At 37.2% G+C, this 211,758-nt stretch overlaps 1 protein-coding gene and 1 long non-coding RNA gene across 9 annotated transcripts; both read right to left on the reverse strand.

The window, feature by feature from the left end:
• Positions 1 to 5,425: 5,425 nt before the first annotated feature.
• On the reverse strand, positions 5,426 to 9,864 carry LOC138107365 (uncharacterized). Of its 3 annotated transcripts, none has more exons than XR_011149450.1 (4): positions 9,783 to 9,864; positions 8,932 to 9,018; positions 8,150 to 8,283; positions 5,426 to 8,006 (listed from the first exon to the last, which is right to left on the reverse strand). It is a non-coding gene; the product is annotated as an uncharacterized lncRNA (long non-coding RNA). The 3 variants fall into 3 exon arrangements; XR_011149449.1 differs by lacking the exon at positions 9,783 to 9,864 and adding an exon at positions 9,491 to 9,613 and having other exon boundaries at positions 8,217 to 8,283; XR_011149448.1 differs by lacking the exon at positions 9,783 to 9,864 and adding an exon at positions 9,491 to 9,613.
• Positions 9,865 to 19,256: 9,392 nt separating this feature from the next.
• On the reverse strand, positions 19,257 to 202,122 carry LOC138108531 (regulating synaptic membrane exocytosis protein 1-like). 6 transcript variants are annotated; one of them, XM_069011329.1, is made up of 29 exons: positions 202,072 to 202,122; positions 185,223 to 185,563; positions 182,095 to 182,966; positions 151,708 to 151,775; positions 150,868 to 150,978; positions 148,812 to 148,911; positions 147,257 to 147,380; positions 141,271 to 141,317; positions 140,111 to 140,223; positions 138,944 to 139,074; positions 138,453 to 138,624; positions 138,167 to 138,323; positions 136,880 to 136,951; positions 130,652 to 130,808; positions 130,040 to 130,165; positions 125,977 to 126,039; positions 120,945 to 121,034; positions 115,484 to 115,567; positions 111,407 to 111,484; positions 109,056 to 109,127; positions 103,299 to 103,411; positions 89,308 to 89,420; positions 80,146 to 80,312; positions 63,379 to 63,611; positions 31,670 to 31,811; positions 26,150 to 26,262; positions 23,714 to 23,815; positions 22,480 to 22,619; positions 19,257 to 22,089 (listed from the first exon to the last, which is right to left on the reverse strand). In XM_069011329.1, the coding sequence occupies exons 2-29, from the start codon at positions 185,558 to 185,560 to the stop codon at positions 21,871 to 21,873; spliced, it is 4,317 nt and encodes a 1,438-aa protein (XP_068867430.1). In that variant the 5' UTR covers positions 185,561 to 185,563; positions 202,072 to 202,122; the 3' UTR covers positions 19,257 to 21,870. The 6 variants fall into 6 exon arrangements, with proteins under 6 accessions (XP_068867430.1, XP_068867429.1, XP_068867431.1 ...); XM_069011328.1 differs by having other exon boundaries at positions 130,652 to 130,811; XM_069011330.1 differs by lacking the exon at positions 136,880 to 136,951 and having other exon boundaries at positions 130,652 to 130,811.
• Positions 202,123 to 211,758: the final 9,636 nt, after the last annotated feature.

Consider the following 211,758-nt stretch of genomic DNA (forward strand, 5'->3'; position numbering starts at 1 on the left):
GCTGAAGACCCCTTAGAGCTACCCATTCACCCAAGAGAAAAGAGAGTTTTATCAAATTTTATCAACAATTTGAGAAAGTTTGTACTGGCTAGATTGGATTGGTTCTTGTCTTGAAATATTTCTTGCCACTGAGCAGCCTATGTTAAAAAAAAGGCAGTAACAATTGAAACTGTAACAGAACCTATAGTTTTTTCTGCCCTGAGACATTGGAGGGTTTATTTCAAGAATTTGTCAAAGAAGCCTATTAAAGGAGAATTACTATTTTCTAAAAAGGTATTTGCTATTGCTTTTATTATTTGAGGAGCTGTCTGGAAAAGTTCACCAAATAAAACTGGAAACTAAATAGTACAGCAATTTTCAGTGCATTTTCTCAGTTCTTGGAATGGTTATAATTATTCCTTCAGAGGCAGCTCCTAGGGACCAAAATCTATTGCCTGTGTACAAAATCAGGCAAACAGTCCCAATCTCTAAAAATTTACAACCTGACTAAAATCCTAATCCAGAAACCCATTTACTCATTCGTTTTACAGTAAGTGTTTAAATAGCTAGGGCCTCTTAAAATCATGCTTCAACAGATGAACTGTGTGAATATAAAATATGCTTGTCACTTTCTGAGTTTTGCCAGAATTTCCATAACTTGTATAGACACAGAGCTTAGGAACATGAGAGCTGAAATTCCAAGCAGTATTTTTATACATACATATTCTATGTGTGTGCGTGTGTAGTATATGTATAGATCTGTGTATAAATATGTATTCATGTACGTATGTGTATCCAAACGCAAAGCTTGCACTACTGCTGGGAATCTTAGTCACTGCTGTGAACTGGAAAGGTCACTTGAGCTGTATGAATTCAGAGAACTTGCTCTGGGGAGGGAGTCTGGAAGCGTCAGCCCATATAGCTGTCCAAGTATGGGAAAATAATTCCAGAATATTTTTTTTTAATAGGGATGAGCCTGAACAGCAAAACATAGGGCCAAAGCATCCCAAATGTAGCAGAGTTTGAAAGTGAGTTATAATTTGATTTCTCAACAGAGAAACAGTCATTTTTCATTTAGAAGGACAGTCAGGAGGGTCCAGTGGTAATGCTGGGTAGGAGCCAACACTCAGTCTTTCATTCCCAATAAGGTCATTCATTAAAATACTTGACAGCACTATGCTACATGCCTCGCTTTTGCATTGCTCTTAAAGACTCAGAAAGCTACAGGGGTCAGCTAAGTGGACAGAGAACAGTAGCAGTTTAAATTTTTGAATTCTCTTCTGGATGACCCTTCATCCTTCTCTCCCACGTCTATGTGTACATGAGTTTTCCTCCATGTTTGATGACTTTCAGGTCCTCAGTGAAATTTACACCAATTTCACAGGACTGCAGATCAAATCACAGATCTCTACCTTTTGTGTCAGGGACTCTTGGCTACATTTGACCCAAGTGATGACATTTGTAGAATGTGTTAGTGAGCCATGATTTCAGGAGCCTCTGCTCACCCATCCCTACCCAATGCCTGCTGTATGGCCCCAGAGGGGAGGAGATCAAAGGCAAATTCATTATCACTTTGGGAAGAGTACTGCAGATGTCAGGAAATTCCCTCCACTGTCTGATGGAGTATAGGAGAAGGAGCAAAGTGGGCAGTGCTCTGTTGACACTGCCTGCCCCTTAACAGTGTTAGCACAGACTGATGTTGGAGGGGTACTGAGTGTGTAGTTTAACTTTAGTTGACATTTAATGCTCCAGGGCATTTCCCTGCTGAGGGATAACCAGGGTAGTTGTAACATGCTTATTTACAAGACACTGAATGCAGTACAGTAATCTCCTTTAAGGAATATTTGTTCTATTTTCTTCCTGTATTTTGTTTCCAATTCCTCAAGATGTGGTGGTTGCTCTTAGCAACATTCTCCAGATTCTTCCCAAAATTTATGAAGACAAAATGGCACATTTGAGGATAAGCCAGTTTGGAAATTAAATAAACAATCTCTTTCCATTCAGTGGAAACATCAGAGCCATAGGTCATTTGCCTTGGTAGTTTCCTGAGATTACTGCCATTTATTACCAAAGCTATTGGGCCTTGAAGCAAAAACCTAGCAAGCCCCACTCCCAGGAAAACCCATCTCTTAGCACATCCTGGGATGTGCGCAGTCCTGCGACTCAGAAAACTTCATCAAAGTACTTGACGAAATTATGCTCTATGAAGTTAACCATTTAAATTTAAAAAAAACCACAAAAATATTTGTATTTATTTTATCTTCATTCCAGAAAAATTTGAAATCTGTTACCACATACATCAAAAAATATTTTAAATCCGTATCAGCTGTATAGCACCATTCACAGAAGTTTTTATCTAACATTCCTGAGTGGATGACCCACAACCGAATAATATGTTTTTGTGGCCCCTACACAGTTTAGTAAAAATAGGAAAGCAAAATAGGCACAAAACTTCACAACGGTGAAAAAAACAGTGAGAAAGATAAACAAAAAAAATCAGCTATTCTTAATAAATCCTTAATTCCATCTGCACAGTATTTAATTACACATAAGAAAGAAAATAAAACCCTTCAGACACCAATATTTTCAGGCAATTGACACATCTTGGCACTAATACAGCCACATTACAGTGAAATAGAGTACCTAAGTCTGTAGAACCTTGGCTGTAAAACCAGATTTTCCTGAAGATGGATGAATGTAGAAGAAAAGAAATATTATTTGCTTACAGACTGAAGTACAAATTAGGCAGAACTACATGCAAAATATGCCACAGAGGTCAGAAAATATGTCACATAAATGTAAGCTGCTGAAGAGAAAAATCATTTGGAGAGAGCAATGTGATAAAGAAGTTATTTGAATCAAGATTCCACCACTTCAAGTTAATAAGGGGTTAACTCCTGGTTTAATTTTTTAAAGAAATTTTACAAACAGTGTTGGCTTGAAAAAAGGCACATACTCACAGTGCCAGTTACAGACATTTGTACTTGTCAAGAAGGAAATGGAAACTTTCCTAGTAAAAGATGTACAGTAGTGGGGCTAATGTTCCGATTTTGACCTTGTATGTTAAGATTAAAGCGTATTGTGGCATGGCCATAGTTTAGTCTTTGCTGGCAGTACAGTACATCTTCACTCTCTTAATTTTGGAGTCTATTATCATTTTAACCCCTTTTATTTTAAGAAGGATCTGAGTGTTTTTGTTGTAGAGCAGGCACGGGTGAATTTATCAGACAGATCAGCTTGCCAGGTTTTACCAACCTGCCTGCTCAGTAACCGACCAACCAGACAGGGATTAAGTAAGAATTAATTTATAAACTATTTTAGCCCTAATTTCTTAATAATTCAGATGGAGATTGATAAATAGAATCAGTTGACTAAAAACCAGCTGTTATTTAAGTAAATGCAGTTAAATGCATACCCTAAATTTTACTCCAAAGAAAGATTATTTTCTCAGCCCCATATCTGAACCACTTAAAATTCCATATTTGCAGTTTAAAGGTGACAAAGAGGCAAGAGGGTAAATACTGTTCAGATAAAAACTGGACTCCAAGAGAGTTTGGGATGAAGTTCCCAAAAGCACTTTCCCATTACCTAATGGGGATGTTACCACTTCTCTAGGAAGAGTGACACTGAGTGTTTCTGAACCCTCAGAGATGGCCTTCTCACCCCAGGCGGGCTGTGTCCTGTGAGGTTTCACAGCAGTACCCTCCACAGGGATGGGTATGTCAAAGCTTGTTGCCTTCAGTGTTGTAATAAAGAGAGGTTATAGTGATTAAGACACCTAGCCTGGCTGTGGGTATAACATATCAGCCCAGTCTGGCTCATGGGCTGCTTTGCTCTTTGCTAGCTGACTTCAAAACAGGAGCATGGCTTCCCAGAGCCAGCCTCTCTGCTCACTACCTATCCAAGGGGATGCTTGAGCTCTGCTCCCAGCCTGTCCCAGGAGAGCGGGGCAACATGGCCATAGATCCAGCTGAAGAAACTTGCAGTCCTTTGCTTCACTGGGACCCCCTGGAAGCATACTGCAGCTTATCACCATGATTCCCTCCTGCAGAATCTCCCCTGCCTCCTCAGAGCACTGAGCATGTTTGCCTGGGTTAAAGTATCAGGTTCATGACAACATTTGAACTTGAGCTGCTGACCCAAGTTAAAACTCAACAACCTGCTGTTCACAACTCTTTGAAAACAGGTTAGTGAACCCAGATTAAGAAGATACCTTTTCTCCTATACTAGTAAAGGCATGCTTCCAAAGATGCTTTCTCAATTGTTTTGTCAGCTTGTTTTGGTGGTGTGGTCTCACCATGTTTTATTTACTTAACACCAGTCTGCTCCTTTTCCACCCAAAAGCAAATGAGGAAGGCCATTTCTGTGCAAAATGAGTGTACATTTGTGTGAGATGTTTAAGTAACAGCAGCCCTGGAAGGTAAGGGCAACATGCCCAGCTCTATTTACAGAGGAGGCTGAGAATGTTACATATATTTACATATCATTATTGTAATAGGGAAGAGTAACTTTCCATATCTCTGAGCACTTCTCTTGCATCCAAAATCTGAAGAAGGATCAAATGACGAGTCTGTCAGAAAAAAAAAAAAAGTCTGGTATAAAGGACATATAAACTGAAAGCAGGATATGACCAAAAACTCAGGGGTGGCCAAAAGAAAGCTTATTTAAAACTACATTTGCAATTGTAATAATTCCCCTTGTTTGTGTATTTGGTTCCTAGAGGAGATGTTGTTATGAAATTAAGGTGAACATGTTACACTGTTCCACATGATCATCCTTATGTTTTTTAATATACTGTAGGGTAATTTACTCAAATGTTAACTTCTGAAGTTTCATACCATAAGAGAATCAGATATAAGGAAAAAAAGTCGGTTAGTCCAGGCTTGACTGTAAGCAACCCCCACCCTCCACCAATTCAAAGACATTTAAATTAATCACAAAGCAATCTCCTCTGAAAGACAGATCTTGCTGGAGAGGGGGACATGCAGTAACAAAAGCTCTGCTCCTCAGCTGGAAGACATTGGGAAGAAAGGGGAGCACAGAACTGGTCTAAGCAGGAGGGTTGTCTGGGGGAGCAATTACTGGGTACTGCCTGTGCAGTTGGCAGCAGCAGTGGTGCCTCACGACATCAGAAGGTATGTCCCTTACAGGCCTGGGGCACCTTGCTCTTGTGAAAGAGTCCAATAAAACATTTTAATTGTTTCTATGAATATCAGGTTGTTTTAAAAGTCACTTGCTCTACAGAATGTAAATCTTGTCATTTTGAGGACACACAGGTGTATGCAAGATGACAAGCAGTCAGTGAGAAGAAAAAACCCCACGGCAAGACAACGGGTACACAAAAGAAGCAAAATCTAATATTTCTTCAACCAAAACGAAGTGAGTTGCTTTGCCTAGGTGAAGGTTGTGTATGTCCTTCAGAAGGGAAGAGTGTTGCTCAGCTCACAACAAAATAAATACAACATTTCAGTCTGTTTGAGTGAATAACTAACTATTCAAATTTAAAAATGGCCAAGCAGTTGATGGATGATAAAATGGGAGGCTTTCTGAATGTTGTTGGATTTCCAGGCATACTGTGTTTATTTGGAGAACAGGTTCTTGCAGTCTGAAGCTAAGTAGGTAACACTATCTGAACTTTTTCTTACTTTTAACTGGAAATTTGTGCAACACAGCTAAAATCTTAAGGACACCCAACAGTAACAATCCATGTGTCCTCACTGACTGCTGGTTTTATAGTGACAGCTGTTTTAAAAACATGGACCGTAATGTATAGGACATGGATAAGAAACATCAGAGTAACAAGAACTGACATATCTGTAATTGGTCTTATTCATGCAAACATTGGTCATGTTGCAGGAGGAAATGCTCTAAGGTCTGGCCTCATGCTCTCAGTGTCAAAGTTAATGGTGTCAAGCTCCAAGAACACTTTAACAGCCAACCTTAATTGCAAATATGTACTTTTGCCAGGTCCCAATAGCAATTAAAGGAAGGGGATAAAGTTCAGTCTCTCTGAGGGCCCTTTTCCAAGGGTTTTCTGAGCTGAATCCTCCTCAGCTCCATTGGCGGAGGGCTCCTTCTCAGCCCCTGGGAACAACTGCAAGAGGAGCAGACAGAAAAGGTTCATGACAGCCCTAACCATATTTATGGGCAATGAAACATGCAAAACCCAGTTGGCATGTCAGGACAGTGATCAGCAGCTCAGTTAAAAGTATTAGTTATTGAGTTTGGTGAGGTCCAGGAGGCTTAGTCACGCAGCAGCTTAGTCAGCTCTGCATCGCTTCAGCCTGTCCCAGACCCAGAGGGATGGGGATCATTATGTGGAGAAATTCAGAGCCTGCAGGATGGCCTCTCACTGAAAGTCTCAATCATATTTATTGTTTCACCTGTATGCCCCATCCAGCACCTCTGTGAGGATCACTCAGCTAAGCGACACAGATCCAGGCCTATTTTCCCACATAGCCTATGAGTACAAACAACTGAAAATGGAAAATTTTCAATTGAAACAAGAATACACCACATGCCACGGTTACCCGCACTTACATTTGACCAAGCATTCTTTCCTGTGACTGAAGTGTACCATTATCACATAGATATGAGTTTCTCAACAAACAATCTCTTTTCCTTTTGGAAAGGATACTGCAACTTTCCAAATACTGCTACAACTACTTTCCCAAAAAGTCAATCCCTCGCCACGGGTCTGTTGGCTGTTTCAAAATGGCTACTGTGGCATAAGCTTACATCTTTCCACAGCCATACAAATTACTGAGTTGCTTATTAAGCTTAAAATAGGATCCAGAGTAATTTAGAGAGCATGTGAGCTTGCTTCAATACACAGAATGTAGCTGCACTGTTGATTGATTGACGCTTTTCTACAAGCCTTTGTTTTTCAGAAAGTACAAATGTGTTTCTGCAAAGGCAGTGGAAGGGGATTAGCTCTGAAATCCACCACCAAGGCCTTTTGTCTTTCAGCCTTTCCACGAAGTAACAAACAGAGCTGTCACTGTTCTGTTAGTTACATTTCTCTCTGCTCTTACGTGTATAAATCCCTAATCTCGTATGTAAAAGCAGTAGTACACAGTAGGCAAAAATCTTCTTTAGAGACGCCTTATGGAGGGCTTGGATTACAGCCCGGTTAGAACATTTAATAACAGCAGCAGCATTACCAAATTCCTTTTTCAGAGTTTGCACAACCAGTAAACAAAGCTTTAAACTCGCACTGAAAATTGATACAATTTGTTTGTTGATATAGTTACCGTCATCTACAGTTGTATAATTTATTATCACCTACTGTTATTGGGGATAATAAAAGAGTGAGTGGGTTTTGAGATGTGAGTAAAACATGAGCACAAAATCTCCACTGGAAACACTGAGTCACTTAATAAACATGTAGACCACAAATTCATTGTACATTATTCATTACGCAGGTTACAGACGGGCCTGAAACAGAGGAATCTGCTTACGTTTGTGTGCACATCTGCTCGAGCAGGGAGGAAGGGAGTCCAGCTCTGGATGTCCCTTCAGCCTATCTCCAAAGACAGAGGCCAGAGGAAAATCTTGGATGCAACAGAGTGAATTGGAGCCACCTCTAGGCCCATCAGAGTGGAGTTTTATAGGTTTTGGCTAATTGCCAATGTAAATATTGTTAAAGATGTTGTTGAAGAAATAGTGATTGGGGTATATATATTCTTCTGAGCAGAAGATAAGGCACTGGAGATGCCACAGTTTCTTTTTGACTCTGGTGTCTATTCTCAGTGTAGCAGCAGCTGGGTCCATGCAGCCTGGCCACCTGGCAGCAATGCAGGCAGGGGCGGAGTCCAGATATGTCCACAAGGTGCTGTCTTAGTCATGTACATGTGCCAGCTGACCAAACATCTGGTGGGACCATCATCTGACCCTCAGCTCCAAGGGACTGATCCTGCCCTGAAGGCAGAGCCTGGGCAGTACTCACTCACAACCCAACAGCCAGACCAGAAGTTAGAACTGGTAAATTCAGCGTTCATTTTAGACCCCTGGGATGAGAGGAGCACCTGCAGAGAGAAATGCAGGGGATGTAAGCACACTGGTGGGTGCACAGCTGCAGGGAGCAGGGACAAGCCAGCCCTGGAAAATGGCTCTAAAGCAGGTTCTGCCTCAGAGCTTTAGCCAGAGGAATAAGAACAGTGTTTCTTACCTGGTGCACTTGCCTAACCCAAAACAAGCAGCACAACCTGTCTTTTCAAGGCTGGAAACTTGCTCACCTGCTTGGGGGCGGGGGAAGAAACCAAACCTTTGAAGATTACACGTAGCTGTGCCAACTGGTGACACCTGTCAAAACATGAATAAACTACTAAGAGTTTGCATTTGCCATTTGAAGTGCACTTTGTAGGAGAAATACAAGGAAATTGGTGTTCGGTATAAACCCAGATGCTAATCCTGTGTGTATTTTGGAGTGGGGGAGAGAATAGGAGAAATTGTAGGAGCTCTATTCTAAGTAATCCCCACTGTTTTGCTCATTTTTTTCAGCCATGGACCATTCTAAGTTGTGGCTTCTGTGGGATAAGTAACCACTTGCAGATTTAGCCAGAACTGACAGACATCAGTATAACTCCCCCAGACTGAAGCACTTATTTGCTTTTTCATAGTTTTCCTGCTGTATTTAAAAAAGGTCAATTATCGATGATTTCCAAGAAAAGCTCCACAGTCACATTTTAGTTCATTGCATAAGCCTTTAGATGTATCTCAATAATTAAATGTGTTTTCTTGGGTTTTTTGGTTGTTGTTGTTGGGGCTTTGTTTTTTTGGGGTTTTTTTTTGCAAATGGTTGTGCAGTGCTGCAGTCCAAATGTCTAGAAAGGCTCTAATTTCCTTAGATCATCATAACTCTGCTGTAATAAAATAGGAAAAATGCCTAATAGCAACCTTAGTGCTACTTTTTGCAGTCATGGTTTGACATTTAGATGAATGCTAACCCACCTTACAAACATGAGGGCATTCAAGCTCAGGTGCCGAGGCATGGCCATGCACTCCATCTGTGATCCCTTTGTGCAGCTGTCAGGGTGCCTACAAAATGCCAGTCAAAAAGATAGGACCACTGTCTTACCCAGAAATCACATTACAGGCATTTATATTTTCTGTGCATTTTACACTCTTCCCCACCTCTTGAAAAGCCACTGTACTCATTTGCAGTTGACAACACATCCATCTAAATTCAATCCTACAGCAGTTTCCTAGGTAACTGGCACAGAAACCCTCTACACAGCAGAACAAGCCAAAACACCCGTTAGCGTTTCCACTTCTTTTCAATCCTTTTGAAACATGCAAAGATTCAAAAAACCCACCACAAAAGCATTTAAAAAACCCAAACCCAAAACCAAACCAACCAACAAATAAACCAATGGCAAGATAAGTTCAGCCAATCTGTTTAACCTTCATCCAGGGAATATTGCACCTGCCAAAAATTAGCTCAGATCTATAGACAAGACCAATTTACGGCCTGAAATTATGTCTCAGTGGTTGGAATTCTTTGGGTTACCTTCACAGATCACAAAGATCTTTCTAGGCTCTGACTCACACCAGTAATGTGGACAGATACTTCTGATTCATGCTGGGAGCTAACAATTTGTGTCTCTGCTCTCCCAGCCCCTCTTTCCGTAGCCAGTTTCCAGTGGGGCTTCACAAGGGCTGCAAGGCAAGGACCATTAACAGCCTATTAGAGGAGGAGGTGTTTCCTCAGACTTCCTTGTAACATTGTTCGGTTCAATACTCCCCTGGGATCATGCCAGCTCTCATCTCTAGTGCTCTGCACGTGGCTGCAGCTCACTTACCAAGGGTTCCCCTATCCACCTCGAGAGAGAGAGACCCTGCAGTCCCCACTGTGGGAGTGTCCAAAGACTCTAGAGGAGGAACAGCAACGAGGGAAGGGGCAGAGGCCAGCAAGTGCATCTCGTTCGGCAGTGCAGCTGTGGTTGTGGCAGCTGTGGTGAGGCACAATGCATTTCCTTGTTTTGTGTGCAAGAAAAAGCAAATTCTTGCCCTTGCCTAATATCCACATGTTGCATTTAAGCACTGGAAAAAAAAGCTGCAGCCTGAAGCCACGATGATAGAAGAGACTGGGCTGCAAAGCTACACTTCCTAGCATTAGCATGCACACACACACAGAGCTGATCCCTTCAGAAAGGTAATTAAGGTGAGGGGGAAACCTGGGAGTGGCTGGCATAAAATACCCTAAAGGGGAGGAGTGGGCTCAGGAATGTGCATCTGAAGGGCTTGGTCTGGTGTCAACTTTTGTGAACAAGTCCTGCTGAATCTTGCTTGCATACCCAGGTGAAGCCAACTCGGCAGGCTTTCACCAGCCCCATTCACGAGGAAGTGAGAGGGCTTCCCAACTGGAGGCTGTAGCTTGCAGGCAAGGCCCTCCCTTCTCTGCCTGCAATTGTGATAGCTTGCTGAAGGGCAGCATGTGCACATCAGACTGGAGCATAGTTCAAAAGAAGTAAGTGTTGCCTGCAGCTGTCCTCACTTCAGAGCATGTTGGAGCAGGTTGAAGGCTGCTGTAAGCTGTGCCAATCACTAACTAGAGAAGCTTTTCTAGCAAGTAATCCTTGCCAGGACATAAGGATACACTAGTCATGTCCCCTGGAAGGGCCTCTTCTCCTGGAGCTTGGGGGAAAGTTCCAAGGACATTTTCTGTGACCTCCTGTGTCTTACACAGGAGAGGGGAGCTTCAGGAAGATGGAAATGCAGGGTTAAGTGTAGGAAGTTTTGTTCTGGGACCTAGTGCAAGGGTGGCACCGAGTCCAGCTACCCTGTCACGCCAGCTAATTTAAGAACTGGTAGGTTTGACAGTTTCAGACTTTAATGCTTGGGATCTTCCAAAGCACTTTATATCAAGTAAGCACTTCTCTCATTGCCATCTAATAGAACACTGTTGCTGAAGCTGCACAAGCGGGGAGTAGCAAAGCATGTTGTCCACTGCTGACTCTCAGTGTTAGACCAAATTGACTGTCATTCTTTTGGTTGTGCTCCTTTTTAGATTCCCAACAGCCGGGTTAGAGTCCTAAGGCAGGACTGTGTGTTGTTAGGCCCACTGTGACTTGTGAAGAGAAGCTCTAGCACTGGCCTTAGGGCTCGGCCCTTGCACATTTGCACCGTCTGCTGGCCTTCAGCTGAACTGTAAGCTTCTCTGAGCCCAAATCCCAAAAGAATTTAATTTTTTCTCTTTGAGGATGTTGGTGAGCTGAAGGTATGTAGATTTCAATCCATTCATTTGACAACTCAAAGACCACGCTAAGCTATATGGGGCTACACAAACCAGTCCTGGGCAGTTCCCTGCTTCAGGTCCTTCATAGTGCTGAGTGTTTTTTTTATGGGTCAGGTGTCAAACTAGACCTCGTTTCCCCAAATCCAGCCTGCTTTTTTGTCCCCTCTCACTGAGCATAATATTTCATTTTATGCCCTTGTTGACTTAGCTTTCTTAGCAGCTAGATAAGCAGTACATGAGTTTTCACACCATTTTGGTTGTCAGCAGTAATACCTTCTTTTTTCTCCTTAACAGGTTATCATGGAAGTTTAATAATACTCCAGCACAAGCTTTCACTGGTTGCAAGAAATTCTCCTGATGTATCTGACTTGCAGCTTAATCGGAAAGTAACGAAGGTGTAGCGAGGGTACAGCACAGTCTAACAATAAAAGCAGCCCTTGGAAAACAAAATGAGGCTTGTCACCGAACGACACAGTAGCCTGACATTAATCTGTCAGAGCAGCCACTGCAAATAATGCAGGAATGGGGAAAAGTGTGTTTTTTAAACACTCCTTAGAGGAACTGCATTGATTTAAGTGAGTTCATAATCATTACTGAATCAGAGAACCGGGTGAGCTGTTAAATAACCATTATTTCTTTGTATGCTTTATGAATTCCTCTTCAGAACTTTCGCCTGTTTTGAGAGCTCTTACGTGTAACCCAGCAGACAGGCACAGCCAGTGATCACACACCCGGTTTCACTGCACACGCAGGGAACATCCGACACTTGGGAAAAAAAAAATACACAGCTGCTTTTTTTTTCCTCTTTCTCTCCCATAAAAAGCGTCTGACAAAGGCTGACGCCCGTTTCCCGCATTCCCGCCGGGGCCCGCGCAGGGGCGAGGGCCGGCCCGGGCCCGCTCCGCGCGGCGCTGCCCGCGGTGCTGCGGCGCCCCCCGGCGGCCGCTGGGGAGCGGCGGGCGGGGCAGCGCCGGCCGTGAGGCACCGGGGCCTCCGCCCGCCCGCGGCGCGTGGCGCGCCCCCCGAGGACGTGTGTGAAGGCTCTTGGTCCTTTTCCGCTGTTCGCAGCCAAGCGCTTCCCTCTAAGTGCGTTTCCCCAAGCAGATTTATGTCTCTACATAATTAACAGTACTTGCAAGGCCTGGGCTGGGCAGCCTGTGGCGGCGGGTTTTCCATCCTGCTGCCCGTCGCCCATCCCCGGGCCACCTGGGCTGTCATAGCCCAGTGCCGTGCTCTGTGGCTGCTCTTCTGAAGCCGGCGGATCCCCAGAAGATGCTAGCTTTTGCTCTTACTTGCTAGGGCATGTGCATTAGAAAAATAAAAAAATGAGGATACTCATCCACGAGCCAGGCGATGTCCTCCTGTCACAGACAGAGGCTGTCACCTCTGCTGTCACAGCACGGATCGTTGCCTCATTGAAAGGAAGATGAAGCCCTATGCTTTGTATAGCTGGACTGGCTGGCTGGCCTCCTGCTTTGGGTGTTGTCACCAGCAGAGCCGTGTGCACTGTGTGTGTCAGGCAGCTTTTCTCACAAAAGCACCTTGGATTCAGCCTCATTGAAATCAGTGGCCAAGTTCCACGTTCTACAGCATAGACAAAGCAAATACAGAGTCCATAAAAAATGCACAGTGTGCATGAGATATGTGAGGGGAGGAAATAGTGATATTAAACCAGCCACAAGACCACCCACGTACAAACTTGTTGCGGTGGCTAAGTGCACTTTACACCCCCCAAGTTGCCTTAAGAGTGGTCTCTCCTTACAACACTGTGCTAGAAAGTTCTCCCTTTGTCTAGATTCTGCTGGTCACTGGCCCTCTCCCCTCTCCCATCCCTTTTCCCATTGGCCCCTGTTACGTCATTCAATCATGCCTCTGCCCCCTAGCTCTCAGACTATTGGTTTTGGATGCTCTGCCCTCCCTTGGGAGTTTTCAGGATAAAACTGGCATGGGCTTTCGGTTTGGTTGTTCTTCTTGCCTCTGTTCCCTTTGAGTGTGTTGCCATTCAACGCCTCGGAATTGCATGCAAAGAACCCCTCTCGCCTCTTTGTCTCCGGTTTGTGCACAGACTGTGTGTGTGAGGGGCTGTTCACGACTGCCTGCCAAGGTGAGATCGAGTGCATGCGTGGGTGCTGGCAGAGCGCCGCCTGAGCGTCTCCACGAGGGACCCAGTAGGGACAAACGCAGCATCAATCCCACCAAAGCCCTCTTCTATACAAACTGAAGAGCAGCCCCAGAGACATGAGGTATTCAACAATCCTCTGATTTCCTCCATTCACTCTCTGAAGAAATGTAAATCTTGTCCAATCCAACAGGTATTCTCTGGAGATGACAAGATTCAGCTGTGAGCTGGTATCACACAAAAAAATGATGGGAGAACCAGACTAAGATGAGTGCTAGGGGTTGGGGGGTGAGGGGAGATACCACCTGAAGAACAAAGGGAGAAGAAGGTTAAGCCCTGCTATGGTGACATCTCCCTCTCCTCCTTTGCATTTTGTGGTTTGTTTTACAGAAGTATGATTTAAGAATGGCATAGCAGACATCTAACAAAGAAGCCCGCATGTATAGTGGAGCTGAAGGATTATATGGATAGCACAGCAGCGATGTCTGGTGCAGCTGTGATTTAATTCTGTTTCGAGCCCTCCAACAAAAGAAAATCTGATGGGTTTCTTCCCCCTGTCTTTTCATGCACATGATGAATGAAAAAGGTCTGAGGGTTGTATTATTTGTGTTTTAATATGAATGGCTTAGGAATGCTGGCCTGTTCCACCAACAGGCTCAGGGATCAAGTGGGCTGCTGGCAGCCCTGGAGCAGAACAACTGAAAGCTGAGTCCAGGCACCAAGCTACACTAAACTCAGCCTCCCAGTTTTGCAAGAGCAATGATTAGGAAAAGGACAAGAGGAGGGAATAAGAAAATTTCTTACATTTTCTAGAAGAGCAGATACTGTACTTCAGCTGTCTCACAAATCTCAGGACCTTTTTCCTACCAGGTAAAAAGAAGCAAAAGAGGTCAACAAGCCGCTCTCAAGCTGCCTGTGAGAAGCTTGCTGATGCTTCCTATTCCCAGCAATTACAGACTTTATGTGCCTCTTGAGACTAGGTACAGAGCAACTCAAAAGATTATTTGTGCCATCAACTTACTTCTTCTGTCTTGGTTAACTCCTAGAGAGTCACCTGTTAGAAAGAAAAACAATCACAGAATCAGCTAAGTTGGAAAAGACCTTTGAGATCATCAAGTCCAACCTATGACCTAACACCACCTTGTCAACAGTGCATCACATCTTTTTGACAAGCCCTGCTGTTTCCAATACCAAAGCAATGAAATTGGGCCAAATCCCTTGACCCTTCAGGAAGATGTGCACTGCCATCCATAAGGCTTTAAGGAGCAGCCACTTTTTTTTGGAGCTTTCAGTCAAAAAGACAGGGGCCAAACAATTATGCCAGAATTTCCCTGGGTCTCCCTTTTTGGTCCCCCCAGATGAACAGAGGCACTATTTCTGTCCCTTCCTTTCTCCCCCTCTGTGCTCCCCAAACTTCTGCTCTGCTTTCCATGGGAACCTGTTTCTGACTTACTGGTTTCCCCATTACAGAGCACTTGACTTCTTCAACATTGTATGCAAAACTTTATCAGGGCTGATGCAAGAAACTCTCTTACACAATACAGAACTTGAGATTAAATATACCCACCTTTATATCCTCTTAATTTTAAGCTCACACACAGTGCACGTCAGATCATCTACAAAGAAAAAAGCGTGGGCAAGCTGTACATGAAAACTGCACTGTTAGAAAAAGCTGCCTCTGTAGCACTGGCTGCTAGCGGCTATCCTTCTGACCTGTAGTATGAAGGATATCTGGGGACTCATTCCAAATCCAGATGTTCTCTGTCTAATTCAGGGCTGCATTCTCAGGCCTTCAAAATCCTAAGAAAGTATTTTTTAAGCACTTATTTTTTATTGTAATTGCCATTATTTCCTTTTGTGTTGCTTTGCCATTCCTATGCACTCAGGGGTTGCTCACTTAGTCTCAGACCCTGTCTGTCACTCCGGAAGAAATGCACCCCTTTCTAAAACTGGAGGATGATGTTTGTGGGCTCTCTCTTTTGCTGCAGCTTTAACAAACAGAAGTCCAAGTATAATGCTGCTGCTGGCTTTGGCTTCTAACAGACTTTGCTCAGTAACTAATACTTAGAAAATGTTCCCCTCCAAGCTATCGCTCACTCTGAATCTAGAGAATCACTAGAATCACTAGATCTTTTTTGTTCTTACTTGCTGGTGTAATATTGCTGTATTTTTCCCTCTGTGTGGGCACTCCTTCTGTAGTATGCAAATATAGTTCTTTAACAGACTTCTAAATTTTTTTCAGTATATACTGTAACATTTAATTGAATTGCTATTTTACAATATTTGCTTAATTTGAAAATCTTCATTTTTGGTTTAAATTGCATGACAAGAGTTCTTAAAATATCTAGGATTGTCTTACTGCCCTCTCTATGAGCTTGTTCTAAATGGGATTATTATTCTGCCTTCCATAATTAGTGATTTAGCATGGACACAGGCATCTTGGTTCTGTGGAGACCTGCTGTGATGAAGCAGCCTAGGCCAGTCAGACCAGACAACAGAAGGCTGCTGGAAGTGCAGAGGTGATAGCGCTGCTGTACTTCCTGAACAGTAGGAGTCTGGAACATGAGACATCTTCTCTATTAAAAACTTTTTGTACAGGAGTTGGCATCAGCTAAATAAATTGCAGTATCTTGCTTAGGTGTGTGGCTCAGGAACTTTTATTTGGCTGTAGCTGAAGTAGAGTGACAAGGTTCAGTAGAGAAGATATTCCTTCCCGATACTTGTCAGTGTAAAAAAGGCTTTGGGAGCCAGAAGATGATGGAATCTTATTACATCATTTATATCCCTGAGGACCTCACAAATGCTTTTTGAACATTTATGTTCTGCTTTTTCTGTATTTATGCAGTATCTCTGAAATGGGGAATTACACTTACCCCCATTTAATGAATCAAAAAATGATGAGTGGAGAAACCTGTAACCAGGTTCTCAAAGTCACAGTATATCCCACTGATGTAAATGAGAAGGAAATGTGAAAAAAAGACTCAGTCTTCACTGAAGTGAATGATTTTAGACTTAGTAAAAATCCACACAGATGGTGATATCACACAGCCTTTCACTACAGACCACTTCTTTACCATGTGGGCCACTACTGGTTTGTAACTGCATTTTAGCAGGTCTCTGAAGCTGTGATCCAGTTATGATCCAGTTTTAAGGTTCTTAGAAATGCCTCTGCCCAAATTAAGGTGCAAATGAGACCATATGCCAGTGACAATAGTAAGGGTTTTATTTGATGGTAAATATGAGAGAGAGAGAGAGAGAAAAAGAAAGAAAGAAGTAGAAAATAGGTGGGGGGGACAGAAAGAGTGACAGGGACAGAATAAGGAAAATATCACCACTCCATGGACCCCAAGATGTCCCGCTGATCCTCTCCAGCTGGTCTTCTTGGTGGTGAAGGTCCCCCTGGGAGGCACAGAGTCCGATGGGTTTATATGCTCAGGCTGGGTGGGCATGTCCGGCCATGGCCCCCTGGAGGGGGGGTCAGTCTCTCACAGCAGACTCTGGGTCTGTTGCACCACGTGCGGTCCTGAGGGGCCAAGCCTCTCATGTGAAAGTCCTGTGGATGTGCCCTGTGGGGTTGGGGGTTCCACAGCTGGGCCAGTTTGTGTAATCAGAGGATGGGTGTTTATTGCCTCTCACCAGAGGTTGCACCATGCACCCAAAACCTCCTCCTCCCCCTCGGTTGGGGGGAGTCTGTGTAAACCTGGTTTCTGTGAGCTGTGCTCTCCCCCAACCCCAAACTCAACCGGGGGTAGTTGCAGCAGGTGGCTTTGGCCGTTTGTGGATGCACACCTTTCCCTCAGCCTGAGGTGACTGAACAATGTGTTTCCCTTTATCTAATCAACAGTTTGACTTTCAGTTCAAAGTCCCACTCTTCAGGGACACTTCTTCGGTTGTAGCTTCTTTATAATGAGCAAAACTTTATATCAATGTTTGAGGCATGAACTATTTTCAGTCCTCTGACAACATGCTAAAAGTAATCAGAATAAATAATTCTGAGTTGTCCAATGAGTAGTCTAATAATGAGCTGCTGCTCATCACCTTTTGAAGGCAGGTTTTCTAGAGGCCATCTAAGAGGTTCTGTGAAACCCTTAGGTGTCACTCTTCTAGAAGCAAGCAGTGAAACCTCCAAAAGACTTGGCTCTCGAGATCGCCTTTCTCATACTAGCAGAGGTAAACATACAGCTGTACATTTGCCTTATCTGAATTTCTGTATTGGTAAACTGTAGTCTGCAGATTTTGACAAATTTATGCCCTTTCCCTCAGTATCTTCTAAGACATTTTGACCTGACAAGGCAGAATGTATAAGGTTTGATGTCCCAATGCACAACTATGGCTTCAAAACATACCAATGGCTAGAAAATACCTAACTAAGGAGCATTTCATTAGACTGGGGTCTGCAGCTGAATAATTATCATCACCTAGAAGGCAATGTCCCCTCCTGTCTCTGGCACCCCAGAGAGGAGTTTGGATCACAAAACTCAGAAGACCATTTGATCTGTGTGACATGCCTGCCACACACAACCTCTTTCCATAAGCATGGTATTTAACTACCAGCATACATGGTCATTCCTGCAGACACTGGAGAAAATGAATTCATAACCTGTGGATTTTCTTTTTCTCCTAGAAAGTAGCTGATGGGCTGCGAGTGAAGTATTTAGACTCTACTCTTGATAGTTGTTAGAAGGGTTTTAATCTCTTATGACAACCAGAATGCTCATCATCTGGCTTGAGAAATCACGTCCTTTGACAACAGTAGAAAGCAGATTGCTTTCTGCTATGCTTGCAGAATTATAGTAGGGTATGATGGAGTGAGTTTTTGGGGCTTTAAAGGAAGACTGCCATGACTTTCTTCATTTAAAGCAAAAGAAGAGTACAAATCCTATAATTCTTTTTCCTTGAACTAAATGGGCTGTAGATAGTGGAATAAATGACTGCACAGGAGCTGCAAACAGACAACTTCATAGAGGACAAGTCACAGGCTATAAGTAAAATCATGGAGGACACAGAACAGCCACTGAAGGCTCTCTCTGAACTTGTCTTCTGTGTATACCATATCATACCTGGGCTGAACGTGACTTCTGAGACCATCATTTGTTTGTGAAAACAGGCAGCAAAAGTGTACACATAATTTCTCTGTGAATTACAAAGACAGGAGGTAATGAAGCTGTGGTTTGTCCTACCTACTCACAGTAGTTCTGATGCCTCTCTAACACAAAGGTTAAGGCCAAAAGCTTTTTCCTCTGCCCACAAAGACAGACATAAATTTGCATTTCAATATAAAATTTAGAACATTTACTTATCACAAAGAAAATAACTGTCTGATTATATGGCAGAGATTATGAGTTTAATAATCTTTGCTTTTCCCCTGCATGACATACATATTAGGCAGTACTGCATTCTTAACAGAAAACCAAGAGGGAACTTCAGCTGATTTATTTGTGTATTATAATCCACACTCAGCAATGAGTTTTTAAAGCACAGCAGTCCCTGGGAAAGGAGTCCAGCACACAACTTATCCGACCTAGCATGTTCTATTACCTCATTCCTGAAATCTTGGCATTTATGATCCCTGTTCATCAGAAACACCATAAATGAAATAGTTCAGCATGTTCTTTTGCTGCCATATTTTCTGTCCTCTAGGGGGAGATCAGAAATGCTGGACTTAATTTATTTCTCAGGATCAGAAAGGAAAAGGTATCTTAGTATTGGACACAATGTTCAAAGTAATGAGATTAATGAAGTTGAGGGCTTTTTGCAACAGCATGACAAATTCTGTATTTAAACAGATCACTCCCACCACACAGAATAACATGCCTTTTGTTCAGAGATTTACCATGTTTAATTAGTCATTTTTTCAGTATCTTAACCATGTATTCAGTTAAATAAAGTAATAAACAAAAGTGTTCAAAGTGAGGCAATACTGTCTTTATGTTATTTTTAAATTGTGATCAGGTATCTGTGGGACATGGAAAACTAAAAAAAAGTACACAATCTTTGCTTCTCTAGCAAAATTTTAGTGCCAAATTCTGCTCTCAGGTAAATTTCTATAAAGCATTGTTCATAACAGCATTACAATACAAGGGCATAGTCATGGGTTTAAAAAGTACCAAAGGTCTGTAGTTGTTCTCATATCTTAAAGGTTCAGCACACACCAAGTGGAGACCTGGTATCTGACTTGTATAGCCCCACTGCCCTATTACAAGCAGCCACCACATCATTCCTCTCCAACAAACTGATTTGATTTCAACAGATAAAAATTTGGCTAATTTTTTTTTTTTAACTTCAATTCGCCTGCTTCAACAAATGAGAGCACAATTTGGCTCCTCTCTCAGGAAAAAGGAAGCCAACCAAACATGACTTTCACCAGGCCTCAGTTTTTGGTCCCAGATTTCAACATACACTATTACAGCAATCAAAAGAACCATAGAAATTACTTATTTTACTGTTCCTTAACACATTTCACACAGTCCTGCAGCAAGCAGAATCACAGATGAACCTCAGAACATACAGAGAGCACAACTACTACACTGGACATGAAAAGGAAATTTTATTAAACATGTTTACATAACATGAGTTGGAAGTTCATTTAAAAGCACAGGGGAGTGTTAAGACAAGTGGTCAAAATAGAAAGATACTATCGAATTATAGCTAGTTGGTTTTTGGCCACTAAGACAGAACAGGATCTAGTAGTAGTGCACCAATGCTTGAGTTCTTCCTGCTCAGCAGGTCGAGCAGTAACCAATCTGTGCCCTATGGAAAGATGGGCAGAATAATTCCCATGTGTTGAGTAATAATAAATAGTTCACTTGGTGCAGGCAGTATGTCTATGAATTAAAATCTAGTGTGTACACAGTTTCTACATGTGTTACAGCCCCACAGTAGGAATCTACACCAAAATAGTTATTAGAAGGAATTTGGTCCGTACTACATCACGTTTTCCATAGGGTAAAAAATAAAGTCCATCTATAGACATTTAGCACCAGACCCACAGACCTAGCCTGGCTAAAACCTGCAAAATGTCTATAAGAAAAATGGATGGCTTAGATTTCTTGGTTACTTCAGTATAGTAATTACGAGCAAACTGTACAAGTACATGCAACATACAAGCTGGCCTATGTGGAACTAACATACATTATTAAATAACCTTTTTCATCTCTTTTTACAAAACGTGCATGCAGCTTTGAACAGTTCCAAGTCATGCTGCTCTATTTGTGTGATCACAAAATTTAATGGCCTGTAAAAGGAGGGGAAACATACCAATGCACCTGCAGGAATCTGCAGTTCTTCGCACATTTACAGAATATCACAAGGGATTTCAAGGCCAAGAAGAACTCAGATGAATAAAAAGCAAATTGAAATTTGATTTTTTTTCTCCAAAAAGTAAGATATCTTGCGTTAAAAAATCAAGCCTTGTGCTTGCATCAATCTCAAAGAAATGTAAACTAAAATTTGATAAAAACATTATTAAGTGCAGAATATTTCAACTGGAATTTCCAGTGAAACACTGAACAACTCATACCATGCTCTATCCAGGGCAGACAGGTGCGTCTGAAGCGACACACATCAGAGAAGCCTGGGTACAGCTGAAAGTGTCATATGCTCAATTCATTCCTGGTCAACATTTTGGGAAGTCAAATATACATTTATACACAGAAACGTAAGTATTTCCTCTCCATTTCTAGGAGGAAAATTGCATTACCAATAACATATTCAATGTCAAAATTAAGACTAAAGCTGCTTTATACCAGTCCCCAGCAGTAGTTGCAGAATTCTTCAAAATTCTTCCATGCAAAACATCATAAACAGAAAATTTATTATATATATATAATGCAAACATATCTGCTTTTTACAAAGAAAAAGTGGCACTGTGATGATTTTTATTTTTAAGAATATAACTTAGATTGGTATTTGTTCTGGGTTCCCACGTGAGAGACTTGCAAGTTCCAGAACTGAGAAACTATTTGAACTCTCTGGAATTGTAACTGTGGCTGTTGAACACTTTAACGATGCTTACAGAGATATGCTTCAGCCCTTTTTTGTTTGGTTTAGAAAAAGAAAGGAAGGGTCTCTGTTAGCATTGGGAGGACTTCTACAAAACTAGCAGAATCACGTGGCAAAAAACTAGTGGAAGTGACAAGTACAGAAAAACTGCTGAAACACCAGGAAGGTTACACTGCTTGAGGGCTCTCAAAATGTGAAAAATACAACATTGTTAACAGAGTGAGAGCTTCCAGTTTGGGTCATCTTTGACTTAGGTCGAATCTAAAGGTCCCTCTCTTTTTTCTTTTTCCTTTCTTTTTTTTTTTTTTTAATCATTATAAGCATCAGTGATAGCTGCTAATAGATTAGCTGTATGTGATATACCTTTGTTCTGTCAATTTAAGCCATCTCCCAACAGACAGACATATGTTTGGATAACTACTACAAGCAAAAACAGAAGTGATTGTCTCTCTCCAACAGTGTTTTTTGATCATGTGAATATCTGATTCCAATTGTTATCCTGGGTGATGTTTTGAATAGACAGCACCTGCTACTACGATCTAATGCAGGGAGGCCCAGTGGAACTTTCCAGAGATGACTGGGAAGCCCTGCGTGTCAGGGGAGTCAATGTTGGATCCACTAGCGATGAAGGTGGAAATAATTTATACCAGCCTATTACCACACTGGACAGATCCAATTCCTCCAGAAGGATCTGGGCAACTCCCATGAAGCATTTGTGGTCCATTCGGCCATAGTCTCCCCAAACTATTACCTGGAAGAACATAAAATTAAGGTTCATGATTGTCCCCAAATCCATGCTTACACTTAATATATATATTAAGTATATACTTAAACCCATGCTTATGTATGTTCACTCTTGCTATTATATATGTTAGCATAAGGAAAATGTTATTCTCAAGAGTGAGTGATTACTTCCCTTTCATGGGAAAACCTCATGGCAGGACAGGAGCAAGAGTCAACAAAAGAGAAATGTTCCATGCAATAAGACATTTTGCAAGTCTGAAACCACAAGCCACAAGGATGTGTTTAATGGCATTTATAAAATTAAATGCTTAGTAAGTTGGAATGGATTTACACATACTGGTTAAATTTAAGTAAACATGCAAATGACAGCCTAAAATGGGATTAAGAAGAAACTGACCTGAAGGACTTTACCCTGTGGACTTTCTTCAAAAACCAGTGTCTGTTGGTACAGAGGATCAAGGGTCTTCCTTGCAATTCTTGTCTTCTTCTTAGCTATACATGCTCCATTTTCCAGTAAATACACTTTGACATACGGAGCTGCAGACAGAACATCAAGAATGTTATATTTGGACTTACGGTGCACATCTGAAATGGAGGACAAATGCCTTAAAAGGAAGCAGAGTGGAGAGAAAATGGCACAACTTATCTTCATTGTATCTTTGCAGTTGTATAATCTGAATACAATTATATTCATAAAACAGATGACACAGCCCACAAGAAATCAAATTGATTTTTATAAACTTTGAATGTAGTGATCTAAGATGTTACTAACAACAATTACACTTCATGTCTGTCATTTTAAAAACATTTTGTTTTTCCAGGAATTAAATGTCACTGATGGCTATTCTGGAGTCTCTATAAATGCTTAGGGGTCAGAGATAGCTCAAAGCAAAAGGAATATTTAAAACTATGCCACTCCTATGACACAGACATGAATTGCTCTTTCATCTCTAGCTCCTAAGGAGATTGCAAAGTACCATTTTCACTAAATGTTATTTAAAAGAATTGTTCCAGGTGTTACAATAAGCAGTGGTTGGAGTATTGATTCTAAATCTCCTCTAATAATTATTTCTATAAATAACTAGAACTTCAACAAATGTCCTTATAAAATGATTCAATATTATTACAATATACATGATACAAATTATTGACACTGACACTAACACTAGCACAAACTGCTGCCTTGAGGCACTGTTGTGTACAGAAGACCTTGACACGTGCATTTAAGTTGTTTCTTCAAAGCACTTTCACCTGTTCTCCATCTCTTTTCATGGTAAACAAACACAAAAAACCTCAGCTATATAGACAAAGCCCTTCTGAGATATATGACTTGCCTAAGTTACACAGAAATATTTCTACAAATGTTCCTTCCAGAACAGATGTTGAGTTGCTGAAAATGATTCCTTGAAAGGTAGCATGCAACTGGCAGATGCAAGGTGGTAAGAAGTGGACGTTGGTAGCAAGGATATATCCACACACATACTCCGTGTTGAAAAGCAAACCAAACAAAGGTTTGTGACAAAGGTAGTGACAGCTAACAAGGAACACAAAAAGCGTCCATTCCCCAGTTCATCGGTATATTTCATAGTGTTGTTTTCTATTCATATATTGTCTATTTTTTTTTTCCATACCTGGGGTAGATTTGGAGCCAGGTTTTTGTGTGAGGCCACGGGCTCTAATGACTTCTACTTCTAACTGGCCTTTTTTATCCACCATTCCAATTTGGATGTCACCTGAGAGGGAGAAGAAAGAAACCCACATTTTAGAGAAGCAGTACAGCACAGGAGACAAGGTATAAGAGTGAGAAGGAGAAAGACCAGAATGATGTTATTCTCCTGTATTGCTGTGCTTGTTGCGTCTCCTGATGATCCGTTTAGCTTCTCCATTATTAAACAAGGACTAAATAATATATAATTAGGGAGCATGGTGCCCTCTCTAGGTATACAGTTCATACCAGCTAAAAAGGTATTTTTTTTCTTCAAAAGTCTCCACCAAGCACACAGGTGACAATTTTTCCATTTTTATCAATATTCCACACACATTTTTGGTGTGAATAAAATGTCACAACATGTTAAGAAACTGCTTTCATTTCTAAACAGTCACACTTGTTTCCTTGCCTGAGTTTTGACAAATGACATTTCCTGCAGAAAAAGGAAACTGCTTGCTCTGAGACCAAGCACTGTTCTGATCTAGATCAATAAAATACAAGGGCAGTAAACTATGTGCTGATGCTCAAAGCATCATGTCTCTATGCTTTCATATATCATGAAATCAGCTGAGTAGAAATCTAACTTAGATCAAAATAGATTAAAATAGGCCACTTAAAAAAAATGCACAGTATGGCATAGGCAGCTACATGACACTTGAGCAAATAAATGAACTACATCCATGAAACACGTGAGTCGTATATATTTGATATGTAAGCTCTAATTGTCTAAAAAACCAAATTCACAAATAGATAGTTCTGAACTGTAGAATTTGGCGTCTAGATTAAGAGAAAGAGCATTCTGAAATTAATTGGGCATGGGATTTTTACATGTTTCTCTAACGGCATATTAAAGCAGTGTTTATACCTTGGTATGTGAACTATGACAGAACAGCAGCAAAGATTTTTTTATCAATTAAACTTTTCTTGAATAAACACAGCCGTGTTCTTCACTAAAAATAGTTCAGAGGAAAATTCCAACAAGCATTTTTAAGAGCACATCACTATATCTCATATCTAAAATAAAATATGCAGCAGGGAACCAGAAGGGGGAGCGATAATCCAAACATTTTCAAATCATCACTGGTGAAAGGATAGCACAGAGCAGGTCTTCTAAAAATTGTAAAAAAACATGATGGAGAGCTTTCTGGGGGCCAAAACTTCAGCCTGTAGTAGATAAAGTTCTAAAAAAAGTCCAAATAAATGTTTTACTCAAGTTATCTGCAGAAAAATCTTTAGTCGCAAAACAAGATTAAAATAAAGAGACAGAAGAAGACCCTTGTATGCATACCAACAAAGCCATTTAGATACTTATTGGACAAACAATCTCACAAATATATTTTCTTCCATGATAATAATAAAATATTAATTTAATAGGTTTGATGATTATTAATGCTCTAGTAGCAGTCATTTAGATTTATACAGCAAGTTTTGCCTTAGAGGGTACTCAGAGCATTCTCGAGATAGTTTTCCTTCTGCTCATGAGTTGGGAAGGGAACACTGTCTTTTGCAATTTTTTTTTCTGTTTCTCTCTTATTTTTCAGATGTACCTCAGTAGCCCTTCCTAAAGCTGGTTTTCCCAAGACAGTTGTATTGAAGTATTGGCTATTTATAATTTCCAGCAGAAGTATCATTACAGTAGTGTATCAAGGAGTCGTCAATTAGCATCCTAAAGCATGTCTAAGAACTGCTCATATATAAACAAAAAACCCCCCAAAAACCCCAACCCCGAATCTTTCCAAAGATACTTACACAGTCCTGCACTCTTGCACTCCTTATACAAACTCATACTCTGTTCGTAAACAAGCTACAGCTAATGCTGCTAAAGGAAATTACAGACTGGTCTGGAACACAGAGATCACAGATAGCCCCAGGCAGCTGTTGAAGAAAAGGATTTTGTGTCTCTCACGACAAGCACTGGCTTTATCAGGAACTGATTATTGGGCATTGCAAATGTTTCCAGAAGTTTCGCTTTCTGGAGTTAGATGAACTAAGCTTGGAAAAGTGCAGTTTGGCCAGAAACCCTGTCACATCCAATATAATCTGTTTCAAGTAAATACAAACTCTGAACAGTTGAGATTTTGCAGTGGGCTACAACTGGAGAAGCCACAATAATTTTGTGTGGGAAGTAAAACCCCTATCTTCAAATTGCAAGTAAGATTAGCCAATACCCCAAATGGAGCAAATACTGTTTCTCACCCCACTTTGAAAGCTGGAACATCAGTAACTGCATATAGGACCTTCATGTTGATAATGAAGGAAGACACTTGGTAAAAGTCTTTTTGGTGCTGTAGTCTGCCAGTGTGTGCATTAGTTAATTGTCTTATTATTCATTTAACAGAGGAGAACGTATCATTCTTACCCATGGCAGGGGTTGCTAGTGTTTGTCGGCCTACTAACTGTGCAGGTCCCAGTCCATCGAGGAAATCACTGAACTGACTGTCAGCGCCCAGCCGTACTCCAGGAAATATTAAGCTGAAACAAAATAAAAGCTGGTTAAGAATAAGAACATGATTAATTTCTGTCATCCTACAGTATTTACTTCAAAAGTACTACTTATACAAAGCAAGCAGCTCAGGATACACAAGCACAAATCATTCTGCAGCATCAGGAATGATATGTTTCCCATGGACCCCAAAGCAGTGTAGAGAAATTCTGCACATCGACTCAAAGTAGTCCATAAAATAGGTCTTGCTAAGGAGGTCTCCAGAAGCAGTGAAGTCTGACAGGTAAATAGACTATGATTGACCTTGTCTGAGAAAACATAAAAAGCTTCATGAAATTTAATAGCCTATTCTTCATTAGTGAGTGTGTGATTTACAGAGATCCAAACCCCCATCAGCATCAGTTAGAACAAATAGGGAAAACAGATGTATGCACTAAATTAATCTGATTGCTGCAGCTGTTTAATGAAGCAGTGACCTGGCAGGTAGTAGTAGGGGTGACTGGAGCTAAACCTAACGCCACTCACTAGCCAAAATACTCTGGCAGACAAATCTGTATCTACAGTTGCTACCCACTCCTCTCTCAGGATACAAACTGAACTGTAACACATCAGCACAGCATATATGGAAACATTCAAGGCTAGGTGAGACAGGGCTTTGAGCAACCTGGTCTAGTTGAAGATGGCCCTGCCCAGTGCAGGGGATTAGACTAAATTACCTTTACAGGGCCCTTCCAACTCAAACTATTCTGTGATGCTATAATGTGTGCTTTGCCAAGCTGCTTTCTTATATTCCATAGTCTGTACTTTATTTTAATAGATATACAGTCTTCAAACAATAACAAAAGAAATCAACAAAACAAAAAAGAGAGAGAGAGAAAGAGTGATCCATGGTGGGAAGACTCAGCTTTGACTTCCTTATAACAATTATGAGAAATAAAAGAACAAACTTTGAACCAAGTATAAACAACATATTCCCCAGCAGGCCATCCACCACGTATCTGCTTCTCCCTCAAAGGAAATTCCCTGTTAGACTGCAATAAATAATAAAAAACTTCCTTATAAAACCAAAAGCATCTAGTGTTAAAAGCTTTGATTTCTGCACATCAGGCTTGTGTGCTTCAGCGATTCAATTCACAGTTCTTTGCAAAGCCAGTAGTTGCACAGAGAAAGTCTATTTCTCTCTTGAAGACTAACTGTTCTTTTTATTCCTGCATAAACTTATGGTCTGTCTGTGAAGAAAGCTGGTCAGAAAATATCATAGTAGCATAGAATAGCCTGAGATGGAAGGGACCCACAAGGATCATCAAAATCTGACTCCTGGCCCTACTCAGGACAGCACCAAAAATCCCACCGAGTGCCTGAGAACACTGTCCAAATGCTTCTTGAACTCTGTTAGGTTGGATGCTGTGACCACTGCTCTGGGCAGCTTGTTCCAGAGCCCAGCCACTCTCTGGGCGGAAAAACTTATTAGAAAACTCTGATTTTCCAAAAAGTAAGTTTTTTCACAGAAATTTAGTTTTAAAATCTCTTTTTTTTTTTTTTTTTTTAATATGGTTTCTTTAGATGGAGGAGGAAAAGAAGCTCAAGGTCTCCAATTCGTAACATCAAGACATGGTCTGCTTCTCTCCCCAGTGGCACTATCCTTTCACTTTTGCCTCTGCTATGAAAAGTTCCTTGCTTGTTTCTTTGGCCTTTTTTCCACAAAATGTGTTATATTTTGCCATAGATTGACTAACAACATTGAAAATAGTCACTTGAGAGCATGCTTCTGGCTATACTTATGATAATGAAGGTTGGAAGTACACATTCATCTGAATGTTTATTAATTCTAATTCATTAAACTCCAGTTAAGGGTCAAGCAAAAGAACATGACAAGGTGCCTGGGGTACCTACTGTAGGAATAGCTAAGCTATACATCTGATTGGTCTTTGGAAATGCAGGATGTGGCATGATATTGTCAATAAACTATGTGATCCTGGAAGTAAAATCAGTGTCAATGTACACACACATACAAGGACAAGAAACCAGTGCAGACTTACCATAAGCACTTCCTAATCATCATCATTACTCACCTACAGTGATATCAAGAGTGAACTGCAGAAAAAACACTACCCAAGCAACCAAAGTTAAGATCTTGCTGATTTTGATGGGAATCTCGCAATAAAGAAATAAACCCCTTCCAAACAGCTTCACTACTCAAAATAAAAGGTGCTGTCAAAAGCTGATTCAGTGTTGACACTAGACATAACATCTGAAGTTAAAGCTGACTTTTCTAATGCTAAAAAATAGCCCAGACAATGAGGGAGAGGATTTTAGGATCAGCTGGCAGAGTGCATGTACCCTGATTATGTGACAGAGCTATGCAGCTTACTCTCCTCCTTGTAGTTGTGTCACCTCATGTTCTACAAATAAGCCAGTAATGCATTTGGGTGAAATAATTAAACAGTAGACACTTGTTTCCTTGTACATCTTTCTTTAACCATTTAACCTTCTTCTCTTGCTGTGATCTAAACCCAAGAGCTGATGTAAACTAACAGTATTCTGTAGAACTCATGTAAATTTCCAGAACATCTAAGGATTTGATCTACAGCTAAATCACAGAATCACAGAAAAAGGAGAAGACTTCAGAGAAGTTTTCTAAGCGACAAAGTGCAGCACCACACTGAGCAAAACCCTCTGGTATCCCTTTTGCCTCTGGCATTGTGTCCTGTTTAATGAATATTTCTCTTCTCTCATTGCAGCAAGATACATTTAACTGTTTCACCTGAGTTTTGCTATCTGCCCCCTTTGGCTCATTCTCCCAGGCTTCCCTTCAGAGTCACTGTTAGATATTGATGGTGTTCTCACTTCTTTAGACTCACTGTTTACTTTTGCCACAGACTGGAATAGAGATGTGGCGGTCAGGGACAATGTTTAAGGCTAAGGTCAAGTACAGTTTCATGTCAGGAAATAAAACTGAGGTACACTGAGGATCAGGCATCAACCAGAATAAGCTGGTAACTATGAAACCAAAAGTCTGGGACAGAAACATAGTGAGAACTTAGGGTGCTAAAAGTTCGGATCAAAGAAGCAGGGCAAACATGGTCAGATGTGAAGATAGCAACTGCATGGGAGAGCTGAGGTAAGGAGCACTGTCAGAGGCAGAACTGATACCGGAGCAGCAAGAGATGGGGAGCAGGCACAAGAGCTATGGAGGCAGAAACAAGACATGCAATACAGGTAGTGTGACTACCAGCTTATGATAGTTTAAACATGTACTTAGTTCTAAAGGGGAGTTAAATGTGGATGGTATCTTTTCAGCTTTTTACCCGCTAGGCTAGTGATTTAATGCCTTAGAAAGCCTCGAGCAGCCTAGAGAGGTAGCACAGGCAATCTGGCACTTTAGTAGCTCTAAAATCGGTACCTGTATCAGCTGCAAAGCAAATACCATCAGCAGAAGCAAAGAGGGAGAAATACAGCTCCCTGCCCGCTCAATTTCCTGCAGTTAGAAGCTTTCAAATGAGACAGACAAGAAGAGATGTTCACAGGAAGGCACAGGCTGAGCCAAGAGAGGGCGGGGCCTCCCTCCAGCGTCCCTTCTATTCGGAGAAGGGGAAAGGGGCGGACTGGGGCGGACCCGGGGTGAGCGGCCAATCAGACACTGCTGAAGAGTTTGAGTTACATTTGGTTCTGCCCGCATTTGGAACAAAGGAGCTCAGAGCACATGGCAGAGGGAAGTGTCTTTGGGACGGGGAGGGGAAGCTCAGAACAGGCAGCAACAGGAGTTCTCAAACTAAGTCCCACTATGCACACCCAGCCTGCAATATGCCCCAGTAAAAAGCAAGCACTCTGTTTACTTCTCAAGCTTGCTTTCCTCACTGTCTTACTCAGAGGCTGGTTCTCAAAACAGGTATTTTATGGCTCTGCCTTTCTGTCCTCCAGACACCTGCTGTGACCTCCAGATCCAGACCCTGGCTGCCCCAGCCCTGCCAAATCTATTTACACACAATGAGGGTGGAACAGAGCATTAAGCTGTTCCACTGAAAATGTCCTCACCCTCAGTGCTGGGCTCCCACCTCTCTTCTCCACTGCTGACCAGGAAAATAGGCTCCCTCAGCTCCTCCCTAAAGGGTGCAGTTTATTGGGGCCTCTGTCACCAAGGTGAGTAACTGGTGCCTTACAGACTGACACTCCAGCACAGAGAAAGGAGGGAGGATGGCAGGGCAGAGTGTTGAAAGGGTAAAAGTAATGAGAACACTGGGATATTTTACTCTTGTCCCTCATTCTTCATCTGATCTTTATCTGCTTTGGTTTTGAATTATTCATGATGGAGCCTGTTTTTCTTACATGGCTCTTAAAATTCTTAGCATTATCATAGAACCATAGAATGGTTTGGGTTGGAAAGAACCTTAGTAATCATCAAGTTTTGATGCCCCTGCCATGCACAAGGACATCTTTCACTAGATCAGGTAACTCAAAGCCCCATACAACCTGGTGATGAACACCTCCAATGATGAGCCAATCCACAACTTCTATGGGCAACCTGATCCAGTGATGTAAAAATATTAGGGTGGTGAGAAGATCTGATGATAGAGGCACTTTTACACAGATCCTTGCAACCACCACCAGAGCAGCCTTGGCTCTTTGTGTCTCATACAATGTGCAGTAGCAATTGTGGTAACACAGTAAGCATATAAAAAGATGAAGCCAAGGAAGTCCAAATCTCTCATTTTTTTCCAGGTCTATAAAGGTGCATTTGCCTACCCCCATTTCCCCCTTTTTTGGGGAGTCATCTTCTAAGAATTCCCTAAGAACCACTGTACCTTGATACATGCAGTAGAGTCCCACTGAGAACTGTGAGGAGGCTGGAGTATTCCTTCACATTTTGAAGAACTGCTTTTGTTCTCCTTTCCTGCATACCAAATTGTTCAGCAGTGAATGAAAACAGCTGCCCCATTCCCCACAGCTGTCTGCCTGACTTCAGCTGATGTGGCATCTGGGCTCTGGGTTTACAGTTCTTAATAAGAGATTTGGAACAACTCCAAATTAAACTTTCTTTGTATATAGTATTACTGAACAAAGTTTCAAACCACAGGGATTCACATACAACATCTGAAGTTTAACTCTGAGGTAATCCAAACTTACCTCAAAGAAAAAGTACCCCTATGTATTGTTTTGAATAATGCAGTCTTAATTTTGCTGTCTTGATGAACAGAATGCCTCACTGGATGACAGGGAAAATGAGAATTCTTAAGAAGTCCTCTCTCAATTTCAATTTCCATGAAATTTGTGTTATATACCTAAAATGGTTCAGTTTTTCAAATGTTTCAAGAGAAAGAATCTCTACACAGAGCTACCCCCTTCAGCTAGAGTTTGGGACATCCCAACTAATGGGAAAGAAACTTCTACTACATTAGAAACTTCTCCTTCATTACTGATATTTTTAATGCCACTTACTTGCCCTCAGAGCTATAACTGTTTATGCTGCCGTCAGTGGATTCTCGACTTGGCTGTCGAACCATACGACTTCTCATCTCTGCTGCCATTCCTGTTTCTGTGCTTCTCTGTATCGTGCTCTTTAGCTTCTTGCTGCCAGCCTCTGAAAGCAGAGAAAAAGAAGTGGCTATTAGAATAACTCAGAGCAAAGCCTTCCCTTGCAGTTTTCACACGAGAACAGTGATCTGACTTGGTCATTACTATTTACTAACATAAAAAGACTTTTCCAATTGAAGAAGCAATCTCTCTTCCTCAGCTGCAAACTGGAAATGGCTTCTCTTTAAAAGGCTGCAACCTGAAGATCTTCATGAGGGCAAACTGTTAGAAACTAGATGTTTCGTTATTAACCTTTACACAGTTGGAATGCAGACAGGTCATGATACTGTCTACTAACCACATACTTGATGATGTGCCTCTAGCCACCTTGCTAGGTTGGGTGACTGCAAAAGAAGTTACAATTCTCACAGAAAATAAAAAAAGGGAAAAAATCCTTCATGCATTCCACAGAAAAATGTTAGGTACATACTTACTATCAAAAATATAATAATGTGTTTTGACTTGGCAGAATCTTACTTCTCACCACAAAATGTCTTCAAAGTAAACAGTGAACTTTACAGAACTTAATGATCCCAGCAGTTCTGAAACAGAAATAACTCTTGGGGAATTTGTTTGGGAAACCACAGAATGGTTAAGCTGGACAGGACCACAGTGGAGCATGGTCCAACCTCCCTGCTTCCTAGAGCCCATTGCACAGGATTGTGTTCGGACAGTTCTTGAGTATCTCCAGTGAAGAGACACCACAACCTCTCTGGGCAATCAGACTCTAGGCTTGTAAGATTAGAAAGTAATGTAAATATTTTGAAATTGTTTAAAGACTTCATCCATTTGGTAAAGCTGCTATCCCACATCCTTTAAAATGCAATTTGATTTTGACACAGAAGTTTTCATGTTTCCCTTGAGCAAGAAGAGCTTCCAGTCCTTTAGAGATTCTCTGTGTTATGGCTGATGTAGAGTGAATTCTGCTGTCACACAGCAGAAATTAAACTTCTAGATGATGATAGTTGTTCTCAGTGATCTTCAAATTTCTTCCACCAAAGTCTCCATGTGATGGAATAACATATTGTCTTCAAACTCAGTGTCCTGGTTTTTTTTCATTTAGTTTGAAATAGGAACCCAAAGTTCAATGGGTAACATCACTTTCTCTCAGAAAGTACTAGATTTGACAAAGTTTCATGTAAGTACATGCTAAAACATTCTTCTGCATTCTCCTCTTCAATTCAGTGCTCCTTTATTCACCTCTGCAAAGTCTGCATGCATCTTTTTCATGGTCTGCTCAGGGAAACATCTGAAAAAGCAAATATTTCTTCCATCTCCACTTGCAGTGGAGACTGAATTGCTCTGAAAATTTTTCGCCTTCCTGTTTCACAGGCACATTGTTGATGTTTGAAACTGACAGGTCTTGACAGATCTTATTCATCACAATAAAACTTGAGACTTTTGTAGGCCCCACATAGCCTGCCCATTGCCCAGGGTGTTTAAACAGGCTGTGGAGATCAGCTGGCCCTTGCTCTTTGGGTCAGCATGCTGGTGGAGGGCAAGGAGAAATCATACCATACAGCTATCAGAGGAACCTCTTTGAAGCTATCGGGGAAACAGCAAATATGGCCAAAGTGAAAGAATTTGTATGTTGGACTTAGAGGAGACATGCCCACGGTGAAATGGGCTGTGGTTTCTCTCTCAAGCTTTTTAGACTGGGGTTGTTTATCTACGGTCGTTAAGCAGCACCCAAATGCCTCTGAGTGGAAGAGATCAGCTACTTCCATAGACCCTTTCCTTCCTTATGAGGCCAACAGCTCTGAGGTTTTCCTGTGGGCCACTACAGCTCATCCATATTCCCAGTCCTTGGTCAGTTGAAAACACATTATCCAGTGCTGCTAAATGTGAGGTAGAGTAGGGTAGGCAAGGTACACCAGGCAGACCAGGGTCCACTCTTACACAGTGCAGGTGGCTGTGGAAGGGATTTGCTGGAGCTTCAGTAATTCTGTATACAGAAACCCAAATGCTACATTTGGTCCTGAACTTTCTCTTTAAAAACTGAGGGAGTGTTCAGCATATCAATGCTAATAGGCAGGCTGAGCCTCAAAAATAACTCAAAAGGCACCTAAGAAGTATAAGTCATGCACAGAGTTGTACACCACAGCAGGATTTGCAGGTCTCTCTCTCTCTCTCTCTCTCTCTCTCTCTCTCCACGTCCTGTCTGAAAGTGTCTCTGTTTCCATCAGCTCCTACAAAGCATGTGAGATTATGTGGTTTAACCTCTGCTTACTTTTCTGGAGCCAGCCAGGTCAGCCAGCATGACCTGGAGGATATAATAGGGTAGAGCCTGAAATGTGTTCGGCTGAATAGGGTTGCTTGTGAGTATTCAGGGCTCAGGAAAGGTAAATGGGGAGACTCTAGAGGCAGCTACAAGACCATCATGGTCTTGGCACAAATTGGTAAAGAGATGTTGCTCTGGACCACCTGGGCAACATGGTGGGTGCTGAAACTTAGGCTTGAGAGCCAAGTTGTTGGGACAGATAATGAATATAGTCATGGAAATAATCATTGTATAAAATATCCATTGACTAAATTACAAAAACTAATATTTTAGCTTTGAGCCACAGTAGAGATTGAAAACAGCAGGTGGATTTTTTTGAGTACTGTTACATTGTCATGGATAACACTGGTATTGCTGTTTAAACACTCTTTGCTCCACGTATTTTAAATGCACAGACCATGAAGTAGGAATCCTTGTGTACGGCCACAGGCAAGTCTAAAACCTTGTCTCACTGAGCTGCAAGTACCAGACTGTCTTTTTCCAAGTACTTTTCAAGTCACTGTTCTCTGTCTTACAGTGCCAGATTCTACTTCTTCCTCATTTTTCATCAATATTTTTTCTTTTCAGGTTGAAGATTAAAAAGCATCCTTTTGTCTCTCCTTATAATTGCTATTAAGACCCACAGTGTTTCCCAGGAAAACTGGAGTCCTCCAATTTATCTACTTTTATAACCTCAGTCTTAATCTTCTGAAGTACAATCAGAAATATAACAGTAGCCCAACAGAAGGATAAAACACAAGAGTTTAATGGCATAGAGAAAATTGCTTTTGCCCATGGATAAGAACCAAAATACTTGTTGCACAGGTTTTGGAAGTTTTAACCTTGGTCACTTACGCATCTCGTATCTAACATGACATATTACTTTTTCCAATTTTAACGCAAAAAGTCAAGACGGTTTATCTTGTTAGTGTGCTCCTGTAAACTCAGCAAAACCTAGTTCTGTGAGGGAGGGAGGTGCTCAGCATGCAGATGAGTTGGGAACTGCTTTTATTTCTAAAGGTGCCCTGCTAACATGAACTCACGCTGGGGTACAATTCCAGTGCTGCCTTGACTGCACAATGAAATAAGGGATCCAAACAACTACCAGTATTTTCCCTGCTATTGATAATACTTCTAAAAAAACTTTCATTTTCATCTTGTATTACTGTTAATCTAACAGCTCTGCATTTATCTTTGGAATGCTGTCTTTACATGAATAATGCAGGTTCATAAAATATTCAGTATCTATGCTGTGACATAATGAGAAGATTTTCTGCTCTTGTCAGGATATCAACTGGAGAATGCTTGATCCTGCTCCCAATTTTTATTAGTTTGATACATACAATTAAATTTTATAATACATTACAGTTATTTGCCTGAACTGTATAAATTACACTATATTCATTGTGCAGGCTGAAGATGTCTCTGTACTGAATACCATTTAGAGGTAAAATTTACTCCAAAATGGTCTGTATGCTTCGCTGCTGTGTCAATTGTGTAAGGATTTCTGCATGCCGGAATGCAGACTGATGTGCATAAATTACAGGTAAACACCTGGCTTAACAGGTACAAACTAGAGAAAAACTACTACAAAGTAATTGTGATGAACATTTCTGCAGATTTAGTAATTGATGCCAAGCAACATAAAGCAGCCACCTGCACCTACAAAAGATACGCAGCTTGTAAGCATTTTGCAATTCCTCAACAGGCTTGTTGTAGCACTCCCGCTATAACACACTGATGAGTGTATGCAATGTGCTATTTCCATCTACTTATTATAAATATAGCCTAGAGTGATTCCTGTTTGGTCTGACAAGAAACTGGTCCCTGATTTTGGTTTTTCCAGACAAAAGTAAGTTAACAAAGACCCTGACCAGAGTAACCAAGCGCAGCAAAAAACAAGTATGCTCTACCTTACATCTGCACAAAATATCAAAGGAATTGATGTGTCCCAAATTTCTGTACTTCCTAATCATTCTCAAGTCTAGGAGCCAGGAGCCATTGACAGCAGAATTATAGCGAAAGGGTCAATTATATTATCTAGAGATTTAAGATGGCCTCCTAGAGATATCTCAAAGCTAGCTTTACATTCTAAAGGCATCCAGTTCAGAGAGGACAATGCCAGGACATTCTCCACTCCCAGCCCTCCCCACTCAGCAAAGGCATGACTGCACATGGCATCACCACTGGCCTGGCTTTTCCTCTGTGCTCCATGTGGTGCCTGGAGGCAGGTACTACATTTTGCTCTTGTTTCAGTACAGAAAGTCTGAAATGACAAGAGGGGCTGCTGGAACAAAGCTTTTATCCAAGGTGCCAGGGTGCATATTACATGCCATGGGTCAAGGCTAAGGCACAAAAAGAATGTGCAAGGACATGAGCTTGGCAGCTCAGTCAATAGGATAGTGTTGCAGACCACTGTAGGGCAGAAGACAATCCTGACATGGCCCTCTATGTACTGCCTACAGGGAGAGGTGCCTTACGTGACCATTGCCCAGAATCATACCTAAGGGCAACTAGTTGGTTAGCACCCAAAAAAGAAGCAAATTTACACACATGCAGCACCCGAGTATGTGAAAATTCATGACTGGTTCAAAAGAACAGACCAGAGAACAAAGTGAACACCACTGCTAAATCCACTAATGGAAGGGATCATAAGAAGTGTCATTGCATGGCTCAAGGGCAATTCATTCACAGTATCAAGTATGCTCTTGCATCCAAAGAAAGCCTCAAAGGACTACAACTCCAAGCCAGCTCTGACTGAAACCTGGCAGGACTCTGACCACATGGTTGGTTTGTACACTGACTGTGAGACGCCGACAAGATTATGCCAACTGGAAGAGTAAGGGTCAACCTCAATTCAAAGATCTATAAAAAGAAAAGCCAAGGGGCACATTTCCTTCTGTTCCTTTCTAATGTGTTGGTGATTTTTACAACTTCAAATTTAGCTGCTTGGAGACCTGCTGAGTTACAAGTTCTGCAGCATCCCACTCACTTTGCATGTAGTGCTTTTAAACAACAAAATTTATTTACACATGAATTGACAAAGTGCCCCTTCGCTTATAGTCCTAAAACAGAGAGAGAAAAAAAAGACTAAATAGTTCAAAGATCATCTGTTTTTTTATATGTGTACATCTCTCAGATGAACTCAACAGTAGATTGATCACTAAGACTGAAAGTGAATAGTGACTATGGACAGAACGTAAATAGTAAAAAATTTAAATACAAATTTCAACAATACAAGTTTCTAGACTTTATATCATGTAATACTCTCCTGTATTTTCCATTCTGTCTTTGTGCTATACTCTCCTGAATATAATGCTCTTTCTAAAAAGACATGTGAAATATTGCAGTAATTGTCTTTGAAGTGTTTCTTCCAAATATCATGCAATATACTCAAAGAGAGGAGAATGCTGTTGATATCCTGTGGTGTTATATCCTGAGGTTTAAAATCCAAATGTAAACCATCATGTAGTTATTCCCATTTCTATTTATTAAAAAAAAATCTGCAAACAACATTTATACTAATATAAATTACAAAACCTTCTAGAAACAGTATTCACCTTTTCAGCTGGGACAATTCATTGAGAAGAAATTTTATCAGAAGTTTGGAATAAACTGTATCTCACAACTATGTTTATAAACTCACAAACTCATCTGGCAAACACCTTTCATCACTCCCACTAAATACTTTCAGATAATACATAAAAGATAATGCAATTAGTCCCTTAATATACATGATATATTTTTCTGACATATGTAGAGCAAAGGAACAAAAAGCACCAATCCTAACAAAAGGAGACTTCACTGAATTGTTGTCAATGGTTGTATTAATGCTTTGATGGCATTTTAGACAGTTTACAGCAGAATCTCACCTTTTGACTGTATTTTTCACTGAAAATCAACCTTGCAGACTCAGACTCAACAGTTTTAGATTTCAAAGTAGCATTACTTATCCAACAGCTCCTAGTTATTTGCATGAAATTGAAGTAGCACTTTGAGAGCAAATGACAGGAAAAGGTCCATGCTCAAAACAAAAGCAAACAAGAAGTGGAAAATCAGGCCATTGTTTACTACCTGACAGTGGTCTCAAAACCTTAAGCAACTGCTTTTACAAACTGTATCTCCTTTAGATGTCTTAGACAAATTCACTGGAAAAAAAAAAAAAAAGAAAAATAGAAACAAGCATGTGTTTGATATGTTTATTCTGATACTTATGATTTTTTCATGTCAGTGAAGAAAACCTGTGTTTAACCAGGACACATGTGTCTTAAGGTAAAGCAAGGATATCTGGTCAGAAAAAGATCAGTTATGGCTTCTGAAATTACTTTATGAAGATTAATTGTTCTGTCCACATACTTGCAATGAAGAGAAAAGAGCCACTGTCAGCCAAAATGAGGCAATCAAAGATGATCTATAGCAATGAGTTTCTACTGCTGGGACTGTGCTAAGCACACTTTATAAACATACAGAAATGAAAGCATCTTAATTATCTTCTTCACACATATGCAAAGAGCCATATAAAAGCAGAATGTGTCAGTGAAACTGGTAATGTTCTTCAACTCCTAAAGCCTATTTCAATAAAATTCAATTAGTAAAACAAAAAAAGCCATGTTTCCAACAAAATATCTACTATATAAACAGTTTATAAAATATCAAGCACTCACTTTCTCATATACTCTTGGCTTTTTTGTTAGACGGGAGGGGAATGCAAGACACAACGAAATAAGATGCTCAGAAGAGCTGTTAGCACTTCAACAGTAACATTTTTACAAAACACACAGCCCTATATTACATTTCTTGTAACCAGCCAAGCCCTCTCAGAGAACTGACATATGGTATAGAGATAAAATTTATCCAAGGGCAGGACGCTGGGACACAGCTTGCAGTTAATACAGCAGGGGAAAATGAAATGCAATGCAGAAAAAATAGAGATTTTTCAGATAAACTAAACCAACATTTCATTTCATTAGGAATTTATACATATTTAAGTAACTTGATGTCTTTTGTGGTTCCAGGCAGCCATAACAATTTTAGTAAATTTGACTTTTTAAGCAAATCTGCACAATTACAAATAGTTCAGTATTTTTTATTAAAAACATAACATGACAGCATTATTACTAAAACACAATATTTTACAAGATGATACCACCAATAGGACAATTTATAAAACATAACTAATAAAGAAATTCACTGTTATTGTGCATGTTCAAAAAGTTTCCTGAGAACTGTGTTGTTGTGCATGGTGGCAGCCCAAAGACTAATAATTTTAACAACCTCCAAAACACCTGTAAATTGAAACACTGATTAAACCACTAGTGCTAGAGTATCTTCCAGTAAAAAGCTGTTAAATGCCTTTTTGTACAGTTGACAAGTTTCTGAATAATAGCTTAACCCTAATTTAATTTCACAGCATAGTAATTAGGAGACATTACAGCTTCAGAAACAGTCCCTTCCTTTTCATCTCAATTACCAACCAGTGAAACAATCTGAAAATGCTTTTACCTTTTCAGTAGTTTGATTTGCCCCGAACTGCAACTTTCAAGCTCTCTAGGTTTTATTTTACCACTACCAGCAGCTCCCAGGTGGATATCACATTTCCCTTTAAAATTATTACTAACCTGCCTTTAAGATATAATTTCTAATGTATTAGATCGACATAGTATCATACCAACTTCGGTTTTTCTTTAGTGACTGTAGCATTAGTTATAACTCCAGACCATCATACATTGCTAAAGCAAGACTCACGAACAGGCTCACCACAGTAAAACACAGAAAATACAGGCTTACCTTTGGTTTAAGCAAAATTAAACACTGGCTATGATATAATCCTTAGCAAGCAGCCAGCACCTAAAGCAGCTTCACCTTTGTTTAAATAACTTGTGCTGTTCCTGGGTAGAATAAACCTTTGGAGTCCTGGTATTGTCTCTCCTTTGTTATCCTGTAACCACTTGGCACAGCAGCATTGCAAGGAATGATCAAGTTGCTTCACTCACAAGTTCCTTGTACAACTGTGATTACATTACAGGGCCTTGCAGTGAAAAAAGTACTGAACTACCTGCCAGCTAGTACTTCATAATATATTGCTGAAAGGTTAAAAAAAAAATTCAGTCAGTAGTGTATTTTCTAGTTATGTGCAAGCAGAGAAGAGCCCAAAATATTCTTAGCAACCTTGGCCGATGGTTTTTTTAATGCTGCTGGTCAAAATGTGATGAGGAGACAGATAAATCCAGAATCACATTTGTCTGTCCTGGTGATTTTTACTCATTTTGCATGAATATTTTGTACAAAACCACCTGAAACTCTGCAATCCTGAGAAAACATCAAATTAGCATTAAATACTAAGTTATAGTTATGCAACAGAAAAGTTTAAATGATGTTACTGTCTTAGAGGGACTTGGGCACAGCAGAGTTAAAAAAAGTTTCACTGACTGAAATGATCTTGTGCATTCTGAGAACAGAATTTCATTTTTTAATTAGTCCTTTCATCTTTATACTTACTTTTGAGGAAGCAGATTTTGCGATATTTGTTTCTTTGTCAAATTGTTTCATTTCTCTAATACCCTATTCTAAAAATGTAATATACTTTCATTTTGCGAGTGGTTAAGAATCAGTTAATTTAACGCACCTGTATTGACTTGGCATGCAAAATTGTAGGGACCAACATGCCTTCTCAGGGTGATTAGAGACAGAAAGGGGAAAGGAAATTATTCAGCATTTGTCAAGCCAAAAGAAGAGAACTATTTCAAACAGAATTATAATGAGAAAAAAAAATTGAAACTTGCCCAGTACAGTTCTGTAGATCTTCAAGCTATGGTAAAGTTCTAATTATTTAAAGTATAATAAAATAATTAAGGAGAAAAATGCCACAAGTGAACTGTTCATTTCAGCTAATAAACATATAACAGGATTTATGATTGCAAATAATATAGAGGTGACAAACTCAAAATCCTCCCCACCAGTGATGCAGTATATCTCATGTCACTCCTGTGCAGAAATGTCCATGTATTTTCATTGCTTAGGCACAGATTTTCTATTTAGTGCAATAGCTGAAGTAATTTTTATCTTCTTGATAAATTTTGAAATGATGCTTAGAAAACCAGAAAGAGGGTGACATTGCCTTTTTGAAAAATACATAGCTGTATAGTATGTAATTCTGTCATGATGTGTGTTAAATTAAAAAAACCCAAATACAATTAAATGGAAAGATTTATCTCAGTACAGTGCCATGGTAGGAATGAAATGCTGATGCTGGTAGCTGCTAATGTGTGCATGTCACTCTCCCAAGACCTGTCTTCAGCTTGTGCCTGCCACCTTGAGCAGTTTTACACAAAGCACTGCACTTGTGTCAAGTGTACAGAAGTTCCCTCTCACCCAGGTTCTTGCTTAGGGAAACTCAGTGGAGGTTTAAAGTTGAAATAAAAAACACACAGAGGGTAAGTTCCATGCGTCTATAGTCTCTTAGAAAGCCCTTTCAGTCACAGCCTTTCCTCCTTTATGTTCCTTGTCATAGTCCCAGGAAAAATCATTCAAAATATTTCTTATTTGTAAGGCCAAATCCCCTTTCCAGGATTAAAACTGTTTGATACTCTTCTGGACGTGTAACACAAAGGCTGAGCAAAAACTTGGCATGTTCTTCCACCACTGAATCCAGAAATAGGAACCTCAAACTCTCTACAAAGTAATTTTTTCTTGGCAGCTTCCCAAATACCACACCTCAAACAAACTTTTATTTAAACTTTCTACAAATTTAGACAAAATTTTGCATGTTGTTTTTGCAACCTTGTTTGCACTGCTGTCCCTGGTATCCCCATCAGTGATCCCACTGAAGTTTCAGCTACAATAAACTATAACCATGCTCTTTTTTCAGCCAAAGTACCTGTGCTAATGTTTGCTTTTGAATTTTGAACATGTAACTATCTAAAGTTCCAAGCCAGCTAGGTTGTGATGACATACCTCTCACCTTTGACATCAGCCCAGGTAATAATTTCCAGAAGGGAGGCTAAAAATTCAGGAGAGGCTCCTTCTTTTGGTCAGCTAGAGTTCAAATCCAGCTAATAGTGGTCCTGGTGCAAAATTTATCTTTTGAAACAGCTGTTTATTGACAGTAGTAGTTAAGACAGGTAGGTAGTGAGCGAGACAGTCACTTAATGTTTCCGTTTTCAAAGAGCTGCTTGTGGCACTACACTCAGACTGGTTTGCATTAGTTACAGCTGTCTGTGGGTAAAAACACCTACAGACTTGGGCAGAGGATCTGTGCTAAATAAACACTGCATAACTATAAGATATAATTGTTCCCTTTGTATTTATATTATTTAAAGCGGACAACTGCACACAAAGACCTGGTTTAGAGACAGATCATTCAGCCAAACTTCCCAAGCATAACTCCAGCATAAGTCTGCTATGAAATCCTAAGGTTTGCATCCAGTATTGCTGGTTTATGTCCATTATCAAACATGCTCTGAGGAAAACTCTACTGACAAGATATAAAATTTCAACTGTGCCACAGACAGACATCAGCACAAAAAACCTGTCACAGCATCAGTATTGCTTTGGTATCTGGGCAAGGCAGGGAGCAATGTGAGACAGCAGGATTTTCTGCAACACCTTGCATTTTGCCATCAAAGACAATTGCATGTTACTTTTGCAGGTCCCTATGGCTGCTCGTTTCTCATCCTCCTCAGCTCTCTCCTCTCTTGGTTACAAACCTTACTCAGCAAGGAAGCACTTGCCTTTCCAAAAGGTGACACGAATGAGACAACAGTCAACAGACACAAGACAAAAACTGCACCAATACGTGAAGCATTGGTCTGTGACTTCCCTGGTAAATTACACTAAATTTTTATTATAAAGCAAGATTTTATTATTGTGACTGTTGGCTTGTTTGATAATAGATTTATCATATAATTAATCTGTTACAAACATGATAAAAAGCTAAGAGAAATATAAGCACAGTGGAGAATTAGCCATATATTATAAAACAATATTTGAGAGCATCTGAATTACAACCAATAAATATAAGCAGACAGTGAGCATTTACAAAATTTTAAAGCCCTTTCAAACACAAGGCAAAATGAGATGGGGAAAAAAAAAGAAGTGCTGCTTATACAGCCTAACTCTACAGAAAAAACTGACTCCATCCCAAACTTCTAGTTATTTCTGAAGTGAAAACACTTCCAAACTGCTGTGCCAATGAAAACAGAGTGTTATGTGAAATACAGTTTTTAATGCAACTGTGCATGAATACTACTAAGTTTAAGGATCAAAGGTACATTAGTTCAATGTCTTGAACTAATACAATATCCAGAAATGTTGTTGCATGTATGCTAGTAACAAAAAATACAATACAAAGCTAATTTTACTACTTCCAAACTATTTAACAGGCCATTTTCCTCTCTACGTATTATTCAAAAGCAGACGCTAAGATTAAGCATTAAATTTTCCTGCTGTATTGATATAGAGGGCACTAACAAAACAATCACAGATGAAGAAATGACAACCATTTAATGATAATCTGGAAAACAAAACTTGCACATCAACATCGGCACCAAAGAAAATGAGAAAGGACAGCCGAAAATTGCACAGCTCTGTATGAAGTGAAATTTTCAAATCCACATCATAATAACAAACATGAAAATCTGCAATAATCAATCAGCCAGTGTGAACCACAGATTCCAAATTCTCAACTTACTTCTGGATAACATTTAAAAAGATGGCTCCCCAGAGTACATTGAACAAAATTAAAATATAGTAAACAAACCATATTTTCATGGTCCTAGGCTTACTACTGGTTAAACAAAACTAGCATTTTACAGTAATTTTAGATGCTATAACTCAAGCCAAGCAGTACTACATCTTTCCAGGGATTTCAATATATATTAGCTCATGGATGAAGATCATAAAATACAAAAGTAAAACAAACTTGCCTTTCATAGCAGGATTATACCATGGTGCTTGAATCTTGCAGAGCTAACGGTTTGAAGGTCAGGCTCTTTGGAACAGATGCACTAATCTCTTATTATCTCTATATTAAACAAATTATTTCAGATAGTATTTTTTCTTGGAACTGACAGATAAAGCTCTATTTGCTGCTTAGGATTATTGTGATCATTAATGAGAGTGGTTCTTTTTGGGTGTGTTTGAAGTGTGAGAGGATAGCTGCTATTGAGTACAGATTGGTATAAAAATAGCAATGGCCAGTTAAATAGCAGGCAAAAGTAAGACACATAAATTCCATGCAGGTAAAATGCTGTCAAAATAAGGATTAAACACAATATATGCACAGAAAAAAAAATTCCTATGTACAAAATAAATCAAAATCACATAAATTAATATTTAAGATCAAAACACAGTCTTGCTTTATTATTAGGAAATACTGTTTAAGGAAACATGCAGTTTTATTATTATAACCTCTATAATAGATCAGATTTTAAAACTCCATGAGTACAACAGAATCTAATATGACAGACTATTTGAGATAAAACAACAAATAATAAAATATGCATAAACCCTAGCTTATTTCTATAAATCTGGTATTACTACCCTCCGGACTTAAGTAAGTTCTGGATGGACATAATACAATTAGCTAATTGGCAGGCAACTTCTAATAAAATCACAATGAAAGATGACATTGAGAGCATGCAAATACCATAAAACAAAGTTTGTGAAGCTCCTTGATAAATTAAAAGAAACTTCTACTGCCAGAATAAGTACAATGTAGAAGTGACTTTGAATAAACTTGAGTATCATACATAGATATTATAATAACTATTCCCCAGCCTTAAAATCACCATGATTATATGTTATTAAACACACACTCTTTAGGCTATGAAAAGTATCAAAACTAGTATGTCAGGTATTAGAAGGAGAATATTTTTTAAAAAGAGTCTGCAAACACAAGATTTTCCCTATTAGTGAGACAGCACTGAAGACAGGTAATGAAGACAATCTCCACTTTCTTTTGAAGTGAGTTTTAATGTGCATTTCCATGGTAACAGGAGCCAATGTCACTGAAAAATGACTCAAATCTAAAATTTATTTTACTTAATAATACTTTCATACAATGTGCCTGATTGCATACTGTTTTCACAAGAATATTTTTATTCATGATATCTCCTATTTTCCTCAGCTTCTAATATATGTATTTAATTTTTAGCAAGAACATATTCTAGAGGAAAATTGAAAGCATTTCTCTCAAGTCAAGAGCTTCCAATATATAGTCAGAAAAATTCTTAGAATAATTTATGGTTTTTTCCATTGAAATGTTTAAGTAAAATCAATCTTTCTAACCCTTGTCCAGTGGTGGTCTTTCTCTGAAGACTGCATTATGTGTAATGCCATGTTGGGAAAGAAGAAGATGCCCAATGAAGACCAAAACTTTTTCAAAGGCCTTAACTTCTCTATACATTTTTCTGTCATCCTCAAAGGAACTTTGGGCTACACAGAGTCATTGACTATATCAAATGAAATATAAAAGCATGGGTAATTTAAAACAAATGCGAAGTGCATGGTGCTGTTGAATATTTTCTTTTCCCCTATATCCATGAGAAGTGGGGGTGTTTTTGTCTTACACAGTCACAAAAACATGCAGAATTTTCACCAACTCCAAGTTCATCACATGTAGATCTCCATGGGGCTATTCCCTGTGAAGCATACATAGGACTGGACCTCACCATCATGAGGATACTTAATGCATCACATTTAAATAAAATTCCAATACATTTGTAATGTGACAATTTTTGTTTCAACAGTGAGGAAAAGAATGAACCTTAGAAACCAAAGTTAACTTGCCTATAAACTCCTGTTCCAGCACAATGGTGCCTGAAAATTTGAAATACATGCTACTAGGCTATGATTTATATAAAACAGTTCTATGTTTTTAATATAACTCCCAATCTGTGAGTTTATATTATGTTCTATTCTATTCACTCCAACAACACAATGATAAATAAAGCACCAACCCAGAATCATGGTGAAATTCTGGTCTGCTTTTCTTCAGAATTACAAAGAGAAAGAAGAACATCTTGTGTACACTTAAGTGATCTCTTATCATACCACCTTCCTATTCAGCAAGGCAGGTAACCACAGTATTTTCAGGTATTTTATAAGATAATTTTGAAAGTGATAATCTATTATTTTGGTAAAAAAACTAGTAATTGGAATAAAAATGTTTTGTTACAGAGTTCAGCACTGTGCCATCAAGTAGAATAACAGATGTCACCATGCTATGTTCTGAAGTACAAAACATGAGCTAAAAGAACATTCAAAGGGATGTGAGTATAAACATACACATTTGCAAGGCAACCCAGTGATGGATGAATCTGTTTTCATTTAATTAATGAGCTGTTCACATATCCTATGCATTTCTTCACAGTTCAACCGAGTTCCCAGCTTAAAAGATTTTAGGGATCTTCTTACAGTCAGGTCCTCACTCAGCTTGTGGTCAACATACCTTCTCTAATATCACTAAAATATATCAACTAATCCGGTACTACTACTTGCTCATTTAGCTAACTTTACACTGCAGAGAGTGATCTATGGTATTTACCCTCAAAGCAAGTAACCTTCAAAGAGTAATTAATTAAAATCCCCCAAGTGGAAACATTCTTACTGGGACACAAGAAATGAAGATGCTAAATGAAACCAAGAATAATTGTATGCACAACGGACATTATACCCCAGCAGCACAGAGGTGAGTCCTACGTTAGCATGTGGTTTAGGCATCAAAAATTTGCTTTCAGCCATAGATTCCCATTTCAAGAAAGCTAACACTGTCCTGCTTTATATTATAAACATTATTAAACATGTTTAACATGTGATATATAGAGACGCGCTTTAAAGTATGGAAATTTAATGTCCCACAGACTCTTTCCTTAAAACAATACCCCTGTCTAAAGATTACATATAAGTGGTTACACACATGCATGCACACTACATTACTGAGATTACTGTTTCTCCTATCACATCTTCCTAGGTAAACAAACAGTTACAAACATCTTTAAACTCTCAGTTACAGTTGTAAGCTTTTTAGGAAGTCTCGGCTCTTCTGCAGACTGTGAGATTTTCAGTGGGTCACTTGCAGTCCTGGAGTTTGCTCCTCAATAAAATGGACAATGGCACTTACCGTTCCTTTGTAAAATGCTTTAAGGTCTATGGCTGCCAACAATGCAAAGAACAAAGAACCATCGCTACTTTAAAGAGGTCTGACATGAACTATAAAAGTCAGAACATAAATTAAGAGCACATAAAATAAATTGCACTATGAAGGTCAACAGTACATGTTTACATAGTAGTCGTAGCAGTTCTTGCTCCAGTTGGGATTGCAAAATGACTGCTATACTGCTTCTACAACTCTAAGAGAATAGAAAACTTTGGACAACAGAAAAAGAAATCTGCAAAAGTTCATCCATTTATTCTACAGAACAGTCTTACTGGGCTACCAAATTCTTAAGCCTTGAAATGGGATTTTAAGCATCAAACTCACAAGAGCAATTGATTTATTAAAAATAAGAATATCCCGCCAAGAGAGACCATTCTTATGCATAAAGAAAAACTACCTGTGCATGTAACATGTTGACTGGCATGCCTGTGGGAAGCTCTTTAAGTGAAAAAGGAATGTTGTAATGCAAAGCATCAATGTTCGCTTCTCAATTTTGCAACTTCATTTCATTCATAGTTCTTTTACAAAAACTGATGATCTTACTTCTCTATGGTGCATGGCTTCTGTCACAAGTACTATCAATATTGTAGTCATGGGCACCACATGAACACAGATAAAGAGTAAAACATGAGAAGAAAGTCAGGAGATGTCATATTTGTCACACTAAATTGACATCACAGAATCACAGAATGGTTGGGGTTGGAAGTTACCTCTGGAGATCATCCAGTCCAATGCCCCTGCCAAGGCAGGGTCACCTGAAGCAGGTTACACAGGAACACATCCAGTGGGTTTTGAATGTCTCCAGAGAGGGAGACTCCACAACCTCCCTGGGCAGCTTTTTCAGTGGTCTGCCACCTTCAATGTAAAGTTCTTCCTCATGTTGAGGTGGGACTCCTTATGTTTTAGTTTATGGCCATTACCCCTTGCTTGACATCTGTGAGATATTCAAAGAATGTATTGATGAGATCCCCTCTCAGTCTCCTCTATCATCATTCAGCCTCCCTTCTTATGGGATCAACCACTGATCCAGCTGGACATTTGATTCGCCTCACTGTTTCTCTTCCTCACTTTTAACTCGATTAAACTTCATGCTGTCCAAATACTTTTTGCTCTTTTAACAACAGACTATTTGAAACCATAAGCAAAAAGTAATATTTAAACAATACTAAGAAAGCATAGTATCAACAAAAGCACTGACACACAACCCCCAGGTAAGACCTATTTACTGCTCTGTGCACCAGCACCAGCCACAGGGCAGCACTGGGTGAGTGACAGCACAATGCAGCTTGCTGTGCTCCCCAGTTGCCCTTTGAAGACTAAGAGCATTATTATATTCCCAGCATGAAGAAACTGGCAGTACCATATCCTAGAAAAAAGTAATATTTTTATTAATGGTACACAAAAAAGAGAATATTATTAAAGTACTTACATTTTCATCAAAAACATTGTATCACAGGACAGTGCTGTTATTACATATTCTACTTGACCGATGATGATGTATGAAAGGCTTGGATCATGACACTTGTACTGAGAGCACAACTAATTCAAGTTACAATAAATTTACAATTCACTGTATCATTTCCATCTACCTGGTTATTCAGTTTTTGTTACTGGAAAGATTCATAGCAATTACATAGTATTAGTTTTGATGATGACATCTGCTCATCAGAAAAAGTAGGATATTTAAGGAGACCACCAGACATTTGATCACATTCAAAACAATTAACCAATGGACTTAAAGATTATTCATTAAAGATCATTCACTACTTCTCAGGCTGACAACCTCACTTTCTTTAACATAATCATATTCGTGGTTCCTTTCATGCAAACAATTGATACAAAAATATAAAACAGACACACACATAACTGTGCCTCTTGATTAGCATTCACACAGAGTCTTAGAAAACTGACTTTACATCTTACGGATGATGAGCAATCAGCACAGCAAATGAGAGAAACCACTTACGAGGCAGAGAATTACTGCACCTCAGCAAGATCATTATCTGACTTATGAAAATAGAATCAGAAATCTTAAGAGAGTTGTACCTATGGAAAATAAGTGTGCCAAAGGCACTCTTGCACTTGTAATTTAAACTTTGCTATCACCCATCAATATCAGGTTCAAGCCTGGTGCTGTGACACAGTTTGCTTATTGCATGTAGAGCTTCAAGAACAATAAAGTTGCTACTTTGTGTAGCCCAGAGGTGGTTATTTCTTAAGTAAGACCTCCTCTATCCAGGCAACTCTGCCCTGTGCCTCTCCTCCATGCAAGATGGGCAACAGAAAACCTTGAAGGATTCAGCTACAGGATATGAAGGATTGGGGCAGCTGAAAGCCCTTGTTTCTGAGAGGGACCAAGGAAAGGGCTAGGAGCAGAAATAAAGGGGGCTGGGCATAGGCTAAGTAGGACTCAACTCACTGAATTTCAAGTGTCTATAGATGTTGTACTGGAGCTAGTCATGCCAGACTCCTCTTAGAATATTTACAGAAACCCAGACATTTTAGGGGGAAGTTAGTTGTTACTATTTTTACTATTTTTACTTGAGGATGGATAAGCCATGGGTAGAAGTGAACTCTTCTCTCTGCTGGCTAGAAAGAAAGCCTGAAGCAATGAACTGACAGCTACATTGTGGACACCTATACTTGTTTGGACTAATCCCACCCTTTGTAACTACAGCTCCTGGTCCATTTCTTTGAAAAATGGTGCCTTTCTAGTTGTCAGGGACAGGGTTCATGTTCTATATCCCACAATCCCTCTCCAGCTCCTGAAGTACAGATGTACCATGTAGGTCTATTGAGGATAACACAATGTGAGAGACATGGACTCATGGGATTCCTTGAAGAGCAAAGCAGTGGGAATTACTGGCTGAAAGATTTGTGCTCAGAGCTTTCTAGATGCAACCTTGGGTTTTTTATTTTTTAAATTAAAAATTGAACAATCCATGATGTCAAATATTCAGTCACCAGCACTTGCACAGAAAGAGTTGTCTCTGGACCACAAACACTAAGACTGGAGAGGGGCTTTTTGCCCTTTACAGAGTGTCCCCTGGCCCAAATCAGTAACCTTTAAATGGCATTGTGGTAGCCTGCTACAATCTGAAGGTGATTACTGGGAAAAGTCACTCTTCTGGGATTCTGGCCATGGGCAAACTTTGGACCAGAAACTACTGTGAGGCAGACTGTGAGGGAGAGTGTGAACCTTGGCTAAAAGGGGATCCCATAAAATTTCTTGACGTTGTTCCCAAGTTGGCTATAAACATAGCTATCCCCATGAAGCACAGTATAGGGTAAAGGCCCATATACAGGCATGGAGCATAGAAATACTTCCTGAGCAAGAATAAACAAAACTGTATTTGCAACTATGTAAATGCTGTTAAAGAAAACTGTAAACTGCTACTCAAACTCATCACAGTTTCTATGCCACTTTCCCAGTCACTTTTTCTCCTGGATTCCCCAGTCCATGACAAAGGTTCAACTCTTAAGAGCTAACTCCTGCCCTGTGACTATAATCCCTGCCTAAAAACATTAAAGTTGCTCGTTCCAACACATGCTAGAGATGATAGCTCTCTTCTTGCCGTGATGTGTAGCCAGAGCTGTGAATTTTTCAACATCCAAGGAAAAGTAAGTGCAATATAAATGCAACTCAGTTCTTTCAAACCCAGCTCTTGGGGTGGTTGTGCCTCACAAGGACCATTATTAAGACTCCAGAAAAAGGGATTGGTTACTAGATTGGATCCTGTGTGTGACCTTTCTGAAGTGACCCCTTCACAGTACAGTGGAGTACCTCTACCTCGGCAGAAGAACCTGGTCCTTAAATGGTATGCCTCTAAGTTAAAGACAACTGATTGCCTCAAAATGTTTTCCTGGTAAATGATTCCTTTCCCAGCAATAAATACTACCTCAGTGGAGAACTTTCATTATACAAAAAGCAAACCAATCCTACTGTGTATAAAACCTGGAGTTTGTTTTCCATGCCCCTTGAATATCTTTCCCAGTTAATGTTTGGAGTCCAGACTGATGAAAGCAGATGAGCGTTGTCAAAGAAATCCCTTCACCCTGCCCTGACCATGAACTCTAGAAAAGAGCTGTTCAGGCAGAAGATCATTAGAAAAACTTTTAAAGACAGAGTAGTGGGTCAAACTTATCTACTTTTGTACATAAATCCTAGGTCACATCTATCCCTAATTAATTCCGTGTTTAAGTCTGGCCATGCTCTGAGAAAGAACACTTCACACCAGCAAATCTAATCAAATGGCAGAGCTATAAATAAAGCCACCAAGAGCCATGTGAAAGCAAAAGTAATCAAAACAGCAACCCTGAGATTCCTGCCTGGAAGAACTTTTGGATATTTTAACCTGCTTTGTAAACAGGAAAGCCATTTGCATGCACCTGTGCTAAGATAACTTGTGGGAGGTTCTGACAAGTTCTGTTCTGAAACCACAGAAATCATCACAAATAAATGAATTCCCAAGACACTGATACTTTCCCCAAAGACACAAAATCCACCATTAACACAGACTTTTAGTAGTGTTTCACACTGATATTTTCCAAGCACCACATAAAATCAAAGTTACCCAGGTAACCCAAGCTTCAAAGGCAGGAACTGTTTTGGGCAGCCATCCTATCTTATCTAACCATGAAACTTCAGTGCTTCACAGATCACAGAATTAAAGCAGAAAGACAACTGCCTCCTCTGGGTTTAGCACTGACCTGGCTTGACCTAAAGCAGTCAAGCTTCCATCACACAGAGAATTTCTGGTGGACTGTCAGACATCTAGAGCTTCCAAGAAGAAAAACATCTCATTTCTAAGATTCCTGGCAAAGTGAGCCTTTTGAAGTGATTAGACACCAGAAATAGAATTTTTGCAATATGAAAAATGGTTGTATGGGTAAATGAAGTAAACTATATGTGAGTGTCTATCTGTGAGCATCAAGTATGTCTATAAATACTAAGGAATTTCAAAGCATTTCTCAGCGTAACTTTGAGGATAAAACCCCAACAGTTCATTGAATGAATACTGTAGTTTAATCTTTTAGCCTTTTGAATGTCTTAATTCTATGACACTGTGGTTAAATATTTGTAGACTTTAGTCTGAAAATCTAAACAAATTGTCCAATTTCAGTAAATTCAAGCATGCTGAGACAGACCTGAGGATACACAAAGGCCACACATACTGTTGCTGAGCTCTAAGTAACTATATTGAGGTTTGCACAAAAGAAAACAGCAGTTCAACTTCAGCATTGCACAGTATTTTTATGCCGTACTCAGAATAAGTTATACCAAATAACTGACATACTCAGCCCCTAACAACAACATAGGAATCAATACAGATATAAACAAACATCACTTTTCACTGTTGGCCCCTCTTTGGAAGTTAAATGGAAATCACTTCTAAAAATTGCTTATCAAAATAAAGAAAAGCTGGCAGAACATTCCAAAGCCTAATGAAAATGGTAAAACTATACCACAGTTGATAAAAAATATTTGTACTTTGACAATGTGCCAGTGACTTAGAGATCCCATCATCTCTAACTTCCTGGGACATATTTTTTCTTTGTCTTTTCTTGGCAATTTGAAGAAAATTTAACAGATGCAATAAACTGGCTAGTCAAATGGAGTGGTCAAAAATCACTCAAAATTTAATTAAAATACTTTAAATACCAGTATATGTACAGAGGAAAAGACAGCATAAAAATAAAAGGATATATTCAGATATGAACCTGTTAAATTCTCACTGGTCTCTGACTGATATGCTGAGAAAGCAATCACATCTGGTATGTTTTGATGAAAGCCATTCACAGGCACAGGGAGCAGACATTCCCAGGGGATAAAAGCCACTGCTCATCAGCTACGTTTATGCACACACTGCAAGCAGATGCCACTGAAAAGCCAAGCTTTGTACTGAAGAAGAAATTAACTGGTCGCCTCAATCCCCTTTTTCCTTTCTCTTTGTATGTCAGACTAGCTGTTAGGAAGCAAGTTTGGACTAGCAAGTAATATGAGGTGCTTGTTTTCATCTCTTCTATCTTTGCTCTGTTTTAAGACTTGCCAAAGTGGTTCTTATTTATGTTAATTTAACTCATATGCCAGCCAAAGTATGAAGAGTACTCTGGGTAATAAAAGTTATACAGTCAGAGATCTAATTCCTTTGTCACACAGTTTACATTAAACTGCTGCTCCTTCTCTTGGAGACAAAGTCAACATTGGACTGGCCAATAGCCCTGGGGAGCAGAAACACTGCCTGACTGATGCATGTGGGACCAAGGCCAATGACTGTCCTTGTTTATTCTGTCCACTTGTGTCCTGTTACCTGGGTCTCAGCCAGCTGAACCCAACCTCCCTCCTTGATATCTAAAAAGTACTGGAGAAGGGAGTTGCTTTTAAGACTGTATCTCAGGTATGCTCAGACTCTTTCCTATCCATGTGCAGAGTTCCTACTGGAGAGACTATGTACCCAGAGGGTTCTGCAAAGCTGGGTGAAAGTTTTCAGCTGAAATTTTTATGAAAAAAAAAAAAGATTCAGCAACACTGAAATATTTTGTGAACTGATACCTGCCCTGACACTGTTAGCATTTTATTTAAAAATGTCATTCATATTTATTCATATTTTAGGAAATACTTAAGCTAAATTTTGTCCTTTCAAGATCAAATAATAAACTTTTAGATTGGAAATAATTTTTCAGCCATCTTAATAAATTGCAAAAAATTTATATACTTTTTTAAGTTATATGAATATTTTTCCATACATTTACTGAGTTCTGCATATTTCATTGCTTATGATACAGAATTTGGAATATCTAAGGGCCATTATCTGTATTGCAGACTACTAGCTACCTTATATATACATATATAACTTTTTTTATAAATACACTAACACAGCTGCATTAAAAGCAGCAAGCATTATTATTATTATTATTATTATTATTATTATTATTATTATTATTATTATTGAAAATCTCCTAAAGACAACTGTTTTCTGCCCTAGGTTAGGTTTACTGCTTTTTATTTTAATTCTGTTGCTAATAGTTCTATCCCTAGCAAAAAAAGATTTACTGAAAAAACCCTCAAAGCTCATCTTCACATTCACATGTAAAAGTGCTAAATAAGATTAAAATAATGTCTCTAAATCTAATGCTTCTTTGGATTCACTAAATGCACGATTTTTAAACTCAGCCCACCAATACCTTATCATCAAACGTATGATTTTTAAAAATGTTCTACAAACAAAAAAAACCAAACCAAACCAAAAGAAAAAGCTCCCCCAAAAAACCCTTCAAGATTTTTAACAAAGTCAGTTTTATTTTTTAAAAGATACCAAACCTCATAATTTCTTGGCCCTAATGGATTTAGAGATATGATACTTGTATCTGAAATAGTGTGTTGAACAGGCTATCTCATTAAAAAAAGAATAAAAAATCAAGGTTTATGTTAAGTAAGAAAAGGACTGCTTTTGAAAGGAAAAAAAAACAGGTCTATCAAAATTAAGCTCAGTCCTCTGACTCTAAACAAAGAGGGCTTTGCTCTCCTGTGAGAAAGGAATGAATTCCTGTGCCACAGAGGAAGAACAGTTTTCCTCTGAATGACTGCAGGTACTCTGAAACTTTCTAGAAGTTTCAGAACACAATCTGTGGATCTAATCAAGCAAGAAGCATATGAAGAGTAATAAAACACAAGTTTTATATTGACATTCCCTTAAAGAGAGGCATTTACATAGAAATTTTTAATGTGAAGATAGTACAGTTTTTTTCCCCTCTTTTTCCCCTCTTGCCAAAGGACTACCCCTTGGTAGTCCTTTGGCAACACTCTATTTCCTTTTTCTGTCATAATTTTGGTATTATTTCAACTCTATGTTTATGTTTGCACAAAGTGGAGCTTGTGAACACAGTGTGAATCAGATAAGAAAACAAATAAAAATCCTCTTTAAACAGAGCTCAGTTAAATATAGTCAGAACTGTAAGTAGGCCTTTTTATAAGACATTTCATAAGAAAACACGATATAAACATAACAGGGAAGCTACACTTATTAAAGACATTTTACATATTTTGAAATCATACAAAGCATGCATGTCATAGTTTAGGCATAATCAAGATTATACTTTGGGAAAGCTATAAATTTCCCTAAACCCCACACTGCTTACAAATTGCAAATAGCCCTAAGTACAGTTATTGCTGCAGTAATATCTCTATTTTAAAATCTAGGGAGAAGCTGCAAATACAAAATCGAAGGAATACTTTTGATTACAAGTCAAGCAACTACATAACAGGAGAAAAAGTCACAATTTGCATTTCAGGAGAAAGGAAAAGAACCACATGTAACACTAACTCAGCAGAGAAGTGGGAGTTTGTTTGAAAATACTAGCCCTTATTAGGAAATCTTTTGGAAGATGAGTATCTGGAACTGAACTTTGTTTCTACTAAGGGTAGTGAATTTCTCATCAAGACAGCAACAGTAACTAATAGAGAACATGCTTACATTCACTCAACAATTTCAAAGAATTGAGTATCATTACTAGAACAAAAAGATCTTACAGAAATAATCAGGTCTTTTTTTTTTTTCAATATTCTTCATCCACTTGCTCATCACCCTCCCCTTCTTCCCCACCCCTTCCTGCAGAATTATTTGGGTGCAGGAGGGGCTCAGAGGTTTTGCTGGGAAAAGGGTTGCTCTTTGCTGTTGGGTGTCAGGTGCAGAGCCCAGATCCTGTCACCATCCCTAAGGCACCATGAGCATCCCTGCAGCCTCACTGCAGACTTTTTTAAGATTGGCTGAAAGGAGAAATCCTTCTAAATGTCAATTTCCCTGCATTCTTCTTTTTGTGCAATAGAGCCATTGTCCTCATAGATCATCACAACTATGCAGAGCAAGCTCTAAGGGCCTGCTCTGGGAAAAATAACAACCCAGATAGGGAAGACTCACACAGAGATAATACTGAACAGACAAACAAGGCTAATGAGGGAGCTGCAGGACAGAGCACTACACTTCTGCTAAGCTACTGAAAGTTACTTTTCAAGTACATACAGAGTAAAGTTAAGGAAAAGATTTTCAAACCATACAAACTAAAGATAACAAAACAGAGATACCTGTAGGTAAGGAAGCCCACGTGTATGAGCTTGAGCTTAGTATGCTTAGTATGCTCAATGCTCATACTAAGCATTCTTGCAGAGATAAATGCCCAACACAAGCAAGTACTTGGAAATGCTCCTCTAAAAAAACAGAGAACGTGTGAATTACAGAAGACCAGGTTAAACTGGTGAGGTAACTCTGTAGCGGTAAGACTCATGGTAATTCTGAATACCAAGAAAATTTTCTGAATCTGCCATTAGAAAATCTGATATCTTGTAGCATTCCACTTGGATGAACAAGAGATAGCAATACAAAAAAGTAATATCAGAAAAATGAAAACAGCAAAAGGGTAATATGCTAGATAAGAAACAACAAGAAAAAAAGGCTGTTTCCCTACTGTGCTAAATGCTCTGAGAGGTTTAAGATACTTCACTCTCTGTTCTGACTGTTAGAAACTTTACTGTAATTTTGACACAAATATAAAAGTTATTTGTAAGTAATTTATACCTTTTGTTATTATAGCACAGTTTCTGATGGTGTTGTCCTTTAGATTCAAACACTCTTGTGCCTTTTTTTTAATCTGGAAATTTTCATTACTTATTCTGAAAGGAATGAACTTGAAATCTGCATTGTCGCAGTTTTTCTGAGTTCTACTATTCTATCCTGAAGTTCATCAGTCATAGAATCACAGACTAAGCTGAGTTGGAAAGGACCCACAAGGATCATCGGGTCTAACTCGTGGCCATGCACAGGATCATTCCCAAGAATCCTTCCCCTAGATTTCCAGTAACTGACACTAAATCTGTTTCATCATCATATTCTAGCAGCATAAATGCTAGCTAGTCAATAAATATTAACAAAATGCTAGTCAATAAAATATTAACAAAATCTGCCCATGTGTTTTGTCTTAGAAACTCAACTAGCAGACACTCTCTGGCTTGTTTTAATAAAACCAGTTGATGCCTCCCTCCTAACCAGTTTCTTCCTGACATCCAGTATTCCTTACTGATTCCCATGCTTTCTATCCAGTCTAATAATAATAGATGATTTACTGAATCCTAGATAAAATAAGTCCTTTGAACTTTTGTCTAGCACTCATTTCTTATCAAATAAGCAGAATTTCTTTCACGAGAGTAATAAAAAAATAAAGTCACGTTATGAGGTGCAAGAATCATGCTCAGAAATGCATCCTTGTCGTTCAATCAATCAAGCAATCAATATGAAATGTCAGACAAAAAAAGCCTGACCACTGCATCAAAAGGTTGTCACAACCCTTGTAAAAAAATAACAGAATTATGGAAAGAAGAAATGGTGTTCTCAAGAAAGACAACAAACAACCCATCCTTATCCCAAAGGCCTCTGCCCTCCAGCATGTTTTATTTCTTATTTATTATCTGCTTTTTCTGTCCATATTATCTAGACCTGTAGGAATTATTCATTATTCATTATATCATAAAATTACTACAAGGATGGACAGAAAAATAGTCCTACTGGCATTTCCAAAAAGAGACTGAGAAAAACAGATTAACAGAGTTGGGGGGTAGGGTTTTTGGTTTTGGTTTTTGATTGGCTGGTTTCTTTGTGGCTGGTTTTGTTTTGTTTGTTTGTTTGGGGTTTTTGTGGGTTTTTGTGTTTTTTGTGTTTTTTTTAAATAGCAGTGTCTACTCTGAAATGATACAGCCCTAAGCCTGGAAGGTTGCATTGCTTTGCTTGAATTTCCATGTTTCCCAAGCGAGGTTATTTTTCACACAGCATAGGGGTGCTTGTTAACAGTCACTAAGTACCTCCAGTGAACCATCCTATTCTCCTATCAGCAGAGCAATGGATGAGGTTTTCTTTTCTAAATCTTTACCTTCACTTCAGTCATCCAACCATGAGAGAAAGCCTTCTTGATACCAGTCTTGGAAGGTGAAGCGTGGGGCAATCAATTGGATGAAGAGTTCTTCAAGCTGCAGTGAGCTTGCAAAAGGAACATCCCTATTCTGTGGGGTGCACGATTATCAGAACGTCACTGCTCAGTGACAATCTCCTCACTTAGATGACAGTATCTTATCTGGAATTGGGAATTTGGTGCTTAATTCAAAAGAATGCAGAGAAAGCCACTTCTTTATAGGGCAAATTACAGAAAATGACAGAAAATACACTTTAGCAGGATATTCCATTTTTTACATAGGGAAATTATATATTGTTATAAGATTGTCGCATATTTTTGCTCAGGTTGCAAGTTACTTCCTCAGGGAAGCAGACAAACACTTCAAGATTCCTTCCAAGTACCAGAGATACACATAAGTGAAAAGGGTTTTTTGTCATTCTGTTTTCACCTTGTGACAACACTTGATTTCAGCTCTGCTTCATGGTATGTCATCTGTCTCTGAAATGTTAATGCCTATGGCTTCATTTCAGGTTGTTGACATTGACCTTCACCAACAGAAGATGGAAAATAAGTAACTTTGGTTCTATGTAAGAAAAATCTCATTGTGGTTCACACCATAAACATGGCAAGGTACTTTCATTTAGAAAATTGACCTGGTATTAATATTAATATCACACTAGAAATGCTGTCCATTCTTCTAAGGTTCTTAGCTCTCCTTCTCTGCATCTCTTCCACTCTCACCTGTGTCAAAATAGTTGCAAGCCATTGTTGGCACTTAAAGAGAAGAAAAGTATGCTCCTACAAACAGATGATCTTTCTGGAGCACTATCTGCTGACCAGGGAATAGAAAGCAAAGGGGAGGAATTGTTTTCCTTTCTTAAGGCAGTTGTCTGCATGTACCAGGAGAACTGAGAGGGATCCAGGGATAGCAATACTTCTGTTTATCTGCGATTGAGGTTTTCCTTTTCTCCAGAACTCATTTTACTGATGATACCCCTCCCCATTACCTCTATCCACTTTAAAATGCATTATTATGTCTCTATATATGGTATAAATTCTGTAATAAAATTCTTCCCTCCTATTACAGAAGTTTTCATCTCATTCAAAACAAACCTAGAACCCCAAATCAAAATGTAGTATGATCAATACTGGCCTCAGTCACTCACTGGTATGGAAACTATAAGATAAGATTTTCTGTAGAGGGGAATAGAGAGTTGTAACACAAAATCAAGACAACAGATGATGATTTCTTATCCTAATCTAGTTTCCTATAATTTTCCTGTGATTTAAAGTTTAGTTGCTGTATTCAGAAAATTTGCAGTTCTATATTTATTCTGTATATATGTATATATTTATTTTCCAAAATAAGGCTGACAAAGAAAGCTAAAAAAGTTGGATTATAACTAAAATGCTTATGTATGCCTGGAGCTATTTTCAATTTCTTGTGATCATTTTGGGAGTTTTGCTTCTTTTTTTTCCCTTTTCCTTTTCTTCTTTTTAACTGTGATAACTAAGAAAAGCTGGATTTTTATTAGGAATATTGTCAGAAGATTACAAGCTTTTTCTGATGAACTATCTAACCTATCCAATTTGTGGACACAATGAACAAATGCATAATAAGCATGGATTTCACAGAACAGTTACTAGAAGTATTATGAAATCTTAAACATGAACAAAAGGAAGGTGCAGCAAATATACATAATTCCATTGCAGATTTACATAAAAATAGAAACCAATTCTTTCACTGACCATCTATAAGGCACATATTCTGAATACTTTCCAACAGCATTGAACAGGGTGTGTAAAATAATGATTACAGGTCCTTCTAACTCCAACATGCAAGTGGATCTGCCCCATATGTACAGACACAAACATGTATGCACAGGCTTACACACACACACTCCTTTTTCAACTGAATAGAAAAGCAAATCTTATAAATAATAGCTACCTTTCAGCAGTTCCATACACACCACTTTCATTTTTAAATAGCATCAAACATGTGCAGTATGCTAAAAGGAAGAATTATCTACAAAAAGTCAAATTCAGCCCTTTTTGACCATTTCTTCAAGTGAAAAAAGTGAGATGGTAATGAACTTTACTGGCTTGAAGACAGCAGTAAACTAGAATTTCAGATCTACTCATTCCATAAAAACATGGAACCTACGCTTTTCAAAAAAATCTGCCTTTTTATTTCTGATCTTCTATTTTGAGTTTTCAGAAACAAATAACTGCCTGTGTCATGCTTGCCTTACTTATTGATCATGTAAGTCATAGGAAAAAAGTGAACAACCTATGGAGGCTGTTGGAGAATGGATTTATTGGGATCAATAAAGGAGCTGTGCAAGCTATTAAGCTGAAGGATTTTTGGGCCTGAGTGCGTGAGACACTTTCTGTGGGAAAGTCTCTGTGAAAAGCAAAACAGTTCCAGCCTGAGAAATTTCAGGGAGTAACGTACTTGCAGGTGTGATATCTAGGAGTATAAGGGAGGCAAGGGCAAGATTCCTTTGAACATAACAAGACTGTGGAAGACTGCCAATGTAGCCTGATTGTGTAGAAATAGAAAAATATCCTGATAAGTAAGCCCCTTAGAAGCTAACAAGCTGGTATACTATTTAAGTGCCTCGAGACTGCTAATAAATCGGAGTTTAGTTTTCAACCATATTGGCTGCTGTCTGTTCTTCTCCCCCCGCCGGGGATCCGAGCTCCCCGTCCCGCCGCGGCTTCCGACCTCTGGCTTCTTACATCTGGCGCCCGAACACGGACACCGAACACGGCACACCGAACTCGGAACACCGAACTTCGCGGAGTACGGAACTTTGGACTGGGACTGGTATTTTATTCCTGTTGCCCTGGCGGGAGGCTACACATTTATTTCTATATTTCTTATACTTCTTTTAAAATACATATTCTGCATCAAGAGCACACCTTCAGCTCCTGAAGATCTGTCCCAGAAGTTCATACTTGGCACCACTTTTGGAGGCCCATAAATCTCCACATCACTTCTAAAACTTCAGAACTTGGCTATTAGAACCAATTTTCACATAATAAATTTTAAAGAAGTACCCAGTTTATATTCTATTGTCATAACAGAAATTTTCTTTAATTCTCAATAGTGGAGACATTAGTAAGTTGCACTACACATTAAAATGAAATAGATATTTTTAGGTTTCTCCTCTCATTTTGTATAATATAGGAAGGAAAGAAGGGAAGTGGGTCCATGATTTAGCATATGAGTATTTAGTCTACAACATCATTTGGAAAATCTATCAAGTCTCATTTGTATATTGTTCTAAAAAAATGTGTTAATTCACTGATTTCTGACAAAATTCAAAAGTAGTGACTGACAAAAAATGACGTTTTATTTGCTCTGATTATGTCACAGATAGTACTCTAAGCCTGAGCCACCACAAGACATAGTAAATACAATTCTGAACTGTTTTACAATCATGAATAATATATAACTATATTTTTCATATTTGATATGCTCTTTGAGTTTCATTACAACTTCAGAAGTTCCATTCCTTGCAAAATTCCTATTGCTTTGAAATTTACATCAAGCAAAATTTGGAGATTTATAGTATCTTTCTATGAAGAACACAAAAATCTGAGCTTTAAATAGATGATACTGAGAAATATTTGGAAGTCACAGCTCAGATTTTAAGTTATTTAATAAGTTCACTGACAAGAGTGAGTCAGGACTTCTGCAAGGGAAGTCATCCTGTGTCTGGTGCCTTCCCTTTCGGCTAACAGTCCTTGCTCCCAGTGAGAGCTGGACTACTGAGTAAGATGGAGAAAAGGTTTGGTCTGTCACAGCAATTCCTATTTCAATGAGATCTAGGAGCTAGAAAGGAATGCCAGATCAAACCACAAAAACCATTCTGTAAAATACTTAATTATAAGTATATATAGGAAGTGGACTAAAACATCAACCTAGAAATCCTTTCTACAATACAACACCACTTTTTATTAAGTACAGAGCACGCCATTGATTCTGACATATCTAAAATAGCATCTTATTGTATGCAACTATCTATATTCGAGTCTCATACTTAGTCACAGTGCATTCTTGAGAAACACAATATTAATTACAGTTCTGGGCTTCAAACAGACCTGTTTCATTTATCATTTGGTTCAACTCCATGATTACATACTTTCTAGCTTAAAATTCATGAGTACTGTAGAAAAGTATAACTTTTCTTTTTGTTAAAGCTGACCAAGCTTTACATTGTGAAAGAATCAATTCTACTGCTCATCTGGCAATAAAAAAAACCAGGGAAAAGGGGTGAAATACTTGATACAAATAAACAATATTGTTACTTACCTTAGTTTAGATACCCTGACTATGTGAGAGGAATGCTGAAATATGAGTGCATTCCATGCTAGGTTGAAGCTTTTCCTCTTTGTTTTCCTTCTTTTAGCAAGAAAGAACCCTTGGGGTCAGGTCCTGCTCCCATCCCACTGAAGACAAAAGCAAAAGTCTTCACTGGGGTTCAGGAGCAGGACAGGGACTGTAAAACATTCTTCTTCCCTTTTGTATCTTTTTGTATGAGTTTTTGTTCCTGGAGGCTATGCTGATAGGAAGCTTTTAAGATTTCTGAAGTTGAAATAGAGAGTTGGAAGGCTTATGTTCCTAATGAACCATCATGCTGTCATCTAATTTATCTGAAATCACTGACCCCAATTTGCCAGTGTTACTTAAAAAAGAATAAAGCATTGGATTTTCTCTCAGCTAAGAAAACAAAGGTAGTTTTTAAAAACATATTTTATGCCACAACAGGTACAACCTTTTATCCCAGTTGCATAACTGCCATTCATTTGCTCAGATTTCAGTTCCCACATTCACACTCAACTCTTCTGCTAAAGAAATTTCCTATACACATAAATAGTGGTCTTTGCCAAACCATTATCCACTGCTGATACCTACACATATCTCTTTGCATTTCCTGCCTACCTGTGAACAAGGCTTCTAAGAGACAATGCTTTTCATTGATCAGGACAGAAAGCAACTATGGCACATATTCTAAGAGGCATTTGTATATTTTTTCTTGCAAATGTTTAATAATCAAAGAAAATTAGTATCTCAGAAATTTATTTATAGCTGGAAAATCTTCTCTCTTGAGTGGTCTATATTCATATACATGTAACACAGGTGCCACAGATGAAATAATGGTAAACCATGTTTGGTGAGAGTCCTGTTTCCAAAGAGTGTGTCTCACTCACCTGTTTGGCTAAGTTGAGATGTGCTCCTGCTCCTTCGAGACACTATGGCAACCACTTTGGCACTAAAGCTGGAACGCCTTTTCTTCCCACCTGTTCCAACCATGCCGACAGCCGTGTCCGACTGACTCCCATCAATGTGCTCCAGCTTATACATCTCTCCGCTCACACTTGTGCTCTTAGTGATTCTCCCTGAAGTCCCCATCCGTCTGCCTTGCATTTTAGGAGTAAATGTACTATAGTTACAAAGTAAAAACAAACATGTTAATTTGTCTGTGTAACAGCATTTCCAAAAGCCTTTTTTTTTTAATCAGTAAATTAATTTTAAGTCTTGATACATTTCCATTTATTTGGTTCACAAGTAAAGCTTAATTCGATGCTCCTCACAGTACATATTTCCAGTACTATTGTTTGTTCTCCACTTCTTTGAGGGAAATAAATAAAGTGAACACTTTCCCATGTTTTTCAGAGTGACAGAAAGAGAGACATTTAAAAGTTATCTGAAGCTTCCCTGTCTATGTCCCCACAATACAGAAACAAATAAAACAGCAATTTTAGAACCAAACAAAATTAACACAGGCCAATAGTCTAACATATACATCTTATCAGTACTGTTCACCAAAGCCTTAAGACCAAGTAGAAATGAAGATACCATCATCTAAATTTTCATACTTTTCACAGAGATAATGTAATATGTAGTATATTTTAGGTCTTCACTCTCTCACTTCATTAAAGGTAAGGGCAATAATCACAGCATGAAGGCAAAATAATTTTGAGGCAAAATTCCTAATGTCCCACTGGAACCTTCATTGATTGACAGAAAGATGAACAGCTCTGTCAGTTCTGTTCGAGTTCCTTTAGCTATTACATTGCAATTGAATGTTTCTATACAGACCCTTTTTCTGCCCCTGTACATAGAGGCAGGATAAAGTGTTCACACACAGAGTCTAGAAAACAGTCTCAAATACACACAGGACACACTAATACACAGTCCTAAGTCTGCTACGACCAAGCAATGCCCTAGCTCTAATGGCAATATAAAGTTAGTTGTCACTCTGTAGAGACACAGAAATTTAAGTTGCATCTGGACTCACTTCAGATGCAGTTGTTAAATCAGCCAGGCATGTAGGAAATTCCTTGATCTTGTATTGCTGATTAGTAGACCTACATGCTAATTTCAGGAATTTTTTTTCAGTAATTCTGTATTTTGAAGTCAAATTTATTTGTTAACCAACAGTCCTTCTGTCTCTCCCAGCAAGTTCCCTTCCCAACAGATGCAATGGCCTGTTCCTGTCCCTCATTCACATCCACCTTTCACTCCCTCTCCCCCAGTCAAAATTAGAAAGAGTGGGGTTAGAGGCTTCTTTATGTCATGCCAAGTTTCAGACAGATAGAAAATCAGGCCAGGGAGAAATGAAGGGGTCAATTGGAGAGGAGATGATATCCTGTCACTTCTATGGATCTGGGCCCTGCTGTAGCTCGAATCACTCCTGTCCCAAGACAGATCCAGGAAAGTATAAAAAACTGCATCCCTAAGCTATAATTAAAAGAGTGTATCCCTGTTTTACTGGCAGTTACCAAAAGTTACTAATGTGTGACCATAGGTAAGAGCACCTAAAATAGACAGTATTCTTTGAAAATGAAGCTGGAAAAGTAGTCTTTGAATAGACAACACTTAATAGAAAGACCACTATCAACCTCTGCATAGGCTTTTAACTACCATCAGCACTAGGATCTGCTCCTGTTAAGCTCAGATAAAAAAAACAGCTGCCACCATCAAACAGAACAAGCTGCTTGATGCACTGAAGTATTCAAGAACACATTTTAGTGCACTACCCGAGGTACACTGAGCTTAAAATAGGTTCTGTCGTGTTCCCTCCTGTCCCAGAGAAACTGTATTGACTGGCTTTTGGGTTTGCAAGGCAAAACCATAAGAGTATGTATTTTGATGTTTCCATATAGAATTCCTTTGTATTTTATCACCACTCTCGCCCAGCACACACTCTCTCACATAAATGTGAGCACACACAGACATATTCAATCATTCTAGGAAGAATTTTAGCTGGAAAAAAAACCAACAAAACCAAGCCAACTCAAAAAATACCGTCTTCCACATATATATATATATATATACACAAATATAAAAAAAAAGGCCTCTAGGGTGATAGAAGTTAACTGGTTTCTTCTCTGCAGCAAGAGACACTTCACCATTTCGAGGAGAGGGCGGAACCACAGAGGCCTCATTCTGAGGGATCCTACTTCCTACTTTGAGTAAACATGGACATCTCCTTTCCACGTGGATAATTTCTTTCTAACAGCACTTGGAATTGGATTTCTGTGACTGTTTCTACATTGCCAACAATGGCCCCTACACAAAGCTTTCTGTAGTTATTTTGTTCCCATTTTGAGCCATGGAGTGGTCAATTCTATCAATTCTTGAGTTTATGCATCGATATGTCAGGAAGAGAGAGGAAAGAAACGGCAAATACTTCTTTTGAGAGCACCTGTTGACACTTGAACTATATTAACATGTGCTTTGCTGACATATTAATTGATAAACCTATAATTTCCAGCACTAAAGTTCAATGGACTATAAAATCTGCCATGCAATTAAAGAATTATTTGCCATATTATTGAATTTGCTCTACTGAATTTCAGGTATTTATGGAAATACTAAAATCATTATGTTTTTGTGCCAGCCTTCGCCTTTTTTTTTTTTAACAATTTACCTGAAATGCTGTAATCTCACTTTATTTAATATGTATTTAGGAGGCACTGATGTCCATCAGCTGAGAAATAACACAAGATAGTATTGTAACTTTTGGGAAAAACCCATTTTTTATGTATTAATTCACTGATTCAGGGAATATGGAAACTTTCTGAATAATAGAAAATTTGCTTTATTCAAAGACTCATATAAATTTTATTTTTGATTCTTTGCAACAGCTAGAGGGAACTAGAAGATTTATCTTAATTAAAAAAAAAAAAACAAATAGAAATTTAGAATTCAAATTAATCTTATACTTGTTTTTACCTTGTAAATATGAAGCCCTACTTTTCTAGGAAATATATTCTAGTGTACTAGTACAAAATAGCTATTAATTTACTAGAAATGGGTAAAATGGGATAGGACCAAGGATACTACAGCTGTCCTAAACTTGTCATAAAAAAGCAAACAGATTAAGTTTCTTATGCGTTCATCTGATCTCTGTGCTAGTTTATTATTTTTCATTAACTGAAACAGTCTCAAAAGAATGGGCATTTAAAATTCTTATACCATCTAATTGAGTACCCTTAGAACACAATGATTTTCCATTACGTTACTGGTTATCACTTGAAGAAAAAGCTCCTAGCTCACACTCTTGCTTTCTTCACTACTGTTAGAGTTTAATTTATGAAGCACAAAGAAGAAAAGGACCTGCATGAATATATCCCTTTGCACTTAACCGTTCTGATAACAACATAACTAAATTTTTATTTCCTTCTCTGGACTTGCTGGGATTATTAAAACATTCATTTAAATGCAGATGAACGTTTTTGCAGGCTTGTGGCTAAAATTGGTAAATTATTAAATTATATGTAGTTCTCATAACACAATAAATAAATATAGTTTTCTGTAGCAGGATAACGAAGAGTAATATATTTATCAGTATAGTCCATTTAGTCATAAATTAACTAATTCACTAAGTTTTTATTTACTGTTATTTTATGACTTTTAGCAATTCTTCTGATGAATAGTTCAGCAAAAGTCTTATGTTATTTCTAAGGATTTCTAATTACAATCATAGCAACATAACTGATGTGCATATTAAGAAGGTTACAGACAATCTATATGGGCCTGTGTATTACTTCACAGATACTCAGCATGTAAAAAGAGTCACTGGATTTTTAACTTAATTTTTTAAAATTTACTATAACCTATAAAGAAAACCTCCCTCTGACCCCAGAAAGAGCAGAAGAGCCTCCCCAGCACTGGGGTCAGACACTACTCCCAGGTTCCTGCATCAGCAGGGAAGACACTGCTCCCTCTTCCAAGAGAAAATGCTTATATTTCCTGCCAAAACTTATGCAGCTGAGATAAATCCTATCTAAAGTGGTATCTGAACTACATGAGGCAAAATCAAGACTGTATTTACATGTGAGCTATCAGAGTTTTGAAAGAAAGCAACACATTCAGTTTTGCAAGCTGCCCCTACCTGAAAGTTGTATCAGTGGGCAGGAAGAATGAGCTATTAAGACAAAAAAATTAATCAAAAAGTAGTCTGAGTTACAAGATAGCATAAAAATTAACCCTGAAACAAATTCGATAAGATGAGCATGCTACAAGGGCATTGTGGATTATACTTGCTTATATTAACTGAAACAAACTGAACTGAAACAAAGCCAAGTACCTGTATAAAATCATTATATATCTTTCTGTGTACAGATAACTAATATATATGTATTCATGATCCATAAAAGCATACTGGACAAATCATTTGAGAAAATTGGCATATAGATATACACTCAGTATCTCTCAGTGATTACATAAAATACCTGCACATTGCATCTGAAAAAGAAAGATAGTAAGACAGTAGTAAGAAAGCTAGAAAAACACTTGATCATAAACTCACCTATGTAATAGCTGGAAGTATATCCTTTCACAGAAAAAATCTGAAATGATTAGCCATTGCTAAAATTACAGCATTTCCTTCATTCTCTTAGAATTACTGATGATGTATAAAAAAATACTTTAGGTATTTATTTTTATGATCACTCATTTTTACTCCACCCATTTTTCCAGTAATGCAAGCCATGAGTAAATAAATGATGCCCTGTACTCCTTGCTGTGTAGATGATGTTTTAAGTTCTTTGCAGACAGTTGCAGCAACTTGAATCTTTCAGCAGAATCCCTGGCCCCCACCAGCACAAGCTACTGCCCTTCTCCTTTCTCCTGCTGAATGCAGCATCACGTACTAATTCATAGCCCCTATGGCGCCCTTTTGCAGCTCATGAATACTAACAATCTCCTAAATGCATAGTAGTTCTGGACCAAAGGGAAAATATTTTTATAATGAAAAACATTACATTTCTAAAAGTAAGTATCTTGTTATTAGTATTATATGATATATAATCAATAAATACAAACACTTAATTACTTATCTACAAATTTCTCTGTCATTCGAAGAAAATATAATCATATTTACATATGATATATAACATTTTCTACAAGATAAATTACTGTACAATTTTTAATAAACATTTATAAATATTCATTAGCATTTAATAAATTAATTGAAGCATAGGGCTTAAGAAACCAAAGGAAAAACATTTATCCTATATTATAATTCTCTCTAGTTAGTCAAAAGAATTTTTTAGACCATCATTAAATAATAATTTCGTACAGCCTGTACCAACTGGAACTACACATTGATTTAACATGCACATTAATCATGTATTAGATCTATGAAATATCTATTAGATTTAAAAAAAACCCCCTTGCTCCTGCTGTCAAGTCACTATATTAGAGTCCTATTGGTGTATTAAGATATTTGAAGATCAGTAATTTGTAGGTTGTATCTGTTGCTGACAATATTCCTATATGGTATGGAAGTGCCACTCAGTGACACAGATGCTCTCTCTGGGATGACACCCCAGCCCCACTGTGTCCAACGTGCAAACTCTCACCGAGGCAAGGGCTGGGGAAGATTGCCTTACAGAAGCCTCCTCTGGGAGCTTAAGTGGTTAAACTCCTACTTTGGAAGATCAGGAAATTTCCATATTGAAATACAGTATATCATAATCTGGGTTGTGAAAATGCTTTTCTCAGGAGCACACTGACCACTGAATTGTGCAAGTTTCACAGCTCTGACCAATTTCTATTTTTTAAACTTGTAAAACTAGCATTTCTCCACGAAACGAAAGAATAACAATTCAGAAAGTAAGTCTGAACATTACAAAGGATAAGCAGATTTTAACTATTTTCCAAGCAAAAGATAAGCAGATTTTTATTATTTGCCATGAACATTTCAAGTTAATTTATATTCTCTGAAACAAGCAGAGCAATTGTCTCTGTATGTGGGAGCCCGTGTGTCTGCCTGCACATACCCAAGGCACCATCAGCCTGAAGCCAGTTAATGACATGAATCATAAAATGAAACCAACACAAAAGCAGCTCCCCTCAGGAGCACTGTTCAGGGTTAACTATTGCTATTAATGCTGATGTGGAAAGGCTAATGTGAATCAAAAGGCAAACAGCTCAAATGACCCAAATTTGACTGCACATAGTCATGTACATATTCTGTTAACGTGTACCAAATATAGAAAGGATGTAAATGTTAAACCTGTGTCAAGAAAATAGATACTGGGGGTATGACAAATACAAAAATGTGTAGCTCAACACTGAAGGAAACTTTCTTCAGTATCAAGAAAGCTGAATTTGTCAGTTTTTCTTTCTTTGCATGATATTCAGGAGTAACATTATTTTCCCTGTTGCTTTTTTTCCCATGTTGCTTTTTTTCCCTCTAAATCATGAGGTACTGAAGTACCTGTGGTCTCACTGCTCTTCATGAAAAAATCCTCCATCATTGATATGATTGGATTGCTTGCTGTTCCATTACAAAAGTAAATAATAGCAACAGGCAATAGCAACAAAATAGGAAATGCAGGAGGAGAATCTGAAAAGCTAAACGGAACAATGCAAGGTCAGGACTAACAAAAAAAATGCAGATAAAATTTTTAAAAATATAGTAAACTGAGATGAAGATAAAGCAAGTGAGAGGTACACTGAGGTCTCAGCCATGGCTAAAACTATTTTCCTACATTTCTTTAATCTAAAAAGAACAAGTACTGCCTGTTTAAAATATTAGCATAATGTTCTTAAACTAAAAGTTTATAGATTACATTTCATCTTTATCAACTGCAGTAATTAAATGAAAAAACCAATTAAAATAATTTTTCAGTCTTTTCTTAATCATTAAGACTGCTGGTGATGTGACAGTTTCTTTGAAAGTGGAAACATAATTGGATAATTAAAAATGCAGAAGCAATGCTCCATAGCACATTTTTCATGTACAGATGTTCTGAAGGGATTAAAGACTCCATCTCCCTCCCTCTCTGACAGACACATAAAGCAGTTTATAATGACGGATTTTCAAAAATCATTATCTTTAGATAATGAATAATTAGAACATTAATTGCTCTGGCTTAACCTTGGTGTTGTACATAAATGACCTCAGAACCAGAAGTTTCCATCTGTAATATACTCTCCGGGGGTAAAGAGGATACATTATATTTTTTAAGCAGCTTATCTAAAATGTTTTCATATATCTTGACTTCGTGGTAATAACTTGGAGGCTACTGCCCCCTATTTCCCCCCTGCAAAAAGCAAAAGCTGTGACTCAGGTTACATCAGAGTGCCTGTCCTTGCCCCAAGACAGATCACCTGAGCAGCAATATTAACTAATCACAGTACATGCTCAATATGCTTCTCTCTTTAATGAAACTGGGAAGTGCACAGCTAATAAAACTTTTTTGGTGTTCGGTTTTTAGCTGCAGTGATTTGGATAATCAGAAACAAAGTAGGATTGGCAAATTACTTCAAGTATTGCGGTGGATGCTTGCACTGTGGGGATTTTAGATGCAAAATGCCTTGCCTGTTACCTAAATCTGTTCTGATCATCAAACATGAAAAATTTAGGAAGAAATTTTACATGCCTGGTTTCTGCTCATAGTCGAATTTCTTCTTTTATCTGTTCTAAGTTCCACCTGATATACCATGGCAGATTGCCTGGCCCTTTTGAAGGAAATGAAAAAAAAACCCAAAAACAGCAACAACAAAAAAATTGTAAATTCATTTCACTTTGAGAAGTGGCTAGTGTCTCACTGAAAGATTCCAGTGAGGTGATCCTTCTATTTGGCACATAGAGTACCTGTCAATTTGGTAAAACAACTTCTTTAAGTCATACCTCTCATATTAAGAGATTTCAAAGAGATCAACTGTTAAGATACCAGGAAACCTTCTTGTTGCAAAGTGACATTGCACTCACTCGCAGCCCCTATTGCTAAATAGATTGTACATTTCTTGAATATTACTATTTTGCCTCCAGCTCAGAGGCAGAAAGTCAGTATTTCCCAGGAATTGCACCTCTTGCCTATTCTGCATTTGGGAGAATTTAGCTAGACTGTCCAGGATGCAGGGAGGCTGCAAGTTTGTTGGCCATCAGGCATGACTCAAGACAAAGTCACCTGCCTGGAGTACAAAAAGAGTATAATGGACAATAATCCCTAGAAGGAAAGAGTTCATAGTGATACTGAAGCAGAAAGAGAATAAGAAAACTGAGGAATAAATTCTATTCATCACTCGTTCTGAAAACAAAACAGTTCCTAAAAATTCCTGAAACTGAACGAAAAAGGTCTTTTCAATGTCCCAGCACAATTACTTATTATATCATGACCCCCCCCCCCCCCCCCCCAGATGGTCAGTTTATCTTTTGTAGCCACAAAGCACTCACTATCCTCTCTGCTTTTGCAGAGAAAGCTTTTCCATGTGCCATCACAATGTTTTGCATGGTGAACTCAGCAACCGTGCAACTGTGCAGTCTCTTACACTGTCACTGGGCTAAACAAATGAGAGCCTTAAAGAATCATGTGTGAGTTCTGCTCCAAACTTTCCACATGATAGGGAGATTGAATTCACAGCATCAAGACACAATAAACTCTCTGCAACAGGCAGCATATGATCACCAACAAAGACATGTCTGAAATGAGTTGTCACTAATCACATAAAAGCTATGGGGCAGAGTAATTTCCCGGAGCAGTAATAAACTAGGCAAGTGAGAAGACCATTCTTTATCTTTCTACAATTCCTGCCTCATTCTCTAAACAAGTTTAGAGAAGGCTTTGTCCCAACGGCTTTGCCTCAAAATCTTGATCAGGCTTTTTGTTGCACAAATACTTTCTTTTCAAGAATGAACGCTATTACCATCCTGAAGTTTTAAAAAACCCCCTTCTTCATTTATCAGTTTTGATGACAGCTGCAACACAGCTGTCCACATTTGTGAAGCTCTTAGTCCTTGATAACCCTGCTAAGGAATTTGCAATAACTACAAATTTCACAATGCACTGTAATAAAACTGTATCATCTTTCAAGGCTTGCACTGTTTGTTCCTGTATCCATGTTTCTCCATTTTAGTTGTTGTATTTTAAGCAAAGTAGCAGTCATACTATTGCTACTCAACACAGTTACATGAAGACTGACAAGTTTTCCAACAGCTCAAGCTTTTGATGTATGTAAAAACAAGACAAGGAGTTTAGATTTTTGTTTAGAATATCTCTGTGTGTTGAAAAAGATCAGTTACTCCTCTAGGAGGAAGCTGAATTAAGGTAGCTGTTTGTTAAGCACACACAGAAGTCTCCCTGTTTTTAAATAAAGAGATGAACTAGTCTTCCTTGTAAACCCAGATTTAAAATATTACCCTTATGCCAAGGTGTTCCACAGCATAATGTTATCAATAACCATTAAAAAAGTATTAATACTTGTAAAAACATGTCACTATCTTGAGTGTAGACTTGTTAGTTTCATGGGTTTCCACTTTCCTGTGAAATTCATGTTGGTTTTTTGGCTTCTAAATTTCCAATCCAGAAAAAAAGACTGTTATTTTTACATTTTAACACAAAAGAACTATTGCATAAATATATGAATTACTTTAATTTGTGTAGACTAGTTCTAGTATCTCTATTTCTTTCTTAGAAAGGAGGAATTCCAATTTACATAGGAGACGTAGGATTTCATACTTATGTGAAATATAGCCTAATCATCTTAAAAAATCTTGCACATGAAAATTGCAGGATCTACAATTTGTCACAAGAAAGAAATACCTGGGTCAATAAATACTCTTAAGTTAAATTTGCAGAGACACAATTTAAAAAATTGGAACTTACTCAGAATTTTGACCATTAAAAATGGGATCTTCAGAAAAGAGAACAACAGCAATACCTCCCCAAAGCCATGCCAGTTCACATTAAGAAAAGAAATGAGTAGCTTTTCAATGAGCACTGTTGCACTGGAGCTTTGACAGCTGATTAAAACCAAATCATATTGAAGCATTGATTCTGGTGATCCATAGCTCAGCTGATAAAGCATAACTGCAGTCATTTATAAATTTGCAAGACATTAGCTATGCAGGCTTTGAAGCAGATATAATATGGAAGATAAATAGAAACTGAGAACTTGGTCCAAGACTCTCTAGAAATGTGACGACTGAAAAGGTTGATCTGATTCGTATGTGAATACACATGCAGCAGAATTCATCATTTCTGCTACTGCTCCAGGTATGTAATTGACTGTGTGGTGCTTTAGGCCTGAGAAATATGGAACAGACCTACCACAGTGATGCTTTGAAATGCTGCTCATGGCAGAATTTAAGCAGAAACCCAGGAAAAACCCCTTTGAAAATGCCATTTAAGGACCAGCTTTCAACGTGATGCAGACTGATATTGCCACACCACTGTTTGTGTAGCTGTGGAGATTTGTAGTCGAGAGGATCTAGCTCTTCGTATATTGCTGACATCTACTTCTGAGCAAGGGACCCAGCTCAGCACGCTGCCAGAGCACTGTGATGATTATCCCCTGATGGCACACAGCTAGGCATGCATGAGGCATGCAAGGGTTTGGGGTTTTTTTAATCTGCTTGGCAGTGCCACAGCATGTACAGCACACAAGATGATCTACTGTGTCTTCTGGTATGACACCCTGAAGGCTCTCAGAATCCAAGAGTGAGGAACCACCTTGATTCCAAGTACATGATGTATCCTTTTCCAGACAAGGGTCTGGGTTGATAACATCTTGAATAATTAAAATAACATTTATTTTTATACAGAATACCAGTAATGAGAGCTATAAACCCCAGGAATACCCAATTTTACCCAATATACACAACAGATCCCTCTTATGCTAGGCTCCAGCACTGCATATTCCACTGCAAATTTATACAGCTCAATCCTTTCTTTATATAATATGAACTTGCCCTTACACTGGTTAGTTAAGAAATACAGGATCAAACTTAGGCAGGGTACGAAAAATCTGTTATACTCCCCACATTTTCAGGATCTTCTCCCAGGTTTAGATAATGAGTGGGGCATAGTGAATATCCCCCACAAAGCCAGTCTGAAATGACTTGTGAATTCGTTTCCATTTTCCAGGTGATTTACTTTCATTGATTAATAAGCTTTGGTGTTCTTCTGTTGTTGCCTCCACTAGTTCTGTTTGCAATATTTATAGCAATAATGAAAAGATTTTACATTTCATTTTCTTCATGAGCAAAGTATCTTGATTACACCCTTAGTCACTGTAGCACAAATTCAATATAAAGACTTTAATTACTTTTGTAATTAACATTAAATGAGTGGGTTTCTTTATTTCAACACAGACCTCAGTCTCATCAAATGCATGAAAAACCTTGGCATATTGTTTTCCTTTACTGTTATGACAAGAAGTTAAACTTTGCTCAGCTGGCCCTGTGGTGCAGTGCATTTTAGTGAACCAGTGTGCTGGGAAGGATGGATGCAGTCCTGGTCTAAAGAGAGGGCGGGGGAAGGACTGAACCACCATATTGCACCAGTCACATCACATACATTTATGATGTAATAAACAGCACTATTGGGAAGCCTGAGAGGAGGTCAGAAGACCCTTCAGACTCTCTCTAGCCCCTCACCACTATAAAGTGTATCAAACTAGTTCCAGTGTACAACGTGGGAGGATGGAAAACCAATGGGAGAAAATCTATTTCCAATCCAGAGAGTGGCCTCTGACTACATCCCCTTGAGAGATCTGCAGCTCACTGCTGCTGTTTGTCCTCAGTGAGAAGGCAAACCTCCAGTTACTTCACCTGGCTCCAAACTAAACACACTGAGCATTTTGTGCAAGAGAACAGCATAATAAGTAGCATGAAATGAAAATCTGAGAGTCACAGAACAGTTGAGGCTGGAGGACACTTTTGGAGATTGCATAGTCCAACTCTCCTACATACTGCAGGGGTAATAACAGCAGGTTACTCAGGGCCATATCTACGTGGGGTTTGGATATCCCCAGATATTTGGACTGTGCAAAATCTCTGCACCACCTGTTCCAGTGTTTAATAACTTTTGCAGAAAAAATGTTTTTCTCATGTTTCAGTGAGATTTGCCTTATTTCAGCTTGTGCTCATCCTCTCACTGAGATGAGTCTGGCCTTTTCTTCTCCAGTCCCTCTCAGCAGGCATTTGTGCACATCGGTGAGATCTCCCTTGAGCCTTCTCTCCTCCAGGGTGAACACTCAGGTCTCTTGGCCTTTCCTTGTATGACAGACACTCCAATCCCTTCACCATCTTCATGGTCCCTTGCTAGACATGCTGCAGTAGTTCCATGTCTCTTGTACTGGGGAGCCCAGCACTGGACTTCAAACTCCAGATGTGTCTCACTAGAGCTACTCAGCTCTGCTGAGGGGGAAGGATCACATTCCTCAGTCTGCTGGCAACACTCTTCCTAATGCAGCCCAAGATGGTGTTGGTCTTCTTAAATGCAAGGAGGCATTGTTGGCTCAGGTTCATCTTAGCATCCACACACATCCTAGGGTCTTTCCTCAAAAGCTGCTTTCCAGCTGCAAAACTGAGTTCTAGCTGTGAGCCCCCAGGCTGCAATGGCACATGGGGTTACTCCTCCTCAGCTGCAGGATTTTTCATTTCCTTTGTTGAACGTAATGAGGTTCCTAATGGCCCATTTCTCCATCCTGTCGAGGTCCCTCTGAATAGTGTCACATCCCCCTACTATATCAACTATTCCTATTAGTTTTCTGTTGTCTGCAAACCTGCTGAGGGTGCATTCTGCCCCATCATTCCAAACACCAATGAAGATGTTAAACAGTACTGCCATAATATTGATCCCAGGCATACATCACAAGTGATTTGCCTCCAGCTGGACTTTGTGTCACAGGTCACAATGCTCTGAACCTGGAATTCAGCCAGTTTCCAATCTGCCTCACTGTTTACTTACTTAGGGTGTAGTTCCTCAGTTTGTCTATGAGGGTGTTTTAGAAAAGGGTGCTGAAAATCTTACTAAAGACAAGACAGAGAACATCTGATATTCTGCTCTCATCCATCAGCTAATGAAAGAAGGATATCAGGCTGGTCAGGCTTGATTTGCCCTTTGTAAATTCGTGCTGACTATCCACAATCACCCCCTTGTTCTACACGTATGTTTGGAAATAGTTTCCATGATTATTTCCTCTCTCACCTACTCAGAGGTTGAGATAAGGCTGACAGTTTCCAAGATCCCTTTCCCTTCTTGAAGACAGAAGTGATGATTTCTTTCTTCAAGTCTTCAAGAACATCCCCTGACTGCCATGTTCCAAAGGTTATTGAGTGGCCTTGTAAAGACATCAGTCAACACCAGCTCATTTAGTACTCATGGGTACACTTTGTCATGTGCCAATAACTTGTACATGTCCAGTTTATTTAAATGTTCCTTGATCTGATCATCCTCTGCTGAGTCCTTGCTCCAGACGTTCCCTCTGGTCATCAGTGCACTGCAGAAACCTCCTGGATTACTTGTGCCCTACTGCATTGCTCAACCAGCAGATACCAGGATGGTTTAAATTCTCCAGGGAAACCAGAACCCACAACTGGAAGAAGGCTTCATATAATTCTTCTTCCTGATCAGGAAGTCCATAGCAGACACCCACAATATCATGACATTGGTTGGGCCTCGAATCCTGACCTATGAACTCTCAGCTGGTTCATCACCCTGCATATTCTGCTCTCTCACACAAAGGGCTTGCTATCCTTCCTATCACTCCTTCCTTGCTATCCTGTCCTGTGCTTCCATGGATTGCAGCACTCCAGTAATATGAGCTATCCCACCACTTCCCTGTGATCATGGTGAGACCATAGCCCTGCAGCTGCACCACAAACCTCTAATTCCTCTTGTTTGCTCCCCATGCTTTAGAGCATAGGCCATCCGGAGAGCCACACCCTTGTGCTGATTTCCCAGTAAAGGTATGAGAGCTTTCCCTAAATTGTCTTCTCTCAATCACATCCTTTTTCATGTGCATACACTTTGTGTGGCTCCTTCCTGCCCTGTTTTGTTGTTAACTTCAGGTTACTAATCAGAACCCCAGACTAGTCTTCAATCATGTTTCTCCATTTAATTTAATTAGCTCAGCTTGCTGGTCAATAGCCCTAGGAATAATTTTTCTCTGCTTGATGGAGAAAGAGATGCAGATATCCTTTCTAAAGGGGATGCAGACCAGAACTCTCACTTGCGTATTGTGAATTTGTGTACTTTCTTTCTGGATACAAAATGTACCTAAGGATACTTGCTGAATGACTTAGTTGAGTGAAATGGCAGAACTGAGCCACCTCCTTTGAGTCTCTATATGCTTACTAGGTCCATCCCTAGAACATATCTGGAGAACAAAAGTAGGTGGATAAAAAAGGCAGTTTAACAGACTTTGTTCTTAAACTTAACATTACGCTCACAAAGTTGCCATGGCCACTGGCCTGACACACTTCCAAATGAAGATGATGCTGGATATGTGGTTTCAGTAAGACAAAAATCAGGAAGACAAAAAATGTTGCCCCTCCTGCTCAACCATCCCATCCCATCCTATCCCATCCTGTTTGATATATGTTAATTTTGGGTTCTTTGGAGGCAAAAATAAAACTTGAATTTCAAATTAGTAATCAAACTTGAACTTAAAACTTCTAATTCCTTAATTCCTTGACCTTAAAGAAATATTAGCAATTGAGATAAAGAATCCATTTAATCTAACTTTAGATGTCAAAAATGAAAGCAACCAATCTAAACAAGTCATCTAGGGTTTCTTCAACAATTAATGCTAGAAAAGGATAATTCCCCTGTCTTTGACACCTGTCTGAAGATTAGGTGAACCATCCAAGACAATAGGTGTTTTTTTCTTTTTCATGCTGGCTTAGGTAAGATAGAAAAATAATTTAATAAAAACCTATTTTTTAATGTGAATTCCACTCAAGATATCTAGCTTTTAAGGCTGGAGTTAAGCAGCATGAATCTCAAGATGAAAAATATTGTTCCAAATACAATCAAACCTTTCCCCAATTTTTTAATTTCTTCCTCATATTTCTATCAAAGGAACTGCATTGTATGTTATTACTATACATTTTGTTCACTATGGAAGTACTACCTGAATTTAGAGAAGATTAAAGCAAGCAAGCATAAGGTGTCTAATTTCTGAGGTATGGATTCTGTGGACAGTATCAGAAAGGGGAGGCATTTGAATTTCAATTACATCTCACTTTATGGTCTAGAGTGAAGCTGAACTGGAGCTCCCACCGCAGACACTTGGTTTTGTGTATGAGGTCCCCCAGTCCTGTACCCAAAGTGCTCTGCTACCCCTAAGAATGGAAGAGGTTGAGGATTTGACCCCAGGTTTCACCCTTTCCAGGCTCACACAAGGTTACGGGTTCACCCGGTTCTGATATTCGTGATCACACATTCTGAACTCAAGGAAAATTTCTGATGAAATCTGTTAGGCATACTTATGGAAAAAAATCTTATTTTGTTGAACCTGACAAAGACATTGTGAGAGGGTCTAGTTGAGAAAAATTCTGTATCTATGAAATAAGGTATTTTGGTATGAATACCAAAAGGGCTTTGCCCTTTGTAAGAGTCAAATACTGAAAAGCTAGGACACAATGGAATGCAACATTTAAAGACATGAATTGAAATGACTTTAAATACATTTACAGTTCCACTGCAGTGTTCTGCTGCACTGTGGATTACTGCAACTGTCAGGTTATACCTCCACCAATCTGAAATACAACTTTAAATATCCTTATGAGCAGTCCTTAAAAAGAAAATAAGGTGGATCTAGCTCAAACATAGAGGCCAGTTTCTGAGTTTCCCTAACATCCCTTCCTGTTGTATAAACACACCAAACTCCTGTAGCCGATCTTCTCAGACATTGAGTCTGTCTAGAAGTGTTCTGTGTGGTAAATTATGCCTTCCAGGCAGATTTCCTAATAGGGATTTTTTTTTTTTTTAATAGTTTGGAATTCTTCTTGTGTTTTATAACAATTTAAGTCAAATTTTTGAGAGTTCAGAAACTGGCAGATGTAATCAAAGACTGCCAAGCCAATACTAAAGCCATTATAGTTGCTGGGAGTTTTGTCGTCAAGTTAAATGAAAACAAAACCAATCTGTGCATCTAAAAAGCCCTAACCCCAGAACAGATTAGTATCAAGGAGGAAAGATGTATTTGTTTATTGATAATGCAAATGAATTAAACTACTTTCAAACCACAGATACCAAAATTACTATATGAATAATAGTTTAAAATCTAGAAATTTATCATATACACAAAAACAGCAAAACAAAGGCAGGTAGGTAAGGAAAAATACTTTGAGAAAGAAAACCCAAGCTTTTATGAAAAAAATTGTTTAACTAAAAAATCTAGTAATATTTCTGCTTTAATACCTTACTGACTTATTCATGACATTGATTCTTAGCCAACAATGAGAGGACAGCCTGTGTTCAAGTTCAACTGGCCATAAATACATGAATCTACCATCCCCTCATGGGAAGTCTGCTTTCTGTTTTAGATGCACAACTGCAAAAATAACGTCATCTTAGGCCAGTAATGGAAGACAGTTTATATGTGCATAACATTTTTCACAAATTCTTATGTCATGGCTATCTAGTTTCAAGACTTTCTGGTTGTATTCTGGAACTCAGTGAAGGAGGGAGTGTGATGCAATTGAAGCTGCATGGAGAACTCACCTGATCCTGCCCCGAGGGCGCTCGGATTGCTCTGACATAAAACTTGTGCTGCTGAGGCGAGAGGCACTGCTGGTTCGGGAAATGGCTGACACATCACTGACATCACTATCTGATGATTTGGCAGAGACGTTATCACAACTTCTGTACTGATCTGTTTGTATATTATACTAGAGATCAAGAAAAGACAGGGTGAGGAGTCTCATCAAAACAGAACGCATTCATCGAGACAACAAATGGCCTAAGCACAACAATTCTCTTTAACTGCTTTTAGATGTAACAAAATTGTATGAAATTCAAAGAAATGCCTACATTAAACAATGCCTTTATGTCTAGTGCACAAATCAAACATGTCCATTTATGGACTAAAGAAGATACTTGGAATAAAATACAGCATTGGAAATTAAATAGACTGCTGGTTCTTCAGCACACTAGAACTAGAAAATAATGAAACATTTATATGAAATATTTATGCAGCAGACAGACATCTCAAGCACATGCATACCCATCCATTTGGCTACAGACTCTTTTAAAAATTTTAAAAATATTAAAAATATATGCTATTAAATACCTGCACATAAAACTGCATATGAGCCTGAATGAAATATAATGCTACCTGAAGCTATTAGGGACTGATTTCAGTTCCTAAGTTCTATTAAAAAAGAAAAAAAGTACATTTTCTATCTCAAAACATCTCTTTGTATTGTGATACTAGAGGACTAGTTAGGCAGAAAGGTAGCTCAACAAATACAGTATTTGTTTCCAGGCAGATCAGTTCCCTGCTCTAGTTGCATTTACATCTATCTGCACACGCATAAGCACTAGCAGAAGACCCAGCAGGGGGAATATGTGGACAGGGGGAGAAGTTACTTCACTTTTAAAATCAACTTTGACACCACACCACCTATTAACATAATGCTCTTATTTCTCATATCATCAGTTAGACAGCAATCAGTTCAATCCTAGCAATGTCACACTTACCTAAATCTTCACTGACACAGATATGAGGACCAAATAATTGTCAGGCTCACAAAACTAAAACTCTCTGTCATTAGAAGAAGGTACTCTTGGCTGGAAAGGAACTAAACCAGTGGCATACTTCCCGAAGTATATTATGGGAAAACTATTAACACATAGGAGAGCTAGGCAGTTTTTGACATGACACTCTGGGGAGTTCATTTTCCAGATCTGTGCTCTGTAAAATTGCAAGTCATAAAAGTTTATTTATGAATCATACACAAATCAGTGACTGTGAATATCCAAACTCCAACTAGGCACTGGATTGCTGGATGAGTCACTCAGCAAATGCCATGACTTAATTTCAAAAACCTGGCAAACACAAGCTTGAGTTTGTACAGATGAATCTATCAGGTCTCTTCTCCTAAAGCCAGGTTTATCTTCTCTTGCTTCAGTGCCTTTCAGCATCTATGCTTGTGTACACTTGGAAACCTCTTGGTAAAACACTGAAGATAAAATGAGGAATTTAATAGGAGTAGAGGAGGGGAAGGAATAAAGACAATTCTAAGCATCAATTGTAAATATGGCAATCTGCAGGACAAATGGAGGTTATATAAATTTACTGTCTCAGTGTATTTTTCAGGTTATTAGAACACTGCCTAGCAAAAACTCTTAGCATTACCCTGTGAGAGCCTTGCAGGGGCTGAGTAAAAACATCTGCAGCAGAGAAAGTTCTGGTTTATTAAAAGTAACTTTAAGAAAGTGGGTAACAAACAAGGCTCAAGTTCTCTGATATTCAAAAATATTTTCAACTACAGTGAGAATTTATTGGAAGGTTCTCTTTACAAGTAATTTGTTGTGACTTTACTGAATATAAATGCCCAATGGGGTTAAGGTGAGACTATGCTGATATGTTTATTCAGATCCCCTTTTTTTAATGGCTTGTAGTCTGTTAAAAATTTTGCTGCTTGCTGTCCTTCAGACTGCAAGATAAAATTGGAACTCCAAAGTGGAAACACAAAGCATACTAATTCTTATCAGATCTAGTTCATAATAAGATATCAAATTTTTATTCTAAAGTGTAAAAAAATATTCAAAGCAAGAATACAAGTTTGAGAACTTTTTACTTAGGCTAAATATTCAGAGGCTAGAAAACTGAATGGTTAATTCCCTCCAGTATAGGTTAAACTGCCCCAGTCTCAAGACAGCCTTGATGTCTTATGCAAAATTCCTTAAGAATTCCTAATGAATCCTTCAAGCTACTCTAAATGAGACACATAAAAATATGAAAACCACCTGGACACATGGAATGATCTGGCATTCTATTAAGCTAAACAGATTTGCAACTTGCAAAATCATCCCATTAAATAATAAAATTTATGTTGATTTTAGTGAAATAGGGATTTCACCCATCCCATATATTTAAATTATACCTAGAAATTATTCCTTTGCAGTTGAGGTTTTAAAAACACTTTGTTTAAAATAAAACCAAGCAATCTTTCTCAGATGCATGGGGTTTCTTAAGCATAGTAACAGACTGTCTCAGAAATACCTCCATGTTTTATTTGTGTTTGCTGTAGACAATCTGACTTCTTCCCTCTGCCATTTTAATGTCCAATTACCTCTCTTCCTCACCAAAAAATCCATATTCTCTTTGTACCCTCTGGTTTGAGAGTGCATACAGTGAATCTGCAATGGTGGGAGACTTAGGTGGTCCCTGAGTAACCATGATGTGCTGCTGGGGAGGGCAGACTCCCCCATCAAGAGAACCATCAAGGCCAGATGCAGTGACTTCTGGAAGCTGTCCTGCTGGAAGCCTTTCTTCTAAGTATTCAGGGAGACATAGGCTGCTGGCCTTTGTTCCAAGCCACACCCGAATCTGGCTCTTGAGCACTCAACTTATGGTTCAACAGGTGGACTGTGTATGTCATGAAGAAAATCCTTTGTTTCGCTTGTACTGAATTCGCTCCACCTTTCATGGGTTATCTACATGGGCTGGGGAAGATGGGGAGGAGGGAGAGAGAGAAAGCATCAAGCATGGTTTTGGAGCTTACTGGTTAGAACACTGGGAAAGTCGTTAGAAGTCCCAGTTTGTGTATCAGTGGCTGTTTAGAGATTCAGCTTCATCAATTGACTGCTCAGTATCAGTATGAAACCATTTATTGGTGCAGGGGCCTTCAGCCCAGATATCATCCCCTGTAAGGGGGGACTACATACATATCCTCAGTCTGTTTTGCTCCATATAGTCCAGCAGTCAAAAAAATTGAATTGTTTTGTACATACCAGACTGGCTTAAAGGACAGTTTTTGGTATGTATGTATGTTGGTAAACAGAGAATTTTACAGTGAGATGGGACATAAAGAAAAAACTGAATCCATGTCTTCTACTTGCTTTGTATTGCAATCACACAGCTAGTGAAGAAAACATGAAGCATCCTTTCCTAAATGAGATTTTCACGGCACGGCTGAGCTTTCCCTACCCCTTTATACTGTATGCCAGGGCTGTGATTCCCAAGAAACTGAAAACCTTTTCCTTCACAGAAATAGAGATTAGCACAAAAAGTAGTGATGGTGAAAATTAATGCTGAGTGCTACATAGTTTACATTTTCCTACTACTACTTCTGGATTTAGCTTTTCCTTCCTATACCCGCTCCTTTTAATTCACTGACCTCTACAGAAGGCATACCAGTTTTCCTACCGATTTCCTACCTACCTCTGATACAATCTGATAGTCAATCATCTCAGCTAACAGATGAACAAAATGAAAGAAATTTTGAAGTTAACTTTTTTCCCTTCAAACATAGAGAGAAGTAAATAGTACTCTTCCACAAAGCAGTGCTCATTAAAATGAGAATATTTTACTCTTGCAATACATCTGAATGTATCATTCAGAAGAGAAATAACATGGACTAAGATCCTCTTACATGGTATCTGAAATGAAGTAATGCCTGCAGGTTTCCAGCTGGGCTCAAAAATAATATGATACATTTGTTGTGTAAAGCAGAAAACTGCTGCTCTTTATAACTGCACATATATTTGCAATACATTTCCCCGACATATTATATTTAAATATTATATCATTTTGAAGCTTCAAAACAAAGTATATTTTCAGTGCAATCACTTCTCTTTCAACTCTGTATCTTAAAGCTTATGTAACATTCCTTTTCCAAGGTGCACTATTTATGACATTAGGAGAGTTGCTGAAGTTTGCAGCAACTTCAGTAGCAATTACTAAGGAGTAGGTCTGGTTTTTTAAACATTAATAGCAGCTAGTTTCAAATGCCAAAAATACCTGCACTGTCCCTGCCTGCATTACAAACAGATGGAATGCACTTCTTCCATTCACTTTACCACCAGTGGAGCTGTTACTTCTTGCACACCAGCAAAAGGAGAAAAAAGGGGTATGATGAACTGCAGATGTATTAACATCAATGGGAAGAATGCAGACATAAACCAAGAGTGTACTTACAAATAATTTTACAGCTCCTTAATGACTAACAATGTTAGCAATTTTACTCATTATAAGGCACATCTTAGAAGTCATTTAACAGTCTATTATAATTGGAATCTTCCATATTAAGAGGTATTTCTATTTCTAGATTTAACTCCCAAAACCATGATGAATACAAGAGTTCAGAGCTTTAAAAATTGAATGAGTGTGCTGTCCTTTGACTACAAAAAAAGCCCCAGGTGATTAACCTTGGCAAATATATACCTCATTATGTGCTTAAAATGAGGAAATTAAATGAGAAAATAAAATGGGCATTAAAATGAGGAAAGAGAAATCCAGACCACATTCATATATTCACCCAGGGACTTATGCAAGTCTTGAAGTTGCAGCTATTTTTTGAGGCACCATACTCTAACGAGGAAGTTTGTCAGAAAACACTGAATCCTGCACAAAGCACCTTGAGTTTTATGATTGCTCACACAGGGTTCCTCTGAATGCTGCCAGCATTCACAGCCCAGCAGTTGGCACCTTGGGGTGTTCAGGACTCATCACTGACTTCCATCAGCTTCTGTCTTAGGAGCAGCTCACACTGTGGCCCAGAGCCCACTAAGCACCAATGATTCTAAATAACTCCTCCTATAATTGTATCCAGCTACTATGAACACCGCTCAACCTCCGAACAGGGAACAGAAAAAACGAGCAAGTCAAACCAGGAGGAAACTGCAGTGAAGCCCACAGGTCAAAGGAATGGAACTCACTACATTTGGTAAAATCCAGCCAGTAGTGGAACGACTGCAATCTTGATATGACATAAAGAATTTTTTCTTCAAGGTTGGTGAAGGGGACCAAAAGAAGATTCTCACCACATCTATGTCCAAAAGCACTTTCCATACACAGCCCTAAATGCCTTGCCCAGCATGACATAAAACTTAACATAATTATCCTCCTATCAGCCCAAGTATCCTACCCAGCCCCTCCTTTAGACATGAACTGTTAACACATAAGAGTTAAGACAGTAACTACTGAGTTAAATCCACAGTGCCACTGAACAAATGCATGATTACACTTTTCTGCTAAATGCTTTTCAATCATATACAGTCTTAAGTCAGTAGTGCATCTAAATATAGAGTGATATCCTTTTAAAGTACATACTACAGTGCTCTAGTCAGTCACTCTCTTAAATAAACAGACCTTCCAAAAAAATGGAAAGCCGGAGCAGCTGCAGCATGATGTTTGTGTTCTGTGTGTGGCATCTGGAATAAAAAAACTTACTGTATTTTAAATTAAAAGGCTAATTAAGTTATACTGTAATTTACCTCTGTGCAAATCCAGAATTATGACACCCATGTTTTGATTCTCTCAAGCACTGAAACAGTGAAAATATGTGCACACTAGCCACTACAGCCTTACCAATATGTAAGAAAGAAGGCAGGCATATTTAAAGCTCTTCTTTAAACCCTTTTGACAAATCCTCAGAGGTCTGGCAGTTTTTTAAATTTCTTTTTTTGTTTAGCTTATTAGAAGTTAACTGTCTCACATAAATTATGGAGCCTTTCCACTGCACTGGAAGGAAATGAGGATGTGAGCTCTGTGAAAGTCTCAAAACAACTAGAGTGAAACAGCCATGAAGATATATACAAATGTTGCAGGGCAGACAGTTGCCTGTTCAAAACCCATTAATGGATGTTCAAACCAGAAACCTGCATGGTGTATGCTTGGAAAACTATTGCTTGCTTACTGAAACTAGAAAATTGAGAAACTGAGTGGTAAAACCTACAGAACTGTAATGCATCAAAAATGGACTGGAAATTGCAAAGGACAGATCACAATATCTCTTAAAAAAAAGGCTTGTTTCAATATAGGAGAAAACTTATTTAACTTCCAGGAATTATTTTATATATGCATAATTAACCATTGCAAATATGAATGATTTAGAGAATTTTGTATGTAATGAAACAAGTATATGTGCAAATGCTAAAATATTGGAACAATCAAATCCATGTGAGTTGATTGCTCTGAAATGCAGAATGGGCTCTTTTTCTCAGTGTGCAGCACAGCATAATTTCTCTAACAAATATATTTATTTTTTGAAGCAACGGGCAAACGCTGCTATTTGGGATAGAAAGAAGTATTTTGTTAAAGAGGGACAAACTCTACTTGCAACTGCTATTTCTTTCATAGTCAATATTTATTTTTCGTTATTCCAGAATTTCTATTACACCACTCAGCATTTTTTATTTTTTTTATTTAAAATAAGTATTGTTTCTGCAGCTTTCGAAGACTTTTCACAGATTTTGGCAGCAGAAATTGGGTACAGTCTTTGGTTCTTAGAAGTCTGTCATCAGCATTACCACACCAGCTGATATGACTAACAACATTTTCATTGAGCTGTCCAAATCCTCATCTGTCTTGGTTATTTTCTTGACTCTTTCACCATTTTCTCAGAGTAGCAAAAGACAGTAGCATAAGGTTTGCTTTGGTAACATTTTAAAAGTGAGGACTATCACCACAGTGAAATGAAGCAAACAGCCTCTCATGGGTTAGCAAGTATAGCTCCGGATTTTCCTGCAAAGAGGTGGTTACAGCTTCCTCTATGACCTGACAGAACCTATCAGCTGGCTAGTTTGAATATTGGCAATCTTTTAAACAGACTGAACATCTCAAGGGTTGTCTTTTTACAGTGGGAGAAGGGGGAAAGGTGGGGGGAGGAAAAGTGTTCTGAAGGTGTGGTATGATTTTTTTTTTTCCCTTCTTTTAGGTCTGTTAATAAACACCTTTATATTCTTTTGAGTTTTGTGCCTGCTCTGCTTTCTCCTAATTCTTATGTCACAGAAGGTAAACAGTAATGAGTATTTTGGGCCAAACCACTACACAGCCACATCATTGAATATCACAGTGTTAGAATGGGCTAATATAATTCCTTCTTAGCACTTAAAAATTAATTCTAGGTTGGACCATCTTATCTAGGACTCCAACATTATCATGAAGAAAAGACATGAAAAGTTAAAGATTTAAAGTCCAGGGCAATTCTTCTTACCACCGTTTTAGCATGGAAAAAAGTACATGCCTGTCAGAACACAAGGTACTCCAAAAATATTTCTCAGATAACATCTGATAGAGAATTTGCTTCTTCAAAATTTTCCTCATACTTTTAGAAAAAAAATTCTGAATAAAATCATTTCAGTGTTCTTTTCATTTAGTACTCATTATGCTTTCAATTTTTATTTAATTTCCACATGTATTTAAAACCAAAAGAAGATCCTAGAAATCACAAGGTTCTAAGATAAGAGAAATTTGTAACATTGCAGGTTGATGTTTTCTAACTACTATTCATCCATACACTGGATCTACAATAAGATAAACATATTGGAGAGCAAAAATTATGTTTATGTTAAATAGAGTGAGAATTAAAAATAAGTTTCAGAATGATAAACACACAAATTTCAATCAATCTGGAAGCACATATAATCTAAATCAGAAAACTGGCCTTTTGACTTGGAACAAAGGTTTCTGGTCATCCTGGCAAAAGTCCTCAGATTGTGTATTACCTCTCTCTCCTGAAAACTTTATCAACCCTATTTTGACTATTTTTTCTAACATGTTAAGTGGTTGGGAAGTACCACAGAGACACACTGCATCTCACCCTCTTGCCCTGAGTGGACCTCTCTTGACGGTAATAGCAAACCCAGCAGCAAATAAGCTGTTCTAGTTAAACAAATTCTCACTTCTGATAGAGAATCTAATTGGCTTTCCATCCCAGCTGGTGAGTTTTTTTAATAGCACTGGTGTCCCACAATTTGGCCATTGAGGACCTAAAGCCTTGTTTGTCTTGTTTCTCTTCCTTTTGAGAATTGTTCATCTAAGTTCTTATTAAAGTTGTTTGCATGTTTAACTGCAACAAAGATCTTGAACCAATCTTTCAAATCTGTTAGATATTAAAAGTTAGCCACCAAATTTCCTATTCAACCATTCCTAAGTAAATTTCTGATTTTGTTTTAGATGAGTACCTCACTTATACATTATTTTAACCTGTATCTCCAGGAGCATCCAGCTCCTCAGAGCTTGAATTGTAAGCAGCAGTGCAGATGTGCAAGACATTTTCAGCAGTTTGCTTAGAAGCCTATACAGTTCAAATTATAAAGTTGTGGGCTGTCATTTTAGCCTTATCAAGAAAACAAAATCCCTCTATATAACTTTGTTAACGTAATTTCAATATATTCCATTTTCACAGAAACTCTCTATGCTTTCATTAGAAAAGGAAATCAAAGTAATCAGTAGGTATCTCAAGAAAGGAAATACTTTATCTCTGACATTATTAGGATGCAAAAAAATTATACAAATATGAGAACATCTGCATGGGATTGGGCCTAGTTCTGTCTGGCTCTCTGCACATCAGACAGCAACAAGGGCCAACCTACTCTTTCATGGCCTACTTTTCCAAACTCCAGGGATTTGAAGTCTGAGGACTTCCTAAGCTAGAGGTGACAAGTCTTTGTTTAACAGCTGTTGAAGGATCTTTCTTTCCTGAACTAGTTTTTAAGTATTTTGGTTTTTACAGATTCATTTTAGGTGATGTCAAAGACTAACTCTAATGCACATCAGATGGGGCAAAAATTATGCCAAAAAGCTATTACTTGAAGACATTTCTGTCAGGCTTTAAAATACAGTGTTCTTGAAGGTTATATGATATTTTAAATAAACAAATTTATGCCTTCAATTTTCAAGCCAAAGTATCAATCCAATACTACTGACTTTACCTTGGTATATTGCTCACGCTCATGTTCTTGGCTAGAACCAGACCCTGATGTCTGATTATAACGGTGCACTTTCATTTTCATCTGTCTCGTTCGCTCCTCCACTACTAAGCTTGCTGCAAAAACACACAATGAAAATCAATTAAAAATAGAGAAAAGTTTTTGGAAAAAACAAATGGTTTAGCAACAATTTTAGCTTATTTCCATTTCAACAAAACAAAGAAAGGTACAAACATGTAGAACAAGCAGGGTGTAAACACAGAACAAAGGAACACTAATGTCAAGAAATCAACCACTTTCATTGCGAGAATCTTTACCTGAAAATGGGCAGACATCCCAATTTCTACACATAATCAAGCTGGTGCAACAGATACGAAAAGAGTGAAAAAATTTAGGTGGCAGGCTGAATTATAAACCTGTTAAATATTCTGGATACAGGGGACATAAATCCATGATCATCTAAGCATGGGTTTGTTTAAATGTAGAAAATATTACAGTAGCATTCTAAGAACTAATGCATTAAACCGGTATTAAAATTTATTTTTAAAGTAATTAACTCCTCCTAGTATCTTGAAACATAGCAGTTTAACAGAGCTAAGACTATTTAAGAGAAATAATTTCTCCATTCAACCAGTCCTATCAAAATACACTAATCTTCTAGCAGGTTTTTTTTTTAACAAGAAGTCCTTTAAAATCACTACTTTGCTCTGTCATGTTCACTTTTATTTCAAATAAATTTTTGTGTGTGTGTTTTTCATATTCCATATGGTGGTGTTTCTTTAAAAACAGAAATCTTACACCTTCAAGAAGTTGTGCTATAAAGAGCATCTTCTTCAATTTTAGCAAGTTATGTCAACTAATATTGGCTGTGCCTGCCACAGATAGATGACCTTGCACTAACAGAACGAGAGGTGTAAAAGCCCCTGGGCCAAGGCTTCCTCAAAATCAGTTAACCTTTGTGGTAGTGAATAAATTTCAGAAGGAACTATATATTCTGCTATTCTTAAACTTGCTAACATTTTAAATTCAAAGCAGTACAGGTAACATCAATACCATAAAAACTGGCACTTTTTTACAGTTCTAGAACTAGACCCAAATATTTATCAGTAACTATTCTAAATCACAGGAGTATTCACTATGTTCATGGTGGTTTAAGAGGTTATAACATCCCAAACAACTTCTTTTAAGTTGGATTTTTTTAGTGTGTCACAAATTTAATTTTATTTGAGGCAACCTCCACAAAATCTTCTGCTTTTGTGTCAACCATGGATTTATATTACTCTCAAAAACAACTAATTTTATAAGTCAAAGAGCCCCTCCCCAGATCAGTGATGGGAGAGAGACACCTATATTACAGCTGCACGTAGTCAATTTGTGATCACAAAACACAGAGAATTTAAAATTACTGGAAAAGAAGTAGTTATGTATTTTCAATTAAGAAGTACTAAAGCTCTCATGTGTGGCTTTTACACTGTTAGTTCACTGTGGCATTCTTTACACATTTAATTCTTTTGTCTCTGCTTTGCCAGCACAAAGATACAAGGCCGAAAAAAAAAAAGGCAGTGCACTCAGAATTGGATATTTTAAACTATAAGCCACTGCACAAATCACAATTGTGCCTGCATGTATCATTTGTAACATGCCTGTGGAAATGATAGAATGTCTGTGTGCTGGTTGGGTGTGAAAAAATATACGAAGGCATCACCGTGAATTGCTTCCACATTTCTTATTTAAAAATAAGAAAATTAAGTACAACAAACTACATCAAAATTCTGCTACAGCTACAAATTTAAGGCGCAAAATAAAGTTATTGTAATCTTCAATCTCCCATATGCAGAGTCCAATCTAGCAAATTCTGCACATGCAGAATGTCACACTGGGCCCAGCAATTATTCCAGATGACTAATTATGTCAGTAAATGTGTACCTTAATTGCAATGAGTCCAGTTCCACCATCAGATATGCAGGCACAGCTCCAATTACTTCAATGGAAGTTGCATGGAGGTATCTGAAGGCAAAATTGAGCACTTTAGGTGAAATTTTTAAAGATGGCCTCTTATTTTAAGGACAGATATGAAAGGATTAAGATATATCAATTAGGAACTGAAGTGAAAGAACGGATATCTTAATCCTATCATACATGCATGAAATAGACTGATGATACGAAATCAGAGGGAAAAATGAGACCCCTTTAAAAATTTATCCCTATATGTGTATGGTGCACAGATTAGAGTTACTCTATAACCCTTTCATTGTGTGAATTTTAGGTCCTTTACCCTGTCAACTGTATGTTATACTAAATAATATATATGATATGTTACCCTGTATTACCTGAGATACCTAAGAAAGAATGTTCTATTATGTAATGAAATGCTGTTTCAGAGGTTATTAATTCAGTCAAGATTGAGTAAATAGTCAACCTTAATACTGTAATTCTTGATTTTTGTTATGTTTAAATCCTTAAGCTTAACACGTTTATGGTTTTGTTTTATTTTATAAATATGATTATATCAAAGAACATTAGAACAATTAATCAGGACTGTGAAATGAATCTAAATTCTCTAATGGAGAAAGTGCATGAAATAAAATGTAATTTAGCACCAATTAGCTGTGAATTTATTTCTAAGCATGCAGTTGCATGAAACTACTCTAGAAAATCCAACTGTGTTCTTTCCAGCTTTGTTTACCATGCACATCTCAGCATATGTTGAACATAGCTCACTTCAGTGATAGAAAATTTTATCTGCCTGACTAGTAGCCTGGTAAAACTTTTACATGTTAATCATGAGAAGCAGAAAAAGAGTTTAACAGGGGAGCAAAAGCACATTAGCAAAACTGTAACAACCATAGGTAACAACACCATATGATCACATTGCTTTCTCGAACACAGCTGGTTACCACAGGTAACAAAAAACTGACATAAAATGTACTTCAAGAACTTAGCCTGCCTCTTAGAAAAATATGGATCTACTTTCTTTTAGGACCCCAATATTTACAGAGTGATTACTGGAGGTGTTGAGAGGCAGAACTACACAGTAATTTAGAGATCACAGCACTGTAATCCCAAAACCTTTAAATTCTAGAGTGGCCCTAGAATAAAAAATGAAGATTTACCATAAGTGTCTCAAAATAGTGGTACAACTACAATCAATATCAGGTGTGTAAACATGTTATTCTTTGGGTCAGAAGTCACACTTCAAAGAGCTGTAACTCTTATCTCTTCAAGAGCTGATGATTCAGACATGAGATTAGTCAGTGTAAAAGTAATTGAGAGAAGAGAACTCATTGATCAGACTGCTTAAATAAAGGGTGCAGCTTTATAGCCAAAGATTTTACTACTAGTAAACCACGGGAAGGTTAACAACAATGATGTACATAAACAATCAAGCCATGCAGGAGATAAAAGACAGACATATGAATGGAATCAAAATGTTATATTTCAATTCCATTAATCTATATATAAACCAGTCTGACTCCTGTAATCCCAGGTGTACTGGGTCTGGCTGGGATGGAGGCAGTTTTCTTCACAGCTGCCTGTTCTTCCAGTTGTGACTAAGTGTTGATACCACACCAGTGTTTTAGCAATCGCTGAGCAGTGCTTGTACAGCACCAAGGCCTTCTCTGTTCCTCATGCTGCAGCCCCCTGCCCTATCCTGGCTTCCCCCTGCCCCCAAGTAGGCCATGAGAGGAAAAAGGTGGGACAGGTGACCCCAACTGACCAAAGGGACCATTCCATATTGTATAGCATCATACTCAGAAATAAAACTGGAGGTAGTCTACAATATACAATTTTGTCAGACACTATTTGAAAGAGGCATGGAATAAACTAAAGAAAATAGCTACAGATCTCATTTGCGGCCTGCAATCTACCCTCAAAGAAAATTAGGACAGACTAACAGTTGTTTTTTCTTAAAGGAGATAGCCACTTAATTTTTCTAAGACTTTACCTGTTTACTAAGATTTTATTGCTAGTCATATTCCTTTTAATATATGAGCATTATGTTAAGATTTACAGAGTTACATCTGGTGCCACTTTGACACTTTGAGGAGTTGACAGCCCTCATCTTTATTATCATCCTCAGAAAACTACTATGGGCATGTTTCAACCCCTACATGCTGTTTAACTCAGGCAGAAGTTAGCACTGCCTAGAATCCTAAATGTTCAGAATATATCTATCTTTTCAATTATGTACAAAATAACACCACAATAATCGATATATTATACTAATATACTAGATGTAGTAGGGCAGATAAAGTTTTCCTTTTTTCTTTAATCAAACTTTTCTAGACAGAATGTGTCATATGGCATATTTCTGTTATCCACAGAATATGAATCTAACAATTCAAGAAATGCAACTTTAAAAGAAATTAAACTTGCATTAGCATCAACAACAGACCAACCCTATGAAAATCACTGAGTGCTGCAAAAGCAGCACTAATAGTAGTGGCCAGTGCAAAAGAAACAGAAGTAATTGTAAGGTCTAAAGTTCTCTAAGGTTTAAAAGGGTGTCTAAACTTTATATGATATGGAAAATTTCTCAAATGACATGATGCCTTAACACCCATCTATTAGGCTGACAGCAAAATGTATGAAACTTATGTGGGATCTTTTAGATAAAGATTGTACCACGGGCAGTAATAATGAACTAGCAAGGAACAGCAAAAATGCTGTAGATGCCTTTCTAGCTCTAGTTTTTTATTCCTGAGCTTTAACTCTTTAGATATCCACCTCTTTCATATTGCAACATTCATCAAAGAGACTCTTTATTCTGAAAATTTTGGAAAACAGTGCATTTTGTCAAAAAATAACATCTAAAAAGAACCCCCTCACACATTTCAAAAACAGGTAGGTAAGTCAGATAAGTAACAAGATACATGTTTAAAAAGTCAGGTGCTTAAGCACAGGAGCAAATTTCCATCACTTGCAGTCATTAAGTGAAAATAACTTTCTAAAGGACATTCTTTCTCAAAGCCAAGTATGGTCTTAATGCCAGAATGACTGGTGATAGTATCTGTGATTCCAACTGATAATCATACTGTGATTTTCTAGATGGTAGAAAACCTATGGATGTTTTAGCACTGGCTGTACCATTTTTTGTAATGATGAAGTCTGCAACAAACACAGATTTTTTTCTTGAGGTACTTCATATTTCTGTTCAAGACAGTCAAGATAGAAAGAGGAGGTGCAGGAAAACAGTATGACTTGAAAAACCTCCAAGTCTTACCTGCACTATTAAATGTCAGAGTAAGCTACAAGAAGAAATTGGCATCAAGATTTCAGATAGCTGTAACTCTTTCCAGAATATATCACACATCCATCCTTTATGATGCAAAATTTAAGAGGAAAAGTCTAGAAGTCTAAAATGGCGCAAAGATTTCTTACATAATGAAGTACTGAAAAGTAAATTGAAGTGAAAATTTATCTCATAAACAAATCTCATAATAACAGTGTTTCTGGGGCAAACCCAACAGGTTCAGGCAGGGGACCAGAGGACTACACTTATTCCAGAAGACAAGAGAGGCCTGACCTATTCTTCAATTTCAGTCTTCATATTAAGAAGAAAAGTCAAACAGTGAAAAACAGCTACCGCTATAGTGCAGTGTAGAAGTATGTACACAGCCTTTCTATATAGTAAAGCCAGGAGAATCATCTGTCTGTGCAACTTAGATGCTCTGTGGATGGGAATCAGGGGAAAAAAACTATCTGGTTTGAGGAATTATATATGAAATAATAAAAAAAAATCTGGTTTGAGCAGTGGCAGCTGAAGAAGAAACTCAGAGGAACTTAATGTCCATAACAAAGACAGGGAAATAAAGCAGCAATGAGATTTGGATGGGAGAATCCTCTAGTGCAGAGATGGCTGCGTGGCACAGAAAAGAGAAGTCACACTGGTACTGGACCAGGATGATCCATTTCAGAAGTAATACAGAGAGTGTCTAGCTCATTTCTGTTGATCCTTCAGGATGAGTTTTGCAGTATGCACACACAAAGTATCCTTGCAATAGGTTTCCTGCCTTTAAAGATTCACAGCAAACTCTACCATGAAATTTAAAAAGCACAGAAAATCATGAGCAGATAAATGTTTTGAAATATAAGGTAAGTAACACTGAAAAATCAATTTCTTGCCAAGATGAAGAACTTGCTATGACTTCCTTGAATAAACAACTTCAAAAAGTAATGGTGACATGCAGATAGTGAGGGAGATGCCTCTGAACCCTGCTCTGCCTGACCAGAACCTACTGTAGCTATTTCAAGTTTGCGTGCACAGATTTCCTTTCCATGGGATCTGATACTGCTCTGGACCTCCTCCCAAACATAATCAAGGCATGACCAAGGCACATATGCAGATTTCTAAGCTGGGAGACGAGCTTGGATCTCTCAGGCATGGTAGCCATCTTGAGCTTAAGAACTCACTCCAGAAGGAAGATAAGCCAATATAGAAACCTGAACTGGCTGATGCAATGTTCAGTTCTTTCTCAAAGAGTTTCAGGGGTGATCCACAGAGAAGCTTCTATGTAAAAGGAAACAACAAGAAAAGAAACACAGACCTCTTAAAATTTGAAAAAAAAAAAACAAAACAAACCACTGATTTTGGCAGCAGAAAAAGTCAGCATTTTCAAAATCTGCTGAAGACTTTCTAGCAACCTTTTCCATGGATTATATGGAACAGATGTAATCCATCTGCTTTGTTGCAGACTTATTTGGTCAGTGTTGTTCACCTCTGTAGTATATCCTTTCGCTCATATTTATCTCTCCTTCCACATAATGTCCTGTAATTCCCCCATCCTCATCTCTAATTCACCTACTGTCTATTTTTTTTACCTCTTGTCAGAAGTGACAATGGGCTACTGGTGTAAATCAGCTCAAATTAAGATATTTATGGTCCCCCAGATCTGCCAGCACTTCACTCTTCCTGCAGCTCTTCTTTTGCCCAGTTCTTTTTAGCCTCTGGGTTTAATCTGCAATCAGCACCCTTGAGCCAGAGGAATCTGCATATAAACATCCCACCACCTTCTACACATGCCCAAATCTTGGGCCAGATCCATCCAAATCTTGTGGAAACAAGCTCTTTTACAAACCTGTTACAGACAGTCTAGTTTGTCTGCATAAAGTCCATTGTTTTAAACAAAAAAACATCCACTGCAGCCCAAATCTTGACAGAGGCATAACCAACAAACAGGTAAGATTGATTTCTACTGTCCTGTTTGAGAGAAATATAAATACTGAGACAGAAATAATTTGTAAAATCAACCACTCTTAGCATTTTCTTAAGACATTTCATAGTATATTCTAAACATTGCAAAAATAACATGTAATTGCTAACACCTAAGTTACATATTTCTTTTTCATCTCTTTTTAACATTATCATGAAAACATACTTGTGTATGTTTGACATGGGTGTTGGATTTCTTAGCTAGTGGAGCAGCTGCTTTATTTTTACCTCATCATTCATCCCTTTGGAAAGCAAAGTACTGGCAGGAAATACTTTGATTCAAGCACAACTCATACTTTGGCTGTGACCCACCCAAGCCTGTATTCAGACCAGAATTTCCCAAGATGAACAGGACTCAGGCACAAAGGTTAGAAAAAGTTAATCAGTACTAGTGATGTTTATGCAGCATAGTATTTTGATTGTAACATTAAAAGGGTGGGATTTTTTAAAATTTTTTTTTCTCTACAAGCTTCATTTGCATTTTGATATAATTTCTACTTTCAGCTAAAAGGAAAAAAAAATTAGACTTTCCTGCAATGTGGCCTTGACAGAGACATAACAGACTACAGTTTTCACTTTGTGGGACAGCCTTAGACACCTGTTTTTTTGAGCTCACTGATTCTCTGGTATCTGCACAGGCATAGAGAATTCATTGGAGGTCAAATTCATGGGAGGTGAGCATTGTATGTCTGCCCCTAAAAACCTGCCCTACAACAGGAGTAACTTTCTGACATGGGACTGATTGGAAATAGAATACAGCTCATTCTTCAGAAATCTCTCTGCATACAAAAAATGGTTTCTGACTATAATCACCTTCAACTATTCCTAAGCCCACACCTAGGAAACATTCTTCACAGCTGCCAAGGACTGTGACTGCATCACATAGAAGCATGTGCTGTGCAGAACTGAAGAACAGTTTAGCAAAAATCTTAAGTCTTTGTGCAAACTTTAACTCAATCAAGCACCTTCTGAACCATGTAAAATACCACTATTAGCCCTGTTAAATCCAGTATATTGCATTTCAATAGGAGCATGAAAAATCACGAGAGAAACCATTTTGAGATTCTAAAGAGGGGCATCAGATAGCGTGGAGATATTTGAGAAACAACCTTTTTGCATGCTAACACTGTTAAATAAAACCTATATACGGATATGGAGTATATTGAGGGAAAAGGCAGTATCAACAGTTGCCAAACATTTGTAAGAAATTATATAAATATTTACCTTTTGTGGGAGAGTTAAAATTCTCTTGCTCTTCAATGAATTAAATGCACGGAATGATGGAAACAGAAAAAGAAATCAGCAAATTTAAAGTTAGATAAAGAAATGTGTTACATGTGACAATGGCGTGTACAGTAGGCAGTACTCCAGCATATGTAAAAGTAATGTAGAAAATTAAAGTGATAAACCATGACAAATAATAAAGCCTATGACTTTTTCTTTAAAATTAATAGGAACAATGATGTTACAGAGAACCAGATTGTGGAGTCTTTAAGTATTCTGCTAGAGAAATATCATGATATCCAAATTTATGAATGACATAAAAATCTTATTTTGTTTTAAATATCACTCTTACTTCTGAACCACACAGCACAATTTTAGATTCTGAAGCCTCTTCTGCAATAATGAGTGTTAAAAATTTATTTTCTATTAACTGAAATCTATGATACTCAACAACCACTGGACTATTAAAAATCCGTTTTTAAGGAAAACACAAAAGATTATGAGGCTTGAACTCATTTGCAAAAGTTAGCAGTGCTAAGAAGAATACTCTCCAGCATCAGTAAAGATTCCACAAGCTGCCTCAAAATACACAGTGCCACCTAATAATTTAAAAATAAAACCAGAAATATGGAGACAAAACAAACAACACTGATAGACTGAAATCTAAAACTGAAATGAGTTATTTTTTTTCTTCTGCCACTCAATTTTTATACCAATAGATTTGAAAAAAAATTTTTACTGAAAGGTTTTGTTCTTTTACCATTACCACAGCCATACTCTCGCAGCAACGACATTTCAATGATCAAGTACACATACGCAGAACTGTTTTCACTAGCACTTCTTTTTTTTAGGATCTTAAGTCAGTTAAATATAAAAAGATACTTGCAACTCAATGTATTATTTGACAACATACTGATTTTCTGTACAGAATTCTGATTCTTATTTGTTAAGAAAAAAATACTGGACACCAAAACACTTTGTTCCTCTGTGACGTAACTACCATAGTACAAATATCATACATATGAACTTTATACATGTAATCCCCATTCAGTCCCAGCAGAGTCTTTATGTAGCTTTCCTTCATGTAACAGCAGCACACACACACACACGTGCACTTCACCTTCCATACAAGCACTGTACAAAACTTGTGCAGCTTTTTGCAACATGAGCTACGATACAGCACTACCTAATGCTGGACACACGTTTGCTTTGCTCAGTGTCACCACATGAGCCCTACTGCTGTCACCAGATGCCACTGGAAACACACACAACCACACTGCTTCAGTCAGGTTTACAGATGCTCTTCACATGGAAACAGACTATTATCACAAACCTTACTCTCATTATATGACTTCTGAAATAGGAAACTACATTGTCAAAGCTATGAAGAAGAAACCATGCTGTGCAGACCCAAAAAGAGGCAGATAGAGGGAGTAAAACCTGTTTTGCACGAATTAGCCCTGAAAGATTGTTTCTATACTACAATCATTGCACATTTATATTGCTGGTTCATAAACGTCAACAGTACTTTTTTTTTGTTATTTACTTGCTAGATTACCTAATATAATCCCTACTAGCATCTGCTGGTGTATTCACTTCCTTGATCAATACATTGATCAACCATTATGCAAAAGTGTAGAAAACCACCCTCAAATCATATCCAAGCAAGAATTCCTGTGATGTTTGATAGCTGCAATGACAGAGGACAGACTGGATAAAGATCACAGAGGTATCCTTTATACAAAAGTGTAATTTAAAAACCATGCAACTACATCACAAAGTTCTTATAGAAACAGCTGAAAAGCAAAGTCAATGCAGAATTCCCAACCCTCTTTACAATTTGCACAGTTCCACTCAAACATGATGAAAATAAAAAACCAGTGATGCAAATCTCTTACAGCCCAGCACAGAATGACATACTGAGAATATACCATTGTCCTTACCATGGCTTAGAACTTCACTGCTTTAGTCACTGAGCCAAAACATCTTCATAGCATTAGGTCCTTTTATAAAATCATCCATTAATACAAAAAAAAGTCAAAACCACTTCTTTAGTAGCATAAGTTAGGGAAATGACTATTAAATTGTGATGTCTTGAAAACACACACACACACACCTATAAAGGACTAACTTTCAGTATTGAAACATCTCAAGACCTTTCAATACAACAGCATCTCAATGTGTCTTGCACTCTAATAAATACTGCTGACAGGGCTGCAAAGGAAATAAATACAACTATGTCTTCCTTGAATATGACTGTAATAAAAATAAAAATCACATTGCCTAAAATTACAGAAGCCTACAGTCTTAACTGCAACCACTTTTTAAAGTCTGCATGCTCTCGGATTGCTACTATTTAGTTTAAATTGTCTCAAGTGAAAATAACTATGCCTCTCCTCCACTCTAAAGCTACGCAAAGTTGCTCTCACCTTCAGAACATAATCACCAAGAAGCCTGGTCTTTTTTTGCTTTTTTTTTTGCCAGTGTGAATTATAATCTGTTTTAAGGTTTTAGTCCTCAAACTTGACCTTTTCCTCTACGTTGTTTCTCCATTCCTGATCTGTAGTACCAACACTATTTCTGCAATGCAATAAAGATCACTACTTTGGTCTTCTCTATAACAATTACCTCTCTGAGATTTTTTTTAAAGAAAGTATGTCTATTATTCAGGACCTTGCAAAACTACCTTATTTTCCCCTAAGTTGAATTTTTATAATTCTCAGAGTGCCAAACAGAGTAGTAAATTGGACAACATCATTTGTTAGAGACAAGGAGACAACCTTTTTTTAGTTCTAAACTTGACAACAAAATGGAATTTCTGAAATACAACCTCAGTAAAGCCTTATTAGCATGGATATGATCACTTACAATTGATAGCTAAAGATTAAAGATTAGTAGTCAAAATGTCACTCTGTTTCTCCACATGAAAACTGCTACTGGTCTCTTGCTCCTTCATTAACTCTCGTTTGTTCCATAATGAGAATTTTAAAGAGTAATAAACTTGCTTCACTGGATTCTTCTATGTCTCCTGAATGTGCAAAAGAGCAAATAAGAAGCCCATTCTTGATATACAAATATGCAATCTTTTTGCAGCAATCACTATGCCTTGCATAACATACTTAAATGCCTATATGTATACATTCAGATTCATAGATGTATATATTTCGATGAGTATTTGACCCTCATGAAACAATAGGATTTTTATGGAATGTAAAAAATACTTTACTATAAAAAATGATACTTTATGGCATATCATACAGGTTTTCCTTGAAACACAACACATCAGGATGACCATCAAAATATAGGAGGAAAATGCATTTTGAAATATTTCCAATGACATCTGGATATTGCACTAGATTTTGACATCTGTATCTCTGGTGACTGTGAATTTAAACCATTAAGGACACACTCCATTTCCAAGCACAATTAATGCAAATCTTTTACAGAACTCAATATGTTTTGGGTTCAATACTACATTAAGGTCAGATCACTTCTGGTCACTACATTTGACCCTGGTACTCATTTGACAGGCATTATAGAGGTGAAACTAATATTAAAATTTGGTAATGTAAATCAGAGCAAGTACTGTGGTCTTATGGCCTTACTGAATTTAATTTCTTGCAGTAGTATTAAGTTAGACATACTAGCACATGTATTTCAACAGATACTGACAAAATTCTTTAAACACGTGTTATAAAACCTATTCAACTTAGTACTCCTCTGCAAATATGTTCTGAGCCTGAACAGAGCATTAAATGTGGGTAAAATAAGAAAACCTCCCTTTCAGAAGCAAAGTCAGTCACTGAGATGAAACCAAAGTACTGTGCAGAGAAGGAAATCTCTTTAACCACGGATTCCACGTGCTGTAGTACAGCCACAGTGACACAGGCGGCACGATTTGTAACAACACAGCAAAGCACGTCGCATCCTATTTGCACATCTATAAATAAGGCGCAAGCATATTAAGCACAAGTGTAAACAAGAGTTCACTGAAACGGCATCACTTAACAAGTGTTCACAGTATCAACAGCTTTATAAACCTAGAGTACCTTTGGCCTTCTACTCAACTTTCATTTTTTCTTTCCTCTTCTGTACACATCTCATCTCTACTCATTTTCACGGTTAGTTCTACATTCATTTCCAACGCCTTCAACAAAACATAAACTGGTATCTTACTCTCACACACCAGTTACCAAGACCAGCAGAAAGATGACATATGAATGTGCAAAGGAAAGCCAAATTAAAATTAAAATTAAATTAAAAGCTGATTCATCATTATATATTGTACCAAGTTCTGAAATTGAAGTAGAAATATGGAAGAAAGTTGAAATCCATTACTTATTACATTTCCCTACAAAGCCCCCAACTTGCTAATATGCAGAAATAGAAACTCTGAATGTAGTTTGTAACTAGTTTATAATTCAAACAGTACTAGATTCACTACAAAATGAGAGGACCCGAATACAAAGTTTAAAGTTAATAAAAGCCACTTATATCAGTATATTAGTCATTCAAAATAAAAACATTTATAAAACAAGAGTACATTTTATGTGTGCTAATTGAGGGGTTTGTATGCCATCACAGCTCAAAGCCTTAACATTAATGCAAACTGATTGCAGATTAATGCAAGCCATCATACACGAAAACCTCATTGGTAATCTGTCATGATAAGGTGATCATGCTCAGCAACTTTATCTGTTCAAGAATGTGATCTGCTAACAGTTCTGTAATGCACTACAGTATTTCATCATTATAAGCATTTATTTAGTTTCCACAAAGAAAACCTTGCAGTATGTGGCAATCTCAGTTGTTGCTTGTAGTCAATGAGAAAACAAGTACTTTTCAACACAGAAGAAAACATGAATGTACAAATACTATCCCTTGTGCCACTTCATTTTACCATAACAACTCATTTTCTGTTTGCAGTATGTTGCTAGAAAAGGAAACAGTAATGTACATCCTTAGGAAACAGTAATGCACATCCTTATTTGATGTTAGGATATAAGAAACATCTTCTATAACCATTATCTTTTTCAGAAAAGAGCAGCACTCTTTGCCTGATCAGTTTACTCTTAAGCAAGAAAGGGGTGGTGACTTGTGCTCTCACATTTCCCATGGTAATCATTTTCATTCTTTACTCACTGAACTATGAACTCCAGAAGAAAAAAAGATCTGTGATATTTATTATTAATCTATGTGAATAATGCACAACAATAAATATAAACCACAAAATAAAAAATTAGTAAGACTGTCAAAATCTTTGACCCTGGTTTTTTTTTTTTGCTGATAACCTATTAGACGTGTTGGAAACTACCATGAGTCTAACAGAAATTTTAAACATAAAAGGGTACTAGAAAATTAAGGCGATTAAACCACATGTAATAATCCACCAGTCAAACTTCACCAGATTTCCCCAACTACAAAGATGCTTTCATTCTCTTCTATTGTTTTACTGGTAGAATTATAGCATTGGACATGTAGTTATGCAAGAAGACTTAATGTAAAGAAAGGTAAGAAATCAAAGAGTTTGAGCTATCACAAGCTCATTATTTGATACCTTGCTCTGTACTGCCACTTCTTACTGGAACTTGCGGTAGCTGTCTTCCCCTACGACTGCTGAAGGAGGTGTCTGCAGGAGGAGACTGCGTGGGACTTCCTTGTTGATGGGTTCTGCAAATGAGATTCAGATAAAAGCAAAATAAGGCAAATGAAGAGACGTTTTACATCTGAATTTTAAATACAATTTAAGTTGCAGGTACTGAAGATGGGTTTGAAAAAGTTTGCATTTGGTCTATGACATATGCACATACTCAAGTCTAGATACCTAGTCAATTTATAAGGCCTCACATTCAATTTCTCTAGCTACCTTCAACTATGGAGAAATTACTTCCTTTTGTTTGCTTGTTTATTTAAGTTATTTCTTTATTTGGGTTTGTTCGGGTTTGTTTTTTTTTTTAATTTTGGGGATTTTTTTGATAAATGAATAGTGAAAAACCATCGAATGAAAAGCAGTTTTTTAAGAACCATTTATGATTATGACTCACAATTTATATATATTCTCCTACACTGGTACAAGGACAATATAAATTGCCACTTTTATGTTTTATTAGATTTAGTATTCCCTTTGTGCTGACGCAATAATTGCACAAGGCCACACAGAATTGGACAGGGACAGAAAGTATCTATTCTCATAGGATAGCCTGTGGTTTTTCCCAGAACTCAAAGAAGGAAAAAGACCTTTAACCTTTGTATTGGGGTGGGGGAAGGGAGGGTGTATGTGTGTGCAATTGTCTGTGTGTGCATGCAAAACATGCACAAGACTTTTAATATTCATATCTAAGTAAATATCCTAAACCACTTTGGCTGAATTCTAGCTAGCACTGTTTCAGAACATCTTGGCTACTTGATGTCTTATTCATAGATACAGTTTTGGAGTGTAACACATCAAACACCTTCGGAACCTAACATTTAAAATAAGTATGGGCATCTATGATAACTGTGGGGAGAAGGTTTAAGAAAGTAAAACAAAGATGAGAAGCAGCAGATCGCTGATGAAAGCTTACTGTGAAATGCCCTTGCCAGTTATAGTAATGTCACTCTCACTGTAGTGAATAATCACTGTTTATCAAGTCCCAAGTAGATAATTTTTAATTTAAAGTAGCACATTTGTGCAACTTCAAAATACTTTTGGCTTTCACTAGGTAGATCAGCTGACTTTCTCTTAGCCTGTAAGATCAGAGTTAGATGTGTGAACAACATGTGATTTTCTGCACAGTGTTTAAGAAAAATACTTTGATCATTTTCATATGGATACAGAACAAAACACAACAATGGAAGGACGAGACACAGCCAACCTTTTAATTTGCATAACTATTTAAGTTCATCAGCAAGAAGTACCATCTGGATGGTGAAGATAGATGGCATAAAGGATATGGGATAAGTATAAATACCATGAAGAGAGAATAATCTACAGTGCCAGAATGAGTGAATGTGCCATGTATGCTCAGAGAAGTACCACACCACACTGAAACCTTGGAGGCAGAACATGAAAGCTATGCTGGACACATAATAGCAACCTTGTCAGAAGTGGAGAAGGTGGCGCCGAGCCTCCGGATGCTAGGTGATGTACAGGGCATAAGGGTCTGACACTAGCCTGCTCACTCGACCTGGAGCGAGCGTGGTGTTTTCCCCTAATGACTGGATGCTCAGTCGTTCGTGGGGGTGGAAGTCCCCTTCTAGAAAGACATGGTAGCAGACCCCTAAAACATCAGGGCCAAAAAGAAACTGTTCAGTTGTTAGCTCCAGGCACACCTTCCCAATGCCCCCCTCCACAAAAGAACATTGCAAATCCTGGCTGCGGGACCAGGGTTGAGGTTTCACATGAAAGTTGTTAATTCTGAATGCAAATCCATTTTCAAAATGACAAACTGCAGAACACTCACCACTGTAGATACACACGACCCTAACTGTGGAACTGTTGAACTGCAGTGCTTACAGTGGACAGTTGGCCAAAAACTCTAGCTGCACCCTAAACACAGCAAACACAAACTAACAACACGTATGACAAAAGGACTAGCACAGAGTAGGCTATGAATACCTGGGTTTCCCACAAAGCATTTCTGTTTCTAAAACATACCTTTTATCTTTATTAAAAATATTAACTGCATTTCAGTTAGTGACCTAAAAAAGGACAATATGGAAGCACATCTGTGTTTCCCTTAGTCTCCTTTACAGCTTGAAATAAAAAATCTATTTATGTACTTGTAAGTACTAAAACAGAAATATAGTTCTAAAGGAACTCTAATGAAAGTACAATTCATATTATGCAGTTAAATGATTAATCATGTCAGTATAATAGAGCATAATTACTACTAGTTCAATAACTGCATACACTACAAGTATAAGATAACCTGAAACATTCAAGTTTGTAGAGTGCCAAAATATTCTAACTGTGCCTTTTTACTCTTTGGCTTTCCAACAGGGCAGCCTTTTGTGAATGGTACTACTGTATCACAAATTATATCAGAAATTTCAATTATTGTGCCATCATTTCAACATGGGGTGGTTTTGTCTGTTGTTTTTGGCTTGTTTTTTTTTTTTTGTTTGTTTGGTTTGTTGTTTTTTTTTTTCAATTTCTGCAGACTTATGAAGTCTCCCTTCACACACCCAGCACAACTCCCCCACAAGATATGGTCAAAGTATCCAAGGAACTGCCTGTTTTATATGACTATCATACACTAAGAACTAATCCTAAAAAAGCCCCTATATATGAAATAACACAAGGATGCCTACCAAGGGTAACAAACAGGTTTGGATTCGAAACCATTTCATCAGTAACAGTTCCTGTGGAAGAACAGTCACAATGCAAAAAAAATCAAGGTTCTCTTGCTTGAGCTTGTATTCTCTCTCTTAAATGCTAACATTTCTTAAGCTGAACTCCTGGCTTGCCCTAGTGATAACCATAACATTCTTGCAGATACTGAATTTCCTGATTCTGAAACATGCTCACAATAACAAAGATGACCTGACTTCTGAAAATGTCTGTTTCTCCATGCTGACTGCAAAAGTAAACCATGCCAACTATTGCACATAACCAGGTTTTAAGCATCTATCAGATGTCTGAACATCGTAACATCCATAAGGTAAATACGGACCCCACTCTGTGCCAGAAAGTTCTTGTTTGTTTTTACTATGGATAAATACATCAATCTAACAAAGCCATCATGTTCTCTGTTCTGACTTATTTCCTTTTAGAAGCTAAATATCCAGGAATTTATCTGAGAGCCCAGTGAAACACTAGAAGTCCGTCCTGCCATTACAGAACAGGACAGGACTTACCTGCAACTCTGAAATTTATCTCCTTCTCCAGTAATACTCTTTTTACAGATATGTCCCCTTCCAAGAGAAAGATAGAGGATCTGCTTAACTCAAATGAAGACAAATCAGGCTTAAGATTTGTGTTAGCTGGGGTATTACAATGAGATGAATATGCTTCTTGGGGTGCAAATAAAAAGAGAGATAAAAGGCAATTGAAGTACAACTAGAATGGAATTAAGGAATTGCTGTCCTAGAAGAAAGATCTGTTGCTTGCAGGAAGAAGCCTGCAAATGGCTGATCAGGAGAATGAGGCAAAAAGAAACAAGGAACAAGTATGGAAGACAAAAGCTAGCGAGAAAATGAGACAGAAGTTAGATAAGAAGTAGATAGAGAAGAGGAATCTGGGAAAAAAATGATACCTGATGAGCAGTGAGACTGCAATGAGCATGTACATGTGTATCTCATTTCCTGGTTTCTCACAGAGGAAGGTGACACTGCAAGCAGCAAACCTATTAATTCAGCTGGCAGTGGCCTACAGGGGAATCCTACAGGTTCCAGCTCTGCCAGCACACAAGAAAACTCAAATTCCTTTCCCTTCAGACTGATGCCTCAGCAGCATTCTGCCACCTAAGAAACTATAAAGAAAAACTAAGAATAAGAGAGGGTCATCAATTCAGCTCACCCCTGGCACAGTGTCCTATGCCAAATATAGAAAGTACAGTTAAAGACTGTATGTATCCTAAAATATGACAGGTAATGTCACATCTGGCATTTCTAGGGTGATCAGTTAGGACTGAAAGAAAACATTTTAGGATTGGGATGAACCAATTTTTGCTCATTCATACAAGAGCAGAAAATTATTTTTGTGTAATCAATTTTACTCCTTCAGAACAGTTTATTGAGTCCTATCTAGAAGGCTTATCTCATTAAATTAAGAGAACTTTTAGGCTTTATAAACTATCCTGAAAAGGCTGGCTTTTCCCCTTTTATGTATATTTCCCAAGCTATCACAACACATAGAAAACTTAATCTTACGTGGCATGTTGAAATGCTTTATAGAGAAACTGACAGCATACTGATAGGTTATTCCAGTAATCTGCTTAACTACTAGTAGGATTTGCAAATGGAAAAATAAAGATCAATTGTAAGACAAAAATGGATTTTTGAAGAAATAGTCTCAAGTTATATTTTAAGGGAAAATGCGCTGCCTGTCTTTTTATCAAAACTTTCTGGCACTAGTGCAATATTACATCTATGACAGAATACTGAGCTACAGCATTCAGACTTATTTAGACATTTTTGTCTCACATCTAATACTAGTGAATCATTTCATGGAAACAGAAGCCTACAACATGTGCCATGGAGAAGTAAAAAGAAGCAGTACAATTCATGTTTCCTTTTGCTCTTGCTCACTGGGTTCATTGCTGAATTATCAAGAGCCACATCCCTTGGACATCAGTTACTCTTCAGAAGTCAGAAAAACAGGGGGAAAAAAAGGGTTTTAGTAATCTCCATGGCACAACAGTCCCTGATTCAATCACAGCAAGGATTTCAGTCATCATTTAGGTAATCCCTCTGACTTAAATTGAAAAACCACCTGGGTTGTTGTGACAACAGAATCATCTGACTCAAGGAAAATGTAAGCATTGCTTTTGGATCAGGAACTATAATGTGGGACTGCAAGCAGTAAAACTAAAAAAAAGCTCTGAAGTTTTGCTACAGAATGTGCATTTTCATTGAAAACAGAGATATCTGTGTTGTTCATGGAAGTTTTTAAGCTCTCACAATGTAAACAGATGTACATTTCATCTCTGCTAATCAAAATAACATGAACTTATTTCTAACAAAGACAGGATCTCATCGCTCCTCACTGATCTTATTTCAGTCTATATAAAGGGTTTAAAACTTAACTAGATGTACTTATTATTCAGTATATATTTTTATTTTTTCATTTTTTCTTAAGAATTTGAATATGTAACCCCATATTACTGTAGCATCAAAGCTAAAAGATATAATGACAATACAAATTCAGAAAAATTCAATTAATACAAAAAAGTTGCAGTCTTTATTTTATGCTATGATAGATTTAAATGTGCAACTTAAATTTTTTCTATTTTAAAGTGAAATTCATTTGATCAGAGACATTTTGAATTATTAATTTATTATAGTTATCTATCTATTTATATAATCCATTATTTTTTCATCCTCAAAGTTAATGTAAAATATGGATTTTTTGAAAAAAAATGAGTGTTAAAGTAAGGACTTCTAGTCTTTGCCATTGAGCTTATCTGCAATAATGGAGAATGCCAGAAAAATTCCGTATGTATGGAACACAGTGTTAATAAGACAGATACAAAATACATAATACTCTTAATTATGACAATACAGCTTTTGATACTGTCATAAATGTTCTAAAAAAGTCTTATTAGAGGTATATTACAAAAACTGGAATCAGACTGAAAATAAGAGATGTTTACACATCAATCAACACTCCTACCTTTCCGTTTCAGCTGCAGGGCCTTTCCTAGTTTGTTTTTGGCTGCTATATCTTTCCACTTTTCTGGACTGCCTGCGAAATGACATGTCAGAAAGGAAATAAACAAAGAAGAAAAAGAATACAGAAATATGAAGATTATTTATTCATGTATTATAAAGGTAGTAAAAGAAACGGTTGACAGATGAGAAAGTGACAACTATCACCATTAACAGGCTGGTGAAGTCGAGGTTTAAGAGACATTGCATTAATTAGGTTTGATTGAGGCTCCTGGTGTGAAACTTATGAGGTACCAATGCAGGGAAGAAAACATTAATCCTGACTGAGCCTGCAACTAGTTTCCACTTCACAGCCTGTATTTGACTAGAAAAAATGACTCCTCATAGGCCTTTAAGTCATCTCTTAACAGCATGAGAAACAAGTTCAGAGTAGACAGCAGGAAAAAAACCTTGCAGAAAGAACCAGAAAATACTGTTTGAAGGTTTAAATGGATTTAAAAATCACTTTTAAATCTAAATTTCAAAAGCAAAACAAATACTGCATCATATCAGATTTTAAAAAGGCTGTCACTGTATTAATAAAAACTTTTTTTTTCAAAAATCTCATTCTGTTACCTTTTAAAGTTTTTAGAAACAGATTAAACCAATGCTATCTTTCTCCTAGTCAATATAAGTAAGTTAGAAATTATTTCACTCCTTCACTCCTTTCCTACACAAATCTTTTACAGAATTCATCTGACATTTGGATAGTGAGGTACTAGTTACCTCAGACAATCTAAGCACTCAGATATTAAATAAGAACAGTGAAGAGTAATAGGAGTATATACGTGTAAGAACAAAGGTAAAGCCACATTTCACCATTATTGCCCAAGACTATAAATATAAGTAAATCTCTGCAAGTAGTGTGTTCCAAAATTTTCTGTACTATCCATAGCAATATTAGCTTTACAAATTAGGATTTACTACTTTAAACCTCAGAAAACCATCAATATGTATTATCTTTTCAGAAGAAAAAGTGCATACAGGAGTGGTAAAACCAGGGAGTGATGATTATTCATTCCTAGACCAGAAATGCTGAAAAATTTTAATACATGCAAGATCTTGCAATGATACAATCAATGACATATATTAGCCTATATAAGAATTACTATGGGCAAAACAGAGAGATAAAAATAATATTTAAAATAATATTTTTTTCCTTTTAAACCTTTGTGGTTATAAAGGGTAATCCAGTGCCTGAACCAGAAGAGACATAAACAGCTGTGACACCAAGTTATACCCAAAGAACATAATCACAGTGGATTTTCATTACTTTTACCCACTGCAATATTAGATGAGAATTATATCGTGATGCAGAAGATTCCACAACAAAGAAAACACTGCAGCAAAATACAAAATGCTTTCTGCATAGCAGAGGTCATTACCTGATGCTTTCTGGATTTTAAAAAATATATCACAAACATTGTGCTGTCAGATTAAAAACTGAAATCCTTTTTGTCCTCAAGCTATTTTTTCAGATTTATTTTTTGTATAATCTCATTATTTTTCAATATTTTTCCTTTACCAGGACAAATATAAAGTGGATACAGAGGAAAATGCACATATTAAACGCTGCAGTTTTACTTAAAACCAACAGTTAGCAAAGTATTTAAAGTTATGGCTAGATCCACTGTATGCAGCAGCATTACCATTCAAACTATGTCACCCTCTTCATTTTCTGTTTAGTTGGTTCTGTTTGGGGCTTATTTTTCTCTTAAACCTTAAGTTGCTTGCCTAGATTGTGACATTGCAGACAATGGAGGAAGAGAGCATGCAGTGAGTGGTTTTACTAGGATAGAAAAGCTAAGAGCAGGACGTGCTTTGCTGTGACAAGTAACAAAGTAATACACAGCACTAATGACCTGAGTACACTTATTTCTCTGCTCTCAGGGCTGCCCTTGAGAGAGAGAAATTATTTTAAATCAGCTTCCTTTCTGTTTCCTCCCTCTGGCTAAGATGATGCTGTATACATTTCCAATTAGCTCAACAGCCTCCTGCAGCACTGGAGTCCTGGCTCAGCTTGAACACACAGGGCATTGGCAGGTGTGCATTTACAGGGAGCTGTCCTTTCCTGCTCATGTGCAGTGGACAAAGAGTGCACTCACATCATACTCCAATTTACCTCCTAAATGTACTTCTTTGGAGAAAAAAAATACTTTCCATGAATGATACATGCATATATGTGCTTGCACATAAAACCAGAAAAAAAAAAAAAAAAAAAAAAAAGTGTGGGAAAGCATGTAGAGCATATGAAGAATATACACTATAACCAATATCTCATTTACTTTGATCTATGATTTGAGTAAATAAGGATACCTCTGTGCTGCTCCAGGTTTAGCACTTAGGTGGTCTACACTGTCCTGTTTTGGAATGCAAGACTCCAGCGTCCTTGTTCTTCATAATATTTGGAAACATGGATGTGAATTTGGACGGAATGAGCAGAAACAGAGAGATGGTCACATGCAGTGAAGGTGGAGACATGCAGTCAAATAGATAAACAAAAAGCATTAAGTCACTATCTATTGAAAACAGCTGTATTTCTCATTTTCCTCTTCCAAACACTATAAAAGTTTAGATGTAATAACAGTCTAAAATGTAATGAAGTATAGAATGAAAGCCACAACTGTATTTTTAAAAACCGTTATACTCTACACTCTGAATGGCACCACTGTTATTAATAGGTGCTATCATCCTTCTTGAGAATTAATCTTGAGAATAAAGAACACAGTTATTGTCCATTTGATTTATATATAAACATACAAAAGACCTTTTTGCTTAAGATGCTTATTTTGTCATTATATTATGAAATTCTCCTGAAAACGCAAGTAAATTTCCTAATTTCATGTATTTTGATAAAAACTTCATATTCTATTGCCACACAGTCTGCTACAGTAATAATTAACAATAATTCAAGAGCAAAGTGGAATAAATTCCTCAGATTTTTTTTTTTTTATAAAAACCGCATGGGAATATTTCTGAACATCTTTCGTATTCTTATTTCTGTTGAAGCTGCAGAATTTATTTACAGCTTTCAATCTGGCAAAAATATTATTACCCTGTTGGTTTATTATTTGTTTTTAATGAAATATATTATAAGCTCTATCAATGAAAGATTTTTTTTTTTTTTTCAAATACCAAATTTGGATTTTAATGAGAAAACTCAGTAAAATTTATGGTCCACTAATAATATAAGTTATGTAATATATTTGCATCTATACCTCCATTATAGTCAGGGAATGCTAAAATTTCTCTTTAAGATCATAAATCTTCCAACTGTCACACCAAATCATTGAATAATATGTATCATATATAGACAGGCACTATATATTATTTTATATACAGACAAGCTATTTACCATTCATGTTCCAAAGCTATGTGCCTCAGTATACTTAACAGTTGTGTGTAAACAAATCTACACAAGAAATATGACACTATTTCTACCAAAATTAAAAATCACTACTTCTGAAGTGACAACATAACATTTTGTCAGTGTCCAATATTTTTAAATGATTTATTACTGGCTTGTACAAGAGTCCTCAGTGGTTTGCAGTGAGTGTTACTTTATGTAGCCTTAAAGCCACCAAGAATGTAATGTTCAATACTTCCTGACTTTTACTGAACTTTTCTTAAAGGCTGGATCTGCACCGTACCTGAAAGTACCAGGAGGGCACTTGCTCTGCAGCTGGCTTCAGGTGACTGGGACTAGCATTCTTACAGATGCATACCTGACTGACAAAAGCTACTTCTCTTAACTGAAAATGTATGAGAATTCATTTTTTAAAAGGATTATTTTATCCAGTCTTGGTTATATGCTAATATTACATGCAGACTTCTCCAAAAGAACAGTCTGAATAAAATTTCCACCTACCATTAAATGCTCAGATTTCATTCACCTTGTTTTTCTCATCATTTACAATTTCACAGCTCCCTGGATACCCATCTGTCTACACTGTAGACATTAGACATTTAGACTTTCTAATTTCTAATAGAAAAACCCAAAAAACTTTCAAGCAGTGAAGCTCTCAAATTCAAAAGAAAAACTATCCTTAAAAATATCTCATAGAAATACATGATACTACCCAAACATTTGCAAATTTTTAACTGTGAAATAATACATAACTCATGTCTTCATCTCATCAACGTTATCAAGGAGTCACTTCCTCCTGACATGGCAAGTGAACGAATTCCAGAAGAACAATCTTGCCAAAACTTTTATTAAAATTTATGTTAATAACCATTCAAAATAAATAAAATGTTGCAAAAAATTAATTTATCAAAGCTATAAATAATGCATGCCATAGATTTAAGAAATTTGTTCAGAAATAGATCTTGATTGCACTCTATATGCAAATTGGACCCATTTGTAAAATAAATCAGTGGTGTACTCAAATGAAGAGTAAGATGAAGTCTGCCAAAGTCAATTAATCTGTGAAATATTATTCAAAAGCTGTGATGAGCAGTTAGTTAGTTATCCCTGCTGATCCATCAGCCATTCCCCAACAGCCACTATTTCAGTTGTCAAATTGATACAAGCTTATCTTAAAAAAACATTAATTATTGAACTGAGTAGTATTGGCCCACTGCAATAAACATGTGAATTAATCAGAACAAATGTAAACTTACAGAGTAGAAAACAAAGATAAAGCACCTTTGATTCCCTCACTGATATTCTCTCTACAGACATGCAATGCAAAGAGCTCAATGTTCTCAGAACTCTTCAATGTAGGAGAAAACTCCTGGAGGCTGGTAGGCTGCAAACACCCATCAGCATGGAGGTTAGCTTCAATTCCTTCTGCATTCATCAGTGACTGACTGCTCCTCACAGGATTTTGGTGACCAGACTGCATGCAAGACTTACAAGAAGGCACCGATTTCACACAGAAAATTAGACTGATGTTTATCCACCTCAAAAACTTTCCCATATCAGGTTCCATATCCTACAGATGCTTCACTGGAAAATGTTTGCTGGTGAGTATTAGATGCTTTCAGCCTTTCTCCACAAAATTTCAGCTGACGTAAAAAGGCTTACTATTTGGCATTGGGAATGGTAGTATTTAGATGAAAACCTCAGTTCACTGATTTTTTCAAGTCTGATACTCTAAAGTCAAAGGTAATCTTTCCATTGACCCAGAAAATGAGAACTAAATTACTTAAAAATGCCTAAAAGACATAAAGTACATTTGTAAACTATTAACAGCTGTCCCATCCAAGGGATGTGTTGGCGAAATTTCTAGAAATGCAGTATCTCTAATGGAGGACAGCTTTGAAATAATGTTTCACAAATTTAATTTTTTAACTTACAATGCTGTCTAACTCAAATTAAAAAGAAATGCTACCCAAACACAGTTACACTCTTCCCACCTTGTATGAGTGGAATACATCCAGTAGCAAGCAAACTAGATAAATCACAGTAAAAATATCAGTACTGTGGGTAGACATTACCAGAAGGTAAGCACTGGCACCACTGGTATATCAGTCTTACAGTTTTAAGAGCAACTTCTTAAGTTCATGTACAGATTATTTACATTAACCTGTGTTACTTACATTATCTGTATCCTGTCACTTACTGTAATACAAAATACTGAAAGAAAAATTTTGAATTTGCATTCAAATATAAATTACAATGGCTGCTTAAAATAAACCCAGATCTATCTGGAAAAAAAATAACAACAAAAAAAAAAAAAAAAAAAAAAAAAATCACTACTGCCAAAGCAATGGGATACCAAAACTCAGGTGATTAGAAAGCTCATGAGAAGTAAAAAACAAAGGTGCTTCTATTAATCATAGGTGACATTCAGCATAAAAATTTATTTAGAACCCTGATGTTCTTAATCAAAACCTACCTTATTAGGAAAACCTGCTCCATGGAGGCCATCCTGATTTGGACAGAATTTACAAACAGTGCCAATTTTTACAGACATCAACTAGAAAGACCTCCAACATATCAGCCTGTGGGGTTTTTTCCCATTAGGAACAGTTTGTTAAAAAACAAAAAACCAAAACCAATGAAAATAAACATGTATACAAGAATATGCTCTACAACAAGTATTTATCACATTATAAAGCACCACGGTGAAAGCACCACCACCATTTACAAAAGCAGGTAAAAACAGACTAAAGAACATTAACACAGATGATGTTCTGTTGTATCAGACATCATATTTCATGTCTTGTGACTATTCAGACAAACAGAAAACTTGAAAAGATGGTCATTCTTCAGTGCTTTATAACAGTTCAACAAAACGCAGAGATGATATCTAAACTGCTGTTTTATTTTGGGCTTCTGGAGGTTGTAAGTGTCAACATACAGGCACGCTTCTAAATTTCAGTGTACTCCTCTGAGAGTGCAAGATGCAGTAAGCCATTTTTCAACTGGGAGGAGTTGACTAGTACCTGTCATCCTCCGGAGATGCATGCTGGATATGAATCCTGGGACTAGTAGGTCGTCTCCTCTCTAGGGAGGGGGACCATCTACCCCTGTTTGCCCGTTCAATAAAACAGGAAAAAAATACGATATTTAGTTCGTGATAAAATTAAATATATGGGATTAGGGACTGGAAAAATACCCCAAAAAGTAATGAAAGTGTGTAATTTAATTGTTTTTTCTAACAGCTTTCTAATACCCAAGTATACTTTACTTAAGGCTGCTTAATGTAGAAACTTCACATCTGAAACGAAGAGGTGCCCAAAGATGCAGAATTTAGACAAATATAAATCTTCTATACGGTGTACCATCAAGTTTTCAAATATTTTCAATTGCTGAACTACCTAAAAGCCTATCATTTGTGTAGGAAGCTGCAATTCCAAATTATAAAAGACTTGCAAAGACCATAGAATGGTCATTATACTGGTATCTTGCTAATCCCATCTCTCCTAGCTCTTTGCATGGAAAAATGTAATCTCAGTAAAAATGTAGGGCTATTAATTGTAATAAAAATTTTAGGGCATAAAGTCACCCTTTCTGGAATGCAGTGAAAGAGTGTAGGTAAATTATTTTACTAAAACTAAGCTACACACATTCGTGTACAAGTACTGGGGTAATTTTTTATGATTTGAAAATAAATACTGAAAGCACGTGCAGCCAGCTTACTCTTCTGTTCATTTCTCTTTATCCCTGCAGTACATGTCAGTACACTATGTTATGCAATTAAATTTAACAAGAGGGATCTGAACTGAGAATGAAAACTGCTGTATTACATGATTTTTTTCTTGAAAAAGCTCATTCAATTTAGAATTATATACACTATAGACAGATGTTGCTTATTTTATTGGGATGTCATGTTTGTAATGCAGCAAGTGTATGTATAACAATTTACAATACCAAAATAAACTGATTTGTTGACAAATAGCAAAATGTTTACACAAACTCAGCACAAGTATTTAATACTTCCCTTTCTGAGGCATTCTTCCAGTCCATGTAAAAAGGAAAAGGGTTTGATTTATGGAACATGCAAATAACAAAGGTTTCCGGGACATGAGCATTATTTGAACAGTTAGGTAAGTGTTTCAGAAGTTTTAAGAGTAAATAGGTTGTTAGTAGTTAGTTTATTTTTCTCTCCAAAGCAATAGTTAAAGAAAATGTTAATGCATCAGTGCACTCAGTCAAAGCCCTTAATATGCTGATATCCACTACAGATATTAAAGAGCATTTGATAGAATTAACTAGGTAATTCAGTATGAATTTTCAGAACATGCTCCTTTTCATTGAATGTTGAATGACTGTGAGCCACAGTACTACACCAGCACATAACTACCTATTTCTTTATGTGGTTGGAAAGAACCAGAAAGACAGTATGTCACAGACCTAATTCAAACAGTTATTTCACTGTACATTATTTTAAATGGAAATGGGGATATTCAACGTAACTGTTAAAGGCATGCAATATAAAAATTAATATGAAATCAGGAAAAGCTTTAATTGGATCGACTTCCCTGTTACCTGTTTATGATTCGAAAACAGGTAACTGCTGAGCTTTGTCTCTTGTTCAGATAGTAGGGACCAGCTGATAGCAAACATCCTGTTTTGATTCCAACTGCAGTGAAGCACCTCAAAACAAATCTAACACAGCTGTGGGGCTGTATTTTGCCAGTATGCTGACCCTTGTACATGACCTAATCCCTGGGCTGTGCTCCTCAGTTTTATTTGCTCAGATCCCCACTAAGTGATGTCTCAGGCCAAAAGCATATGAGAGGTACCAATCAGTGCAACTGTTCTTGTGCTAACTGCTAATACATACAATAACTGCTTGCAACATCAGAAACTTAGAAGGTAAATAATAGCCACAGTACATATTATTAAGTGACTACCACTGGCTGAATCTTAAATCAGTCTGGGGAAGGCGCTATTATGATGAGAAACCATTGCTAAATCAGTTCAGAGTCTGTCCTTAAACCTCATGCCTAGGTGTTTTCCTGACTGGAGACTGGGTGTTGAAAATAAATTTCTCCATTCTAAAGAAATAGCACCCAATTTACAAGGAAAAAAGCAGAAATTTTGAGACACAGTGGAAAGGATAATAATGAAAAAACCCAAAGCCTAAGGAAGTAGTAGCAGGAAAAACACTTTCAATGACTGTAGAGGACATATTATAGACTTAAAGATGCCTTGCAGGTCATCAAAAGAACTTCAACCACACAATCATTTTGGAAAAAAAACAAATGAACAAAACAGCTTGGAATAAAGAGACAGTAGATGGTAGGAAGAGGAAAAAAAAAACCAGGAATAGTGCAACTGCATAGAGGTACTAGTAGGGGCGGGATATTTTTGAATGTCCTACAATATACTGTGCAAAACAGAAGTATACGAAGGATTAAACTCTGTACAAAAACAGTCTATTTAACAAAAAACTTTGTCAGGTCTGTGTCAAGGCAAGATCAGTTTGCCAGTCAAGTTATATGGACATTACTTGGTCAAATGATGGAACTCATAGGAGGAGAAAAGGAATTCTGTCCTCATTGTTGTTTTGATTCTGCTATAGTGAAACCATCAAGACTTTCATATCACAAATTCATATATACAGCTGAAAGTATTTTCCTGCTGGTATAAGCAAGTCAATAGAGGGACTTTTACTGGTAAAGCAGTGTTTTAAAAACCAGTAACTACTCTGACCATTCCAAATGACATGAATGACTTTGCATAAAGTTCAAGGATCAAAACTGTTTCCAGCAAATCAGTGACAGAGAGAAATCAGGCTCTACTGTTCATCTGTTATAACAATACCGTTTTGTTAAAAAGTGGTTCATTTTAGCTCTTGTTCTCAAATATAATCTAATTTTACCCTTTGAGTCAAAAGATTACGGGGAATAAGTAGAAATAATTTTCCATGGGTAGGTATATTCCTAATTTTGTTAAAGAAAATATACAAAGCCATATTCAGAAGTCTGTATTTAGAGGCATAAAAGTCTAGACTTTTAAATAAAATCTACAATGCTGTCATTCAGGAAGGGGAGAAGGAAGAAGAAACAACATGAAAACAACTAATAATGTCTTCAACATAAATGTCTCAAATATAATGGTAAAGTGCTGGAGATTGGACTTCACAAAACCTTAAGAGTGTTTCTATTTGATGGATCAATTCTACACCTGACAACTGTCTCATCTCCTCTAAGTCTCCAGTAACGAAGACAACCTTTTCCATATTGTCTATTACGGTGTTTCATTATAATTACTTTCAAAAGAGATTTCCTACTGCTTAAGGTGAACTTTTCTTACCATATCTTAAATCATTTGTTCTCATCTTGTCCAGCACAGAATCAAAATGCTTTCTATAGACCCTGAACTTAATTCTGTGTTCTTCAGACTAAAGACTTCTCTAGCATTACATGCAACTGATGACTAACCTCATGTTCAAGCGTAAGCACATTCCACATTCAACAGTGGAGAACTAAATAGTCTAAAATTCACTTCCCCCAAAACAAAAAGATTAATTTGGTGGGGTTTATATATTAAATATACCATCTTCCTCCAAAACTTGGGCTGAATAGGAAAAATCTTCTATGTCAGAAGAAAGGAAGAAAAATCCTCCGCCAAAGCCACATGTATCTTATCATTTTCAATGAAACTATCAAGAAAAAATTGAATATGAATTTCCTAAACAAGAGCTTTTCTGCTCTATGGAGGATCCCAAGTTAAAACCTCTTATTTAGGACTTCTAAAATCTAAGAAAAACTTTGATACTGATGGGCAATCTTTCTGGATCAGACACACTGATCATTTGGCAAAACCACATTTTTAGTACCAACAGAGGCCATTAATACTGACTAAACACTTTCCTTTGTGAGGAGCTCATGAAAAATGCTGCAGATTCCACACAGTGCCCAGCGGACAGAGATTGCTGGATGTGAATTCTAAAGACTTAATAGAACTAGTTAACAGCAGGACAGATTTCGTTTTTAGTGTAAGATTTTAACTAGATAGTTTACAATTACCAGTTACTGTTTCATTGAATATTCAGCTCGATGGGTGGCATCTTGAAATAGGTACAGAACACTCTGCTCACATTTATATGCAATTACCTTAAGTAACTGCTTGTAGATGAAGGCAGCTTTATACATGTACACACTCAATAATACAACGTTACAATATTTTTAAAAAAGATCTAGAAAAATATTTGTATTTTATTCTGAGTCAGCTGAATTTTTTTTTTTTTAATAATCATGTTCATATTATCTGTAATGTCTTGAGCTCAATCTTAAAAAGGAATAAACTACTGTAGATCCATCAGGGATACCTCAGCAGAACATTAGTCACTTCTCTGCAACAAGAGCATAACTTAAGAAGAGCACAGTTCCAACCAAGGAGCAGCAGGAAGTGGGGAGAAAGGAAAGGTAAATTATAAATAAAAAACTCAGGAGAAGCCCTATCTCAAAGAGGAAAGTGCATTCTTAGTGCCTTTCTTCACATGTCCTGTCCCACAATAAAGAAAATAATGCAACTGTCAACAACCACCACACTGTGTATTGACTGAAAAAACACTATTAACTTCCACACTAATTAAATATGTATTGCACAGACAAAATCATAATTCCATCCTGTTCCCACTCAAAGGGAGCCTATTATTGCCCTTAGTGAACCTAAAATCTCACTCTAAAGTGGTATCATTCTTAGCCAAAAACATGGGTAGTGATGAAAAGTTCTCTTGTGGAATCACCCTTATCAAATACACCAATAGTATTTGATTCTCCTAAAATTTTGAATCAAGTTATTGTAATAGTAAAAATACAGAAAGCATCCATAACATGCCTGCACAATGTATGGGACACAATAATATTTCATTTAACTTGTAAACATGTCTTCTTAAGACTTATGTGAACCTTAATGTAGTATCAGAGCAAAAAAAACTTAATGCAATGATCTGCCTTGCAAAAGCAGATGCAGCACATTAAAAAAAGCAATGATGTTTGGCTGTTTTGTAAAACGTATTATCAGTATTGATACAGTCCTGGTTTGAAATGTGAGAGTTTTGTTGTACTTTCTAATTTATGCCAACGCTTTATTAGCAGTCCACAGAACAAGCAAGAAACAGATGTAATGCTTTTTAGCAAATGATGATGAAGATTCACAACCAAGTGGTAGTTTCAAAATACTTAACACTGCAATGCTATTATCAGCATACTGAGGACTTTTGTAAACAATGAACATCAGCTTGAACTAAAACAAAGGAAGTAGCTAGTAGCAGTTATAAACTCCAACACACAATTTACATGACATACATGAATATAGGAGCAAAAATGTCTACAAATACCAAAGCAGACAAGAATGTACAAGAATGTAGAATACCCATATGAGGAAAAACAAAACTTATAAAGATCACCAGCACAGATGACAAGAAATTCATAAGTTTTTATTTTATACCTTTCTCGTTCTGGTGAATGCAAACTAGTATCTGGTCTCAAGCAGTTGGTACTAGCACTCCTAGCCCTGTCAAGGGAGGGCTGCAGTTCACTAGTGCCAGTGCATTGCATCCAATGGTAGAAGAGAAAGAAAAAGAAAACAAAGAAAGGAATACAATGTTAGATATTAACTCATAAAATAATGCTCTCTTTACAGAAAATGTAGAATCACAATGATTTAATTAAGGAAAACATAAAAGAGTTGACTGGATGATAGTGTCAAGATTTGTTTAGAAAATAAAAGCAAACGAAAGACTGCTAGAAATTTTTTGCAAATATTGTTGAAATGTTTAAAACTGAATGTGACAGAAGAGCATCCACTTGTAAGAAAAGTGGAATGAGAAATACCAAACAATAAAGTTATATCCTTATTAACAGCAGTAAATCTCAAGCCAACATAAAAGAATGTGATACACTATATGGCATGTGAAATCCCTCTACAGTGAAGCTCATTTATTCTGCAAATCCATATTAGATACGAAACAAGTGGGGGGGTTAATCCTCAGTGTCTTACCTAACCAGTAGGTCATCTCCAAATTTCAATATTCGTGAATTAAGGCAATCATGAAGGAGTGAAATATCCTGTCTAATCACAGATTTGGTCTTAGCACATGCAGGAAGAGTTGAGCTTTGTAAATTAAAATTATTTAAACAAAATTAAAATAAATTTAACATGCAACAGAAATCTCATACATAAAAGAATGTAATAAAGAAAAACATGCAACATATAATTTTAACAGTGAAGACAACAACTAATACAAAGTAGATTGGTTTGGGTTTTTTTGTAATACAGGTGTTAATTTAAACAATTGGATGAAGTTATTTTAGGATTTTATCTCTTATCTCTCAGTTACAAAAATGGATGAAACATTTTGTTGTTTTTTGTTCTTTAACAAGGGAAGTCTATTTTTTTAAAAAGAAGCTAACTACTTAAAGGGGACTCTAAACACTCCTTACCTGTATAGGTTCCAGTGAGTACCATTTTCTAGTAAAGGCATCTTGGGTGGTAATGTTTTATAGTGCCTAACCAAACTTCTTGAATGTGGTGGGTCAGAAAAGAACACAGAAAAAAACAAAAACATGCCAGAAATAAAAAGACAGATAAAGGCAAGCCAAGAACGACCAGAACATAAAACAAATGCATAATGTTCTATTACACTGTATAGCTGTAGATTTCTCAATATATCTGACAGCTATTTGGGGGACAAATTTTGTATTTACACTTTTCTTTAAAAAGTGCATGAACTTATGGCAATACTAGTACAGCTCAGATGTTTTCTTGAAATGGAAGTAATACATATTCCATTTATGGACACTTTTAATTAAAATATACAGACTGTTTTGAAGGATTAAGTTGATACTAAATTTGCTCTTTATTTCTCTTAGGGATGCCTTACTTAGACCTGCAGAAATTTTAACCTCTTACAGCAGCTAAGCATGAAAATCTTGCTAAAACAGGGATATATAGTATCACAAATTTTATTACAGATGTATTAGCAACTGGCTTTTTTGAACGGGGAAGTCTTTTGAAATTGGCGTATTGGCTTCAAAACTTAACAGTAATTAAATGTTATTAATAATAAGCTAATTAAAAATCTTAGGAGAAGTATTACATCAGCCAGATCAGCAGCACTAAGGTGTTACTTGACAGCTACCTAATATCATCATAGATTTTACAGAAGAAAGTGTTTATTTTATCAGCCAGCTCTACCCAATGAACAAGGGAGAAATTTAAAGGCAGACAGTGGCTGCTGAATGGGAATTATGGCCATTATATGGTTAGGGGTTAATAATAATGTTCTAACAATTTTCCACATACCCTACTAGGACACAGCTATGGAACTATTAGGAGAAGAACCAGCAGGCCTGAGGATTTTGCAGCATCAAGAACAGTTTGTCCTGATAGGACATTCTGATTCCTGTTAAGCCTTGCACCTAAACACAGCAGGATCAACATTACAAACCTGACTGTGTCACAGACATGACTCAACTCTCTGCCTGGAAATATTAGTGTTTGTAAAACCCTGAGGGATTTAACAGGGGAGCTCTGATCCCTCTTGTACAGGTTTAGTGGTCACCCCTGGTGACTTCTCTATCAGAGGTCACTGTAACGTTTCAAAGGAGGAATAAAGGAATGGTTGTCATCAGGCCAATTCTGGCACATGAGCAGGTATTACCAATCAAAGTAAGGGTAATCTAAGACATGGAATGTGACAACTCATGGTCTATAGCCCAGGCACACACCTTTCCACTGTTTCTGCTATTAGTCAATAGCTGTATACAGAGGGACAGGATGGATAGCTAGGACTAATATTCCAAACTGGTGCATTAAACTCACCATATATCTTAACTTTGTAGCTTGGACTACATAATTTCTTTCATTTAATATGAAACCATTAACATTTCTTTCCCATTTTAAGCTGAAGCTGTCTCAACAACTAATTAAAACATTGTTCAGCAAGCTGTCTAAAAAACAAGGATAAAGCCTTATAAAGTTTCTAACACAAATAAATATCAGGCCACTAGAAATAAGAAAGGAAAAAAAGTGGCAAATAACAAATTTTTGTTGAAACTGTTTTCGAAACTCTTCTGTCAAGAATGGATATTGGGGTATTATTTGGAATTAGGGTGTGTGGGATATGCCCAGCCCTTGCCCTGGAGGGATCTCTGCTGAGACAAGAGATTTTGCAATCGCCCAGCAGGACTCCCTGAAAAGGCAGCCACTTCTGGGGTCATGGCGAGGAAAAGTGGACCCACAATCCTTTGAGAGACACTATGCAGATCTTTCTGTAACCCATTGGTCTGTCCCAGACCCTCTGTAACCCATTGGTCCCCCACTGATCCCCTGTATCCCTATAAAAGGAAGTCCCCTGGCTCTGTGGGAGAGAGAGCTCGTCCCTGGCTTTCCCCTTCGCCGGAGGGAACCAACAATAAAGCTGCCTCTGTGCGGAACCAGCCACACGGGCCTTCTCGTCTCTCTCTGGTCTGGCTTGGCCTGGAGGATGCCCTGCAGAGCTGAGCTGGAATCACGAGCTGATAATCACTAAAGAGCTGATAGCCTCTGCACGGGCCCTCCTGCCAGCAGCTGAGAGGAAGACACTGGGCCTCGGGAAGGCGATCCGTTTCGGGACCATCTCTCCGGACCGGTCACCTCTTCCTGGGTCAGAGCCACGGACCCCCCAACCAGCTGAAATAAGGGTGTATAAGCCTCAGAGTTAAATTTAGAAGAATCAGTCTATTGTCATCTATTGCTTTTACATCACCTTCAATAAATTATTTTAAGTACCATCCTGTTTTATAGTATACCATTACTATTACTTTTAAACGGACAATTTTTTGGGTTTTTTGAATCATAAAAATAGAATAAATGGAATAAAGAAAAAGGCAAGAAAGGGCTGTATGCTCTGAATTCAGTGTAGCTCTGACCTAACTCTATTGCTGTCCATGCACAACTTTTTGCTGTGACCAGACTGGTTTAGCAGACTGTAAAACCATTGGAAAGCTAATGGCTGGGCAAAGTGCTCCAAAAGTTTACAATACAGTATTTACTTCATTAATTGAGACTTTAAGCAACAACACTGAAAAATTAAAATGACAATTATAATCATTAAGAGGAGAAAGCACAGGGCTGGGGGCAGGAAGAGGGTAAAGCTACAGAAGATGCAGAAGAAAGGACAAACAAAGGAGGCAGGAAATATTGCTATTATCTGACAATAAAAAGACATAAAATAACAAAAAGTTAAATAAATTATTAAACCCTAAAACCTAAAATCTTGAGGAAAAAGATTTTTAGCTGAAATATGAGAATGAAAATATTTCTAGTGATAATAAAAACTTAATTTAACAGCTTCACTGATGCAGATTTTTTTGAAGGCTTACATGTTTATTTTATTTATTTATTTTAGTTTTATACTATTGTGCTTTATAATAGAACCCTGTCACAGCATTTAAAATACTGTTTCAAAGTTGATGATGAAAATTAAAGCAAGCCAAGGCATTTAAAAAAATGAACAGTACTTTGTAAGAAGAAATCCTACATTAAGTAAATGAATAATGGCAGTAGACAGCATGGCTTAACATTTGATGCTTTTAAACATACAGCACTGACACAAAGCTCTTATCAACACCCAGATCCAGAAGGGACAAATGGATAAGTACCTGGTTGAAGTAGCTGAATGGTTAACTACTTCAACCTACATTTTTACCTATTGTAAGTGAAACATACTCTACACAATCAGTCACGGGTTTTTAACAAGGTTAACAGACATGGTGAAAACAAAGGTGGGGGAGCAGACTTTGATTTTTTAGATAAAGATATTTCAGTCCCATTTAGTTTCACAACACTGGAAAATGGTAAGACAGGGAGCTCCAAGCTTTGGAACAAGAGATTAATGAAGACTAAAGATAGGCCAAAACTACAAAGTTTACATGTGGATCCAATTTATTGAACAATTTTTAGATGCAAAAGCAAGTAATACAAAACTCCTCAAATCTGGGCCTTCCAGGAAGCCTTTGTAAATAAGTATTTATTCCTCTGCATGTGACTAAATCAGCATGAGATTAGGTGTCACAGCCAGCAAAGATTGTTTAATTGTGCATGGCTGTTATATAAACAAAAAAATGCAAATAAAAGAAAACTAAAATCAACTAAAAGAAAAATAAAATCAACTAAAAAACCAAAGTTTGAAATTTTAACAACGCTGTCATGCATTGTGACTTTTGTGACTAGACAGAAAATCTACCACAAAATACAACTGCAAAACCAAAGATTCTTCAGCTCCTTTAATCCTTACTACTGAGGTTCACAAACATATATACACATCTCAGTCTGAATTAAAACAAGCAAAAAAAGAACAACTGACATCTGGATCACAATGTACTTGGAAGTTCTTTATTTACTGGGACTAAATACCACCACGGAAAAAAAACATTGGGCACACAAAGTATGGACAACTAACCAGATGTGTTCATGGTTCCGACATTCCTGTATTTACCTGATGGTATGTAGGCACTCTGCACTTCTTCCTCGCTTTGCTCTGGGCAGCATAAGAAGCTCACTGCACAGACAGGATGGATGGTGAGTGAAACAGATATAGTTATGAAGCATTAGATGACATGGGTTATGCCAATGATAAGCAAATGAAAACATAAAAAGAAACGAGAAGCATCCACCCAGATACATAGTCTGATAAGACTGCATGTCTCAAAAAATATGAGTCAAAAAATGCACGTAATAACTACATTTTCAACAAATTCTTTTTAGTGTGGCACCTCCTTCTATGATATTTTTCTTTAAAATTCAGAATTACTTTTTCAGAGCTCTTCATGATGAAACAAATACATAAAATGGCTACAGTTTTCTAATAACTTCCTGTCTCGTGAACGAATTAAAGGAGAGTTGCTTTAGGAAGAAAAAGAAAGATGCCTGGGTTTTTTTTGTGCTCGGTTTTGTAGCTTCCTAAGCTGCAAAGTCATACATGTAAAAGCAGGAAAGGTTTGATAACAATTTAGTGCAGATTAGTTTATGGGAAGAATAACCAGTCATCCTTTAGGGAAAATCAAATATATATGTTCCCTTGAAATATTTTGTTTGGCCAAACATAAATTGTGTCTCATAGCTCTTGATGGTATTTTGTAATATACAATCCTACAGAAACAAACAAAATAAAGCCAATCAGCCACCAGACTTTTTGTTTCTTATTCTTTCAAATTGAGGAAAATCAGCCATCTATTCTAATTTTCTCATACTGTAGCCAAACACATACTACAGCCAGCAAGATGGTAAAATTAATGCATATTTATGCCTTTGGTAAATATGGCTATGATATGAAATATCCCTTGAATTAATCCTGTAGTTTTATGCACTTCAACACAGTCAGAAAGACCAAGCTCCATAACTCCTATCATTGTAAATATGAAATTAAAGGTAAGCTTCATGGAAACATGCTAATTTTAAAAGAAGCAGGGAATCCCATGAAGTACTATGGCAAAAAAAAAAAAAAGAGAGAAAATATTACAAAACAGATAAAGCAGCAGTTGTTCAATGTGTTTTACACTTCATGCCATTATAAAATGATTCATTTCATTGACACACTATAGGCATTATTTATCTAAAATTCTAAACTGGGCAGCTTGAAATAATGGCTTGTGAGTCCTGTAAGATTTATTTACATCTCAAGCCACTAGCTTGATTTTGATGCAACAATATGTACTAAAGTTGAATTGAATTTTTAAATTTTCTTTCTAAGCCAAATTTCTATTCATAAATTCAGAGAACGGACAGAACTTATGTGCAGGTTTCCAGATTACAAACAACTATGGATTTTAAGAAAAAAAGTTACTGTTTTCTTTAGAGTTGCAAAGTAGATGCAAAGTCCACATTAAATCATAGGGTACTTTGTTAATATTTACCTTTGCTAAGCCAAAGGCTATCTATTGTAATTGGCCCAAAGCAAACACTAATAAAAAAGTCATCCTGAAAAGTGATATAAAATAACAAATCCACCAAGAAATCTTCAAGTTTAAAAAAAAAAAAAAAAAAAAAAAGAAAAGAATCTATCAAGTAGACTACCAATATTGGGAGAATATGCAGTTCTCTGATATATTAAGTCTGGTTTGGGAGACATTTAAAATAGAGATTATTATTCTCAAACAAGTTTTTTCTATTCTCATAATTAACAGATTTTACTTATGAATTAAAGAAACACAAAAAAAAAGTGCCATGCTCTTGAAAATTGGACAATGATTTCTTAATAAAAAGCTTTTCCTAACAGTTTATATATATTCATATATGTGTGTATATATGTATATAAATATATATAAAACTGTTGAAGTGGACAAATAAGTTCCATTGGAAATTTATTGCAACAGATGCTTCTGTAAGAGAGTGGTAGTAATCATTTTTACAAAGACCTATATTATTATTTAATATTGATTTTGGACCAGTAACAGATCATTGAGAAAATCATTGAAACTAATCAGCAGCTGTAATTTCTGCCATGTAATTATGGGGTAATTTTTCAACTTTCAAGCCAAGTTTATCTTAGATATCAATGTGAATGTACTTGTTTAGATGAAGGGTTCAGTAAATGCATTACGCATAATATCTATACTACTCTTGATACTAATACATAATATTTAACAAAGTTGGGGTTTTTTAAATTCTTGGATGTGACAGAGGATCTTTCTCAAGAAAACCCGGTTTGGATGCTATTCTTTTGTACTGAAAGCCAGCAAAACCTGCCAGAATTAAACAGCCTTCACAACTGACGAAATCTGGGGGAAAAGATTAAAAGGAAAATGGGAGAAAGGAGACCACTGCAGACAAGATTTTTATTCAAGGATAGTAAGTACATGGACTCATCTTTACATCCTGCAAATAAGCCACGTATATCCTTCATGTCTGATCTTTAAACTTCTGAAAAAGGTTTTGTGGACACTGAAAAGAACTGAAGACTGTCTCACTTCTCTGCACAAATCCAGAAGCCCATTGCTCATCCCCAAGAAAGGCTCAGTGTAAACCCTGCTCCTCTCCAACTATAATCCATGCATGTATCACCAGTTATGTCTTGGTCTGAGGCTTTACTAAAAGAGAAATTTCTCGATAGTTAACTGTCTATATTTATACTGACAAAATCTACTTTTTAAAGCTTTTTTCTCTTCAAATCTGATGAACAAGAAATCTATTAAATAAATATCTTCAGGAATCTTTTAAATCTATCACTGCCCAAATTAAATAATAACAGCTAACATTTGCAGAACAGAAAACAAGTGGACATTACTTGAACCAGCCTAATTATCAATCTGACTACTATATTTAAAAACAATTTTAATTCACCTCCAAAAGAAAATTCATTACAAAAATCCAACTTAGTCAATTCTGTACACACTTTCTGCCCATAAATTTGAATTTTTAAATGTACCAGATAACTCACTAATTCCCATAGCTACGTTACAATACTGCAAAAGTAAAACAGGCAAGATCATATACAGAACTGAATTAGCTTAACTGCAAGAGCCATCTGTTATTCAATCTTTATGTTGCTTCAAAACTGGCCAAAGACTTCTAAAGATTTTTATGATTTAATGTTTACATGTTTTCACATCACTATGATATGTATGTTCTGTATTGAATTTACTGGATTATAAAAAAAGATTTTGTCATACTTAGTTCTAAAAGCAGTTACTTACTGTCAAGAAAAAAAAATCAAAGACATTACTGTGACAATTGATCTTATCTCAATGGTAAAAGTTTGCTATTATAGTCTAGCTATATGATTTTTTTAATGTAAACAACAAGCCATAATGATTGATAATCTATGTGACTGTCATCATTATTTTTCACAAATACTGAGATGAAATACCTTTCTAACCTTTTTTTTCAGCTATACACTTAACAGAATTTCTCATTCCTTCCATTTTATCAGAATATCATTCTTAGATACCTGAAAACAGTGCCTACTAGGAGAGACCAAGTGATCTTTGAGTGTAGCCACTCTGTGTACTCCAGGGAGAGATGTGTATGTGTCACATATCTGAGACTGGAAATTTTTGCAAACTGCAACCAGTACTGCAAGTCTCTTTGCTATGCCTGAGTAATGTAGCAAGTTCACCAGTATGTTACATAAGAGGCTGGGAGACTGCACCCATAGATGTCCAAAATCTATAAGCATATGAATGCACGCCATCGTACATCGCCATCTTCCAGCTAGGAGGAATCCATGGCTGGTATTTTGCTGGCTAGCACAACTGGTGAATTCTGGTACATTACAAGAATACCTCGGGCATACATGAAGATGTATGGCTTTCTAGCCAAAATCTCTGGGCTTTACATATGAAAAAGCAGCAGAATATCTAGGACAAACAGTCAACCCAGTACACAGTTTTACCAAAAATAAAAGGTATAAATAATTTAACAGTGGCACTAGATCTATCAGTTAGGATGAGTTCTCTGCCTTCCCCATAGCTATCAGTAACATTTCTACTGAAAACTTGAAAATTAGGCAAACTGACAAAGACATTTCTAAACTTTTTTCCAAGTTCAGGCTGACAATGTACCTTTCTTGATCAGACAAATACTGACTATCCATCTCTCTGGATCTGTAATCAATGGGAGTTCTGGAGGCATCATGGTGTCTAGTTGGAGAACGTGATCTTCTCATTTGATGAATTTCATCTAAACTCCTAAAAAGCAGAAATATGTCTGATAATCTTGTTTTCTCATGAACACCAATGGATCACAGTACAAGTTGGTTGAAGGAAGTTTTTAATCATAAATTATTAATACATAATTTCTAAAAGAATGCCATTAAAATTATGCAATTTTTACGTGCCACTATTAACCTACAAATATACTTAAGTGGCTTCATACAAGATTAAACCACTGACTGAAAAAAAATTTCCAAACCTATGTATTAGCTATGGTACGCAGATGATGAGTCACAGACAAAATATGAGTAAAAAGAGGTAAGTCTTACAAAGTTATGATTCATCCCATGAGTGCTCTTGAATCATTAATAAAAGCATATATCAAGTTCAAATACTGCACTAGTAAATTTAGATACAAAAAACAAGCTTTAAAATAGTGAAAAATTCCTGAACAAGAGAAAAGTTAATAAAGACACATTATACAAACTTGAAACCACATTGAGTTTCACTTGTGATGCCTACCTCTGTAATGGCACATTTGGTAAACGTGAACGGGGCCTGCCCTGATCGTCGCCACGGTGAGGAGACACAGAACGTGAACGATGATGTGTTGTTGTTCTTTGCTGTTCTGGCACAGTTAGCGTTGTGGATTTACTTTCTCTAGTACTAGACCTATAACCTACTGGCAAGAGGGTAACAAAAGGTAATTAGAGAATAAAGGTCTGGGTTTAGAAATAATTCAGACGGCCAGACTTCCAGGAGCACATATCTAAACGCTTATGCAACTTTCAGTTCATCATTCAGCTGTTGTACATCCCGATGTATCATGCAGGATAAATTACTAGCATTACCTTTAAATGTCTACATATACAGAGACTGAAAAAATTAGACTTTTTAAGGTACTGGAAGATGTGGAGCAGTTTTCTTACTTACTTGGGGAAGAGTATTCTGGGTATTTTCTGTATGTAAAAAAATATTTGAAAGGAATCTAAACAGTTTAGAATCTCAACAGAGTAGGTTTACCTCACCTAAAAAATGGAGAAACCAGGCCTGCATAAAACAGCACAGATTCACACAGGGCTGCTCATATACAGAGCATCTTTCTGCTCTTGTTTCAGTTAAACACAAAGATGTTCTCCTACTGAACTTAGCCAAAGCCACCTACTTAAAAAAACTACTACGATTTAGAGTATATTGTACTGAATAATGGATGTCGCATACCTTGCAGAATATTTTTGCAAAATACTATGACTAGGCAGCAAAATTTCTCATAGTATTCTTATATATGATTAAAAAAAATCAGTAGAATGCTAGTACATTTTCAATATTTCAATATTTTTGTGCCTTTTTCTAAGTAGCACACTCTTTGACTTGTTATACATTTTGACTCCCATCCTAAAACAGACAATAAAGCTCAGTAAGATAACAGCTTTCAAAAGGTACCTGTTATCTTTCCAAAAGAGCCTAAAGAGATCTGCTCAGACTTCACTTGGTCATTTCTAGACATTTAAATTGGATTACAAGAATCCCTTTACAGAAAATCCCTTAATGATATAGAAAGTCATCCCTTAAATCATCCCTCAATCACTTCACAAATTCTTGTTTAGGTGTCAAAATAATAATTTTGCTTCTTCTCTGAATTTGTCTAGCATTAAAGTTACTGTAATGTGTGATTTTGTTCAGCTAAAAAACCAGCCTATATCAGAAATCTTCTTTTCATGAAGGAAAAGACTGTGATTTTGTCACCCAGTTGTCAATTGGAGAAATTAAATAAATTAAATATTGCACTTCTTATGGATCTCACTACACGGTTTTAACTGTGGGAGTTTTTCATATTTTATATAATTTGTATAATTCTTCTAGTTCTTCTCTGGTCTTCTACCAAATTACAAACAGGCCCTCTTCTAAAAGTGTGGCCTGTATACAGAGTCTGTACTAGGCTTGATCATGTATTCAATGACATTTAATAACCTCTTTAGCTGCAAGTCTGAACCCTGACCACAAACATCAAAGAAGCATTCACAGCTTTTTCCCAAAATGCGTAAGAGTTTACCAATGTATCCTAATGGCCTCTAAAAGCTGACAACATGCATGAAAGTATTTACTGGGGTTTATCAACTTTTCAACAACGTAGGACTCCAGTGTCCCACAGGTTTTGATACGTTGTGATGCTGGAGTATCTAACCTGCCAAAAAAGTGTTTCAGAGTTCTGTAATAAAATTATAAAGAAACAGAAGGATCTCCCTGATCTCAGGACAAGGATTGGGGGCCAATTTTGAAGCAAAAAAGGGACTCCCTCAGGACTTCAGTGGAGGTTCACAAACCAGGATTGCTGCAGAAAATGTCTAGGTTTTTTGTTAGAGGAAGAAGATATATGACGAAAGTTGGATGTGTTCCCTTTCCCAGGATAATTAAATCTAAGCTGTATTTGCAAAAAGATATTTTATTTTCCAAACAAGCTTGTGTTAGAAAAAATCCTGTCATTTCTATCAGAAGGAAGAGCACTTTACATTTATTACACTAAAAGCAAAGAAATCCTAAACTTCTTTCTACCCTTTAGGCCTTGTACTGAAATACATACAATTTAAGTATAAAAAAAAATATGAATTTAAATTTAAAATATGTTTCTAGAGCATTTCTAGTCCGCTTAAAAAAATGCATGTAGGATTATCCTGTAAACTCAAAAATCTAGTATAGAAAGATGATTTTATGGATTTTTTTTCATAGACAAGCTATCTAGGAAACAATACCTGAAACTTATGCAGTGTGTGTACACAAAGCTTACAGAATAGACAGAGCAGTAGTAATTCATACTTATCCTAAGTATTAATTCAAGAATTGTCGAACTGTTCAAATCACACACATACTTTCACAGTGACCATGACAGTGACAGCAACAGTAACATTTCCTCATATCCTCAAATACAAAAGCTCTGTGCTCTTCAGGGTGAGCAGAGAAAAATTTTTGCATGGGCCAGCATGATAGCAGAATCAAGCTGATGGTAGTTTATGCAGAAGTTTCTCAGTTGCTCATGGGAAACTGTCAGGTGTGACAGGAAATGAATGCAGGATGGATGATGAAAATGGTTCTAGCAAACATTTGATATCAGAATTATATTATTTTTTCTTAAAGACAATACCGACAACAACAAGGTATTATATTTATTGATGGCACCCTGCTTCTACAGGAGGAAGGTAAATACAATGCAACCATTTATACAGGTTACATGTGACAGAAAAATAAACTGCTCTGAAGAGTTACCTATAGCATAAGCAATGCAGTTTGTTAAAAATACCAGTGGAGATATTGCCAACTGTATATAAGGGCTTTTTTTGGTTTTCTTTTTAATTAAGAAAGTTACTGAAGCTTTGGTTAAACAGATTGGTCTCAAAACATATTCAGGTTTCATTAAAACCTTCACTGACCCTTCTGGAGTACTGGGCTGCTCAGTACAATACAGACACAGAGTGTCTGGTTTAAGAACAGCTCAGGATTACAAACATCCTTAGGAGACTTGAGCATCTTTCATATACACAGGGGTTGAGAGACTTAAAATAATATTTTCTTCATGTAAACAGATCTCAGCATACCACAAAAACCCTGCCAAAACAATTTTTGTTAAATCTGAGCTTCAAATTAAAGTTACTTTCAGCTGTTGATATAAACTTTTATGAACATACCTATGAGCTGATTATACAAAAGATATGTATATCACTGCAAGGTACTAATAAATGAAGAGGGTACAATTACATGAAAGATAAGATACATTAGTGATATGACAAGGTAAAAATACTTTTCTTAAAATATTTTGGAATTTATTAAAGCACCATGATTTTTGATGTAACAATGTTTACCTCCATTGACAAGCAGTGATTCTTTGCAGCTGCTGAAACTTCCAGGAAAACAGTTTTCTTTGTTATTACTAAACTCTAATACTGTATTTGCCTTAACAATTGGTAGAAAATTTGAAACTATAGTTTTAAGGATTTCCAATGTTCCAATGTTAGTTAAATTAGCAAAACTATTTTCCTTCATTTTTTTAGCTTTCATGCAGATGAAGTGAAATTTCGCACTTTCACATTTTGCAGTTATGTGTTTATTTATTAGAAAATGAGCAGCAACCTTTGTGAAAATCTTGAGCTATTAAGGGGGCAAAATAACTTCATCTTTTCCTCAGCATTTCAGGAAAAACAGAAAATTATTAACTTTCAGGAAGATTCTGCCTGATTAACCTGATCTCCTTCTACTACAAGGTCACCCTCTTAGTGGATAAGAGAAAGGCTGGGGATGTTGTCTACCTTACATTATTGAAATCTTTTACACTGTTTCCCCAGGATTCCCCTGGAGAAGCTGACAGCCTACGGCTCAGACAAGTCTTTAAAGGGAAATATCTTCTTATGCGTCAAATGTTGTAAACTCAATTTTGACATTGTTTCTTCTCTTGAGAAGGAGTATCTTAAACCTAGACTAATCTGGTTGAAGCCAATAAAGGCTATTCCAAAATGGTGCATCACCATACTACATTATGGGGAAATACGGATATTTTCTGTTCCTTCCCATATGCACACTGTGCAAGAGTATGTGTCGGAAGTTTGAACCAGACAAGAGCTGGGGTGCACTCTGGTGAGGACCACGATACTGAAGGGCAGGAGGAGTGCAGAGGTAAAGGCCCTGCAGAACACCAAGGAACTTGCATGGAACTTAGTTTTGACAGAGGAGCCTGTTTTATGGAGAAGATACTGCACTACTCATTCAGTGCAAATGAAGAGAGCAGCCCAAAATCTTAATAATTTAGCAGTGTGGGAAGTTAGGAAAGTTGGACAGGAGGGTAGAAAGGCATATATATGAACTTGATCTCCAGTCACATTAGTGAATCTGTGCCTAAGGTTCTCAAAGAATCCAACAGACATTGGGACTGGAAACCTTTTCCAGGTCTTACTGCAAAACGCATTTCCATACACTGTCTTTGTTTTCACAGATTTGTGGCTGATGAATCAAATTTTCTTTGTCCCTGTGTGCCTAAAGTTTAACTTCTTTTAAGAATTCAGGTTGCATATGCAAAAAAACCCCACACACTTATATGTATATCCACTTCACACAGGAATCACAAATAGATGAACTCCACTTAGAATTGCCAAACAAATGTGTCCATGAAACTCAAAATGGACAAATTTGTGCTTGGTTGGGTGAACTAGTAGAATGTTTCTGATTAGGTGGATTTCAGAAGGATTTTCCTCACTATGCCCTTCAATTTTTAACTTAAAGACTCTCAGATCATTGCAAATCCAGTTATAAAGATTAAATCCTCCTATTTTCTACAGTGATCTCAGAGAAAGTTTGGATCTGTGCATTCATCAAAGGCACACCAGAACATGAAGTCCAAAGGAATTTCAATAAGAAACAGTTACTCAAATGCTGGCCCCATGAACAAAGTCCAATACATTCAACTGAACCATTTTGAATGCTTCCTGTTAGGTGGAAAATTATTTCTTTCAAAAGGATGCATGGAAGGACTGGCAGCTGAAAAAAAGCCCCAGTTCTTAATAGAATATACTGCAACTTTAAATGTAAGTAAATCTACAAAGACATACCAGTATCTACATTGTTAACTACAAAAAACCCCCCCCCCCAAAAAAAAAAATGAAAACACCCATGAAAAATATTTAGAACCTATTATTTATATTTTAAATGCTCACTCTCTCTCCTGATGTAAAAACATCAAATATCATAACCAGGCATACATGAATGAATTTCTCTCTCAGCAACTGAGGTGCAAAGCATATAAAGTAAGAAAAGAACCCAATCAGCATCAAAGGAAGGAGAATTTTTCTCAGTTAACATCAAGATGATACTGCGTTAATAAAATTAGTGATTTACTTTTACTGTTATAGAATAATATAAAAAATTTTATTATCACAAATTATTTATAAATAACAATAAATTGTGAGATTATTTTAAACAAAGATCATGAGGATAAAAAAAGCTTCCTGAATCCCTCCATGATGTAATTCAGTGGTTTTCATCACGAAGATCCACAGAAAAACTGATTTAGTGCTTGCAATGAGATAGTGACTCTTCAGTTATCTTGGGACAATTGGGAAACATATTTATCTAACTTGTGGCACCAGTCAACTAGAACTAGAAAATGCAGTATCCAAGATAATCCTCAAGATTTTCAGGATGTAGGAATGCCGAACTAAAAGTCATACCATGACAGTCTCTACAAGCATATATTTATGAACATTTAGGGTAATGATAGCTCATGAAGGCTTATGAAAACTATAAAAGATACAGCCATGCAACATGCATCTTAATCCATAGCCATGCATTATCAATAGAGTCCATGGGAGACTGCATTATAGCTAAGTTTCAAGTGAGAAGCAAAATAATAAAAAAATGCTTTCAATAAAAACTATTTTAAAATGTGGGAGGTCTTTTAAATTTAATTTGGACTTTAAATAATGCTTGAAGCATTACAGAGTAGAAAATTAACCAATTTGAACCAACCAGTGGTTCACATATGAAGAATGATATGCAAAATAAATATAAATGAATGAATAGTAGAATCTTTTAATTTACCAGGTATGGGACAGGTACCATGGAATACTCAAGAAAACTGTTTTTTCCACAATGCACTCTCCAAAAACAGTATCCTCAATATTCCAAAATGCTATAAAGAAAAAGAAAAAAAAAAAAAACCAACCAAAAAAGAAGAAAAAGAAAGCAGGACCATGCTGTTCATCCACGCACCTGGAGGAACAACTCCAATAGCATCATCAACATCAAAATCTGAGATGTCACTATCACTGATTGGCCGAGATCCTGCACAACAGTAAGGTAAACAAATACCTAAACATCTGGTCATGTTATAAAATGTAAGAATATGATCATTTAACATAATAATGAAACCAAAAAGATGATTTTAAGTCAAAACAATAGAGAAGGAGAACTCAACTGCAGTTACTAATTGATGCTTTAGAAGACAGGTGAGCCAATTTAACATCTTACAGCTGCTGCAGCCTCCTTTCCCTTTCTCTTCCCCTCAAGTCCTCAGTAATCCTCTACTAGAATAGTTTATCTCCCTAAGCCTCCAAAAGCAAAACTCAAGTAAAGAAAAAAAACACTTTCGTGCTATTTCAGTGAATATGCTGAATCAGCTTGCTGAACAGGAAAGGAGATGAGGCAGCATATGGTGAGAGAGAGGAAGAGGAAACAGCACTGCCAGCTTTTAGAAAAGCTCAAATATCTCAGGAAAACTAACCTTTAATTTGCTTTCTATATACATATCCTCCATTTGGGCATCTATGCAGCAATTACAGCAGTATCACATATTTATAGTTCATTCCTGAATATGCACCAATTTCCTACCCTCTGGCTGTACTGAATGACTTCCATGTTTTAGAAAAATCAGAAAAATAGCTTGAAAATGTATTTTAAAATAATCCCCTGTATCTTTCATATTTCTAAGTAAATCTTAATTTAAATGAACAGAGAAGCTACAGTGTTGAAATACCTCCTTCTTTTAATGTGCCTCGTACAAACCTGAAATCAGACTCACTAAAACAACTGTACCTCCCTAATACATGAATACAACTTCTCTTTCCTACATTTTAATGAGCATATTGGAGGTTGACACTAACTTTATGATGAAAAGTGCTTTTAAGCCTTGTAAGTCTTTAAGGACTTCTTTTTTAAAAATAAAATGCTTTTAATTTTTTTAAAAGTATCCCATAATTATAAACTTCATCTTTCTATTTAAAAGGAAATTTATGCAAAGAAATCTTTGAACAATTTAGTTTTGCTATTGAAAGCCAAATCAACTCCAGCAGGTTTCACATATTTGAAAGTTATACATCACAGGTGTAAGGCTGACATGTCATAATGTCATAATTTAAATCAACTTTCTGCCACAAATTTTCATTATTTTTAGACTTTGAAATAGTATCTTTTTATTTTATTAGGAATTTAAATACCATTACACCATATCCAGCATTTCTAATTTAAAATTTAAGAGACCTTAAGGGAATTTTGACCTACTTTGTAATTTTTTGCTAGTGCTTTCTCCACCATGAACATGTCTTCTTGGCATGAATGGTGATGGCTGAGGCAGAGGTAGTGAAGATTCATCATGTGTCTGTAGCTTATACCAATGTGGTTCATCATCTAAAAGTGCTGTCTCCAGCTCTATAAGAATCTAGCAGAAAAATCATCAGGTTTCAATTTTACTTTGAAGGCACACACAGAAACATACATACAAAATATATATGCATATGTATTCAAAACCAAACAATGAACTCAGAAGAAATGTGATTGTATGCATCACCTCTCCAAGAAATTCACTCTCTTCTTCTTGTACTCTTGGCTGATCCCATACAGTAATTTCAAGCATTCGTTCTCTAAAATCTCTACGATGTACATGTGAGTAGAGAAAAGTTTGATTCCATTTTGGCTCTAGACTTTTCTTTACCGTTTTGGTCCTTCTTTTGCTTTTATCACTGAAACATAAATATTTTTTGTAAATTATCTTAGAGATAAATCAGAAAATACCATGTATTCATCAGGGCTTAACTGTTTTCATTCTCTCTTAGGCAATAATGCCTAAACGAAAAAAGCATTTTCTGCACAGTGATCACATTCTTACAAAAGACCACAAAGTTAAATTTATACTGATTTGCATGATTCAAGTGGAATTTTTTGTTATAATTAATCTAGCTATACAAAATTATAAAAAGGAGTTCTTAATAAGCATTCAATAAAAGTTGATTCAATACATGGTAAATTAAAACATAATTTTCTAAACTGGAATAGTGTTACCTTCTGTCTGGAAGAAAATACATTTTTACATAGGGATTTCTGGGGCGTCCATCTACTCTTGGTGGCAAATCTGTTGCTTGTAGAACATTTACTATTAACTGATGTCCCACTTTGTCATACCAGAGTTTAACCTATGGGAATCAAGTTACCAGAAAACATTACTGAAAATGGAGAAGAAACAGAATTTTCAGACTGCATCAAAAATAACCACAATGTAAAAGTAACCACTGATTTTCTTCCCAGAGACAATGAGATATATTGCATTTCAAATCCCTTAATATTTAATTAGGTTAGCTGGAAAAGATGATGGTATATACCAAGGACTCATATTTATCACAGCTGAATAAAATTATGGTGCCTGATTATACTTACATTGTTTACTGTACACACTGCATAATCTTGGATCTGTAAGTGCACTTAAACCAGCATGTCTTAGGTCTGCACCTTAAAAGCTACACTAAATAGGTAGCTCTGACTGCATCTAATTTCAAAGCATAGTTGAAATCTATCTACTCAGATTTGTAACCCTTTCAAAAGTTTTTATGAAAACAATAAAATACAGCTACATCATTTCTTAAGGGAATCATAATATTAGGAAATTTTGAAGCCTGCTGTATACTTATGAATTAATATGATCAATATAAAAAATACAAGAATGTAGAAAAAGTAGTCTAAGTACTTACAGTATATTTAATAAGCAGGACTTATATCAGTATTACAAGAAAGTTCCAAGTTGTATCTAAATTAAAATTCATTACTGAATAGTGTAATGCTTAACAAATACACAGCTCTTTAAATGCTCCCATAAAGAAAATAGGGATACTATGCTTGTTATCTGCAGATTACTGGACATGTACAGCAAAGTCACTATTTTCAATGCAGAAGCTACAAAATGACAAGTTTCAAGGCACTTTAATGGGCTTTTCTCAACGTAAATTCCTGCACTCCTGGGTGTATTACAACAAAAGTTTCTAATGTCTGCTATTATTACAGTGATGGCTTGTTAGTGCATACAGAGGGTGTCAAAAAACTCTTGAAACATGTTAATTTTTAGCAACAGTGAACATTTCTCTTGACCTCCCAACAGACCTTGGGAATGTGCAGGGCTGAGGGACCAGAACTTCACAGATTTCCATTAAGAACTCAAGAAAAACAAAATATGCTCACAGAAAGCTGCCCTGGTAGGACCTGAGGTGCATCCCGTAGGGCTCCAGGGCTAGTCGGAGATATAACAGAAATAGAAGGCCTTTCCATCTTCTGAGATTCAAAAGAACTTGAACCTAAAACCACACGAGAAACACATGAACTTACCATCCAAAATTTGGGTAACTTATGAACTGCTTTTTCTTTGAATTGTATAAAGCTGATGTAGAAAGCATAGCGAAAAGACTGCTTGTTTACCCCTACATCCCAGATTAAACCTGTCATTTTTTTGGTTCATTTGAAATAACATATAAAAAAATTGTTCTTCAAACATCATTGACAAAACATAGCAAGTGTTTTAAATAAAATACTGTTCTCTGACTGAATGACACATCTCCCTTCCCACAAAAACTACTCTCATTCTAAAATCCTAAGTCTTTGATGAATAAACCACATCTGTTGTATGGATTATACTCCTGGTAGCCTCTGAAACTTTAATAGGAAGACAGGCAGGGCATTCATCTCACATGGAGGATATTTCAGCAATTGCTGGACATCATCAGTTCTCCACCAGAGAAAAAGAGCCCTCACCAATGATATGAGCTTTTGACAAGTGAACACACCTTCCCTGTCCCAGGGAAGGTTTCTAGTTGCATGTCAGGAAAGGCTCAGATGGGACAGGACTAGGAGCCACGGCCCTCAAATACTCTGGCTGAAAACTTTCAAATGGCATAGTTAAAAAGAACACCAGTCTTTTGAAGTATGATGCACAAAAAATTCACCCAACCAAGGTTTTCTTGTTAAAAAAAAAGAGAAACAAGAACTCTGGACTTACTCTGGATGGTGCAGGAGGTGAAATCCTGACACTTTTTTTACCTTTGGCAGTCCCTTACACCTGTTTTCTCTCTTATGTTAAGGGACGTAAATGATTATTTTGGTACTAACAACACAAGATATAGAATAAAAAATATAGAATTCTGCTAACACTTGAAATCTTTATATGCTTAATAACATCCATATTGCTTCGAATTTAACACACATGACCAAAACCCATTGAATTTTGTCATCCAAAAACCTCAGAGCCAATGTGATTTCCACAGATCATCTTTTAGAAATTTCATAGATGAAATAATTGTGCTGGGTACAACATCATGCTTAAAGAAAGAAACAAGGTGTGTACTCACTAGACTCTAATGGGGGGTGGGAAGTCTCGGGAATCCGTGGTATATCACTAAAACGCGAATACATAGTAATTAGAAACAACAGAGACAAACTTTGACTGTGACAAATACATTGCTGGGACAGTTTTTTAGAAACATGGATCTGTTTCTGTTCTAACAGGTTACAAGGAAGAAAGAGGAAATATTTAAAGACATACTTTCCACTAGCATTCATGAAAATCTTACCAATGCAAACTACCTTCAGGTTAAGGAACTAGCAGGTGTAACAATATGAGCACTACAATGTTAACATTGTGGATGGATTACATGATACTTTTACAACCAGAACAATAAAGAAAGAGAGCTTTTAGGAAGAGAAAGGTGGCAAAAGGAAGTACAGATATGGTTGTTCAACTATTTTTTGGAGGAACAAAAATCAAAAAATAAGACAAAGATTAACTCACTAGTAATTTTTATATAAACGTCTCAAGGAGTTCAGAGAATGAAACTGATGAAAATGTCTTACAATGATAAGAAAGGAAAATAAAGAGCATTAGCAATGTTAAATGTGCAAGAGAATAATGCATTTCTCCAAAGGATAAAAGAAAATCAAACCATATAACAGTTGGGTATGGACATTTTTCAACACATACATATCCAACACATATACAGATATAAGCAAGATCAACTGCTTAAGTCTACACACATCTATTAGCATTTTCCCATCACCAAATTTACTCTTCCATCAAAATCTGGATGATGCTAGCTCCTGGCTCTTTCTATATTCAGCCATCATTGAAAATACATTACAAGGGCAAGAAACACCTAGTATTGTACAAATCTTAGCAAAGCAGCAGAGCAGGGAAAGGGAAACAAAAGTCTTCAGTGAATTACTTGAATGTATTTTCATCCACACAGACTAATCCAAAATTGGAACTGCAGTAACATTTCTGAAGAACACTTACAAGATTTTAAGTCTTTAGTTGAGAATTTTAAAGGTATTCAGACATTGTCTGCTCAGCGAGACACAGAAATCTTTCTGACTTGGAAGTCAATAAAACTAAGACTCCTAGGTATATAAAAGTCACTTATGAAAAAGAAACAGACACTTATATCAGAAAAGGAATGCAACAGTGCCCAATCACTGAGCCTTAAGTTCACTTTTCATGTCCTGCAATTTAAACTTATGGTGCCTGTGTTTTAAAATAGATTATTTCAGCTGTGTGTTAATGGCTCAAACCAGCTTAAACCTCACATCACTAAACAAGAATGTACCTCTCCTTGTCTTGACTTCATGAGACAAAAATAATGTGGTTTTCTCAAACACATGGAATTATAACTGAGTTAGTCATTCTTGACATGGCACAGTACTACTTTACAAACATATGAACAGATTAACCACCTGTTGCTCAGCAGGGCTGCTGTGCAGACTTCTTTCTCTTAACACATTTTCTCTTTTTCCAGGTCAGACTTTCCAGGGCATTCCTCATCAGTCTGAAGGATTTACTTACCATAAACAAACAGATTTTTCTGTTCAATCCAATGTTTAGTTTGCAATATTTTCTTGTCCTAGAATATGAACACTCTCATCTGCAGTATAGCACTGTTTGTAATAACATCAGTTTTAGGATATCTAAATGAAGGTTCACATGTGCAAGGAGTGTTTCAACATGGAAAGTGCCACCTACAGTCTCAGGCTGTATAATCCTGGTGTGCTTAAAGAAAGACACTAAAACTAATTCTGTTTGGATTTTTTTTCTTGTATTGTCAAAAATACAGTAGAAAAAAAAAGGCTAAAAATAAACTTCAAATATTAATTACACATATAAGCACTTAATAACTGATTCACATTTATGCTAAGGCACTGTCACTCTATTACGACCAGTGCAGAAAAATTTAATAATAAATCAACATGAGAAACAGATCCACACAGTTTACAAGAGGATTAGAGGTTGGCATTTTAATTAGAAAATGAACATTCTAAAAGGAAACTATAATCTGAAACCTTTATGTAGGAAAACTAGTCGTATCTAGTCTGCTTTTAATTTTGCACTGCAGAAAATATTGACATATGATTTACAAAAAAGCTCTCTAGAAGAAATAACAGCTCATGACTTAAAATATTCAAAATTAGACTAGTTCAAGAAAAACAAAGTGAAAAGTTGCAAAACTGCTTATCTAATACAGTAACAAAATTTTACTCCCCTTTTGGAGCAATATGAACTTGAGAAAAGTAGTGTCAGACACACATCCAGTAAAGAGCTGCCAACTTCAAACTTTGTCTTTCTATCTCTACCTTGGAAGACAAAAGTACTTTGTGGTCTTACATGATATTACATATGATTATCTTGTGTCTGATACTTCCACACCTCAATGAATATGTAAGCTAGACCAAACTCTACCTTAGGTTGAAACTACTCTGTGCAGATACATGGTCTGTGAGAATCACTATTTTGCACAGGAACAGCTATAATTTCTCTGAGGGATATAGTCAAGAGGTTGATCACTGAAGACAAAACAAATTCAAATGTGGTTGTAACCTACACCTTTTAGCTAGTTCTAGGAACAGATGTATCATCATCTATACCTCACAGAGTTTCTAAAGAGTTTCTGAGTACCTCTCCCCGGTGCTCATCCTGCTATTTTCAAAACCATTCCTTCCCATCAGACCCTGTAGATCAATCTGCAGTTTGCACTAATTACATTACTTGGGCAGCTCTCTGGAGTTCAGCACTGCCTGGTTTATGATGGAGGTTCAATCTCCTTGCCAGGACCTAGAGCACAGTACCAGTCCCTGCACAGAGGAACTGAATCATATCAGAAAAACAACGGCTTTGGCAGCATTATCTGTGGAAATCTCAGCAAAGATAGCTAGCATCTGACAAAGAAAACAGAGACAAATGAAAAAACATTTGTTTTACCTGCACTATCCCACAGAGCACACAAGAGATGGTGAGTTAGTTACCATGCCACGTTTCTTCTCCAGAAAGCATACTGCCAGAGGATTTTCTGTGGTGTCCTATGTTAATCACCTCTCACATTGTATGCATATTCATAGGTAATTCTTCCCCTCATACTGAGATAGCCAACCCATTAATTTTACTTTTTATATGTTCCTTATCCACCTTGTGTTGCAGCCATTAGAATTAGTGTCGATTAGTTTCTATGGAGTTTCTACGGTACTAGTGCGGTTATACTGTTTATTATTATGTTATTATGCCTTTAGCTGCTAATAGTGTTATGTGCTTCACATTTTTCTCTAATAAACATCTTAAATTATCCATTACTTAAAATTACATTTGCTGGTAGACACAGAAATCCAAATTTACAAGACTGAGCAAATTGTTTAGACCACAATTTTGTAACTGGCAGTCTAATTTGTGGGCAGTCTAATTTGTGAACTTACAGTCCTTCCATTATTCACTTAAGGCAAACCATGTCATATTTGGGCTTTTTAGACCTAATATGCTAGGAATTTTTAAATCAAGACCATTAAAAGTGCTGGTACATTATCTGCATTATTAATACTGAGAGATGAAAACACTTAAATTATGCAGATGAAATACCATTTTCAGGCCTTTCGGGAACTTATTCCCTCACAGGAATTTTAGCTGTAATGGATTATCACTTAATGCTGTATCAAGCAACTTCAATTTTGCTTAGTCAGCACCTAAAGCACTCACCAAACTTTGCCATACTAGATTTGCTGGATGGGATGAAATTAAATTCCCTGTCATGAATTTGAAACTATCACACAGTTTGGAAAACAAGACAAAGTGAAGCTATGGACAAAATCAAAGTAATCTGTTAATGTAAGCAAACCATTTTCCATTATGCAACAATTTAGATATATCATAATTATTAAGAAAAAAGAAAAAAAAGGAAAATCATGTGCAGCATGCTCTTTCTTTTGATAACTACTACCAGGATTTCCTCTGTTGTACAATGTCTGAGATTTTTGGTTATTTTCAGATGACAGACAGGTAAATACCAATCTGATATAAAGCAACTGGACTTTGACTCATTACTGCAGGATAAAAGGGAATGGTCTTTAAATTCCAAAGTTCTATGCTCTAGAGATATTTATTTGTTCTCATAAAATCCCTAAAAAACAAGCAAAAGAAAAGAAATTTTTAAAAATCTATTGAGACATAACTCTACAAGAATAATGTTCTATTATATAAAAACCTCCATGCCAAGACTCCATTTACCTCAAAAGCAAAACCTGATGTGCTCTATTTCTGCCTATGTATTGAAAAAATATGCACAGGTCATCCAAAGCAAAACTTTACATTTTATTGGTACTACTTCTGGGTGCACTATTCTAGTGTAAAATCCACTGCTCAGATTCAGGAACATTCTTTGACTTTGAACACACTTCAAAGAAAGGGTGGTATTTTCTCAGTTTTTCTTCAGGAATGTGTCACTGGAATGCAGTTACCTTGTACTTAACTTTTCTAAACTAATAGATTTATCAAATTTGTAAACTAAAAGAATATATTTGGTTTAATACTGAAGTTATCTTAGAAGTTAAGGGCACACAACATTTGCAATTATATTGACAGCAATAAATATATCTAAAGTCCATTGTTTAAAATGCTAATCTAGCACTTTCCTTTTACATCAGTTGTACAGTTGTACAAATCCATTTCTATGTTTCTTCACCTGAGATGTGGAGTCCAAGTCGTGCTTGGTATCAATATATTTCTTTTTTGCTGATTTAAACACTAGACTTCCAAAAATCTCCTTAAGGCATGCTAATTTTAATAACAAAGATGTACGACTGAATTTGCAATTTTCTTTTAAGAATATCTCCTAATCTATCTGACTAAAAAATGCAAAATAAAGCTTCTACTCCGCCACAGTCTTCATCGGATGGTAATTTTAGCTTTTAACAGCCACCATTATTGCATCGAACTTTCATTTTCCATTAAGAGGTCAAACTGATAGGTGAAATTATCTATTAATGCCAATTTTATTTAAGTACTTTTAATAGAGATTGCCATTAAAAAGGCAAAACTTATTTGCAAAATATAGCTACACTCACATAGTACAGACAAAATCAACAATCAAAATGTAAAAGAGGAATATTTTAGTCAGAAAGAAAACAAATAGTTTTTTGTTTCTAAAACTGAAAATGTTTCATATTTCAGACAAGCTAAAATTATAATTAAGATGAAAATAGCAAATTCAAAAGAATCACTTTTTACTGTTAATCATGTGGCTCTGTTTCGTAAGGTAAATGTGAATTTATAATAAATTATTCATATTCAGTGCTGTATGACTTGGCTCAAAACATTCCTGGTATCACTAAAACTACTATGAATAATGCAGGGCCAATCTCCCTAATTTTATCAATTTGAACAGATTTTATTTTCCTTCTAAGGTTTATTTGGGAAATTGAGAATATAAGAATTGTTGTCACAAAACCCCAAACCTGGGTTCATAATAAATAAAAATAGAGATCATAAACATAACACATTAATACTAATTTTTGAATAAACTTTTTGCTTCCACATTTGACTTCAATAACCATCATTTAAGGGTAAATAGAGTCTTTTCAATTACAAGTTTTGTGTTTCCTTTTTTAGCTCTTTAAAGAAGGCCTGTTTAAAATCCTACTATCATTGACTTATTAGACTCCTGCAATGCTTCCCTCCACTCATGGAGACCTTTATAAGTTATTCTAATCTAGTAGGCTGAAAGCATGAAAACCAGAAGTTTCTCATGCACAGGTGTACCTAATCCACCAATTTCCCTTTGCCACTTGGCAAAAACCTTTACAGTACTTTGACCACACAGAAAACAACACTTATACATACACGTCACTGCAAAGGCACAAGATTGTAAACGGTAGAGAAGAAAATGGACTATACAGAATGTCAATAATAGAAAGTGAATCATATCCCTTTATTAAGCAATAAAAAATAATTAACTCACAAACAGTACCTTTAAAATCCCCATTAGCAGAAGTAATAGCTATGCTTAAGAAGCAAGTCTTTAGCCTTACCCAATAGGCCTTGAAACAATAATTTCAACTTGAGGTTCTGATTTTGATTCTAAAATAATGTTGTAAACTTCTTCATTTGTAGCTCCAGGCAAGGGTTTACCATTCCATTCTAGAACTTCATCCCCTTGAATTTAAAGAGAAGTTTATCTCACTTTCATATTCTTTTACCAGCAATGAAATTTATATTATCAAGTAACAAAAAAATTATTTTAAATCATGAAAGAGCTGTACTGAAACCTTCAGACACTTTCCTGCCAAGCTGCTTTCTAGCTGGTTGGCTCCCAGTGCTTACTCTTGCACAGGGATGTTCTGTTCCTCATGCAAGATTTCATATTTGCCATTACTAAAATGTATGAAGTTTGTGCAATTACTCAAAGTGTTATCAACTACCCAAATTTTGGAGATTTTTTGTAAGGATAAAAGTGGTTTTTGCTAAAAGCAAGGACTCATCCATGCCTTTTTAGTGTGTTCTAGTCCCATACAACAAGATGAACAGACATTCACTCATTGGAAATGAGCAAAACAATGTATTTTTTTCTGGGAAATAATTTGGTTCTAAAACTACTTTTATAAATTAAAAATAGCTTTCATTAAAAAGCCTCAAACAAACCTAAACCAGAAATAGAAAATTAGGATTTCAGCCCAAATAGTTTAAGATCAGTGGAGACAAATTTATTTTCTGTAATTATATAATCTGCATTTTAAATCTATAAACAACTATAATAGTTGGTGCTATCAAGCCCATGTATATTGACTTGGTAAGAAAGAAAAAATTTAAAATGCCAAAAAAACTAGAATATTGTTAGAGACTCATCATCCTTTCTACTTCTATATTACTATCTGCTTCACACAATTATCCTAAAGCCATACACATTGGCATTGGAGCTTCTGGGTTCTTATGGCACTACCTAGGTACTCTGATTTGCTAAGACAACACTTGGAAAGTAGTTGCTTAGAGCTATGGTAAAAATATAAACCATTAAGAAGTGACTTTGAAAACCAAATGCTGTGCATAATTCTCACTTCATGTAGAGGCTTGGAAAGTGCCATTAGCACAGCCATTCATTTGTAAGTACAATATATACATCTAATAGAAATGACATATTTAGGACCATTTTTTGGGCTTGTTTTCCATTTTCATTTGTAACAGTTAACACTAAAAGGAACACTAATAAAATCCACTGTGTATGCAGTGTATCATCCTTTAGTGATGTGAGTTTTGTTTGCCACCATCAGTTTTAAAAAAAATGTTTGCATTGCTTCTGTAGAGTGTAATAAGTAGGTCCTGATCTATCAAACTAAAATTTACAGGTGAGACTCAGTCCTGATACCAGAATTCCTCAGGAGTGTCTTTTGTTTTGCTCATACATCCAAGCAATTGGAGTTCATAATAAACTAGAAACATAGGCAACCATGGCATTTCATAATAACATTATTGTTCTGTACTTAAAAAATATTACCATATCACATGACAAATGTTGATATAAATTAAAGGCTGCGTTCATTAGGCCATTACTAAAAGACAATATATTTTATATGCAATTGATTGATTTACCTGCTCTGAGATGCCCCACCACATCAGCCAAGCTACCTTTCTTCACTTTGGTAATGAAGGCACCGAGTCGTCCTAATTCTGTCATTTTTCCTCCAACAACCTGGTTAATCACAAATTTGTGAGTCTCCAAGCCACAAACCAGACATTACATTGAACACAAATATAATGACTAACCAGTTTTCACATAATTTTTAAAATTACACCTGAAATGTGCATAGACAAATCTATTGTCAATTTGGGTTTTAGAGAGGCTTAAAGACAAAAATAAGTAAAGCTGACACAGAATGATTAAAACTGATATTCCTTTTACTGTGTTTGACTAATCAACCTTATGCAGTTTGGTAAGTATCTACATTTGTTGCATAAAGAACAATTTTTTATAAATAACCTGGCAAATGCACTTTTTACAAGTAATTGTCTGTCATGTACTCAAATTTAAATTGCAAGTGCACATCAGTTCAAGTGTATGAAATCCCGAAATGCAGTTGGTACATCAACTGAAAACTCAGCAAATACACTACTATTAAATATGGGCAGCAAGTTCACAGGAATGTTGATTCTGCTAAAACACAGGCACTCTCTTCCAAGAACATGACAGGACAAACCAGCAACCTCTGGCTTTTGTTAAACAGAACTGAACAGATCTGTTTTTGAAGATGACTCCATGCTACAGAGATCAGGAATGTCTGGAAAAAAAACCAAGTTCCCTCAAGAGACCAGATTTTAAATAAAATACAAAGAAAATGTAGTCTTTCTGATTTACTACTCCCTTTAACTATCTTACTCTCTCCAGTCAGGTGAGGGGTTTGGGGGGTTTTTTTGTTGGTCAGGAACATCGTGGAGGAGTTTTATAATAAAATGAAACAGTAGAATAATGGTTCATTAGGGATTAGTTCACCATGTTGCCATCACAATAGACAGCAGGAGCTTTAATATCAAAAAAAGGTCCAAAAGCCTATCTGCCAACAATATCGTCCCATGATAATGTGTAAAATTTATCAGTGAGATCCTTAGCTCATATTACGTACAATTGAAACTTGAAAAATCAAAGAGAAACTCTACAACTCTGCAATCTACATTTCCTACTAGGACCAACCTTTTTTTCTCACATATTCAAATAGAATTGTTTGCTGGCAGCAAAGATCATCTTTGTGCTATAGACTACTAAACATTTAGTAGAGTGAAGCTATTTTCATCTTTTGTATTACCATGCCACACTATCTCACTTCAAGGTGGGAATATTTCAGATTTTGCATTGCTTCTGTTCTCAGTGGAGAAGGAAGGACACCCAAATTAAATTCTCTCAGTCACCTTTGTTGCTCCATAGATTTAAAAATATACATGGAGAGGGACATGCTTGAACTGGTACACCGTATTCCCCGCTAGCTTCAGAAACAGCACTCTCTGTCTTTTCAGTGTTCTGGCAATTTAGACACATGAACCTAAAAGTCTGCTACAAATGTAAATTAGGGATTTAAATCAATTGGACAGTGTTGCAAATATCTCAATTTCAGGGTGCTGGATGAACTAGTATTACATTTAATATAACCTCTACTATGATTTAAGAGGGGTTTTTTCAAGTTTTTGTGTAAATATTTAGTTTCTTTCTACAAAATTTCTGTTTTCAAATGGCTGTGTGGCTTTTGAACACTGACCTTGTAAGCATTTGCATCCAGATGACATTTAAGTATGTGGATTATAAGATGAATTACTTGACTAAATTGCAAACAGTAGAGCTAGAAAAGGCAGTACTCCATTAGTGTATTGCCATGTGCAGTACATATCTTGCAGACAGGAAGCTGAATAAACATACCCTTTTTAATCAAAACGGTTCAGCCCCTTTGTCATGGATGACTGAAGACTGTATAGAAGGAGTAAATGTATTTATAGTCATAATTTATCAGTATAAATTTCAAAATTTACTAAAAGAGAGGAATACATTTTTTTGTGAAAAGACCGTGTGATTGGAGAGTCCTCTGATTTCATGCATTAGACCTCTATGTCTAAGGTCAGTGGAACTTCCTTTCATTTAGCACATAAATCATGTAATACTTACTTTTAGCCCCAGCAATGCACCTGATTCTTTAGGCATGGTTGTTCTCTTGTTAAGAATAACACGCCCAATTAAGCGATCTCCCTCTTTGGAAGGCTGCCACGTTACAGGATGCTGTTAAAAAACAAGCAGTGGAATTAAAGAAGTGTGACCATCTCCCAGTATTTAGATGCACATGTATAAACCAATAAAATTACTGTATCATCATGTCACAGTAGACACAAACATCCTTCAGCTGTGTTGCATATTGCACCTGAGCTTTCTATTATTGTAGCTGTTGGACCCTGGCTACATTAATCATTTAGGCCTCTTGTAAGAAAATCTCAGCATTAAGTCTACAGATAGAACTACAATACATTTCAAACTTCAATACAATTAAACATTTTAAACACACCTTAGGTAATAAAATTAAATACTTTTAAATTACACAACTCTGAAAAGTGCATTCAGAAGTTCTGTTCTTTAGAATAATACGTGTTACGCAGGCCTACCATATGAGGGTTCATTATATAATAAAATCAAAATTATACTTTCCAAGTCTTAAAAAAAATCACTAATCTTTCCCAGAGCAACATCATATTCACAACTGCTTTTTTTTGTGGTTCATAGTGAAATTAAGTGTCACGTCTATAAAGGAATTAAATTCAAGTTAAGATTCACTCAGTTTTACAAATATGCATTTTGATAAAACTTTCTTTCTGATTTCCATTTCCATGGTCCTCTAAAACAATTTTTTTATGATGTGTGTAGAATATTTTTTACAGCCAAATATCTATTCTGAACTGAAATAATTAGCAAACATTTTAACTCATACTTATGAACCTCTATTTTTCTATTTCTTACCGAACTAATAGGGGACGTCTCCCTGCTGTGCCACGTGGCAGGATCCAGCCAGTAATAATCCAAGTCACCTGGAAGAATATGAATAGAAAGAAATGTGTAATCTCTCAAACAGAGAAAGATGTATGAATGATTACTTCTGCATGCATGAATTTTAAAGTGCAATAGTTAGATTAAGCAAATGCAAAACCTTTATTATGGTTCAAATCAATATCTCAATTTGAAAACAATATAGCAAACTAATATAAAAACGAAACCACTAAAATAATGCATTTATTTGGACCTCTGCTTTTTCATGAATTGCACCTTAGAATTGGTTGTGTGCACTATTTTTACCTTTGCCCAGTCCAAGAATGGACCCCAAAGCATCACATTCACAGCCCTCCTCCTCCCCACCATCTCCATAATAAACACACAGGACTATAGCTAATGATGACATGAGAGGGGATACTCCACAAAATAAGCACTTAGCTACAGTTAAGGACAGAACAGTCAACCATGCTCTAGAATCTGCAAAGATCAATGCTGTGACAACAGGTGCTGTACAGATGGAGAGGCACAGGAGCTGGTAACAGAGTACCAGAGAGAACAGCCACACAAACACAGCAAATAGTACCAACAGCAGGTACAAGGCTGCAATCTTCTCTTTCACTCGGGAAAAACTTATATGCTGTGTACATCAAGATTAAACCCATGAATTACAGTGGTCTGGAGGCCATCAGCCTATCAGGACAAAGAGGGCACTTTAGGCAATACGTCTTCAATATCTTACTTTATAAAACAGATCTCTACAATACTATTGTTAGATGCCTGTGTTCTAGTAAGAGTAGTGATCTAATAGAAGCCCAAACAAAGCATGCAAGAGAAAAAAATGATACCTTTACAGGAAAGAAATTCTTTTTTATTCTTTCTCTACAAATATTTAGATGTCAAATATGAAATACAAGTTGTACCATTCCCTATAACTCATAAAATCTTCAATAGCTTCCCATCTACATGATCATATGCACAAGTTTATTTTTAAACAGCATATTACTATCATATGCATAACCACATGAGGCAGTTTGTGGTTTCATTAGCTACTGCAGTTCTGCAAGTTTGGAAAACACATTAAATCACACTAAAGATCTTTCAGTTTTATTTTTAGCATCCTTCCTTGTGCCTTTATAAACTTCAGAATTACAACAAGAACAACAAGCCCACAAATTCCACTGACACCTGCAGTGCTGGCAATAAGCTCAAATCTATGGTACAGAGCTCTCCAACTTTCAGTAATGGACTCAACAGTAACACCAAAATCAACTCTCTGCTGTGTGGGCTGACCTGCCACCAACAAAACACAACACACTTCATCTTCTTCTTTCACAGCTATTTGCTCAGCAGTAGAGAAATGTTCAGGAGGGAATAAACGTCAGTTCCAGCATGCAGACGAATGTATCCAAGTGCTCAAAAACATTTCTGCTCATCTCCGCTGTTCCCTGCCTTCTTTTCCTGTCTTCCTTCCTAGATTCAGCTTCTTGGCCCCAGTTTCCTTGCTGGTCTTCCACCTGGCTACTGCATATCCATGACCATTTAATTCGTGCACCTAGCATCCTTCTCCACCAAGTTCCTGCTGTAGCAAGATCCTCTCATACATCTTCTATCTTGGCTAACCTGCTGATTTTCCTGTTCTCACCATCTGCCTACCCTTTGCTGTCTTTTCTTCCCTGACCATGTTTTTCTGTTGTCCATCTTCTGTCTGCTTCTGCTTCTGGCTTTGATGTCCTTTCCTAAGGTTCTGTATTTTAATCCCTCCTTAACCTCAAAGCCTTTGACACTAAGCTACATTCCTGCACCCTCCTTCCCACACCTAAACCTTTAGGCGTCTGTGCCTTTCCCCCCTTCTGTCTGTCCCATGCTTTGCTAAATTCCAAGCCATCGGCTACATCCACAGCAGTTGGCCACTACACCAATTTTCTCACCCTTTGCTCTCAGAAGCTGAGGGCAAGAACTGCACTGCAAATGCAGCTCTACTGAGCTGGAACACGAATGATATGCTCAGAAGCTGTAAAGGTAGCTATCAAATCAAACATCTTGACTGAAAGTCATTGAAAGTGGTAAGTCTACAATTTGGTGAATATTTTAAAAGCCCAAAAATGCATGAATTGGGGAGAGAAAAGCACGCATTCTTAAAAAAGGACTTAATTTTTAAATTCCCATTAAAATTCAGTATGAATTTTAACAGACCACTGGCACACAAACTTCTGGGAGAATTTACAACTATAAAAGAGGTTACACAATGGGAAATATCAGTGAATTTATTCATAAAAGCTCACCAAGTAGAACACAAAAATTAAGACACAAATGAAGACACTCCCCAAATGAGTTTTAAAAATACTTTATGCTAGCAACACTGACACTAGGGACATCCGCAGTTCAGTACTCTGTTGTACCTTTAAAAATAATTTCTCCTTGATCATCCTATGCCATTCCTGCTTCTTTGCCTAATGCCTATTTATGCCATTCTTGCACCACCATACCCCCAAACTCACTATTTGTTTAATTGCACAAAATAGCTTCACTGCACTAGCATCACAGAGATCCAGGCATAGGTAAAAAAACATGCAAAAACTTACTAAGAGCACAGCTTCAAAATTTCAGATTTGCTCCAAAAAAACCCCACCAAAACTGAAAACAATAATGCATATACACAGAGAACACTTTTCACTAGTAAAAGTCATTAAAAATAACTAGTAAAATAAGAAAAATTTAAGACATTATAGAGAGGAAAAAACTACTTTCATAAAGAGCAAGTAATTGCTTTACAGGGTTAAACTGCTTTTAAATACTTTTTAAACCATTCTTTAAAAACATGAGCAACTTAAAAATATTAAGCCCTATGAAAATACACATATACTGTATCATAATTTTTTTGTACATTACTGATGTATTTCTAAAACATATTATTAAAAATGCATTTGCAGTTTTAATGTATGATTTCCTTAGGATCAACTGAGTGAAACAGAGTATGTATTTGCAAAATCTTTTCTCCTAAGGGAATAATTGAAGAGTTGTATCCTGACAGCAATGAAGTGCTTTTCCTATTAACATGCTGCTGCTCAATTACTTTACTTTTGGATGCACATGAATACAATAATAAATTACAAGACACAAATGTGTCGAGCTTTTTCTATGAGAAGTCTTTTGCAGCCTTCAATCAAAATCCAAGATGGGGAGTAAAACTCTTAATAAATTCTCATTGGTTTTGTATCCACAATATGTATGCTTTCAAAATAAAGGGAAAGCTAAACTCATACCACTAAAAATCCATTTTCTCAAAATACTTTGTCTTCAGCAGCACTATCCATACAAAAAGCTAATGTTCAGTACTGTGATTTCAAGTGAGATCCTGAAGAGCTGAGAAGTGCTGGAAACAACAGCCTTGTCTCTCTTGCAAAGCCAAAACAAGCACAAAATATGAGAGGGTCTGTTATTGTGTCATGCTGATTTCCAAAGAGTCTTGAATACTGGAGATAAAACCCTGAGATATTTTCCCAAATCCATCTAGACAGTATTCAGAGACTACTGAAATTCTGCAAAGAATGTGCTTCAGTGATTTGCTCAAATCCATGTGCACTGGATTTGCAGCAGTTACTTAAGACAAGAATCAGAATTTAATGATAAGAGTCAGTCAGTCCATGTTAGGCACTTAATTGACACATTAGCATACATCTGCTAATTAATACAGCAGTTCTATCAGTTAACTAAGAAACTTAGACAAATATTTTTCAGAGGCTACATCTAAAATTCCACTGCAAACTGAATAGTCAGACTACGTCTCTCTAATTAATCCATAGAATCACAGAATGGTTTGGGTTGGAAGGGACCTTAGAGATCATTTAGTTCCAACCACACCTTCCACTAGACCAGATTGCTCCAAGCCCTATCCAAACTGGCTTTGAACACTGCCAGAGAAGAGACATCCACAACCTCTCTGGGCAACCTGTTCCAGCAGCTCACCACATTCACAGTCAAGAAGTTATTCCTAGTATCTTATCTAGTTTGAAGCCATTCTCCTGTGTCCTATCACTATAGTCTCTTGTAAAAAGTCCTTCTGCAGGTTTTATGTGGTCCTCCTTTAGGTAGTAAAGAGCTACTAGAAGGTCTCACCAGAGCCTTCTCTTCTTCAGGATGAACAACCGCAACTCTCTCAGCCTGTCTTCACAGGAGAAATACTTCCATCCTCTGACCATCTTCACAGCCTTTCTCTGGACAAACTCCAGCAGGTCCATGTCCTTCACATGTCGGGATCCCAGACCTGGATGCAGCACTCCATGCGATGTCTCACCACAGTGGAGCAGAGGGGCAGAATCACCTTCCTCAACATGCTGGCCACACTGCTTTTGAGGCAGCCCAGGGTGTATTTGGCTTTCTGGGCTACAGGCTGCCAGCTCATGTTGAGCTTTTCATCCACAAACACCTCCCAAGTTCTCCTCAGGGCTGCTCTCAATCCATTCTCCACCCAATCTGTACTTGGGGTCCCTTGATCAAATCCACGTCTCCCCAGTTTAGAGGCAAGGATGCCATATGGAACAGCATCAAACTCTTTGCGCAAGTCCAGCTGATGTCACTCTTCCTTTACACTGTAACCTCATTGTACAAGGTAACCAAATTTGTCAGGCATTATTTGCCTTTAGTGAAGCCATGTTGGCTGCCACCAATCACCTGTCACCCTTATTTTCCATGTGCCTTAGCACAGTTTCCAGGATCATCCGCTCTATGACCTTGCTGGGCACAAAGATCAGACTAACTGGCCTGTAGTTCCCAACGTCTCTTTTTCTCTTTTTAAAAATGACGGTTATGTTTCCACTTTTCCAGGCAGTGGGAACCTCACCAGACTGCCACAATTTCACAAATACAATGGATAGTGGCTTAGCCACTTCATCTACCAGTTTCCTCAGAAGTGGCAGATGCATCTCATCAGGCCCCATGGACTTGTTCACCTCCATGTTCCTCAGATGGTCTCAAACCTGATCTGCTGCAGCAGGCAGCTTCTCATTCTCCCAATTCCTGCCTTTGCCTCTGGCAGCCTGGGCAGTGTGGCTGGAGCCCTTGTCAGTGAAGACTGAGGGAAAAAGTAACTGAGTACCCCAGCCTTCTCCATATCCCAGGTAACCAGCCCTCCTGTTACCTTCTGGAGAGGGCCCACATTTTCTCTAGTCTTCCTTTTATTACTGACACACCTATAGCCACTTTCCTTGTTGCCCTTGATGTTGCCAGCCAGATTTAATTCTATCAGGGCTTTAGCTTTCCTAACCTGATCCCTGGCTGCTTGGACACTCTCTCTGGTGAGCTGCTGTTACAGATGTGGTACATCCTATCATTAAGCAGGGAAGTACTTCTACACCCAGGAAAAAAGTTCCATCATTTTATCAGAAAAATAATTCAGTGTATAAACAACATATGCTTAAATCATTCTAGTTCAAGCTGCTAACTAACCACATAAAAAGAATACATGAGTACCCTGCCTTGGCAAACAACCCTCACATTCATATGGCAAGCAAAGAATTCAAAAGCTACCTATTGCCTATTTACACAGAAAATGTGTAAATATTCACAAATATGCTCATTATCACTCAGTCTCCAACCAATCCACTTCAGATGTGGATTACAGTTAAGAACTTAAATCCTTGCAGGACAAGATCTGTGTTTTACCATCTACACAGTTCAAGGACAGGCTGGCTCATGCAGCTTGTGGGAAGAATGCAACAGAAGGCGGTGAAACTTAGGTTTTCTTTCATACTGAAAATACATAATTGCATCAGATTTTGGTTCCCTGCTGGCAAATGTCCTAAGCACTGAATATGAACATACTGTAAGACTCCAAAGTTAAAATAAAGACTAGTACTCCTTAGAAGTAACAACTTATATATACAATACTGCTATTTCAGATACAGATGTGGCACATAACTCCCAAAGCTAGAACTAGTCTCTTAAATTGCTCCCTCAATTCAGTATTTATTTAGGTATTTTCATTTAATGGTGAGATATTAAATTGCTTTTCTATATCTTAATTAAATTTCTGAATAACAAAAAAACATTGGAAGAGGATCTACAGAGCTTTACCAAGCAGTAGGCTTTAAGATTTAGATAACTGACCACTTGGCTTATTCAATACAAACTGAAAATAAATGGTTATTCCTTACATTTGCATTCAGAAGATAAGGACATTTCCTACTCTTTCTCATACAAAATGAACACTTCAGCATTTTATTTTGAAACAAAGCCCTTAGTTTAAAAATCTTTCTTAAAGTGGTAGGTACGTTGTAAGCAAAGCAATGCTGATTGATATTTGCAAACAAGAAATAAATAATTAGGCAAGGACATAGTGAACTTATGAAATATTAACTAGACAGTTAAGAATGCCAATATTAAGCTAGAACCCAGTGAAAAAGAAAATCCGTTTGACTCCTCCCCTAGCTACCATGGCAACAGTGTTCCTTTACAAGAGTTTGCAAATTCACAATTGTTTTTGATTTGGTAAAGGAATGATTTCTTAGTTGCTGATTATGAATAAGTCTTTCTGTGGATTCTTTTTTTTTTTTATCTGGGCATAAGGTGAATTTTCTGTGAACTGTTTAAAACATAGTATGGGTTTGGTATCCAGGTATTTATTTAACAAAGACTTTTTATTTCATAGATTGTGATTTTCTTTTAACTAGGTGTACAGTTTAGAGACATACATTTTTATAAGAAAGTATTGCACTTGTGTTCATTGATGGTTGAAGGTTTCTCAAAAGCCATACTTGCAGAAGACCTTCCAACGCAAAAACAACTGGGCCCATTTCTATGTTTCAGAAAACGGACTTCCTACCTGAATTATTTCAGTGTTGCTTCAAGGCTTTATAAATTACTGAAAGCAAGGATTACTAATCTTGCCAATGGAAGCTTAAAGCCAAAAATCACAACCTATCTAGTCAAGTAACAAACTGAGGATTTTTGAGTATTTCTAAATTTTTTAACATAGACACAAGGGATGTAACAAGGAAGCTGTTCTAAGTTTCCTGAATCTCTAGGGAATCTTCTCATGAACTCCCTGAGCCAACATTATTTAGTAACTTCACTCAAACACCAAGAGTCTTCAAAAGTTCATCAACCCCTTTTCAGCTAGATTCTTTTTTTTATCTCAGAGACCATCTAAACTGCTATTCTGAGGATGTGTAAGTCTTACTGCAAGCATGTGAGTCCAAGAATATGTGTGATTCACAGAGGGATGGTCCTCAAAAGCATATTCTGTAGGGTCATCACAAAGTGTGACAGACTTAGAGACAAAATATTAAGCAAGATGCATGAACTCCCATCAATCTGAAAGTTATTTTACAAAGTTAATTAAAAATATTTTCTTGATACCAGAAAAATGGTTAGCACCAGGAACTTAAAATCAACAAAAGCAAACATTTTGATTTTGATACTGTGGCATTTAAGAATTTAAAGAAAATTTTGCTGTCTCGTTGTCTCTGATTTTGCTGACTGGGATCACTCTCTTGAGTGGTATCTAATTTTGTAGATGGATGGAAGGAGTCTTCTTCTGGAAATTCAGAGCTTCTCTGAATAAATTAATTATTGCTATTTAATATTGACACTAACTTGTGTCAACAGTTTCATTGAGTCCCTGTTTCGTATAATTAACACCTTTAGTTTTGACATGATTTCTTGATAATATTTTTGTTCAGCATTTAATGAAATTTGAAAAATGTATAGCAAATTATCTCAAAAAGTCACATCGTCCCCTAATTTTGGATACATATCTACACATAGCTATCTAGTCCACTAAAAACTTGCACAGTTCTTAATATTTTTTTTCTGTTCTGAAAAAATTCCCAGCACTTCAAATACACCATGCTGTTCTTCAGCATAACACTTTTTTTTTTTACTGTGGGTTAATTTGGGGTTTTTTCCCTATCTCTTGTGTATATTAAACCAATTGAGTAGGAGTTGATTGCAAAAAAAGGTAATATTTCCATCTTGGTCTCCTTTGGTATTTTTCCTCTGAGAGTTTTAAAAATCTTAAGGTGGTTTTTTTTTTTTTAGTATTTGTAAAAAACTGATTTATTAACAAACTATAATTGAAAATCAAATCTGAAAATAAACTCTCCTCAAATCCTAGGGTGTTTCTATAGTGCCAATAGCTAGAAATTTTAACTTCTTCATTTACAGGATGAAGAAAACAGGAAAGAAATGTAGGGCTGTAAAACAGCAGCCTACACATTAGAAGTCTCAAGAATACAATGACCAGTAAGGCTTCAGTGCCCTGGTAGCACACACTGCAAATAAGGTAACCAAAACAGGCAATGCCCAGAGAAACTTATTTGAACACACATTTTCTACTACTGTGTGCAAAGAAGAAAGGCATTTCTGCTCAGATACAGAAGAAAACACCCAGTGTTTATAGACATACCAATAGAAACAACAGCAAATGACAGCAAAGCTTCCCATTATCCACAGTACCAGGGAAAGGGAGAGAGACAGTGAGCCTTTCTGTTGTCCAAAGCACACACACACAGAGTCCATCATGCAAACCTGAACAAGATACTTGAAAAATAACAAGATTATATTTCATAATCAAAGTTATAATTTCATCTTCATGAGAACTGGGGGAGATAATTAACAATCTAATGAAAAAGTCTGAGGATGGGAAAAAAAAAAAGACTCCTGGTTGTTCTGATCTTCAGGACTGTAAAGAAAATACAGCAGATGAAATTCTCTAATTAAAGAGAAAAGCACTTCAGCAGTACCATCATGGGGTCATATTCCAGAAGACCAAATTAGGAAGATTAAGCCTGGTGAGGGATTTTTTTTAGTTTCTTGTTTATTTGGTCTGTCTTTGTGGCTTTTTTTGTTGTTTTTTTTTGTTTGTTTGTTTTTTCTGTTTGTTTTGGGGTTTTTAATTATCATTCATGAGAATCCTCAATTATGCTGCATTAGAAGATAGTAAGAGGTTTCATTTCTCCAGTTCAGAGGGGAATACTGGAGGGAGAATCTTTGGAGTGCACTCTGAGAGATCACTGACACTAGTAAAACAATGAGCAAAGGATCTTTGGAGCTTTGCTTCCCACCAGTAGAGAGGAAAGAGTTAAGAATGTGAACATGAACAAATTTTGTGATCTTTAAAAAGGGAATAAAGTCTAGCAGAAAAAAAGCCAAAAACCTTTCTACAAAAAAAAACACAGCCTAAAAAATTCCAATGCCAAATAACCAAACCAAAATACTCCAACCTTAGAGAAAATAAGGAACAGCCACAAGAGTAACAGGAGTCCACCAGTCACAGAAGCATTTAAGAAGTAATGCCAACATTAAAAGCAGAACCAGCCCAATTCAGAAGAGGGAGAAATGCAGGCAAAGACTGACCTACTAAATCATAAATGTTTCATTTCCTGGAAGAATCAATGGAAAGTTCCCTTTGAGTGTATAACTTAGAGTGACCGAGTACCAGGAAGCACACAACACAAAATTAGAAATGCAAAATGTAATGCAAACAACAAAGTATGCAAACACAACTGAGATAATTCTGCTACTCTTTAGTCCCTACTACTTAGAATCTAGTACCAAATAGTTGCCAATCTCAAATACTATGGAAAGAATCTGCTACTATTCGGCTCTATCAGCAGATGTCAAATGCATTCAGTTGAGCAGGAGTTTTGTTTATGAGCATGCCATGTTAAGAGCCCAGAAAAAGTGTCTAGGGTAAGGTGAAAACCTATTTAGAATATATTCTAAATATATTCTAATCATGTTCGGCTAAAATTGGGAACAAATACTCCCTAAAGTATTCATTAAGCAGGGTCTGTAATGTTTGTCTGGAATATAGTAATAGTCAACACTCACACTAGTGTTCTATGTAATAAAACAGAAACAGATTAGATTTGTAAGAGACTTGACTCCAAGGACAAAGAAACAGCTTTTTATAGAAGGCCAGAACCAGACTTCAAAGCTATCCTGGCCAACTGGAAAAAAATAACCAGAAAAAGAGGATCAGGCCCAGAGTAGACAAGGAAATGGCTCCACACTCAGACCAGTACAAACAAGTGTAGAAACAGGGAGAAATCCACCATTTGAGACCTAGCAGTGCAGAAGATGATGAGGTGGATATAATCTATCACAATGGTAACAGGAGAGGATAGCATACAAGCCTGCCTGCTGTTGGAAACCTACTATCCTTGCTTGCACTTTGGGAGTTACAGGGCTGGCCAGAGACCAGACTCCATGCCTTTCCTACTTTTGCTACCAACTATGTCCAAAGGTCAAACTGGTGAGGAACTTAAGGTTTTGTTGTTAGTTAGGAGGACTTTGTTTTGTTTTACTGTCCACCATGGTTTGTCTTTTGGGCATCTTTGCACTTAATCAATACCCTGACATAAGTGCTGACCTTCATGACAGCTCATTCTCTCAGGTTCTGTCCTTACAGCACACAGTTCCATTTTCAGAGAGGGATATTTAGGATACTGAAGTGTCATTATAGGGGGGAGATGATACAAATTTAATGGAGAGAGCTATAGATAGCCTGGTTTAATAGTCCATCATGTATCTATAGTCTATTACGCAAAAGTCTCAAAATTTTTTAAGAGAGACCAAAACTGAACCAGGGGATGTGGGGCTCAGTGTGATTTTAAAGCACCTTTTAGATCTCCCAGTTCCATGCTATTCCAAAGGCTGGAGACATGCTGCTGTTTGTCCACTGCCCCCAGCACAGCCTTAAACCACCGCAACGCAGGGTGTCACTGCTCTGCATTTCTCAATCCTATTTCACCTTCTTCATCTACTTTTGCCAAGATGTGCAAGAGATCTCTGGAATGCAGTTTACAGCCATCTACCACAGCGAACAGCTTGAGGAAGAAACAGGGATTTAGCTGCTTTATGTAGCTATAAAGAATTTATTAAGTGTGAGAGAGTGCAAGGCTTTGACCTTAGCCAAAGGTTTTCTCCAGTCCTATCCTTTAAAGTGCATGCAGAGCAAAGGCTGACCATTGTCTCTCCCCAACCTCAGCATTTTGTCTTCCTGATATTCCTGCTGCTGTTTCTGTTCCATCTCTGTTTTGGCTGCTATTAAGTCACATTTTCTCCAATGCATCCCTCAATATTCTGCCCCCAGTAAACTCTAATTCTCCTCTAAACTCTGTTGAAATTAAATAGATTTCTGACATGTATGTCTTAAAATATAGTATCTAACACACTATTTTCAAGAGGATAAAACCTCTTTCATGACTTATTCTATCACACATCTTTAGGATTAATTCTTCTAGTGAAAAAAACTACGTTTCAAAATAAATTTTTATCGACAGTGCTATCAACTACTTAGATATAGGATTTTAAAGTTATTTGTTATTCTCAACACACTGCATAATCCCCAGGGAACTTGAAATGGTGAATCCTTCCCCTCACTTTCCTCTGTGTTCCTTCAGTGATTTAGCTGAGGACCTTACTTCAAATACAAAAGGGAAAAGCTGATGTCCTTCCCTAATCAGAAAGTGCAATGCATCAATATGATCATGCAGAAATAATGTACAAAATAACCAGAACTGTACATTTATTGTCTCATATATTATTATAACAACTGTATCTTATGCTAAAGAAACATATTTTTATTCTATGTACATGGATTTTGATGATTTTTTCCCCCTAAATAATATGCAAAAAGAAAAGTAACACAATCAATTCCATGCTGAACTTGTTAAAGCTCCTAAGAATAGAATAATTCAGGAGATTGAGGACATGTCAGTTGTCTTCCGCCAAAAAGAAATAACACACAGGAATGTTCATGTGCTTCCTGAAGTAAATTTCTGAATTCTTTATTCTTGACTTCTCCAAAATGCAGTAATGCGATAGGAATATTATTACTTTTCAGAAACGCATTTATGCTTTGACGTGCACTTTCAAAATACAGATTTTTGTTTATAAGCTCGTTCCACATAGCATCACCAATGTCAAATTATATTTGACACATGTGCTCATTATAAACATAACTGAAACACAGACTTAAAAGCAAAATGGTTTTCTATTCCCTCTTTAAGCTGAATATATGCTGCAGTTAACACTTTAACATTCCAAAGATATAACATCTCCACTAAAACTGCACAGTTAATTAAATCTGTTCATAAAAGGATACAATTTTTGTTTAAAAATATGAAATATAAAAATATAACTAAAACCTCAGTACTATATAGCTCCTTATTTACCTGTCCCTGAATGCAACGTATGGAGCAGAAACTGAAGAAACCCAGCAAACATAGCAGCTTCAGCAAGAGTGTTTAAAGCACAACTGGCATCTAGTAGGTTGCTGAATCCAGCCTGCAACTGTAGCAAAACCGTAATGCCAGCAAAAATCCACTTCAGTGTGAAGGAGACAATATAAAAGAAGTCATAAGGTCCTTGCGTCCTGATTCTAAGCCAAATTATTCTGCAGTGTCAAACATTCAACACCGGTGACACCAAACAGGGCTAACGAGAGCTCTTGTCATCAAAACAAATCTCTGCAGTGTAGTGCAAGCATCGATTACTGCATTAGTTCATACACGGTCGCTGCAATGACAAGGAGTTTCAGTCTTTAGAAGGAGTTAATGATTTTAGGAATCCAGAATCACCGATCCTCAGGAAACAAGATGGGGAAAAAAAAGCTCCTTCCTCTCTGGATAGAACAGGAAAGAAGTTTCTTAGTGCTTTAAAGCCAACAGTAGACACAAGCTCAAGCACCTAAGTAATCAATATTACTGCTGCAGTTATTATTTATATTCAGCAGTGGTGCACTGAACAAGTTTAATCAGCTGCATAGACGAAGCAGTAGTGCAAAGGAAATGTGGCTCTTTTAATTTATGTAAAACTTCCCTAGCCGCAGATTTACTTCTAGCACATGGAAAACACAAACGGCCCCTGAGAAAACCTTACCATTTTTTACAAATTAATAGGATAATTTAATTCTTTTAATATATAATAGATGTGTGAATGGAAACATAATTTTATATAAGAAAAATATACTCCAGATAAAAACCCCCAGGAAATAACATTTTGTATTCCAAATTACATGTTTGAGATAAAAAAGCAGAACCTGCATTTACAAAAGCCAGATGATTAGAGAATTATAGCTAATAGAATTTACTAAGGTATTTCATCCAGTGTAATCATATCCAAATGATACAACAATAAAACTATTTCTGTGGCAGAGATAGTCTTCCTCTGTACAAACAGATGCTTCTCTGCAGCATATCTACATACTGCAGGACTTCCAAAATACAATGCAGGACATCCAAAATACAAAAAACCTGCTGTTTAGAAACTAAGATGTGAGAAAGCAAAGCAAACAAAGAGAAGCTTAGAAGAGATAAAATATAAATAATAAAGCTAATAAGAGTTTACAGCTCTTTCATACTCAACAATATATGGATCTATTAGTAATAATGAAAATACACTTTTAATCTAGTTGTTTCCCCATAATTCTGGATCCAACCCAAGGTACTGAATGCTCTCTTTCACACTCCCACATGTCAGTCAACAGCAAAAGCCACAGACAACATCCCTGGCCACTGCTGACTTTAAGTGTCCCCAATAGCTCTGTATCAGCAGGAGGAAAATACAACTAACTCTGGTTTTCTCCTGGACATGCCCTTGTTAGGAGGTGGTTTTTCAGAGGAGGACAGTGTCCAGTCTTTATATATATCTTTCAAGAGACAGTGATCATCTGCTACTGACCAAGGAACGTGTACCCAGCTTTCTCCTAAAGTCGGAAATATTTCTTGCAAAAGACCAAGGATGCCAAATGCCTGATGCTTCCACAACACATCCCCTGACCCTTCTGCATTACTCCTTGAAGGATGACCTCCTCTCCTGCCAGGGCAGGCATTGAGGGCTTTGCACCACTTTCAGAAAATAGCACACCTGGGTCCTGAACACTCACCTCAGCTCACAGCACATACTAAACAAGGCAGGGGATTTTGTCACAATGCAAATCAACAGATGAAAAACTCTCACTTGCTACAACCTCAGAATTTGTGAATGAGACTGCACTATATGGGGCTTGTTTTCTGACTCAAGAGTTCCTGTAATTCCCATGGCATACATGTGTCTGCAAAAAAAATATTGAACTGATTTCCCAAATGCATTTAAAAACGTTGTTTGTATCTCATGGTGTTGTTAAAGCTCTCACTGTCTCCCACTCCTCTATGTGATACCTCCTCCCTGCTCCTCCAGCAGGCAGTCCTCAATGCCCATTTTACCCACTGCTGTCCCTAGCCATGAGTTCTGCCCAGGTCCTGCCTAAGTAGCTCAGCCTAACAGCTTCAGACGATAGAGATGTCTGCAAGTATTTGCCCAAAAGGAAGGGAAGAGAGGAGCAACAGAAGAATGTTCTGAGGTCAGAAAGGGCATTTTGCAGAAAAGAACAGTACCACCAACTCCAGGATCCACTGAACATGCCTAAGGGTGGATTTCATTCCTCTCAGCCCCAGTCACACCGAGCCTTTCTGGCTGCCCCAAAGGCTCATCTGACGGGTTGAGAATCAAGTGCTAATAGTTGGTCTATTTACTTTTACATTCATTAACAGTATCAAAACAGTAGGAAACTAACTGGAAATCTGGACGCCATTCCATTTTCCTCGTAAAAATACATCATCAAGTGTGTTATAACACACTTTCAAACTTTGCTCAGGATAGCATTGCCTTCATAATCTCTGCAGGTTTTTAATCTTGCAAATGATTTTATTGCCACTGTCTTCTGAGGGACGTTACATCATGCATCTGATAGTTAGATCTTGACCACTGTATTTCAGCTCTTCATAATCTTCCAACTAATAGTTGTTCTAGATCTTAATGTGTATGATACTCCTACATTTATAAAACTTTCTAAGACCATTAGAGAAGCATGAGATTGTTCAATGTCGTGCAAGTTTACCATGATTCAAACTTTAAGATAAATTCCAAGCATTAAACATATTGTTCAGCTTTATGCCTAGGTGAAAATGCAACGCAACTGTCCTCTAAACTAAAAGTATTACAACATTTTTTTGGAAAGAGGAAAGCCAGAGAATGGCCCCAAGCTTAATTCAGTAGCAGAAAAAGAGCAATTCAAGTAAAGAAAACCCTATGTTTGGAGTTGTAATTTCAATCAGAAAATGAGAGAAACAACAAAAAAGATCCATGTTACAGTCTCCAGACCTCAAAGCCAAGTTACAGTGGGGAAGATATTCTAATACAACTGCAGGAGTCTTAGATACAATATTAGGTATTGTATGTGACATTTTGTACTGTAGCCTGTCTGATCCACTTTGAAAGGCCCTGGCTATTGTGGGAGATGAACAGCGACTGAACAAGCCAAGCACCACACCCCTACAAGGAGGGCAAGAAAAAGGGCTGGGAAACTACATACTGAGAGGGTTAATGAGGTTCTGGAATGCAGTCCTGAGCACATAAAGGCCAAGAAGGTGGCTGGGAGCCACCTGCATACCTTTACCAAGGGCAAATCACACCTGACCAATAAGGTTTCTGGATCTGCAGGCAAGGGGAGAGGAGCAGATGTTGTTTAACGTAACCATGGCACAGCTTCCAACCAAGTCTCTCACAATATCCTTCCAGCCAAATCAGAGAGCTATGGATTGTGGAAACCTGACATAACCACTTGACCCAAGTGATGGACAAAGGACTGGAGTTTGACTGCTGGTAAAATGTTAGACACATAAAAACAGTATCAAAGATGTATGGGGAAGAAACAAGGCTTTCCTTTGCTCTGCTAGCAGCATTCCAGACCACAAAATGCTCCACTGAGATCACAGAAAACTCGAAGCAGTCTTTGACTGTGCATCCAGAATTAAATTCATTAGAAAAAACATACTTGCTTCTGATAGGCAGCACAGTGCAGTGTTTAGCTGAGACTGGGCTAATTAAAACACTTGCAGCAGCATAAGTGCATCTTCTCTTCAGTTAAGTATTGCCCAGTGAAGAGACTAAATGTTTTTCAGGCTCTTTTTCAGATTTTTTGGCAAAATAGCTACAACTTTGGACAATGTTTGACCATTTACAAGAGAAAGACTTCTACATATAAATATACAAATACATATATTCACACCTTCTGAAGAAGGGGTTACAAATTAACATAGCACCAATTGTGAAATTTCTCATAGCTACTGAGAAAAATCAGAGGTTAAGTAACTCTGGTGAAAAAGACACATAGCTCCTTAAAGAAATGTCTGCCCTTAGAGATACATCAAACTTGTTAGAGCTCATCAAAATTCCTTCCCCTGCAGGCATGAGCATATTCTGTTTATATTCCTAGCCAGCTAGGAAAAAAATTTGAAAAGCACCAAAGCAGAAACTAGGTTGTCACATCAACAGAGTAACATGCTGAAGCTAGTAAGTTTGGTCTTTTATTTAGCTTGGGCTAAATGAATGTCATACTGTCGTTGTTCCACAGCTTTCAATTCAAACCTTGATCCAAGGTAATCAATTCGAAGTGAAAGTGAAGTAACTTGGCATCCATCTGAATAACACCATGTAAATGCACACACTGGGAGCAGGCTGTGGTGTGCCTCCCACTGGCATCCCAGATAATGGCTTGACCACATTGTTTCTAAAGGTCCTCTAGGGGAGTTTTACAGAACATCACCCACCATTTTGCAGCAGACTGGAAGAGAGGAGACCATTTCTGCACAAGATAGGAACCCCTTCAAGCACACAGGTGTGAAAGAGTCAGTAAAGAAACACCCTGCTATTTATTGCTTTTGTGTCCAGCATTCCAAGTTCCACTGCCAATTGCATAGTACTGTGCTGCCACTGATATTTCCCTTCCCTTTCCTCCACCTGTGATTGACTTGACTGTTCTTGACTCCTCTGAGGAAGATGATCATGACAGTGAAAATGGAAAGAGAAAAGCTGAATGTTCACACTAGAAAACCTGTGTTGGTCCTTCAATTCCATAGGTGCACTGGCTGAGATCTTTGCTATCCAGCCTTCATGATCCAGTAATTTTGCAATGCTTTTATCTTAGTTACCTTATCTACTAAACAAAGTCAGCAACACAGATCATTTTGATAATTGGCCTTGACTGAGGACGATCTACTGACATCAAGAGGGAACATCAGTGCAAATCTAACAGTGCAGCCACTGTCAGATTTACAGATTCTTGGACTTCCTCTGACATCAAAGGATGATTAACTGACCTCCGTGTGGAAGAAGATTTTGTAGAGTATTTTTCTTCATGACAAGGGCAGTAAGTAACATGTTAACTTATAATATCTATAAAAGACCTGCTGGATAGCATTTTTTTAGAGCCAAAGGTCATCTTAAACAAACCCTAATTCAAGCAATTTGCTCAGCTATTCAATTTCTAACTAAAGCCAGATGTTTTCAGTTAAGTGGTGACCAATATGCAGGAACTGACTTTTCAATTTATTGATCAATGGCATCAAAATATTCTTTTTGTTCCCAACTTTAACTAGTGTTTCTAGTTGTTTTGTTACTGTCTCCACAGAGACAGACACCCCACTGCACAGTTGGATGCAGAAGACTCATATTCAAATACCCTTTCCTGCCTGATGCAGAGTAAGCTGGTATGAAGAGGTGGTATGCCAACACCACTTTTGATAGCCATGCTCAGGTACAGACTTGAACTCACAGAACCAAATTGCTGCAACCAATTCAGCCTGTAGGAAAAGACTGCAGGCATCTACCTGCACCTGAGGTTTCCTGCCAAAAGAGAAGTCAAGCAAAACGCATCACCTTCAAACCCAGACTACAGAAAAAATAGGAGAATCAACCTAAGGTGACAATGCCATTACAGCTTATTTAATTCAGCCACATAACCTTACCAAAATTCCTTAAAACAGCCTTTTTTTTCCCCCCTTCAAAAACTCTCGACCATTACAAAGTAAAAACCAGAAGACAACACATGTTCTGAACTAATTCCTGTATAGGCTGTGATTGAAAGGTTATGCAGCCATGGGTGACAGACATCTGTGTGTCACTATTTTATTCTGTTTCTCTATTTCAGGATAAATTTGACAATTTAACTCACATTCTTTCCTTTTCTTTTCCCTACTACCTAAGTGGATGTAGACATAGTTTAATTTCCAAATCCTTCTACAATTCAGATTCCTCCCAGATCCTTTAATTCTAAAAAAATGTCAGGTTTAAACCTAGAAATTAAAGCAGCAGTCCCATATGTACTGACCATTCCAAAAGGAACCTCTACTAAGTAGCATTTTCTATTACCTTAAAATGTTATATACCATCCATACAGACAAATAAAAGAAATTACTAAAACCACACATCTAAATGCAGGGTTTAACGGTGACCATGTTGTTTAAGCATTGTCAGAATATTCGTTCCTAATCCTTATAAAAATTTTCTAGGGCAAAGTAAGATTAGGTCCACAACAGCACAGATAACTGATGTTATGATGGCAACATGCCTAAAATTAGTATCAATATTTGTTGTTGTAGCTTTTTTTTTAAGGGAAATGATGCCGATAGATTAGAATTTTTAAGGATATATTTGAAGACAAGTCAAAATGTAAATGGTATATTTGCTTAAGAAAAACAGACAACTGCTCACTGGCAAAAATTCATGTCTTCCTAAGTGTTTCAGTGTTTGTAGGAATAGTCATTCCCTAAGAATTTCTTAGCAGTGATATTTAAAACTTCGTAACAGGAACAGATTAACCAACTTGTTTTATAACTAATTTCAGAGAAATCTTTCTGTGGAAAAGAGCGAGCAGCAACACAACTAGATTTACTCCTCAACATTCAGTTCCAGTTCCATTCATAGGGGACTGTTTTGCCCTCCCCCAGACAGTCTCTGCTTGAAGAGAATGACAACTCCACTACTGGCAAATGCATAATGCCTCTCCCATGGGAGATAACTGAACATACCTGGGTACACTCATAATGTCCAGCATGTTACAGAAAAACTGGCAGAAGCAGCAAACACCAGAAAGTTGTGAGAATGTACATCTATTTAAATTGTATTTGCGAGCTTCTTTGTAAGGTCCTATTTTATCTTAAAGTGAAAATCACTTTTTTACTATATACAAAGTAAAAAGTATATTTTTTATACTATACTATATTTTACTTATATTTTAAGTAAAATCTGAGCCTGTAGAGAATACAAGATCCCTCAGCATACCATGTATTTTGATATCAACTTACACTAATTTGCTGTGGGAACACTCTGGAGCATGACAGGCAAGAACTGGCATCATACCACTGCATGACCCAGGACTCTGGAGAGTTGAAAGAAACATGGCATCCACTAGCCCTCAGCTCATGGCACTGATTAGTATTCACTGCCAGAGCAGAAGTTTTTGCTCATCTCACAGTTCAGCTGAGAACTGTATAAGGTGCACACAGGTTAAAGACAGTCACCTGGGGAGCACTGCTTTGCACAGCATGAGCTTCCTGCTCTGCAAAGCTGCGTCTCACTCCTACCCAAAACTGACAGCACACCGGTGCCAGGATCTGCAATTCCCACCTGAGATGTGGGAGCAGGCCTGAGACACTCCAAGGACTGTATCCAACTGCTTCTGAACGACATTTCCTTTCTTGTGACACCTGCTGATAATCTTTAATGCAGAGCGTTCTGACTTTCAAAAACATGATAAAGGCAAAGAATAAATCTGTGGGATTTTATATTCACACAAAGCTCTATTCCCTACTTCTGGGATAATGCCCTGTAACTACATGTAATGATCCCTGAAGTATTTAACTGGAACAGACTCAATGGAGTGCCTTCTAACAGCACACATACATTCTATTTCATATAAACATATATATTCACAAACTTGTACACCTCCCAAAAATATCTTGTCTTAGTAATGCTATGAAACTACAGTAAAACAAAGAATATGAAAACATTCACATACATTACTGCATATTTTCTGTTTGCTCCTGAACCCACTACTACAGCAATCCTGAAGCAGATACTGTGATCTCATTAAACAAATGTTTCTTATGCATTAGGTCACAGAAGAAAATTAGGTTGGAAGGATATTTTGGGAAGTAGGAAGAGAATATGAAACTTCACCAAGATTTCGTAAGCACAAACATAGAGAGTCACGTGTAAATCTGTAACTTTAAACCTCTCAAATTTTGAAAATCTGGCTCATGATGCTCAAACAAGAATACCTTTTCCTTGTTATATTTTGGGGTTTTTTTCCTGAGGAGAGGACTCAATTCAAGAAATGAATAACTGCTTTCATAGAGGTATTCATGTCAGTGTAATTTCCAAATGCAGAATACGTCCCATATATCATCTGCAACATTAAAGCTACAGGACAACGTAAATCTGCGTACAGAAAAAAAAGCACATGGAGATAAGATCTGAAAAAAGTTTTCAGATTACTGGTTTAACTAGCAAACTGTGCCTGCATTTCCAGATTCTCTTTGTGCTGAGAGAGAAACTGTCTTGCACAGCCTGATAGAAAAAAGTGAGATTTGACTGCTCCATCTAGTGGCTCATCAAGCACAATTTCAATGGTTTAAGAACATGTGGCCTTATGGGTTAAAAAAGGGCCACGTCTGGAGTTTCTGCTTTCTCTGAGCAACAGGGCAAAAGAAATTCTTAGAACCTAAGTATTTTAATAGCACAGCATAAAAATGTAGAAATACTTATCTACTTTTATGAACCTAACTATATTAAACTTCCATGTAATTTTATTTTATATTTGTAGATTATTTCGATTTATTACCCGATTTATGCTATTTAGTCAATAAACTTTATTAAAACCAGCAAAGTTTTAGAAATTGTTCTTCTGAATTTATAGCAAGTTACATTTATCTTTGAGTTTACATTTCCAGTGAAAAGATACCTGTTTTCATTAAAAGAAGAAAATTAATAACAAGTCAAGCATGAAAACATATACACTGACTTGTTACTACAAGAAGTAAATTTCAAAGCTCATGTCTGATTCAGAAAGTGACTTCTACTCTGCAACAGACAACTCCTAAGCAGATCTAGAGCACCGACTGAGTTTTACAGGGAAAAGAAGTGTGTGCCCTGAAGTCTACACAAGTCTATTCCATGAAAATTCTAAAAAATACTGAGAACTTGGGTTCTTTAGAAAACTAGTAAAACAACATGACAAGTTGCTTTAAATAGAAAATTTTTTTCCAACAATCATTTTGAGAATAGCTAACAAGAATTGAAGCTCATATTGTAGAGGAAAGAATTACGAAATTGAGGACTCAGTTACAAAACCTGGAACTTTAAATTCTAGAAATTATTTGTGTACATGTTGCTGCATGTCTGAAAATATTTTATCTTGAATTACACTTGCATGAGAGGTATCCAAGGAACAGAAAATAGAGGGAGAGTGACTTTTTACACAGGTAGATAATGGAAGGACAAGGAGGAATAGTTTCCAACTAAAAGAGATTTAGATTAGATGTTAAAAAGAAATTCTTTACTCAGAGGACAGTGAGGCACTGGAACACGCTGCCCAGAGAAGCTGTGGATGGCCCATCCCTTGAGGTGCTCAAAGGCAGGTTGGATGGGGCATTGAGCAACCTGGTCTAGTGGGTGGATCCCTGCCCATGGCAGATATCTTTAAGGTCCCTTCCAACCCAAGCCATTCTGTGAATATAAATATAACCTTTACCACACCTAGTTCCCCCAACTAACATCATATATTATTAAGCTAGGACTCAATATGCAATCAAAAACTCTATATAATTTAATTTAAACACATCCTTAAATTCTCTGCAGATCTGCATTGAAAATTGCAAACTAATCCCATGCTAGTTATGGCTCAAATGAACCATACAATACACATATCTCAACTTGCTCAGTGGAGCAAGTTAGACTTGGTCCAATTTGCATATAAGGTACAGCAAAGCCACAGGTCACAAGGTAAAGAATGCTGATATTTTCTTTTTTAAAATAGAAAAGGTCATGTTTACAGAGAGGAAGAAAATGTAAAAAGAAATTATTCTAAATAAAATGTTTTATTAGATGTTCCCTCATGGATTAAAAGAATGTGTAATAAAATATTTAATACTGAGGGTCTGAAAAATACTGATGTGAGCATGCATTTACTGCATAGCATCACAGTATTTCTAAGACTTCCACTCTCTGACAAAATACCTCAAAGGTTGAAGTTGTTTAACAATTAGAAAGCTCATCATACACAATTTTTGCAGTCAGTCGAGGGTATGTGCTGAGGAACTCATGCATAAGAGAGAGGTACTTTTAGTCATTTGTACATATCAGACATGTACAAATGCAGAAATTTGAAGTGCTGGAATACCTAAAAAAGTAACTAATACAATTCTCAACACCTAGAGCAGTTGGGTATCTGCTGAAGGAGCAGCAAACTGACTAACAGCATGTTGGGCCAGCAGCATGTAAGTCCTAGCTGTCTACTACGTGCCTTAGCCAACCAATAATCACTGTTGCATATTACGCTTTGCACATTTCCTGCTTGCAGACTTTCTAGTCTCACAGCAGAAAGACAAAAAAACCAATGCAGAAAAGACAAAAACACCTATCAAACTGAAAATAGAACTGTAAAACTCTGCCCTGTCCTTACATATCCTCAAGCTGAATGGCAAAACAAAATGAAAGCCCTGCCTCCCTTTGAACTAAAACCTGAGAAGACCCTTTTTCTTGGACCAGAAAAGAAACATGATCAGTTAGCAGAAGCATTATATTAATGAAATATATATATAATGAAATTAATGAAATTGATATAATGCTTCATTATATTAATGGTGTGGGGGTGAGGGTGGGTGGGTGTGTGTAAAAAATGAAAAGAGCAGAAGGGTCCAATGCACACAAATATCACATTGTATCTTTTAGTGGTGGCTCCATCAGTAAAACAAACAAACTAACAAAAAAATGCCATTAAGAAAAGGCCCACAAAAGCAAAATAACCAAAAACAAACAAAAAAGACACCAACCCAAAGGATGAAAAACACTATAAGGTCTCAAATAAATGAAAGAAAGAGTTTCAAAATGTTTTTATAAGCATAGAAGTATACATAGTATACATACATTAATCACTTTGATACCTGATAAGAAAAACAAAAAGGCAAATAAAAGGGCAATTTAGCTGATTAGCAGCAAATTAGTATGTAGCAAAAACATGCTCATGGAGGCAACCTGCAGCTATCTGCAAGAGAATGCAAGCATGTCAGAGGACACTAGAAAGTAACCTGAAATTCTGCTGCATGCTGATAAATGGAACAAAAAGTAATAATATGTCCTTGCATTAAATAAGCATAGTAATTTTTATCATCAAGGCAAGTTGAAGTCTCAGTAATGTACTGAAATCTCACAAAATTAGGCAATGTACAATCATAAAAAGATAATCTGGACTCCCCTGAACTTGCAATTTAAATGCAAGGCAATAAAATAAGCAGACAAATAAATAAGGAATAAGTGACTACAACTTATACCACTGTGTTAGCCACTGCAAAATGGGCTGTCATTCATACTGTGCCTTTAAAGTAAACCCTGGAACAGCTGTGCCTTGCTTCAGCTCCTACTCTCTATTTACTACTAGGCAGGACATAGGCCAAGAATAAACACTTAACAGACAGCTTCCATGCACCCTTCTCTTGAGGAATTCAAGAATGTGCTGCAATTCATTACTTGGCCAAAAAAGTCAAAGAATGGCTCTTTAATTTACTAATCAGTAAATATCACCAATGAGATGGGCATATTTGAAACCATAACACGTGTTCTGCTTGGTATCACAGGTGAAATGGACATAAGAATCAGCTTAAGAGATTACAAAGTGTAGGTGGAGAGTCCCTTATTTTGAAGCTCACATGGTATACAGGAGAAAGAAGGAACAAAGAAAACATCAGAAGAATGCAAAAACACATGAGCAAATATGGGAAAACAACGTTCAGAGGGACATTCGAAGTGGACAGGAACAGGATGAAACCATGCCTATTTATTCAAAAGAAACACAGATGTCTCATATTTATTAACCTTCTTTCTGACACAATCAAGTTTTTCCCATGCCATGGTGGTGCTTGAAAAGTACTGCTCAGCAGCTAAAATTAGGGCAAGTTTTTCAAAAGCTTTTTCATCTTCCTCTTAGACCCTTAAAAAGTGCTCCATGACCCATAGCTCACGCTCACATTCTCATGCCTGCTACCTCCAATGGTTTCTGTACAGAAAAAAACTGACTGCTGAAAGTTCTTGAGAACTGATCTTTCATGGAGAAGCCTATAGAACTCCTGGGTTTCTCTAGAAGTTCAAACACTCTCATAGCTCCTGAAAATAAAGGTACCCTGCTGTCAAACATTTAGTGTTTTCGAACATAAGACTCCAATCCATCCATGCTTTAGTATCTGCCCTTCTGTAATTAAAATAATCATCTTAGTACTGGGAAAATTACTATCAGGACAAATTTCTTGCTATTTCATGAATTAGATGTGCAGAAGAAACGTAAGTGAGAAAGAACAATTAAAAAAATCATGAACTTGAGAAAGATCAAGCAACCCAGAAGACAGGGCAGGTTAAAGACTTTTTTACTGGAAATGGCTTACAGGCTGACAAGAAAAGACCAAGGTACAGATAGGGGTACTGTGATCTTAGCCCCAGACGTTCCCAGCTTAGCTCAGATCCTGCCACGGGAACAGCAGCAGCATTTCTAACATAGAGCAATTCTCAGTGCAGGTTCTGAAGAAACCTATTCTTATTTTCAGGAATCCTCCATTTCAGCTGAGTAAGAAATTATGATTACAGTTTTCCTTAACTTTGCTTATCTGTTCTCAGGGTTAACATGGTTTCTGGCAGCAAGCTTCAACCTTCCCAGCAGTAACTCAGCCCTCGAGGGGAAGAAATCCTAATACAGCCGTTTTTCTGGCTTTTTTTCTCCCTGCTTCTTTCCCAAACTACTCAACCTCAATCCATCCCACCTTTCCTGATTTATCATGTGTTATAGACCTTGGTGACACTTTGCTGTTGCCTCTGAACTCCCTCCAGCATGCTCACAACCTTCTCAAAGTGAACTAGAAAAAGGGCTGTATTAGGATTTTAGAGGAAAATTCAGCCACATATCTTCCATGACATCCTCATTTATATGGTTACATATCTTTCTGAACTGCAGAATATCTTGGCAATAATTTGACTTTTCCCCCACTCATGTTCAGCTTATCTCATTTGTATATACATGTACTTTAAATAATTCCATATACACAGAACAGATTTCTTACTGCCCAACTCTAACTTAACAAGCACTTATTTACAGCTCCACAAGCATTGTAAATAATTTCAGCTGCTCAAAAGCACTAAATACTAATAGCATTGGACAATGTTAGCAATGAACAGAATTCTGAAACTAGAGTAATTTTAAATTATATTTTCATTAAAATCTGAATAAGATGTAGATCTAAATTGCTGCACAAGGACTAGAAGATAAATTTGAACTAACCCCTAAAAACAGCAATTTTCTTAGGAAGGGTATTTTATTTTACTCTAAGTTAAATCTCAGCCACACTTTTAGACAAATTCTGCTCCAGTTTTAAAACTCCATGCCCAACTCTCCACGCAAACAGATGTTAAAATATGCTAGCAGATGTTACAGTACAATTTGACTTGCCTACACTCCAGATTGAAAATACTTCGGTGAAAAAGTTTAACTAAAATAATTTAAAACCAGCCTCCTCTTCTCTATAGCCTTTTCCTGATGTTTTCTTTTAGTCCCTTTACGGGCCCTACTGCACGTGTGTGATTTCTCTCTTAGCCTCCAAGCTACCTTCCTTGTCAACAGTGCTTATAGAGCTTGGAATAAATCACTGGGGCAAGGATATAATTTATTCTCTCCTTCCCCTGGGAGCACCCCAAAGCACAAGCACCCAAAGAGACACTTGAAACACCAGAAAAGTATGGAGGAATGGGCCAGATCCTTTCCTCCTGGAGCTGAACCAGCACTAACACATTTGTTGGCAAACCACAGCATCCCTTTCTACTCCTGACCTCCACGTCCGCACCTCCTGCTCACAACCCCCTGCCTCACACCTGGACATAAACCAAGAAAACAGCAAGATTCTTGCCCATAACATTTTCTAATCAGAAGTTAACCTCATAAGAATGAAATTAAATTAAATCGAGTCACCCTGTTCCTCACAGTACCGTGAGAAAGGCATTATGAATGAAACAATCATATCTTCACTGAAAGAAACCAGAAAGTCTTCTCAGGAGTTTGTTTTTCAAATAAGGCACCAATTTTATCATGCTCTCCTCACTCCCAAATAAATCCCTTAGCAAGTATACAGAGTGAGTTTTACTTGGGTTTTCAATATTTTACTACCAATTTGTGGCTATTAGTAATAATTTCAAGCATAAAGAGTGTGAACAAAATACACATTTAGGCAAATATGAACAGTAAGTATGCAAAATGTAAAATCATTAGCACATTTATTTATGTAAAAGTACTGGAGCAGTACCTCTTCAACATTGCTTCAATTTCCAACATTACTTTATCTTCCAATTTCAAAGGTTGCATGACAAAATTCTGGAATATCTCTTGTATCCATCAATGGATAAAATAAGTTTTTTACAGACTCATCTGGACACAAATCTACTAGTTCTACACAAACTCTTATTTTTCAACTCCAAAGAAAATGCTTTTTCTCAAACTTATGACAAACACAATTTGCATTCTTCACTGGACAGCAGTAGGCAGAAAATGTTAGCTCTAAAATGAGCTCTGGATTTAATTTTTAATAGTCCGGCTTATGTTATTCTCAGGCGTCTTTGAAGTAAGTATGAATGCAATTTATGCCTTCTGCAAGGACTCCTTTTGCCTTGCCAGGACTTCACTGGAAACTCAGTCCAGTTATTGTTCAGCTATTAGAGATTTCAGAAAAAGGAGTCCTACAGACCCTATTAATACTAGAACGACAACAATTATCAGCAATCAGTAGCGTCCTGTAAAGGGTGTAGACAGTTTAATAAGAAATTTGTGATGACACTCATCAAAATTTTTTTTTGGACACTGCTAAAGTCCTCTTCCGCTAGATTTACTCTAACATGGAAACAATTTGACATAAATCTTTGGCTCCTCCACCAAAAAAGTAAAATCCCAGTAGATTGCAAAAGACATTTATTTTTTTTGAAAGAAAGTATCTCCCAGTGTTTGTGCATAATTTTTAAAATAATTTTGAAGAAATACATATTAAGTGGTTACAGTAAATAGTTGGGGATGTACTAGCTAAATTAGGTTGCTTTTTTGAAGGCTTTTTGGGCTCAGAAAACAGCATAATGCTAATCTGTTTGTAGGAAATGCAAATGTTAAAAAATAACATATGCACAGTATCTACTTTATATGATATTTTTGGCTATTGACTTTCAATACAGTCTTATCTGCTCTACCTATACTGTATCTTTCTATGGGGCATCATTTGCTTTTAAACACCTCTGTAAGCTATTTCTCATAGAAACTTTTATTTTATTTGTTAAACATAGAACTGAAGATAGTACATCTTCATTACTTAATTGCAGATCATTTCATATTGGCACTCACCAAATGCAAACATTATTTTTAAGATCTTGGGGGTTTTTAATAGGGCCATTCAAAGTTTCTAGCTCCATCTATATTACTTTGGCACCAGGTTTCTGACTGAGCTGACATTTAGATAAGAGAGGATGGATTCCAGACCCTCTTGGGCTTAAAAAGTAAAGCACTGTAACTTTGAACTTGTGCAGTATCTCTCCCAAGTTACAAGGAAAGAACCGAAGAAATTCTGGTGAAATTCTGTTTGTAACAATGCTGCTAAAATGCAAAGAATGGGATTACGACCAGGGTTATAATAGCAGCATTTAAAAAATATTTTTATATATATGTGTCTGTAAAACTACATCCTTTTACTGTAGCATATATTCTTTTAGAGTATTGGGGGATTTCTAAAATATTTCCTTAGGCAATAAGATTTCCTGCCTTTCCATCTATTTTTATGAAATACTCCAGAGTATTTAAAGTACTGATGAAAATGTAACTGTAAAAACAATTGGATACTTTATTAACAAAAATGTTTCCACTTTCTCATTTGTATTCATGTTTCCTATCTTTTTTCTATGGGCTATACTTCCCCATCTTCAAAGGCTTTCCATTTACAGTCCTTGTTATGGAAAAGTCATATCAAAAACCAGGCAAAGAAAAAAATTAATGGCTAAATATCATAGCTATTGAGCTAATAAACATACCTCTGCAAGTAATGTATTGAATACCTATGTACCTATATGAATTGTACCTAATGTATTGAATACCTATGTACCTATATGTACATATACATACACATATATTTATGCTGGCAATTAGATACAAAGTCTCAAGGAATGCTCAACAATGCAAATCACATATGTGGAGGTCAGTGGTCAGACAGGTCCCTAACATGCTCCCATTAATGTTAATATTACATCAATATTAATTTTAATTCAAATACAGTGAAGTAGCACTCTGATTTGATACAAACCAAGGTCTCCACCATATAAAGGGGGAGCCCAAACATGTATCTCAGAGGTAACCAAGAACTTGATTCAGTCATTGAGAACATAAGCATACAGCAACATTTGAAATCCTCTGGAATTCATAACACTAAAGGAAAAGAAAATCCCACCCTTAATGTTTTAACAATACGCTGGGAAATTGGTCAAAAGCTGAGGTAAGTGTCATGAGCCTGAAAGCAGCTACCGAAAGATTTTACTTATGAAATATAACACAAACTACATCAACCTCTTGATATCAGTATCAGTAACTTTCAGCCTGGACTTGACTTTCCCAACAACAACCTTCCAGTTTATAAGAATAACCTACACTGATTATGCGAAATTCTTTCTAATTCATAAGCAACTTCAAACTGATAAGCATAATGAAAGCAAAAGACAAAGATGGAAAAGAAATGCTACGTTAGACTTCTCCTACCAACAGATGGAGTCAGGGAAAATTACACAAATCCAAACATCAGCTTAAAACATTGCCACAAAATAAGGGAAAGAGATGCGCTGTCTTAGAAAGACAGAATAGTTGAGACTGGAAGGGACCTCTGTAAGTCTCTAGTTTAAATACCCTTCCTCAAAAGTTGTGTCAGCAGAGCAGATTGCTCAGGGCCTTCTCCATTTGGGTTTTGAGCATCTCCAAAGGTGGAGACTGTATCAATCTCTGTGCAATGCATTCTAGTATTTGACAAAATTCAGTCAAATAAGTGAGAGCTTTTATGTTTTAGTAGAATCTGGAATAAAATATCAGAGTATGATCACCTCCTTAAAAATGAGCAAAAAGGCAAGTTCCCATATTTTCAGTGAAAAAGCTCATGCTTAGAAAGTTAAACAAACAGCTATTCAGATGGGATAGAAGAGAAATCTGCTATCTTTGCTATGTATACCTGGATCTTTAGGGGATGCTAGGAGACCACAACATCAGATAAAGACAGACAGACAGGTTAGCATGTATGAATCACAGACACTTCAGGAAACAGTGCCAGGAACAAAAAGGCAATGCAGACAAGCCTTTGGCATTTTCAGTATGAATACCAGCAGGAAACTTTCAAGGAACAAACACAGATAGTTAAACTAAGGAGCTAAAAGCTACTTCCAAAGACACAAAAAGCTTTCAGCTCACTGTAGTGTCACTGCAAGACAAAGTAGAGTTAAGACTGTTGCTAAGTTCTACCACAGACTTTCCTGACAATGCTTATTTTATCTGTTCACCATTCCTGAATTTGATTAACTTCTTCAGCCAGAAGAAAGGCTTTGTTTAAAAGCACACAGTGTACTACAACTTACTCCCTGCTGCTGAGTGTTACCATCAACAGATGAAGACAAACTGAAGTAACAGATTTTAAACATACTTCTTAGCTCGCAAGAAAAGTCATCTAGACAACAACTTTGTCAATTCTCATTTCTTTTCTACATAACACTCCCTTTGCCACATATCTTGTCCTTAGTAACAATGAACTTTGGCAGATTTTTGGTATTTTATTAAATGTTGTAAAAATTTGCGTATCTTATGATGCTTTATAATGGTCTCCTCTGATTGTTAGAGAACTCACTTTTTATTTCAATCCATCCACAGAAAACTGTTCTACATACAGACAAAAGAATGAAGCAGTGACCAAAGGAGTACAGATATCATCAAGAGAGTAAACTAGAACCCTTAAATTCTGTCACTTTCAGGTGAAAGAGGGCAGAGTATGAAAAGGAAACTCATCAGCTGATGCTACTTGTAACCACCTCATCTAAGAATGCAAAAGGAAACATTGTAAAGCAAATGTAATCAGGTGTAAGACACTTCTCAGTTGGCAAAAAGAGAAAGGTAAGGGGAAAAAAGTGTATGATTAAAAAGAGGCAAAAGAGAGAGAAAAATACAGATTTTTTTTTTCCCCAAATCATGGCCATGTGCATAATATACAGAAAAGTCCTTACCTTTTTCACTGACACTTTCACTTTCTATCTCCACATCTTCACAGCTAGTATATTCTGGTGTTGATGCCCCTTCTTCCTCTGAGCTACTAACTGACATCTGCCTTTTCTTTCCGCCTCTTTTTGCTCTATGAGGCTTTGGAGGGGATGGCCGCACTGATTCCGACTGGTCAGAGCTAAGGGAATCATTCCTTAGCATGGTCTCCATTTTCTCCCGCTTTGCTTTTCGCATGAGAATAGCAGAGCTAGGATCAAGGCGGCTCTGTTTTATAAAGGAATCGTGGTTCTTGTATTCTACGTGTTCTATAGGAACTGGACTATGCCTGGGAGTTGGTGGGCTATGATTAGTTAATTGTTTAGAAACAGAAATTCTTACATCACCTGTTCTGTCTATAGAGTACGACCTCTGAGTTTCCACAAGAGATTTTCTGTCCTGAGTTCCCTGTAATTGGGAGCGTTTTCCTAATTTATTCTCAGGTACCTCCGCTTCCTCCATTTCTGTGTGTGGCAAAGCTACATCACTGTGTCTTCTCTCATGTCGTGCTTTAGAAACTTTTGCGTGCATGCGCATCTGCTGCTCCTCAGGGTGGGGTTTTACAGGATATCTTGCCAGATTGGGGTCACTCCTGTAACGGGTATGATATTCATCTTCCTTCCTTTGTTTTTCATCATCAGGCACTTGGCCTTCCTCAAGTTTCTCTGGCAAGTCTGGGTAATCCTGTGACTTGCCTTTCTCCAGCCTTCTACCTTCATGCCGCTCTTTACGCTCCCTGTCATCTGTTGCTCCTTCTTTCTGAAGTGAGGATTTTGGCACACGCTTACGCTCACTCTTTACACCTTTGCCATTCTGGTCAGAAACCAATACTGCCTTCTTCCTACAATGAAAAGGAGTACAGTAATATTAAGAATTGAATGGAAAATAGAAATACTTGCATACCATTATGGAAAACAAATTCTAGACCAGGATAAGCTATGGCAAAACAAAAAAGTCCATTAACACGAATTAAATCTATTAACCCTTCCATCTTAGTTTTATTTTCCAATAGCAAACAACTTCCAGAGTCCACAAAAACATAAATAATGAATGGTCCAATTAATGAGTAAAATAAAAAAAAAATATTAACATGGATAAAGAGAGATAATTTACCCATGTAAGCAGGAAGACTCAGACTTGTCTTTGTAGCAACTGCATCATTATGACAGAGTACTGGAGTATGTTCTCCATTTTTCTGGCAGCAGTCATGAGAGTTACAGACTAACCACACAATTCACTTCAAGTGCCCTGACAGCACAGATATAAATACCACCAAATGGAGTATCTACCACAATAATATTAGAGAAAGAAGGAATATACCTATAAAAAAATGCAAAAGATAATATATCCAGAAATAATATTTGAACTAGTTTGATTTACCTTATTAAAACTCTCAAAAGAAGTGCCCATTTCATAAGCATATAAAGGAAAGCAAATTGATTCCTTGAGATAAATTAATGGCATTCCTTTCTCCAGTAATAAAAGAGGATGAAAAGTTTATTCCTCTATGCAGACAAAGTACAAAACAGTAAATAATGAGGCTGCATGAAAATTATTTTCTTTTCTCTTTCATATTTTGCTTTGGGAAAATAAGCAAGCCAAAGAATCATAAAATTCCCTTCTGTGGGATATTTTTATTTCTCTCCTCATTCCAGTTACCCTTTCATTTTGCAGTTCACATATGAATCCATTGATTTTGAAGAAGTATGAACACAGCTATACAGTGTATTTGAGATGAATGCACACCTAGTGATACAAAGTCACTAGGACTTTGTTTTGTGGCACTGAATCTTCCCTTCCACAACTGACACATCTTTGGATTACATATCAAAGACCCTCACAGAGTATCTGACAGAACAAAGTTGGACATCATCCATGTTAATCTCCCTTCTCTTTTTTTCCCCCCATCTTCTGTTCCTCCTGAGTTTCTGGCAATAAATGGAACCTGAGCTTACCATAGATGGTCTTCAATCAGAATGCTTGGAATTAATTTGAAACTCTCAGTGACAAGTAGAGAATACTAATTTTGTATAATTAATATGAACCTCTCACTCTTGGACAGCAAAGCAGAAATATAAAGTGTTTTGCTGGCCTAGAAATGACAACTGTTCTGGGGGCCTTCCCTGTGTCAGGGGACAAAAATCAACAGCATTAGGGGAGGGCATCATATGTTCATTTACACCATACATACACATAACAGTAACCTGACTTTGATACAGTTAAACCCAGACAGATCTCACCCACACAGTAAGCTACTAGCCACTGCTCATCATCCATTTTCAGCTCCACTAGCTAGGGGAAAAAAATCATCAACCATTCCAGCCAGAATCTGGAGAATCTTCTATGGCAGGCTCTTGTTTTGTTGCCACAGGCTCCCTCCTTAACTGCTCTGCCATCTGCCAGGCAGCAGCCAAAAGAACAGCAACTGTTTGATCACATTAGCCTCTCTTGATTTGCTACTCCTCAACCCATTCATCACGCAGAATGCAGCTCAGGAATTCACTCATTTACTCACTTAAAATAAAATACTTTGCTTCTGGTTGCTTTATTCTTGCAAACAACTTGCTCTGAATTCAAGATGGTACTATTGATATTCTACGTAAATGTTAACTTTGCACGTGTGAATGAGGTTTTCTAACTGTATTACTTTTAACAATAAAATTGAAAATATCATTGATAAAGAAATAACACATAAGATTATATGAAAGAATTCCACAGGGTGTGTTTTCTGATTGCTTAGGTGTGGATTTTTCAGGAGAGTGTTGCTTTAAAAATTCGAGTAAAGCTAAAGGCTTGGTCTTTGTTTAATAACTTTAAAATACCAGTCAAATTTATAATTTCAAAGTAACCTAAAATTCTATATTAAAAGTGTACACCAAAAAAGCATTGAAGTACATGGGAATATCCATAAAATAATTTCTTTTTCTTTATTTTCGTTGCACAGACCAAAACAGACAAACTATTTGCTAGCAAAAATTTATCCTTCCCTGGTCAGTAAATCAGTTTACTCTTTGTTTTTGCACAGTAGCAGACATAAAGAAGGCCCAGCTGAACTAGCATTTATAACTGCAGGCTCTATCTAGACAGAAAGCATTACCTCTCTTTTGGAGGTTCACTTCTAGACCTTGAAGCTTGCTTTTGGTCCGGGCCCATAGCTGGCTGCGACACTTCTGCTCCTTTCCTACGGTCAGACTGCACACTAGAAGAAGAGATTTCCTGTGACGAGGCAGCTGCTGTACTTAAGGGAGTCTGTGACCTCGATCGCTCTTGAAGTCTTGCTTTCTTCTCTCTTGGTGCATCCGAGCTTGCGCCGGTCGCCGTATCACTCAGCGTTCCGTCCTGACTGGGTGAGGGCTGTGGTCCACTTCCAAAAAACCACGCTCCAGATTTCGTTAGGATTTCTTGTTGCTTTCGACATAAATTGCATACCCACATAACCTAGTTGAAGACAACAAGAAGAGTCAGTGCAGCTGCCTCCCAGTGCCTGGAATGCATGCTCACTACGGCAGAGCAGGTACGACCTCTCGCTCTCTGATCTAGTGAGGCTGGAGTTCATGACAGGACCCAGAACATGCTTCTCCACTGGCTAGAGCCAAGCATCCTACAGGCACATGCTATGTGAGCTTCTCCAAAATGTGTTGTCAATATACATCAGTCCTACCTGTGGCAATCCTCCCTCAGCCCAGCCCTACTTCTCCTCTGAACAGACACCGACAACATGACCAGCGCTTGTTGTGGGGCCTTGATGCAGCAGGGGGTGGGGTGGGTTGTTTTCACTGGTGTGGAGCACTGTCAGGACAGACAAGCCCACCAGACTGTAAATAGGACATGTACCTCAGGGGGCAGTGTCCTGCCCGGCTGACTCCCAAGTTCTGTGGTCACAGAAAACTGACATAGTATTTCCTTGTAATTAAATTTTCTCACATTAAATAACTCAACATTATCCTGCAAATAAATTCGGCATGTACTGTGCATGATTTTAGCTAGACCTACAGCAACTACTCATCAGAGGTGTAAAGTAAAACCTAAAGAAATCTACTAAGAGAAAACTAAATGCACCAATGAAAAGAATGCAAAAGTACTATATTTTGTACTACTTGGAAATTATCATCATTATGTCTTTGAGTTATAGCTGCAAATAATAAACAAAGATGTGTCCCCATAAATCACAATTAAGCTGTGTACACAGACTGTGGTGCTTAGAGTTTTTTTAAAAATTGGGGGGTTTAATTCCTTACACACAGATATACAGGAGCACACACATTAAAGCAAGACTCTGTTTCAAGCCTGTATACTGTAGACACAGTCCTTTGTACAGGAGCAACTCACCAGACAGAAATAAATGGTTAATCAAGACTAAAAAATGTGAAAATATAAGAAAAAATTGAGACAAAGTAAAAAGCAGTTTTCAGAAAGAAAAAATAGGCAAAATGCATGAAGGATATAGAAGAGAGAGGATTTTTGCCAGAAATAAAAACAGAGATGAAAGAAAACAAAGCTGATTATTATTAAGGAAAATGGTAAAGAAAATCTCTTAATTTAATATGGAAAGTAATGGGTAAAATTGTAATGAGGCTAAGAAGGATGACAAAAGTTGGAAGGAAAAATATGCTTAAATTATTTTGTGTAAACACAGGAATGATGCAACAGTCACAAAATTATACAGCTCTGAAAATTAAAAAGAAGAGGAAAAACCCACTTCATGGAAATTGAAACAGGCCAAAGTTCTGGTACTGAGCTCTTTTACTCTCTGGCCTGTGGAGGAAGTGCATGACTTGCACAATGAAAACTTTAGGCATTTTACATATTTAAAGATTTATTTTAAGATTTATTTAAAAAACCCTAGAATCGACTTTCTTCTTGGGGCTGAAAACTACATCAGAACTTCCAAAAGCATTTCTACACTGTTTGACCAAACCACACAAAGAATACATCCAACTCTTTGCCCTCTGACCTTTATCAAAAGATGACTGTTATATTTCTACTATTTAAGAAGGATAATAAAGTATCTACTAATAAATTAATTTTAAAAAACCCAACCTTAATCAAAAGCTACAATTATTCCAACAGGAGCATAAACATACACCACAATGAAAACAAATGACACTCAGTAGGATAATAGAAACAGCATCTTTGACAAAGATAAATGCTAGACCTTTAACAAACAAAAAAAGCCCTTGATTCCAAAATATCCAATTTATTCCATCTAGTACACCTCACAAACCAGCAATTCAGTTTATTAACTACCTGTTCTAAATAGAACAGATTTTTAATCTATCATATTATTATTACAGGTATTCAAAAAACCCAGCAAGGCTTTAAAAAGCTTTTATAGGGTCTGCCACGACTGTTAGCTCATTAGACAGCAAGAGTGTGCATGCAAATGTGTCTGTGTATAAAATCTATGTCAGTGCTGTAAACCAAAGTCAGTAACAGAAAATGTCATTACCTGTATTTTATCGGTTTCCAAGAAAAGTTGAAAAAAGTGTTAATAAAAAAATTAATCAGCTAGAATTTGTTTAAAGGAAGGATAAGGAATACTAAACTAAAATTAAATTATCCTAATTAAATTACATACATGTGTATGTATGCAAGCCCAGCAACATACTTCCTTTACAACTTCATGTATTCAATAATTTAAAATATGTCTAAATTATGACATAAACTGCAAGAAAATACTGTTAATTTACATAATCACCTTTGATACGGTAATTAATTTTATGCAAAATATTACGAGATACAAACAAATAAGAGTAGCTAATGCACAAATAGACACCAAAAAATACAGAATACTGAAAGAAGAAATACTAGACAAGTAAATACAAACCCATTTTCTTACAGCTATTTTTAAACTCTGCATCTTGGACACAATACGTACCAATCACCATAGATTTCACATGTAGAAAATCTGTATTATACTCACACAGAAGCTATACTACCATCCCTGTTTTGGAATCTCTTCAGGAATTAAAAAATGCTACAGTTGCCTTGAGATATATTCAGTCCAAAAGGAAAAATAATAGAAGCTTTTCTTTAAGAGGAAAACAAAAATCAAAAACTGAGGTGACAGAAGAGTTTCAGTGACAAAACTGTATATTGAAAAACATTTTTAGAGAAGTATGTGGAGCAAGCAATTTAGCAGCATGCAGGAATTATATCCTGATTGAATATACTGGGATGTGGTCCAAACTAATCTAAACTAAAGCAGGTCTGTGTAATAACTTATCTTAACAATCCACAGATGTTAGGCAACCAAACAAATGCTCTGATGAAGGATTACAGTTCTCTAATGTGGCTTCTGGACCTCCACGCGATGCATCAGTAAAATGAAGAGTGTTAGATAATTTTACTCCAGCCTGTCACTTCAAAAATAGTTTCTGTTTACTCTCCTCTGGACAGTGAGCTCTGATCCAGTGCTACATTAAGTCATTCAGGACATCCAGAGTCTGTTTTTTGTTTCTGGGCTTGTTTCTGGTTTATTGCATCCTTGCACATGTCAATGCAATTCCACACATGAAGCTATTAAAGAGAACCAGTGAAAGGGTGTTCTTCATTCAAAGGGTTCATATGCATGGCTCTGGAAAAAGGTGCATTTTCACAGCATAGCAAAGGGTTCTGGGCTTTACTGCTACATAACAAAAAAAACCAGTGGCACACACAGGACTCAGCACAGGTGGGTCAACAGTTCCCACACAGATTCATGTGGAAACTTTACAGGCTGTGTGAAAACATGCTAGAAGGATCCCATGCTTGCCTTCATGTGGAATACAGAGTATTTCATTCACAGAAAAAATATTCCTCAAACTTACTCTTACAGGTACTGTTGAATGTGATCCACAATGAGGAGGAACAGTATTCCTGTACTAACACAACATGAAATTCCAACTTGAAAGAGCCCATAGTAAGTAATATATATAACTATACACACAGAAAAAGCATTTTCAGTTACAAAAATAAGAACAATTCTACACAATTACATATTTCAAACCTGCATTTTAGAATGCAGAAAAAAGGCTTTTTTCAAATTCAAATTCAAATTTGGAAACTTCCAGACATGCACTGGGAAGCTAAAGTCACATTGTGGTAGGGCAAAAATTTACCAAATTTATATGACACATGCCAGGCAAAGCTCAGACTGAAGTCAGAGCAAGTTCCCCAAATCCTTCACCCAAGCCTGGATTCTGAAGAGGGTACATAAGGAGTGCACTGCTTTATGTTTCCTGAGTTTAGAAAATGCAATCCCACAGTTAGGCTGACTCCCATGCATCCTGCTTCATCCCTATGCAGCAAATCAGGTAACAAGTGTGCTAATAGAGCAGGTCACAAGCTATTCCTTACTGACCTTCACACTATCTTAATTATTTCCCTTCTGAAGGGTGTACACACAACATTTTTTCAGGTTATTGATTTAATTTACATTCTTTCTATGCACTTTTGGAAGACACTAGTTATTTCAAACAGAACTAATTAGGTAGACCTTCTTCACTGCCTGAAGTACCATTAACTTCAGCAGAGCTTTGTCACCACCCTACAAGTCATCTCTTGAAAGTCAAAGGGAAGAAATGATAATAATTAGCTCTTACAAAACTTTCATTCACAAAATTAAGTTAGAGTATGTATCACTTAATGTTTCTGAGATAACATAAAAACATGCAGAAAACCATGAAATTATCCTACAGCATTGCATTTATCTCTTTTGCTTTATCAAAATGATTTCTGTAATAAAATCCTAGCTAGTTTTGCAATCGCTTCACTCCAATAAATATAAATAAATGAAAATGAAAATCTACTTGAATACTTAAATTATCCCAAAATCTTAATAAGTAAACAATCTGCCTTTCTAATGAAACTGTGCTTTTGAGTCCAAGATTCCATTAAATACATTTTCCAAAATGGCAGCTGGGTTCATCCAATAGCTCCTGCTCAGCAAAAGGGAAGGTCTTCTCCCCAACTCCCTCCTCTCTTTTTCTCCTTTCTTCCTATCTGGGTGTGTTCTCTCCCTTTCTTGCTCACAGGAAGGTTCCCTGTGCCATATACTCGCTTGTATACAGTTCCTTGACTCGGGCTCTCCCAGGAGCCACTTGTATTTAAAAACATAGTAGAAACTTATCTGTATTTTCTTAAACTGTTTTCATACTCTGTCACATCTGGTTTTTTCCACGGAGGGAACGATGAGTAGTGAAATCATGTGACCAGAAACAGAGGCAAATGGGGATAAGGGTATGTTTTGCCTACAGCACTGTCCCACCATCTCCCATTAAATTACATCTTGAAATGACACCAATACTAGCACACTAGACTTGCACAGAAACGTTTCTGAGCACTGAAGCCAAATGACACTAGTCTGTATCTGTGCTAGGATCTCTGCTCTGCTTCAAAGCAAGGTGACTCCATGCAAGTTGCTTCCTGGAGGTGCACCACAGAACACCCCAACTCCTCAACTCCCAGGAAAATTTGATAAGAAAGTAGTAAAGGCAGAAGACCAAGAGTTTGCCAAACAGCTTTGTGTCAGTTTATTCACACTGATACTCTAAAACCTAGGAACAGTCCCAGATTACATTTAACTTGTTAGTAAAGAAGTAGCCTAGGATTTTTCAAACTCAAACTCTGATTTTTCTAAAGCTTCTCCTCTAGACTGAAGGATTCAACAGGACTATGCAATTCTCTGCTGCCCACCTCTCCAGTCATGGAGAGGACCACTTTGCCCATGCTGATGGTCATCAGACATACAGGGCTCAGCCATTTCAGGACAGTGACATTAAAGCCATCTTAGTACTCTCTGTTCTTCCATTCCTGTGCAGAGCAGATTTTCTTCAGAACTTAGGTTTTCAGTTAGACATTTTTATTCCAGTTAGGCAAGAAAAGGAAGATTTTGCAGACAGATGATTGGGTTCTTCCCCCTTTTCTGCCCACACCCTACAATAATGTGTTACCCTATTGGACAAATGCAATAAAATTTTGCACAGGCATGCAAGTTTTCAAATTATTATATTCTTAGAAGTTACATGAAACATGCAGTTCTATAAAAGCCCTATAAATATTTCATTAGTGCCATCTTTTTTGGCGTCACAGAATCAACATGGCAATTCAACCACAAGACATTCATAGCCAATGAGGCTGCACTGCTCACAGAACTGTCACCTTAAAGTCTGAGGTGCCATTTACAAGCTTGACTGAGAGCTTCCAGGAGGGATGTTTAGAAGTCTGCCTTACCAGAATTTTCCACTTGCACAAGAGACTGCCCTTCCTATTCTTCTCCTGCTTGCCTTCCAGTTAACTGAGATGTTATGTTTTCCAATGAGATTCTATATGTACAAATAAGGACTCGGGTAAGATGCCTAAATTGTTTCTGTCTACACAGAAATTACTATAGGCACTTCAGGTATTTAGGTTTCCAGCCAAAGAGAGTCCACTCACTTTGAACTAGCATTTCAAGTGAAATAAAATCCTATGTCTAATGAAAGATTAGTGCCTTTAGTGGTAAGTCAGCATATCCCACCTCTCTGCCCCAGGAGTTAGGTCCTACGTGCCAGCCATACGTGTCTTATGTACATTGGGCATCAAAAATGGCATCAAATGCCTACTTTTTAGGCAACTGAACACACAACTCACGTACTGGTCCTAATCATGTTCCTGGCCTAGGTTTCTAAACCCACAACTATAAACTGCCTATAGGAGGCAGCAAAGTTGCAGTGGAGCAGTGATTCAAGGAGTTAACATCAAAAGGGCATTTTGTGCTAGTTTTGTTGCCACTGATGTTAGCAACAGTGTTACTAGTAATTTTAAGATTAAAAAAAAAAAAAAGAAAAAAAACCTGACTTTCTTCACATGCCCTTCTGCCAAAATCTCTCAGCTACTGCAAAAATCTTTCAGAAAGCTGCTGACAACTTACACAAAAATTAAAAATTATCTAGAATAATCCTGCAGCAAACTGAGTGTTGGAAGTTAGGCACTTGGGCAGCTATGAAGTAACAATATGAAATACCATCTCTAAAACAGCACACAGCCAGGTTCCAGACACTATCACAATGTACTTCTCTGAGAATATCTTTGGAGCTCAAGGAAGAAAGCAAAATCACTAGTGGTGAAGGCAGTAGTTGTGTCTAAAAATTCACACCAGTACATTTACATACAGTAATTTAAATATTCTTCCCCTTCAAGCTCTTTTCTTAATCTGCTACACAAGTAAATTAGTTAATACACCATATTAAAAAATACCATGAAAACTGCATTGTCCTAGTTATAGCTGTGATCTTCTAAAGCAAGACTATAGCTTTGGTCCCACTCCTCATAGATTAGTTTCTTTTTCAAATTTATTTTCCTTTCCTGAATTTCCTTTTGTTTCTTCTGATAACAGCCATGAAATGCTAGTCACATTTTCTGTAACATCAATCTCCATTTTTCATAGACCATTAAGGTACCCTAGAAATTATTAGCTCATAGATAGTTTTTGTGTATTCTAACTTTCTTTAAAAAAAAACCTTAAAAGTTTTGTATATCTATTTGAACATTTGGCTGCCTTGATGAGCCACAGAAGCTGGATGCCTCTTAATCATGGTTTCCACAGTTACAGATACACACAGAACTCAAATATTTTTTTTTGCATAACAGAAATCTAACAAAAGGTAAATGACATGAAACAGCTTTACAGTCAGGATTGACATAAAGTTTTAGCTGCTATTCATAAAACAGAGACAACTTGCCAGAAGCTTTTCCCTGCACTATACATATATATTTACAAACTGCAGTAAAAATATAGAAATGCTCAGAACAAGATTGTCTTTAATCATGGATTGGAGTGTTCATCGTTTCTGTGGGAGCTTGCACTACAACACCATTATTTACCTTTTTATACTCTTCTTTTACATATTATATATATATATAATTGTTTATAAGAAAGCTCATGGAAAGGAAAGTGAGTGGGTCAACCAATGCAGATGATAGGGGAATTGATAGGCATGAAATAAATTTTGATTTTGTATTCTTAAACATACACAAAAAATATTAAAAATACTGTTATGGATTCTACATCTTTGGAGACATTCAAAACCCAAAAGGACACAGTCCTGACAACCTGATATACTTGGGCCTGCTCTAAGCAAGGATTTGGACTTGATGATCTCCAGAGGTGCCTTCAAACATCAAGAACTCTGTGATTTTGTCAAGAATAAAGCACTGAGAAATGGCCTTACTCTTCAGCTATGTTACATACTTTACTGCTAGGTCTATCTCTTTTTTGTCTCACTATCTACACAGGTTTCTGCCCTAAAGCAAACCATCCATATAACCTGAAGTTCTGAGTGGATAGGCACTGTACTCACACGAGGGACTGTGGAAAGCCCACAGCACACTGACCCATTTTCTTCCCTGAGTATGTGCCACGATGTGTGAACATAGCTATGAACAGAGCTACTTCCTCTGCTATCCAAGATTACTTCTACCAAAAGCTGGTGGAGTGACTGAGTGCTTGAAAACTCCCAATATGATATAGTGAGAACCAAGTTGTTTTATATTTATAGCATATCTGTATATATCTATACATCTCCAGAGATTTCAGAGATTAGGTGTCTCTATCCTGTGTTGAAGTAAGGTGTGAACAGCATCCCCTGTGATGGCATCCTCTCTAGGTTTGAGAGGCTGTCTGCCTAAAACATCTGCATATGTGTTTGAGGTTCCCAACCTGTACAGCATCTATCACTGTTGAGTTAATCAGAGGAACATACTGGCCTTGACAGCCACCAGGAGCATAGGGTCACCAGGAGATCTGTTCTGGGCACCTCTGTTTGCAGAGGCGATTCAGGGGAAAGAAGAATGGACACAGGAAACAAGCTAAGCTTACAGACACTGCTTGGATCCATAGGAAGAGACAGTGGAGCTGAGACTAACAGAGCACTATGAAGACATGATGCAAAAATTCAGGGGCTGTGAGGAAGAGGAGGATTGGCTACTGGCTATGTAGGTAGGGATAGAAGGCAACAGAGAATGGCTGGCAGTTCAGGAATACTCAGTGGGAATGGGCTGAATATACAGCAGAGTGAGAATCATGTTAGGACAAAGATTTTTATGGATGGCATAACAAGCTGCCAAGGGAACATAAGGGAGCATGTGAAGCACATTTGGATCTGTCAGTTACAACAAGTGCCCAAAACCCTGTTTGGAAGAACAAAATGTTTGGGAGAAGAAAAAAGCATACTTTTGACATATTGCAGGATCATCTCATTGCAGTGATCTCTGCCATGCAGCTTGACAGAAAACTTCTCTGACCACTTGGATTGATCATCTTTCCACTCGCAGAGAATCACGATTTATGACTATGAACTCTGCTTAGACAGAATTTTCCTCTCTTCCCCACCAACTCCTATGCTGAGAAGTTCTGGCTGCTGAGTTTTGCTTAGAGTTCCCACACTCCCAAGTCCACAAAAAGCCTAGAATAAGGTTGCCAGAGCCTTGCAACCAGAACGTGAAATTAGGCATCTGATTTCTGAGTGATACAGCAGGAGGAGAGTGGCATCAAACATATGCTTCTTCCTGTGCCTGGGCAGCTCCACACACAGGCCTGGCTCACCACCACTGTCTGGGACAGTCCTCCTGAGGCTGACCACAAAGATGTGGAACGGTCTCTGATCTGTTACAGATACTTTTTTACATCATGTAGAGATAACAGTACTAAACATAATCCAGATAAACCTGGAAATGTAAGCTCTAACAAAATCATTACAAACTTCCACCAGGTTGATCCTGCATGCTTTAACTTTTCTTAAGAAAACAAAAGAATGCTTTCAGTGAAAGAAAAGAAATGCTCAGTGAAAGAGCAAAATTCAAAAATGAAAATTCAAAAAGGCACCATGGTGTAAATTTAGCTGGAGAGAACTTCCCATGCTTGGGGAACGTTGAGCATCATATGGTACCTTTAATATTTTGGAACAATTACTACTGCCAATGAGGATTTTGACAAAGCACCAAATAGGATTATGCCCTATATGTGTTATATATATTCATGTTTCACCATCTGTCCCAGACTGGCCCTTAAGTTTAACGTTTTCTTCACACAATTAGAAATACTTAAGCCTGACTTTTTGTTATGAATGCAAATGCATGGAATGCTTATAATTACAGAAAGCAGACTCTTCCCACTGATATCATCACAGCAACTTCTTGTATGTTTAAAACAGCTACTTTAAAAGCAAACATACACTTTATTTGTACAACATTCTACCTTACATGGACCAGCAACCTGATCTCCTCTTATGAAAAAGCTACCAGAGTATCCTGAGGAACCACAATATACTAAGAGTTGGCTCAACATCTGATTTGCAGTTACTCCCTTACCAAAAGGATGACACAGGTTTTTTGGCTTTTTGTTGTTTGGGTTTTTTTAAATTTTGTCTTTGTTGATCCTACCTTCTGAGATGTCCATGGTCCTTTCTTTTAATTCTCCCACCTCTCGCTCCAGGTGCAGAGTCTGAGGCTAAGTTGATTAAGTCTGTGCTATCTGTGCTATCAAGCTCGAGCACAAAGGAATCTCAGTAAATCTGGGATGGAAGATTTGAGGAAGGGGAAGAGAGAATATCATTGTTCTACAACAAATTTGAGTGGATATTTCAGATTTATTAAAAAAAAAAAAAAAAACAACTGGGGAAAACAATGGTTTTGGTAAGGAAAAGTATAGATTCTTAGGAAAGCAAAGACTATGGGAGACTGAGAAAGGGTTAAACAACTGTGGGTTTGAATATGGAAGATTTAAAAGACAAGGAAAAGGAAAATGGGGCAGAAAAATGCACTAGGAGTTTTGTGCCAGTGTAAGAATATTACAATTTTTTAACTCATCTAAATAGCACATTGCTGACAGCCAATTTACAGACTACACCGAGTATTAATATCAGAGGTTTGCTGTTCTGAATTTGCAATACTACTGGCAGACCACACAGGAAAGAGGGAAGTTTAAATAATGTAAGATGATGTAAAGCAGTGCAGAACAATACACTTGGAAAAACCAAAGAGTAATGATATTTCATTATCTGATGAAGCTACTGTTACAAAAACAGGCTAAAATTTGAGATCAGAACTTTGCTAGATGATGAGAACCATTCTGATCTTCTGCACTTACCTGTATATTCTCAGATATCTAATGAGGCTTTGTAATTCCTAAACAAATAAAAGGCATATAGTGTAGTGACAATTTAAGGCTATTCAGGGAAGAGGCAACAGTTAAGGATATTTTGCCTCTTTATTATGTGAAATAGAGGGATGCCTACTCCTGGTGGTACAAATACAGGGACCATGAGCCAGACTTGTGCTCACATGCCTGTTCAACAGAAGCAAGCAATCTTTTTCATCAGATAAGGGGTTTGTGTGTTGCAGGTTTCTGTGTGTGTCAGGACTTAAAAGAAATTTAATGGCCAGCTAGATCCCTTACATAAAAGAAAGAGAACCATGTCAGCAACTAAGGAGAGAACTTTCTTATTCCCTGCTTGGTAGAAGGTAGCCTTGCCATAGTAACAGCTTCCAGAGCTGGTGAGGTCCATCTACTATTGCCTAAACTTGAATCACCTTTCCTGCATGCTGATATTTGCTGTTCAGTATTCAGCCGTATTTGAAGTAGCTGAACACTAAACACAAACATGGAGTTAGCAGGAAGCAGGAGTACCTCTGATCACATGGTGTATCTGGAAAAAATAACTTTCAGATACATCAGCCTTCTGCTGGGTTCAAAGACTGTGCCCATTTAGTGAACTGACCAAGCTGTGTGATAAACATTCTATGCACAGTACTGTTCCTCTCAGTTTTGATTCGATCCTTGCATGTTCATGTGACTCCATCTTTGAGCTTTTTCAATTCAGATTATGTAATACAGCCAGGAGAATTATCTCAGTTAAACAAATCAACTTCAGTTATTTAAGTCCAAAACAGACATAATAGACAAATCAGACAATTCCACTCTCATCCATAGCCACAGGGAGAGGTTTTCTAGAAGATTTTATTTTAGCAGTATCTGCTCTTTCTAGAATATGAGTTTAATAATTTCTCTCTAGTTTATAATTAATTTTAACTTCACACTGAAATCAGGTCAGTAGACTACATATTTCTAATGTTAGTACTGTTTTATTCTGGTTGTCTCTGTAATTTTTAGGTGATTATACTAAAACCAGCAGTTTATCCCAGCTTAAATACGACTGGTTTACTGGAGGTCAGACTCTTCTGGCCCTGTTGTCTTTAATAACTTTCCTTTAACCACTTCAGTCCTTTAGACAAAAGAATGCAGGGAAGAAGGGAAGACTTTTGAGATGAGGTGGCCAAGAAGAAAGAATGTCCAAGAGAACAGGGACAAACACAAAGGTTCCAACGAGGGTGAAGAAAAAAGATAAAGAGGCAAAAACAATTTGAGGAAAAAAACTGAGAGACAGACAAAAGGGAGAAAGTGGGACAAATACCAGGGATTATGAGGACACTAGTGTGCTGGAAAAGCAACAAAATTGGATTGTTTTGTTATCACATAGCAAAAGTTATTGCATTTGGAACAGAGATGACACATGCACAAATAAAACTTACTTCAGAGACAACTCTACTTCCTTTCCTCGGTTTAGGGTTTTTTCTTTGGGATTGGGTTTTTTTCTTCAGAAAAGAAAGAAGGCATTTAGGGATTCAGGGTTGTCTTTCTCTTTTATGAAAAGTGCTTTTAGGCGAGTTTTACATCTCTTCAGGCATAATCAGGGCTTACCCTGCCTACTACATTACCAAGCCTACTACACACACACGTGCACTATGACAAACCACCTTACAAATGAGCTCACCAGGACTCTCAGTACACAGCAGAGAACAGTGGCAGATTGGATGTGAGACACTAAAGCTCTAAATGCAAACAAAGCACATCCAGCAGCTTTTGTAATAACCATGTGGCACTGCAGCCTTACTTGCAAATCCTTCACTTTTTTTCCCCCTGCCTATTTTAAAGAAACAACCTATTCTGAAGTTTAACATTCAACCACTAGAAGAGACCTCTATTTTTTTTTTTGTCCTGAGCACTAGCGATAAGAGTATTGCTACCCTTGTAAGAATTTGCTGCTTGCAGACTATGATAGAGCTGAAAGGTTTAGGATCTGCACTGAATGTCATGCTCTGCATAAGTCAGACTATCGTACCAAGTCCTCTGTATGATTTTAATGGCTGTCTTTCAAATTAAATCAAAGCAGAAGTGACTCTTCAGTTTCTAAATCTACATATGTTTATTTCTCATCCTCTCTAATACATAATTTGATTTAAGCATTTTGTTTGCAAGAGTTGCTGAGACTATGCCACGTCATTTGCTGTACAAGCACAAGGAACTTTTCTTTTTGAAACATTTATGGTATTTGCTAAATTTAGCCATCCCAAAATGCTTATTATACAGAAGCCTAAGAATTGCTGTATTCTACATTAATCTTGAACAATGCTCTCTTTCCTTGCTGTTTGAAGCACAGGAATCATAGTTCTTAGCACTCATTTAATACACTAATACGTGACATTTTAATTGTAAAAGGAAATTACTGGGCAGCTAAAGTCACCCATCCAGGAAGTTATCAGAAATAAAAAAGGAAATAAGATTGAGAGAGTACATACCTTTCAGCTATTCAGTAAGATAAACTTCTAAGAAATAGTAATTAGCATTAAAATATATGCTGGACAGGTTATATACTTAAAAGGAAAGAAAAATAAAATCAAAATAGAAGCAAGGAGTAAAAGGTGATTTTCTTAGCCAAGAAAAATTGTGGTAGCTACATTTATAACATAAACATGGGAAAAAATAGAGCTTTTAGTTGGCAATGATCATCTAAGAAAACACTAAAGTGCAGATTCCTACCAAACAAACTGAAGACCTTAACTGAGTGAAAGGGCACAGAGAACCCTATGTCAGATGAGTTTTGAGAAAACAGCCAACTTACAAGTAATATAAGGTGCTGTACATCAGGAAGCTCTTCTTGTCATAATTTAGCACCTCCAAAAGAGTGGCTTTTAAAAACAAATTTTAAAATAGTTAAACACCAAATGTGATCCTTCTGGGGCTAAAATAGAAAGACAGTCATTTTATGTTGATGGTAGTTTATGATTAGATCTGTGGCCATCATTTAACTCATTTTCATCCACTTGGGGTACACAAAGTTGCTTTTGTATGATTTTAATTTATGACACAATGTATGATGTAACAGTGAGATGCTAAATGCAGCAGTTATCTACTAAATATTTAATTATAAATTAGCTTATGCAAAACAAAGCCTGTAACACTGCCTCAAAACTTGCCATGATATAGTTTCAAAATTTACTTGTAATCAGAAAAATTAACGGAAGTTGAGAACAAAATGAGAAATGAAAGCAAGTGAATAAGGATGATTGCAACCCATGTGCCACTGACTGTATAAAGGATCTTCTGCTTTTAAAAAAAGGACAGAAAATTAAGAAAACAGGGAAGTCTTCCAAAGTAATGTTTTAAAAATCTGCATCATATACCCTGAAAATAAGCTATTGTTTCGTGCATCAAATCCAAGGATTAAATCCAGTCAGTTCACTGAAGACAGCAGTAACTACAGGTACTTCTGGCCAAAGGAAAGGAAGCGATTAAGTAGAACATGGCAAGCTGATCTCATGACATGCAGAGCTACCAAAAGAAATGGCTAAGAAGGAAAGAGAAAATAGTCTGAGGACTAAGAAGGCTGATTGCAGAGGGCAGGGCTGAAGCCATGTGGGATGCAGGTGCCCCAGGACAGCAGCAGCAGGAGCTGCAGGGAGCCACGGGCTGTTCTGTGCCAGACACGGCCGGCTCCGGAGGCTCCAACACACCCTCCACTGGACATGGCCGAGCCCATGGCTGAGGCGGCAGCGCCTCGGGGGCAGCGGGTGGAAGAACGGCAAAAGCACGACACAGGCAGCGAGGAGTGAGGGGGAAAGTGTGAGAACCAGCCTTGCCAGCCCCAAGGTGAGGGAAAGCAGAGGGGAGGAAGTACTGCAGTCCTCTGAGCAGGGATTCCCCTACATCCTGTAGAGAAGACCATGCTGGGGAAGGTTTTCCTGACAGAAGATGCAGGCCCTGGAGAATCCACATGGGAGCAGGTATTTTTCCTGAAAGACTGCAGCCCACTGAGGACTCCAAGCTGGAGGAAGAGGGAGCAACAGAGGGGAGCTATTATGGACTGGTCCCAGCCCATGCCTGATGCCCCTGTACCATGTGGCTGGACAAGGCAGAGGAGTTGGGAATGGAAGACTAAAGCTGACACTGGGAAGAAACGAGGAGCACGGAGGTATTTTAGGTTTTGTCTTTGCTTCTCACAGTCCAACTCTAGTTTAGTTGGCAGTAAATTAACCTTCCCCAAGCTGAGTCTGTTTTATCCTTGGTGGTAGTCGGTGAACCAGCTTCCTGTTTTTATGTCAGCCCATGAGCTTTTCCATCTTATTTTCTCCCCTTATCCAGCTGAAGCCTCTAGCAGACAGACAAGGTCAATCCACCACAAAAGCTTCTTTAACAAGACTTACAAGATGAAGAAATGCATAAATCTTGTATTTGTGAAATAAACTGCATAACAGTTTTGCAAATGACTGAAAGCCCATCTACAGTCCCTGGAATCTTAAGAGTTTCTCCCCAGTCTTCAATGGGAGAAAAAAATCATCTGGAAGCATTACAGCAGCAGCCGGATAGATTTATCAGCCTTCTTAATCAAATTTAACTTAGTCATAAACTTTCATATCAAGAGACTTAAAAATCAAGTTATTTTTCATGAAATTACAATCACTGAAGCATTATTTTCTATTTATCATTTGTCTTGCTAATAGAGGCCCAGATCTGTCAAGCTTTCAACTCTCTTTTCAATGGATAGCTTGGAAATCTAGGCACATAGTCTGGAGAGAACTGTACCTAGCAGTATGCAACAGATGTTGAGACTCCATAAAGCTTTTGCTGCAATAACTTTTGATAGGATACACCTCTCTCTGGCATTACAAAAGGAGCACAGTTTCTGAGAAACACATACTGTATTAGCATAAGACTGCCTGCCAAACCTGCCTGAAACTTGTGTAGCCTCAAGCATTAGGCTTGCTCCTTGACTTGGCTGCATGGTTAACTGCACCTCCCTTTTGTATCCAATATCTGCCTGTCACCTTTTTACAAAAAGAAGCCGTTTCTCCTAAGTCAACTAGACCAACTCAGTTTTTCTCCAATCACCATCTTACTCTCAAGAAGGCTAAAATATTCTATCCTTGATTAAGGGTTTTCATTCCCTTAGCTGACTTGATCTTTACGAAGCTGAGTACTCAGATGAACTCTACTATTCTCATTATCTGAAGATTGTGTACAGGAAATTTTTAACAAGAATTTATGACTGTCTCACTGCATGGTTACTGAGTTAAAAAAAGGTTTTGGTCTTCTCAGGCCTATGAATTATACTCAAGAAATGGAAAAGAGTTTACCAACACTAATAAGTATATCCTAAATAAAATATTGAAAATTTAAGTGTGGGTTAGTACAATTTTAAGTAACATACAACATTTTACTGTCAGTGACTGTCTTTAATATGGGACAAAAAAGCCAAATTGAACTCTCTACAGTGGAACATATTCACAACTTTCCACATATCACAGACTGAATAAGACTGTATACCCGCTTTTAAGGAGGTCAGTTCACGTAGGAGACAAAAGGCTAAAAAAGATACCAGCTGGTGCATGAATTGTCAGGTTGCCTGTAGGGGAGAGAATGCGTAGGTTTGCACAGAAGATTCAGATGGAGCGTGTAGAGTTTCATTTGAAAGACTAAATATAGGTTTCTAAATGTGTCTACAGGCCATTGCTGCTATATGATTTCCTACTGTAGCTGATGAAAATCTGTAGGATTCAACTGCCTCAACACTGGCATTCAGTTCTACCTTCAATGCCCTAACATTTCTAAAATATGAGTGTGGAGCTGTAAGGTATGAAATGGGTATTACCTGAGAGCCACCCTCACTGGGGCAGCTGCTGGGAGCTACAGTAAAACTCTGCAGTACCTTATCGGGCACTTGATGACTTGGGGCTTTATTTTGCTAAGCAGGAACCACAGTTGAGAAAGATTCAGAGCTGATTTAGTCTAGTTCAGAGCAAGCTGAAGCACCCTGGGGCACACTGATCTCCCCCCATAAGTATAACAAAAGCATAAACCCAGCTCACATACAATGTAGGGGTTCTCATCTAGGACTGATTCCTACTCAGTCTGGCTGGTAAATGTATTGACTCAATCTCCTTTGGACGCTTCACCAGTCTCCTCTTTAACAGTCTACACAAGTGACCAAGAGGGCAGCTCCTCTAACAAGAGCAATAGGCTCTACTAAACACTTGCTGGTTGATTAGGAAAACATCAGGTGTATGGAGTGAAGGGGTATAACCTGCAACACAGGATATCACAGATGTGCTAGAGTATGGTTATATCTATGCTGAAAGCTTAGGGGGCAAAAAAACCCAAACCATAACGTAGATGAAATCTTCCTCAGTTTAATTCCCTTGTTGCTTTTTCTGCTGCATTAAACTTAACATGGGCAAGAAGTTGCCTTTGTGGTCTCTTTACCCAACCACAAAGGCAGTGAGATGAGTCCCTGAAATAGCCTGGAAAAGCGGGTTTCTTTACAGCTAAAAGGACTGATCCAAATAATCCTGAGGGGTAAAGCTGTCAGGCTGACAAAGGTCTTGACAGCAGCTTGCTGATGAACTTGCAACTGCTCTCTCTCCATTTGTAGAAGCTATTACTCAGAGAAGAAAAAATTAGAGAGAAAGATTAACTTTGCTGATGCATGCATACATGAGTTTTGATCACTTACCACATGTTGCAGAGATAAAAGTTACACTACCAGTATTAAAATCCCAGAAACACACAAAAATTTCCTCCAGTCATGACAACACAACCATCATTCCCATGCTCATCTATTTATACAGAGTCCCAGCAACATCTGCTCATCTCTACGATTTATCTGTACTTCTCAGTAATACTCAGCTTTTTAGAATGCAACATCCCAAATAACTTTCCCAAAACTCACCATTAAAAAGGGTTTTGCTATGGGAGCCTGCTTTTTATGGACAAGTTAATAACAAATCTAATAGATTATTGAGAAAGCAACATTTAATTCCAAAGATTCCATAAACCTGTTGCATGAAAATTAGTTGACAGGCGTTTTAGCTGGCATACTGAAATTGCAGAGTACACGATTAAACTTCAGCCTAAATAACATGCAGCATTTTAGAAAACTCAATCTGGATTTAAAAAATTATTAGGTTTTATCTGCTCTTTAAGGAAATGCAGATTACATTTTGTCCAGATTGTCACTTAACCTCTTACCAGTCATTAAACAACTGGTAACAGATACTTTATATCATTTTATAATCACAGTTTTGGGGAAAGATTTGATTCATCTCCACACAAAGGCTGACTTGCAGATGGGTCCTCAAATATTAAAGGAATTTGAAAAAACTCACAAAATGCTACAGAAACTTTGCCTGTGGATTTGCTTGCTTGAAATACACAGTTCTATCTTCAATAATGCTTAACAAAATCATGTACCTCAGGTATATGTATAACAAACTACCCTGTGTCCTCTCTAATTGCAGCACTGGAGATGTATAGACAGAAGCATCCATCCCTTAAGTAAAATTACAAAATGCTCCAGAATGCAAAGTATATAAAAACATAGATGGAAGTATCTTTTATCTAGGACATTGCATGGCTAAAAATACACTGAATTTTAATCCTGGATGAGGATTAAGGTTATTTATGATAAAAAAAGAAACAGCAACAGAGCACAGATTACATTTAGTCCTCATAATTACTTTGTTCTCTTGAAATTTTTTCAGCTACTTGTCAATTTCTCATAATGCATAATAGGTCATAAATCTTATAAAATCTCTCTTTGCAGTAAGATCTCTTTTTGGCTAAAATCTCTCTGGTCTTGGGGTGCCAGAATAGCCCAGGAACTCAGTTTACTAAATTTAGCTCTATTTAACATTCTTTTGTTATTTTGTAAACTACTAAAACCAAATAATTGTGCCTCAGCAGTGTATATAACTATGAACATTTTAAATATTAGAAGTCATACTTAGTCCTAACCCCCACATACCATGTTAAAAAGCCCATCACATAGAAGACTCTTACATGAGTGAGAGCTACAGTAATTCAAGCTGAAAGACACAAATTGCAAGAAGAAATAAAATTATCAAGTAAAGAATTTGTTGGGCTTAAGGAGCACACACTGGGCTGTCAAATCAGCCTCAGCTTAAATGAGTGCACTCTCACATGCCTGGTAGCTGGCAGCTGGTTTTTGTGTGACCACATGGAACAAAGGTATCCAGAGGCTGAAAAGGGGATTCAGTTAGTTTTGCCAAAAGCTCAAGTCTTTTAGGGAAGGATGATGCATGATTAGAAGATATCTTCCACTTTATGGGAACTTTTTACAAGAGAACTTTTCACAGATACCACAGCTGGGCACAGTTTGAAATAAGCAACATGATTCTAGATTGTCTTCTAGCAATAAAACCCAAGTATATCTAGGAAACAGACCACTGCTGGAAAAACTGAAGGGGCATTGCTCAGATAAAAAAAAAGTCCCATCAGGTGCTGCCACAGGACTACCAGCTCTGACTGATCTCTGCTTGGACATCAGCAGTCAGCTCTGCTGGTGCACCATATCCCCTCAGGCATCCCACAGAGGAACCCATTTCTTCAAGCCTCCGGAGCCTAAATACATTCCTGGACATCTGCAAGTTTGCTACTCTGTTCTCCCTCAATGTTTTTGAAGGAGAGGGGAAAAAAAAAAAAAAAAACAAAAGAAAAAGTTCCTGCAGTCTCTAAAGCTAAGCTCTTTTTGGAGAATCACTCAGAAGAGATGAAGAGATATCAACATTTCTTTCTTCAGGGTGAATGAGATGAAAGTTTAGGTGGTGTTAAATGTTTGTCTGCCTGGTATGTCTTTGTAAAGTGATCCCTTCTCTTTAGCCCTCCACAGCAGGGAGGGCTTCCAGGTAATTCTTTTCCACAGTTACAGATTATTTTTTTTTGCATCCCAACTGAAATTGGGCATGACAAAACACAAACCCACCTCCCTTGGTTTGCCAATAGATGGTAAATGAAAATGCCAGTGGAGTTTTGGATTTTAAGACACCATAAAGGTAGTAGTCCAATATTAATAGTAGTGAGATTGGATTTGACTTGTTAGCAAGAGGTAACAATAAATTCAAAGCAATTCATATAATGAATTAAAGGACTTGAAAAAGTAGCACATTGTGGAAAATTAAGACAATTAAATGTGCATAATACACTGAAAGGATGGAAGAATGGTTCCAAATAGGTATAGTGACCTCACAGCCAAAACTGCAGCTCGCTATCTACAGGTTTTGCAGGGATTTAAGGCTGAGTTTGCTTTCTACTGATAGTAACATTACTGGAAACAGGTTGAAGTAATGAAGAACTGAAGGACTCATAAACAGATTCCTGGAGTGACTACACTTTGAAAATTATCATCTACACAGACCAGTCTAAGCAGATATCCTACCAGTAGCTAACCAACCCTATTCCCAGAAAATCTGGAAAAAATATAAAACTGAAATATTTACTGTAGAAGCCTTAAATATTTAGAAGACTTAATATTTATGAGAATGTTACTAATGACTCAGCAATAATGATTTGTTTATAACAATAAAAGGTTCCTATTACAAGAGAAAGCCCTCATCAAAGAAGAAATGCTCCATTTAAAATTAGGATTTTAATTGTAGGCATCACTATTATTACAACTATATAGAGCTATCTACATTTTTATGGCACAATTGCAAGCAAAAGGTGATCAAAGACTAACAATGTATTTCCAATCTATCAGAATTAATAGGTATAAGCAGTAAGATGTAGAAAGAAAATTTTATTTCACGCATATAAACATATAATTTTAGCAATTTTTTATTTGATACATTTTTTTCTCCTGATTTTATAAAATTGTGTATGTATTGTGACTAGTCAGAGATGATCAGAATTGTGTCTGGTTTAAACTGTTCATTTTTTCTTTTTACCTTACACCAGATATGCAACATTATCATATTAAATCTATAAGGTGATATTTGTTCATTTTCAAAACTGTATTCACTGGAGAGACAAGGATCAGAATCTACTATAAAGTTACAGTCTACAGGATCATATTGATTATATTAAGGTATAGGAACACATCAAACAGAAACCAGGCCTTTCTCATGACTTCTTACTGTTGAGTTGCACCACTAGTATTTTCTTTCTTTATTATCCTCTTTCTTCCTAAGGTGCACTGCATAAAAAAAAATCTCAGATTTCAATTGTTCTAACTTACTTAACTGATTTGTCTTTTCAACATATATCTGCAGTTGAAACTAATTAACCAAAATTATCTTCCTTTACATAAGAACCTGAATCCCACCTCTTCACTTATAGATGTTTAGGGCATAGATGAATCATATTTGACAGAACAGTGAATAAAAATATTTCTATATTTTTACATTTTCTGAAACCAGAACTTATTAGAAAAGTGCAATAAAATCATTTCAGCAAAGATCTAAATAATAACTCAAAGTATACTGCTGGACAAAAACAAAAAAAGGAAAAATAATTTCAACTTTTTTTTTTCTGTCTTTGTAGTGAGACTGGCCCAAGTCAGGTAGGAAGATGTTCCTCCTCAATACTGACAGCATCTGGAAAAGCAGCCTTTATCACAATGGAGTTCAACAGTGATCTCCCACACTTCAGATAGTATCTGAGCCAGTAGGATGCACACTATTTTTGGGAAAACCACTGGAAGGCTCTCCTGCTCCTCAGCTTTATATCATCAACTTAATTGGACCAAACAGAATGTGAGATTGTGAGCATTAAAATAAAAATACTACATTGAAAGAAATGAAAAGCTCAAAGTTGATTTTGTAGCTTTGGTATTTCTTTCTCTCTGAACACTGAGCTGAAAAAAATCATCCTAGTGTTAGTGCTCTTTCGAAAGGATTCTGTAAAATTCTGAAATTCATTTGTCCAAAGCTGTAAGTCACATAATTATTTCCTAACAGAACTTAAGGAGATTTTGGGTAAGCCTATAATGTGTATAGCTACAATAAGCAAACAAGTAACAAAAATGACATGAATTATCCTTGAGTTTTTCACTGCTCACCCTGCAAGTCAAAAGACACATGAATGTGCCAAGCTGTAAGGACAAGTCCATTTAGGTAGCCCTGCCTGAGCACAGGGGTTTGGATCAGATGACTTCCAGAGACTCTCTTCAACCTCAACCCTTCTGGGATTCTGTGACTGCTATGGCATAACATCTCTTTTTGTCAAGAAAAATGGGTACATAAATAATAACTCCTCAGGTGATTTAAATATATCGAATCATTAACAGATTTCAAAGGTCAAAAAACTGGGTTGCCCTGTACTTCCTGTATAAGGCTATGTAGCAGGATGTATGTATATGGTATGCATGTATGTTCAATTATGAAAAATCTATACAATATATGCTTATACATACATATACTAAATATATATATATATATACACACACACATGACATTAGGCAAGAGGAGGTGGAATAAAGCTTCTCCTGAAAAGCCTAATTGACCTTTGCAATCTTTCTTTTGTTTGTTTGTTTTAATGCAAGATTTTGCAATGGAAGGAATTATTACACTCAAAGGTATTGCTGACATTCAAAATAATTTCCATAGTCTCAAATCAGTTAAATTGAAACAACAATACCAAAAATACAAGACTAAAAATAGGATAACATGGCAAGAAATAACACTGCAGTGGATTAAAAGTTTGGGTTGGTTTTTTTTAGGTGCCATTATACTACATGGAGTTTTCAGTATTTTTTATGTCAGGTATCCACAGATCTCTGTTACCCAGCTTGCATGACAACAGCAAGAACAGACATGAAGGATTCAGGAGCCCTTTATCACAGGTTAAGAGAGAAGGTTGCAGTAGCAATATATTTTCTTGGTCACAAAGTGTAGAATCACACAACAAGTCACAGTTTAAGAGGTTGGCAAACAGGTAAACCAAACCTGGGTAACTACAGAGCTTAATCAAGTGGTTACTGATTTAATGATGACTTAAAGGCTATGGTGGAAGAAAAAACCCAGCTGTCTAGTGACTCTTCTACAGTCCCATCTGTAAATGAAGTAAGTCTGATCTGGTTAAATTCAGAGCATTAGCATCACCTGCCTGCCTATTTTCTTTTTTTTTATATAAGAAGGAACCAATCATTTTTGCTAGCTGGACCCTATAAAAAGGGTATTTCAAGGCAAACATGTTTCCTCAGCAAACTTGGTGAAGAGCAAGCTAATTTTAAGGATTTCCTTAAAAATGTTATGCACTCACACTTGTTTGAAATGAACTAACTTCCCAGAAGCAGAGGACAGTGATCCATACCTTACTTGAAATAGAATTCCTCAGTTTCTTGCTGGCCTTTATTTTTTTCTTTTTCTGCTAGAAGCAGCAGTTTCAGGGAGGCATTATTGAAAAGCAGTGCTTCTTTCATGATGCATATAAACCCCATATCTTTTGGGAAACAAATTACATTGAATGCTACAGAGAGAGAATTTATCTGCTATCAATTTGCAATTTGCTATGTAATTTTACGTCCTTCTGCTGGATTTTTTCTGTTTTGTTCTACAGCTGCATTAGTCAGAGCATACATAAATTAGCCTTTTAATGGACAATTTGACCTAAGAGTTCTGTGAAAGGGATGTAAAAAAAATCATGACAATCCAGACATTTTGTTCTGACAATATTATCAACTTCTGTTAAAGCATTAGAACACAGCTGAATTTCATGGCATATGTACTCAAGTTGGTAAGGCTTAAATTAGCAAGCCATTATGTAATCAAATTTTAAGCATAATTTAAAGGAACTAAATGACAAACACCCTGAAAAAAACACCTGACATACAATTAAGGAAATGTTTCCAAGCTGTCCTTCTTTCAAAGTATAAATCACTGACATTATACTAAAATGAAAACAGTTTCAGTGAAAGCCAGATCATAAATACAACACTCTTCTGCACTGATTACCAACATTATTTTCTGCAACCACATACTACTAAGTTCAGTGAATAAATTCTCATCTATCTATAATGCATTTTACATCCGGATTTCCTACCAGTTGCTCTTTACATATGTAAACAGAAAAAAGAGAAAGCAAACTGCTCTATTCTGCAGAGCACAGGAAAATGGTGGCAAAATTTACTTTTATCATTTGCCACCAATTTTTTTTCACTTTAAATTTGATAAAAAATAGTAATCCTAATGAAAGCTGTACAACGGTAGACTGATTGCTATGGATAAATACTTGGCTTAATCTAGACCATGGATTTTCCACCTAATTCTGTCAATGTCATACAAATTTCACTCAGTTCAATACACCCACAGCACTTCACAAAATATTTGAATTTTGATCCAAAGAAACTGCATTTGCTCATTCATTTTTGTACCCTAGAATGTTTCTCCTTTCTAGAAGGAGAAAGAAACATGTATCACGTGATCACAAAGGAAATATATATTTTTGCATTACCTAACTAAATACTGTGAAAAAGTTTTACAGGAATGATGAAAGAAAAGAAGTTGTATTTTCAGTCATTTTTCTGCTTTACAAGGCTGTGGTACCACAGAATGAAAGAACAGAGAAAGTAGTAACAGCCAGGCCATCAGGAGGACTGAGGCTGGGCCCTCCCCGTCCCTTACCAAACCATGGAGAACAACCAGTTGGACATTTTGCTGACTTCTCCACTGCCCTAAAAACCAAAATATTTCACATCACATGGGAGAGTGAATGGAATAGAGAGAAGTAACTTAAACCCACTACCATTTTGGCAATTAAAATCTTGGTGTACGGAGCATAACTTAAAGGATACGAAGTGAAAGTGTAGACACTCTATAAGGAACTAAAACCACCTAGAACATTCTGCCAAATAAAAGCAAGTGGTCACTCCTGTCAGCTTTTTCTTAAAAAAAAAAGAAACCTACCTGACTTTCTTCTGAAATGTTATCTCACATAAAACTGAATTAAACTCATTAAATGTTGTCTGCCTCCAACTGTATGAAAGGAGAGCAAACTCAGGTGAGAAGTGCAAAGAGCTAACCAATACTCAAAGAATATGAAAGAACTTAAACATATTTGGGTATGCATTTTGACATATTAGAACAAGAATCATTGAAATTTATGTAACTCATTAGCCACTAGAATATATCAGTTATTGCTAATTAATTTTGTAAGTGTACTGGCATCATCTCTTGATCAGCCTAGGATACCTAATGAAGAAACTCTCACTACAAGGTGTTTTGGGATGTCCTTTATGATTTTAAATGGGGAGAGAACCTATTAATTTCTCCCATATATATTTGAAAAAATCCTTAAAAAATATTTGGCACTTACTTGAAAAGGTCAAGAACAGCTTCAAAGCATTAAATTTTTAAAATATTTAGCTAGAAGCGAGAGCTGCAAGGACCTCTTAGGGATCTAATACATTGCCCTACAGCCACAAGCATCCACATTACATAAATCCTTTCCTAACCTCATTAAATTGAGCCTTTAAAGTTTTATTGGGGTATTTTTCTTTCCAATAAGCCACACTAAATAAATTCTCAAGGCTTTACTCTAATGACTGTAAACATCTTTTTTCAAGCCAGGAGTGTTTAGGGCCAAGTTATACCCATTTGGTCTCAGGTATTCACTGTCCTCTACTCCTATTGTTTAAATTTTCTGCACTTCTACATATCAATTCCATACTTCAGGTATCAACTATAATTGCTTTAGCTTTTGTCCCTTTAATCTTTCTAGCCTTCTCTCACATGAGCAGCTCTCTATTTCCTGGATCATCCTCTGATTTGACTTTCTTTGTGCCTGTCACAGTTTGTATTTGTCAAAGATGGGTAACTCATGGGAAACAATATCCCAGATGAGGTATCATTAATTTTCCAACCCTACAGGAAACACCTCAAATCTAGGATAACACTTGACTTTTCCTGAGTTGACACTTTGGTAATTCACACTTCATCATCCTTTCCAAATGATGCACACCCTTCAACTGAAGAAATTTGGTGCATGTGTTTTGTATTAATATAACTTATTGTGGTAAAAATTCATGTGGAGACTAAGGGATAAATATGCTTTAAAAGTTACCGATATGAAACTTGCCATATGTAATTAGTCAGGAATATTGAGCCACTGAAAATAATTAAGAAATAATATTTTTCTCATGTTGCTCTATATTAACCATACCAATTGTTCTGTTATAAAACATGCTATTTCTAGGCATGTATTATTAATTCTGTATATTCCATTAACTTTCAGAGACAGGCACTGCTAAAGCAATGGTACTTTAAAGAAGTGTTCCCCATGTTTCCCACACATTCAATTATTGGATACTTTCCCTCCAACTACCATTAACTTTTTAGCTGTTAAAGAGATGTAGGGCAGCTTTATCACACCATATAGAATTTATTTTCATGCATTATTATCAGGGTATTTTCTTGGCATGTGGAAGCCTGGAGTTCAACACAGCAAAACTTAGACAAGTGTAAATAATAGGGATGTATTTAATTGCACTTAGGACAATCCAGACGAGACAGATATGTCTTCAGAACACATCTTCAGAGTTCTTTAG

Source organism: Aphelocoma coerulescens, chromosome 3 (assembly GCF_041296385.1).
Source record: "Aphelocoma coerulescens isolate FSJ_1873_10779 chromosome 3, UR_Acoe_1.0, whole genome shotgun sequence".
Classification (NCBI taxonomy): domain Eukaryota; kingdom Metazoa; phylum Chordata; class Aves; order Passeriformes; family Corvidae; genus Aphelocoma; species Aphelocoma coerulescens.

Coding starts and splice junctions, on each gene's coding strand:
- LOC138108531 (XM_069011328.1), bottom strand. CDS start 185,560: ATGTGGGTATGCAATTTATGTCGAAAGCAACAAGAAATCCTAACGAAA. Junction 139,075..140,110: donor TCCTACCAGGGCAGCTTTCT/GTGAGCATATTT, acceptor TGATTCCCATAG/GTTAAACTCTGGTATGACAA. Junction 126,040..130,039: donor TATTTGTCTGATCAAGAAAG/GTACATTGTCAG, acceptor CTGTCTGTGCAG/TGAGCTTCTTATGCTGCCCA.